Below are 241,653 nucleotides of genomic sequence, written 5' to 3' on the forward strand. Positions count from 1 at the left end.
TCAGCTCCTGAGTTTGTCCTTGCATCAGACTAAGAGCTGCAGAGGGATGTGATAGATTTGGCGCAGGGTATAAGCGCTTTGTAGCGGATTGATTTATTTGACAAGGTCATCCTGGTACGTTATTGGGTCTGTTGTGTTCTGATAATGGGCTTCTGACACAAGGCCCAAACTCTCTCTCCCTTTTTAAGAGGTTAATACATAATGGGGGCCATTTACTAACCGTCGGATTTGTTTTCTTTTCCAGTTTGATTTTTTTAGCGCTACAGGTCGCAGGAAAAAAAGTTGCAACTTTTACATTGAAACCTTCCCATTGAAGGATGGGTCAGTATTGCTATATGAACTATGATAGAGGCTGTGTTGTAAAATAGGCAACCTTAACCCCCACTCTAAAGACCAGAAGTAACTAAATATATACAGGTATAGGACCCGTTATTCAGAATGCTCGGAACCAAGGGTATTCCGGAAAAGGGGTCTACTAAAAAATCAACAAACCATTAAACCCAATAGGACTGTTCTGCCCCCAATAAGGGGTAATTATATCTTAGTTGGGATCAAGTACAGGTACTGTTTTATTATTACAGAGAAAAGGGAATCATTTAACCATTAAATAAACCCAATAGGGCTGTTCTGCCCCAATAAGGGGTAATTATATCTTAGTTGGGATCAAGTACAGGTACTGTTTTATTATTACAGAGAAAAGGGAATCATTTAACCATTAAATAAACCCAATAGGGCTGTTCTGCCCCCAATAAGGGGTAATTATACCTTAGTTGGGATCAAGTACAGGTACTGTTTTATTATTACAGAGAAAAGGGAATCATTTAACCATGAAATAAACCCAATAGGGCTGTTCTGCCCCCAATAAGGGGTAATTATATCTTAGTTGGGATCAAGTACAGGTACTGTTTTATTATTACAGAGAAAAGGGAATCATTTAATCATGAAATAAACCCAATAGGGCTGTTCTGCCCCCAATAAGGGGTAATTATATCTTAGTTGGGATCAAGTACAGGTACTGTTTTATTATTACAGAGAAAAGGGAATCATTTAATCATGAAATAAACCCAATAGGGCTGTTCTGCCCCAATAAGGGGTAATTATATCTTAGTTGTGATCAAGTACAGGTACTGTTTTATTATTACAAAGAAAAAGGAAATCAGTTTTAAAATTCTGAATTATTTGATTAAAATGGAGTCTATGGGAGATTACGGCCATTCCGTAATTCGGAGCTTTCTGGATAGTGGGTTTCCGGATAAGGGATCCCATACCTGTATTTGATTTATGTTGGACAACATAGAGCAGGGATCCCCAACCTTTCTTACTCGGGAGCCACAGTCAAAAGTTAAAAGACTTGGGGAGCAACACAAGCACCATAAAAGTTCATGGAGGAGCCAAATAAGGGCTGTGATTGGCTATTAGGGGCCTCTATGCACCCTATCAGCTTACAGGGGGCTTTATTTGGTAGGAAATCTTGTTTTTATTCAACCAAAACTTGCCCCCAAGTCAGGAATTCAAACATAACTCCCTGGTTTGGGGGCACTGAGAGCAACACCCAAGGGGTTGGGGAGCAACATGTTACCCCCGAGCCACTGGTTGGGGATCCCTGCCATAGAGAGAGAACCTAGAACAGGTCAAGGGCCAATTGCACTATTTGCCCTCTCTTGCCTTTACTGATCACTCAATATTCTTTATATACATGGAGTGGGAGCTCAAGGGTAATAGAAACTGCAGTTCAGGATAAGAAATCCTGACAAATGTAAAGAAAGTACCTGTTTGTGCCGGAGCTCCATTTCCAGCAGACATTGTGCTTTATTTTCCTACACAGCTATGTGTTCTAGTCAATATCTCTACAGGGGGGAGTTTTAGGCCTCAGCTGCAACTCTATAGAGAGTAACTGAAATGCCCTGCATAAAGCCGCCTTATATTGAATAAGCTGCAAATGCTGGAAACTAATATATATTCCAACTTCTGTGACTTCTGCAGCTTCTGATTTTGTCTCCATTCAGTGGAACTGACAGACAGGAAAATAAAGAGGGAAATGAATGCGCCGAGAGACACGCGGTTAAGTACAAAAGCGCAGGTAAACACCGGCTCGGAGGCATTAAACCCAGCCATGTAGCATTGGGAGGATAGGCCTCAGTCAATACAATAACACAATTGCTGCTAAAGACAGATGCTCGGCTGTCAGTGTTATATTGTGTTTGCGCAGTTTATCCCTCTGAGCTCCTCGTTCCCAGTAAATCTGTGTTGCTTTAATACGAGTACAAATGTACATAACAAGGCAGCCTGTAAAATACTGAAATATTGAAGCAATAGATCATTGTTGGCTGCGGATAATACCCAGGACTCAATGCCGACGGCTCTCGTGTTAATGTGATTTAACTAAGAAAGTTGGAATTGTGGCGCGCGCCTTCCCTGGTGAGATGAAGGGTCGGATTTACAAATATATGTTCTAAATTGCACCAGGGCAGTTATACATAGAAGAAAATTACTGTATATACTCGAGTATAAGCCTAGTTTTTCAGCACCCAAAATGTGCTGAAAAAGTCATCCTCGGCTTATACTCGAGTCGGGTGCCATGGGTCCCTCCAGACTAGCACCCTCTCTCCTTTGTGTGCAAATTAAGCCACCCGCAACCAGACCCTCAAGTGCCTGTTATTTTTGTTGACCCTCTTCTCCACTTACAGAGCTAGTTTACTGTTTTCTTTTAAATAAATATTGAAAAACATATACCCCACTGATGCCTCAATTAATGTTATTTTATTGGTATTTATTTTGATTACTGAAACTTAGCAGTAGCGGCTGCATTTCCCACCCTAGGCTTATACTCGAGTCAATAAGTTTTTCCAGTTTTCTTAGGTAAAATTAGGTACCTCGGCTTATACTCGAGTATATACGGTAGGTCTTTCCTGTAATTTTCCAACTTTGGGGCGACTCTTTAAAGTGGTTTGCTGATTGGTTTCTATAAGTGATAAGCGAATCTGTCCTGTTTTGCTGAAAAATTAGCGAATCTTTTAAAAGAATAGCGAAATGGCAAAAAAATTGTGAAACGGCGAAAATGTCGCGCAGAAAAAAAAATGTGTCGCCCATGACTATTCTTTTGAAGCTCACAGCTATTCTTGCAACAATTTTGGATACGCGACTATTCTTTTGACGCTCAAGACAATTCTTATGATGAAAGTTTTTGGACGCGCGACTAGTCTTTCGACGCCCGCGACTATTCTTGCGACAATTTTTGGACACATGACTATTCTGCCGACAATTTTTGGACACATGACTATTCTGCCGACAATTTTTGGACACATGACAATTCTGCCGACAATTTTTGGACACGCGGCAAATTTTTTCATCCGTTTCGCGAAACAATCCGCCAATGGTAAAAAGCGGAAATTCGGCGCTAATCCATGCCTGGCGTAACATTTCACCCATCACTAGTTGCTATTGATAGCTGCAATTTAGCACCTATGAAGCCTAATGTTGTAGGTGTCCGTTTTAGATTTCGTGAAGATATATGCCATCTTGCCAAGCTAGAGACCAGGGATCCCCACACATGATAAAATATTTAAAGAGCAATACAAGCATGCAAAAGTGCCAAATGTGATGCCAAATGAGCTATGCTTGGCTATTAGTAGCCCCTACGTGGACTGGTAGGCTACAGGGGGCTCTGACTGACAGTACACCTGTTTTTATGCGCCTAAAATTGTTTCCCCACAAAAAAATACCCATAGACTCCAATGCCTTATGGCAGGGATCCCCAACCTTTCTTACTCATGAGCCACAGTCAAATGTAAAAAGACGGAGAGCAACACAAGCACCATAAAAGTTCATGGAGGAGCCAAATAAGGGCTAAGATTGGCTATTAGGGGCCTCTATGCACCCTATCAGCTTACAGGGGCTTTATTTGGTAGGAAATCTTGTTTTTATTCAACCAAAACTTGCCCCCAAGTCAGGAATTCAAAAATAACTCCCTGGTTTGGGGGCACTGAGAGCAACACCCAAGGGGTTGGGGAGCAACATGTTACCCCCGAGCCACTGGTTGGGGATCCCTGCTATAGACCTTCATCTCTCTGCTCTCCTCACCTCTCCCTGACACATTTATTTAATTAGTTAATTGTCTGTCTCCTGGTCCTGGTCTTCTAGGGATTAAAAATAGCAAATGACCAATAGAGGAAGGATCTCCAGGCTGAACAATGGCTGTCAACGCATTCATTCTTACAAAGAGACTTAAGGTGGCCATACACAGGCTGATTGTAGCTGCCAATATCAGTCCCTTGGACCGATTCGGCAGCTTATCGGCTCGTGTAGGGAAACTGGCCTGGCCGACCGATATCTGGCCTGAAATCGGGCAGATATCAATCGGCAGGTTAAAAAATTCAGTCAGATCGGGGACCGCATTGGCTCATTGATGTGGTCCCCAAACTGACTGCACCTATTCCAGTCGTTATAATTCGATAAACCGAATTAACCTGGATTCACCCGATATCGCCCAACTGTAGGTGGGGATATCGGGAGAAGATCCGCTCGCTTGGCGACCTTGCCAGGCGAGCGGATCTTTATGTGTATGGCCACCTTTAGGCACCAGTGGTTCTTAACCAGGAGCAATCAGGCTGATGGCTGATGGAGCAGTTTAGTCGTCCACGATAGATCTCTGATATTGCGGGTGGCTAACCACTCCAAAATGCGTTTCCACCAGCAACATTAGGCATCGCCGGTGGAAAGGCCATCACATTGCTTCGGTATTCAGAAATCGCACAAAGTTTCCTCCTACAGGCAACTTTGCGTGACTTGGGAAAACTGAAGCTTTGCAAAGGGGTTTCCATTGGCAACAACCGGAGTCAACGGTGGAAAGGCCTTCACAACGCTTCGGTTAGTCGCTTGTGATACCAGAGATCTATCACGGCCAACTAAACCGCTCTGTGGGACATCAGCCTTAAGTTACTTTCTTTTCCATAGACTTCACTAAGGCTTGAGTCATGATAGGACTCCTCGCTGAGGCCCCTTCCTCTGGTTTCCCAACACATCCAACACCATGTAGAGCCCAAAGAGACAGAAACATGGGCCAAAGAGACACTTCCTCACAGTCAAGACTCCTGTGAACTCCTTCCTTTCATTCAGAAATGCTTATTTGGAAGCACAAGGACTGATCACAGAGTAAATGTACCCTGCCAATAACTCAAAAATATTTTTATTCAAGAAATACATGGAGGAAATATTGTACCTTGGCCAACTTTTGGACCTCCATGTGTTGTATGTTCAGCACAAGTATCAGTCTGGCTTAGACCTCTCTTCTCATAGCAAACTTGCTCCATTCTGATATAAGGAACTTGTTGGACCAACATCTTCTTTTCAGAATTCCCCAGATGGGGAGTTAATATTAAAAGCCGGATCTGAGCGGGATTTGAGTTTTCCCAAATAAAGACCCATGAAAGAGAAATACTTTTCGGTTCTGCGCTTGCACCACTCCGGCCCCGCCGCATTAAAATATGTGTCTGCACTAGTCGTGCTGTGTAACTACTGGCCGGGATCAAAGACATCAGGAATAACTGCCACCCTTGTTGCCATGGTAACATACTTATTTGGGTTAAAAAGGAAAAACGCCGCAGTGCTATATTGTTCAACTCTTTTGAAACCCCTTCGGCACTGAGCCAGGGAAAGTTGAATATACGTCCCGTTCCCATCTGCTTGTATATCATCTCAGTCCCAAATTCCCCCCATAAATATTCCTTAATGAGCTTTTTATAAAATAAAATACAAAATATTTGGTATATTTATGCTTTTATGACCTCAGCCTCCCATTGTCATTCTTTCTCTATAATTCTTCTGATGTCTTCATGGCAACTGTTACGGTTATAGTGCTCCCCGGGTACAATCCCCTTACAACTCCCCATATTAAATATCCTTTTCAAGTAGCTAAGATTTTATTATAACGGGCAACTGTAATTATTTATGAATCCATATGTTCTGAGAAATAAAAAAATAATGGCAGTTCCTGGAATGGTAATGAAAAGGGTAAGACAAGAGGCTGGTTATGATATGGTTACCATTCGTCCCCGTTTGACGGGGATCTACCCCGTTTTAGAGCCATTGTCCCCGTTTGCCGTCCCTGTGGGGCAAAAAAACCCCAGTGAATTCCCTGGATCGGCAGGCATTCAAGCAGCCGGCTTAGGGGGTCCTTCGGTGCAGAAGACGTCACTGCGCAAATTGGCCAATCAGGGAGCCACGAGCAGCACCACATTCCACCATTCGCCATAAACCTGAGGTGCCTCCCTCATTGGCCAATTTGTAAGCTGAAGTCCTCTGTCCCGAAGGACTGCAATACTTTTTTCACTAAAAGATCTGCTCTGCTCCATTATCTGATCCCCCCCCTTATCTAACTAATTGCATTGACATGAAATGTTTCATGGGGCCCAGTGGTGGATTAACATTAGGGAAATCCTACCCTTAATTCCAGTGCTGGGAAAAGGGGGGTATGGATCAATGGGTGGGGGGCCAGGATGGCGCATATTGAAGGGCTGAGCCTGGGTACAGTCCAGGGTCAAAGGAATATTTGGGCTCCCATATGCCTACATGGCAATGCCCGTTGAGGCCAAACCTTGCCCATTTCTCCGTAAGTATATCATCACACCCATTGGAAGCTGGTCCCTACCCAGTTTCCTGCCTCTTCCCCCTCACCGCACCTTCTGCAAGCAAATGTGGTAGCTCTGGTTTGGTGGAGGTCAAAGCTGCTATATTCTACCAAATGTTTCTCATTTTCTATAAGTAGGCAAGATTGGATCAACGTGCTACAGGGAGTTCAGGCCCAGCTGAGAATGGGTGATACAGAATGGAATTCATCAGCCAACACAGAGCCAATGGTTGCTAATTTGGTGAGGCTGCTAGAAATTGGGGTTTCCATTACCTAGGGGGCATCTACAAGTAACTGAAGAAGGTGGAATGGATTGGCCTAAAGCTCACACCTCTATTACTCAAATGCCTTCTCTGCCCTCAAGATAGTCCTTCCTGAGCCAACCTAGGGTGATGTTGGCATGGAGTGTCCATTGCCCCATTACTTCTATACCTGTGTGTGGTATTACATGGCCTTATATTCATTAAATAATCTGGATTACTGGATTATGGCCCATGGCCTGACTTCTTTGGTACATCACTACCCGCCTTAATAATTGGTAGTTTTTCATAAATATACATGGACGTGCTGGAAGCTCGGTACCCTAGCTCAGTGATCCCCAACCAGTGGCTCAGGGGAAACATGTTGCTCCCCAACCCCTTGGGTGTTGCTCTCAGTGCCCCCAAACCGGGTAGTTATCTTTGAATTCCTGACTTGGGGGCAAGTTTTGGTTGAATAAAAACAAGATTTCCTACCAAATAAAGCCCCCTGTAAGCTGATAGGGTGCATAGAGGCCCCTAATAGCCAATCACAGCCCTTATTTGGCTCCTCCATGAACTTTTATGATGCTTGTGTTGCTCCCCAAGTCTTTTTACATTTGCCTGAGGCTCACAAGTAAGAAATGTTGGGGACCCCTGCTCTAGATGAAGACTGAAACAATGACAAAAAGGCATCAGTGCAGCTTCTGTCTGAGCAAATTGTAATAATAAAGATGTTACACTTCTCAGTTATCATCAATCATCTGGTTTGGGGCTGATGGAAATGCAGATTGAGCCCCATAATAACTATTATCCATCGAGGATAACGATGCTACATTCACTCAATATACATTTCTGCCCATGTGTGCCAACATCTGCGGTTTCAGAATGGAGACCCCTGTTACCTTTCCGAGATAATTATACACCACGCACAGAAATTGGTTCATATTTTCTTTTAGATTATTGCTTTAAATTATAGAAATTTTGCACGTTGTCGTGACAACATAAAGTGATAACTTTGAAGCTGCTGAGAAGACACATGAAGTCCAACATTGCCTATAGAATGGGCCTGGTCTATTGATCTGCCTTTGGGGAATTACAAACCTCAGCCTCCTTTCCTAAATACCATCCAAATAAACATCAGCCTGAAGGCCAGTTAGGGGGGGATTTGGGGTGAGTGCTTATTTGTGCCTTGGGTACCCCTGGAACTATAGCAGGGTGACTGTTACCCCAATGTTTCTATATATCTGTAACCTTGTTATGGGCTAAGGGGGCCCAGCCTGAAGGCCAGTTAGGGGGGGATTTGGGGTGAGTGCTTATTTGTGCCCTGGGTACCCCTGGAACTATAGCAGGGTGACTGTTACCCCAATGTTTCTATATATCTGTAACCTTGTTATGGGCTAAGGGGGCCCAGCCTGAAGGCCAGTTAGGGGGGATTTGGGGTGAGTGCTTATTTGTGCCCTGGGTACCCCTGGAACTATAGCAGGGTGACTGTTACCCCAATGTTTCTATATATCTGTAACCTTGTTATGGGCTAAGGGGGCCCAGCCTGAAGGCCAGTTAGGGGGGGATTTGGGGTGAGTGCTTATTTGTGCCCTGGGTACCCCTGGAACTATAGCAGGGTGACTATTACCCCAATGTTTCTATATATCTGTAACCTTGTTATGGGCTAAGGGGGCCCAGCCTGAAGGCCAGTTAGGGGGGATTTGGGGTGAGTGCTTATTTGTGCCCTGGGTACCCCTGGAACTATAGCGGGGTGACTGTTACCCCAATGTTTCTATATATCTGTAACCTTGTTATGGGCTAAGGGGGCCCAGCCTGAAGGCCAGTTAGGGGGGATTTGGGGTGAGTGCTTATTTGTGCCCTGGGTACCCCTGGAACTATAGCAGGGTGACTGTTACCCCAATGTTTCTATATATCTGTAACCTCGTTATGAGCTGTACAGCCGTACATACAAGTGTTATATAACAAGGCCCAGAAATAAAATATTACATCAATGTTCCAATGACCGAATTTGAGATTAACTTTAAAAAGGGAAAGGATTTGTAACTCATCCTGCCAAGCTGTCAGCCAGAAAAGTACATTTCATTCACTTGTACTCGTATCTGAACCAGATCGCACAGCCCAACTTACTCTGATCATTCAGAATTTTGCTGGTTGCCATGGTAACAAACACAAATTTCCCACTGTAAGGCCTACACACACACAAAAAAAAAATCTACTGTAAAAGTAGAGAAATTAACTCCTTCCGGTGCCGACAGACGGAGAAGCAAATGTGTTTGATAAAATCCATTCAATAACATCGAAATTATTCCCAAATTGAAATTATGACGTGAGACGAAGACATTTTTTAACCAGTTGTTTTTGGAAAAAAAGGAATTTTCCTGATTTTTCTTAACTATATTAACAAATGACAAAAAAGTTGCAGTTGCAAAACCTGATCAAGGTGAATCTAGATTCTTTAGCGACTGAATTTAGACAAAACATTAATTGAAAAAACTGGAAAAGCTGTAAATTAGGGAAACCGGACAGGACTCTTAGATCGCCGTGTCATAACCCCGCCCCTGACTTCATCAACCACGCCCCTGACATCACTCCTCACACCCCCATGAAGTCACTGCCCCCCACCCCACCAGGGTTTTGCTCTTTCGAAAGGTGGCAACCCTAGTTGCTATTGGTTACTAGAACCAGAGCAATACTCCAGTTGCATTACCCCATATATCTGTACCAGTGCGGTCCAACTTCTGTGGTACCAAGGGCCAGAATTCTTCTGGCCTACATAGTGAAGGGCTGCTAATGGAAGCCAGTTTTGACCACTCCCCTTTTTTAAAACCACACCCACTTCAAACCACACCCATGTTATCACAAGACCATGCCCACATTAATGGCGGTAGCGCAGCAAAAGCCCAAATGCTTGGTCCTCACTGCAGGATATCAACCATCATTCATATGTGAAAGAATTATATTATGTCATATTAAGACACACCCTTAAATCCCTATGGCTCCTCCTCCCCTGTGTATAGCACCACAACCCCCCAGCACATAATTACACACCTTAGGGACTATTTAATGACTATTTCCAAACACAGGGGGTTACATGTTTAAACAATACAGGGGGATTAGAGGCTGAATCTGAGGTGGAACCATGCAGGGGGGGCAGTTAATCTCAGTACTGATACCATTTAAAGCTTACACAAAGTTAAGCCATCAAAGCAGCCAGACAGGTGGGGGGCCACACAGAGGGGGGTCGCGGGCCGCCAGTCGGACAGTACTGATTTACTCCATAACAGTTATGGCACCATTTTTGTTTTCAGGAATAAGGTCGCCACTAGTGATGAGTGAATCTATTCCATTTGGCTTGGCCGAATAATTCACTAAAGTGCTGAAAAAAATCGCAAAATGGTGAAAAATTCGCAAAGCGCGGCTACCACGCGACTTTTTTTGATGTGCGCTACTTGCTTTGACGTGACCATGACTTATTAGACACGCCACAAGCTTTTTCCTCACCCTGTGAATTTTTGCCGTGCCGAATTTTTTTGCACAAAACTGCTGAAAAAATTTGCTGTGAAATTCGGAATTTCGTAGCAAATATCCATTCCTGCGGGAAAAAATTCACTCATCACTAGTCGTCACCTCTACTAATGCCTTTTCCATTCCAAACATGAAGGGGGCAGGTAGGGTCGGACTGGGGGGTGAAGGGCCCACCGGGACTCCTGTCTCAGGGGCCCTGCAGGTGCCCACAGCCAGGCGCGTCCCCTAACCCCCCCGCGCAGGGGCCTCCTCCCAACGTCCTCCTCCGAGCGCGTAAATTTGAAGCGTCAGGGGAGGAGCAGTCGGGAGGGGGAGTGCTGCAAGGGTCGGGTCTGGGCCGCCTGGGCCCACTGGGATTTTTCCCGTCGTCCCGGCGGCCCAGTCCGACCCTGGGGGCAGGGTGGTTACACAACCTTTTAAGTCAATAGGGTCTAATTTCAAATCCCAAATATCAATGAAACGTATCAACTGAACACGCTGTTTGTCCCAAAAATGATTTTTCACTCATTTATAGAGTTGCCCTAAATTTTATCACAACCAAATATCCCAGTCATTTATCATAACATCATTTTTTTTTTTAAATCAAAAATGGTCAATTACTATCTGAGCTTCAACTACTATGGTGGTTCCTTGAGGTTGAAGTTCCAGCACAAGGATGTAAAGAGTTAAACACATGTTGGGAGAAAGTATTTCCATTGGCCAACCCTGTTCTACTGAAATCAACACAGAACCGTAAAGCACCAAAAGTGTCACAAAGTCTCCATGAATGGAGGTTGGTAAAGGCCAGGAACGTAATAAATATATATTGTACCTTCCGTTGAACAGCAGTTGTATCCAAGAAGTGATTGTCTGTATTGGGCTCCTCACTTGTTGTATATCCATTGGAGCCACTGAGAGCCTCGAGCTACAATAAAACACAGATATATATCTCCATGTAATGAGGTTTTATATAATTTTTTAGCGTTTCTTGGAAATGAATGCTGAAGCTGATCTTGGAAAGCACAAATTTGAAATCAAATCCTTATCGCTGACAGTAATCGGTGAAAGTTTTGGTTTGATAAGTCACTAAACACTTTCCATACATTTACTATTGCTCAGTTTTTTTTGGTTTAGGTTTTGCGTCGCAGAAAATCTGATTTTGTTGCGGGAAAAAATGCGAATTTGTTGCAATTTATTGTTATATGTGAAAAAAACGTAACCAATCCAAAAGGAAAAATACTCCAGTTTAAACCTGATTATGTAGAAGTCAATGTCAGGTTTTACAAGTGAAAGATCTTTCTTTGCTTTGTGGTTTTAGAGATTTGGGGGGTGAGGTTTATGCCGGTTTTGTGCAAGAATACTAAAAAGTTGCGTTTATCAAGTTACGTTTTTTGTGTTTTCTTCTGCAAGAAGAAATAATTCCCTCTGCCATTTAAGCTTTTATTCTTGAACCAACAAATGTATTTGTAGCTGTAATATTGGTGTGTAGGCGCCATCTCAGTGCATTGTGCCTGAGTCTGAGCTTTCAGCCAGCGCTACACATTAGAACTGCTTTCAGCTAACCTATTGTTTCTCCTACTCCCATGTAACTGGAGGAGTCCCAAGCCGGACTTGGATTTCTTACTATTGAGTGCTATTCTGATACCTACTGGGAGCTGCTATCTTGCTCCCTTCCCATTGTTCTGCTGATCGGCTGCTGGGGGGGAGGGGGGATATCACTCCAACTTGCAGCGCAGCAGTAAAGTGTGCCTGAGTCTGAGCTTTCAGCCAGCGCTACACATTAGACCTGCTTTCAGCTAACCTATTGTTTCTCCTACTCCCATGTAACTGGAGGAGTCCCAAGCCGGACTTGGATTTCTTACTATTGAGTGCTATTCTGATACCTACTGGGAGCTGCTATCTTGCTCCCTTCCCATTGTTCTGCTGATCGGCTGCTGGGGGGGAGGGGGGGATATCACTCCAACTTGCAGCGCAGCAGTAAAGTGTGCCTGAGTCTGAGCTTTCAGCCAGCGCTACACATTAGAACTGCTTTCAGCTAACCTATTGTTTCTCCTACTCCCATGTAACTGGAGGAGTCCCAAGCCGGACTTGGATTTCTTACTATTGAGTGCTATTCTGATACCTACTGGGAGCTGCTATCTTGCTCCCTTCCCATTGTTCTGCTGATCGGCTGCTGGGGGTGAGGGGGGATATCACTCCAACTTGCAGCGCAGCAGTAAAGTGTGCCTGAGTCTGAGCTTTCAGCCAGCGCTACACATTAGAACTGCTTTCAGCTAACCTATTGTTTCTCCTACTCCCATGTAACTGGAGGAGTCCCAAGCCGGACTTGGATTTCTTACTATTGAGTGCTATTCTGATACCTACTGGGAGCTGCTATCTTGCTCCCTTCCCATTGTTCTGCTGATCGGCTGCTGGGGGGGGGGGGGGGCGGGATATCACTCCAACTTGCAGCGCAGCAGTAAAGTGTGCCTGAGTCTGAGCTTTCAGAAGGAGCCAGCGCTACACATTAGAACTGCTTTCAGCTCTTCTATTGTTTCTCCTACTCCAGGGGTAGGGAACCTTGGCTCTCCAGCTGTTATGGAACTACCAGTCCCACAATGCATTGCAGGAGTCTGACAGCCACAGTCATGGTTAATTAAGGAAAATGCTTGCTGGGATTTGTAGTTTTATCACAGCTGGAGAGCCAAGGTTCCCTACCCCTGTCCTACTCCCATGTAACTGGAGGAGTCCCAAGCCGGACTTGCAACTTGCAGCGCAGCAGTAAAGTGAGACTGAAGTTTATCAGAGCACAGGTCACATGGCTGTGGCACCCTGGGAAATGAAGAATATGGCTAGCCCCATGGGAAAAACAGATTACAATGCAGGATTCTGCTGGAGAAGCTCTATTAACTGATGGGTTTGAAAAAAAAAACATATTTTCCCATGACAGTATTCCTTTAAAAGCCGGAAGGATCAGGTCTCACATTACACAGGAGGCAAAACCACTCGGAATCCTAGCGGGGCACACACTAACACACACTATACAGCCTACGCGCGTGTATCTGAAGGCTGCTTAGCCTGTATGTAATCAAAGTTATTAGCGACATTAATGACAGCGGCGTTTGTGACATGTGATCTGAAGATGTTCCCGAGAGTCACGCCACGTGGGACCGTCTCTCTCTCACTCTCTCAGCTCTCTCTCTATGGGGTTGGCTGTAATAATAAGGTAGAAACAAATAATTTGTACTTGAGATAAGTATGTCAGCTCCCAAACTGTCAGAAATCCAGAATCCCCCTTGTTTCCATGGCAACTGAGTTCCGTCTTCACTATTGTTTCCAGTAGTTATTCGCTGCTTAAAAAGTCACTGTTCATTCAGGGAAGCAGAAACCCGCAAAGTATCCAAGCCAGGCATTGTGAGGTGAATTTTATCCACGCTATTTAAAGCAGATTTCTACTCAGAATTCTTTAGTTACAACGATTTCCAGAGAACTCTCAACCAGTCCCTTCAGGGCCTGCCCCATGGAGCTTACAGTTTAATCTCCCTATCAGAGGTCAACTTGCATTGTGGGCAAGTTCTTAGGGAGTCAATTAACCTACCAGTATGATTTTTGGACTGTGATAAGGAAACTCAGCCCTTGGTAAATTATATTGACTCCCACTGTATCACAATCTCACATGATCCCCTGTAAAGTAGTGGCAGGGGTGGTCTTACCAGTAGGCAAACTAAGGTGAAATGAATTCCTATACACAAGAATGCCCATCTTGAAGGTCGATAAAGGTGATATTTTTGGTGAAACCGTATTTGTCTTACTAGATATTTTTGGAACAATGGCTGGATGGTTGATACGCCAATGTTTACCTATATCTGTAACCCCGAGGGGTCCTGAGCAAAGGTTGGACTTCTAAGGGGTAGTTGGACCAAAAAAATCAGACAACCACTGTCCTAATATCTATTGCTCAGAGGCAGCTATGGTAACCAAGTGCCCAAGTCATACTAAACTCTAGACCAGTGGTTCTCAACCTGTGGGTTTCCCCTTTGGGGGGGTCGCCTAAGACCATCGGAAAACACATATTTCCGACCAATAATAGGCAAGCTGTGAGATTTTGAGGCCCTTATGCATGGACCTCAAAAGAGCCATGGATCATATCATGAAGATTAATAGAATAGGAATAGACACCCATTTCATTATACCCCATTAAGATAAAACAGAATATTCCATTCATTTCTTTCTACTTCTGGTAATCACTGAGCTGTCCCAGTAACACAGTGATGGACCCTACTGACCCATAGGGTCCCCAGCTGAACATAGAGGGGCCATTACCTGCATTCCGGTGCTGGAAGAATTCTAACCTCAGAGCCCCAGTGCCATTTATTCTTCAATATTTCTTGGACAGTTCTACTAAAAACCCACTATCTATATTCTATGTATCACAATCTCACATACTGTAGGGCTGCCCCCCTGTAATGTAGAGGCAGGGGTGGTCTTACCAGTAGGCAACCCAAGGTGGGATGAATTCCTATACACAAGAAAGCCCATCTTGAAGGTCAATAAAGGTGAGATGTGTCGGGAAATCTTATTTGTTGTGCTAGATATTCTCGGAACAATGGCTGGATGGTTGATACGCCAAAGTTTACCTATATCTGTAACCCTGAGGGGTCCTGAGCAAAGGTTGGACTTCTAATGGGTAGTTGGACTAAAAAAATCAGACAACCACTGTCCTAATATCTATTGCTCAGAGGCAGCTATGGTAACCAAGTGCCCAAGTCATAATAAACTCTAGACCAGCGGTTCTCAACCTGTGGGTCAGGGCCCCTTTGGGGGTGGAACGACCCTATCACAGGGGCCGCCTAAGACCATTGGAAAACACATATTCCCGATGGTCTTAGGAATAATTTTATGATGGGGGTCACCACAACATGAGTAACTGTATTAAAGGGTCTCGGCATTAGGAAGGTTGAGAACTACAGCCTTAAGCTGGCCATACACGTGGCGATCTAACGATGTTTCGTGCGACCATCGGTCGCACGAAACATCATCAGATCCGCCACACACAGTCAGGGCAGAAACAGCAGATAAGGAGGTAGAAACAATAGGATTTCTACCTCCTTCTGCCGATTCAGCCCTGACGGCAGATTTTGGTCAGGCGCCTTCTATGGCGCCCGATCAAAATTTTCTAACCTGGCCGATCGGCGAGTCGTCCGATATCAGCAGCCTCCTGCGATATCGGTCGACTCACCGACATGCCATACACGCATATTGTACAAACGAGGTTTCGTACGATAGTATCGGTGCGTGTATGGCCACCTTTAGTGTTTCATGTTCATTATTGTCCTATCAATGTTTGGCCCCCGATGAAGATCAAGATCAGGATTCATTACTTATGACCATCCTCCCTTCATCTCCATTTTCTCTTTATAACGTCTCTTCTCCACTCCCCTGTCTACTGTTCTATCTCCCTCTGTCTCTCCTTCATCTTTCTTTTGGTCCCCATCTCTCTCCTTCTGTCCCTTTTCTTTTATCTTTTAGGTTTACCTTTGCCTTTTATCTGTACAATTCATCTCCTTTCTCTTGTTTCGGATGTTCAGAACTCTAGTTTTGCCTTTTGATCTGTCTCTGTCGCTCTTCACCTCTCCTTTCATTGGATTTCTTTACTTTTTTATTCCTTTTCATCAACTTTCCAACATACACTAAATATTTTTGTACATGTACAGTAATTACTATTGACGGCAGCACTGTTGAAACAATGTAGCAGAAGTCTTCCCACTAAAGGTGCCCATACATGGGCCGATAGTAGCTGCCGATATGGGTCCCTTAGACAGATTTGTCAGCTTATCGGCCCGTGTATGGGCACTACCGACAGGCCTGCCCAACTGATATCTCTCCTGAAATCGGGCAGATATCGATCGGGCAGGTTAAAAAATTTAGTCAGATCGGGGACCGCATCAACTTCTCCAACTTCTCCTATACCCGTCGTTCTAATTCAATTGTTTGGCCCCAGAGCCAAACGACCGAATTAACCTGGATTTGCCCGATATCCCCCACCCGTAGGTGGGGATATCAGGAGAAGATCCGCTTGCTTGGTGACCACCAAGTGAGCGGATCTGAAGGTGTATGGGCACCTAAAGCCTAGCATTGTCTGTGATTGACAGACTTGTGAAGAAGCTCGCAAGGTATTGTGGGAATTGATTGGAGGAGAACTGATGTTTCTGTATTGTTTCAGCAGTTGGGGAATATCTACAGAGAATAGAGATAGAATAACACTGTGTTTAGTAGTAATTACAGGTAACATTAGAACCACTAAATACTTTTAATAGGTGTATTAGAAAGGTAGTTAGACTTTCATTTTCTTTCTAATTACGAGCTGAAATTGAGACGCTATCAAGATGCCATGAAGGACAAGGCCTCAACAGTATTGACTTACCTTGGTGAATAATAACCCAGTACTCCCCACATTCCAGTATCTGAAGTTTAACATGTACAGGACCTTGGTGTGCAGCTTATGTGGGGCTATCTAGGGTCCATATGGTGGGGCAGGGCAGAGGAACCATGGAGCTGATTAGGTAGACTAGAGCTCCAACTATAGCCTGTACCATGACATCTCCTGGTCATCCAGTACAGCCATGTCTGATATTATTGTGGTCAAAATTTTCCAGACATTGTTCTAAAGTTTGACTTTAATTTCCCAAACATCACTATCTACAAGCACTATACTTCAAGCTGACCAACTATGGCAAAGTCATCTCTGGTCTGACCAGTCCGACACTCACTCACCCCCGGTCTGGCCTGTCCTACACTCACTCACCCCCCGGTCTGGCCTGTCCTACACTCACTCACCCCCGGTCTGGCCTGTCCTACACTCACTCACCCCCGGTCTGGCCTGTCCTACACTCACTCACCCCCTGGTCTGGCCAGTCCTACACTCACTCACCCCCGGTCTGGCCTGTCCTACACTCACTCACCCCCGGTCTGGCCTGTCCTACACTCACTCACCCCCGGTCTGGCCAGTCCTACACTCACTCACCCCCGGTCTGGCCTGTCCTACACTCACTCACCCCCTGGTCTGGCCTGTCCTACACTCACTCACCCCCCGGTCTGGCCAGTCCTACACTCACTCACCCCCCGGTCTGGCCTGTCCTACACTCGCTCACCCCCGGTCTGGCCTGTCCTACACTCACTCACCCCCGGTCTGGCCAGTCCTACACTCACTCACCCCCGGTCTGGCCAGTCCTACACTCACTCACCCCCGGTCTGGCCTGTCCTACACTCACTCACCCCCGGTCTGGCCTGTCCTACACTCACTCACCCCCGGTCTGGCCAGTCCTACACTCACTCACCCCCGGTCTGGCCTGTCCTACACTCACTCACCCCCGGTCTGGCCAGTCCTACACTCACTCACCCCCGGTCTGGCCTGTCCTACACTCACTCACCCCCGGTCTGGCCTGTCCGACACTCACTCACCCCCGGTCTGGCCTGTCCTACACTCACTCACCCCCGATCTGGCCAGTCCTACACTCACTCACCCCCGGTCTGGCCAGTCCTACACTCACTCACCCCCGGTCTGGCCTGTCCTACACTCACTCACCCCCGGTCTGGCCTGTCCTACACTCACTCACCCCCGGTCTGGCCTGTCCTACACTCACTCACCCCCGGTCTGGCCTGTCCTACACTCACTCACCCCTGGTTCTGGCCTGTCCTACACTCACTCACCCCTGGTCTGGCCAGTCCTACACTCACTCACCCCCAGTCTGGCCAGTCCTACACTCACTCACCCCCGGTCTGGCCAGTCCTACACTCACTCACCCCCAGTCTGGCCAGTCCTACACATTAAGAATTCTACTGCTTCAATATTCATTTAGGAAAGGGACTGAGTTTACCTGAAACTTACTTGCTTTCAAGGTTAAACCCCCCGCCAAATGGCTGCCCTTTTATTGGCCCATTGGGATCAGCTGACTGTAGCTGGGAAGGGTGGGAGCTACAACATGGAGCTGGCCACTGCTGTGGCTGTGACCACAAAACTCAACAAGAGGTCCTCTGGAAAGTGAGTGTAGAGAGGCTCTTGTTGCTGTCTATATATATATATATATATGAATTTTGTGGGCACAGCCTCATTGCACCCCCACCTAATGTTTTAAAATATAGCCGTGAGCACAACTTTCCCTTTTTTTATATCATTATCTGCAAGTAATGTTCCTCAGCCGGAAGGAATAAACACCACATATTATCAGCCTGATAAGAACAAAAAAAACAAGAATCTAGATCAGTCTGAGCGATGATATTATTAGTGTATGTCTAATTGCCTGACCTCGCTCTACGGAATATTAATTCACGCCGGAGTATCTGATTGACTGCGCATCAAAAGGAAAACAGGTCCCGTGTCTGTTTTTGGCTGTAAAGATGTTGAACATAATAAGCAGCAATTAGAAAACAGCACCAGAGAAGGCAACCTAATGATTTCCCCCTGTCAGTCTTCCTGCATGAATATGCATTTATTTACGGCCCTGTAGCGCTGAGAGGCAAATAAAAAATAGTAGATGAAATCACCCAAAGCCGCGAGTTTAATGAAGGTTTCTGCTGTATAATTGTAAGAGAGGCATCAACGTAATGAAGATATCAACAGCAGAATGATTGCTTGTTAGGCCAAATCCTGAAGAAGGTGTCCTAGCAGTGTTAAAATGTCCCTGTTGGGTTTATTTCATGGTTAAATGATTCCCTTTTCTCTGTAATAATAAAACAGTACCTGTACTTGATCCCAACTAAGATATAATTACCCCTTATTGGGGCAGAACAGCCCTATTGGGTTTATTTAATGGTTAAATGATTCCCTTTTCTCTGTAATAATAAAACAGTACCTGTACTTGATCCCAACTAAGATATAATTACCCCTTATTGGGGGCAGAACAGCCCTATTGGGTTTATTTCATGGTTAAATGATTCCCTTTTCTCTTTAATAATAAAACAGTACCTGTACTTGATCCCAACTAAGATATAATTACCCCTTATTGGGGGCAGAACAGCCCTATTGGGTTTATTTCATGGTTAAATGATTCCCTTTTCTCTTTAATAATAAAACAGTACCTGTACTTGATCCCAACTAAGATATAATTACCCCTTATTGGGGGCAGAACAGCCCTATTGGGTTTATTTCATGGTTAAATGATTCCCTTTTCTCTTTAATAATAAAACAGTACCTGTACTTGATCCCAACTAAGATATAATTACCCCTTATTGGGGGCAGAACAGCCCTATTGGGTTTATTTAATGGTTAAATGATTCCCTTTTCTCTGTAATAATAAAACAGTACCTGTACTTGATCCCAACTAAGATATAATTACCCCTTATTGGGGCAGAACAGCCCTATTGGGTTTATTTAATGGTTAAATGATTCCCTTTTCTCTGTAATAATAAAACAGTTCCTGTACTTGATCCCAACTAAGATATAATTACCCCTTATTGGGGGCAGAACAGCCCTATTGGGTTTATTTCATGGTTAAATGATTCCCTTTTCTCTGTAATAATAAAACAGTACCTGTACTTGATCCCAACTAAGATATAATTACCCCTTATTGGGGGCAGAACAATCCCATTATGCTTTAAGTTATGGGGTTAAGTAATAAAAGGTACTACTTAGTGTCTTTTATTACATATGGGGGTTAATGTCTGGAGATCCAAATTACGGAAAATCGAGGACCCAAGCACTCTGGATAACAGGTCCCATACCTGTATCTGTAGACTTGTTACAAACTCAGGAATGCCCTGAGCAAATGGTGGACCTCAAAATGGAGCTTAAATCTCCATTCCTGAAAAACACGGCAGGGAAAAGGTCACAATCCTTATGTTGTTTAATTAAAATGTATGTGACCTTTGGTGTAAGCGGTTTCTTCCGACAAACAACTACCCCGTTCCTTGCTACCCCACGTTGCCATGGATACGCGTATTTCCTGCTAATTTAGCCTCTACAAGGCACCCTAAAGCCATCGAGTCACCGCACCTATTTAATGAATATGAATCAACAAATTGTTTATGCGCAGACACTTCAATATGACAGCGAATTAAGATTTTTAATTAAAATCCATATTATTAACACTTATGAATATTTAGCAGCATTGCTTTATCATTTCAGCGATGATATTTTGCTGTCAACACTAATGTTTGGAACATGTCCGGATCTATCCCAGTGGCCTTATTGAGAGTTTGGTAAGGAAACTTGGGAGTAGTTAGTCTGGTTATTAGCCTTTGTGCCATTGGGGCGCTGCTCGGGGGTGGAACGGGGGGAAGGAAGAAGAGGTGCGTGCCTAGAGTGCAATGGGTGGGAGGGTGCACCTAGTCTGGAACCTCGTCCTCCCCTCCAGTTCTCCCTTACCCCCTGTATTACTTCCCTAGTGTAACCGTCGGGTTGCCTAAGGTTCCCAGCCATCTTGGCCCAGCGCTGGTGCTGCTTGCCAGTAATAGACCCTATTCACTTTGGGCTGAGACATTTGTTCACTTACATCTCTCATATGGGCTCATTTACAACCACAAGGGCAGTTGTGTTTGAGCAAATGTCCCCGCAGTTGGTTGACCATAAAACTCTATTAGTTACAGGAACTTGTGTCAAGGTAGGAGCGGCCCTGGAACTTCTGTATGGTTCCATCCTGTTCTGAATCATGCCAGGCAGCGCCTATTGACACAGAGGAACCTTGGAGAAACCACCACCTTGGAATAAGGCGGTAGCTCCAGGGGTCCCTTATTACCTTCCCTTTAAAAATAGGGTATGACAGACACTAGTGATGGGCGACCAGCCTGAAACTCATGGGTCTACCTATGGGTCAGGCAAGTTTGGGGCAGGTCGCGGGTGGGTGCTGGCTGAGATACTTCTGCCACAGAGGAACCTTGGAGAAACCACCACCTTGGAATAAGGCCGTAGTTTCAGGGTTCCCTTACTACCTTCCCTCTAAAAATAGGGCATGACAGACACTAGTGATGGGTGACCAGCCTGAAACCCATGGGTCTACCCATGCATCAGGCAGGTTTGGGCCAAATATGCAGGTCACGGGTGGGTGCTGGCTGAGCTATTTTTGCCACAGAGGAACCTTGGAGCAACCACCACCTCTGAATAAGGTGGTAGTTTCACGGTTCCCTTATTACCTTGTGTCACGGTAGGAGCGGCCCAGGAACTTCTGTATGGTTCCATCCTGTTCTGAATCATGCCAGGCAGCGCCTATTGGCACAGAGGAACCTTGGAGAAACCACCACCTTGGAATAAGGCGGTAGCTCCAGGGTTCCCTTATTACCTTCCTTCTAAAAATAGGGCATGACAGACACTAGTGATGGGTGACCAGCCTGAAACCCAAGGGTCTACCCATGGGTCAGGCAGGTTTGGGCCAAATATGCAGATCGCGGGTGGGTGCTGGCTGAGCTCTTTCTGCCACAGAGGAACCTTGGAGCAACCACCACCTCTGAATAAGGTGGTAGCTCCAGGGGTCCCTTATTACCTTTCCTCTAAAAATAGGGCAGTTGTTGGTATATACATGGACTCTGCTCAACAAGCTGGGTTGGGTAGGTAGAGAGTGGGTTAGGGTTGGGTGCTGGTTTGGGCCAGCACGCACAGCAAATATACGGGCTTAGCTCTTTTAGGTGCCCTCTCTGTCCATGACATAAAACTGTGCCACTCCCCCAGCTCCAGCCTGTTTATAGATGTGCGCCTGCCCCGCCCCCTCCATGACATCAGAGGTGGGCGTGGGTATATAAATAGACTCTGGTCAGGTGTGGGTAGGTAGAGAGTGGGTTAGGGTTGATGTGGGTAAAAAAAATTTCAACTCACACATCACTACAGGACACCATGAATGATAAAAATCTGACTTCAGAAATATTCAGCGCAATTGCATCAATTTGAGACAAAGTGCAATTTGGGTGCATTGGGCACAATTGCTCCAGGCGTGACTCCCCCTTGTGAACACAACTTTGACAAAGTAATGATATAAAGGGGTTAATGTAATAAAAGGTGCAAAGCTACAGGTCTACATGCCCATCAGCAGAAGCAAACCTCCAATTAGTCGGTTTGGGTTTCTATACCTGGGAAAACTGTCAATCATTTATCAAGTTTCCCCAAAAAGTGTCCAGTTCAACATAAACATACACGATTGGCACACAAATGATCCAATCACAGTACGGTACCTCCGAGGCTCTTTGCAAGCTCTCCTGCCCGGTAGACGATGAGTTGTTCTTCTCCCATATCTCCGCTATATGGTTCAGCTCCGCTACTTTTTCTTCATAGTTTTTGTGGGCATTTAGCAATGTTACTTCATAGCATTCTTGTATGTCTGTAAGGAAACACATGGAATAACCATTATACAATGTTCTTCCCCAACTTTTGAGGTTCAGAATGGCTGAACCATAACATTTATTGTTATATCTAAAAACAATTTTGTACATGAATTTATTTCATTTTTTTTTTTTTTTTAAACCACGAGTGATCTCGTTTCCACGAATGTCAGACGTTTATCAAAAAATCAGAAGTCAAACAACACGTCCAGGGAAAAACGTTGCCGAAACGTTGTAAAAATCGCAACTTTTTCGAATTGCCGGGCAAAAACCAGTGTCAAAAATCCAAGCCGTTGACTTCTACACGACTTCAACAGGTTTTAGGTGGAGAGTTTTTGGATTCGGAATTGTTTGGGTTTGCAACTTTTTTGGCATCAAAATGCCCTAACCTGAAAAAGTCAAAGGTTAATAAACGCCCCCCAAGGTGTTGCTGAAGGCACAGGCTGCCATTGGACAGTGGGGTTGGGACAGTCTGGACTGCTGTAGGGAAGCCCTTAGTTTCTCTTGCTGCGGGGAAAGGAAAAGCAATGGTATATACGGCCTTGGAGGATCTGGCTGCCGTACTTCAAAACACCACTTAAATAATTATTTAATATAATATTTCTGTTACATGACTCCCTGAAACTTGTTTATTATGAAAAATAATGTATCCCCTGATAAAAAAATATGAGGATATTAGAAGCCTCAGAGTTCCATGACCTGTATTAAGGTTGCACCAGGTCTTGCAACCAATCAGCAGGCTGCATTTAATGTGAATGTATAGGTCTGGGTAAGTATGTATATATATTTGCAATGGGTTTGTTTGTAGGGTTTGAACTTTTTTAAACCCACATTAATGTAACTATGATCTTTCTAATTACATCTTCTTTATATTACTTGGCATTTTGACAGATTTGGGGTGAATACATATTTGCTAGATATTCTTGAACTGTGGCTGAATGACTGATACCCTAATGTTTTCCTATATCTGAAACCTTATTATGATCTAAAGGAGCTACAGGGGGGTCCTGACCAAAGGTTTAGTCCAGTGGTTCTCAACCTTCCTAATGCCGCGACCCTTTAATACAGTTCTCATGTTGTGGTGACCCCCAACCATAAAATTATTCCTAAGACCATCGGAAATATGTGTTTTCCGTCTTAGGCGACCCCTGTGAAAGGGTGATTCGACCCCCAAAGGGGTCCCGACACAGAGGTGGAGAACCGCTGGTTTAGACCTTCAATGGTGGCTTGAACTGAAAAAGCTGAGTGTCCTGAGATAATAACAAGGTTGCAGATGTAGAAGAACATTGGGTATCAGTCATTCCACCGCAGTTCCAAGAATATCAAATAAACGCTCACCCCTAATCTCACCATAACTGATCTTCAAGGTTGTGTGTCTAAGAGAAGAAATAGGCATTTTCCTCAAGTCTCACCCTACTTGGCCTTCAGGCTGAGACCCCCTGGCCACTTCTCCACGACAGTTTTGGAACCACTAATTTAAACTATGATTAAGATTATAGACTGTGTTTACTTGGAAGGGTTGAACTTGATGGACTCTGATTTTTTTTCAAACCTATGTAACTATGTAAAAGACAGAAATTGCGGCCAACTATCCGGCACTGACCTCAGATCTGGTTATGCGTTGGCAGCAGTCACATTGCTACAGGGGGATCCTGACCAAAGGTTTAGACCTTCAAGGTTGGCTTGAACTGAAAAAACTGAGCATCCTGAGATAATAACAAGGTTACAGATGTAGGAGAACATTGGGTATCAGTCATTCCACCGCAGTTCCAAGAATATCTTGGACATCAAATAAACATTTACCCCTAATCTCACCATAACTGATCTTCAAGGTTGGCTTTCTGATGTCTAAGAGAAGAAATAGGCATTTTCCTCAAGTCTCATCCTACTTGGTCTTCAGGCTGAGACCCCCTGGCCACTTCTCCACGACAGTTTTGGAACCACTAATTTAAACTACGATTAAGATTATAGACTGCGTTTACTTGGTAGGGTTGAAGTTGATGAACTCTGGTCTTTTTTCAAACCTATGTGACTATGTAAAAGACAAGAAAGTGCGGGCAACTATCCGGCACTGACCTAAGATCTGGTTTTGCGTTGGCAGCAGTCACATTGCTACAGGGGATCCTGACCAAAGGTTTAGACCTTCAAGGTTGGCTTGAACTGAAAAAACTGAGTGTCCTGAGATAATAACAAGGAGAACATTGGGTATCAGTCATTCCACCGCAGTTCCAAGAATATCTTGGACATCAAATAAACGTTCTCCTGTAATCTCACCATAACTGATCTTCAAGGTTGTGTGTCTAAGAGAAGAAATAGGCATTTTCCTCAAGTCTCATCCTACTTGGTCTTCAGGCTGAGACCCCCCTGGCCACTTCTTCACGACAGTTTTGGAACCACTAATTTAAACTACGATTAAGATTATAGACTGCGTTTACTTGGTAGGGTTGAAGTTGATGAACTCTGGTCTTTTTTCAAACCTATGTGACTATGTAAAAGACAAGAAAGTGCGGGCAACTATCCGGCACTGACCTAAGATCTGGTTTTGCGTTGGCAGCAGTCACATTGCTACAGGGGGGTCCTGACCAAAGTTTTAGACCTTCAAGGGTGGCTTGAACTAAAAAAACTGAGTGTCCTGAGATAATAACAAGGAGAACATTGGGTATCAGTCATTCCACCTCAGTTCGAAGAATATCTTGGACATCAAATAAACGTTCTCCTGTAATCTCACCATAACTGATCTTCAAGGTTGGCTTCCAGATGTCTATGGGAAGAAAGTCTCATCCTACTTGGCCTTCAGGCTGAGACTCCCCTGGCCACTTCTCCACAGCAGCTAAATGGTTTTGGAACCATTCATTTAAAGCATAATTAAGATTGTGTGCTGGGTTTACTTGGAAGGGTGAACTTGATGGTCTTTTTTCAACCCTGTGTAACTATGTAAAAGATAGAAGGTGCGGCCAACTATCCGGCACTGACCTCAGATCTGGTTATACGTTGGCAGCAGTCACATTGCCAGCAACAAGAAATAATTTTATCTGTAGTTTAGTCAAGTGAGCTTGGACTTACAATCCCATCATATCAGCTTCCAAGTGTTTCCATGCGAAGAAGCCGAGAGCCTTAGGGACGAGCGTCTTTAGTTCATTTTCATTTAACATGCAGATCATACCTAAGCCTCGCAGACAAGGATGAAACAAGGCTTGGAGACTGCTAAAGAGCTTCCCCAGCATAAGCAATGAGCCGCGTGTTCCAATGAAGAACAAAAGGTTAAATATAACTAATAACTACAGCTACGAGGAGCCGGCACCGCAGCCTCTGGATTTGCCTCTATCCCCGGATTAATACATTTCCCTTCAGATTCACATCTCTCCTCCAAAAATAGACAAAAAGAATCTGATTAAACAAATATCACCAAAAATTGACTTTGAAGATATTTTTTTTTTTATTCCATTGTTCTTATTGAATATATTGATTTAGAGTCAAACCTTGGGGGAAGTTTTTGATATAGTCTGTCTATAGATATGGGTAACATTGGCAGGCCCTGATTTGTGGAGAGGCCACAAAGGCCCAGGCCTAGGGTGGCAGAAATTTAGGCCCAAATTTTGCTCCCATACGGAGCAATGGGGACCTCTCTCCATTGCTCCAACCAACATGGCCGCCTCGAGGTGACCGGAAGACAAATCCGGCACTGAACATTGCAGGGAAAGCCTCATTAATCAGCTTATTTGTACTGAGAGGTGTGAGGGAAGAAGCCAAGTTAATAAGGCTCAGCTCCCCCTACTGGCAATTCTATGTACAGCTCTCAGCAAAGCTCTGAGCTTAGGGGTGTGGGAAGGGGTTGTGCCTGGTGGTGGGAGGGGCATGTAGTCAGGTCGGGGAACTGGGGGGATTCCTTGGCCATCAGTACCTCTTGGCCCAGGCGTTGGCCAGAAGAGCAGAGAGAATGAATGAATAGTAGAGAGCCTGAATACAATTAAAAACAATCACAAGTAAAAATAATGATAACATTAAAACTTTACTAATAGATATATATATTATTTTTAATTGTAGGGGTCAGTGACCCTGACAACCAGATAGCATTCAGGTAGATAGAATAATTAGCCATGACTAATTAGCTGTGTATGTGGCCAACATGATCAATTATGAACTATACAAGTATGGGATCCATTATCCAGAATGCTCGGGACTTGGGGTTTTTACGGAAAAGGGTTTTTTCTGTAATGCAGATCTCCTACCTTACGTCTGCTGATAAAATTAATTTAACAGTAATTAAACCCAATAGGATTATTTTGACTCCAATAAGGATTAATTATATCTTAGTTGGGATCAAGTACAGGTACTGTTTTATTATTACAGAGAAAAGGGAATCATTTAACCATTAAATAAACCCAATAGGGCTGTTCTGCCCCAATAAGGGGTAATTATATCTTAGTTGGGATCAAGTACAGGTACTGTTTTATTATTACAGAGAAAAGGGAATCATTTAACCATTAAATAAACCCAATAGGGCTGTTCTGCCCCAATAAGGGGTAATTATATCTTAGTTGGGATCAAGTACAGGTACTGTTTTATTATTACAGAGAAAAAGGAATCCTTTTTAAAAATGTGAATTATCTGATTAAATTGCAGTCAATGGGAGATGGCTTTTCTGTTATTCAGAACTTTCTGGATAATGGGTTTCCAGATAAGGTTATCCAATACCTGTATTTAAATAGGACTCAAGCACATGAGTAGGTGGAAAACCTTGTTTGCCAAGTTCCTTCATATACATGTCTAGTAGTGAGCGCTATAGTGTATCCCACAGTCTCCAGCTCTTGTGCAAATAGAGATTGTTGAAGCTATTGGATCAATCTTAGTGATGAGCGAATCTTTATAACAAAGCATTGTGCCATGATGGGCAAATAATATGAATAAGCCCATAGTTTATAACACAGCATTCTCTCAATGCAGACCAAACTAAAGGTCCCCATACATGGGCCGATTATAGCTGCCGATATGGGTCCCTTGTACATTAAAGGGTCCCCAAGTACATTAGAGGGGATTATAGGCAGTTGGGGGATGTTCTTTTTTCCCATAAAAACAATCAGCGCACCAGAGGTCCCCCCTATAGATTAGAGGAAAGGAGCTTCCATTTGAAGCAGCGTAGGGGGTTCCTCACGGTGAGGGCAGTGAGGGGGTTGGGTAATGCCCTGCCGGGGGATGTTGGGTAGGGGGTTCCTCACGGTGAGGGCAGTGAGGAGGTTGGGGAATGCCCTGCCGGGGGATGTTGGGTAGGGGGTTCCTCACGGTGAGGGCAGTGAGGGGGTTGGGGAATACCCTGCCGGGGGATGTTGGGTAGGGGGTTCCTCACGGTGAGAGCAGTGAGGGGGTTGGGGAATGCCCTGCCGGGGGATGTTGGGTAGTGGGTTCCTCACGGTGAGGGCAGTGAGGGGGTTGGGGAATGCCCTGCCGGGGGGATGTTGGGTAGGGGGTTCCTCACGGTGAGGGCAGTGAGGGGGTTGGGGAATGCCCTGCCGGGGGATGTTGGGTAGTGGGTTCCTCACGGTGAGGGCAGTGAGGTTATGGAATGCCCTTCCTAGTGATGGGGTAATGGCAGATTCTGTTAATGCCTATAAGAGGGGCCTGGATGAGTTCTTGAACAATCAGAATATCCAAGGCTATTGTGATACTAATATCTACAGTTAGTACTAGTGGTTGTATTTATAGTTTATGTATGTGAGTGTATAGATTGGTAGGTGTGGGTTGGGTGTGCTGGGTTTACTTGGATGGGTTGAACTTGATGGACACTGGTCTTTTTTCAACCCTATGTAACTATGTAACTATGATTCGGCAGCTTATCGGCCCGTGTATGGGCAGAACCGAGCAGCCTGCCTGCCCGACCGACATCTGGCTTGAAATTGCCCAGATATCGATCGGGCAGGTTAGAAAATCCAGTCGGATCGCGGACCGCATTGGCTCATTGATGTGGTCCCCGAACCGACTGCCCCATGGCCGCAAATGTAATTCGGATTATTTTTTTTTTTAGCTACTTGCTACCTGATATCGCCCACCCGTAGGTGGGGATATCGGGTGAAGATCTTATAGTGTATGGGGACCTTAACATCCATAAAACGTGAGACCCTATTGGGAATGTAGGCCACACAATTCCCAGGCTTTAGCTCTGATGAAGGATTGTGATTCGGTTTAAGGCGGCAAAGCAATTCCTTTGTGTAGTTTATCATTTAAAAACAAAGTTTCAGGACCAGTCTGATTGAAAGACACTGGAAACAAATAATGTTACAGTCCCTGTTTTTGCCAGCAGTACAGTAATCTGTCAAACAGATGGTGCTTTAATCCCCAGTATAACTAATAGGAGCAGCCACTTGCAATCATTTTCCAGAAAATTAATTATTCAGCATCCATGTAAAGTGATAAAAAGACGCCGGGAATATGAAACAAGATAAACACAACAAATCTATTCCGTTTAATTACAGTTCCATACCTTGTGCTTACTTTATTCTGAATATATCAGAGTAGGGAGTTCCCCATCCATTGTTTAGGCCAGGGATCCCCAACCTTTATTATTTGTGAGCCACACTCAGATGTGAAAAGTGTTGGGGAGCCACACAAGCATGAAAAAGTACTTTGGGGGGCCAAATAGGGGCTGTGATTGGCTATTTGGTGGCCCCATGTGACTGCTGGCCTGCAGGAGGCTCTGCTTGGGGTAAAACTGTGTCTATGGGCTTCCAAAACTTGTCTCCAAGCCAGAAATGTAAAAATGGCGCCTACTTTGATGTCACTGGGAGCACCACGTTGCCCCCGAGTCACTTTTTGGGGATCACTGGTTTAGGCATTTCCTAGGGGAATTTGGGAGTTTTGTATAGGCCAGAGGTGCCAGATGGGTTTCTTAGTCCATAAAAGAGAGAGCATTGCAAAGTTCAAGGACCTGGAGAAGAGGGTGGATGATGCTGAAGATACTGAGGTTGAAGACCTAAAGACCTTGCATGCTACCTCCATTGGGATGTATAAAGTAGGGGGGCTAGCTTCTGTAATAGCTAACTCTAGGAGTAAGAGATAGGATTGGGTTGATATAAGAGCAACCAGGGGCCCATCAAGAACAGCAGAAAGGGTTCAGTCTCTAGGAATAACAGATAGGATTAGGGTAGTTGGGAAGAGCGACCAGAGGCGCCACCTTCACATGCCCTCAGCCATCTGACTTGTGCTCTGATAAACTTCAGTCACACTTTACTGCTGTGCTGCAAGTTGGAGTGATATCCCCCCCCCCTCACCCCCAGCACCGCGATCAGCAGAACAATGGGAAGGGAGCAAGATAGCAGCTCCCAGTAGGTATCAGAATAGCACTCAATAGTAAGAAATCCAAGTCCGGCTTGGGACTCCTCCAGTTACATGGGAGTAGGAGAAACAATAGGTTAGCTGAAAGCAGTTCTAATGTGTAGCGCTGGCTGAAAGCTCAGACTCAGGCACACTTTACTGCTGCGCTGCAAGTTGGAGTGATATCCCCCCCTCACCCCCAGCAGCCGATCAGCAGAACAATGGGAAGGGAGCAAGATAGCAGCTCCCAGTAGGTATCAGAATAGCACTCAATAGTAAGAAATCCAAGTCCGGCTTGGGACTCCTCCAGTTACATGGGAGTAGGAGAAACAATAGGTTAGCTGAAAGCAGTTCTAATGTGTAGCGCTGGCTGAAAGCTCAGACTCAGGCACACTTTACTACTGCGCTGCAAGTTGGAGTGATATCCCCCCCCCTCACCCCCAGCAGCCGATCAGCAGAACAATGGGAAGGGAGCAAGATAGCAGCTCCCAGTAGGTATCAGAATAGCACTCAATAGTAAGAAATCCAAGTCCGGCTTGGGACTCCTCCAGTTACATGGGAGTAGGAGAAACAATAGGTTAGCTGAAAGCAGTTCTAATGAGTAGCGCTGGCTGAAAGCTCAGACTCAGGCACAATGCACTGAGATGGCGCCTACACACCAATATTACAGCTACAAATACATTTGTTGGTACAAGAATAAAAGGTTAAATGGCAGAGGGAATTATTTGCTGTGTAACAGTGTCATTTAGAGATAAAAAGTGCCTCATAAAAACCATGAAAGAATCCCTTCAATTTTAATCCTTACATGACCCTCCCCTATAATTTATTTGCACTTAATTAACTTACTACGTTAAATATACACTGAAATATCTCGTTAGTGACAGTAAAATGGGTAAATACTCGTCTGGCCTCCGGGCGCCGTAATGAGGTTTCCCTTTAAGTGAAATAAGAGTTGTTTTCTCTTCGTTTTCTCTTAACGGCTCATTACAATCAGCTTTAATCACAGTTAATGTGATTATCTGGTGCAAATTGCTCTCTCCCAGCCGCCACAACTTTACCTGTTGTCCCTTTGGTAAACAACTAAGGAACGGTCAAGAGTTTTCTATTATCAATGATCAGCATGCCCCCTATTCACCGGGCAAATGGAGTGTTTGGGGGTCAGATACCTGCAAATAACACAATCTCTATGCTTGCTATGTATGGAGTGATTTACAGTGGTCTCTGGGATGGGGAATAAGCGGAGGAAGAGTGTTGCTGAACTACAACCATCAGGATGACTAAATTGGGCTCCAGTGGTTCTTTACAGCAAATGATAACTCTTTATTCAGAGGCACGTAGAACAATTACTTGGAGGACAGTTACAGATAGATGTAGTTCAGCATTTACTCACATATAAAGCTTCCAGGGAGCATTTACCCTTTAGGGGTCTTTAATGAATGTGGGGACTGAGTCTACTTCGAAGTGTCAGCTCTCAAGTACAGGTGGGAACACAGCTACCCCCTAAATCTGTACCCTTGAGCCCCTACTCTAGGGTTGGAACACCCAGGGCTAATAATCCTTCTAAATCTCCTCGGTGGAGCTTTAGACGCTCACTAGCTACCCTGATCCTAACTCTCACTCCTACAGCAAGCTATTTGAAAACTATCCTCATACTAACTTCAACTACTGGGCCCACCTCCACCCCTTCTAGTGGCATAACTATGTATACAGCAGACCCCATGGTCCACCCCAGCTCCTCTACCTGCTACCTTTAAATATAACTTAGGGTACTGCCTAAATAAAGAGTAACTAAATCTTCAACCCCCTACACTCCCATGAGTGTTTTCTCATCCTTTAGCTTTAGGATGATTATTTGTGGTCGTTATGAGTAAATTGAAGGAATATTTATGAACTATGACCTGATATGAATGCAAATAATGTTCTAATGCAGTGGTTCTCAACCTTCCTAATGCCGCGACCCTTTAATACAGTTCCTCATGTTGTGGTGACCCCCAACCATAAAATTATTCCTAAGATCATCGGAAATATGTGTTTTCCAGTGGTCTTAGTTGACCCCTGTGAAAGGGTCCAAAGGGGTCCCGACCCACAGGTTGAGAACCACTGTATCTAATGGGTGGTAATATGGTGGGACAGGAAGGGCATTTGACCTGGGTCCCCTATTATCAAAGTCCTTCCTCCTTGAAAGGATTATGAGTTAAGACACTGACCACATGCTATGTGTGTGTGTTGGAAGCAGGAACCCCACATTGTATTCCAGAGTCCTGGGCTCCCCAACAGCTGTAGCCTCTGCTTGGACCCCCCCCCTACTACAAAAAGACCACTAGAAATCAGCTCACACTTACATTTACTTACATTCAGGGTCGGTCTCGTGGGGTGCAGGGCCCACCGGGGCTGGCACCCCAGGCCTCTTCCAGCCGCGTCCCCCGCAGGGGCCCCCACCTCTGTGCACCACTAACTGCCCCCCCCCCCCCGCAGGGGCCCCTGTCCGAGGTCCTCCCCTGAATGCGCATATGTGAAACGGACATTGGAGGCCAGAGGAAGTGGCAATAGGGTCAGGTCTGGGCCGCCGGGTATTCTCCCAGTCCGACCCTGCTTACATTTCCCATTTCAACTTTTTGGAAGCCAAAGCCGGAAACAGGAATCCCCTCCCGCCCGCCCCCCTTATTTCTATTGTTTGAGGCTATTTCACAAGTTTGATGTATTTTCTCCAGCCCTGTCTTTATCTCCTGCATTTCTATATTCTCTAGCAGTGCGACTCAGTACGTGACGCCAATATTAAATGCAATATATATATATTTTGTATAAAAGTGGGAACTTGCTTTGCATCCCCGACTGTTTGAGGCTCTTTGAAATAAACTTTATGTGCCCTGTATTGAATCAGAAGTGCCGCGCTGTATTTAGGGATGACTTATTTTTTCTAGAGGACTTACAGTCGATAATAACAGCGCTTTTAAGTTAAATTCTGTTTAAAGACTAAATCAATAGAGGCTGTGAGTCTCGGGATCAGAGAACAGGTTGCGCTCCCTGGCCGCCGAGCCGCGGGGCTTCTGGCCCAAGTGTCACAGTGACTTCATACTCAGCGTTGGCCAAGGGGCCGCGGGAAGCCATCGGAGCCGACTGCAGTCACAGGCACAGATATACAGCAAATAGCTATGTGCCTCGGCCACTACGTATCATAGAAAATCACTAAAAAAATCTATGGATGGTAATTATATTATTTATGGATAATACAAAAATTTCTCAACGCTATTTAGAGCAGTTAATGAACCGTTTGCTCAACAGTGGGGCTGAATGCCAATGTATCTAAAGGGTAAAAAGCTAGAAAATATTGGAATGCTGATATATTGCATAAAGGTTATTCTCAATTACAGGTATAGTACCCGTTATCTACTAAAAAATCAATAAAACATGAAATAAACCCAATAGGGCTGTTCTGCCCCCAATAAGGGGTAATTATATCTTAGTTGGGATCAAGTACAGGTACTGTTTTATTATTACAGAGAAAAGGGAATCATTTAACCATTAAATAAACCCAATAGGGCTGTTCTGCCCCAATAAGGGGTAATTATATCTTAGTTGGGATCAAGTACAGGTACTGTTTTATTATTACAGAGAAAAGGGAATCATTTAACCATTAAATAAACCCAATAGGGCTATTCTGCCCCCAATAAGGGGTAATTATATCTTAGTTGGGATCAAGTACAGGTACTGTTTTATTATTACAGAGAAAAGGGAATCATTTAACCATTAAATAAACCCAATAGGGCTGTTCTGCCCCCAATAAGGGGTAATTATATCTTAGTTGGGATCAAGTACAGGTACTGTTTTATTATTACAGAGAAAAGGGAATCATTTAACCATTAAATAAACCCAATAGGGCTGTTCTGCCCCAATAAGGGGTAATTATATCTTAGTTGGGATCAAGTACAGGTACTGTTTTATTATTACAGAGAAAAGGGAATCATTTAACCATTAAATAAACCCAATAGGGCTGTTCTGCCCCCAATAAGGGGTAATTATATCTTAGTTGGGATCAAGTACAGGTACTGTTTTATTTTTATAGAGAAAAAGGAAATCAACTATAAAAATCTGAATTATTTGATTAAAATGGAGACTATGGGAGACAGGCTTTCCGTAATTCAGAGCCTTCTGGATAACGGATCCCATACCTGCACTTATATATATTTAGCTCAGGAAATGACTTACTGCATATCTCAGAACATTTGAAAAGTGTAAAATTGACAAAAATAATTTGTATGGCCACGCCCATTTTGTGACCACGCCCCTAAATACCACTCTCATTTTTACAAAATTCAGCAGGTTATTTAAAGTTTGAACACATTTCTAGGGGGGTTTTGGGTTCGTTTTATGTTATTACAGTTTTGCTAATGAAGATGAAATTGACCTTTAAACTGCGAGTCTGTTTCCCCAAGAGACCTGTTTAGCTTATTAGTTACAATTGTATCTCAGGGCAGGGGGTGAGTATTCTGGGCTCTGCCAAAAGCCTCCTTATTTAATTATGTTTGAGGAACTTTGTATCTTTTTTGGTGTTCAGTGCAGGAGATCAAAGGGAAATGAGGGACTTTTCAGTAAGAATCCAGGACTGCGGGCTGAGCTGTTAAAATCAGGACTGTCCCGTGTAAATCAGGACAGTTGGGAGGTATGTATATTGTGCTAATGGACGGGGCATGCAGTGAATCCTTGAAAAATGACATTGCTACAAAAGTCTGAGACATCACTAAAACTTGGTATTCACAACCTGGGTAGACTACAATACCTTGGACCCAATGTCCCCCATCGACTCCTTAAGATCTGACTGCAAACCAGGGCCAGAACTAGGGGTAGGCAGAGGAGGCACGTGCCTAGGGTGCAACAGTGGGGGGAGCACCAGGCACATACCTCTTCTGTCGCCTACCCCTACCCCCCCCATGAGTATTTTTACTAAGCATCAGCACAATCAGGGGAGGGTGGTCAGCGGGGGGAGCACCAGCAGGGATCAGGTCTTGGTCGGTGGTGGCCAGGGCCCTCAGGTTTTTTCCCGGTGCCCTTCTGGCCTAGTCAGACCCTGGTGGTATGGGGGGCGAAGTGGCCTGCTGGGTTTCCTATGGCAACCGGCCGGCTTGACCCGGCACTGTTCCAACCTGAGGAAGTCCATAGTAGAAGATAAGTGATACCTAGCTGCCATGGTGATGGCAAGTCGGCCCATGGTGATTGCCATTTGGCAAATGCTTGGTTCGACTGTCCACACGGCCATCATAGCAGAGAAGATAAGTGATACCTAGCTGCCATTATGATGGCAATTAGGGGAGAAATGTCAGCGGGGGGAGCACCAGCAGGGATCAGGTCTTGATCGGCAGTGACCAGGGCCCTCAGGTTTTTTCCCAGTGCCCTTCTGGCCTAGTCAGACCCTGGTGCACAAAAGTGATATGGGGGACAAAGTGGCCTGCTGGGTTTCCTATGGCGACTGGCTTGACCCGGCATTGTTCCAACCTGAGGAAGTCCATAGCAGAAGATACGCAATACCTAGCTGCCATGATGATGGCAAGTCGACCCAATGAAAAGAAAAACAACCAGGGTGGTGGCACAATTGGCAAATGGTTTGACTGTCCACGTAGCCATCATAAAAACTATCAATCACTGAATGGGAATGAGACATTAGCCCGGCCACCAATCATGAGGAACGTAGGAACGCAATACAATACAAATGGAATCAACTCTTCTCCAATGAGATCAGCCTGGTCCACAGTTTGACCCAACACAAACAATTAACTCATTCTCTATAAATATTCTTAATTTCTGGAACACAATTATAGTTTTATATGTTTGGTTCCTCAAGAAGATTCTGCCCCAACAACCCCCCAAGGTGATTATAAAGTTATTGTTTAAATTTTCTTAAAGACTTTCTTAAAGCCTACTGAATAACACAATGAGACGTTAGAGAGCGCGGTGCCTGCCCAAGTCGTGCCTGTAACTAATGCATTTAGCCTGAGCTCTGCATAGGAGTAAATACTTCCATTCCCACCTGCTAAAATCAATTTCCAATTTAACAGGGAGTCTCAATGTGAAGACACGTTCCCGATGGAGACGAGACAGTCCAACCGTGGGAGACTTACGAGATGGAAGGGTTTCTATTCACGCAACGGAGAAGGTCCTCACTCCCAGTAAACTTTATTGGCAGCTCCACAGATTCCCAATTAGCGAGATGTGCCTCAAGATGGGATTTCACAATTCTGTGTAAGTCGGAGGAATTAGCATAGAAATGGAAGAGGAATCGGCAGGGGAGACCCATCTCAGCGCACGTTCAACTCATTTACCCTGATGCACAGAAGGACCCGCCATTTCCTCTAGATACGAGGCTTTGCCAAGAGTAAAGGGAAACTAAACCCATAAGGTTGCGTGGAAATAAGGGGCAGATTTAGGAATTGTTTTTTCCAAATTCTGGGCTTGAATTTACAACATTTGGCAACTAGAACTTGGCAAACCTCTACATAAGTCAGTTCCACATTCAGTTTGTAAAAATAAAAGGGACAATGGGATTTTGGTTGTGGTTGAGTTTTTTCCTTGAGTTTTTCCAACCCAAGTTTTCTAGTCATTATATCCCCACCGTTCGCCAGCGTTATCCCGTTTTTCTAAAACAAATAGCCCTTACCTGGCAGCCACTTTCCCCTATGAAATATGTTTCTCCAGCAGCGTTTCTATGGAAACCAGCATCTTTTCACTGGCTGCTACATTGGAGGCTGCGTTTAGTAACCTGAGTTGAGAAGAACTGAGCATGCTCAGTAGCCAAGAGCCAAAGTCAGTTCCTGAGGGAGGGGCCAAATGGGTTAGAGGAGGAGAAGGAACCCTAAGTGATTAAGGGGGTGCTGCCTTTTTAAAATTCAATCTTTTTCTTGAATATATTTTATTGAATGTTTTGGCTGAAAAATCATTATCTCTATATACAGGCCGGCACTTGAGAAAAAACTGCAGTCAAGTTACTTCAAGTTTTTTTTCAGATTTAATAAATCTGCCTCCCTGTGTCTCTAACTGCAAAATATATTTCTGTTAAGGTGCCCATACACGGGCCGATTCTAGCTGCCGATATGGGTCCCTTAGACCGATTCGGCAGCTTATTGGCCTGTGTATTTGGCCTGCAGCCAAAACCTATTGCTCTGTGAGGCTCCAGTTTTATTGTTATTATTACTTTTTATTATTTATCTTTCTATTCAGCCCCTCCCCTATTCATATACCAGTCACTCTCTCAAACCACTCCCTGGTTACTAAGGTAAATTGGACCCTAGCAACCAGATAACTGCTGAAATTCCAAACTGGGGAGTTGTGGAATAGAATGTTAATAAATCCCCACAATATATATATTCAAAATGGGAAAATATAAGTCTATATATAATAATAATAATAATACAAGTATGGGATACCTTATCCGGAAACCCATTATCACCCATAGACTCCATTTTAATCAAATAATTCAGAATTTTAAAACTGATTTCCTTTTTCTCTGTAATAATAAAACAGTACCTGTACTTGATCCCAACTAAGATATAATTACCCCTTATTGGGGCAGAACAGCCCTATTGGGTTTATTTCATGGTTAAATGATTCCCTTTTCTCTGTAATAATAAAACTGTACCTGTACTTGATCCCAACTAAGATATAATTACCCCTTATTGGGGGCAGAACAGCCCTATTGGGTTTATTTAATGGTTAAATGATTCCCTTTTCTCTGTAATAATAAAACAGTACCTGTACTTGATCCCAACTAAGATATAATTACCCCTTATTGGGGGCAGAACAGCCCTATTGGGTTTATTTCATGGTTAAATGATTCCCTTTTCTCTGTAATAATAAAACAGTACCTGTACTTGATCCCAACTAAGATATAATTACCCCTTATTGGGGCAGAACAGCCCTATTGGGTTTATTTAATGGTTAAATGATCCCCTTTTCTCTGTAATAATAAAACAGTACCTGTACTTGATCCCAACTAAGATATAATTACCCCTTATTGGGGGCAGAACAGCCCTATTGGGTTTATTTAATGGTTAAATGATTCCCTTTTCTCTGTAATAATAAAACAGTACCTGTACTTGATCCCAACTAAGATATAATTACCCCTTATTGGGGCAGAACAGCCCTATTGGGTTTATTTCATGGTTAAATGATTCCCTTTTCTCTGTAATAATAAAACAGTACCTGTACTTGATCCCAACTAAGATATAATTACCCCTTATTGGGGCAGAACAGCCCTATTGGGTTTATTTCATGGTTAAATGATTCCCTTTTCTCTGTAATAATAAAACAGTACCTGTACTTGATCCCAACTAAGATATAAATAATCCTTATTGGATACAAAACAATACTATTGGGTGTAATTAATGTTTTATTGATTTTTTAGGAGACTTAAGGTATAAAGAACCAAATTACAGAAAGACCCCTTATCTGGAATACCCTTGGTCTCAAGCATTCTGGATAACGGGTCCTATACCTGTAATAATAATAATATAAGTCTAATATAAAGTCTTAAATCCAATGATCATTTGCGTCTCATACTTTATATTTACAGGATGTTGATTATATTCTAAATTAAATGATAGGGATACATTTAATTCTTATTTTTTGAGGCCTAGAGTCTTGTCTGTATTAAGGTTTTCTAAAAAGGGAGATTTATCCTTAACCAAAACTGAGATTTTGCCATGAATTGAATTGAAAAAAATCCCATGATGGTGAGAATGCAGCCCCCAACTTGAGCACTGGGGTCCCTTAATCAACTGGATGACAGTTGTTGGCCGACAGCTACAGTGTGGCTTCCGCTCGGCCTCAGCGATGGCTGTAGTCGCTCGCGAGTATGATATCTAGTGGAGCTTATCATTGCAGCGTCGCATTTGTGTCCTTAGGTTCCTTCTTGGCTCCCAATTTCACGGGGCTGCAGCCGTGCATATTCATGGGCAGTTTGTGAGGCGCTTCATATCCCCAGAGTCCTTGTTAATTCTCCTTCCCCTGCCTTTGTGCCGCCCCGGAGCAAGTCCACTGAAATGTGCCGACTGGAACCGCTGAAGTGCTCTGAGCCTGTCTCTAACGGCTCCTCAGCTGTCTGCTGTGCCAAACACTACCCCGGGCTTCCTTAGGTGAAATATACAGTTACACTGATGGATACTGATAGGCAAAGTAACCTAAAAATAACATTTTGCCTAATAAATTTGCATTTAGTAAACATTGTATGGGGAAATAAAAATGGATATGTAAGGGGTAATTATATCTTAGTTGGGATCAAGTACAGGTACTGTTTTATTATTACAGAGAAAAGGGAATCATTTAACCATTAAATAAACCCAATAGGGCTGTTCTGCCCCAATAAGGGGTAATTATATCTTAGTTGGGATCAAGTACAGGTACTGTTTTATTATTACAGAGAAAAGGGAATCATTTAACCATTAAATAAACCCAATAGGGCTGTTCTGCCCCAATAAGGGGTAATTATATCTTAGTTGGGATCAAGTACAGGTACTGTTTTATTATTACAGAGAAAAGGGAATCATTTAACCATTAAAAAAACCCAATAGGGCTGTTCTGCCCCCAATAAGGGGTAATTATATCTTAGTTGGGATCAAGTACAGGTACTGTTTTATTATTACAGAGAAAAGGGAATCATTTAACCATGAAATAAACCCAATAGGGCTGTTCTGCCCCAATAAGGGGTAATTATATCTTAGTTGGGATCAAGTACAGGTACTGTTTTATTATTACAGAGAAAAGGGAATCATTTAACCATGAAATAAACCCAATAGGGCTGTTCTGCTCCCAATAAGGGGTAATTATATCTTAGTTGGGATCAAGTACAGATACTGTTTTATTATTACAGAGAAAAGGGAATCATTTAACCATGAAATAAACCCAATAGGGCTGTTCTGCCCCAATAAGGGGTAATTATATCTTAGTTGGGATCAAGTACAGATACTGTTTTATTATTACAGAGAAAAGGGAATCATTTAACCATTAAATAAACCCAATAGGGCTGTTCTGCCCCCAACAAGGGGTAATTATATCTTAGTTGGGATCAAGTACAGGTACTGTTTTATTATTACAGAGAAAAGGGAATCATTTAACCATTAAATAAACCCAATAGGGCTGTTCTGCCCCCAATAAGGGGTAATTATATCTTAGTTGGGATCAAGTACAGGTACTGTTTTATTATTACAGAGAAAAGGGAATCATTTAACCATTAAATAAACCCAATAGGGCTGTTCTGCCCCCAATAAGGGGTAATTATATCTTAGTTGGGATCATTTAACCGATAGGGCTGTTCTGCCCCAATAAGGGGTAATTATATCTTAGTTGGGATCAAGTACAGGTACTGTTTTATTATTACAGAGAAAAGGGAATCATTTAACCATGAAATAAACCCAATAGGGCTGTTCTGCCCCAATAAGGGGTAATTATATCTTAGTTGGGATCAAGTACAGGTACTGTTTTATTATTACAGAGAAAAGGGAATCATTTAACCATTAAATAAACCCAATAGGGCTGTTCTGCCCCAATAAGGGGTAATTATATCTTAGTTGGGATCAAGTACAGGTACTGTTTTATTATTACAGAGAAAAGGGAATCAGTTTTAAAATTCTGAACCATTTGATTAAAATGAAGTCTATGGGAGACGGGCTTTCCGTAATTCGGTTTCTGGATAACGGATCCCCTACCTGTGTTCCTTTTTTTAATATGCTGAAAAAACTATTTGGCCTTTATGTTCCCCATACTTCCATGAGAATATTCAGTGAATTATAGTAGTACTTTGCTGTAGAGCCACTTGGCTAATGGCAAAGCCGACAGTGATTGCAAATAATATCCCCAGCATGGAAAGTGCCACTGCATTAAGGTGCATTACATTGTCACTTTCCCATTCAAAATATACATTATTCCAGTCCTCTTGTTTTCTCTAAATGCACATCAAACACAAGAACAAAGGAGGGAGAAAGTGGCTCCATTATAGACTGTAAGCCTTTGTGGCCACCAAACTCTTACAGTGCCTGAGTTGTTGGTTCTCCTTTCCTGCTCAGCTTAGCAAAATGTTTATATACCACACCCCCATTTTTGGCCACTCCCCATTGCAGGTGGCCATACACTGTAAGATCCGCTCGCTTGGCGAGGTTGCCTAGCGAGCGGATCTTCTCCTGATATGCCCCACCTACGGGGGGGAAGGGGCGCGATATCAGGATAATTCGATCATTTGGCCCTAGTTTTTTAGTTATTTCATTTTCAGTCTGGAAGTTCAGCAGTTATTTGGTTGCTAGGGTCCAAGTGACCTTAGCAACCAGGGAGGGGTTTGGATTAGAGACTGGTATATGAATAGGAGAGGGGCTGAGTAGAAAGATAAGTAACAAAAAGTAACAATAACAATAAAACTGGAGCCTCACAGAGCAATAGGGTTTGGCTGCCGGGGTCAGTGACCCCCATTTAAAAAGTGCAAAGAGTTAGAAGAAGAAGGCAAATAATTCCAAAACTATAATAAATAAATAATGAAGACCAATTGAAAAGTTGCTTAGAATAGGTAATAGGGAGAAGTGAGGGGGTAGAGGCAGGCCAGTTAAGGGAGCTTTTATAGCCGGGGGGGTGGGGTGTAGTTGTCCTTTAAAGGTGAACCACCCCTTTAATATATTACCAAAATAGTTTTATACGTATTTCTTTTTCCAGCAACTGAAAAGACGACATGGGAGGAGGGAAGGGGGTCAAGTGACAGAAGGTCTCCCTCTGTCCTGGAATAGAAACGATTGGCTGGGGGGCAGTTCTGTTGAGGTAGGGACGCTCAGCAGGGTCAATTAGACAGGGAATTTGAAATGTGGTCAGTCCCCCTGATGCGGGCACTCATGGTAATCCGGGGACTCATGGTAATCCGGGCACTCATGGTAATCCGGGGACTCATGGTAATCCGGGGACTCATGGTAATCCGGGGACTCATGGTAATCCGGGGACTCATGGTAATCCGGGGACTCATGGTAATCCGGGGACTCATGGTAATCCGGGGACTCATGGTAATCCGGGGACTCATGGTAACCTTACGCTGGTGGCCCTCGTGCACCTACCAGGGCTGGAACTAGGGGTAGGCAGAAGAGGCAGCCTACCCCTAGGGCTACTTTGTCATTGCCCCCACCGCTTGTCATTAGCGTTGGAGGCAATGACCGATCTAATCGCACCGCTCCCCCTGCGCCTCCCCTTGTGCTTTGGCGCCCATGCGCCATTGGGGGGGTGGGCGGAGTTGGCCGACCGGGTTGCCTAGGGTGCCCAGTCGGCTTGGCCCGCCCCTGGCACCTACTTTCTGGGCTGCCAAGATATCTGGTGACTGGGCACCCACAGACTGGGGCAACTGGACTGAGAAGTTGCTTTCCCCCGGGCACTGGAGAGGTAGTGGCACAAATATAGCAGATATCTAACCTAGATCGGCCCTTCTCCCCCTCTCCAACCAAACTGATTCAGGTCCTTCAGACCAATTCTGTCTGTGCCTACCCGACCAATTTATGGCCTAAAATTGCTCTGATCTCGATCGGGCAGGTTTGATTTTCCATCGGATCGGGAACTGTATCTGCTCGTTGATGCCTTGTCCTTGGTCCAAAGGCCCATATACCCGCCCAAAGAGTCCTGGCTGTTAGAGTGCATGCTCTTGGTTGCCACTGTGGGGCCTATTCTAGCCAACTCTGCATTTTGCACACAGGATACTGGGGCCCCCGATGTTGGGGTGGTGGGGAACCCCGTGCTAGGGACCCAAACAAACTAGGATAAGCTTTCCTGGTTACTGTATTCCTCACCCCTCTCTCCCCGTCACTCACACAACAGCTCATTAAGTTGCCACTTACCCTCGTGTCCCAGAGAGAGACGCGCACGTTACCCGTCACCGCAATGAACACTCGGCTCCCAACCGATTAATGATAAATGTTAATTGGCATCAGACGAGAACCTGAAGTCATTTTATCTCAACCTACGGAGCCTTCGGCTCTATAAACCCGCCAATCAGCTCAGTAATTAAATCCCAATCGTGTAACGAGAAACAACGTGTCTAATAGTTTGGGTTAATGGAATGACTTTCCTGAGATTATTTCCCATGATTCTGTGCAGATTTAAGTCTTGAAAGTGTTAATCATTGAAAATAGATCAACTGCATTTTCCTATTATTATTATTATTATTTCCTATCAACTATACACTTCCCATTGACATCTATGGCATCCCAACAGGCTATATGTGATTTGTGATTTTTTTTAAAAATAAATCTCATGAAATCATGGTGAAATAATCACCGTCATGGGAAAAGTCATGGCTTATAAATAAATGGTAATAATAAAATAATAATAATAATGGCTTCTTCCAGTGATTTTTCTTTCCCACAATTCATGGTAAAATCTCAGTATTTATTATGGGAAAACCTCACTTTTTAGAAAACCTTAATACGGACAAGCCTATAGGCCTAAAAAAAATAAGAATTAAATGTATGTGTATCATTTTACTAATATAATTTACTTCCTGTGTATATATATATATATACTGTATATAGTATGAGACTCAAATGATCATTGGATCTGAGACTTGATATATTTTCCCATGTTAAATATATATGGGGGGGGCGTTATTAACATTCTGATTTTCGTGGTTTTATATTTTTTTCAAACCACGCCTAAACTCGTTTCAATGACTGTATGTTTAGTATGATGTAGAGAGTAATATTCTGATAAAATTTGCAATTGGTCTTCATTTTTTATTATTGGTGGTTCTTTAAGTATTTCACTTTATGTTCTGCAGCTCTCCCGTTTGGAATTTCAGCAACTATATGGTTGCTAGGGTCCAAGTTACCTTAGCAAACAAGGAGGGGTTTGGATGAGAGGCTGGTATATGAATAGGAGAGGGACTGAATAGAAAGATAAGGAATAAAAAGTAACAATAACAATAAAACTGGAGCCTCACAGAGCAATAGGTTTTGGCTGCCGGGGTCAGTGACCCCCATTTGAAAGCTGGAAAGAGGCAGAAGAGGAATGACCTATGACCTTGGCGCTACTGCAAGTGTTTCCCCACTTCTTAGAGACAATGTTGCTTCCTGACACAATATTATTACAATTCATTCCTTGCAGACTCCCAATATGGATAAGAATGAATGTCGGGGTGGGGTAAACCCGGTGGGCCCCGGTGGCCCAGATCCGACCCTTTCGGTGCTCCCCCTGCCCAACCATTCCTCCCCTGATACGTTAAATTTACGCAAGCTCAGGGGAGCACGCCGGGTGGGGACCCCTGGGGGGGTTACTGGGGGCCCTGGGGGGGGTTAGTGGACCCGGCAGGAGCCCCGGTGGGCCCTGCACCCCCCAGTCCGACCCTGGGTACAATGACGTAGAAAACCTCACCTTTACATCATTTGGGCATTGGAGGAGGGGCTGGTCGCGCCGGGGGGGCGGCAGGGGTGGAGGGACTAGGAGGGACTGGTCATGCCGGGAGGCAGGGCAGGGGAGGAGGGACTAGGAAGGACTGGTTGTGCCAGGAGGCAGGGCAGGGGAGGAGGGACTTGCCATGCCAGGAGGGGGGGCAGGGGTGGTGGGACTAGGAGGGACTGGTTGTGCCGGGAGGGAGGGCAGGGAGGAGGGACTGGTCGTGCCGGGAGGCAGGGCAGGGGAGGAGGGACTAGGAAGGACTGGTTGTGCCGGGAGGCAGGGCAGGGGAGGAGGGACTAGGAAGGACTGGTTGTGCCAGGAGGCAGGGCAGGGGAGGAGGGACTTGCCATGCCAGGAGGGGGGGCAGGGGTGGTGGGACTAGGAGGGACTGGTTGTGCCGGGAGGGAGGGCAGGGAGGAGGGACTGGTCGTGCCGGGAGGCAGGGCAGGGGAGGAGGGACTAGGAAGGACTGGTTGTGCCGGGAGGCAGGGCAGGGGAGGAGGGACTGGCAATGCCAGGAGGGGGGGCAGGGGAGGTGGGACTAGGAGGGGCTGGTTGTGCCAGGAGGGAGGGCAGGGAGGAGGGACTGGTCATGCCAGGAAGGGGGGCAGGGGAGGAGGGACTAGGAAGGACTGGTTGTGCCAGGAGGGAGGACAGGGAGGAGGGACTGGTCATGCTGGGAGGCAGGGCAGAAGGGACTAGGAAGGACTGGTTGTGCCGGGAGGGACGGCAGGGAGGAGGGACTGGTCATGCCAGGAAGGGGGGACAGGGGAGGAGGGACTAGGGGGGACAGGCCGTGCCAGGTTCCCTCAGAAGATTTTTCTGCAGGGGGGCCTGGAGCGACCAAGTTACACCTCTGAATGTATGTTGGTGTTATTTAAAGGAGAAATATAGGGATCTAACCGAGATCCCTACAATAATAACAATAATCTACTGATCCAAATTTACTTTTTTATTTTGGAGAGTGGAGCTAAATTCAAAAGTGGAACATTTCCAGCAACATTATTCCCGTGCCAAGCAGCCCCTCAAACTGTATTCCCCCGAGACGTTTGTATAACGTTATTGTACAGGGACCATATCTAGGAACATCATGAAAGTGATTTAAATGTAATTGTCATGAAAAAGTTCCTATAGCGGCGCCGGTTATTGTTACCCAGTTTGGGAAATAGTGCCGCCTCGTGCATAATGCGCCGGGATTTAGAGCTTCTTACGCGGCTGGAAAATGCAATCAAGTGTGTGAGATTGAAATAAATGTAAGTGCCCTCACTCGAAGGGCAAATTCTGCCGCCTCGCCGCGGGTAATTATTTATTGGAACATTCAATTTCATTGTGAAAAAACCTATACGATAAGAGCGGATATAGAAAGAAGGGTATTGGATCTTTTCTTCTTAACATTCATTCTGAAGTAGTTTCAAAGGGCAAGTAAACCTTATATACACAGGTGATGCCACAATTATAATGTAATACAGGTATGGGACCTGTTATCCAGCATGCCCAGTACATGGGGTTTTATGAATAAAGGATCTTTCCGTAATTTGGATCTCCATAACTTAAGTCTGCTAAACATCATTTAAATATTGAATAAACCCAATAGGGCTGTTCTGCCCCAATAAGGGGTAATTATATCTTAGTTGGGATCAAGTACAGGTACTGTTTTATTATTACAGAGAAAAGGGAATCATTTAACCATTAAATAAACCCAATAGGGCTGTTCTGCCCCAATAAGGGGTAATTATATCTTAGTTGGGATCAAGTACAGGTACTGTTTTATTATTACAGAGAAAAGGGAATCATTTAACCATTAAATAAACCCAATAGGGCTGTTCTGCCCCAATAAGGGGTAATTATATCTTAGTTGGGATCAAGTACAGGTACTGTTTTATTATTACAGAGAAAAAGGAAATCATCTTTAAAATTTGTAATTATTTGATTAAAATGGTGTCTATGGGAGATGGCCTTCCCATAATTCAGAATGTTCTGGATAAAAGGTTTCCAGATTGGAGTCCAGCATGGAACCAATTTTTGATCCTATACACATATACGTATAATTTACACTTCATCTAAAAGTGCCAGTTGGAAACTATTATTCAGCAACAAGTGTCTAACCTTGTGTTATATCCTTATACACTGGAGTTGGGGGTAAAAGCATTACATCTGTAATACAGCTATTACTATATCTGCCCCTGTATATTATTTAACATTAAATCTGCAAATTCTGGGGCTAAAATTTCAACAAGAAATAGTTGAACATAAGGAGAGGACAAAATAAAGTGACTGTCTGTTCCCCACTAGGTTTCTCTCTTGTTATTGTTCCAAATCACAAACAGCTGCTTGAAGTGACAAAGCGAGGCTGGTGATTCTCAGTATTATCCGTACCAGCTGCAGTGCCTCCGTGCCCGCGATGTGCCCATCACCCGAGCTTCCAAAATCCTCTACAATTAAACAGTCTTTCAAGATACTGTGCAACATTTACGTGACATTTCCTTTGGAACAATATAAAACCATGTTACGTCTCTGGCTATTTAGCTGTGAAAAACTGTATTTGATATTAAAGGGAAAGTAAACACAGTTTTATTAATTGAGCCTATTCACTTTCAGGGTCACTGCCTAAGGCCATAATCAATGAAATCTGTCAACCTTATATGAGAGGTAGGGATAGGGGTTATGTGGGAATTACAAGCACAGGGGTTCCCAGGGTCGGACTGGGGGGTGCAGGGCCCATCAGACTGCTGCCCCAGGGGCCCTGCACCTCCAAAGGTATCCAAGTAATGGATTGTGATTTGCTCAAGATTCCCCCGAGTCATAGGGAAGTTAGGGTAGCCTGTCGTGACATCAATGAGCGGGACAATGACATCATGTGGGTGGGACTGTGAAATCACAGGGACAGGGCTATGACGTGGCAACTGGTGATTGGCCAATCGGCACGTCAATCTTAGAGATGCTGCCTGGTTTTCAAAATTAGCACAACTGGGATGGCAGTTTTGACCCAAACAGCCCTTCTGAAAACCAGGCTGTCCGGGTCAGGTGGCAAACCTAGGTCTGAAGTAAACGACTACAATCATTGGTGGGGTGCTTAACAACTTAGCAGTAATTCCACCTTTTCCTTATCCAGATACCCATTATCTAGAAAGTTCTGAATTACGAAAAGGCCATCTCCCATAGAGTCCATTTTCATCAAATAATTCACATTTTTAAAAATGATTTCATTTTTCTCTGTAATAATAAAACAGTACCTGTACTTGATCCCAACTAAGATATAATTACCCCTTATTGGGGCAGAACAGCCCTATTGGGTTTATTTAATGGTTAAATGATTCCCTTTTCTCTGTAATAATAAAACAGTACCTGTACTTGATCCCAACTAAGATATAATTACCCCTTATTGGGGCAGAACAGCCCTATTGGGTTTATTTAATGGTTAAATTATTCCCTTTTCTCTGTAATAATAAAACAGTACCTGTACTTGATCCCAACTAAGATATAATTACCCCTTATTGGGGCAGAACAGCCCTATTGGGTTTATTTAATGGTTAAATGATTCCCTTTTCTCTGTAATAATAAAACAGTACCTGTACTTGATCCCAACTAAGATATAGTCAATCCTTATTGGAGGCAAAACAATCCTATTGGGTTTAATTACTGTTTAAATAATGTTTTTATCAGAATTTAGGTAGGAGATCTGGAAAACCCCAGGTCCCAAGCATTCTGGATAATGGGTCCCGTACTTGTACTTCAAAACCACAATTACTGTTTACTGGAAAGTTAAAGTTATGGAGAGTTACATTTTCTTTGCATGAGCAAAATGTCATTTTTAGGGTGACAGATATATAGATATACAGTATATATAATATAGACCCCAATTCTTCAGCATCATCATCAGTAACAATCCCCTGCCTTTTCCCCCCTTACAAATAAACAAGGAAATAACATCGGGACCCAACGTTTAACTCGTATCTTTTCAGCGCAGGAACAAAAACTCTTTGTGCGAATGACTTATATAAGCGTTGGACCTTTCAGGCCTTTCTTCTCCGTGGTGATTAATCGCTTTTATCTTTATATAACGCGAATGAGATCATTACTTTTTACCCACAAACTGTTTTTATGTAGGTTTTTCCATTTGTGCAGCCATTAGAGGCATGGCCTGAAAGCTTCGGCACGCTGTCTACTCCATAATGCTTTGATGTATTCCAGCAAGGAAGATTACCACTGCGCCTAATGCTTCTAATGAAGTAGGAAATGGCCTTCGCGTATGATTAAGTGGGATTTTTTTTCCACCTTTATTGATGAGAGCAGAGCAGCCAGGGTCATATGCAATATTTAAAGCAATGTTGATGGTTCTTGGTAGATATTGGTTGCTATGATTCTGTATAGGGGATATTTGAGTATAGTTTTACTCCCTGTGAGTATCTTGAGGTCAGCTACAGATTATCTGTGAGAGACAGGTCTTCCCAAAATGCATAGGGTTTCTGGAGGAAAGAGGAGCAGAAGAACAATCATTTTCATGTTAGGTTCTTGGGTTGAGAAGCAAGTGTGGTCCCACCACAATAGTCTTCACTGCAAGGGTATGAATTTCAGTAACACAGTTGACCCAATTAAATCCTTGATGAATATGAAGCTACCAATCCAAAGCTGAGGACGATGGGACAGCTCAAAGAGCATCTGAAACGTAAATCAGAACATACAAAGTTCTAGATGGACGATCTTTATTCTCCAAAAAAACAGAGGTCCGGCAAGTGTCTTGTCTGGTAGTAAGCCTTATCTACCACTCTTGGTCTTAATAAAAGAAGGTTATCATTGGACCTTAAGAAAAATCATTTTCATGTTAGGTTCTTGGGTTGAGAAGCAAGTGTGGTCCCACCACAATAGTCTGCACTGCAAGGGTATGCATTTCAGTAACACAGTGGACCCAATGAAATCCTTAATGAATAAGAAACTACCACTCCAAAGCTGAGGACGATGGGACAGAAGATACAAAGTTCTAGATGGGTGATCTTTATTTTCCAACAAAGCAGTGTCTTGTCGGGTAGTAAGCCTTCTCTACCACTCTTGGTCTTAATAAAAGAAGGCTATCATTGGACCTTAAATCCTTAATGAATATGAAGCTACCACTCCAAAGCCGAGGACAATGGGACAGCTCAAAGAGCATTTGAGACGTAAATCGGAAGATACAAAGTACTAGATGGACGATCTTGGTCTTAATAAAAGAAGGCTATCATTGGAACTGGATGGAATATTGAATAAGAGATCCAAGTAAGAAGGTCACCTCCACAGCACCTTGCAAAAGCACTACGTAGTTCCTCAACTATGGTAGTGTCAAGCAGAGATCCACCACTATGGTAGTGTGAAGCAGTGATCCACCACTATGGTAGTGTCAAGCAGTGATCCACCACTATGGTAGTGTCAAGCAGAGATCCACCACTATGGTAGTATCAAGCAAAAAAGGTTGTGGAAGATCATGGGTTTCAGAAAGTTGAAAGCCTCTAGTGGTCTTCCTCACTTTCCATATCTTCAACTAGGGATTCTAGAAAGATTTATTTGGTGCCTCCATCCAAGAGATCAATGTAAGGTTGAAGCTACTCAGGTCAGACAGGGCCAGCAGTGGAATAATGACCAAATGAAGTGTTACACTATAGCCAGCATTCATTGATGCTCTTCCTGGGTCTTGGACATTCTGCTGGGACCCTAGTATAAATCTAAAGTTCCCAAAGTCTAGGTATTCCCCTGCACAGCAACACCAAAGGCCCACAGCCAAATGCCTTAATTCCTACAGCTCATAGCCTGATATGAATTAGGGAACCCACTTCATTTCTGCTATATGGGATAGGCCTGTGCACTCCCATACAGAACGTCTCGTTCTAATTCTACCCAAAGGAAACACTTCTTCCTGGTAGAAGGTTCCTTGTTTCTCTTTGGAGGGAACAACATGGAGAAATTATATTTCCAGGTAGAAATGGTGATATGACCAAGTATGTACCAAGCTAAAAGGGTCCCTATCCATAAATGTTTGTAGGACCCCACTATCTTAAAGAATCATTAGCAGGTCTTATTAAATAAAACAAATAAAGAACTTTTAACCTTATGCCAATAGAGTGACAGACATAATTAATGTCATCATTGATATTCTTATGGCTTTTCTGGAATCACCTTGTTTGTGTGTTCATATATTACATATATAATCCATAGAGCATAGTGTGTAAATTCAGGTCGGTAATATAATAGATTTGTAGCGTGTTATGTTATACCCCCCAGATAGACTTGTTTTGGGCAGGACAGTTCCACATCTCAGACCTTAGAATGGATGGGAAGAATGTCAGGGTATAACTGGCTGTGGTTTAGGGCAGAACAGGGGAGTGGTTTTACTTTTCCCTCATTTGATCATTCAAACATTGGGAGGTATAAGGGATATAGTGACTATAATGTATGTGTGGTCCCAGCAGAAAGCCTTAGAAGTGGGGGATAAAGGTATTTTCTGTTGTCTATGGAACAACCGTTTCATTGGATGATTCATCGCTTTCTCTTTGCGCCATGGTTTTTATTAATAAACCTGTTTGGTCTCCTCTAATAATTGTTCTGTTTTTCCCTCATTGTACTGTACGGTACATTTTCCCATTCAATCTAGACAGTTTTTTTGAAAATACGCTCGTTAATGGCACCATTTAAGTTGCAGGGTATTCTCTTACTGAACTATTTTTATTCCTTCTCTTTCAAGTGATTCATACAAATTCCTACTCGCTATTTTAAAAGCCATCGGATTATTTTTTATTACAGTTTCGTTCTGTAGACTTTACGGGGGGCAACTCTAGATTTCAAGCTTCATGGGACCCCTATTCACTCCCATGTAGGTTCTGATGGGATATTAATCAAGGGCAAAAAATACATATTTGTGGATCCCTATATCCCAGGCTTTGCTTTTGAGTGGAACCCGAGAATGTGTCCAAGACCTTGCAAACCTGGGGTGCCAGATGTACCCCGGTGGGGTCTGATACCAGGAACACTGGCACTTTGGCACTTTTTCAATTGCACCTTGCTCTTAAGCCCTGGTTCTTTTGCCACTGTGGCAAGAGAATTTGTAAAACTGCCCAATATGCTGGAGCTGCACCTTTTTATGAATTTTATACTAATTTAATATTTTACTCCATTAGAAGTCACCTGGCACTTGCAGACTTTTGCAATTTTTTGGACTTTCCCACTGTTCCCACTATAGGCGCCACAAGTAGTTGGTTTATCCCGACCCCTTCTATGGCTTTTAGCTGGTAAGTGAAGGACAAAGGGACCCCCCTAGCCTTGTGGTGACCCTTGCCTTTTGCAGGCCTTTTGGCCACAGAGGTCAGGATACAGGGGTTCCCCCTAGCAGGGTCAGACTGGTGGGCTCTGGCGGCCCAGACCCAACCCTTGCCGGTGCTCCCCCAGCCGAAATTTCCTTCCCTGACGCATTAAACTTATGCGCACTCTGGGGAGAACATTGGGTGGGCAACCCTGTGGGTGGTTAGGGAGGCTCAGTGGGGGCCACTGCGGGGGGGGTAAGGGAGGCTCAGTGGGGGCCCCTGTGGGGGGGTAAGGGAGGCTCAGTGGGGGCCCCTGTGGGGGGGTAAGGGAGGCTCAGTGGGGGCCCCTGTGGGGAGTAAGGGAAGCTCAGTGGGGGCCACTGCGGGGGGGTAAGGGAGGCTCAGTGGGGGCCACTGCGGGGGGGTAAGGGAGGCTCAGTGGGCTCAGTGGGGGCCCCTGTGGGGAGTAAGGGAGGCTCAGTGGGGGCCACTGCGTGGGGGTAACGGAGGCTAAGCCGGTGTCCCTGCGGAAGGTTAGGGAGTGGGGGGGGACGTGGCCCGGTGGGGACATCTGCAGGGTCCCTGGGGCTGCAGCCCCCAGTCCGACCCTGCCCCCTAGCTTTGGCGAAGGGGTTCCTGAAGATCCTAGGTAACCCAGAATTGGACTTTTTTTGGTCTTTTTTAATGCCAAGTCATGCCTCCTTCTGCTCTGTGTTTGCAATTTAGTGTTTTTTTGCACTTGGGTGAATAAGCACTCGGGCTTCCGTAGAACTGGAGAAGCCGCTCGGATGAGTGGTGAAAGGGTTCAAAAAATAATCAGAAAGTCCAGTGGCTTTTGACTTTTTTCTATAAGAAATTTTTAATTTTATTTGCTCCTAATAAATCTTGAAAATTCCAGTTTTGTAAAACTCGCGTTTTGACTTCAGTGCAAACAATTCTAATTGCGGTAAAAACCTGAATTCGCAGGAAGATACGTTTCCCCTTTCTGCATGTTTAGTACAGATCAGTTTTCAAACCTCAATTAAAAAAATAAATCTAAAAAGATTTTAGATAAAAATGAAGCAGCTAAAACCTGGCGCTGATCTATAGAAGCCCATGCCCCGCCCCCTTTAGCGACTGATCCGCCCAGAATCTAACGGAAACCTACTCTTTTTCTCTTCCCTGATCCTCCTGGAGTCGCCTGTGACATCATAACTCTGCCCCTTTTTGCTATGAACACACCCCCCTTTGACGTCAAGGGCCGCCCCCTTTGTCACTCGCCCCCTACTGGCCAGTAACTTTATTCTGAAAGGGTGGCAACCCTAGTACCTTGGAAAAGCAATGAAAAAAGGCTGCAAAAAAACTTGCCTAGTATTTTTGGTGGCAAGTTGTTTTTTTTTTTTACCTACACCCAATACACCCAAGCCAGTAATAAATATGCCCCAAAGTGATTGGATTTATGGGGGGAGTTACTGATATGTTTAGTGACCCCCACAGTAAATCCAGTGACTTTGGTGCATATTTATTACTGCAAAGGTTACATAACAAGGTACAGGTATGGGACCTGTTATGCAGAATGCTCGGAACATGGGGTTTTCCGGATAAGAGATCTTTCTGTAATTTGGTTCTCCATAGCTTAAGTCTGCTAAAAATCATTTAAATATTGAATAAACCCAATAGGGCTGTTCTGCCCCCAATAAGGGGTAATTATATCTTAGTTGGGATCAAGTACAGGTACTGTTTTATTATTACAGAGAAAAGGGAATCATTTAACCATGAAATAAACCCAATAGGGCTGTTCTGCCCCAATAAGGGGTAATTATATCTTAGTTGGGATCAAGTACAGGTACTGTTTTATTATTACAGAGAAAAGGGAATCATTTAACCATTAAATAAACCCAATAGGGCTGTTCTGCCCCAATAAGGGGTAATTATATCTTAGTTGGGATCAAGTACAGGTACTGTTTTATTATTACAGAGAAAAGGGAATCATTTAACCATTAAATAAACCCAATAGGGCTGTTCTGCCCCAATAAGGGGTAATTATATCTTAGTTGGGATCAAGTACAGGTACTGTTTTATTATTACAGAGAAAAGGGAATCATTTAACCATTAAATAAACCCAATAGGGCTGTTCTGCCCCAATAAGGGGTAATTATATCTTAGTTGGGATCAAGTACAGGTACTGTTTTATTATTACAGAGAAAAGGGAATCATTTAACCATTAAATAAACCCAATAGGGCTGTTCTGCCCCAATAAGGGGTAATTATATCTTAGTTGGGATCAAGTACAGGTACTGTTTTATTATTACAGAGAAAAGGGAATCATTTAACCATTAAATAAACCCAATAGGGCTGTTCTGCCCCAATAAGGGGTAATTATATCTTAGTTGGGATCAAGTACAGGTACTGTTTTATTATTACAGAGAAAAGGGAATCATTTAACCATTAAATAAACCCAATAGGGCTGTTCTGCCCCAATAAGGGGTAATTATATCTTAGTTGGGATCAAGTACAGGTACTGTTTTATTATTATAGAGAAAATACATTTTAAAAATTAGAATTATTTGCTTATAATGGGAGTCTATGGGAGATGGCCTTTCCATAATTCGGAACTTTCTGGATAATGGGTTGCCGGATAAGGGATCTCATACCTGTAAGATTTTTGTTTACATTTGGGCTTGGTTGCAATTGCTTTCTCCCCAGTACTGAAGGTGTTAAACGCCACTGTAACGAGCAGGGAAAGGAGATGAAAAGTTGAGCAGCCGCAGCATTAGGGAAAAACAGCATCTGCCTCTAACAGACATGAACATGTCATAATGGCAGCGAGTGTGTGTGGGCGCAACTCTCAGATTGTTTGATGCAAAGCCACAGATTTAAATCCCCATACAAATTCTACTCGAGTTGTATAACCAAACACTCAACGCACTCGCTTTCTCTGTCAGAATGAATGTGTTCGACCAGGAAATGTATTAAAATGTATTTATTGTGTATTAAAGGCCAACTAAATTCCCAAGACTACACTGCTCTTGTAGGTTAGCAAAAATGTATAGGAGGGCTGTAGTGATTCCCATGGGTGTCCCCTATGGAGTAAGTTATATACAGATAGCTAGAATCTCAGCCATAAAGCAGGGCAGGACTGCTGCTTACAATGGGGGGGATCAGATAGGATCTGTGCCACTGTGACAGAATGCTCTGTTATACAGATAGCTAGAATCTCAGCCATAAAGCAGGGCAGGACTGCTGCTTACAATGGGGGGATCAGATAGGATCTGTGCCACTGTGACAGAATGCTCTGTTATACAGATAGCTAGAATCTCAGCCATAAAGCAGGGCAGGACTGCTGCTTACAATGGGGGGGGATCAGATAGGATCTGTGCCACTGTGACAGAATGCTCTGTTATACAGATAGCTAGAATCTCAGCCATAAAGCAGGGCAGGACTGCTGCTTACAATGGGGGGGGGATCAGATAGGATCTGTGCCACTGTGACAGAATGCTCTGTTATACAGATAGCTAGAATCTCAGCCATAAAGCAGGGCAGGACTGCTGCTTACAGTGGGGGGATCAGATAGGATCTGTGCCACTGTGACAGAATGCTCTGTTATACAGATAGCTAGAATCTCAGCCATAAAGCAGGGCAGGACTGCTGCTTACAGTGGGGGATCAGATAGGATCTGTGCCACTGTGACAGAATGCTCTGTTATACAGATAGCTAGAATCTCAGCCATAAAGCAGGGCAGGACTGCTGCTTACAATGGGGGGATCAGATAGGGTCTGTGCCACTGTGACAGAATGCTCTGTTATACAGATAGCTAGAATCTCAGCCATAAAGCAGGGCAGGACTGCTGCTTACAATGGGGGGATCAGATAGGGTCTGTGCCACTGTGACAGAATGCTCTGTTATACAGATAGCTAGAATCTCAGCCATAAAGCAGGGCAGGACTGCTGCTTACAATGGGGGGATCAGATAGGATCTGTGCCACTGTGACAGAATGCTCTGTTATACAGATAGCTAGAATCTCAGCCATAAAGCAGGGCAGGACTGCTGCTTACAGTGGGGGGATCAGATAGGATCTGTGCCACTGTGACAGAATGCTCTGTTATACAGATAGCTAGAATCTCAGCCATAAAGCAGGGCAGGACTGCTGCTTACAATGGGGGGATCAGATAGGGTCTGTGCCACTGTGACAGAATGCTCTGTTATACAGATAGCTAGAATCTCAGCCATAAAGCAGGGCAGGACTGCTGCTTACAATGGGGATCAGATAGGATCTGTGCCACTGTGACAGAATGCTCTGTTATACAGATAGCTAGAATCTCAGCCATAAAGCAGGGCAGGACTGCTGCTTACAATGGGGGGATCAGATAGGATCTGTGCCACTGTGACAGAATGCTCTGTTATACAGATAGCTAGAATCTCAGCCATAAAGCAGGGCAGGACTGCTGCTTACAATGGGGGGATCAGATAGGATCTGTGCCACTGTGACAGAATGCTCTGTTATACATGTAACCCTATTTTGGCTACGGCTGTACTTTTAACACGCAATCACCTGCGTGTGGCGCTACAGGAGCCCTGAGCCCCCGCTTATTATGGGGGACAGGTGTAATATAAATGAATGGCGTGCCTCCACCCAGGGTAGGTATAGGTAGAACTATATGTCTCCTCCCTGGGAAAACTCTATGAGGTCCTCCTTGGACCCGGACTCCCAGCAACTCCCGGTACCTTGCCCCTCCCTTGGGGTAGCTGCTTACCAGGCAGTTGAGGATCCTCAGTATATGAACCACCAAGACACTGGTTAAAATGGTGAACCAGATGAACTTGTTTATTGATGCAGGCAGAACACTTCAGAGGATGTCACACAGACGGCTCAAGTCACACACTCTCTTTGGGCTACCCCCGGTACTCCCGCCGGATGCTTCCACCTAGGAACTCACCCCGGTCCACGCGTAGGGCCCCTTCACTGGGAACACTCCCAGGTGCTGACTTGGCTCCCCTTACTACACACTACAGGCCCTTAACTCCAGCCATGAGTGCTGGGGGGTCTTAACCCCTCTCTCTCCTGTCGGGGCTATCACTGCCCGTTCTCTCTAGCCTGCCTGTCACTCCTAGAGTGACCTGTTACAGTACCTCCTGTACTAGAACACAAGCCTGTTATACGCTTCTTTACAAGAAGCAGTCCCAGGACGAAGACCTGCTGAAACTGGGTGTCAGCCCTTTTTATACTTTTAGCACAGCGACATCTAGTGGTGGCTGTTAACTTGCAGGGAAACTCCCTTTTCACACATAAACACCCAGGACCACCTTTAGGTGTCCAAATCTCATAAGGCCACCCTCATGGTGCCTGTCTAAAAGGGGAACTAATCCTGGAGGGGCCCAATTCTTTGGGGTCCCTACATACAGATAGCTAGAATCTCAGCCATAAAGCAGGGCAGGACTGCTGCTTACAATGGGGGGATCAGATAGGATCTGTGCCACTGTGACAGAATGCTCTGTTATACAGATAGCTAGAATCTCAGCCATAAAGCAGGGCAGGACTGCTGCTTACAATGGGGGGATCAGATAGGATCTGTGCCACTGTGACAGAATGCTCTGTTATACAGATAGCTAGAATCTCAGCCATAAAGCAGGGCAGGACTGCTGCTTACAATGGGGGGGGGGATCAGATAGGATCTGTGCCACTGTGACAGAATGCTCTGTTATACAGATAGCTAGAATCTCAGCCATAAAGCAGGGCAGGACTGCTGCTTACAATCAGATACAATGATTTTCTGAATTTATATGTGTAAATCGTGTGACATAGTATAACTGAATCAGTGAGGGTAAAATACAATATTTAAAGTTCTTTCTGCGCAGCAGGCACTCAGGGATGCAGAATGTCGGGAGGGTACAGAATCAGAACCAATTGGAAATACTGATTAATGACTAGAAAGAATGGAATCATAGGGAAAGTGAAATGTATTCCTTGTTTACATGAACCGTGGCCCTGAAATTCCCCGGGGCCCTATTTCCAGCCTAAAGGAAAGAATATTCCCCGGTACAGAGCTGAGAAGGAATTAGCAGTAAGCGCCGGAAGCTGCCATGTTTGCATTAAAAGCAGCGAGACGCCGGCCCTCAGAGACTCTGCCGTGGGAGTTACAGAGATACAAGTGCTAATCAGCCGGACTCTGTTCCGCTATGGATGCAGATATCTGGGTATTTACACAGGAATAAATCCACATTTATTATACAGGGGGTAACCCTTTCCTGGCTCACTCCCCTAGAATAGGGCCACCCTTCAATTAACATCTGGGCACCCACTGGGTGAGACTGGGAAGCTGAGATCTTACAGCACAGTGCTGCCACCTAATGGGCAATGGGGGAAGCACCTCTGGGGGTCCCAATGGGAAATAGAATACACAGAGATTCGCAGCAATAATAAACCTTATATAACCCATATCTTTCTGCCCAGGACTAATTCCCACTTACCTACAGCACCGGTTATATCAGACCCTCAGCTGGGCCCTCGTATACAGGGGTGTTGCAGAACTGTACCTTTCAGCTGCACAAATGGGAGTTTTTAACCATTTGTAGAGTGTAAGCTCTTTTGGGCAGGGCTCCCTTCCCCTCCTGTATCGGTTACTGATTGCTTTATATGTTACTCTGTATGCCCAATGTATGAAATGCAGTAATTCCTTGTAGAGTGTAAGCTCTTTTGGGCAGGGCTCCCTTCCCCTCCTGTATCGGTTACTGATTGCTTTATATGTTACTCTGTATGCCCAATGTATGAAATGCAGTAATTCCCTGTAGAGTGTAAGCTCTTTTGGGCAGGGCTCCCTTCCCCTCCTGTATCGGTTACTGATTGCTTTATATGTTACTCTGTATGCCCAATGTATGAAATGCAGTAATTCCTTGTAGAGTGTAAGCTCTTTTGGGCAGGGCTCCCTTCCCCTCCTGTATCGGTTACTGATTGCTGTATATGTTACTCTGTATGCCCAATGTATGTAACCCACTTATTGTACAGCGCTGCGGGATATGTTGGCGCTTTATAACTAAATGTTAATAATAATAATTAGCAAATGTTCATTTAGCACAGCAGTTACACCAGCGTATGGCGCAGCACTGAAGTGCAAGCTCCTTGGGTCAGGACTCAGCTGGGTTCCTACATCTAAAGGAAAAAGGACTCGCATTTGAAGACTGCCAGGTCCAGATTCTACTTAAGAGTCTGAATAGAGGTGGGGGGTGCGACAGAGGATTCTGATTGGAGCAACATTCCGGGGTGTTTATTCCAGGAAGATCTCTGTACAAGTCATTCTGAATTGAGAAACAGTTGGATGACTGGTGAAACGTCTTCAAGAAAAACACAGCAAGTCCGGTTAGTGTGACTTATTGCTACAGATATACTCGCGTAGTATCAGTGATGGAGTAGCGGTATAGAGGCCACAGCAATACAATTACACAGCATCTTACTCACTGTCACTCCCCAATAAGGACAGACTTGGCAGGATCCCAATTCAGCTCCCTATAAAACCCTTAAACAGACTTGGATCACCCCTAGTAGAACCTCCAAGGAATCCTTTACCCTAATTCCCTATCCCCTATGATCCCTACACTAACAGGCATTATCACCTCCAATCCATCCTACGTTGGAGCTCAGAGCTGCTCTTCCCAGGTCACCCCTATCTGCCTCACTCACCTACCACTATCTACCTACCTCACTCACTCACTCACGGGACCCTGTCCCTGACTTTACCAAGGCTCACTTCCCTTGGCCTTACTGGGGCTGTGCTGTCTCTCAGCCTCCCCAGTAGCCTCTACTCCCTCCGGGATTGGAAGTTAAAGAGGCGGAGCAACCTGTTCCGCTTATATCAAACTATCACAGGAAGTGGTCACCGCCCATCCGAGGGGCCAATAGGAAACACATCTCACCAGGGCCGGATTTCTGTTTTGGGCGCCCCGAGGCCGCCCCTGTCGGTCGCCCCCTCCCCCCCGTGCGCATGCGCGAAAGCGACCCCACCAGTGCGCATGCGCTCCTTAAAACTCCCATACGGAGCAGTGGGGAGAGGTCCCGACTGCTCCATAGGGGAGCCAAATTTACATTTTTTTTTGCGACGGGGCGGCATGCCGCCCCTAAACTTCTGCCGCCCTAGGCCCGGGCCTTTGTGGCCTCTCCACAAATCCGGGCCTGCATCTCACTAAGGCACAGGAGCTGTTGGCCTGATAGGAATGCATGCAGACATGGAGGAAGAATCCTCTGATCTCCTACATTAGGGTTACCACCCAGCCCAAATGACTGGCCCAGCCAATAAATCACCAGATAGGGCTGGGCCAGAATTACAAACTTACCAACCCTACAAATCCCTCCCTTCCCGCTAAAGGATTACCCATTATAAGTACAGACCCGCCCATATCCTTCCCATTCCCTGACCACTCCGCCCATTTCCCTGCCATGTAAGATCATTGCTCCACCCCATGCCCCGCCCCCGCTTACTCCCCTGACCCAAAGGCCAGTATTACAAGAAAAAAAAGGCAGCAACCCTACCTACAAGTATAATTACATACCAGTGCTCTTCATCTCCATCCCAACAGCAACTACCAATCTAATGTCCTATTCACAGAGATGTGGAAGATGAAAAGGGAGGGGCTTCTCTTGTGATAAAATGGCGGTCACTGACCCCAACAACCTGAGAGTAGTTTATACTGCAAACTGAAATAAGGCAGAATAATAAAGTCAATTTATGGCTTACACAAATGTTATTTAACTTCCCCTTTAAAAATGCAACACCTCTTCCAACAGACTGTAATTCCATCCCTCCATAGGGCTACAACATTGGGAGTTCTGTAGGTCCGTGGTGGGACCAATGAAAGTTACAGGGCCAGAATAAATAATGCTTGATGCCAATGTTATTAATCAGAAAGAAATCTAATATAGAAAGGCCTGTATTGTTTTCCTGGGGTTAAAGGGGGCGGAGCCTAGATTACTTAGGCCAAAGTGCCAATATTTCACCAGGTACCATAACCCTCCACTGCCTTTTCGTATGTCATGTGTTTGTGACCCCAAAAAAGTCTGGTGGGTCTAGTAACCCATAGCAACCAATCAGATGTTTTCTTTCACACAGCAGGCCACCGAATCCTGCCTCCTAATTGGTCACTATAGGTAATTAGATCAGCTTGTTGCTACTGGTTTTACCGGGTAAGGATATATAAGGCACAGCATTGCAGTTACTGCAGAACTACAACTCACAGCAGTGACACTCGCTTCCAGGAAGGATGCTGGGAGTTGTGTTCAGCAACAACATTAAAGCTTGCCCATTGCATTCAAAAAACCTGATTTTAATTTAAATTAACGGTTCCCTTTAGAGTAAGAAAAGGATGAGGCCACGGAGGGACGGCTGAGAGATTCATGTTAATGGGCAGAGAGGCAATAAGTCACAATGACAGGATAAAAGCCCTGATAGTCATGTAAATGGGAGCGATAAGTCCCGGCGCGGGGATCCCGGGGATGGAGGAGACACCGTGAATAATTGATATTTCCTCGCTCTGCCACCAAAGCTCAATAGAGAAACACTGGCTGTTCTGCCCCTGACTCTGCCCCGGGGGCCGTATTCATACAGTGAGGGGCCACCAACACACGGGGGGGAGCCGTGTAGCTTGCACCCTGTTACACGGGGTCCCCATTTACTCCAGGAAAGAATATCAAACATTTGCACCTTCCTTATGAAAAAGCACAAGGTGTATTTTTGATTTGTGGTCTCGGGACAGTACATAGGGGTGCCACCCATCCAGGGTCGGACTGGGGGGTGCAGGGCTCACCGGGGCTCCCACCCCAGGGGCCCCCACCGGCCGCATCCCCTAACCCCCCCCAGGGGCCCCCCTAACCCCCCGCAGGGTCCCCAACCCGAAGTCCTACCCGAGTGCGTATAAATTTAATGCATCAGGGGAGGAACAGTCGGGCAGAGGGAGCGGGTCAGGGGCCGGCAAGGCTACACAGGGTTCCCCGGCACATTAAACCTGTTGGTGCTATTTAGTTAAGGGGTGTCCATTTGCTGTTGCCATTAACATTTTTAACAACATCATTTGGGGGCTAATGACCTCACTCGGGGGCGGGGAAATTAGTAAGTGGGCGAGATAATGGGCGGGGCAGAGGATGGCCTCTATATAAAAGAGAGGCCGGTCAAATACTGGCTGGGTTTGGGTTGCCACCTCTGCCAGTTTCTTTCTTCAGGAATGAGCTGGGCTGTGATATCATAAAGGGTGGCTAATAATGTCGCGGGAAAGGGTCAGGTCTGGGCTCCCGGGGCCCAACGGGATTTTTCCCAGTGTCCCGGTGGCCCAGTCCGACCCTGCACCCGTCGGTTTTGACCAGGGCAGTCCGGTTTTCAAAAGGGCCTTCCAGGTCAAAACTGCCTGCCCGGTTTTGCAAATTATAAAAACTGGTTAGGACTCGATGTGATTGACATGGTGATTGGCCAATCACCGACCTGCCCCTTTCCTGCAACATCACTAGCCACCCCTTGTGATATCACAGCCCAGCTCATTCCTGGAGAAAGAAGCCGGCAGAGGTGGCAACCCCAACCTAGGCAGTATTTAACCGGCCTCTCTGTTATATAGAGACCATCCTCTGCTCCGCCCATTATCTCGCCCACCTACTAATTTCCCCGCCCCCGAGTGATGTCATTAGCCCCCTAATGACATTAATGGCAACAGCAAATGGACACCCCTTAACTTAGTATTACCAAGAGGTTTAATGTGCCGGGGAACCCTGTGTAGCGCTCAGTGGAATGGTCCTTAAAGGCACAATATTGCACCCCTATATGGCTTCTTGCACTGGTATTGGCCCCAATATGTTGGTGCTACATAAATACAGGTAATAATAATAATAATACTGGACACACATCGGTTAAATGTGGAGATGCCCCTAGGATTTCTGTATGGACAGATCAAGCAGGGGTTAATTCCAGCATCCCTGGGCCCATGGGGGGGCACTGGCCCTCGCTGCGAGATGGTAAGGAGTGTGTATAGGAACAATCACCTCTGTGAATAGCGACAAAGCAAACAGTTTTAGTCCTTGCGTTTGTGTATGAGCCCCATTGTGCGCTACCCAATTACTCAGAGAATCACAGGCTTCTATTCCTGGGGAGAATCAAAGCCGCTCTGAGAGATCCTTCATTCAAAGCCTTTAAACAGCATTTATTATAATGTGGCCACTAGAGGGCGCTGCTTCCTCATCAGAACATAAATACACACAGAACCAGTCAGGGAGCTACAGTTGCACATAGAGACCCCACTCACAGCAGCATCTCCCTCGTCTGTCTCTTGCCAGTAAGCAACTTTCCAAAATACATGATTTAAAAAAATATCACTGGTTTTAAAGTTAATTTTAAATGGAGTCGCTATGGAAAGCAGCCACGGCCTGACTGTTTATATTCCCTGCACTGCTGGTTCTGACTCCGGAAACCATGTAGGAGAATCAGGGTCGGACTGGGGGGTGCAGGGCCCACCGGGGCTTCTGACTCAGGGGCCCCTGCACCCCACAATGGCCCCCGCCGCCTTCTCCCCCCCCCCACACAGAGGCCCCCAACACCCTCCATCCCCCTGAACGCTCCTAAAAGAAACTTACCTGTGGCGCGTCGGGGGCGGCGGATTGCGGGAGCGCCCTGGGGGGGCCGGAGCCCACTGGGTTTTTCTCCCCGTATCCCAGCGGCCCAGTCCGACCCTGAGCAGAATCCAGCTAATTAACAGACCCTGATCCAGAATGGGACAGACAGTGGGAAGGGAAAATTCCCTTTAACCTTTGCCTAGGGGGACCCCAAAGAATTAATAAGGCATCTCATTCAGTTACTATTCCTATAACTACAAGAGATGTCACAGCATTAAAGGGGGGTTGTAAGGCCCCACCCTATACGGCAATTTTGGGTCCTGATTCAGTGGCGTAAATAGATGTTACTGGGCCCCACAGCAAATTTAATTTAAGGCCCCCAAAATATTAGCAAACATAAGTAAATTGACCTGTTCTACCAAAATATATTGAAATTGTTCACTTATTTACGGCCCTTCTGGGCCCCCTACACTCCATGGGCCCCCGCAGGGTCTGCTTCCTCTATAGTTACGCCCCTGCCCTGATTAATGCTTTAGCTTTAGTGCTCTATCCCACCTCCACCATCTTGGTTCTTCAGAGCTGACTACTTTGTGGCTCAAATAAAATGTAACAGTAGTCGCCTGCCCTCAACCTTCAGCCTGCCTCCTTCCAATCCCACAATTCCCTGCTGCACACGTGGTGTCAATAAGGAAAGGAACATCCCAGTGCAATGTATTGTGGGTTATGTAGTTCCTGCATGCTGTCTGTAAGCTGTGGGGAAGTTGGTACAATCTGTAACATCTGTGTTTTAGTCCCTCCTCCCCTGCCAGGATTTCAAATGATGCAGAAAGAGTAGAACTGTTTTGCAGCTGGATTTCAAGCTAATATTAGTTTTTACACTGCTAACAGAATTCATTTGAAACAACAGCGCCACCAACTGGCGACAGTCGGCAGAAAATGCAGTTAGTGCCATTTCTCTGGTTCAGAGCAACATCGCCAAACATTCTTACCCCAGGTTGGTGGATCCCTGTATAAGGGGGCACCGTGCCCCGTCAGCGTGATTCCTACAGTCGCACATTTTGAAATAATTATAATTAACCAATGAAGAGAAGACAATAATAACAATTTGCGCAACTTCTCATACAGCAAGGTCTTAACTGGAACCTCATTGCCAAGTTAGAAACTGTCTAACATCAGCACCTATGGGTGCCACTTGGCCCAGCTGGAAAAATAGGTCAGGACTGGGGCAATGTAGTAAATTTGTAATTCCTTGTCCTCTATCCCCAGCCCGCCTCTGATCCGCCCCCAGCCCGCCTCCGATCCGCCCCCAGCCTGCCTCCAATCCGCCCCCAGCCTGCCTCCGATCCACTCCCAGCCTGCCTCCGATCCACCCCCACCCACTCCTGATCCAATCCCAGCCCACCTCCCTATCTAGCCCACCCTCAAACTATCATCCCTTTAATGGGCCCAAATGCCACTCCCTCATTGGCATCATTGCTCCACCCCTGACATTATAGACCCCGCCCCCATAGATCTGCCCCCTGCCCTTGCTGGTAAGAAGAAGCCTGAAATGGGCATCCCTATAAGCGCCAAATGTATCTGTTGGTAGCCAGGGCCGGACTGGGCCGCCGGGACACCGGGAAAAATACTGGTAGGCCCTGGCGGGTCTAGTTTAACATTGATTATATAGGCATCATTGGTGCATAGATTTGTTGGGCACCCATGGGGACATCATGTACCTGCGCTGATCGGCATATATAACATATACAAAAAATAATGAAGACCAACTGCAAAATAACATTGCAATAAAAACTAAACAGAAGGTTGATTTCTCCTTTAAATACCCTGATGCACATGGTTCAGTCAGTATAAGTACAGGGGGGCCTTGTTATACCCCCCATGACCTGATTGCCATTGATTCTATCTATGGGGGGGGGGTATATCTTTAAAGGAAAAATGTTGGGGCTATGAGAGCCGCTCAGTAATTGCTCAGTGACAGGTCTATTTGTGTCCCGCGTCGCCTGCTTTCATCATGATTTGGCCAAACGGGCAGCTTGTTTCCCTGCGCCATCTGTCAGGCGTTGGAATCAGTCGCCAGGGGTCAAATGCCGCATCACTGGGGCACGATACACTAAGCGCAGCTCAGTCTGCCAGACAAGTTCAAGCCTGCCACCTCCATTGTAACAGTACGGCTGGCAGTGTCATTGGCACCGGCGCCGCGAGAAGGTCACCCAGTCTGTACCAACATCACTCTCAGCCCTCGGCCTCCATTATCAGCTCCAGTCAGCTCAGAGCGGCATTTAGTAAGGAAAATAGTACTGCTGGGAAGGGACTGGGGCTGTGGGATAGCAGGTATAGTAGGAAGAGATGGTGCCTATAGTAGCAGTGGGGGGATAATAGCCTCTGGGAAGGGACTGGGGCTGTGGGATAGCAGGTATAGTAGGGAGAGATGGTGCCTATAGTAGCAGTGGGGAGATAATAGCCTCTGGGAAGGGACTGGGGCTGTGGGATAGCAGGTATAGTAGGGAGAGATGGTGCCTATAGTAGCAGTGGGGAGATAATAGCCTCTGGGAAGGGACTGGGGCTGTGGGATAGCAGGTATAGTAGGGAGAGATGGTGCCTATAGTAGCAGTGGGGGGATAATAGCCTCTGGGAAGGGACTGGGGCTGTGGGATAGCAGGTATAGTAGGGAGAGATGGTGCCTATAGTAGCAGTGGGGGGATAATAGCCTCTGGGAAGGGACTGGGGCTGTGGGATAGCAGGTATAGTAGGGAGAGATGGTGCCTATAGTAGCATTTGGATAATAGCCTCTGGGAAGGGACTGGGGCTGTGGGATAGCAGGTATAGTAGGGAGAGATGGTGCCTATAGTAGCATTTGGATAATAGCCTCTGGGAAGGGACTGGGGCTGTGGGATAGCAGGTATAGTAGGGAGAGATGGTGCCTATAGTAGCAGTGGGGGGATAATAGCCTCTGGGAAGGGACTGGGGCTGTGGGATAGCAGGTATAGTAGGGAGAGATGGTGCCTATAGTAGCAGTGGGGGGATAATAGCCTCTGGGAAGGGACTGGGGCTGTGGGATAGCAGGTATAGTAGGGAGAGATGGTGCCTATAGTAACAGTGGGGGGATAATAGCCTCTGGGAAGGGACTGGGGCTGTGGGATAGCAGGTATAGTAGGGAGAGATGGTGCCTATAGTAGCAGTGGGGGGATAATAGCCTCTGGGAAGGGACTGTGGCTGTGGGATAGCAGGTATAGTAGGGAGAGATGGTGCCTATAGTAGCAGTGGGGGAATAATAGCCTCTGGGGAGGGACTGGGGCTGTGGGATAGCAGGTATAGTAGGGAGAGATGGTGCCTATAGTAGCAGTGGGGGGATAATAGCCTCTGGGAAGGGACTGGGGCTGTGGGATAGCAGGTATAGTAGGGAGAGATGGTGCCTATAGTAGCAGTGGGGGGATAATAGCCTCTGGGAAGGGACTGGGGCTGTGGGATAGCAGGTATAGTAGGGAGAGATGGTGCCTATAGTAGCAGTGGGATAATAGCCTCTGGGAAGGGACTGGGGCTGTGGGATAGCAGGTATAGTAGGGAGAGATCGTGCCTATAGTAGCAGTGGGATAATAGCCTCTGGGAAGGGACTGGGGCTGTGGGACAGCAGGTATAGTAGGGAGAGATGGTGCCTATAGTAGCAGTGGGGGGATAATAGCCGACTGGGGCTGTGGGATAGCAGGTATAGTAGGGAGAGATGGTGCCTATAGTAGCAGTGGGGGATAATAGCCTCTGGGAAGGGACTGGGGCTGTGGGATAGCAGGTATAGTAGGGAGAGATGGTGCCTATAGTAGCAGTGGGATAATAGCCTCTGGGAAGGGACTGGGGCTGTGGGATAGCAGGTATAGTAGGGAGAGATGGTGCCTATAGTAGCAGTGGGGGGATAATAGCCTCTGGGAAGGGACTGGGGCTGTGGGATAGCAGGTATAGTAGGGAGAGATGGTGCCTATAGTAGCAGTGGGATAATAGCCTCTGGGAAGGGGGTGTGGCTGTGGGATAGCAGGTATAGTAGGGAGAGATGGTGCCTATAGTAGCAGTGGGGGGATAATAGCCTCTGGGAAGGGACTGGGGCTGTGGGATACAATACTGGAATTACAATCAGTATCTATATAACACACAGTAGGAAACACATACGTTTCTTTCATTAAACAATAATAGGGCTGATGGATGTGCCGGAAGCGCTAGGGACAAAACATCCCCCATTGGGCGACACTCACCCCCCATTAAAAGGCTTTAGCGGCTTTACAAGAGGACAATCTAGTCTGTGCCGTGGAACCGTCGGACGAGGCAAAGTTCAGAATATTTCATTACACTGAGGAGCGATGGCTCTCGCCGCCGGGCAGTAAACCACAAACTGACATTTACTGTAATGCGTAAAAATGGGAAATGGCACTGGGGGAAGCGTTACGACTTTCTGATGAGGCTCAGGGAGAGGGGGAAGGAAATAAACGCTGTACACGCTGTGTAACTCTAATATTACAATTTACAAGCCGCTCTGCACAAATCGCAGATAAACAATTGCAAATGCATGAATTTTATCCTTGTTCTTCTTGCAGTTTCAGGCTCTCCTAAACCTCCATTGTTCCCACTGACTGGACGACAAAGCCAGGCCAAGTGCTATTGGTACCCAAGGTAAATCCTACTTGCCCTACTGCCCCTTGTTCCCCATGAGGACTGCACACCATAACAGAGGTAGAATGGCAGCAATGAAAAGGGGGTGGTTCCCCTCACTGCCACGCCCCCTGTGCCCTCACAGGAACACCACTGCCAATGGGAAGAAGCCAAAGATGCAAAGGCACATCACAGCCAATCAAGAGCGTAAAGTATCTGGTTTTTGCACCCTGCCCCACTGATTGTAAATGAGCCATTTGCTCTCCTGTGCTGGGACCCTCATTTGGGCCAAATGCCCCTTTAATGTGCAATTGGGCCAAATGCCCCTTTAATGTGCAATTTTGCCCCTTTGTTGCCCAAGCTGGTCTCCATGTTCCTAGTCCTGCTGAGGCCATTGCATGGGACCAGGTAGGGTTGCCATTTTTTTTGTATTGTATAGGCGGAGGAATAGAAGATGATGTCACATTGCTAGCAGAGTGGGCGGAGAAATGGACAGAGTGGGTGGGGCATAGGACGGATTATCCTTATAAGATCTGGCAGCGGAGAGAGTCAGGAAATGGAGGGATTAATAGTGTACAGGTATGGGACCTGTTATCAAAATGCTCAGGACCTGGGGTTTTCTGGATAAGGGATCTTTCCATAATTTGGATCTCCATAACGTAAGTCTACTAATAAGGGGTAATTATATCTTAGTTGGGATCAAGTACAGGTACTGTTTTATTATTACAGAGAAAAGGGAATCATTTAACCATTAAATAAACCCAATAGGGCTGTTCTGCCCCAATAAGGGGTAATTATATCTTAGTTGGGATCAAGTACAGGTACTGTTTTATTATTACAGAGAAAAGGGAATCATTTAACCATGAAATAAACCCAATAGGGCTGTTCTGCCCCAATAAGGGGTAATTATATCTTAGTTGGGATCAAGTACAGGTACTGTTTTATTATTACAGAGAAAAGGGAATCATTTAACCATTAAATAAACCCAATAGGGCTGTTCTGCCCCCAATAAGGGGTAATTATATCTTAGTTGGGATCAAGTACAGGTACTGTTTTATTATTACAGAGAAAAGGGAATCATTTAACCATTAAATAAACCCAATAGGACTGTTCTGCCCCAATAAGGGGTAATTATATCTTAGTTGGGATCAAGTACAGGTACTGTTTTATTATTACAGAGAAAAGGGAATCATTTAACCATTAAATAAACCCAATAGGACTGTTCTGCCCCAATAAGGGGTAATTATATCTTAGTTGGGATCAAGTACAGGTACTGTTTTATTATTACAGAGAAAAGGGAATCATTTAACCATGAAATAAACCCAATAGGGCTGTTCTGCCCCAATAAGGGGTAATTATATCTTAGTTGGGATCAAGTACAGGTACTGTTTTATTATTACAGAGAAAAGGGAATCATTTAACCATGAAATAAACCCAATAGGACTGTTCTGCCCCAATAAGGGGTAATTATATCTTAGTTGGGATCAAGTACAGGTACTGTTTTATTATTACAGAGAAAAAGGAAATCATTATTAAAAATTAGAATTATTTGCTTATAATGGCGTCTATGGGAGATGGCCTTTCCGTAATTCGGAAATTTCTGGATAAGGGGTTTCCGGATAAGGGATCCCATACCTGTATTATAAATTTATCCGCAATTACATTGTCTGAAAATTGTAATTCTGGCGAGGGGCCCTAGCTAGTGATTTACTGGCTGGGCCGGCCAAATACAGGCAGGGTGGCAACCCTTTGACTACGACTTGCCCTTTGCTAAATGCCCCAGTTATTGGTCCTGCCAACCTTCAATTCTGGATTCTTAATGCCTGTCCTGACTGTCATCTTGTTATTCAAATTTGGGGGCTTGCCAACTATCATTTGCCCTGCCAGTGGCATAACTATCTATACAGCAGTTGCGGGGGGGGGCCCGGGCTGCAGAGATGCCCAGTCCCCACTCCCCACTCCCCTTACTGCAGTTAGACACAGGGAATTATGGGAAATAAAAGTGCCACTGCTCGTTGCCCAAGCTAATCGGCTGCGGTTTGACGTCATTTACACTCGTCAGCAAAATCAAAATGGCCATGCACAGCAGCTTGTATGGGTGCGTATCTATATTTATATAATGCTGCTAAAGGGAAATCTTGCTTTATAATAATGGCACAGATAGGGGAATAAATATTACAATATAAATATAACACACAGGCTTTGGAAGGCAGAGGGACATAAAGGGAAAACATTTGGGGGGGGTAGAAGAATGGGCCGCTTTTGCTGTGATTCATATTTGCATTTATACAGTATTTTTGGTATTTTTAATATTAGATAATTTACTCAAAAATGACAAGCAAGAGAGCAAAGTGCTTGTGGGCAGACAAATTTAGTGATGTGGCGCCACCTAGTGACCCATTATGTTTATTGTATTTCCCCATTATTTATTTATAGCGTGCCAACATGTTCTGCAGCACTCTCTGTAAGTGACAGATAATCTCTGTAAATTATTATCATTTCCATCACTCTCTGCCCCAGTGAGCTTACAATCTAAGGTCCCTATCACATTCCCATCAGTCCCTGCCCCAGTGGAGCTTACAATCTAAGGTCCCTATCACATTCCCATCAGTCCCTGCCCCAGTGAGCTTACAATCTAAGGTCCCTATCACATTCCCATCAGTCCCTGCCCCAGTGAGCTTACAATCTAAGGTCCCTATCACATTCCCATCAGTCCCTGCCCCAGTGGAGCTTACAATCTAAGGTCCCTATCACATTCCCATCAGTCCCTGCCCCAGTGAGCTTACAATCTAAGGTCCCTATCACATTCCCATCAGTCCCTGCCCCAGTGAGCTTACAATCTAAGGTCCCTATCACATTCCCATCAGTCCCTGCCCCAGTGAGCTTACAATCTAAGGTCCCTATCACATTCCCATCAGCCCCTGCCCCAGTGAGCTTACAATCTAAGGTCCCTATCACATTCCCATCAGTCCCTACCCCAGTGAGCTTACAATCTAAGGTCCCTATCACATTCCCATCAGTCCCTGCCCCAGTGGAGCTTACAATCTAAGGTCCCTATCACATTCCCATCAGTCCCTGCCCCAGTGAGCTTACAATCTAAGGTCCCTATCACATTCCCATCAGTCCTGCCCCAGTGAGCTTACAATCTAAGGTCCCTATCACATTCCCATCAGTCCCTGCCCCAGTGGAGCTTACAATCTAAGGTCCCTATCACATTCCCATCAGTCCCTGCCCCAGTGAGCTTACAATCTAAGGTCCCTATCACATTCCCATCAGTCCCTGCCCCAGTGAGCTTACAATCTAAGGTCCCTATCACATTCCCATCAGTCCCTGCCCCAGTGAGCTTACAATCTAAGATCCCTATCACATTCCCATCAGCCCCTGCCCCAGTGAGCTTACAATCTAAGGCCCCTATCCCATTCCCATCAGTCCCTGCCCCAGTGAGCTTACAATCTAAGGTCCCTATCCCATTCCCATCAGTCCCTGCCCCAGTGGAGCTTACAATCTAAGGTCCCTATCACATTCCCATCAGTCCCTGCCCCAGTGGAGCTTACAATCTAAGGCCCCTATCACATTCCCATCAGTCCCTGCCCCAGTGAGTTTACAATCTAAGGTCCCTATCACATTCCCATCAGTCCCTGCCCCAGTGAGCTTACAATCTAAGGTCCCTATCACATTCCCATCAGTCCCTGCCCCAGTGAGCTTACAATCTAAGGTCCCTATCCCATTCCCATCAGTCCCTGCCCCAGTGAGCTTACAATCTACGGTCCCTATCACATTCCCATCAGGTCCCCATCCCAGTTGAGCTTATAATCTAAGGTACCTATCACATTCCCATCAGTTCAATGGTTCAATGTTGATCAATGCAAAGTTATGCACTTTGGTAGAAATAATATAAATGCAAGTTATACACTAAATTGTAGTGTGTTGGGGGGATCCTTAAAGGATCTATGGGTTTTTGTAGATCACAAGTTGTCTAATTCCAGGCAGTGTCATTCTGTGGCTACTAAAGCAAATAAAGTGCTGTCTTGTATAAAAAGGGCATTGACTCAAGGGATGAAACATAATTTTGCCCCTTTATAGGTCCCTGGTAAGGCCTCACCTTGAGTATGGGGGGCAGTTTTGGGCCCCCATACTCCATTCTAATACTGTATTCCAAATGCACAGCAGCCACTTATAATAAACTTGCGAGTCACATAATATCCAATGTAAGAACATTGAATTCCTGGCGAGGCAGTGGCTTTTGCAATACCTTTAAATATAGAGTAATATTCTGAGACCAATTGGACAATTGGTCTTCATTTTTTATTATTTGTATTTTTTTTTAGTTATTTGACTTTTTGTTTAGCAACTTTCCAGTTTGCAATTTCTAGGTTGCTAGGGTTCAGATTGCCTTAGCAACCAGGGATTGGCTTGAATAAGAGACTGATACATGAATAGGAGAGGGGCTGAACAGAAAAATAAGTTATAAAAAGTAACAATAAAACTGGAGCCTCACAGAGCAATGGTTTTTCGGCTGTCGGAGTCAGTGACCCCCATTTTAAAGCTGAAAAGAGAAGGCAAATAATGAAACGATCGAAAATAAATAATGAAGACCAATTGAAAAGTTGCTAACCCTTTTAAAGTAATATAGCATAACCCAAATATAAGACATCACAACAGACATTCATTGCAACTGCTCAGTTTATAGAAAGCAGCATCTGTTTGTGTTCTCTGCACTGCTGGTTCTGACTACTGAAACACTGCAAAACAGGCCTGCAAAAAAGCATGCAAGGCATTTTAAGTGAACAATATAGGAAAAAATGACAAACATATATTCCTTTCTAATCCTATTTATTTGCCCTTTCCGTCTGGCACATTCATACAGAACTGATTCCTGCCCTCGCCAGTCCCCGAGTGGTGCTTCGTGCAGAGCGGGCGCCACAGAGCCGAAAGGGATTATTGTACCTAATGCAGCCTAAGGTGATTACAGATATGTGGGGCACATTAAATCCAGCTGGAACATACAGAACATTCTACGGAGATAAATCAAAATAACAAATATCCTCTGCTTAAACCTCTTATTGCTGCCCCCCTCGCCCCAAAGCTGATTATCTATGTACTGGGCACTTTTAATAGAATGAGTCCCTTGATGGAATGTAAGGACTTTGGTCAGAGAAACCCCCATTAAATCATGGTTTCCAGGCTCTGTTGTCAGTCATTATATATATATATATATATATATATATATATTATCTATATGTAAGATACTGCAAGCAAACAATGAACCAGAGAATAAACGGGGGGCTACATACTAAATATCCACTAAAATGACTCTGTACAGCCCCCAGAATAACATGACTTTCAGGTTTATTTTGTTTCTCTATTACAAAAAAAAAAAAAAAAAAAGGTTTATTAATTAAAGGAGACATATCCTATAAAAATTATGAATGTGCCAGGGAATTATACTCCTCTAGATATAGAAGGATTGTGCTTAAAAAGTTGTGTTTCTGACTGATTTATTGAGAAATTCCACAAAAACCCCACTAGCCCCGCCCATCTGTGCCACTTCCTGCTGGCTGAATTCTCTGGATGAGCTGGGGAGCCGGCGGCTCTCAGTACCCTGCACTGTAGGATAGGAACCAATCAGCAGCTAGGCTGACCTGATAGGGAACTGAAGCCTGTCTGTGCTTGTGTGACTGCAGGGCTGTGATTGGCTCTCCCCCTCCTACTGTGCTTCTGGCAGGGACCGTTAGGACACGCCCACTCTCCATTTCAAACTCTGACAGAGAAGAGATAGGATCTATAGGGAGCTCCAATAAAGGGGCCATTGTTACAGACAGGATTAATGTTTAGCCCAAAGGGAAACCAGCACCGTATATTATTCATAATTGCCTACAAAATTAGGGTTTTCCCATTTATCCAATATGTCTCCTTTAAGAACTGTATACAAATTGCCCGGTGTGCCAATGGGACCAGCGTCAGTGATGTCTCTGCAGTAATGCCATTATGTAAGGAATTTTGTGGCAATACTTCAGGGGAACCCCGGTAACACAGACACCTCCAATTCACCCCAATACCTGCCCAATGTTGGGTTAAGGATTCCCCATTGCAGCTTCATGAAACCTGACTGTGGTGTTTAATAAGGAGAAATGGGAGGTGGGACAAGCGGAGACTGAGGGGCAGTGTCAGTAAGTACGTGTGTAACTGATCATCTTCCCCAAGTTTATTTTGGTGGTGGGAACTAGATGAATTTGCTATGGGGGAGTGGGGAAGAACAGAAAGGGAGAGCAGAAGGGGGTACAGAAAGGAACAGAAGAAGGGGGTACAGGAAGGGAGAGCAGAAGGGGGTACAGAAAGGGAGAGCAGAAGGGGGTACAGGAAGGGAGAGCAGAAGGGGGTAATAAAAACAGCAGAAGGGTAAAGGGAAGAAGAGCAGAAGGGGAAAAAGGAACAGAAGGAGGGGCAAGAAAGGAAGAGCAGAAGAAGAAAAGGGAGAGATTCAAAAATCAGAAGCCAAAGGCAGGAAGAAATGTATAAGACCTGGGCAGCCGTGTCTGCAGCACGGGGGGGGTGCAGACAGAAATGAGACAAAAGAAAAAGAGAAGAAAGAGTGGAGGATACATAGGCCCAGTGTATAAAAGAGCTGCCCCCCAGTAGGTGCAGGTATATATGGCTGCCCCCCAGTAGGTGCAGGTATATATGGCTGGCCCCCAGTAGGTGCAGGTATATATGGCTGCCCCCCAGTAGGTGCAGGTATATATGGCTGCCCCCCAGTAGGTGCAGGTATATATGGCTGCCCCCCAGTAGGTGCAGGTATATATGGCTGCCCCCCAGTAGGTGCAGGTATATATGGCTGCCCCCCAGTAGGTGCAGGTATATATGGCTGCCCCCCAGTAGGTGCAGGTATATATGGCTGGCCCCCAGTAGGTGCAGGTATATATGGCTGGCCCCCAGTAGGTGCAGGTATATATGGCTGGCCCCCAGTAGGTGCAGGTATATATGGCTGCCCCCCAGTAGGTGCAGGTATATATAGCTGGCCCCCAGTAGGTGCAGGTATATATGGTTGGCCCCCAGTAGGTGCAGGTATATATGGCTGCCCCCCAGTAGTTAAGCGCAGGTATATATGGCTGCCCCCCAGTAGTTAAGCGCAGGTATATATGGCTGCCCCCCAGTAGTTAAGCACAGGTATATATGGCTGGCCCCCAGTAGTTAAGCGCAGGTATATATGGCTGCCCCCCAGTAGTTAAGTGCAGGTATATATGGCTGCCCCCCAGTAGTTAAGCGCAGGTATATATGGCTGCCCCCCAGTAGTTAAGCGCAGGTATATATGGCTGCCCCCCAGTAGTTAAGCGCAGGTATATATGGCTGCCCCCCAGTAGTTAAGCGCAGGTATATATTGCTGCCCCCCAGTAGTTAAGCGCAGGTATATATGGCTGCCCCCCAGTAGTTAAGCGCAGGTATATATGGCTGCCCCCCAGTAGTTAAACGCAGGTATATATGGCTGCCCCCCAGTAGTTAAGTGCAGGTATATATGGCTGCCCCCCAGTAGTTAAGCGCAGGTATATATGGCTGCCCCCCAGTAGTTAAGCGCAGGTATATATGGCTGCCCCCCAGTAGTTAAGCGCAGGTATATATGGCTGCCCCCCAGTAGTTAAGCGCAGGTATATATGGCTGCCCCCCAGTAGTTAAGCGCAGGTATATATGGCCCTGAGCATCTATACAGTTGGGCAGCGACAGTCACAATCACACTAATAGTTACAATTTACATTAACATCACCTTAAATGATCTCTGGCAGCGGCCGGTACAGCTACAAACTGGAGCAAGTCGTCCTCAGGCATCACTGTCAGATTAATAGGTCAGGGCTTTCAGGTGAACACAATAATGGCCATCCTAGCATTTAGCCAAAGGGCACGGGAAATATCATATGCAGCCAGGCACTCACAGAGTATCATATGTCACTGCCAGTTCTGACTGCCGCTCTCCTGGAGAAATAATGATAAAGTAACCCTTTCCAGTACAGAATCTGTGCTCCTTCACATAAACATAGAGTGATACATTGGCTAACCCTGCCCAACTATGGCACATAGGGATTCCCCTGTACTAAGCACAATTCAGCAGGAACAGCCCCCTAAGTTTGCTCATAGCCTGTACAGAGAGATACCATAAAACTATGGCACATAGGGATTCCCCTGTACTAAGCACAATTCAGCAGGAACAGCCCCCTAAGTTTGCTCATAGCCTGTACAGAGAGATACCATAAAACTATGGCAGCATAGGGATTCCCCTGTACTAAGCACAATTCAGCAGGAACAGCCCCCTAAGTTTGCTCATAGCCTGTACAGAGAGATACCATAAAACTATGGCACATAGGGATCCCCCTGTACTAAGCACAATTCAGCAGGAACAGCCCCCTAAGTTTGCTCATAGCCTGTACAGAGAGATACCATAAAACTATAGCAGCATAGGGATTCCCCTGTACTAAGCACAATTCAACAGGAACAGCCCCTTAAGTTTGCTCATAGCCTGTACAGAGAGATACCATAAAACTATGGCACATAGGGATTCCCCTGTACTAAGCACAATTCAGCAGGAACAGCCCCCTAAGTTTGCTCATAGCCTGTACAGAGAGACCATTCTAATTTTAGCAGGAAGGACCATGGTTAGGCTTTGAGGTCATAAGCAATTACTTTCTTTATATTTACCTCTGAGGCCTCTCTCTCTCCATTAATTGATCAAACATTACCTCTCCTGCAGCTCCAAACGAGCACGCTAATGAGCAGAAAATATACTGGCTCGTGTGGTTTTAGCATCTGCTTCAATGGCAGTAAAATCCCCAGTTTCCATTAAATTCAATTGCAGCCCTGACATTTAGTAGCCCCTCAGCTGACAGAACACCTGACTTACTCACCCAAGCCCAGAGGCACGTGCCCCCCCGCACATCTGTGCCCCAAGACAAAGTGAGAGCACGTGCAGGAGCGTATGGTAGGGACGCGCCATGTCGGCAGGTGTGATATTCAGTTTTCCTTCACCTTATTGTGCCGACCTGGCAAAACACAAGAATGTATGTGGGGATCCTGCCATGATATTTATGGGACACTTTTTATTTCTAAATGACACTGTTACACAGCAAATAATTCCCTCTGCCATTTAACCTTGTATTCTTGAACCAACAAATGTATTTGTAACTGTAATATTGGTGTGTAGGCGCCATCTCAGTGCCTTGTGCCTGAGTCTGAGCTTTCAGCCAGCGCTACACATTAGAACTGCTTTCAGCTAACCTATTGTTTCTCCTACTCCCATGTAACTGGAGGAGTCCCAAGCTGGACTTGGATTTCTTACTATTGAGTGCTATTCTGATACCTACTGGGAGCTGCTATCTTGCTCCCTTCCCATTATTCTGCTGATTGGCTGCTGGGGGTGAGGGGGGGGGTATCACTCCAAATTGCAGCGCAGCAGTAAAGTGTGCCTGAGGATGAGCTTTCAGAAGGAGCCAGCACTACACATTAGAACTGCTTTCAGCTAACCTATTGTTTCTCCTACTCCCATGTAACTGGAGGAGTCCCAAGACAGACTTGGATTTCTTACTATTGAGTGCTATTCTGATACCTACTGGGAGCTGCTATCTTGCTCCCTTCCCATTGTTCTGCTGATCGGCTGCTGGGGGTGAGGGGGGGGGTATCACTCCAACTTGCAGCGCAGCAGTAAACTGTGCCTGAGTCTGAGCTTTCAGCCAGCACTACATTTTAGAACTGCTTTCAGCTAACCTATTGTTTCTCCTACTCCCATGTAACTGGAGGAGTCCCAAGCCGGACTTGGATTTCTTACTATTGAGTGCTATTCTGATACCTACTGGGAGCTGCTATCTTGCTCCCTTCCCATTGTTCTGCTGATCGGCTGCTGGGGGTGAGGGGGGGATAGCACTCCAACTTGCAGCGCAGCAGTAAAGTGTGCCTGAGTCTGAGCTTTCAGCCAGCACTACATTTTAGAACTGCTTTCAGCTAACCAATTGTTTCTCCTACTCCCATGTAACTGGAGGAGTCCCAAGCCGGACTTGGATTTTTTACTATTGAGTGCTATTCTGAAACCTACTGGGAGCTGCTATCTTGCTCCCTTCCCATTGTTCTGCTGATCGTCTGCTGGGGGTGAGGGGGGGGGATATCACTCCAACTTGCAGTGCAGCAGTAAAGTGTGAGTAAAGAGATTAAATGGACCTCTGGACAGTCAGTTCAAGGGTCCCCATCTTGGAGTTGGCAGAGCCTGGGCATGGACCCTCACAATGTGTCCTATATGCAGAGCTGGTCTAGGATCAAGAGGTAGGGTAGTAGGGTTGCCACCTCTGCGTGTGCCGTTGGGGGGGGCCAAGCAGTGATGTCATGGGGGCGGCAAAGAGGTGAGGCCGTAACATAACTGGGCGGGGCTATGACGTGGCAATTGGCGATCAATCACAGCGAGTCCTGCCTGGTTTTCCTAATTTTCCTAGCTATAGGGTACCAATAACTAGTTGATCAACTGACGCTTGTTATAGAATGCCCAACTCTTAGCAACTTTTTAATTGGTCTTCATTTTTTTAAATAGATTTGAAACTATTTGCCTTTTTTCCACCTTTCAAAAGCAGTAAAAAAAAATACTATTGCTCTGCGAGGCAACTATTTTTTTGTTATTCTCGCTTTTTATAACTTTTATTCTATTCAGGTTTTCTCCTATTCATATACCAGTCTCTCATTCAAACCACTTCCGGGTTGCTTAGTTAATTTGGACCCTAGCAACCAGATAGCTGCTGATACTCCAAACTGGGGCCCACATCTTGGGTGATGGAAGGTGCTCTCTATCAGGTAGAATGGGGGATTCACAGAAGTAGTAATAGGACTTAACTGGGGGAAGTAAATAAAGGGTAAGTTTACCTTCACCTTTTTATGAAGGCCAGTCTGCTGAACATAAGACTCCATTGTATATTAAAGCACTGCTTAGTATGAGAGTAGCAAGTACTACGGGCTCAGAGGCAAAGTACAGCCTATATAATGAACAGTAATGGCTGACCCAGAGATGTGTATAAAGACCCAAGAGTCTCCATAAAGGGGATACTCCTCAGGCTTCTGCAATGGTACCAGTACCCCTTGCTTGTTTCCATAGCAACCAGAAGTCCAAGGAGGAGAAATACAATTTACAGCGATGAAAGGGATATTACAGAACGCAGATACACACACACACACCCTCGTTAGCCAATATAATTAGCATCTCCTGTTGATAAAAGAGAATATTCAGCACCGCCGTGCAACATTATTACATTAGTCTTCCGAGTGTTTGGACTGTGACCCACTTCTTTTATTTTACATTATTGAAAATAATAGGAGAAACCCACGGTTATTCCAGGGGGTCACAAAGATTAATATATTGTTCAGCGTGGCCCTATGTGATTTAGCCCCGGGCAGGGGCAGCTATGCTTGTGTTGGTCCAGTTACAGTGATATCAATGGCAGCCAAGGAAGGTGCATAAAGATGGGCCAGTTGTGCATATAAGGGGCTCAATGGGACCTCGGGGGCAAGTATTCCCCAGCGAGGACCTCTAGTGACCCACTGGGGTAACTGCAGGTGGAACGAGGGGGGAACTTATTGCACTTACCTATCAATGCTTTGAACAAGTTACTCTTAAAGAGGCGAATAACCTTCTCAATGGCCAATCTGAGCTGGCGTTCCTGCGGTTTTCGCAATTTCCTGCGATATTCCTCCAGTAATGCCAACGCTCGCTCAGTATCTACAGAGAACAAGCAAAGTACAGGGAACGGTGATGCTCCAAGATGCTGAGTAGTAATAAAACAGTACAAGTAATAGTTTTGTATTAGTAACATCCTACCTGCAGTTGGTGTTGAACTACAAACAACCCCCCCCCCCCCCCATAGCTTTCTCTATCTTTATCTTGATGGTAACTTTGATATAGAAGGCGCATAGCAATAGCAACAGCACACCAACAGGGTCCCAGGAGCACCAAATGCATGTGTAAGATCAAGTACTCAATAGTAAATCATATTTGCACCTCTCCAGCCTTGAGTGAGCGTTCATCTATTTACTTATTTATTACTACTGGCCCGAGCCTGAGCTGTGTTCCTGGGAAATGCCCTGTCAATCTGTAAGCCAATCAGAATGGAGCTGATTCCAGGAGTTCTGGGCAGAGTAACACCCAATCAGGGATCTTACTTTCACTCTATCAAATCTGTGTAATACCATTATACCTATAGTAGCACCTTATTCATATTAAGACCCCAACCTATCCATCTGGTCCATGTGTAGATCAGTATGTATACTACACACACATGCTGCCCTTAGGGGCACATATAGAAAATAAGGCCCTGGGCAAAAGCAGTTGATTATTAACAGAGATATTAGGGCTTATATACTAAACTAGTGCAAAGGGGCAAAACATCCTTACTATATGCCTTACTTATAGCCCAGGGAAACATCATCCTGCCAGGTATGTTCCTACCCTCTCCTGCTTCAGGGGTATTTATTGGCATTGTGTTCCTTCAACTCTCAGTAACTCCCCACTCAAGCCACTGATATCACTGGTTGAGCAAAATATCATCCTTGACCAACCAATGGTTGCCAAAGTGGCATTATTGGTAGTGCAGGGCCTGCTGCAGAGCTGTACAGGGCTACCAGTCCACAAACCCAGGCCTGAACATTATAACAATACTTATCATTTATTATTTTGATGATTGATGATCTATTGGTCTTCTATGACATCACTCCAAGTGGGAGTGGCCTACATGGCACTGCTCATTAATATTTAGCTTTTAGACCTCATTAACAGTCACATTAGGAGGCATATTCATTATAAAGTTTAAGCCAACATCACTGGTGATTTTGCCCATAGCAACCAATCAGCAGTTACATTTGAACAGTCACCTACAAGTTAGAAAACAAAAGCAAAGACCTGATTGGTTGCTATGGGCGACATCTGTTAGCTTACACACTTTAATTAATATACCCCTTATTGTGTACACATTTAAGTTAAATACTTAAGAGCTTTGTTAACCTTCCATTCACTTTGCTTCCATCTAGACCCCTGTAGGTGCCAGCTCGGAGCCCAATGGGGGAGCTACTTCCTTGACCTCAACGGCCATCACAATTATAAAATAACTTCTAAAAAAACTATTTACATTTTTCTGAATAAATATTGGGAAGTTTCTACGAATGATATTTTCTTTCATACGATGAATCATTTTGGGTGAAGTTCCCCTTTAAACTGACTTAAAAAGGGGGAATGATGTGACTGCAGTATCTCTTTAACCGTCCACTTTTCTCTGTGGATTGAGCATTGGATCCAAATGCTTTGCTACCCCGCCTCCCCCATCTAATCCTCAGCTGTTCTTTTAATGGCTGTCTCTGCAGTTGGCAGCGGCGCTGATGCCCATTGTGCGGCATTCCCGTGCCAGATGCAGCGGCCTTATATAATCATATGAGAGATTACCTTGCAGCCGGTGTGTGATGTCAGGGGCTAGAACTAATTTAGGATAAGTGCCGATCTGTCCATTTGTATCGTTCTGCATTGAACCAGAGCAGCGGGCAGAAAAGTGAAATGTCCTCTATTAAAGGACAAGTAAACCCAAACTCACCAGGGGTTCCAATTTGTCATATAATTTAATGTGCGTGCACCAGCTTGGGGGTAGAGAGTAAGCAATTAGCACTATTTGTCCTTTAAAGGTAAACTATACCCCAAATAATGTAGGTCTCTATAAACATATACAGGTATGGGACCCCTTATCCGGAAACCCGTTATCCAGAAAGCTCCGAATTACGGAAAGCCCGTCTCCCATAGACTCCATTTTAATCAAATAATTCAGAATTTTAAAACTGATTTCCTTTTTCTCTGTAGTAATAAAACAGTACCTGTACTTGATCCCAACTAAGATATAATTACCCCTTATTGGGGCAGAACAGCCCTATTGGGTTTATTTCATGGTTAAATGATTCCCTTTTCTCTGTAATAATAAAACAGTACCTGTACTTGATCCCAACTAAGATATAATTACCCCTTATTGGGGCAGAACAGCCCTATTGGGTTTATTTCATGGTTAAATGATTCCCTTTTCTCTGTAATAATAAAACAGTACCTGTACTTGATCCCAACTAAGATATAATTACCCCTTATTGGGGCAGAACAGCCCTATTGGGTTTATTTAATGGTTAAATGATTCCCTTTTCTCTGTAATAATAAAACAGTACCTGTACTTGATCCCAACTAAGATATAATTACCCCTTATTGGGGCAGAACAGCCCTATTGGGTTTATTTAATGGTTAAATGATTCCCCTTTTCTCTGTAATAATAAAACAGTACCTGTACTTGATCCCAACTAAGATATAATTACCCCTTATTGGGGCAGAACAGCCCTATTGGGTTTATTTAATGGTTAAATGATTCCCTTTTCTCTGTAATAATAAAACTGTACCGTGTAATTGATCCCAACTAACATATAAATAATCCTTATTGGATGCAAAACAATCCTATTGGGGTTAATTAATGTTTTATTGATTTTTTAGTTGATTTAAGGTATGGAGATCCAAATTACGGAAAGACCCCTTATCCGGAATACCCTTGGTCCCGAGCATTCTGGATAATGGGTTCCATACCTGTATCACATAAAACAGCTCATATGTGTAAATGCTCCATGTAAATAAACCATTTTCTTAGCCAACAGACAGTTTATATTATATTAAGTGACCTATTAAAGAATCTCCCCAAACTGGAATATATATATCAGTAAATATTGCCCTTTTACATCCTTTCCCTTGAGCCGCCATTTAGTGATGGGCTGTGTGCTCCCTCAGAGATCAGCTGACAGGAAGTGATGCAGCTCTAACTGTAACAGGAAGTAGTGTGGGAGTAAAAGGCAGAACTCTGCCCATTCATTGGCTGATGGGGCCTAGCATGTATGTGTGCCTTGGCTTGTTTGTGTGCACTGTGACTCCTATGATCCCAGGGGGCGGGGCTTAGTACTTAAAATGGCAATTTTCTATTTAGGATTACCCAATAGCACATACTGCTAAAAAATTATATTTTTATGAAAATGGTTTATTTAGATCAGTGCTGTCCAACTGGCGGCCTGCGACCCCCCTCTGTGTGGCCCCCCACCTGTCTGGCTGCTTTGATGGCTTACCTTTGTGTAAGCTTTAAATGGTATCAGTACTGAGATTCAGTGTCGGACCGGCCCACAGGGATACCAGGAAAACTCCCGGTGGGCCCAGGTGTCAGTGGGCCCTCCTGCTTCTAGCCATTTGGTCTAATTTATAGTCATTCCCTTTTTCTCTATGGGAACAAAACAACTAAATATACAGAAGAATAGATTATATTATATAAAGATAAAAAACTAGGAAAATATAGAGACTGAGTAAGAAGTGGATAAAAAATAGTTTGGAGAGTGGGCCCATGGTCTAGGTTTTCTGGTGGCCCCTGGGGTCCCTGTCCGACACTGCTGAGATTAACTGGCCCCCTGCATGGTTCTCACCTCAGATTCAGGCTGTAATCCCCCTGTATTGTATAAACATGTAATCCCCTGTGTTGTTCACAACTTTTAATCTCTGCATTGTTCACACCTCAGGCTCAGGCTGTAATCACCCACATTGTTCACCTGTTCAAACCTCAGACTGTAGGAACAGTGCCAGCATTGTGCCATTGTATGTACTACCTGTCCTATGCTGCCTGTGTGTATGGCACACACAGGTAGCATAAGGCAGACATGGCACACTCAAGCAACTAAGGGCAACTAACTGGTTTCCATGAGCGGCCCTCCACTATGTATGCTAGAGAAATTCCAGCCCTGGTTCATGCAATATATTTTTATAGAGACCTACATTGTTTGGGGGTATAGTTTCTTTTAAGGGCCGTCCTCCCTAATAAATAGCTCTTTTGAATTTTAGGAATTTGCCTGGGAAGGATATTAGTTACAGCCAGAGGGTAGTACTCACTCAAACGTGTCCAATCCCCAAGTACAAGGCCTGCACAGTGGCACCCAGGGTACTTATCCTTCTGCTCTCCTCATTGGCACCTCTATGTTCTCCTATTGAGGCCTCCTAACTGAGGTTCTTTAGCCCCTCCCTACATATTTAGCAAAAGTGGGGTGCAAAAACACAGAACCACATGGTGCAGCCCCTAGGGATGCCTGACACCCCTGGGTAATTACAAAGATATAAAATCCCCCCCCCCCCCACCCACTGAGCAAATCCTGCCAATGCTGGATTAATCCCTAAAGGCACTGTTACTACAGGCGCAACTTCTTCCTGCTGTCCAGGTAACTCTCCCCACTTTACCTGCTGTCTCACAGCCCCAGTCCCTTCCCATAGGCTATTATCCCCCCACTGCTACTATAGGCACCATCTCTCCCTACTATACCTGCTATCCCACAGCCCCAGTCCCTTCCCAGAGGCTATTATCCCCCCACTGCTACTATAGGCACCATCTCTCCCTACTATACCTGCTATCCCACAGCCCCAGTCCCTTCCCAGAGGCTATTATCCCCCCACTGCTACTATAGGCACCATCTCTCCCTACTATACCTGCTATCCCACAGCCCCAGTCCCTTCCCAGAGGCTATTATCCCACTGCTACTATAGGCACCATCTCTCCCTACTATACCTGCTATCCCACAGCCCCAGTCCCTTCCCAGAGGCTATTATCCCCCCACTGCTACTATAGGCACCATCTCTCCCTACTATACCTGCTATCCCACAGCCCCAGTCCCTTCCCAGAGGCTATTATCCCCCCCCCACTGCTATTATAGGCACCATCTCTCCCTACTATACCTGCTATCCCACAGCCCCAGTCCCTTCCCAGAGGCTATTATCCCCCCACTGCTACTATAGGCACCATCTCTCCCTACTATACCTGCTATCCCACAGCCCCAGTCCCTTCCCAGAGGCTATTATCCCCCCACTGCTACTATAGGCACCATCTCTCCCTACTATACCTGCTATCCCACAGCCCCAGTCCCTTCCCAGAGGCTATTATGCCCCCACTGCTACTATAGGCACCATCTCTCCCTACTATACCTGCTATCCCACAGCCCCAGTCCCTTCCCAGAGGCTATTATCCCCCCACTGCTACTATAGGCACCATCTCTCCCTACTATACCTGCTATCCCACAGCCCCAGTCCCTTCCCAGAGGCTATTATCCCCCCACTGCTACTATAGGCACCATCTCTCCCTACTATACCTGCTATCCCACAGCCCCAGTCCCTTCCCAGAGGCTATTATCCCCCCACTGCTACTATAGGCACCATCTCTCCCTACTATACCTGCTATCCCACAGCCCCAGTCCCTTCCCAGAGGCTATTATCCCCCCACTGCTACTATAGGCACCATCTCTCCCTACTATAATGTTATCCTATTGATCTTTTCCACAGTTTCCCTACTTAATATTGTTTTTCTGTGGAATACAACACTTTCGGCACCTGTGTAATGGCAACTGTGCAGACTTCAGACCCAAAACCAACTTTACAAAAATCCTATACAAGTTTGTACAGACATTAGGTACAAGTGTATATTATTTACAGATCACTATACACATTGATATTGATTGACAGGTCATTTTAATAGGACAGGGCTCCTTTAAAATAACACATGAAGAAGCCACATCAGGCTGTAATGAAACAGATCATTAAGTAAATGAGATGCCGGATGTCATGGATGAGCAGGGATGATACATGTCCTTTCTATCCTCAATTCAATAACATAAAACCCATCGCAATCTGAGCAGTTTTAGGTCATTGGTTAAAATAGTATTTTACATACAAATGCTTTGCTACGTTCATTTCCAATCAGATGTCTTTCATGTATAATGAGAGCAATACAGTTCCCATCCGAGATGGAGATGAAAGGAAGGAAATGATGGATTTGCCCACCTGTCTTCTTCACTGGCATTCTTACATGCAACTCTCCGGCTGGCACTGGCTTCTACAATCAAAGCCGCACAGATCTTTAGTTTAGAAATATCTCAATAAGCCAATTAGAGTGCAACGCTGAGGAGCCCACGTCCGACAGATAGGAATGTGTGAGTAGCTAATGCCCGGGCAGGGGCAATTATCAGACTATCCAGTAAATCCAGGCACAAGTATAAAAAAATCAATTGGAATATTCCTAGAACTCTTCTTATCGCTGAGAATTCACTGCCTGGGAGGAAAAAACAATGTAGAAAAATATGAATGCCCTCTGGGTAGAAAACTGCTCCAAAAAACAACTTTATAAAGTCAGCGAGTGCAAAGGCAGTGATCTCTGGCTGGCACACCAGTGGGTACCCCTAGATTATATACCACGAAGCTGATGATTCAGGGTGCCAGGGGGCTTAAACGTCAGGCTGCACTGGCACACCAGCGGGTACCCCTAGATTATTTGCCACGAAGCTGATGATTCAGGGTGCCAGGGGGCTTAAACGTCAGGCTGCACTGGCACACCAGCGGGTACCCCTAGATTATATGCCAGGAAGCTGATGATTCGGGATACCAGGGGGTTAATCAGGCGGGTACCCCTAGATTACAAAGAAGATGATGATTCAGGGTGCCAGGCTGCAGGGCACACCAGTGGGCACCCCTATATTATATGCCAGGAAGCTGATGATTCAGGGTGCCAGGGGGCTTTAACTCCAGGCTGCAGTGGCACACCGGCGGGTACCCCTAGATTATATGCCAGGAAGCTGATGATTCAGGGTGCCAGGGGGCTTTAACTCCAGGCTGCAGTGGCACACCAGCGGGTACCCCTAGATTATATGCCAGGAAGCTGATAATTCAGGGTGCCAGGCTGCAGGGCACACCGGTGGGTACCCCTAGATTATATGCCAGGAAGCTGATGATTCAATGTGCCAGGGGGTTGAACTCCAGGCTGCAGTGGCACACCGGCGGGTACCCCTAGATTATCAGGAAGATGATGATTCAGGGTGCCAGGCTGCAGGGCACACCAGTGGGCACCCCTATATTATATGCCAGGAAGATGATGATTCAGGGTGCCAGGCTGCAGGGCACACCGGTGGGTACCCCTAGATTATATGCCAGGAAGCTGATGATTCAATGTGCCAGGGGGTTGAACTCCAGGCTGCAGTGGCACACCGGCGGGTACCCCTAGATTATCAGGAAGATGATGATTCAGGGTGCCAGGCTGCAGGGCACACCAGTGGGCACCCCTATATTATATGCCAGGAAGATGATGATTCAGGGTGCCAGGGGGTTGAACGTCAGGCTGTAGTGCCACACCAGCGGGTACCCCTAGATGCCAGGAAGCTGATGATTCAGGGTGCCAGGGGGCATGAACTCCAGGCTGTAGTGCCACACCAGCGGGTACCCCTAGATGCCAGGAAGCTGATGATTCAGGGTGCCAGGGGGTTGAACTCCAGGCTGCAGTGGCACACCGGCGGGTACCCCTAGATGCCAGGAAGCTGATGATTCAGGGTGCCAGGGGGTTGAACTCCAGGCTGCAGTGGCACACCGGCGGGTACCCCTAGATGCCAGGAAGCTGATGATTCAGGGTGCCAGGGGGCATGAACTCCAGGCTGTACTGGCAGACCAGTTAGTAGCCCCCCATAAATATTTCCCAGGATGCCCAGCTGGGCTGACACTCAGGGTGCCAAGTGCAGGCTGGCAGTGTGCTCAGATGGCAGAAATGCAGTTATCCTCGGTGCATACCCTCCATGTGCCAGGGTGCCGGTAGTGCCAGGGGCTCAGTGCTGCCCAGTGGGTGCCGGGCACCCAGGCAGAGAGGGGATTAGGTGAGGGAGCCAATCCCAGGCGGGGCACAGGGGGGGGCGGGGCATGGTGCCGCTAATCCGGCCGGTCCCACACACACTCATGCCCGGTGCAGGGTACGAGCTGCCCGTACAGACCGGAGCCCCGGCTCAAGCTCCCGGCTGCCATGTGAGGTCACCGCTGCGCGTCATGTGACAGGCAAGATGGCGGCGCCCAGGGAGGAACGCGGAGTGTGAGGTCGGTGCTGCCGGTGGGACTAATCCCGGGGCTTCCGGGGCGGATACACCTCACTGGCCCCTGTGGGACTGGCGGGAAGGGTAAGCGGGGCCTCTCCCTAGCGGGGTGACTGGGTGCCTGGGCCTCCCGGAGCGGCGGGCTGTCTGTCAAGGTCATGTGTGTGTGTAATGCCCGGGGCAAGGCTGGCACCCACTGGGCACTGACTGGCATGGGCACCCCCTGCCTTCTACACTGGGCACTGACTGGCATGGGCACCCCCTGCCTTCTACACTGGGCACTGACTGGCATGGGCACCCACTGCCTTCTACACTGGGCACTGACTGGCATGGGCACCCCCTGCCTTCTACACTGGGCACTGACTGGCATGGGCACCCCCTGCCTTCTACACTGGGCACTGACTGGCATGGGCACCCCCTGCCTTCTACACTGGGCACTGACTGGCATGGGCACCCCCTGCCTTCTACACTGGGCACTGACTGGCATGGGCACCCCCTGCCTTCTAATCTGGGCACTGACTGGCATGGGCACCCCCTGCCTTCTACACTGGGCACTGACTGGCATGGGCACCCCCTGCCTTCTACACTGGGCACTGACTGGCATAGGCACCCCCTGCCTTCTACACTGGGCACTGACTGGCATGGGCACCCCCTGCCTTCTACACTGGGCACTGACTGGCATGGGCACCCCCTGCCTTCTACACTGGGCACTGACTGGCATGGGCACCCCTGCCTTCTACGTTGGGCACTGACTGGCATGGGCACCCACTGCCTTCTACACTGGGCACTGACTGGCATGGGCACCCCCTGCCTTCTACACTGGGCACTGACTGGCATGGGCACCCCCTGCCTTCTACACTGGGCACTGACTGGCATGGGCACCCCTTGCCTTCTACACTGGGCACTGACTGGCATGGGCACCCCCTGCCTTCTACACTGGGCACTGACTGGCATGGGCACCCAGTGCCTTCTAATCTGGGCATTGACTGGCATGGGCACCCAGTGCCTTCTAATCTGGGCATTGACTGGCATGGGCACCCACTGCCTTCTACACTGGGCATTGACTGGCATGGGCACCCACTGCCTTCTACACTGGGCATTGACTGGCATGGGCACCCCCTGCCTTCTACACTGGGCATTGACTGGCATGGGCACCCCCTGCCTTCTAATCTGGGCATTGACTGGTGCCTACAGTTTGCTAAATCTCTGATCAACTCTGTTATTTACATTCACCCATCATGGCTGCTCCTATCTCTCTGCAGTCTGCAGCAGGCATCCTCATTGATTGTTCATGTTGCACTGGGAAAGGTATTGTGGCTGGAGAGGGCGAGTATATTCCTGGGACAGTTATAATAGCTGCTTTGATATCTGCACCAACTATTCCTTTTGGAACAAATCATACAAAAACAGACAATGCTGATCATTTACCCATAATTGTCTCTACGTGTGTTTTAACAGAGGCAATTCTCAGTATTGTCTATGGCAGGGGATTTTCTAGTGTTAAGTAGCCACTACTAAGTAGCTCCGTGTGTCTTGCACATATTTTGCCAGTTCTACAGAATGGGAGCCTCTGCCCTAAATCCTTTCCCTTAACAGAAAATCTTATTTAGCATAGGTGCAGTGTGTAGATAGGTCAGGGTCTCTCCCCCTTTGTAAATAGTAGCCAGATGAGGGTCCTATCCATTCCTGACGCAGATTACTGCTTCTTTTGCTATAGAGATTAGTTTTAACTGAGATTGAGTGAGCTGTCAGTCATTCAAGAGGCTCCACCCAATGGCTGATTGAAGGTAGGTAGGCTCCACCCAGTGGCTCATTGAAGGTACAGGTAAGGCTCCACCCAGTGGCTGATTGAAGGTAGGTAGGGCTCCACCCAATGGCTGATTGAAGGTAGGTAGGCTCCACCCAATGGCTGATTGAAGGTAGGTAGGCGCCACCCAATGGCTGATTCATTACAAGAAAAGAGTTGCCATGAGTTATAGGTACTGCCGGTGCAGTCGTGTGAAGGTGCGTGGGTCACTTTAATCAACCATCATTGAATGAATCTTATAATTAGTAATTAATACACATCTATCCCCCATGGCAGCTAAAAGTACAGAGCAAGGTGCCTCTCAAGTGGCTTATCAGAAACTGCCCAGGGTTTGGGATTGGTGGGTGTGGCTTCAATTCAATGACAGGGTATGCAGGAGTATTAATAACATTACTGCACTCTAACGTAATAGCCAGAACTCTACTTCCTGCTTTACAGCTCTCTTAGCTTTTAGCAGTCAGTAGCCAATCAGTGACTTAAGGGGGGCCATTGTGCATGCTCACAAACTAACTGAACAGTTGTGTTACATGTGCCCCCCCGACTAACTAAGAGGTTAGAGAGCTGAAAGCAGGAAGTAGTGTTCTGGCTATTATGTTAGACATCTGCTCACTCCAGCCTTTATAGATTACATTTCTGCCTAACTAACTATATTACAAATATTGTTTATTTTGCGCAGTCTAGTTTAACCCAGTTTCAAGATGAGCCTGGTCCTACTGTAACAAAAAGATCTTGTATGGCCAGCAGCTGCCACAAGTATATTTTGGTTCGTCCTTAGACACCTCCAGATTGTTACAATTGCGGTTTGTATTGCAGGAATATCAGAAAGTCGGAGAGCACAAGCAGCACAGAGAGTGACCCCCTCAAGATGAATTCACCCATGAAGGTTACGAGAGAAAACATTGTTGAGTTCCTGGCCGAAAGGTTCAATCGGCTCCCAGAAAATGAGAGGTGAGTGTTCCTACGGCCGGCGTTGGTCATTGGTCAGTTCTCTTGTGACCTCTCACTGGCTGGGGCCTTGGAGGAGGATAAGTAGGGGATAAATTGGGGGCAAGTTTCCCTTAGATTACCCAGCAGCCCCTGACACAAAGGGATGACAGTAATGTGACCAATGAGTGCTGCCTGGGAATCAGTTTGGATTCATTGTACTTTGTTCCCAGGAAACTCTTTACCTACGGATCCATTTACATGGGAATAAACAGCGCATTCGCCGGCCTCATAGCCAATAGCCTGTTTAGGCGCATCCTCCACGTCTCCCAGGCTTGGGTCTCATCCAGTTTACCGATGGCGGTTTTGCCGTTCCTGACTTCGGTGGCGCTGTACAACGCTACGGTGACCACCCCCATGCTTTCAGGTACTTTGCTTTCCTACTGAGAACAACAATGCTAAGCTGCCCGCATTGGTCTCCTGATATCACATGGGCTTTAGGTGGTAATAATAATATAATGGTATAACTGTCACAGCTATTTTTATTGGATACGTAGGTGACCTGAATTGTGCCACCTGTACCGTAGTGAGGGGTGGATTGGTCGGCACCGTTGCTGGAGGCCTGTACCCAATTCTTTTGGCTTTGCCTGTGAACGGAGGACTTGCTGCCCGGTAAGTGGGCTTTGTGGCTTAGGGAATATTTTTTCTAGTCTTGACAACGAGCACAACTACGTTTAGTAATGTATCATTCCCATTGAAATGATTGTGTTGAGACCTCCCACCAATCATTACTTCTCCCCCAATGTTTCTACCCCATGTGTTATCCAACAGCTCCTGTATCCCCCTCTCCATGTGTTATTAACCTAGTCCTGCCCCCCCTCCATGTGTTATGCACCTAGTTCTATGTCCCCCCCCCTTCCATGTGTTATTAACCTGGTCCTGTCTCCCCTCCCCCCCCATGTGATATTAACCTGGACCTGTCTCCCCCCCTCCACGTGATATTAACCTGGTCCTGTCTCCCCCCCCCCCCCTCCATGTGTTATTAACCTGGGCCTGTCTCCCCCTCCCCCCCCCATGTGTTATTAACATGGTCCTGTCTCCCCCCGCCATCATGTGTTATTAACCTTGTCCCGTCTCCCCCCACCCCCCCCCCCCCCGTGTTATTAACCTTGTCCTGTCTCTTCCCCCCGTTATTAACCTGGTCCTTTCTCCCCCCCCCCCCGTTATTAACCTGGTCCTTTCTCCCCCCCCTCCATGTGTTATTAACCTGGGCCTGTCTCCCCCCCCCCCCCCATGTGTGTTATTAACCTGGTCCTGACTCCCCTCTATGTGTTATGTACCTGGCCTTACCTCCCCCATTATATTATCCCCAGCCCCTATCTCTGCCTTTGTGTCATCAAGCACCCCTGCCGGACCCATTGTGATATCTACCTGTAACTGCATACAGGAAGTGATTCACTTATGCAACAAGTTAACATGTTTCTGTGTATTTGCTCCCAGGAAATGGGCCCTACCTTAAAAGGGTTGTTCACCTTTCAGTTAACTTATAGTATGATGTAAAAGTAAAATTCTAAGGCAATTTGCAATTGGTCTCCATCTTCACTTTTTGTTCAGCAGCTCTCCAGTTTGGAATCTCGGCAGTTATCGGGTTGCTAGGGTTCTAATTACCTTAGCAACCAAAAAGCAGTTTGAAAGAGAGACTGGTATATGAATAGGAAAGGCCTGAATAGCAAAATAAGTAATAAAAAGTAACAATAACAATAAGATTGTAGCCTCACAGAGAAATAGTTATTGGCTGCCGGGGTCAGTAACCCCAATTTGGAAGTTGGAAAGAGTCAAAAGAAGTGGGCAAATAATTAAAAAAATATAAGAAATAAATAATGAAGACCAACTGAAAAGTTGCTCAGAATTGCCCATTCTATAACATACTAATAGTTACCTTAAAGGTAACCCACCCTTTTGCTTTATGAGCCCCCCTCTCTCCCACTATGATCTTAAAGAGGTGCCTACTGGGCATGCTCACTGCCTCTGCTCCAATTAGAATCAATCCGGCACCTCTTTGATGTCATAGTCGGAGAGAGGAGGGCTCAGAAAGCAAAAGGGGTGGAGCTTCATGCATGGAGAAAGGCATGTTATTCTGGGGCTGTTTAGAGTAATTTTAGGGGATTTTAAACGGCTTTTTGAAAGGCTTGTGACAGAACTTGCCCACGTGTACTACTGACTGAGTGTTCCTGACCGTATTCATTTTGTGGTTCAGGTACCAGACAACCCCTTTGCCAGAGAAAGGGAACATCTTGCGCTTCTGGACCACCGTATCCCGGCCAGTCCTGAGAAAGATGAGCTTCGTCTTGATCCTTCAGGCCATGTTTGGTGTTTACATCAGCACCCGCCATTATGCAATATACGAGCAAATGCTGAAGTTGCCGCCCCCTGGGACTGACATGGAGGAGTTGCCACAGTAATTGTTTTGTATATATATATATTTGCAAGGGGCTGTCTAAAAAGTGAGATAATAAACTTGTATGTAAACATTATTCCTGTGGTATCAGCTTCTTTCCCACTGTATCCTGTACAGAGGCCATAGCACCCATCCTTACCCCTCCCTCTGGGGTGCTGCAAGAGCCCTTAGGAACCCCACATCCCTCAGTGTGGAGCATGGCTTCACTTTTAGCATATGAAACCCATCTCATTGTTAGTTTAACAGGAGTCTGTGCACCCCCCTTGGCACCCATGGGTGATGTTCTAGGTCTCCCCCTGTGTCATTGACACAATCCCCCCATGTGTTAGTTCAGGCATAATTTTCAGTGCTGGGAAGATTAGCTCCTTTGAAGAGGTCGCCAAGTGAGTGGATCCTTTCCCAATATGCCCACCTAAAGATGCCCGTATCAGGCTTATTCGGGTTTAGTGCCAAATTGCAACAACAGGCATAGGACACATTAATGAGCCAATGCAGTCCCGGTCTGATGGAAAATCAAACCTGGCCAACCTGGCAGATTTTGGTCTGGTGTGCCCGTATGCAGCCAGATAAACAGCCAAGTCACCCGAAATAGCAGCTAAAATCTGCCTGTGTATGGGCACCTTTAGGAGCATGGGTTTCCTTTCACACCCAAAAACATAAAGGAAGGATAATTTGCTCCTGCCCCTAGTGTGTGTGAATATGTTATGGACCTTAGATTGTAAGCTCACTGGGGCAGGGACTGATGGGAATGGGATAGGGGCCTTAGATTGTAAGCTCACTGGGGCAGGGGCTGATGGGAATGGGATAGGGACCTTAGATTGTAAGCTCACTGGGGCAGGGACTGATGGGAATGGGATATGGACCTTAGATTGTAAGCTCACTGGGGCAGGGACTGATGCGAATGGGATAGGGACCTTAGATTGTAAGCTCACTGGGGCAGGGGCTGATGGGAATGTGATAGGGACCTTAGATTGTAAGCTCACTGGGGCAGGGACTGATGGGAATGTGATAGGGACCTTAGATTGTAAGCTCACTGGGGCAGGGACTGATGGGAATGGGATATGGACCTTAGATTGTAAGCTCACTGGGGCAGGGACTGATGCGAATGGGATAGGGACCTTAGATTGTAAGCTCACTGGGGCAGGGGCTGATGGGAATGTGATAGGGACCTTAGATTGTAAGCTCACTGGGGCAGGGACTGATGGGAATGTGATAGGGACCTTAGATTGTAAGCTCACTGGCGCAGGGACTGATGGGAATGTGATAGGGACCTTAGATTGTAAGCTCACTGGGGCAAGGACTGATGGGAATGGGATAGGGACCTTAGATTGTAAGCTCACTGGGGCAGGGTCTGATGGGAATGGGATAGGGACCTTAGATTGTAAGCTCTACTGGGGCAGGGACTGATGGGAATGGGATAGGGACCTTAGATTGTAAGCTCACTGGCGCAGGGACTGATGGGAATGGGATAGGGACCTTAGATTGTAAGCTCACTGGGGCAGGGGCTGATGGGAATGGGATATGGACCTTAGATTGTAAGCTCACTGGGGCAGGGACTGATGCGAATGGGATAGGGACCTTAGATTGTAAGCTCACTGGCGCAGGGACTGATGGGAATGTGATAGGGACCTTAGATTGTAAGCTCACTGGGGCAAGGACTGATGGGAATGGGACCTTAGATTGTAAGCTCACTGGGGCAGGGTCTGATGGGAATGGGATAGGGACCTTAGATTGTAAGCTCTACTGGGGCAGGGACTGATGGGAATGGGATAGGGACCTTAGATTGTAAGCTCACTGGCGCAGGGACTGATGGGAATGGGATAGGGACCTTAGATTGTAAGCTCACTGGGGCAGGGACTGATGGGAATGTGATAGGGACCTTAGATTGTAAGCTCACTGGGGCAGGGACTGATGGGAATGGGATAGGGACCTTAGATTGTAAGCTCACTGGGGCAGGGACTGATGGGAATGGGATAGGGACCTTAGATTGTAAGCTCACTGGGGCAGGGACTGATGGGAATGTGATAGGGACCTTAGATTGTAAGCTCACTGGGTCAGGGACTGATGGGAATGGGATAGGGACCTTAGATTGTAAGCTCACTGGGGCAGGGACTGATGGCAATGGTGTATCATCACTACCGTATATGAAGAAAAAAAAATACAACTACTCCTGTCAGTCCTTAACCCTTTAAGTGCCAAGGGACGTAGATTCTACGTCCCAGGTACCAAGGGACCAAAGTGCCATGGGACGTAGAATCTACGTCCAATGGCACTGTCGGGTTTACAAGCGCTGCGCTCGCTTTTAAAGCAGCGCAGCGCTTGTAAACCCCTCAGATCCCCCTAGGCAACGAGCAATGAAGACATACTTACCGATCCGGGTCCCCCAGCCGCACCGATCGCGTCGCCAGCCAATGACAGCAGTGGACACGCGTTGATGACGTGTCCACTGCTGTCCCTTTAAATAGCGCCGCCTACTGTCGGCTCCCTCACTCCTGCTACGCACTTGGGACAAGATGGAGCTCCCCTGCTGCCTTCCTGCTGGATTGATCGCCCCTGATCGCCCCTGATCGTCTGCCTGCCTTGGGTAAGCTGAACTACAACTCTCTACCACTGTTTATTTTGCTTATTTCTATCTCAACTGTCTAAAAAAATTTTTTTTTTTTTTTTTTGCATTTTTTCTTCTATCTTTGTCATTATTACACTTTTGTACACATACACACTTATTTACAACTTTCCCAAGCACACACAGACACTTACACACACACTTACACTTACACTTTTTTTTTTTTTTTTTTTTTTTTTTTTTCTTTCTTTCTTTTCTTTTCTTTCTGTCTTTGCTTTCTTTGGCAGTCTTTTTTTTTACTAAAACTTTATTTCTGATCTTGCTCTATAATTATCTGATTTATTTGGTTGCATTTTAGTGTTTTTTTGGCATTTTCATAATTGATTTCTGTTTTTGAATTATTCTATTGCACTGTAACTTTTTTTATTGCTATTTGGTGCTGAATTTGCAGTGACGTTGGTGGATCCAGGGCTCTGACCACCGATTTCATTGCAATTATTGTTCTTCTGTTGGTTTAGGTGGTTTTATTGGATTTTACGGTGTTTTATCTTTGCATTGTTCTTTATTGTGTGTTTAGTGCCCCAAAAAGGTTGCTTTTGCAGTGACATTGGTGGATCCAGGGCTCTTACCGATTTCATTGCAACTATTGTTCTTTGATTGCTTTTAGTGGTTTTATTCCATTTGATTTCAGTTGTTCTAGAAAGGTCCAGAGGTGCTAAGATTGTTCTGGTAGTTTCTATTGCCAAGGGTTAGGCTGATGCCACACGAGGCGTAGGGCTGATTTTTTCAGCAAGTGGAAAAACGCTTGCCGAAAATTCAGCCCTACGCCTGCTACTTGTTCCTGCACCCGAATGAATGGGATACGCTCGGGTGCAGGCACGTGTAGCCGATATACGCATGAAAACGCGAGACTTTGCATTCTCACGCGTTTTCATGCGTATATCGGCTACATGTGCCTGCACCCGAGCGTATCCCATTCATTCGGGTGCAGGCAAAAAAAAAGGGGTGCATAGAGTGCAGCCCCAATATTATGCATTTTCAGGTTTGGCGGCCATGTACTTATGTGCAACCAGACATAGGTATCGTTTTATTCAGGGGAACTTGCAGATTGATGGTTAGTAAGTTTTTGGTAGTTGCCATGGAGATTTTGGGGAGAAATCTAGGTTTTTTTATCTGGTTTTTCCTTGATTTCTGACCAAAGCGCTGACTTCTGCAAGGGACTGCGGCCACAATTTTCCATGTAGAAAGAGAAGAGTGGCGTCTCTGAATAGCTGAAGGTGTGCACTTTTCGTAAATATATAGATTGTGGGGGTTATCTCACAGGTAGGGGGGGTTAACACTGAAAAACTGCAGGTAGTGCACATAGAGCGCAGCCCCCAAAATTTCAACTGAAATTGCCCTTATGCATTGCCCCTGTTTGGGGGCATTTGGTGGCCACGTCTTTATGTGCACCCATACATATGGGGTATCGTTTTATTCAGGGGAACTTGCAAATTGAGGTTTAGTAAGTTTTTGGTAGTTGCCATGGAGATTTTGGGGAGAAATCTAGGTTTTTTATCTGGTTTTTCCTTGATTTCTGACCAAAATCTAGGTTTGTATCTGGTTTTTCCTTGATTTCTGACCAAAGCGCTGACTTCTGCAAGGGACTACGGCCACAATTTTCCATGTAGAAAGAGAAGAGTGGCGTCTCTGAATAGCTGAAGGTGTGCACTTTTCGTAAATATATAGATTGTGGGGGTTATCTCACAGGTAGGGGGGGTTAACACTGAAAAACTGCAGGTAGTGCACATAGAGCGCAGCCCCCAAAATTTCAACTGAAATTGCCCTTATGCATTGCCCCTGTTTGGGGGCATTTGGTGGCCACGTCTTTATGTGCACCCATACATATGGGGTATCGTTTTATTCAGGGGAACTTGCAGATTGATGGTTAGTAAGTTTTTGGTAGTTGCCATGGAGATTTTGGGGAGAAATCTAGGTTTGTATCTGGTTTTTCCTTGATTTCTGACCAAAGCGCTGACTTCTGCAAGGGACTGCGGCCACAATTTTCCATGTAGAAAGAGAAGAGTGGCGTCTCTGAATAGCTGAAGGTGTGCACTTTTCGTAAATATATAGATTGTGGGGGTTATCTCACAGGTAGGGGGGGTTAACACTGAAAAACTGCAGGTAGTGCACATAGAGCGCAGCCCCCAAAATTTCAACTGAAATTGCCCTTATGCATTGCCCCTGTTTGGGGGCATTTGGTGGCCACGTCTTTATGTGCACCCATACATATGGGGTATCGTTTTATTCAGGGGAACTTGCAAATTGAGGTTTAGTAAGTTTTTGGTAGTTGCCATGGAGATTTTGGGGAGAAATCTAGGTTTTTTATCTGGTTTTTCCTTGATTTCTGACCAAAATCTAGGTTTGTATCTGGTTTTTCCTTGATTTCTGACCAAAGCGCTGACTTCTGCAAGGGACTACGGCCACAATTTTCCATGTAGAAAGAGAAGAGTGGCGTCTCTGAATAGCTGAAGGTGTGCACTTTTCGTAAATATATAGATTGTGGGGGTTATCTCACAGGTAGGGGGGGTTAACACTGAAAAACTGCAGGTAGTGCACATAGAGCGCAGCCCCCAAAATTTCAACTGAAATTGCCCTTATGCATTGCCCCTGTTTGGGGGCATTTGGTGGCCACGTCTTTATGTGCACCCATACATATGGGGTATCGTTTTATTCAGGGGAACTTGCAGATTGATGGTTAGTAAGTTTTTGGTAGTTGCCATGGAGATTTTGGGGAGAAATCTAGGTTTGTATCTGGTTTTTCCTTGATTTCTGACCAAAGCGCTAACTTCTGCAAGGGACTGCGGCCACAATTTTCCATGTAGAAAGAGGAGAGTGGCGTCTCTGAATAGCTGAAGGTGTGCACTTTTCAGAAATATATAGTTTGCGGGGGTTATTTCACAGGTATGGGGGTGTTTAGACTAAATAACTGCAGATAGAGCACAGCCCCCCCTTATGCATTGCCCCTGTTTGGGGGCATTTGGTGGCCACGTCTTTATGTGCACCCATACATATGGGGTATCGTTTTATTCAGGGGAACTTGCAAATTGAGGTTTAGTAAGTTTTTGGTAGTTGCCATGGAGATTTTGGGGAGAAATCTAGGGTTTTTATCTGGTTTTTCCTTGATTTCTGACCAAAATCTAGGGTTGTATCTGGTTTTTCCTTGATTTCTGACCAAAGCGCTGACTTCTGCAAGGGACTGCGGCCACAATTTTCCATGTAGAAAGAGAAGAGTGGCGTCTCTGAATAGCTGAAGGTGTGCACTTTTCGTAAATATATAGATTGTGGGGGTTATCTCACAGGTAGGGGGGGTTAACACTGAAAAACTGCAGGTAGTGCACATAGAGCGCAGCCCCCAAAATTTCAACTGAAATTGCCCTTATGCATTGCCCCTGTTTGGGGGCATTTGGTGGCCACGTCTTTATGTGCACCCATACATATGGGGTATCGTTTTATTCAGGGGAACTTGCAGATTGATGGTTAGTAAGTTTTTGGTAGTTGCCATGGAGATTTTGGGGAGAAATCTAGGTTTGTATCTGGTTTTTCCTTGATTTCTGACCAAAGCGCTAACTTCTGCAAGGGACTGCGGCCACAATTTTCCATGTAGAAAGAGGAGAGTGGCGTCTCTGAATAGCTGAAGGTGTGCACTTTTCAGAAATATATAGTTTGCGGGGGTTATTTCACAGGTATGGGGGTGTTTAGACTAAATAACTGCAGATAGAGCACAGCCCCCCCTTATGCATTGCCCCTGTTTGGGGGCATTTGGTGGCCACGTCTTTATGTGCACCCATACATATGGGGTATCGTTTTATTCAGGGGAACTTGCAAATTGAGGTTTAGTAAGTTTTTGGTAGTTGCCATGGAGATTTTGGGGAGAAATCTAGGTTTTTATCTGGTTTTTCCTTGATTTCTGACCAAAATCTAGGGTTGTATCTGGTTTTTCCTTGATTTCTGACCAAAGCGCTGACTTCTGCAAGGGACTGCGGCCACAATTTTCCATGTAGAAAGAGAAGAGTGGCGTCTCTGAATAGCTGAAGGTGTGCACTTTTCGTAAATATATAGATTGTGGGGGTTATCTCACAGGTAGGGGGGGTTAACACTGAAAAACTGCAGGTAGTGCACATAGAGCGCAGCCCCCAAAATTTCAACTGAAATTGCCCTTATGCATTGCCCCTGTTTGGGGGCATTTGGTGGCCACGTCTTTATGTGCACCCATACATATGGGGTATCGTTTTATTCAGGGGAACTTGCAGATTGATGGTTAGTAAGTTTTTGGTAGTTGCCATGGAGATTTTGGGGAGAAATCTAGGTTTGTATCTGGTTTTTCCTTGATTTCTGACCAAAGCGCTAACTTCTGCAAGGGACTGCGGCCACAATTTTCCATGTAGAAAGAGGAGAGTGGCGTCTCTGAATAGCTGAAGGTGTGCACTTTTCAGAAATATATAGTTTGCGGGGGTTATTTCACAGGTATGGGGGTGTTTAGACTAAATAACTGCAGATAGAGCACAGCCCCCCCTTATGCATTGCCCCTGTTTGGGGGCATTTGGTGGCCACGTCTTTATGTGCACCCATACATATGGGGTATCGTTTTATTCAGGGGAACTTGCAAATTGAGGTTTAGTAAGTTTTTGGTAGTTGCCATGGAGATTTTGGGGAGAAATCTAGGTTTTTATCTGGTTTTTCCTTGATTTCTGACCAAAATCTAGGGTTGTATCTGGTTTTTCCTTGATTTCTGACCAAAGCGCTGACTTCTGCAAGGGACTGCGGCCACAATTTTCCATGTAGAAAGAGAAGAGTGGTGTCTCTGAATAGCTGAAGGTGTGCACTTTTCGTAAATATATAGATTGTGGGGGTATCTCACAGGTAGGGGGGGTTATCACTGAAAAACTGCAGGTAGTGCACATAGAGCGCAGCCCCCAAAATTTCAACTGAAATTCCCCTTATGCATTGCCCCTGTTTTGGGGCATTTGGTGGCCACGTCTTTATGTGCACCCATACATATGAGGTATCGTTTTATTCAGGGGAACTTGCAGATTGATGGTTAGTAAGTTTTTGGTAGTTGCCATGGAGATTTTGGGGAGAAATCTAGGTTTGTATCTAGTTTTTCCTTGATTTCTGACCAAAGCGCTAACTTCTGCAAGGGACTGCGGCCACAATTTTCCATGTAGAAAGAGAAGAGTGGTGTCTCTGAATAGCTGAAGGTGTGCACTTTTCGTAAATATATAGATTGTGGGGGTTATCTCACAGGTAGGGGGGGTTAACACTGAAAAACTGCAGGTAGTGCACATAGAGCGCAGCCCCCAAAATTTCAACTGAAATTGCTTTTATGCATTGCCCCTGTTTTGGGGCATTTGGTGGCCACGTCTTTATGTGCACCCATACATATGGGGTATCGTTTTATTCAGGGGAACTTGCAAATTGAGGTTTAGTAAGTTTTTGGTAGTTGCCATGGAGATTTTGGGGAGAAATCTAGGTTTTTATCTGGTTTTTCCTTGATTTCTGACCAAAATCTAGGGTTGTATCTGGTTTTTCCTTGATTTCTGACCAAAGCGCTGACTTCTGCAAGGGACTGCGGCCACAATTTTCCATGTAGAAAGAGAAGAGTGGTGTCTCTGAATAGCTGAAGGTGTGCACTTTTCGTAAATATATAGATTGTGGGGGTATCTCACAGGTAGGGGGGGTTATCACTGAAAAACTGCAGGTAGTGCACATAGAGCGCAGCCCCCAAAATTTCAACTGAAATTCCCCTTATGCATTGCCCCTGTTTTGGGGCATTTGGTGGCCACGTCTTTATGTGCACCCATACATATGGGGTATCGTTTTATTCAGGGGAACTTGCAGATTGATGGTTAGTAAGTTTTTGGTAGTTGCCATGGAGATTTTGGGGAGAAATCTAGGTTTGTATCTAGTTTTTCCTTGATTTCTGACCAAAGCGCTAACTTCTGCAAGGGACTGCGGCCACAATTTTCCATGTAGAAAGAGAAGAGTGGTGTCTCTGAATAGCTGAAGGTGTGCACATTTCGTAAATATATAGATTGTGGGGGTTATCTCACAGGTAGGGGGGGTTAACACTGAAAAACTGCAGGTAGTGCACATAGAGCGCAGCCCCCAAAATTTCAACTGAAATTGCCCTTATGCATTGCCCCTGTTTTGGGGCATTTGGTGGCCACGTCTTTATGTGCACCCATACATATGGGGTATCGTTTTATTCAGGGGAACTTGCAGATTGATGGTTAGTAAGTTTTTGGTAGTTGCCATGGAGATTTTGGGGAGAAATCTAGGTTTTTTATCTGGTTTTTCCTTGATTTCTGACCAAAGCGCTGACTTCTGCAAGGGACTGCGGCCACAATTTTCCATGTAGAAAGAGAAGAGTGGTGTCTCTGAATAGCTGAAGGTGTGCACTTTTCAGAAATATATAGTTTGTGGGGGTTATTTCACAGGTAGGGGGGGTTAACACTGAAAAACTGCAGGTAGTGCACATAGAGCGCAGCCCCCAAAATTTCAACTGAAATTGCCCTTATGCATTGCCCCTGTTTGGGGGCATTTGGTGGCCACGTCTTTATGTGCACCCATACATATGGGGTATCGTTTTATTCAGGGGAACTTGCAGATTGATGGTTAGTAAGTTTTTGGTAGTTGCCATGGAGATTTTGGGGAGAAATCTAGGTTTGTATCTGGTTTTTCCTTGATTTCTGACCAAAGCGCTAACTTCTGCAAGGGACTGCGGCCACAATTTTCCATGTAGAAAGAGGAGAGTGGCGTCTCTGAATAGCTGAAGGTGTGCACTTTTCAGAAATATATAGTTTGTGGGGGTTATTTCACAGGTAGGGGGGGTTAACACTGAAAAACTGCAGGAAGTGCACATAGAGCGCAGCCCCCACATTTTTAGCTGTAATTGCCCTTGTGCATTGCCCCTGCTTTGGAGTGTTTGGTGCCCATGTCTTTATGTGCACCCATACATATGGGGCATCATTTTATTCAGGAGAAGTTTGTCTTTCAAATATGCCTTTGCTAGAAAATTTTTATGAGATTTTTTTTTGTCAAATCCACATTTGATCATGCGTCCAAGTTTACGTTTTAGAAAAAAAAAAAAAAATGTCATAAAAAGTTCCAAATTTCACAATGCACTGACAAAAGGTATTTGGCTTTTGAGTGAAAACTACATTGCACCTAGAAACCTGAAGGTCTGTAGTTTCTAAAGATACCAAACATGAGGGGATATTTTAGATTTACATATAAGTTATGCTGCATTAACTGTTACAAGCGCTTTTCTGCTTTGTTCTGGTGTGATATTGTACTAAGTATTGCCTTAGTTTGGGGGTTACTTCTGGACAGGAACTGTGGGGTACCACCACATATTTGGTATCGTTGGAATTGGGAGTATCAGGGCTTTTACAAACAATAAAAAAAAGTGAGTAAAATTAACTTTTCTATGGAAAAAAACCTCAAAATATACAGAAATTTTTCATAATTTTATTTTTTTTTTACATATTTCACCCAAAATACACATCATATCTCCAGAAAAGTTATAAAATTTGGTATGTATGTCGAAGCCCAATTAGTGACGAAAAAAACGATATATAATTTCCCTAGTTTCGTGGAGGTTTTCCTACCAAAAAACGTTGTTAAAGTGAATGAGTACAAAATGCTTAAAAAACGTCTGGCACTGGGGGGAACCGAAATGACGAATTCGGCTGGCACTTAAAGGGTTAAAACAGGGTTCAGGTACTTCCTGGCAGCAGGCTGGTCTGTGCTATACATTATAGTGAAATAATATGCTTTCTAGATTATCCCAATACAGTAGTTGCTGTAAGTCCGCTTGCTGCTTCATAGTGTCTCTCAGTGGATTTAATTTATCTTAGTTTCATTTTCTAGACTGTTCTGTATTCGGAGCACTGTCCCTTCAACAAACATGGCTTCAATACAGGGGTTTTTAGGCTTCAAGCTCCCTGCTTAGACCTGATTTTGTTTTGTTTAGCTGCACGCACAGCACAGTAGTGCCTTTACACAATCATATGCACACTTCCTGCAGAAAACCATTGCTTGGGACAGGGATTCCGGACCAGAAAGTGGCTACTTAACAAATGAGACCAGGACCAGTGGGAATTACTTATTTGGGGCCTTTTTCCATTGGGGGGGGAAGTGAACCAGCCAACTACCTTCTGCCATGTCTTGTTACCATACTGTGTGTGAGTAGGGTCCGGGGACAGCCCCCAGGAAGCTACGGGACAGCCCCCAGGATAGCAGCATGGCACTCAATGGAACAGCACCTCTGGGTTGGGCACTTTTCACCGAAGAGGAGCACAGAACCCCCAAGTTGAGTGATTATAATTAGTGGGTGGGGCCTAACAAACTGCTGCCCCACTAGTGCATAGGGCCTGATATTAAACAAGTCTCTATCCCCTGAAGCACGTATATAACGGATTTAGTGCTACTACTGATCCCTCATTGCTTCACACAGCACAGGTTGGGAATGAGCACAAACACTTTGGTCTGTCTGAAATCCACAAAGGTTCAGGATTCCATATGCAACTTGCAGTCTGTGGCTTGGAGCTGTTTCAATAAAGAGCAGAGATGATTAGTTTGCACAGGACTGTGATATATACAGATGTATATAAATGAATTATTGCGAGCCCATCCCTCTCTCCCACATTACCCACTTCTCTGTATAGAGAGCTCTGCACCGGATGCCCTGAAGCAGCTCTGTAATAATAATTAGCCCTTAAGGTAATCAGGGCAATATAGAATAATTCATCTTTAAGGTAAATTTTAGTATATTATAGAATGTTCTATTTATTACAACTCTTCAACTGGTCCTTTTTTGTTTATAGCTGTTGAATAGTTTGCCTTATCTCTCTACTGTCTTTACTTTTAGCCACTCCCGGCCGTCAGGTTCCATCAACTGGGACACTCAGGAATAACACCCCTATGACTGAATATTTACTCTAAACATTAATAAGGAAGAATAGAAAACAATGTGAAAAAATCAGTTTATTCACAGAGTTTATTAAAGCAGATTTTTATTCAAGCCAAATATTATATTTATGTTCACTCTAAACAAAACACTAATAAGTTTGGCCAAAAAAAACAAATAAACAGAACTCTATTTAGAACAGCTTTGTACAACTGGATTATCGGTGTGATTTACATCAGTTTGGGAAAGCAGTAGATCAGGCCCAACTTGGACCGTACCATCTAAGCAAGATTGGAGTATTAATGGAACATACAACATTTTCATGCCCCCGTTGGTTTCCGGATATATTTACATGAGGAACAATATAAGGCTTGTGATTTTAAACAGAACTTCTCTGCATTAGAACAGGCAGGCAGCAGTGAATAAGCTGTTATTTGCCTCTTCTGTACATTTATAAATCACACAGTCTGTTTACAAGTGCAAGTCTATTTACTAATATACATGCAATAACAGGACACCCACAGCTCCTCCCTTCACAAGGTCTCCCCCAGAATCCTTCTCAGCTAGTGCAAATATTCGTTGTAGTTATGGCTAAGCAGTTCTTAAGAGCAAAGAAAGAAATAGGGATGCAACGAATCGACGGTCCTGACCGAACCCTAATTAGCGTATGCCAATTAGGATTTGGAAGGGTTAAATGTCCGTGTGAACACATTTTCGCACTATGGCGTTTACCCCTTACGTATACTAATTAGCGTATGCTATTTAGGATTCAGTTCGGTATTTGGCCGAATCCCTTGGGATGGATTCGGGGGTTCGGCCAAACCCGAAAAACTGGCTTTGGTGCATCCCTAATAGAAAACCATACAACTGTGCAGAATGTAACTAAGGAATCCATGTATTGGAATCTATAACCTTATAACTGGAAACAGAAAGGTGCCAAAGGTTATGAGAATATACTAGCACCCATCTAAAGTCTGTGGTGGTTCGAGCCCATAGCTTGGTTGGGGGAATTCACAGTCCCTTGTATAGAGTGTGCACTTAAAACAAAAGCAATAGACAGACTGGCATTTTGTGACATAAGGTTGTTATAAATGTGGAAGAACCCATATAAAATGGGTCATTGGGCAACAAGGATGATCTGAACTCGCTCAGAGATGACGGCATGCAAAGCACTTCATATCCAACTTACTAGTATTTCCCAAGACTCACACGCACTTTCTTCAGTCGGCACGGTATAGTAGAACCAGTCTAGCAGGGAAACCTTGAGAAATACTAGCAAGGTGGGAGAAATGGTTAGTGATTTATTACACAGGGTGGTACCTAACATACTAGCACCCACCCAGCCTAGGCTATTCTTGTCCTTCAAGTAAAAGGGGTTACAAAACTGGGCTAATGGAAAAGAATCATACCCAGGATTTATATAGGTCTTTTTCTCAAACTATCCTCACTTTAAAAACCCTTTTGTTCGATAAGTTGACTTCTAAGAACTGTTTTGTCACTTAAAGTTTGTTGCTTTTTGTGCCAACTCACAGATATATTCTGTAAGGCAGTCTATGTTTTAGAAATGTGATAATTGACAGAAACAATATTGGAATGCAACAAAAACATTGTCTCCATTAAGATAGGGGTCTGTTCTGTTGAAATGATTAACATGCCCAGTCTCGAACACTGGTCCACTAAAAATGTGGCTATAGCTACATTTGTATTGGTTTCAGGGCTACAGAAATGCGGTTGTTTTAAGGGTGAAGACACACGAGGCTACTAGTAGCAGTTACTTGTTGTGATTACTAAAATAGACAATGCTGATCATTTAGCGATAATTGTCTGTACGTGTGTTTTAGCAGAGGCAATTCTCAGTATTGTCTATGGCAGGGGATTTTCTGGAGTTTTAGTAGCAGTGACAAGTAGCTGCTACTAGTAGCTCTGTGTGTCTTCACCCTAAAAGATCATGCAACCTACAAGCCTTCAATTGAACCGAAGGATAGATTATATATATGCATTACATCCTACACAGTTGTAATACCTTTTCTTTATAATATAGACATCTTAAGAACTGCAAAGAAAAAGCCTCATTACAAACAGAACTCGGTATATTCAACAAAAAATAAAACCTGACATTACCTCAGTCTCCATTTGTACCATACTACCTTATAATACAAAGCAGGAAATGTGGCCAGCAGCGGGTCCAGAGTCTTCTCCCCAATACAGCTGAATCCACTTTAGCATAAAGAAAAACAGGGATGCTAAATATACATGCTCATTCAGTGGAAGCGAGATTTCAAAAAGAACACGGCTGTTATACAGAGGCTTGCTTGGAAAGTCTGGGTTGCACATAACGCACAGAGACAATCCAGCAATGATTTATATACGCAGCACTCTGGTGTATAAACTCTCTGCAGATCAAAATATGAAAAATAAATGTATTATCTGCCAGAGGTAAATGAGAGACCAGGGTACTGTGCAGTGTTAATACTACCTGCTGCTGGAGTATATTGCAGCTGGAGTCAAATGTTGTTAATTTGCTACTTTATTCTTTATAAATCTTTGTGAAATCTCACTTTACAGCAAATAACATTGATTTTGCATTCCTGACATGGCTACAGGGCTCTAACAAGTTTTTAAAGAGTACATTAACCGTTTATGGATATGGACAAAGTCCTAAAGGTTCCTTCATGAACTCAACAAGAAATGAACTAAACTGAGATGTTCAGGTAAAAATCTAACGTTTGCCCAATCACCTCCACCGATACAAAGGGAATAATCTAGTTTTACAGGTGAAGGGTTTCCATTACATTCCCATTCATGTACAATTGCTTGAGATAAGCAGCCAAATGGCGGCACCTTTGGACCATACATGTATAAACACTGTCATGTCTACAATCCTAGCCCTGCATATGGTAATCATAGGGATCCTTACCAGGGTGCGAGGCGGAAAGCGACTGCTCTTTAACTGCGGCTGCAGAGAAAGGCCAGAAACCACCTAAAAAAGAAACTGTCAGAGAGGTTTACTAGTAAAGTATAAAGATGCACATTCGGTATTGTTTGTTCATGCACATAGGGTAAAATACAGAAGAGTTTATCCTGTTATTTATGTACCAGTCACGTCCAACCTGCAACCTTCCAGCTGTGGAACTGGAACCTGATCAGTAGTTGAATATAGCCCCCCCACACCCTGAAAACAGAAAGGTTAATTGGGTCCTGATAAAACTGCCCATAGTGAGTGTGAATACAATAGATTGTAAGCTCCACTGGGGCTCATGGGAATGGGGTCTCTAAAGCTCTGCGGTGTATGTAGGCGCTATATAAAGGGGAATAACAGTGCAGGCAGTAGGAGGGCCGCAGGTTGGTCACCAACTGTATAAACGGATCCATGTGGGACACATGTAGGCGCCTGTACATATAAGCTAACATGTGGGAAGCATTCCCAGACACACAGCACCGGCTGATCACCGTGGAGCTGAGAATGCAATAGGCCGGTTAATATAACAGGCACCATATAAAGCAGCTGTAGTGTCTGTCAGTCACACGGGGCCCTCAGGCTGCAGCTGTCCATCCCAACACATCAAAGCCGCTACTTGACCCTACATTTTGCCCGCAGAAGAGGCGCTCCTGGCGCAGACAGCGCAGAACTCCACCGACAGCTTGTCCCTGTCCACATGCAGACACACGCCCCCGCCTTCATTCGCTTCCTGCTCGCTGCGGCCGGTTGTCAGGGGCAACGCGTAGTCGTGGTCTCCTCCACTTCCGTGCGGCTCAGAGAAAAGTGACGTCGATAGGCGTGTCCCTCCCAGGCCAGTCAGGCGGCTCAGCACTAGGGACAGCGCGCTGTCATTGGCCAGCACCGCCCGCAGGTAGTGCACCTCCCCTTCCAGATCGCGTACCCGGGAGCAGAGAGACTTCCGCTCGTACTGCAGACTCTTGTTCTCTTCCGAGAGGCGCGTCACCTGGTTCTCCAGACCGCGCACGTATTCTTTCTTACGCAGGCGGTTGAGGCGCGCCGCCACGGCGTTCTTGTTATCGGGGCAACGGCCTTTTGCTTTCCTTCCAGACGTGGCGGCCATTTTGCTGTCCGCCTGGGGGGTAGAACTGTCAATTGTACCAGTGAGATCCACAGAACCCACCAGTTGCTGAAAAAGTTCCGCGAACTGTTCCTCTTCCCCGAGCACCTCATGTTGGTGCCACCAGTGGGCCGCCCCCTCCCCGTCTATATCCAATTCTGTACATTCTTCCGTATGGCCGGCTGCCACCTTCTCGCTTATATTTACGTCTATGTGACAAAGCGAGGAACTTTCCGCTTCCTTGGGCGCTTCCCTACTGGGACTCATCGCCTTCCCGGCTTTCAGCCGAGCCCCACGGACAGACCGGCGTAATTGTACTGGGGCCACAACTAGATTAGCGCTGTCTCTGAGTCGGTGCCGCATGTCGATAGTTCAAGGAAGGCAGGATAGGCTAGAGATTAATAGCCACCATATTGCGCCGCAGCAGGATCGTTCCAGCGACGCCAACCCTTTACCGGATGTCCGGTGTAGAAAAAAAAATTAATCCGCCTAGTCATGTGACAAGTTGATGTCCTATTAGATGCATGGGCGGGGCTGCGCCGACTGTAGGCGCTATTCCTCACATACGGGGTTCTTAGGGGAGGCGCTTACGCCATAAGCCTTGTTAAGAACCTGTCCTGGGATTGGGGTGGGTTTCCCGCCACTTTTTTACTTGACCAAAGTGCGTCCCGTGTGGGGGAGGGAAAAGTTCTCTTTGCCAGAGGTTTTCTCTGTATTTCAAAACAAGTGCCTGGTCTCTGAAATGTATTTATTTTTAAAATGCAGAGACGCTGACTCTGAACAGTTCAGGGCCCTGGGTGCACACTGCATACAATTGTGGCCATGGCTTTTTAGTCTCCTGTGACTGGAAATAATAAACCAGGGGAATTGCGTGTAATGTTGGGAGCCTGTCAGGCCCAGACTGGCAATCTATAGATTCTGGCAAATGCCATAGGGGCTGCTGTAAGGTGCCACAGACAGTCACTATTTATTGGGCTGGGGGGGGGGCTGTTTGTTCCTCTGGGTACTGGGAATGCCAGGGGGGCTGTAAGGTGCCACAGACAGTCACTATTTATTGGGCTGGGGGGGGGGGGCTGTTTGTGCCTCTGGGTACTGGGAATGCCAGGGGGGCTGTAAGGTGCCACAGACAGTCACTATTTATTGGGCTGGGGGGGGCTGTTTGTGCCTCTGGGTACTGGGAATGCCAGGGGGGCTGTAAGGTGCCACAGACAGTCACTATTTATTGGGCTGGGGGGGGGGGCTGATTGGGCCTCTGGGTACTGGGAATGCCAGGGGGGCTGTAAGATGCCATAGACACTTACTATTTATTGGGCTGGGGGGGCTGTTTGTGCCTCTGGGTACTGGGAATGCCAGGGGGGCTGTAAGGTGCCACAGACAGTCACTATTTATTGGGCTGGGGGGGCTGTTTGTGCCTCTGTGTACTGGGAATGCCAGGGGGGCTGTAAGGTGCCACAGACAGTCACTATTTATTGGGCTGGGGGGGCTGTTTGTGCCTCTGGGTACTGGGAATGCCAGGGGGGCTGTAAGGTGCCACAGACAGTCACTATTTATTGGGCTGGGGGGGCTGTTTGTGCCTCTGGGTACTGGGAATGCCAGGGGGGCTGTAAGGTACCACAGACAGTCACTATTTATTGGGCTGGGGGGGGGGCTGTTTGTGCCTCTGGGTACTGGGAATGCCGAGGGGGCTGTAAGGTGCCACAGACAGTCACTATTTATTGGGCTGGGGGGGGGCTGTTTGTGCCTCTGGGTACTGGGAATGCCAGGGGGGCTGTAAGGTGCCACAGACAGTCACTATTTATTGGGCTGGGGGGGGGGCTGTTTGTGCCTCTGGGTACTGGGAATGCCAGGGGGGCTGTAAGGTACCACAGACAGTCACTATTTATTGGGCTGGGGGGGGGGGGCTGTTTGTGCCTCTGGGTACTGGGAATGCCAGGGGGGGCTGTAAGGTGCCACAGACAGTCACTATTTATTGGGCTGGGGGGCTGTTTGTGCCTCTGGGTACTGGGAATGCCAGGGGGGCTGTAAGGTGCCACAGACAGTCACTATTTATTGGGCTGGGGGGGGGGGCTGTTTGTGCCTCTGGGTACTGGGAATGCCAGGAGGGCTGTAAGGTGCCACAGACAGTCACTATTTATTGGGCTGGGGGGGGGGCTGTTTGTGCCTCTGGGTACTGGGAATGCCAGGGGGGCTGTAAGGTGCCACAGACAGTCACTATTTATTGGGCTGGGGGGGGGGCTGTTTGTGCCTCTGGGTACTGGGAATGCCAGGAGGGCTGTAAGGTGCCACAGACAGTCACTATTTATTGGGCTGGGGGGGGGCTGTTTGTGCCTCTGGGTACTGGGAATGCCAGGGGGGCTGTAAGGTGCCACAGACAGTCACTATTTATTGGGCTGGGGGGCTGTTTGTGCCTCTGGGTACTGGGAATGCCAGGGGGGCTGTAAGGTGCCACAGACAGTCACTATTTATTGGGCTGGGGGGGGCTGTTTGTGCCTCTGGGTACTGGGAATGCCAGGGGGGCTGTAAGGTGCCACAGACAGTCACTATTTATTGGGCTGGGGGGCTGTTTGTGCCTCTGGGTACTGGGAATGCCAGGGGGGCTGTAAGGTGCCACAGACTGTCACTATTTATTGGGCTGGGGGGGCTGTTTGTGCCTCTGGGTACTGGGAATGCCAGGGGGGCTGTAAGGTACCACAGACAGTCACTATTTATTGGGCTGGGGGGGCTGTTTGTGCCTCTGGGTACTGGGAATGCCAGGGGGGCTGTAAGGTGCCACAGACAGTCACTATTTATTGGGCTGGGGGGGGCTGTTTGTGCCTCTGGGTACTGGGAATGCCAGGGGGGCTGTAAGGTGCCACAGACAGTCACTATTTATTGGGCTGGGGGGGCTGTTTGTGCCTCTGGGTACTGGGAATGCCAGGGGGGCTGTAAGGTGCCACAGACAGTCACTATTTATTGGGCTGGGGGGGGCTGTTTGTGCCTCTGGGTACTGGGAATGCCTGGGGGGCTGTAAGGTGCCACAGACAGTCACTATTTATTGGGCTGGGGGGGGGCTGTTTGTGCCTCTGGGTACTGGGAATGCCAGGGGGGCTGTAAGGTGCCACAGACAGTCACTATTTATTGGGCTGGGGGGGCTGTTTGTGCCTCTGGGTACTGGGAATGCCAGGGGGGCTGTAAGGTGCCACAGACAGTCACTATTTATTGGGCTGGGGGGCTGTTTGTGCCTGTGGGTACTGGGAATGCCAGGGGGGCTGTAAGGTACCACAGACAGTCACTATTTATTGGGCTGTGGGGGGCTGTTTGTGCCTCTGGGTACTGGGAATGTCAGGGGGGCTGTAAGGTGCCACAGACAGTCACTATTTATAGGGCTGGGGGGTGTCTCTGGGTACTGGGAACACCAGGGGGGGTCACTGTAAGATGCTAGGTCTTTTTATTTTTTTAGTGGAATTCCCCAGAGTTGTCCCCCTCAGTGCCCACTAGGTGGCGCCACTGACCTGTAAATCCCAGTTCCCAGGATCTATTATTAAGCAAAGAGGTTGAGCTCTGCCTGTCTAATCTAAATAGTGTAATTTAGTGATTAAACGTTATAAAAATCACAGCAGAATCCCTTTTAGAAAGAAACTAAAAATGGGGAAACTGCAATTGCATAAGGTTGCAGCAAAAGTCTTTTTAAAATAACATTTGTTATTTACACCATCCCAATTTTTAGTGCATTCGCATCCAATTCAAGTTAAAAAGTCATTCCTTTTCACTGACACAATGACATAGAAATTGTGGAGGAAAGAACTGTATTGTGGCTAAAACACTGTTATAGAGCAGAATTATTTTTAAAATCAATAAATTCCGATCATGACATTCCGTTTTATAACTGTCCTCCAACCAGCAGCTGCTCATCTTATGCCATTGTGATGTCACAGTTTACTCTCAGATGTGTTGCCATGGCGATGACATTGTGATGTCTCAGATTACACAGTCTGAACCCAAAAAGGTTCATTCCTTTCCAAACATTCAAGGTGAGTAGATCTCAGGACACTTGTTAAGAATCATTTTAATGATTTTAATGTCTTTTTTAAAGTTTTTATGCCGATATATTATACATATAATAGTGGGCCGTTCCCTATGCCGATATATTCTACATATAATAGTGGGCCGTTCCCTATGCCGATATATTATACATATAATAGTGGGCCGTTCCCTATGCCGATATATTATACATATAATAGTGGGCCGTTCCCTATGCCGATATATTATACATATAATAGTGGGCCGTTCCCTATGCCGATATATTATACATATAATAGTGGGCCGTTCCCTATGCCGATATATTATACATATAATAGTGGGCCGTTCCCTATGCCGATATATTATAGATATAATAGTGGGCCGTTCCCTATGCCGATATATAATAATAGGGGTCCTATCCGATATATACATGCGATATACATATAATAGTGGGCCGTTCCCTATGCCGATATATTATACATATAATAGTGGGCCGTTCCCTATGCCGATATATTATACATATAATAGTGGGCCGTTCCCTATGCCGATATATTATACATATAATAGTGGGCCGTTCCCTATACAGATATATTATAGATATAATATCGGCCATTCCCTATACTGATTTATTTGCTTTTTGACACTAAACACTGGAATGGACACCACTAGAAAATTTCTAGTGCAATTATGTCCAATTCATGTTAAAAAGTAATTCCTATTTAGTGACACAATGACATAGAAATTGTGGAGGAAAGAATTATATTGTGGCTAAAACACTGTTATAGAGCAGAATTATTTTTTAAATTGATACATTCCAACCATGACATTCAGTTTTATAACTGTCCTCCAATCAGCAGCTGCTAATCTTATGCCATTGTGATGTCACAATACTCACTCAAATGTGTTGCCATGGCGATGTCTTTGTGATGTCACAAATGACAGAGTCTGATTGTTTATCATTAGCTCAAATAGTTCATTCCTTTCCAAACATTCTAGGTGAGTAGATCTCAGGACACTTGGTGGGAATCATTTTAATGCTTTTAAAGTCTTTTTTAAGTTTTTTATGTGGATGTAATTTCCATATAATAGTGGGTTATTCCTTATGCTGATATATTATACAGGTATGGGATCTGTTATCCAGAAAGGTTTTTTCCAATAGACTCCATTTTAAGCAAATAATTCTACTTTTTAATAACAATCCCCGTTTCTCTGTAATAATAAAACAGTACCTGTACTTGATCCCAACTAAGATATAATTACCCCTTATTGGGGCAGAACAGCCCTATTGGGTTTATTTAATGGTTAAATGATTCCCTTTTCTATGTAATAATAAAACAGTACCTGTACTTGATCCCAACTAAGATATAATTACCCCTTATTGGGGCAGAACAGCCCTATTGGGTTTATTTAATGGTTAAATGATTCCCTTTTCTATGTAATAATAAAACAGTACCTGTACTTGATCCCAACTAAGATATAATTACCCCTTATTGGGGGCAGAACAGCCCTATTGGGTTTATTTCATGGTTAAATGATTCCCTTTTCTCTGTAATAATAAAACAGTACCTGTACTTGATCTCAACTAAGATATAATTACCCCTTATTGGGGGCAGAACAGCCCTATTGGGTTTATTTAATGGTTAAATGATTCCCTTTTCTCTGTAATAATAAAACAGTACCTGTACTTGATCCCAACTAAGATATAATTACCCCTTATTGGGGGCAGAACAGCCCTATTGGGTTTATTTAATGGTTAAATGATTCCCTTTTCTCTGTAATAATAAAACACTACCTGTACTTGATCCCAACTAAGATATAATTAATTTTTATTGTAGACAAAACAATCCTGTTGGGTTTATTTAATGTTTAACCTGTTTTTGGTAGACTTACGATATGGAGATTCAAATTATGAAAAGACCCCTTATTCAGAAAACCCCAGGTTACCCTGAGCATTCTGGATATCAGGTCCCATACCTGTACATATAATGGAGAGACATTCCCTGTGCTGATATATTATACACACTACAGAGGTGTCCTTCACATACAGATTTATGTAGATAAATAAGGACACATTCCCTATGCTCATTTCATATGGATACTTGTGGGTACTAAAAACACATTTAAACTTAAAAAATATGATTATTTTGCTACTAACAAAGATTCACATTAGCTTAGTTAACATCAAGTAACAGGCAAAGGTGCATTTCCTATACAGATATAATTGACTTATAATATCCCTATATGTTACAATAGGGGGTACTTAATTCACTATATATTATAAGGAACTCCTCTGTGACTTATAATATCCCTATATGTTACAATAGGGGGCACTTTATTCACTATATATTATAAGGAACTCCTCGGGGGCTTATAATATCCCTATATGTTACAATAGGGGGTACTTTATTCACTATATATTATAAGGAACTCCTCGGGGACTTATAATATCCCTATATGTTACAATAGGGGGCACTTTATTCACTATATATTATAAGGAACCCATCGGGGGCTTATAATATCCCTATATGTTACAATAGGGGGCACTTTATTCACTATATATTATAAGGAACTCCTCGGGGGCTTATAATATCCCTATATGTTACAATAGGGGGTACTTTATTCACTATATATTATAAGGAACTCCTCGGGGGCTTATAATATCCCTATATGTTACAATAGGGGGTACTTTATTCACTATATAATGTGCATCCCTTTGGAACATGTAGGATATAGATGCACAGAAGGGGTTGGGATGATATGGGGGAGGATCTCTAGAGCCAGGATCATATTTTGGGATATAGAATGATGAGGAACACCAAGCTATCCACTGGGTTGGAAGTGTGAGCTAAAAGGACAACCACTAAGCTCTTTATAGTTGAATATCATTTACCATTGTTATGTGGTATTTGTCATTAGTGATACTGACTATAATATTCATTCCTTTCATATGTTTAACTAACACAGGTGGGTAACTAGTGGGCCATTAGGACTTTATCATACAACATTGGGGGTAAATAGACTGCAGGGAAAGACAAACTGTTGTACAATATAATAGTATTAATGGAACAGCAAGCTGGATTAGGTTATGGATGCAAAAACATTTTTAACCTTTGTTTCTCTTTTTTTCTCCCACAGATCTGAAAGGAATTCCCGCGCAAGACGCCATAGAATCAGGATGGCTTTCAGCTGTCCTATTCTATGGCTTATTGTATATGGATTATTTTTCTTTTTGATTTATTCAACATCATGTAAGTAAAAGATTGGACATAAAGCACTAATGTCACTTCTGTGTAACTTTTTTGGGATTAGAAGGAATACGTTTCCTTAATGCAAATTTTTCTTATGAGCAAAAACTTGCAGATGGAGAAAATATTGATCATATATTATATTATTAAATACCACTAAGAGAAAACACATGCTCATAAAGGTCACAAAAATCTCACCCGTAGTATAGATGGGCCCAGGTGCTCATGCCCCAGACCTTCAGCTAGAGGGAGCCAACATGGATAAATCATAAACGTAGAAAATGGCAGGCACTCCGGTATTGTAGGTGAAGAATAGCGCTTGTTCACGAGGAATTGTAGTAAAATCACAAAACTTTTATTAAGCTAACACATGATACAGAGGTATTGTAGGTGAAGAATAGCGCTTGTTCACGAGGAATTGTAGTAAAATCACAAAACTTTTATTAAGCTAACACATGATACAGAGAGCCTCTGTATCATGTGTTAGCTTAATAAAAGTTTTGTGATTTTACTACAATTCCTCGTGAACAAGCGCTATTCTTCACCTACAATACCGGAGTGCCTGCCATTTTTTACGTTTATGATTTATCCATATACAGGTATAGGACCCATTATCCAGAATGCTCGGGACCAAGGGTATTCCGGATAAGGGGTCTTTCCGTAATTTGGATCTCAATACCTTAAGTCTACTAAAAAATCAATAAAACATTAATTAAACCCAATAGGATTGTTTTGCATCCAATAAGGATTAATTATATCTTAGTTGGAATCAATTACAAGGTTCTGTTTTATTTCTACATAGAAAAAGGAAATCAGTTTTAAAATTCTGAATTATTTGATTAAAATGGAGTCTATGGGAGACGGGCATTCCGTAATTCGGAGCTTTCTGGATAACGGGTTTCTGGATAAGGGGTCCAATACCTGTATTATATTATATTGGCCTATCCTTTTTGATTACACAGGCCCCATTTCTGTTCCATAGCACGCAATAAACCGTACTTTGGCATGCCGTTAAAGGCATATGGGCTACTATTGTTAGATTTAGACTATTTGGTGATGTTGGGAGTTGCAAGTTATATTTCTCCTGCAATATTTTTTTTCCTAGGTACTAATTTACTTTAAAATGTTTCCTCCCCTACAGCTTTTGAGATTACATCAACTACAGACGTAGAAGAAAAGGGAATATTCTGGAAAGCACTGGATTTACCCAGTATTAGGACCAAGCGAGATGTCCACACTGTCAGTACCGACACTCTGAGATATCTTATCCCAGTAGTTGTTCTGGCGGTACTGGCAGCCTTGGGAATCATTGGATGGTAAGTAATTTCTCTTCCTATAACACTATTTGGGGGAGGTGGGTGTGCAACAACTTTAGTTTTAGTGTAAGGAACCCAGAAAAGGGACTGAAGTAACTGTGTACTTGTTATCTTTGTGCAGGATTCTGTTCTACCTCGAGAGGAGAAAGATGATACTGAAATTACAGGCTTTTGATGAAGAGAATCCTCCAGAAGAGAAACCAATAGAGCCAAAGAGGTTTGTAATACTTTACTATGAACTAGGCCCATCTGTTCTACTCAGCATTTAGAGAGAATGTAACCCCAACTTACACACAATATGGATATTTTCATTGCTACAAAGTAATACCCCCTTAAAAACAGTTCATTTCCCCTTCTCAGTCAAAAAACCCATAATCCAGTAGCCATAAAACTTTCTATTCATAATCCATAAATTTTCTTTTACATGTTATTTTTTGGGGTGACTTTTGGCTTAATATTTTGTGGAAGAATTGCTCCCTTGTCAAATCCACAAAATATTCATTTTGAGTGTTACTAATGCTAAAAATCTACATCCAACTGAATCCTACCCCAACTGGAATAGAAGTTTTATAGCTTAAATGTGTCCTTTATTTTGTAGGAAAAAGCTTAAAAAAGTTTCTAAACGCAAACAAAAGGCTGCTGAGCGAGATATTGAAGCGCAACTTGAGGAAGAAGAAGAGGAGGAAGAAATAGGCGATGAGCCTATAGAACCTCCAAAGAAATTAAAGAAGAAAAAGCCTAAAAAAGTTGCTAAATGGAAACAAAAGGCTGCTGAGCGAGATGTGGAAGTGCAGCTTGAGGAAGAAGAAGAAGAGGAGGAGGAAGAAATAGGTGATGAGCCTATTGAACCTCCTAAGAAATTAAAGAAGAAAAAGCCTAAAAAAGTTGCTAAACGGAAACAAAAGGCTGCTGAGCGAGATGTGGAAGCGCAGCTTGAGGAAGAAGAAGAAGAGGAGGAGGAAGAAATAGGTGATGAGCCTATTGAACCTCCTAAGAAATTAAAGAAGAAAAAGCCTAAAAAAGTTGCTAAACGGAAACAAAAGGCTGCTGAGCGAGATGTGGAAGCGCAGCTTGAGGAAGAAGAAGAAGAGGAGGAGGAAGAAATAGGTGATGAGCCTATAGAACCTCCTAAGAAATTAAAAAAGAAAAAGCCTAAAAAACAGTGAGTTAACTGGGATTTACCTTTTTTCTAGAATGGAAATTAACAATTAAACAAATAATTTTTGTTATTTATGAATATCTCTATCATCCATCTGAAATATTTTGTTATAATAATATATGCTAATTGCTACTATGGCAAATGATCAATTTATTCAGTTCCGAGTTTGCTTTACTTGTTCTTGGGAAACTATATGTCCAACTGAGCCGAGTATCCAAGTTCCATAGTGCTTAAATATATCCTTTTGTTTTATAGGAAAAAGATTAAGAAAGTTGTCGAAAGTGACGAGGCTGCTGAACTAGAGGAGGAAGAGCAGCTTGAGGAGGAAGAAGAAGAAGAACCTCCTAAGAAATTAAAGAAGAAAAAGGCTAAAAAACACAAAGCGTGAGTTTTTAACTGATCTTCCTTTCAATTGCCTGAGCCCCGGGCCCCGTCTGGCACAATGGAGACCTTATAACTTTAATAATTATTATCTGCCAGATGTGTAAACTTTATTATTTCAAATTAATTATCTATATAAAAATATTGTTCTGACTAAACTTTCACTGTCTCCAAAATACATTTTTATAATATGAAAGAATATAAGACTTATGAGAGTCTAACAACATATTATGTAATACTCGAATACACCCGGGTTCCTATTATCATGGTTTCTCCCAAACTTAAAATTACAGAATTATAATACTTTTTTTTCTTTTTTTTAGAATAAAGCTTCGTGTATCGACGTCGGAAGATTCAGAAGACTCAGACGTCTCCGATATATCAGAAGAGACTGCTGAGTCGGATGATTCTTCTGAGTCAGAGGGGGATGGGCAAGAGAAAGAAACAGATGAACAACCATCCCTCTTAAAATGGGCCATGAAATCAGCAGCAAAAAAGACTTCTAAATTCATCAAGTGAGTTCGCTTGGCCTTAACTAGTCATGTGACTTTGTTTGTATTTCTGACCCCACAGGTGTCTGTAACAAATCAAGCACATTACTTCATTAGCTAAGGTTAATATCGTTATAACCGCTTCTCTCAGCTCCATTTTGTAGGCAAGTGGAGCAGAGCAAATGCTTAATGTGACTCAGTGGAACTTAATGACAGGGGCACTAAGCAATTTCGAGAAAAAGTCGATTTTTTTTTACTTCTAGATATTTTTGATATTTATAAATGGGTTTGTGCCAGTACTCGATTTTTCTGATATGGTTTCTCGAAAAATTTTGAAAATAACTCCCATAATTCGAGATTTATTAATGTTTAGTTCACTTTTTTTTCGAGTACCATTGAATCCTATGGAGGCTCAGAGTAGCTGAGCAATAGAATAGTCGGTGACAGCCTGTCCTTGACATATTTTCAATGAAAAATGAATCCCCTCGTTGTTTTCTGTTTCACCCAGTTTCAAGTGAAACTTGATTGTTTAATATGAATCTATCCAACCTCGAGTTTATGTGACTTTCAAGGCCAAAAAACCTGAGTTTTAGTAAATGTGCCCCTAAATGTCACTTTGGCCTCAGATTCATTTCCTCTTTCAAAAATAATTTTATAATTAGACTTAAAAGTGTCACAGATATTCCTGTCCATAGTCCAGATGTAAATGAATATAAGCAGCTTCTGGCAGCATTGTTTTTGGTTCATTAATACACCCAGCTGGCTATTAGAACAGCTACTCACAAGTGCAAATTTTTGTATTTTTTTTTAAATCTGTTATTTATCTTTTTTTTAGGAAAAAGCTTGATGATGCTATGAAGTCAGATGAGCCAGATGAGGAAAGTAGCCCAGACAGGACTCCTGAATCTGAGGAGACTGCTCAATCTTCCTCTTATGAAGAAGAAAAATCAGAGGAAGAAGAAATAGATGAAGGCCCAGACCTCTTAAAACAGGTCTTTAAATCATCTAAAAAGGCTGCAAAATACATAGGGTGAGTTGTTGGGCTCTAACACATTGGTGAGAGTCCTAATTACATTTATCACCACTCTCTAATATATTTATATATATACACCAGTGATCCCCAACCAGAGGCTCGGGGGCAACATGTTGCTTCCCAACTCCTTGGATGTTGCTCCCAGTGCCCCCAAACCAGGGAGTTATTTTTGAATTCCTGACTTGGGGGCAAGTTTTGGTTGAATAAAAACAAGATTGCCTACCAAATAAAGCCCCTGTAAGCTGATAGGGTGCATAGAGGCCCCTAATAGCCAATCACAGCCCTTATTTGGCTCCTCCATGAACTTTTATGGTGCTTGTGTTGCTCTCCAAGTCTTTTTACATTTGACTGTTGCTCACGAGTAAGAAAGGTTGGGGCTCCCTGATATACACTATATATTCACTATATATTCACTTTACAATGAACTTTCACTGTATGGGAAACATTTCCGTCCATAACTCAAATGTGCATATTTGTAAATATTCAAGATCTCGGTTTGATAAAATCTGAAAATTAGCGTTAAAGATTTCAGATACAAATATATAGAGGACTATGAGGTTTTTTTGCCTCTTTTTAAGTGAATGGTGGCCAAAAAAATCACAGCCTCCAATATATACAAGTTTGAATCATAAAAATTTGATTGACTAACTTGGCAACTAAAAACAACTAAAATCAGCCAATGTTCTTAGCTGCCAGGGTAGAAGAGTTTCTTAGCAATTGAAATCTTGAAGATTAATAAAGCACCGCACAGTGTCATCCTAAATCTTTCAGCTTTGAAACATATTTATTATACAGCTGGCAGTTTGTTGTACTGTAATCACCCCTCTAAAAATGATAGATATTTTATAAAACAAAATGTAAATTATTTTTTTGTTTTTGCAGTAAAAAGATTGTGCAGTCAGCTAAGACAAAACAAGCTGATATTGAGGAAGATCAGTCAGACCAGGATGAGGCTTCTGAAGGGGAGGAGCCTAGCGACCGAGAAGAAGAAGGAGCAGGACCCTCCCATTCACAGAAAGCTGCAAAACCTAAAGAAAGCACAAGGTGAGTTTGCTCAGTCTTATTGTAACTGTCAGAGCCCAGAACCCAATAGCTAAACTGTCGTACACATTACGGGGCAGATTTATTATGCTGTGTAAAAAATGGCGTCAAAATTCACCATATAACGGCAGGCGTCGCTGTGTAAAGATCGGCTTCATTTCTTAACATGTATTTTCTTGTGCCAGAACTTACGTAAAACAATGGCAAACTCTTCTATTTATTTTACACAGCTTTTTACCCCGTTCAATCGACAAATTTCATTTTATAAAGCATAACAAAAAAATGTTATCGCGTCTTAATTTTCGCGACTTTTCGCACAATTCACTATAAGCATACTTGCGCTATTTTACGCGCGGTATTTCATGCGATATTTTTGTCGCCATAAATAGCATGCGCGGTATTTTTCGCATGCACGCTATTTATCGCATGCGCTGATTGTCGCGACATTACGCACACGACAATCGGCAGCATAAAACTGGCGACATTTTGCCCTGGCAGAGCACAGAGTGCTAGAGAGGTGCTGTATAAATGTTTATTTGCAAAAAAAACCCCCAAAAACCAATAAAAATATATATTGGAGTGTATGGCTAACATGGCGTGCGTTCATTTGCGCGACTATTTATATGCGGCTACAAGTGATGAAATGTTTCGCCAGGCATAGATTCGCAGCGAATTTTTGGACGTGCGGTGAATTTTTCCGCGGCTAATTTTTTCATGCATTTCGCGAAACAATCCGCAAATGGCAAAACACGTAAAAAAATTCGCCACGCGAAAATTCCCCGCACGTCCAAAAATTGACACAGGCTTCAAAAAATAATAGTCGCGGGCAACAAATTTTTTGCCCGCACAACATTTTTGCCGTTTCGGGGATCTTTCCAAAGATTTGCTAAAATCTTGCTAAATTTGCTAAATATTTAGTCGCGATATTATACAGTACTGTAGCGGTAAATTTCGTCGCACAAAATACATTACTAGGTTTATTTTGGCGATTTCTTTGTCGCGACTTTTTAATCTCGCGACTTTTTGAAGCCTGTGTCAATTTTTGGACGTGCGGGGAATTTTCGCATGGCGAATTTTTTATGCGCTTTGCCATTGGCGGATTGTTTTGCGAAACGCATGAAAAAATTTGCAGCGTCCAAAAATTCGCTGCGAATCCATGCCTGGTGAAACATTTCATCACTTGTAGCCGCATATAAATAGTCGCGCGAATGAACGCACGCCATGTTAGGCATACACGCCAATACTTTCGTAAAATTACTGTATTAAAAATGACCATTTCCCTGCAAACTGGCGGCTGCGTCACTCTAGGGGAAACACATACTTGAATAAATAGCACTGCAAAGTTCATATTTTATTGGCAAAAGCTCATTTACTGTACTTTTCTATAATTATTATACCTAGTAATGTATTTTGTGCGACTAAAGATTTACCTCTATAGTACTGTATATTTTGGAGACTTAAGATTTACCGCTATAGTACTGTATAATATCGCAACAAAATATTCACCGCTATAGTACTGTATAATATCGCAACAAAATATCCACCACTATAGTACTGTATATTATCGCAACAAAATATTCACCGCTATAGTACTGTATATTATCGCGACAACATATTCACCGCTATAGTACTGTATATTATCGCGACAACATATTCACCGCTATAGTACTGTATATTAGTAGTGAAATTCCATACATGCCAAGACTTTAGTAAAATTCAGTAAAAAGACACATACTTGAATAAATAACACTGTAAGTCCATATTTTATTGCCAAAAACTCATTTACTGTACTTTTCTATAATTTTTCGCCTGCCTGTAGTAGGTGTTAATTTTCGCATAGCCGAATGCGATATTTAGCGCGCCAAAGTGTTTGTGAATCATGCGATCGTATTCTTTTAAGTGTGGAAATTAACGCATGCATTAAAACTAGCGCGAAAAATACCGCATGCGAAAGTGGCGACTTAACGCACACGCGATAATACTATGGTGAATCGCGCGCTAATTATCGCGACTTATTTAACGCAAATTATCGCACTTTCGTGAATCGGGCCCTTAGTCTTAAGATATAGGGGCAGATTTATCAAAAGAGAAAAATGTGTTGGAGGTGGTGTTAGAGACAATTCTTATTGAGTTCTGTTGAACCTCACTAGCTTTTACTTGCCGGGGTTTTTCTGGCGACTTTTTAAGGACTTTTTATTTATTCTCTTAAGAATATTCTTGAGTATAGTCGCATTCCTGTTTTTTTACTTTTTCTTCTCAAAATGTAAAAAAAGCATAATTTAGAATTTTGATAAATCTTTAACTGAGTTTCCTGAGCTTTTCCACAATGTCTTATTTGTTTTTGTAGGCATGAAGACCATAAGCTCCATGGTGAGGAACATGATCATCTAAAAACACATGACCATGTGAAAAAGGATGATCATTCAGAACAGCACCACCATGATGAGCATGAACACAAGAGAAAAGATCATGTTGATGATCATGTGGACGAGAAACATGATCAAGTACATCATGAAAAGAAAAGACACCATGAAGCAGAGCATGGTAAGGTCGAGCATCATGAAGAGAAAAAGCACCATGATGTGGACCATGATGAGCATAAAAAGCATCACATGGTTGACCATCATGAAGAGAAAAAGCACCATGATGTAGACCATGATGAAAAGGAAAAGCATCACAAGGCCGAGCATCATGAAGTGAAAAAGCACCATGATGTCGACCATGATGAAAAGGAAAAGCATCACAAGGCCGAGCATCATGAAGTGAAAAAGCACCATGATGTCGACCATGATGAGCATAAAAAGCATGACAAGGCTGAGCATCATGAAGAAAAAAAGCACCATGATGAAAAAGAAAAGCACCACAAGGCCGAACATCATGAAGCTAAAAAGCACCATGATGTCGACCATGATGAGTATAAAAAGCATCACATGGTCGAGCATCATGATGTGAAAAAGCACCATGATGAAAAGGAAAAGCACCACAAGGCCGAGCATCATGAAGAGAAAAAGCACCATGATGAAAAAGAAAAGCACCACAAGGCCGACCATCATGATGTGAAAAAGCACCATGATGTAGACCATGATGAGCATAAAAAGCATCACATGGTCGAGCATCATGAAGTGAAAAAGCATCATGATGAAAAGGAAAAGCACCACAAGGCCGAGCATCATGAAGAGAAAAAGCACCATGATGAAAAGGAAAAGCACCACAAGGCCGACCATCATGATGTGAAAAAGCACCATGATGTAGACCATGATGAGCATAAAAAGCATCACATGGTCGAGCATCATGAAGTGAAAAAGCATCATGATGAAAAGGAAAAGCACCACAAGGCCGACCATCATGAAGAGAAAAAGCACCATGATGAAAAGGAAAAGCACCACAAGGCCGAGCATCATGATGAGAAAAAGCATCATGATGAAAAGGAAAAGCACCACAAGGCCGACCATCATGATGAGAAAAGGCACCATGATGAAAAGGAAAAGCACCACAAGGCCGAACATCATGATGAGAAAAAGCATCATGATGAAAAGGAAAAGCACCACAAGGCCGAACATCATGATGAGAAAAAGCATCATGATGAAAAAGAAAAGCACCACAAGGCCAAACATCATGATGAGAAAAAGCATCATGATGAAAAGGAAAAGCACCACAAGGCCGAACATCATGATGTGAAAAAGCATCATGATGAAAAGGAAAAGCACCACAAGGCCGACCATCATGATGTGAAAAAGCACCATGATGTAGACCATGATGAGCATAAAAAGCATCACATGGTCGAGCATCATGAAGTGAAAAAGCATCATGATGAAAAGGAAAAGCACCACAAGGCCGACCATCATGAAGTGAAAAAGCACCATGATGAAAAGGAAAAGCACCACAAGGCCGACCATCATGAAGTGAAAAAGCACCATGATGAAAAGGAAAAGCACCACAAGGCCGACCATCATGAAGTGAAAAAGCACCATGATGAAAAGGAAAAGCACCACAAGGCCGACCATCATGATGTGAAAAAGCACCATGATGTAGACCATGATGAGCATAAAAAGCATCACATGGTCGAGCATCATGAAGTGAAAAAGCATCATGATGAGCATAAAATGTAAGTAACAAACTTTGAAGCTGATTTTTGAATTGTAATTGCTCTATAATGTATTCATTAATGATAAGTGAAATTTTCACAGCAAAAAGTTTGCCCCATAAAAACACTCATAGACCAAAATGTATTTTGAATAGAAAAAATGGCCATGAAAAGAAAGACGCCGCAACAATCCCCATTGCCTTTCCTGGATTTTTCCATGAATTTTATGTTGTAGCGAGACAGTATTGGCTCATCACTAATTCCTATTTCTTTCTTTGCTAAATATGAGCCTAATTTTTGACCAAGGCATCTGGCACCCTTATTAGTCAATCTCTTGTGATTTTTGAAAAAGACCAAAAGTTCCCATAATGCAGTAATGTAACATAAATATCTCAAATTCATTTTTGTATGCTTTTATATACAACACTAGTTTGTGAATAAATCAGCAAGTGTGGGCTGTCTGTGTTGTACGTTTGGTCTCCAGGGTTGCCCTCTTCCTGCATCCATTGCACCCCAATTTTCATAGGTTTCATCTTTTTTCATAGAATATCTTACATGTTTTCCATCACCCAATTCCATTAATTTGACTTAGTACCCACTACTTTGTTCATTTTTTCTTTAAAATACAATTATTTATTAACCCTTTATACATGTGTTTATTTGTGCAGGGCTGAGCATGATGACCATCATAAGAAGGAAAAGGCAGTCAAAAAGAAACAAAAGCCGAAGAAAAAGCTTAAAAGAATTACTAGGTAAGTGAAACAACATCCATAGCTTTGTATTCATAAATATTTAACATAATAAGTACCAAAAACTTAATTGCCAACGTCCCGTGCATTTATAAGCTTTAAATTTAGAGGGCATTATACAGATAGAGTTGCTGCACACATGCACCTTATAGACATCAGCTTACAAACACAATTGGCTTTAACATGAAAGCAAAATATTATTATTTATGATATTTTTATGTGGTCTGTCGTAAATAGAATATTATGGCAGCTTGAAAGACATATTTACGTTGGCGCATGATGCTATTTTAGTTGAAAACAACAAAACCATAGAGCAAATATGGAAATCATATGGGTAATGATGCTGAAGTCTAATCTTCTATTTCCATTCCAGGCACCATGCCCACCACAGAGAAAGTTCTTCAAGTTCTTATTCGGAGCCCGACTCTCCGGACTCCGATGTGGATTTGGGCGCCACCTTGGGTGCTTCCTGCAAGGCGTTGTTTACTATTGGAAAGTGCGTTGGAAGATGTGTTATGAAGACGCCGAAAGTATACAAGTACGTTCGTAATTCCTAATTCATTCTAATAAGACTGCAAACATAGAGTAGAATAATTACAATATCAACGTTTGTTCCCATTTGGTTGGTTTGACTTGACTGTATCTTCCCATGCAATCATTTACTAAATTCGGCAGATCTGATTAGATTTTAAATCAAAATTGTGATGACCATCTTTATATTGCCTTGGGCATAAAAAGTTAAAATTGAAAGGTAACAAGTCACCATGAAGTTTATATATAGTTTAAAATACTTAGGGAATTCCAAGGCAAAATGTACCCTAGCTCACTCCTACAGAACGTGCATGTAATATGTCACTTGTTAGGACTATTATTAAGGTTTGTTGCCTTTAGTAATTCTGTTGGGCCCAGTGTTTTCTGATTTTCTAATGAAGAATTTTTGATGAATGTAAAATACAATGTAGCTTATTACTGTCACTTTTTTATTGGATTTTTATTTGTATAATTTGTAAGAGCTGATATGCCATAATTCCTGGGAGTCTTTCCCCATAATACTCAGGAAACAATGGGTTTAATGGCAAATAAATGGGATGACTGCCCGAATATACATATTTGTCTCCCTGTACTGTAAGAAACACAGCGATAGCTATGAACCCTTCATGTCACATATCTCAGATAATTAATGTATAATATTGGCATAGAAATGGCTTCATTCAGATACATTGCTACAGTGTTTAAACAAGGAAGTCATTGCACATGTTTTCACTATTCTTTGTTATTTTTGCAGATTTCTGAAGGGGAAAGTAAAATATTTGAAGAAACTCAAGAAAGTCCTAGTAAAAGTAATGCATGTCTGTAAAAAGATGGAGTGGGGTAAGAAAACTAAAACAGTAAGACATGCAATTGGCTGCACCAAAGGAAACATGAAGAAGGCATGGAAAATGAGCAAATCAGCAGGGAAGAAAGGCTACCACCTCTGCAAGAAGATGCATTTAGTGGCAGGCGCCAAAAGGGCGTACAAACTGTGCAAGTCCTGCTGGAAACACGTTCACGTGAAAAAGATGTACAAACAGTGCAAGGCAGGCGCAAAAAAGACTTACAAACTGTGTAAGATCTGCTGGAAGAAGTTCCACTTGACTAAGAGAGTGAAGCAATGCTATCATTGCTCCAAGGCGACGGTGAAGTTATGCATAAAGTGCTTTAAGATGTGCGAGCAATGTGCTCAATCATTCGGAACGACAGTCGCAGAGACAGCGGCATAAAGCAGTCAAATCATTTCAAGAAAATAGTAAAGCTGCATGGGCCTGGGAATTAGGGTTGTGGAGGAGGGCCCAGGCCCACATTTTGCAGTCAGTTATCCCACTACTTCAAGAATAAGTTATCTTCAAGTATCCAAGAAAAACAGACATCACAATACTGGAGACAATACGACAAGATTACAAGTTTGGATTACCTATCTGTTGGCCTGGGAGTTAAGGGTTGTGGAGGAGGGCCCAGGCCCAGATATTGCAGTCAGTTATCCCACTACTTCAAGAATAAGTTATTATCTTCAAGTATCCAAGAAAAACAGACATCACGATACTGGAGACAATACGACAAGATTACAAGTTTGGATTACTTATCTGTTGGCCATGGGAAATAGGGTTGAGGAGGAGGGCCCAGGCCCAGATTATGTGCCAAGTAGTTTCTAGTGTCGAGAAACCAAGCAAAGCATGGACAAAAGACATCAAGAAACGTTGGCTACCTGTTAATTAATATGTTTATTTAATGCAAATAAATATTTTTATTTATATGTCATTTTATGCTTCAATAATCTGATTATTCTTGGTAAAAATTCAATCAAGTTTTTTCATTTGAAATGTAATTTGTCACAAAGATTATAGGGCTCATGTACGTCCGCAAGTGCATTGGTGGCCTCCACTTTCATTAAACGTATGTAGGGATCTCCAAATTAAGTAGCGCACAGAAATAACACTAACGCATGATTCACAAACACCTAGACGCGCTAAATATCACATTAGTCCGTGTGAAAAATTAACACCTATTTGAGGCAGGCGGTAATTATAGAAAAGTACAGTTAATGAGCTTTTGGCAACACAATATGGACTTTGCAGTGGGATTTATTCAAGTCTGTGTTGGGCCCAGAGTGATGCAGCCGCCAGTTTGCCGCATATAAATAGTAGCTGCATATAAATATTTATATGCTACTATTTATATGCTACTATTTATATGCACATAATAATAGGCGTTAATTAGCGTGCATGCGGTAAATGCCGAATGCAGCATCGTGCGTAAATTAACGCAAGTATGCTTATAGTGAATCGTGCGTTAAGTCGCGAAAATTTAGACGCGATAACATTTTTAACGCACGCTATAAATAGCGCGCGTTTTAACGCACTTTAGTGAATCAGCCCTATTGAGTGGTCTGGGATGTCAGTAGTTAACAGGGAGTATCCCTGCAGTTCGGGTTACAGCCACAGGGTGGTGTTTAAAGGGGAAGGAAAGACTAAGTCACTTGGGGTGCTAAAATGTTAAGCACCCCCAAGTGACTTGAATCGCTTACCTCGTACCCCGGGCTGGTGCCCCTATTAGGAGAAAACCACACCAGCCCGGGGCACCTGGAGCGATGCGCTTCCTCCTTCCGCCTTCGTTTTGCTGCGACTCCGAGTCCGGCGCATGCGCAGTAGAGTGAAAAAGCCGACTTCTCTGTTAAAGTTCCACTACTCCCTCTACTGTGCATGCGCGCGCAGCGAAGGAGGAAGCAATCGCTGCTACCTCGGGCTGGGGCTGTTCTCTCCATACAGGGGCACCAGCCCGGGGTAGAAGGTAAGCAATTCAAGTCACTTGGGGGTGCCTAACATTTTGGAACCCCCAAGTGACTTAGCTTTTCCTTCTCCTTTAAAGCTATAAAAGGGGATGCAGCCATGTGCTGTTAGGTTTTAGTCCTGGGACCTCCCTCTGGACAGAGGTGTGCAACAGGCCTGGGTGTTGGACAGTAAGTTCCTATAATAGATCGCTCTAGGAGTGATATGTAGGGAGATAAGTTAGAAAGGGCAGACATTGTCCTTCCTGGAGTGATAAAGGGGTTAAGACCCCCCAGCAATCCATCAGCTGGAGATCAGGGCCCAAAGTGTCGGTGGAGAGTACCACTGCTAGAGGGAGATTCCTAATCTGAGGGTGCTCAGGCGAGAGTACCAGGGTGAGTCCTTGTGGTGGGTCAGCCTGGCGTGAGTACCGGGGAGAGCCGTAAGAGAGGGTCTCTTGGCGAGAGAACCGGGGGGAGTACCGTGAGTAACCCAACAGGAGAGAGGTTCTCTAAGAGTGAAGTTAAGGAGATGGTGCCCTGATGCATGGATGCCACTCCTGGAGAGGTCCTACCCTGAATGAAGAGATTCACCTGGTTCACCATAACCATTTGTGTCTGGCTCCTTCATATCCAAGGGATCATCTACAGCCCGGTAAGCAAACACCCCTAAGGAGGGGGAAGGTACCGTGGGTCATGTGGAGTACCCCTACACGAGTCTGCATAATACTAAGGTCCCAGGGTGGGGCGTTATAGTCCCACTACATTATCCCTGGGTGGAGGCACGCCATTAAGCTGAAGAATCCCTGTTACCCCCATAGTAAGCGGGGGCTCAGGACTCCTTTAGCGCCAAGTAATAGCAAGTAGCAGCATTGCCAGCAAAAGTGGGCTACACGCACAAAGAAACGCTCCTTGTACTTCCGTAGAGTTGGCTCCGTGCCTCTCAGTCCCTCCTGCCTTCTGCGGCATTGTGGGAAAAAAGCATGGCCATTGCACTAGAAATTGCACTTCGCTCAAGTACGAGCCCTCATATCTAGTGATGGGACAATAATCTTTATGAGTGAGACAGGGGGCAGATTACGTCACGCCCAGAATGAAGACACATTCATATTCTCCTTGTTCTCATTTTCTCCTTTCCATTATTCTAAAAAATTGTTATGAGGAAAGGTTACTTTGATTCTGCATTTTACCTGCTTTCTAGTTCAGGTATGGGACCTATTATCCAGAATGCTCCAGACCTGGGGCTTATGGGATAAAGGGATCTTTCTGTAATTTGGATCTCTATACCTTAAGTCTACTTAATATCATTTAAACATTAAATAAACCCAATAGGGCTGTTCTGCCCCCAATAAGGGGTAATTATATCTTAGTTGGCATCAAGTACAGGTACTGTTTTATTATTACAGAGAAAAAGGAATCATTTAACCATTAAATAAACCCAATAGGGCTGTTCTGCCCCAATAAGGGGTAATTATATCTTAGTTGGGATCAAGTATAGGTACTGTTTTATTATTACAGAGAAAAAGGAATCATTTAACCATTAAATAAACCCAATAGGGCTGTTCTGCCCCCAATAAGGGGTAATTATATCTTAGTTGGGATCAAGTACAGGTACTGTTTTATTATTACAGAGAAAAGGGAATCATTTAACCATGAAATAAACCCAATAGGGCTGTTCTGCCCCAATAAGGGGTAATTATATCTTAGTTGGGATCAAGTACAGGTACTGTTTTATTATTACAGAGAAAAGGGAATCATTTAACCATGAAATAAACCCAATAGGGCTGTTCTGCCCCCAATAAGGGGTAATTATATCTTAGTTGGGATCAAGTACAGGTACTGTTTTATTATTACAGAGAAAAAGGAATCATTTAACCATTAAATAAACCCAATAGGGCTGTTCTGCCCCCAATAAGGGGTAATTATATCTTAGTTGGGATCAAGTACAGGTACTGTTTTATTATTACAGAGAAAAAGGAATCATTTAACCATTAAATAAACCCAATAGGGCTGTTCTGCCCCCAATAAGGGGTAATTATATCTTAGTTGGGATCAAGTACAGGTACTGTTTTATTATTACAGAGAAAAGGGAATCATTTAACCATGAAATAAACCCAATAGGGCTGTTCTGCCCCAATAAGGGGTAATTATATCTTAGTTGGGATCAAGTACAGGTACTGTTTTATTATTACAGAGAAAAGGGAATCATTTAACCATTAAATAAACCCAATAGGGCTGTTCTGCCCCAATAAGGGGTAATTATATCTTAGTTGGGATCAAGTACAGGTACTGTTTTATTATTACAGAGAAAAAGGAATCATTTAACCATGAAATAAACCCAATAGGGCTGTTCTGCCCCAATAAGGGGTAATTATATCTTAGTTGGGATCAAGTACAGGTACTGTTTTATTATTACAGAGAAAAAGGAATCATTTAACCATTAAATAAACCCAATAGGGCTGTTCTGCCCCCAATAAGGGGTAATTATATCTTAGTTGGGATCAAGTACAGGTACTGTTTTATTATTACAGAGAAAAGGGAATCATTTAACCATGAAATAAACCCAATAGGGCTGTTCTGCCCCAATAAGGGGTAATTATATCTTAGTTGGGATCAAGTACAGGTACTGTTTTATTATTACAGAGAAAAGGGAATCATTTAACCATGAAATAAACCCAATAGGGCTGTTCTGCCCCAATAAGGGGTAATTATATCTTAGTTGGGATCAAGTACAGGTACTGTTTTATTATTACAGAGAAAAAGGAATCATTTAACCATGAAATAAACCCAATAGGGCTGTTCTGCCCCAATAAGGGGTAATTATATCTTAGTTGGGATCAAGTACAGGTACTGTTTTATTATTACAGAGAAAAAGGAATCATTTAACCATTAAATAAACCCAATAGGGCTGTTCTGCCCCCAATAAGGGGTAATTATATCTTAGTTGGGATCAAGTACAGGTACTGTTTTATTATTACAGAGAAAAGGGAATCATTTAACCATGAAATAAACCCAATAGGGCTGTTCTGCCCCAATAAGGGGTAATTATATCTTAGTTGGGATCAAGTACAGGTACTGTTTTATTATTACAGAGAAAAGGGAATCATTTAACCATTAAATAAACCCAATAGGGCTGTTCTGCCCCAATAAGGGGTAATTATATCTTAGTTGGGATCAAGTACAGGTACTGTTTTATTATTACAGAGAAAAAGGAATCATTTAACCATTAAATAAACCCAATAGGGCTGTTCTGCCCCAATAAGGGGTAATTATACCTTAGTTGGGATCAAGTACAGGTACTGTTTTATTATTACAGAGAAAAAGGGAATCATTTAACCATGAAATAAACCCAATAGGGCTGTTCTGCCCCAATAAGGGGTAATTATATCTTAGTTGGGATCAAGTACAGGTACTGTTTTATTATTACAGAGAAAAAGGGAATCATTTAACCATGAAATAAACCCAATAGGACTGTTCTGCCCCAATAAGGGGTAATTATATCTTAGTTGGGGTCAAGTACAGGTACTGTTTTTGGTGGTTGGTGGGTGTGCCCACATTTTCTAACCTTGAGTCAAAGTCACTCAGTGACAAACAGTGGGCACCCTGGCATAAATAGTGTGAGAAAGGCAGCATTTTAAATTTAACAAAAAAAATTCAATAGGTGAAGTTTGTTTGGCTGTTGTTGGCTCCACCCACTTTTTCTAACTCTGAACCTCAGTTACCAGGTGACTAGCTCTGCAAAGTTTGGGGACCTTAGTATTAATATTTAAAGAATGGCAGCAGTTTAAATTTAAACATCTGAAGTCTATAGGTGAAATCTGATTGGGTCCCACCCACTTCTCTAAACTTGGAACATTCTCACCCAGTGACAAACTGTGCAAAGTTTGGGGATAATGACATTAAACATGTGAGAATAGCTGCAGTTAAAATTTCCCCACTGAAAACAATGAAAGAAATGTGATTGGCTTTTAGCGCCCCGCCCACATTTTCTAACCTTGACTATGAAGTCGCCTGGTGACTGACTGTGCAAAGTTTGGGAACCCTGGCATCAAACCAATAAAAGTCAATAGGTGAAATCTAATTGGCTGTTGGTGGCTCTGCCCACTTTTTAAAAACTTAACCTGCAGTCCCCTAGTACCAACTGTGAAAAGTTTGGGGACCCTGGGGTTAATACTGTGAGAATGGCAGCAGGTTGGATTTCCCCACTGAAAGTCAATAGGTAAAATCTGATTGGCTGTTGATGGTTCTGCCCACCTTTTCTAACCTTGAACCGCGGTTACCTGGTGCCTTACCCTGCAAAGTTTGGGGGCCCTGGTGTTATTACTGTGAGACTGGCAGCAAGTCAATAGGTAAAATCTTCACATCTCCGCCCACTTTTGGGGGTCCAACAATCATCATATTTTCATTCAGACTGACCCCATGACTATGTGATGCAAGTTTGGGGAGTGTAGCCTCAAAGCTGTAAGAAAAGTCAATGGATTAAATTTGATTGGCTGTTTTTGGCCCCTCCCACTTTGCTTTTTTTTTTAAAACAAAAAACTTGAATGCGTAGTCACCCAGTGACTGACTTTCAATAGGTGAAATTTGATTGGCTTTTGGTGGCTCCACACACTTTTTGAAACTGCAGTCCCCTAGTGACCAACTGTGAAAACTTTGGGGACCCCGGTGTTAATACTGTGAGAATGGCAGCAGGTTGGATTTCCGCCAAGTCAATAGGTAAAATCTGATTGGCTGTTCACAGCTCCGCCCACTTTTAGGCATCCAGCATTCATCATATTTTCATTCAGACTGACCCCATGAGTATGAGATGCAAGTTTGGGGAGTGTGGCCTCAAAGCTGTAAGATTGGCAGCAGTTTCAATTTCCCCATAAAAGTCAATGGGTGAAATTTGATTGACGGTTGGTGGCCCCTCCCACTTTGGGGTCATCCAACAAATGTTGCTGTTTCATTCGGGGAGACCCCATGATTATGTTATTCAAGTTTGGGGGGTGCAGCTTCAAAGCTGTAAGTGCGGCAGCAGTTTGAAAATCTTCCCTGTCAAAGTCAATGGGAAAATTGGGGGGTTCGGAGCGGCGCCACAAAAAGACGGGGGGCAGGATCCCTTAGAAAAGCACAAGCAACCTGCTCCGCTATAGGGCGAAGAAGTGTGGGGAGTTTGGGTGCTGTACCCCTAAAACTGTAGGAGGAAAATGGGGAGCGCTAAGAAGAAGAAGCTGAAGTGGAAGAACAGTCTGTGGGGGTTTCAACCCAACATAATAAAAATACTCAAGTGGAGAGAATAGAAAAGAAATCCCCTCTGGGCAATAAAATCTAAAGCAACTGAATTGTCCAAGTTATTATTTCCAGTAGGTACAGGGTCATTGTTGCCTAAAATTGAAGGGAATTACCCCAATAGGTGAATAAATCTAAGGGGAGGAGCTAATACCAAGAGATACTAATTTGAACCCTAAGATCCCATTGTATATTTACTGTATTCCAGATACCAACAGAGAATCCCAGGCAGCTTATACATTAATCCAGCGGGTTGTAGGGGGGCGCTAGCGCTACCGGCGCCATTGATCTGTTGGTCCCAGGGTTCCCACTGTTGTTGGGTCAGTATACACAGCAACACCCCCTCACACATTCAATAATGCTGGAATTGTGGGGGGAAATGTTGCATTTTGGGAAAAAAAACATGTCAAACTGCATCCATAATTGCATTTTTTACTGCACTTATGTCGTAAATGACCCCCTATGTATAGTGAGAGACCATTTGTAACTAGAAAGGGAAGTTTGAGAACAAACTTCATGTTGGGTTGAAAAACATGAAGTCACTGAATGGGCTCCGCCCACTTTCTCTGACCTTGGACCACAGTTATACAGTAAAAACCACTGTGCAAAGTTTGGGGACCCTGGTTTTAATAGTGTCTGAATGGCAGCAACTTAAATTTCCCCACTGAAAGTTAACGACAGCTGATTGGCAGTTGGTGACTCCACCCCCTTTTTCTAACCTGGAACTGCAGTTACCCAGTGACTAACTCTGCGAAGTTTAGGGGCCCTAGGATTAATAGTTAAAGAACGGCAGCAATTAAAATTGAAACCAATAAAAGTCAATAGGTGAATTGTGGTTGGTGGCTCCGCCCACTTTTTCTAACCTTGAGTCGAAGTCACCCAGTGACAAACAGTGGGCACCCTGGCATAAATAGTTTAAGAATGACAGCATTTTAAATTTAAACCTATAAAATTCAATGGATGAAATCTGATTGGCTGTTAGTGGCCCAACCTACTTTTCCTATTTTTGAACTGCAGTCCCCGAGTGACCAACTTTGCAAATTTTGGGGACTTAGGCATAAAAATTTTGAGGCTGACAGCATTTTATACTTCACAATTGAAAGTAAATAGGTGAAATGTGATTGGGTTTTGGCGGTCCCGCCCACTTTTTCTAACCTTGAGTACAAAGTCACGCAGTGACTGACTGTGCAAAGTTTGCGAACTCTGGCATCAAACCAATAAAATTCAATAGGTGAAATCTATTGTTGGTTGTTGGTGGCCCCGCCCACTTTTTCAAAACTAAAACTGTAGTCCTCTAGTGACCAACTGTGAAAAGTTTGGGGACCCTGGGGTTAATACTGTGAGAATGGTAGCAGGTTGGATTTCCCCATTTAGAGTCAATAGGTAAAATCTGATTGGCTGTTGGTGGCTCCACCCACTTACAAAAATACAAAAAACCTTAAATGCGTAGTCACCCAATGTCTGACTATGCAAAGTTTGGGAACCCTGGCAACAAACCAGTAAAAATCAATAGGTGAAATCTGATTGGTTGTTGGTGGCTCCACCCACTTTTCAAAACTAAAACTGCATTTCCCCGTTGAAAGTCAATAGGTAAACTCTGATTGGCTGTTGGTGGCTCCGCCCACTTTTTCTTACCTTGAACCACAGTTACCTGGTGCCTAACTCTGCAAAGTTTGGGGACCCCGGTGTTATTACTGTGAGACTGGCAGCAGGTTGGATTTCCACAAGTCAAAAGGTAAAATCTGATTGGCTGTTCACATCTCCGCCCACTTTTGGGCATCCAACAATCATCATATTTTCATTCAGGCTGACCCCCTGACTATGTGATTCAAGTTTGGGGAGTGTAGTCTCAAAGCTGTAAGTTTGGCAGCAGTTTCAATTTCCCCATAAAAGTCAATGGGTACAATATGATTGGCTGTTGTTGGCCCCTCCCACTTTGCAGGGTTTTTTTTTTTTTTAAACAAAACCTGAATGCGTAGTCACCCAGTGACTGACTGTGCAAAGTTTGGAAAATCTGGCATCAAACCAATAAAAATCAATAGGTGAAATCTGATTGGCTGTGGCGGCTCCGCCCACTTTTCAAAACTTAAACTGCAGTCCCCTAGTGACCAACTGTTAAAAGTTTGGGGACCCTGGGGTTAATACTGTGAGACTGGCAGCAGGTTGGATTTCCGCCAAGTCAATAGGTAAAATCTGATTGGCTGTTCACAGCTCCGCCCACTTTTAGGCATCCAGCATTCATCATATTTTCATTCAGACTGACCCCATGAGTATGAGATGCAAGTTTGGGGAGTGTGGCCTCAAAGCTGTAAGATTGGCAGCAGTTTTAATTTCCCCATAGAAGTCAATGGGTGACATTTGATTGACTGTTGGTGGCCCCTCCCACTTTGGGGTCATCCAACAAATGTTGCTGTTTCATTCGGGGAGACCCCATGATTATGTTATTCAAGGGCGAAGAAGTGTGGGGAGTTTGGGTGCTGTACCCCTAAAACTGTAGGAGGAAAATGGGGAGCGCTAAGAAGAAGAAGCTGAAGTGGAAGAACAGTCTGTGGGGGTTTCAATCCAACATAATAAAAATACTCAAGTGGAGAGAATAGAAAAGAAATCCCCTCTGGGCAATAAAATCTAAAGCAACTGAATTGTCCAAGTTATTATTTCCAGTAGGTACAGGGTCATTGTTGCCTAAAATTGAAGGGAATTACCCCAATAGGTGAATAAATCTAAGGGGAGGAGCTAATACCAAGAGATACTAATTTGAACCCTAAGATGCCATTGTATATTTACTGTATTCCAGATACCAACAGAGAATCCCAGGCAGCTTATACATTAATCCAGCGGGTTGTAGGGGGCGCTAGCACTACCGGCACCATCGATCTGTTGGGCCCAGGGTTCCCACTGTTGTTGGGTCAGTATACACAGCAACCCCCCCTCACACATTCAATAATGCTGGAATTGTGGGGAGAAATGTTGCATTTTGGGAAAAAAAACATGTCAAACTGCATCCATAATTGCACTTTGTACTGCACTTATGTCGTAAATGACCCCCTATGTATAGTGAGAGACCATTTGTAATAAAACCCCAGTATTTATGGTTACCAAGTAAAACAAACAAAAAAAAAACACTTTCTTTTTAAAACAGAACTGTATGTTATAACTATTTGCACAGTTTTATTAGTGTCCTCCAATCAGCAGCAGATCTGCTAACCCTCATCTCAGGCTGCACAACTGATAATATTACTGCTCTCACACTGTATGCAGTCACATGTGTTGTCATGGTGATTTCATTGGGATGTCACAGGGCCCTCAGTCAAATGCGTTGTCATGGTGATTTCATTGTGATGTCACAATACACACAGCAGGGGTGTCCAGCATTAGACCAAAGAGTGTCATTCCTTGTTGGGAATTCAAGGTAAGTAGATCTCAGCGACTTTTTAGCTTTTATGATGTTTATTATATATATATGTTTAGTGCTTTATTTTAATACTTTGAGATTAAAGACTGTAGTGCCATGTACATATTAAACTGTATGGAATTAAAGGGAATTCGATTTTAAAGGGGGATTTTGTACTTGGTCTGACATACAACAAATGGGCCGTTCCCTATGCCGATATATTATACATATAATAGTGGGACGTTCCCTATGCCGATATATTCTATTTATAATAGTGGGCCGTTCCCTATGCGGATATATTCTATTTATAATAGTGGGCCGTTCCCTATGCCGATATATTCTACATATAATAGTGGGCCGTTCCCTATGCCGATATATTCTACATATAATAGTGGGCCGTTCCCTATGCCGATATATTTATACATATAATAGTGGGCCGTTCCCTATGCCGATATATTTATACATATAATAGTGGGCCGTTCCCTATGCCGATATATTATACATATAATAGTGGGCCGTCCCCTATGCCGATATATTATACATATAATAGTGGGACATTCCCTATGCCGATATATTTATACTTATAATAGTGGGCCGTTCCCTATGCCGATATATTTATACTTATAATAGTGGGCCGTTCCCTATGCCGATATATTCTACATATAATAGTGGGCCGTTCCCTATGCCGATATATTATACATATAATAGTGGGACATTCCCTATGCCGATATATTTATACTTATAATAGTGGGCCGTTCCCTATGCCGATATATTTATACTTATAATAGTGGGCCGTTCCCTATGCCGATATATTCTACATATAATAGTGGGCCATTCCCTATGCCGATATATTCTATTTATAATAGTGGGCCGTTCCCTATGCCGATGTATTTATACTTATAATAGTGGGACATTCCCTATGCCGATATATTTATACTTATAATAGTGGGACATTCCCTATGCCGATATATTTATACTTATAATAGTGGGCCGTTCCCTATGCCGATATATTTATACTTATAATAGTGGGACATTCCCTATGCTGATATATTTATACATATAATAGTGGGCCGTTCCCTATGCCGATATATTTATACTTATAATAGTGGGCCGTTCCCTATGCCGATGTATTTATACTTATAATAGTGGAACATTCCCTATGCCAATATATTCTACTTATAATAGTGGGCCGTTACCTATGCCGATATATTCTACTTATAATAGTGGGCCATTCCCTATGCCGATATATTCTATATATAATAGTGGGCCGTTCCCTATGCCGATATATTCTACTTATAATAGTGGGCCGTTCCCTATGCCGATATATTCTACATATAATAGTGGGCCGTTCCCTATGCCGATATATTCTACATATAATAGTGGGCCGTTCCCTATGCCGATATATTATACATATAATAGTGGGCCGTTCCCTATGCCGATATATTCTACTTATAATAGTGGGCCGTTCCCTATGCCGATATATTATACATATAATAGTGGGCCGTTCCCTATGCCGATATATTATACATATAATAGTGGGCCGTTCCCTATACAGATATATTATACATATAATAGTGGGCCGTTCCCTATGCCGATATATTATACATATAATAGTGGGCCGTTCCCTATGCCGATATATTCTACTTATAATAGTGGGCCGTTCCCTATGCGGATATATTATACATATAATAGTGGGCCGTTCCCTATGCGGATATATTCTACTTATAATAACGGGTCGTTTCCTATGCCGATATATTATACATATAATAGTGGGCCATTCCCTATGCGGATATATTATACATATAATAGTGGGTCATTCCCTATGCCGATATATTATACATATAATAGTGGGCCGTTCCCTATGCGGATATATTCTACTTATAATAGTGAGCCGTTCCCTATGCCGATATATTCTACTTATAATAGTGGGCCGTTCCCTATGCCAATATATTCTACATATAATAGTGGGCCGTTCCCTATGCCGATATATTCTACTTATAATAGTGGGCCGTTCCCTATGCCGATATATTATACATATAATAGTGAGCCGTTCCCTATGCCGATATATTCTACTTATAATAGTGGGCCGTTCCCTATGCCAATATATTCTACATATAATAGTGGGCCGTTCCCTATGCCGATATATTCTACTTATAATAGTGGGCCGTTCCCTATGCCGATATATTATACATATAATAGTGAGCCGTTCCCTATGCCGATATATTATACTTATAATAGTGGGCCGTTCCCTATGCCAATATATTATACATATAATAACGGGCTGTTCCCTATGCCGATATATTCTACATATAATAGTGGGCCGTTCCCTATGCCGATATATTATACATATAATAGTGGGCCGTTCCCTATACGGATATATTCTACTTATAATAGTGGGCCGTTCCCTATGCGGATATATTCTACATATAAAAGTGGGCCGTTCCCTATGCCGATATATTCTACTTATAATAGTGGGCCGTTCCCTATGCCGATATATTCTACTTATAATAGTGGGTCATTCCCTATGCTGACATATTTATACTTATAATAGTGGGTCATTCCCTATGCCGATATATTTATACTTATAATAGTGGGTCATTCCCTATGCCGATATATTATACATATAATAGTGGGACATTCCCTATGCCGATATATTTATACATATAATAGTGGCCATTCCCTAAGCTGCTATGTTCTACATATAATAGTGGACCGTTCCCTATGCCGATATATTTATACATATAATAGTGGGACATTCCCTATGCCGATATATTTATACATATAATAGTGGGCCGTTCCCTATGCCGATATATTTATACATATAATAGTGGGACATTCCCTATGCCGATATATTTATACATATAATAGTGGCCATTCCCTAAGCTGCTATGTTCTACATATAATAGTGGACCGTTCCCTATGCCGATATATTTATACTTATAATAGTGGGTCATTCCCTATGCCGATATATTTATACTTATAATAGTGGGTCATTCCCTATGCCGATATATTATACATATAATAGTGGGACATTCCCTATGCCGATATATTTATACATATAATAGTGGCCATTCCCTAAGCTGCTATGTTCTACATATAATAGTGGGCCGTTCCCTATGCCGATATATTTATACATATAATAGTGGGCCGTTCCCTATGCCGATATATTTATACATATAATAGTGGGACATTCCCTATGCCGATATATTTATACATATAATAGTGGGCCGTTCCCTATGCCGATATATTTATACATATAATAGTGGGACATTCCCTATGCCGATATATTTATACATATAATAGTGGGACATTCCCTATGCCGATATATTTATACATATAATAGTGGGCCGTTCCCTATGCCGATATATTTATACATATAATAGTGGGACATTCCCTATGCCGATATATTTATACATATAATAGTGGCCATTCCCTAAGCTGCTATGTTCTACATATAATAGTGGACCGTTCCCTATGCTGATATATTTATACATATAATAGTGGCCATTCCCTATGCCGATATATTTATACATATAATAGTGGCCATTCCCTAAGCCGAGATGTTCTACATTTAATAGTGGGCCGTTCCCTATGCCGACATATTTATACATATAATAGTGGGCCATTCACTATGCCGATATATTATACATATAATAGTGGACCGTTCCCTATGCCGATATATTATACATATAATAGTGGGCCATTCCCTATGCCGATTTATTATACATATAATAGTGGGCCGTTCCCTATGCCGATATATTCTACATATAATAGTGGGCCATTCCCTATGCCGATTTATTATACATATAATAGTGGGCCATTCCCTATGCCGATTTATTATACATATAATAGTGGGCCGTTCCCTATGCGGATATATTCTACATATAATAGTGGGCCATTCCCTATGCCGATTTATTATACATATAATAGTGGACCATTCCCTATGCTGATATATTATACATATAATAGTGGCCCATTCTTTATGCCGATATATTATACATATAATAGTGGCCATTCCCTATGCCGATATATTATACATATAATAGTGGGCCATTCCCTATGCCGATATATTATACATATAATAGTGGACCGTTCCCTATGCCGATATATTCTACATATAATAGTGGGCCGTTCCCTATGCCGATTTATTATACATATAATAGTGGGCCGTTCCCTATGCCGATATGTTCTACATTTAATAGTGGGCCGTTCCCTATGCCGATATATTTATACATATAATAGTGGGCCGTTCCCTATGCCGATATATTTATACATATAATAGTGGGCCATTCCCTATGCCGATATATTATACATATAATAGTGGGCCATTCCCTATGCCGATATATAATAGTGGGCCGATCCCTATGCCGATATATTCAACTTATAATAGTGGGCCGTTCCCTATGCTGATATATTATACATATAATAGTGGGCCGATCCCTATGCCGATATATTTATACATATAATAGTGGGCCGTTCCCTATGCCGATATATTTATACATATAATAGTGGGCCATTCCCTATGCCGATATATTATACATATAATAGTGGGCCATTCCCTATGCCGATATATAATAGTGGGCCGATCCCTATGCCGATATATTCAACTTATAATAGTGGGCCGTTCCCTATGCTGATATATTATACATATAATAGTGGGCCGATCCCTATGCCGATATATTCTACTTATAATAGTTGGCCATTCCCTATGCCGATATATAATAGTGGGCCGATCCCTATGCCGATATATTCAACTTATAATAGTGGGCCGTTCCCTATGCCGATATATTATACATATAATAGTGGGCCGTTCCCTATGCTGATATATTATACATATAATAGTGGGCCGATCCCTATGCCGATATATTCAACTTATAATAGTGGGCCGTTCCCTATGCCGATATATTTATACTTATAATAGTGGGCTGTTCCCTATGCCGATATATTTATACATATAATAGTGGGCCATTCCCTATGCCGATATATTATACATATAATAGTGGGCCATTCCCTATGCCGATATATTTTACATATAGTAGTGGGCCGTTCCCTATGCCGATATATTATACATATAATAGTGGGCCGTTCCCTATGCCGATATATTATACATAGAATACTGGGCCGTTCCCTATGCTGATTAAATATACACACTATAGACGTGTCATTTCCTATACAGATGTTCGGTGCATAAACAAGAGCACATTAGGCTAATTTATTATGGATACTTGTGGATGTAAACAGGATTATTTTGCTATCAGCAAAGATTCATATTAGCTTTGTTATTTCTAAAATACAATTTAAGGTAGATATCGAGTGTTTTAAAATGATGTAGGGGAAGGCCTCTATAGCTAGGGGTATAAAAAAATAATTTACATTTGGGGGCTCCTGGGATGATATGGGGAGGATCTCTAGAGCCAGGAACATAATATTTTGGGATATAGAATGATGAGGAACAGAAACTATTCACTGGGTTGGAAGTAGGAGGAATGTGTGAGATAAAAGGAGAATGAGTTTAAGCAAAATTTATCTATAGATCTTTCCCATAATATTCATTCCTTTCATCTTTTTAACTAACAAGGGTGGGTAATCATTGGGCCATTAGGTCTTTATGATACAACATTGGGGGTGAATCCCATAGACTGCAGGGAAAAGCAAACCGTTGTACAATTGTAATAGTATAAATAGAAATACAAGTTGTATGTACAGTATTTGTTATGGATGCAAAAATATGAATTTTTTAAGCTTATTTTCTCTTTTTCTCCCACAGATTTTAAAGAAATCCCTGTGCAAGACTCTGCAGAATAAGGATGGCTTTCCGCTGTCCTCTTCTGTGGATTATTGTGCATGGACTCCTATTTTCTTGTATTTATTCATTATCAGGTAAGTTACTAATGTCATAATTTCATCTTTATGTAACTTTATGTAACTCATTTCTGATTATATATACTGTATATAATTGTTATTACTGGGCATTTAGGATCTAACAATCATTCTAGCATAGAAAAGAACTGTCTGAATTTGTTTCTCCCTGTATATGATACCCAATATGGGGGACAGCGCGCCCTACCAACCCACTTAACAGAATGGTGTTCAACTGCCCAAACCATTTTGAGCACATTCTGATGAAATGACCCAGCTACTGGATAAAAATGTCAATTTTTAACACTGAAATGGGGTAAATCCAGCAACCTGTTGGTAATAAAACAAGTATAAGGGGCAGATTTCTCAAAGTATGAGTTCAAATCCCGAAATGGGAAAAATTCGGATTAGATACGAAAATTTCTGATGATCGCAAATGCTTACGAAAAAATCGTAACAGTCACGATAATATCGTATTGGCGATCCGAAAGTCACAAAATTTTCGTATCCAAACGATCGTAAACTGCGGGAAAATCTTTCTAACTTTGATCCATCTGTGCATGTATTTGGAAGCCTCCCATAGGGCTCAATGGGAGCTCCAACCTGGCCCAAGTCAAGATAACAAAGCTTTAATGAATCCGAAACTTTCATACTCGTTGGGACAAATGTGATTTTGTTGCGTAAATTTTGTCGCAAAGTACGAAAAAGTCACGCAAATTAACGAAAAAATAGCAGAAAATACTTACAGTTCTATAAATTAGAAAAAATAGGAATTTTTTATATTCGGAGTCAATCGTACTTTGATAAATGTGCCCCTTAATATTACTCGCCAAATTCTAACAGTGTCATAAAGACAACAAATCCATGACAGAAGTCTGACCAAATTGTAAAAACTGCCATCTAAATATTAAAAATATGACGCTATTGCTCCACAAGAGTTTGCTCAGTGCGCCAAAACCTTTTTTTTATGCGACATGACCCAAATAGTGTTGCAGCGTTTTTCTCTGATATTTTCAATTTGTGGAATCATTTTCTTGGAAAATGTGTTGAAAATATCAAGGCTAGGAAAATTTCTTTAAAATGTTGTAGTTTGGGTACAAAGATAGCCACACCCCTTTTTTAAACTTCAGTTTTTTAACACTTGTAGTGGAGGCAGAGACGTGTTAGGAAATGAATCTGTGAATATGCCGGCATAATTTCAACATTAATTACAGGAGTTTTCTTTACCAACACTTTTCTGAATTCCCCCCATCAAAGAATTAAAACTAAACGACACATTTTTTCGCCCTAAATAAATGTTTATTTATTTATATTTAATATAAATGTTGTAACCAAGTAGAAATGCAGTGGGCTGATACTTATACGTGTTTGTTTTGGCAGAAGAGACCAAAGAAGAAAGTCCAGGCAACGTCCCAGTGACTATGGGAGAAGTTGTGACCAAAAATGAAACTGAAGAAATGGGAATATTCTGGAAAGCACTGGATTTACCCAGTATAAGGACCAAACGAGAAGTCCACACTGTCAGTACCGACACTCTGAGATACCTTATCCCAGTAGTTGTTCTGGCGGTACTGGCAGTCTTGGGAATCATTGGATGGTAAGTCATTTCTCTTCCTCTAACAGGAGGTGGGTGTGCAACAACTTCATTTTTAGTGTAAGAAACCCAGAAAAGGGACTGAAGTAACTGTGTACTTGTTATCTTTGTGCAGGATTCTGTTCTACCTCGAGAGGAGAAAGATGATACTGAAATTACAGGCTTTTGATGAAGAGAATCCTCCAGAAGAGAAACCAATAGAGCCAAAGAGGTTTGTAATACTTTACTATGAACTAGGCCCATCTGTTCTGCTCAGCATTTAGAGAGAATGTAACCCCCACTTACACACAATATGGATATTTTCATTACTACTTAGTAATATCCCTGCAAAACAGTTCATTTCCCCTTCTCAGTCAAAAGACTCATAATCCAGTAGCCATAATACTTTCTGTTTATAATCCTTTCTTTTACATGTTATTTTTTGGGGTGGTTTTTGGTTTAATATTTTGTGGACGAATTGCTACCTTGTCAAATCCACAAAATATTCATTTTGAATGTTACTAATGCTAAAAATCTACATCCAACTGAATCCTACCCCAACTGGAATATAAGTTTTATAGCTTTAATGTGTCCTTTGTTTTGTAGGAAAAAGCTTAAAAAAGTTGCTAAACGCAAGCAAAAGGCTGCTGAGCGAGATATTGAAGCTCAGCTTGAGGAAGAAGAAGAGGAGGAAGAAATAGGCGATGAGCCTATAGAACCTCCGAAGAAATTAAAGAAGAAAAAGCCTAAAAAAGTTGCTAAACGGAAACAAAAGGCTGCTGAGCGAGACATTGAAGCTCAGCTTGAGGAAGAAGAAGAGGAGGAAGAAATAGGTGATGAGCCTATAGAACCTCCAAAGAAATTAAAGAAGAAAAAGCCTAAAAAAGTTGCTAAACGCAAACAAAAGGCTTCTGAGCGCGATGTAGAAGCGCAACTTGAGGAAGAAGAAGAAGAGGAGGAAGAAATAAGCGATGAGCCTATAGAACCTCCAAAGAAATTAAAGAAGAAAAAGCCTAAAAAACAGTGAGTTAACTGGGATTTACCTTTTTTCTAGAATGGAAATAAAATGAAATGAAATATGTCCAACTGAGCCGAGTATCCAAGTTCCATAGCGCTTAAATATATCCTTTTGTTTTATAGGAAAAAGCTTAAGAAAGTTGTCGAAAGTGACGAGTCTGCTGAACTAGAGGAGGAAGAGCAGCTTGAGGAGGAAGAAGAAGAAGAGGAACCTCCTAAGAAATTAAAGAAGAAAAAGGCTAAAAAACACAAAGCGTGAGTTTTTAACTGATCTTCCTTTCAATTGCCTGAGCCCCGAGCCCCGTCTGGCACAATGGAGACCTTATTACTTTAATAATTATTATCTGCCAGACGTGTAAACTTTATTATTTCAAATTAATTATCTATATAAAAATATTGTTCTGACTAAACTTTCACTGTCTCCAAAATAAATTTTTATAATATGACAGAATATAAGACTTATGAGAGTCTAGCAGCATATTGTGTAATACTCGGATACACCCGGGTTCCTATTATCATGGTTTCTCCCAAACTTAAAATGACAGAATTATAATACTTTTTTTTTCTTTTTTTAGAAAAAAGCTTCGTGTATCGGCGTCGGAAGATTCAGAAGACTCAGACGTCTCCGATATATCAGAAGAGACTGCTGAGTCGGATGATTCTTCTGAGTCAGAGGGGGATGGGCAAGAGGAAGAAACAGATGAACAACCATCCCTCTTAAAATGGGCCATGAAATCAGCAGCAAAAAAGACTTCAAAATTCATCAAGTGAGTTTGCTTGGCCTTTACTAGTCATGTGACTTTGTTTGTATTGCTGACCCCCCAGGTGTCTGTAACAAAACAATCACATTACTTAATTAGCTCAGGTTAATATCGTTATAACCGCTTCTCTCCGCTCCGTCTTGTAGGCAAGTGGAGCAGAGCAAATGCGTAATGTGATTTAATGGCTTAGGGGCACATTTACTAAGCAATTTTGAGAAAAAGTCATTTTTTTTACTTCTAGATATTTTTGATATTTATAAATGGGTTTGTGCCAGTACTCGATTTTTCTGATATGGTTTCTCGAAAAATTTTGAAAATAACTCCCATAATTCGAGATTTATTAATGTTTAGTTCACTTTTTTTTCGAGTACCATTGAATCCTATGGAGGCTCAGAGTGGCTGAGCAATAGAATAGTCGGTGACAGCCTGTCCTTGACATATTTTCAATGAAAAATGAATCCCCTCATTGTTTTCTGTTTCACCCAGTTTCAAGGGAAACTTGATTGTTTAATACGAATCTATCCAACCTCGAGTTTATGTGATTTTCAAGGCCAAAAAACCTGAGTTTTAGTAAATGTGCCCCTAAATGTCACTTTGGCCTCAGATTCATTTCCTCTTTCAAAAATAATTTTATAATTAGACTTAAAAGTGTCACAGATATTCCTGTCCATAGTCCAGATGTAAATGAATATAAGCAGCTTCTGGCAGCATTGTTTTTGGTTCATTAATACACCCAGCTGGCTATTAGAACGGCTGCTCACAAGTGCAAATTTTTGTATTTTTTTTTAAATCTGTTATTTATCTTTTTTTTAGGAAAAAGCTTGATGATGCTATGAAGTCAGATGAGCCAGATGAGGAAAGTAGCCCAGACAGGACTCCTGAATCTGAGGAGACTGCTCAATCTTCCTCTTATGAAGAAGAAAAATCAGAGGAAGAAGAAATAGATGAAGGCCCAGACCTCTTAAAACAGGTCTTTAAATCATCTAAAAAGGCTGCAAAATACATAGGGTGAGTTGTTGGGCTCTAACACATTGGCGAGAGTCCTAATTACATTTATCACCACTCTCTAATATATTTATATATATACACCAGTGATCCCCAACCAGAGGCTCGGGGGTAACATGTTGCTTCCCAACTCCTTGGATGTTGCTCCCAGTGCCCCCAAACCAGGGAGTTATTTTTGAATTCCTGACTTGGGGGCAAGTTTTGGTTGAATAAAAACAAGATTTCCTACCAAATAAAGCCCCCTGTAAGCTGATAGGGTGCATAGAGGCCCATAATAGCCAATCACAGCCCTTATTTGGCTCCTCCATGAACTTTTATGGTGCTTGTGTTGCTCCCCAAGTCTTTTTACATTTGACTGTGGCTCACGAGTAAGAAAGGTTGGGGCTCCCTGATATACACTATATATTCACTATATATTCACTTTACAATGAACTTTCACTGTATGGGAAACATTTCCGTCCATAACTCAAATGTGCATATTTGTAAATATTCAAGATCTCGGTTTGATAAAATCTGAAAATTAGCGTTAAAGATTTCAGATACAAATATATAGAGGACTATGAGTTTTTTTGCCTCTTTTTAAGTGAATGGTGGCCAAAAAAATCACAGCCTCCAATATATACAAGTTTGAATCATAAAAATTTGATTGACTAACTTGGCAACTAAAAACAACTAAAATCAGCCAATGTTCTTAGCTGCCAGGGTAGAAGAGTTTCTTAGCAATTGAAATCTTGAAGATTAATAAAGCACCGCACAGTGTCATCCTAAATCTTTCAGCTTTGAAACATATTTATTATACAGCTGGCAGTTTGTTGTACTGTAATCACCCCTCTAAAAATGATAGATATTTTATAAAACAAAATGTAAATTATTTTTTTGTTTTTGCAGTAAAAAGATTGTGCAGTCAGCTAAGACAAAACAAGCTGATACTGAGGAAGATCAGTCAGACCGGGATGAGGCTTCTGAAGGGGAGGAGCCTAGCGACCGAGAAGAAGAAGGACCAGGACCCTCCCATTCACAGAAAGCCACAAAGGCTAAAGAAGGCACAAGGTGAGTTTGCTCAGTCTTATTGTAACTGTCAGAGCCCAGAACCCAATAGCTAAACTGTCGTACACATTACGGGGCAGATTTATTATGCTGTGTAAAAAACGGTGTCAAAATTCACCATATAACGGCAGGCGTCGCTGTGTAAAGATCGGCTTCATTTCTTAACATGTATTTTCTTGTGCCAGAACTTACGTAAAACAATGGCAAACTCTTCTATTTATTTTACACAGCTTTTTACCCCGTTCAATCGACAAATTTCATTTTATAAAGCATAACAAAAAATTTTTATCGCGTCTTAATTTTCGCGACTTTTCGCACGATTCACTATAAGTATATTTGCGCTATTTTACGTACGGTATTTCATGCGATATTTTTGTCACGATAAATAGCATGCGCGGTATTTATCGCATGCGCTGATTGTCGCGACATTACGCACGCGACAATCGGCAGCATAAAACTGGCGACATTTTGCCCTGGGAGAGCACAGAGTGCTAGAGAGGTGCTGTATAAATGTTTATTTGCAAAAAAAAAAACCAAAAACCAATAAAAATATATATTGGCGTGTATGGCTAACATGGCGTGCGTTCATTTGTGCGACTATTTATATGCGGCTACAAGTGATGAAATGTTTCACCAGGCATGGATTCGCAGCGAATTTTTGGACGTGCGGCGAATTTTTCCGCGGCTAATTTTTTCATGCGTTTCGCAAAACAATCCGCCAATGGCAAGACACATTAAAAAATTGGCCACGCGAAAATTCCCCGCATGTCCAAAAATTGACACAGGCTTCAAAAAATAATAGTCGCGGGCAACAATTTTTTTGCCCGCACAACATTTTTGCCGTTTCGGGGATCTTTCCAAAGATTTGCTAAAATCCTGCTAAATTTGCTAAATATTTAGTCGCGATAATATACAGTACTGTAGCGGTAAATCTTTAGTCGCAATATTATACAGTAGTGTAGCGGTAAATATTTAGTCACACAAAATACATTTCTAGGTATATTTTGGCGATTTCTTTGTCGCGACTTTTTAATCTCGCGACTTTTTGAAGCCTGTGTCAATTTTTGGACGTGCGGGGAATTTTCGCATGGCGAATTTTTTTATGCGCTTTGCCATTGGCGGATTGTTTTGCGAAACGCATGAAAAAATTTGCCGCGGAAAAATTTGCCGCACGTCCAAAAATTCGCTGCAAATCCATGCCTGGCGAAACATTTCATCACTTGTAGCCGCATATAAATAGTCGCGCAAATGAACGCACGCCATGTTAGCCATACACGCCAATACTTTCGTAAAATTACTGTATTAAAAATGACCATTTCCCTGCAAACTGGCGGCTGCGTCACTCTAGGGGAAACACATACTTGCAAAGTCCATATTTTATTGGCAAAAGCTCATTTACTGTACTTTTCTATAATTATTATACCTAGTAATGTATTTTGTGCGACTAAAGTTTTACCTCTATAGTACTGTATATTTTGGCGACTAAAGATTTACCTCTATAGTACTGTATATTTTGGCGACTAAAGATTTACCGCTATAGTACTGTATAATATCGCGACAAAATATTCACCGCTATAGTACTGTATATTATCGCAACAAAATATTCACCGCTATAGTACTGTATATTATGGCGACAAAATATTCACCGCTATAGTACTGTATATTATCGCAACAACATATTCACCGCTATAGTACTGTATATTATCGCGACAACATATTCACCGCTATAGTACTGTATATTATCGTGACAAAATATTCACCGCTATAGTACTGTATATTATCGCGACAACATATTCACCGCTATAGTACTGTATATTATCGCGACAACATATTCACCGCTATAGTACTGTATATTATCGCGACAACATATTTACCGCTATAGTACTGTATATTATCGTGACAAAATATTCACCGCTATAGTACTGTATATTATCGCGACAAAATATTCACCGCTATAGTACTGTATATTATCGTGACAAAATATTCACCGCTATAGTACTGTATATTATCGCGACAAAATATTCACAGCTATAGTACTGTATTTTATCGCGACAAAATATTCACCGCTATAGTACTGTATATTATCGCGACAACATATTTACCGCTATAGTACTGTATATTATCGCGACAACATATTTACCGCTATAGTACTGTATATTATCGTGACAAAATATTCACCGCTATAGTACTGTATATTAGTAGCGAAATTCCATACATGCCAAGACTTTAGTAAAATTCAGTAAAAAGACACATACTTGAATAAATAACACTGTAAGTCCATATTTTATTGCAAAAAACTCATTTACTGCACTTTTCTATAATTTTTCGCCTGCCTGTAGCAGGTGTTAATTTTCGCATAGCCTAATGCGATATTTAGCGCGCCTAAGTGTTTGTGAATCATGCGATCGTATTCTTTTCAGTGCGGAAATTAACGCATGCATTAAAACTAGCGCGAAAAATACCGCATGCGAAAATGGCGACTTAATGCACACGATAATACTATGGTGAATCGCGCGCTAATTATCGCGACTTATTTAACGCAAAAAAGCGTGCGATAATTTTTATCGCACTTTCGTGAATCGGGCCCTTAGTCTTAAGATATAGGGGCAGATTTATCAAAAGAGAAAAAAGTGTTGGAGGTGGTGTTAGAGACAATTCTTATTGAGTTCTATTGAACCTCACTAGCTTTTACTTGCCGGGGTTTTTCTGGCGACTTTTTAAGGATTTTTTATTTATTCTCTTAAGAATATTCTTGAGTATAGTCACATTCGTGTTTTTTTACTTTTCCTTCTCAAAATGTAAAAAAAGCATAATTTAGAATTTTGATAAATCTTTAACTGAGTTTCCTGAGCTTTTCCACAATGTCTTATTTGTTTTTGTAGGCATGAAGACCATAAGCTCCATGGTGAGGAACACGATCATCTAAAAACACATGACCATGTGAAAAAGGATGATCATTCAGAACAGCACCACCATGATGAGCATGAACACAAGAGAAAAGATCATGTTGATGATCATGTGGACGAGAAACATGATCAAGTACATGATGAAAAGAAAAGACACCATGAAGCAGAGCATGGTAAGGTCGAGCATCATGAAGAGAAAAAGCACCATGATGTGGACCATGATGAGCATAAAAAGCATCACATGGTCGACCATCATGAAGAGAAAAAGCACCATGATGTAGACCATGATGAAAAGGAAAAGCATCACAAGGCCGAGCATCATGAAGTGAAAAAGCACCATGATGTCGACCATGATGAAAAGGAAAAGCATCACAAGGCCGAGCATCATGAAGTGAAAAAGCACCATGATGTCGACCATGATGAAAAGGAAAAGCATCACAAGGCCGAGCATCATGAAGTGAAAAAGCACCATGATGTAGACCATGATGAAAAGGAAAAGCATCACAAGGCCGAGCATCATGAAGTGAAAAAGCACCATGATGTAGACCATGATGAAAAGGAAAAGCATCACAAGGCCGAGCATCATGAAGTGAAAAAGCACCATGATGTCGACCATGATGAACACAAAAAGCATGACAAGGCCGAGCATCATGAAGAAAAAAAGCACCATGATGAAAAAGAAAAGCACCACAAGGCCGAACATCATGAAGCGAAAAAGCACCATGATGTCGACCATGATGAGCATAAAAAGCATCACATGGTTGAGCATCATGATGTGAAAAAGCACCATGATGAAAAGGACCACAAGGCCGAGCATCATGATGTGAAAAAGCACCATGATGAAAAAGAAAAGCACCACAAGGCCGACCATCATGAAGAGAAAAAGCACCATGATGAAAAAGAAAAGCACCACAAGGCCGAGCATCATGATGTGAAAAAGCACCATGATGAAAAGGAAAAGGACCACAAGGCTGAACATCATGATGTGAAAAAGCACCATGATGTAGACCATGATGAGCATAAAAAGCATCACATGGTCGAGCATCATGAAGTGAAAAAGCATCATGATGAAAAGGAAAAGCACCACAAGGCCGACCATCATGATGAGAGAAAGCACCATGATGAAAAGGAAAAGCACCACAAGGCCGACCATCATGAAGTGAAAAAGCACCATGATGAAAAGGAAAAGCACCACAAGGCCGACCATCATGATGTGAAAAAGCACCATGATGTAGACCATGATGAGCATAAAAAGCATCACATGGTCGAGCATCATGAAGTGAAAAAGCATCATGATGAAAAGGAAAAGCACCACAAGGCCGACCATCATGAAGTGAAAAAGCACCATGATGAAAAGGAAAAGCACCACAAGGCCGACCATCATGAAGTGAAAAAGCACCATGATGAAAAGGAAAAGCACCACAAGGCCGACCATCATCATGTGAAAAAGCACCATGATGTAGACCATGATGAGCATAAAAAGCATCACATGGTCGAGCATCATGAAGTGAAAAAGCATCATGATGAGCATAAAATGTAAGTAACAAACTTTGAAGCTGATTTTTGAATTGTAATTGCTCTATAATGTATTCATTAATGATAAGTGAAATTTTCACAGCAAAAAGTTTGCCCCATAAAAACACTCATAGACCAAAATGTATTTTGAATAGAAAAAATGGCCATGAAAAGAAAGACGCCGCAACAATCCCCATTGCCTTTACTTCATTTTTCCATGAATTTTATGTTGTAGCGAGACAGTATTGGCTCATCACTAATTCCTATTTCTTTCTTTGCTAAATATGAGCCCAATTTTTGACCAAGGCATCTGGCACCCTTATTAGTCAATCTCTTGTGATTTTTGAAAAAAAACAAAAGTTCTCATAATGCAGAAATGTAACATAAATATCTCAAATTCATTTTTGTATGCTTTTATATACAACACTAGTTTGTGAATAAATCAGCAAGTGTGGGCTGTCTGTGTTGTACGTTTGGTCTCCAGGGTTGCTCTCTTGCTGCATCCATTGCACCCCAATTTTCATAGGTTTCATCTTTTTTCATAGAATATCTTACATGTTTTCCATCACCCAATTCCATTAATTTGACTTAGTACCCACTACTTTGTTCATTTTTTCTTTTAAATACAATTATTTATTAACCCTTTATACTTGTGTTTATTTGTGCAGGGCTGAGCATGATGACCATCATAAGAAGGAAAAGGCAGTCAAAAAGAAACAAAAGCCTAAGAAAAAGCTTAAAAGAATTACTACGTAAGTAAAACAACATCCATAGCTTTGCATTATAAGGATTTAACATAATACGTACCATAATCATAATTGCCAACGTCCCGTGCATTTATAAGCTTTTAATTTAGCGGGCATTATACAGATAGAGTTGCTGCACACATGCACCTTATAGACATCAGCTTACAAACACAATTGGCTTTAACATGAAAGCAAAATATTATTATTTATAATATTTTTGTGTGGTCTGTCGTAAATAGAATATTATGGCAGCTTGAAAGACATATTTACGTTGGCGCATGATGCTATTTTAGTTGAAAACAACAAAACCGTAGAGCAAATATGGAATCCATATGGGTAATGATGTTGAAGTCTAATCTTCTATTTCCATTCCAGGCACCATGCCCACCACAGAGAAAGTTCTTCAAGTTCTTATTCGGAGCCCGACTCTCCGGACTCCGATGTGGATTTGGGCGCCACCTTGGGTGCTTCCTGCAAGGCGTTGTTTACTATTGGAAAGTGCGTTGGAAGATGTGTTATGAAGACGCCGAAAGTATACAAGTACGTTCGTAATTCCTAATTCATTCTAATAAGACTGCAAACATAGAGTAGAATAATTACAATATCAACGGTTGTTCCCATTTGGTTGGTTTGAGTTGACTGTATCTTCCCATGCAATCATTTACTGAATTTGGCAGATCTGATTAGATTTTAAATTAAAATTGTGATGACTCAACCATCTTTATATTGCCTTGGGCATAAAAAGTTAAAATTGAAAGGTAACAAGTCACCATGAAGTTTATATATAGTTTAAAATACTTAGGGAATTCCAAGGCAAAATGTACCCTAGCTCACTCCTACAGAACGTGCATGTAATATGTCACTTGTTAGGACTATTATTAAGGTTTGTTGCCTTTAGTAATTCTGTTGGGCCCAGTGTTTTCTGATTTTCTAATGAAGAATTTTTGATGAATGTAAAATACAATGTAGCTTATTACTGTCACTTTTTTATTGGATTTTTATTTGTATGATATGTAAGAGCTGATATGCCATAATTCCTGGGAGTCTTTCCCCATAATACTCAGGAAACAATGGGTTTAATGGCAAATAGAAGGGATGACTGCCCGAATATACTGTACTGCCCTGTACTGTAAGAAACACAGCGATAACTGTGAACCCTTCATGTCACATATCTCAGATAATTAATGTATGATATTGGCATAGAAATGGCTTCATTCAGATACATTGCTGCAGTGTTTAAACAAGGAAGTCATTGCACATGTTTTCACTATTCTTTGTTATTTTTGCAGATTTCTGAAGGGGAAAGTAAAATATTTGAAGAAACTCAAGAAAGTCCTAGTAAAAGTAATGCATGTCTGTAAAAAGATGGAGTGGGGTAAGAAAACTAAAACAGTAAGACATGCAATTGGCTGCACCAAAGGAAACATGAAGAAGGCATGGAAAATGAGCAAAGCAGCGGGGAAGAAAGGCTACCACCTCTGCAAGAAGATGCATTTAGTGGCAGGCGCCAAAAGGGCGTACAAACTGTGCAAGTCCTGCTGGAAACACGTTCACGTGAAAAAGATGTACAAACAGTGCAAGGCAGGCGCAAAAAAGACTTACAAACTGTGTAAGATCTGCTGGAAGAAGTTCCACTTGACTAAGAGAGTGAAGCAATGCTATCATTGCTCCAAGGCGACAGTCAAGTTATGCATAAAGTGCTTTAAGATGTGCGAGCAATGTGCTCAATCATTCGGCACGACAGTCGCAGAGACAGCGGCATAAAGCAGTCAAATCATTTCAAGAAAATAGTAAAGCTGCATGAGCCTGGGATTTAGGGTTGTGGAGGAGGGCCCAGGCCCACATTTTGCAGTCAGTTATCCCACTAATTCAAGAATAAGTTATTATCTTCAAGTATCCAAGAAAAACAGACATCACGATACTGGAGACAATACGACAAGATTAAAAGTTTGGATTACTTATCTGTTGGCCATGGGAAATAGGGTTGAGGAGGAGGGCCCAGGCCCAGATATTGCACCAAGGCCTATGGGCCAAGTTATGGACTTTTGAAAAGTAGTTTCAATCTGGAAGAAGCCAAGCAAACCGGATTCCAAGAGAGCAGAGACTATAAGTCAAGGTTAACTACTTAGTTTCATTATCTATTGGCCCTGGGAATTAGGGTTGAGGAGGAGGGCCCAGTGGACCACTAGCTATGTCAAAAAAGAAGACATCCAGAAACCTTGGCTACCTGCCGTCAGCAACAGTATAAACACATGAACATTTGATTCATAGTTTTATGCTTTTGTGATGTTATAAATAAAAGTTTTTAACTCAAAATATAATTTGGCACAAATAAATTTGTTTAATTAATAGATTTACATTGATCACTAGGGACGGTACAATAAACTTGTGGAGTATGTTCGGGGACAGAAAACTTACCTAGAACATCCCTAGAAGAGCAACACATTAATATTCTCCTTTACCTTCTAAGAAATTGTAAATAAACAGACTAATTATGGGGAAACGTTACTTGAATTTATATTTGCCAATGAAATATGATATTTTCATTGGCAACAACAGAGAATAACCCCCATATGTAATAAATTTGCCCAGTAGCAGTAACCCATACCAACCAATAAGGTGATTGCTTTTAAACAGGTGACCAATAAACTCTACCTGATGATAGGTTGCTATGGGTTACTGCTCCTAGGCAAACGTAATGCCTTTTATTATATAACTCCCTAACAGTCTTAGGGGCCCTTTTGACACAGGTGTTTGTTCCCACGTCCCCCTGCATTCAGCGCTTGCATTCACCTTAATGTGAACAGCCCAATCCAGAACTGGATCTGTGTTCCACCCAGGGTCGGACTGGGGGGTGCCCCGTGGGCCCTGCAGCAGGGTCCCCCACCCAACGTCCTCCCCTGAGCGCATATGAATTAAACGCATCAGGGGAGGAACGGTCGGGCAGGTGGAGCACCAGCAAGGGTCGGGTCTGGGCCGCCGACAGCCACCGGGATTTTTCCCGGTCTACCGGCTGCCCAGTCCGACCCTGGTTCCACTGCAGGGGGACCCAGGAACAATTGTAATTGTAAGGGTATGCGGAACCTATTCACTGTCACTAAAATGTGCTTTGTGAGCATCAAAAAAAGGCTGGATTCGGATTGGTGCATCCCTAATAATGGGTGTGATCCTACTGGGTGCTATGAGGAGAGTCAGGGAAATGACACACGAGGAGTTTTGCTTACACTGTAAACGGCGCAAGTGAATGACATTACTCACAGGGATTCGGCTTCATTGCGAGAGAATGTGAGTGCAGACATTTCCCCCGTGATTCAGCCGAGTAATGTCACTTACTTGAAGGGATTACACTGTTAGCAAAGGGCTAGGCGTTTTCGGGGAGATTTGTCACTAATTTCCAACGAGGGTGACAAATCTCCCCTTGTGTCATTGCCCTGAAGAATAGGAGATTCTCCCAGCTTGCCAGTGATAAGGATTCAGTTGTAAGACCAACCATTGCTATTAAAGGAGAACTAAAGGTAGAATCACTGGGGGACAAAATTTTAGGCCCCCCCAAGTGATTTTAATTGCTCATGTGATACTCCAGGCGGAGATCCATTTAGCAGAAATCTGGGCCGTAACGTGACCACACTGGGCTCTCCCACAAAAGGCCTGGTTTATAGCAATTCCTACCCAGAACTCCCCACCCCCTGCTTCCCCAGCTCCCTGGCGGCACATAGGAGATCAAAAGACACAAATTTTAAGGCGACTACCTGGACATCTCCATATTATTACACAAAGAATACAAGCAATAGGGCACTCCTTAAGAAAAATACAAAATTTCATCAAAACCCAACGCTTTTTGGGCCTTAGGGACCTTCATCAGGGGTACATGGGCCTGCATTTTCAATTTCCTTTGCATGTTTTTCTGACACAAGCCCCTAAGGGCCAAAACGCATTGGGTCTGTTAAATGGGTTTTGATTAAATTTTGGGGAGTGGCTGGGGAGGGAGGATTCCTATCACCATATACAGCTATAGAGGAATCACACCCCACAGTCCGGGTCCAAATGTTCCCTGGACCTCCTCCCAAAGGGTCGGCTTCCTCTATAGTTACATCAGTGCTGCACTGGGCCAGGGTATTTCTGTAGGAGCTCATTGGCCATTGTCTTTTTATTCTTGCTCCCCTCTTGTGTCCGGGCCTGGGCAGCCACATGTGCAACAGCCGGATTTTCACTGTGTTCCGCGTGTGCCTGCCTGGCCTGGAACAAAAAGAGAAAAAGGAAAAGGCTGAAGAAGATGTCGACGAGGAGCTTCAACAGAAATAGTCCAGGCTATCAGGTAAATAGCCTAAGCTATTTGGAACCCCCCACTGAATATACCTTTAGTTCTTCTTTAGGAATTCTGTGGATTATTCTCCCTATGCTAAATAGTACTGATTCCATGAGTTAAATCAAATATGGATGCTGATTGTTCTGGGTTCTGGGGCATTATACATGGAATTGGCACTGTATTTATCCTGCTGTGGGTTCTGGGGTATTATACATGGAATTGGCACTGTATTTATCCTGCCGTGGGTTCTGGGGTATTATACATGGAATTGGCACTGTATTTATCCTGCCGTGGGTTCTGGGGTATTATACATGGAATTGGCACTGTATTTATCCTGCTGTGGGTGCTGGGGTATTATACATGGAATTGGCACTGTATTTATCCCGCTGTGGGTTCTGGGGTATTATACATGGAATTGGCACTGTATTTATCCCGCTGTGGGTTCTGGGGTATTATACATGGAATTGGCACTGTATTTATCCTGCTGTGGGTTCTGGGGTATTATACATGGAATTGGCACTGTATTTATCCTGCTGTGGGTGCTGGGGTATTATACATGGAATTGGCGCTGTATTTATCCTGCTGTGGGTTCTGGGGTATTATACATGGAATTGGCGCTGTATTTATCCTGCTGTGTGTTCTGGGGTATTATACATGGAATTGGCACTGTATTTATCCTGCTGTGTGTTCTGGGGTATTATACATGGAATTGGCACTGTATTTATCCTGCTGTGTGTTCTGGGGTATTATACATGGAATTGGCACTGTATTTATCCTGCCGTGGGTTCTGGGGTATTATACATGGAATTGGCACTGTATTTATCCTGCTGTGGGTTCTGGGGTATTATACAGGGAATTGGCACTGTATTTATCCTGCTGTGGGTTCTGGGGTATTATACATGGAATTGGCACTGTATTTATCCTGCTGTGGGTTCTGGGGTATTATACATGGAATTGGCACTGTATTTATCCTGCTGTGGGTTCTGGGGGATTATATATGGAATTGGCACTGTATTTATCTGCTGTGGGTTCTGGGGTATTATACATGGAATTGGCACTGTATTTATCCTGCTGTGGGTTCTGGGGTATTATACATGGAATTGGCACTGTATTTATCCCGCTGTGGGTTCTGGGGTATTATACATGGAATTGGCACTGTATTTATCCTGCTGTGGGTTCTGGGGTATTATATATGGAATTGGCATAAACTATCATTGGAGTAGGACAAAGAAGTTTCTGCTGCTGCTTCCCCCGCTGCCTCCAGAGAAGGATGAAGAAGAATGGAGGAGGAGAAGAAGGCGGCCTCCTACAGAGGAGGAAGATTGCTCAACAAACTTAAACCTGTCTTTACCTTTAATAGGGGCCCTGTCCCCCAATGATCTTCAGGTAGGTGGGGGCTCTGAACCAAAGTTTGTTTTTTCACTTGACATTGTACAATAGTCGGGTGCATACCCACTTAGTAACCACTTCATTATACCACAAACACACATTTTTTTTTTATAGAAGTAATCAATTTATTTGTATAATTAACATTTATTTACATTTTATTTTAAAATGATTTAAACCTTATTAACATTTATCTTTATACAGCGCCCGTGGAGCCATTATACATATATATTCATCGAGTGAAAGGCTTTTCGCTTTGCATATCAAATCCGTGAAAAATAAAAAAAAGCGTTCTCGGCCGCTCGGCATCCGCAAAAGCGAGCGGCCCGGTCATGCCGATATGTAAACGTAAAGTATTTCTTAGCAAGTCATATTTACCAATACTATACACTTTATTGTAAAGTCCGTGGGCCCCAAGACGTGGTAGGGCCAGCAGGCAGCAGGAGGGTCCGTTGTTTTGTTCTTGATAGGAGTGCATAGAACCGTAGGAGTGCCAGAACATTATAATAGCAGCGTGTTTGGGTTTTCTGGAGGAAAGTCGCCTTTGATAGAATATGCATTTACTAAAATCATACATCTATTACTAATCAGCCTATTTCCCCTGTGACAAACATAGTGATTACTAGAATACTCAGTTGGAATCCCATTAATATCACAAATACATTAAATGCATAAGAGAGAGAGTGCTCAGAAGAGGTCTGTGTAGAGCAGCATTATACCGCTGCCGTTTAGATTGAATATTTTACAAATAACCATAGATATTGGGTAGATTAGCGATAATAGTACTAATATAGCCTATGAACGCCTGGAAAGAGAAGCTGCTGCCAATTATTTGGCCATTTTAGCCATCTTTAGCATCCTGAGCGGCAGTATGGCTTCCACCCATGTATCCGGGGAGGTGATCATTTTCTCCCACGTGGTTGCTTCGGCCGCATTGGAGTCCATCCAATCCACCGGGGTTCCATAGCTCTTACCTTAAAGAGAAATACAATGGATCATGCACAACCCAAACTCAACAGTTCTCAAATATTCACGAGATCCCAACTAATTCCATGTTACAGTGCAGATCTGACCATATGGGAACTGAAACCAAATTTCTCAGGATCCCCTAATTACAAGGCCCAGTCATCTAAATATATTTCCCCAGGAACCACACTCACAGGATTAGCAAAGTGCTATTGTGGTTTTATGTTTAACTGGTTCAAATAAAGGTATAGGACCTGTATTCCGGGTATTCCGGATAAGGGGTATTTCTGTAATTTGGATCTCCATACCTTAAGTCTACTAAAAAAATCCATAAAACATTAAACCCAATAGGATTGTTCTGCCCCCAATAAGGGGTAATTATATCTTAGTTGGGGTCAAGTACAGGTACTGTTTTATTATTACAGAGAAAATGGAATCATTTAACCATTAAATAAACCCAATAGGGCTGTTCTGCCCCAATAAGGGGTAATTATATCTTAGTTGGGATCAAGTACAGGTACTGTTTTATTATTACAGAGAAAAAGGAAATCAGTTTTAAAATTTTGATTTAATTAAAATGGAGTCTATGGGAGACTGGCTTTCTGGATAACGGGTTTCCGGATAAGGGATCCCATACCTGTACAAATAGGTATATTGTTACCTATGGGCTGCATTAATAGGTACATTGTTACCGATGGAGATCTTTAATAATTTGGTGTCTATATATGGGGCAATAGAAGCTTATTGGCCCATGTATGGGGCCATCAGGAGGCCCTTTCGTGGCCATCTTGGGCCATCTTGATTTGGCCCAGTCTGTTGGTTGTCAAGGATTCTCTTGTTTGGTGAATTTGCCAAATAAACGGATCAGCCAGATTTAGGCTTGACCTGCTAAAGGCCAGATACAGGATTATGATACAAAACTGTAGCACAGGGGCTTAGGGCAAGCAGATGTTAGGGACTATAGGAACTCACACTTACACAAGGTTGGCATTGGGAACCCAATTCCTGCCAGTGATTGGTTAAATCATTGAACATCATTTTCAACCATAATTTTTCTATATGATACACAATTTTCATGCCTTATGTTAAAGACCAAAATTATAGGAACAGGGAACTCCAGTTTATAAAATAAGTCAATTTTTTTATGCCACATAAAGCCTAAGCCAACAAAGAAATTAGTTTTTGCCTATGCTTTATGTGAAATAAAAGATTTGACATTATTCGTAAACTGGAGTGCCCGGTTCCTCTGATTTTGGTCTAGAACCCAATGGGGACTTGTTGGTAGCCCCCTAACAGTAAGCTCCCAATTATTTAGCTGTACGGTGCCATCCTCACAAGTGTGTAGCTCAGGGGTGGGCAAACTACAGCCCACGGGCCACGTCCGGCCTTTGGTCTTTTTAATCTGGCCCGCTGACTCCGCAAGTCTCATCACGCGAGACTTGGACTGACGAGCAGAGACCAAAAACGAAAACTGCTTCAATCAGCACACTGAACGGCCAAGGTATCTAAAACATTAGCTTTTATTCATTTCCTTTTAAAATGCCTAACGCGTTTCGTGCGCATGGGCACTTAATCATAGGCATGACGAGCAGAGACAGCTTAATGCTGGCCTGGCCCATCTGTTAGCCCCTGAGCCATAACGTTTGCCCTGGTGTAGCTTATGTTAAAGGGCTACTAAAATGTAAAGGTTGTCCCAGCAATTGAGCAGCTTATGTGCCCTTGTATGGGAACCCCCCCCCCCCAATATCTGGCCAAACTAGTGGATCTTATAGTAACAGACTGCCATGGAAAGCGCCCCAGTGTTGCAAGAGGGCCAATAAAGGACCAACCACAGTTATTATCTACATTGTTAAGACTCCGTAGGAAAGAACAGGAGGTCACTTTGCCATAGCCTTCGAAGGCGGCCAGTGGCTTTTTATATAAATCTGTGTTCTGAGAAATTCATGAAAGAAAAGTCTAGAACACATATTTCCCTTTTATTTCATTATTTCCATGTAAAAAATTACCTGTGCCTAAGCCTATCCTTAAGCCTCCCAAAAAGTGATTGGTCAGTTTGTTGTGGTCCCAGACTGTAAGTTCCACACAAGCTTCTTTTAGATCTTCTTTCCTGAACCCATCATAAACCATGGTGTGGTTGAAATAGGGATTCGGGGTCTTGTCTACCGCCCGTGTTTTCTGGCGGCTTTTTCTACTTGTATCAGGAAGGATCGTACTGCGGAAGAAAATAGTGACATAAAGATTATCAGCATGGGAGGAGCTCTGTAGGGCTAAGGTCAATGGTAGGTCCCACATCAGATCTAATAGCCATGTCTATGGTGTTATAGAATGAAGCCTGCCCACCATGTAGCATGGGGAGTCATGATTTCTGATAAGTCTTTACTACCCCACTATCTTGTCCAGCCCCTATAGGGCAGCGGTTCTCAACCTGTGGGTAGCGACCCCTTTGGGGGTCGAACAACCCTTTCACAGGGGTCGCCTAAGACGGAAAACTCATATTTCCGATGGTCTTAGGAATAATTTTATGGTTGGGGGGTCACCACAACATGAGGAACTGTATTAAAGGGTTGCGGCATTAGGAAGGTTGAGAACCACTGCTCTAGGGGGAGTAATGATTTTAGGGCCCTTTAAAAATTTGGAAATGACATTCTTCATATATTGAAAATGCTTATCAGTTAATGCCCCAATGGATCCCTCCTCTACGCCCTGAATCCCAAAATCATAGGGTCTACTTCTCCTACATGTCCCTGGGACCTGCCAACTAATTAGAATGGGGCCCCAATTAAAAAAACATAAATAAAAAGATTTAAAAGTCTAAATGGACCAAGCCCAGCCTGGCCCAAACAAGCCCACCCTTTGTAGACCCACAAATCTGGATGTTCTGAAGGTATACGGAGACCCTGACTACCCCTGGTGATGGCCCTGCTGGGGAAATGCCAGTAAAGGAAAAGAACACAATCCCTAGGCCAGTTGCCATATGTTGGGGTCTAACCAGTATAAACAGCAATACGAATTTGATTTACCATTTGATAAAGGAGTTTATTTTGTTTCCTCTAAGCATGGGGAGATTAGTGCATTCCTTTAGCCATATATGCACCTCGCCCGTCCCAGCATTCTTAGCACCTGCAACATAAAACACATGTCCCACCATCACACTTCTGCTCGACAGGCCTCACTGCATGCAATGCCCAACTGAGTAGTAACGAAGAGGGCAAATGTTCATTATAACGTTTCTTACCTGCCAACAAGACTGTTGCAAAGAATAGCAAAAAAAACAGCAAGTTTATGAATAATTAAGTGGTGGGAGGGGCAAACATGACCGGGATGTCCAGAATGGTTATCTTGGCAAGTCTGAGGCTTGTACATACCCGTGAAGGCTTCTGGGACATATTTCAGAGCTAATTTCATCTCCCCTCTGTTTTCCAGCCCAATTCCAGCAGCGGGTGTCTATAGGTGGGATTGGGTCAAAGAAAAGGGAAATTAGCAGGCTGAACGTCATTTTTTGAAAAATAACAGCTATGAGGTTGGGTTGGGCTTGCCACCAGTTTGGTTTTGACCCGAACAGTTTATCTTAGTTCTGTTCGGGTCTCAACTGTGGTTTTCAGCCTTGTGAAACCCAAAAATAATCTCAACGTGGCTTAGTTATCAAGTAGAATTTATTTCTAATTATTACAGAAAGATAAAAGCAAATTTCAGAGCTTTAGGGATATCTAGTATAACAGATCCCATGCTTGTAATTATAGGATTGGACAGGCGGAATATAGACAGAACTAGGGCTTCCAACCATCTGGTTTTTAACTGGACATCCCACTTTTCCAAAGGGCTGGCCAGTTCAAAACATTCTGAAAGATGAACAGAAATGCAGCCAATTGCGTCTAAGTAATGCAGTAACTCCGCCCCGGGATCATAAACCATCTGACCACATCATGTCTGACCCCGATGTCATCATGCCCACCCCTAGCTTTACTGCCCCACCCCTGATGCCATTAGCCCTTCCCCCTTTGTTAGTGTTTAGCCACTAGGTGGCATACCTAAGATGGGCTCAGCAGCAAACTGTAGAGGGGAAACCATATTTTTTTTTATTCCCTTCTTTATGAAATTGTGTTGCCTTCAGTAGGGGTCAAATCTGAATTGACAAACCAGTGAAGCCTCTTTCAAGATGGCTTCACCACACAAAAAGGAGATGTGAGTAGTGCTAAGAGGCTACTAAGAATCTGTTTTTGGGAGGGCGGTGTTTGAGGCGCTTACCCGAGGCTGCAGTGGGTACCAGTTCATCTGCTTATTACTCCAGTCCCAAGATGCCAAGTTAACATCCACTTCTCCTAGAAAACTGTTGCGCCCCAGGACGTCATGGTGCCAGACCGAGAGGTTTAGCGTTTGACTCAAGAGAGCGTTCTTGCTGATTTTATACTACAACAGAGAAAACAAAGAAAAAAAAATTGCAAGAGATGAGGTTCAGTTGTGCTTCCAGTCCATACTGCTCCCAAGCTACTGAAACCTACTGAAGAGCAGAAGTGGTAGTGTTGTGTTTGTGTGCCTCCATCAGAACCTACGGGAAGCACAGGCAATTTGTGGGCAAAAGGCCTACTGCATGTATGGCAAAGATCGATGGCAGATCATTTGGGGGGGGGGGGGGGTATAACGTCCTTCCTCAGGTGTAACAAAAGCAAAACCAAAAGCTTGTGCTACAAAACTTTTTGTAATAAACCCAGTAGGGTGTTTGCCCTTAGATTGTGTGTGCTTCTCCCAGTTGTTGAGATGTGTTGTGACATTGTTGTGAGGCAGGGATCCCCAACCTTTATTACTCGCGAGCCACACTCAGATGTAAAAAGTGTTGGGGAGCCACACAAGCATGAAAAGTTCCTTGGGGGTGCCAAATAAGGGCTGTGATTGGCTATTTGGTAGCCCCATGTGACTGCTGGCCGGCAGGAGGCTCTGCTTGGGGTAAAACGGTGTCTTTGTGCTTCCAAAACTTGTCTCCAAGCCAGAAATGTAAAAATGGCACCTACTTTGAGGCCACAAGGAGCAACATCAAAGGGTTGGTGAGCAACATGTTGCCCCAGAGCCACTGGTTGGGGATCACTGGCTTGGAGCAACATGGCAGTCACAGCACTGGATCACACCTTCATGTAGCATTGTGCCAGAAACCTAATTCATATTTCTATTCCCTCATCAAAATATTCTTGTAGATGTTCATTCATTTGTTATTCATTTTTCCCTACTAATAAGTTGGTGCCCCTTCAGTATTTTGTGTACTCGGATTATTCTGCCCTGAGAGAGAGAGAGAGAGAGAGAGAGAGAGAGAGAGAGAGAGAGAGAGAGAGAGAGAGAAATGTACCCCCCTATTGGAAGAAAGTATAAGGATATTAGAGCCCAATATAAAGGTACAATGTCAAAGGCTGAATACAGGGCTGGGAATGCCAAGGCAAAGTCCGATATTCTCATAATTTACAAAAATTAAAATATACAGGCGTGACAAATTGATATATTTTGGAGTGTGTATTATAAGGATGTAGTTCAGTGGTTATCACTGCTGTATTCTGTGTATTCGATTGAGAGAGATTTTAGAATCTGTTTTGTACCCTTAGAACATCATTGTAGACAGGATTCAAAGTCTTCTTCTTGACTCCCGTTTTTCTCTTTCCCATTTTTGCCTTTTCTGGAAGTAGATAGGCTTTCACATAGCTAAAAATGAGCGATACAGAGTATTAATAAAAGGATAATAAAAGTAAATACATGTCTATATATACTGTATGTATATTATGTGCAGGCATCTAAACCTAAGACTTGGCCTATAGGGGGAGATATTAAATCAGGTCAGTTTGAGCTAAACTCTTTTGTTAGCCCATATGAGACCAAAAATGCAATCAATGAATGGATAGGATTCTGATTGGACATGGCGGACAGTGTCAGGCTGGGATGCCAGGGGCCCACCAGGAAACCTCAGACCATGGGCCCACTCTCCAAACAGTTTTTCCTCATTCAATCTCCTCTTCTCCTGGTCTTTTTTCTTTACATACTCTATTATTATTATATCTATTCAGCCTCTTGGTTCCCATACAGAAATAGGGACTGAATATGAAAAAGGCTAAATGGTAAGAAGCAGGAGGGCCCATCGGGAGTTTTCCTGGTACCCAGGTAGGCCAGTCTGACACTGATGGTGGAAAGTATGGAACCAGAGCAACAACCCACAGTTGTGGTCATGTTGGGATTATATTCAAGTGATAATCTGCTATTTCCAAAGATGTTTAGAGTAAATATTCCCAGGAAGCAGTGAGTGGAGGACTGGCCAGACCGGGGGTGAGCGAGTGTAGGACTGGCCAGACCGGGGGTGAGCGAGTGTAGGACTGGCCAGACCGGGGGTGAGCGAGTGTAGGACTGGCCAGACCGGGGGTGAGCGAGTGTAGGACTGGCCAGACCGGGGGTGAGCGAGTGTAGGACAGGCCAGACCGGGGGTGAGCGAGTGTAGGACAGGCCAGACCGGGGGTGAGCAAGTGTAGGACAGGCCAAACCGGGGGTGAGCAAGTGTAGGACAGGCCAAACCGGGGGTGAGCGAGTGTAGGACAGGCCAAACCGGGGGTGAGCGAGTGTAGGACAGGCCAGACCGGGGGTGAGCAAGTGTAGGACAGGCCAAACCGGGGGTGAGCGAGTGTAGGACAGGCCAAACCGGGGGTGAGTGAGTGTAGGACAGGCCAAACCGGGGGTGAGCGAGTGTAGGACAGGCCAAACCGGGGGTGAGTGAGTGTAGGACAGGCCAAACCGGGGGTGAGCGAGTGTAGGACAGGCCAAACCGGGGGTGAGCGAGTGTAGGACAGGCCAAACCGGGGGTGAGTGAGTGTAGGACTGGCCAGACCAGGGGTGAGTGAGTGTAGTACAGGCCAGACCAGGGGTGAGTGGGACGCAGTTGGTCAGCTTGAATATATTGCAATGTATGGACAAACAATCCCTGTTATTTCATAGCTAAATGAACAACATGACTTAATGTTTTTAATAAATTGATGAGTGCAGAGGACCTCTTGTTTTTGTTTGCTAGGGTCTTGTTTACCTTAGAAACAAGACAGTGGTCCGAATTAGAGACTAGAATATGAATAGGAGGAGGGACTGAACAGAAAGATACGAAATAAAAAGTAACGATAATAAAATATTAAGCTCACAGCTTTTTTTTAGCTGCTGTCAGTGACCTCCAATTGAAAGCTGGATAGATGTAGAAGGCAAATAATTCAAAAACTATAAAAAATAAACAATGAAGACCAATTGCAAAGTTATCTTCAAAGGTGAACAACCCATTTAAGTTACATAATTGTGGGCAAAAACTCTTGATACTGTAAACATTGACTTACAATTACTTAAGAAATTAAATCATTTCATACAGGGTACCACATGTATCATTACTCTTTTGAGAAACAATAGAACCAAGCGGTAAGGGAACAGTGCCGGGTACAAAGTGCAAGGGAGGGCCCCTAACCTTTGGCCTCAGGTACTTACGGGTCCGATCGCTGTTTCTTAACGTCCGCCGCAGCCAAATCTTTGCACTGGCTGACAAAGACCTGAAACTCCTGCAGGTTATCGGCGTAATCTAAAGCAAACTGGATGTTACCCTTGATGTCCACATTGCCGAAATCTCCACTGTAGATGCTCATGACGCTTCCACTAACCTAATTAAAAGGCAGGAATGGCAATGCTCGAGTTAAACGAGGAATAATGCAGGTATCCTATAGGCTGTATGTCCAGCCTTCCTAGCCAAGAAAAACAGGTGGAACATGACCCAGTAGAGTATGTCATAGTCTGGGGTAGAATCTGTTTTAGAGCCATGTAGGCTATGGGGCACGGGGAAAGCACTCTGTCCTGGTAGCAGCGGGTGGGGAGACATATTGGTAGAGATAGTCACTGCTGATGTCCTGCACCAAGTTATTGTGGCACAGAACACCAAGAGATGGCCGTTCTTCACCAAAGAGATACAGCCTGCATTAGAGAATGTTACAGTTGTCGCATTTGTAGCCAGTTACATTCATACAGGGAGTCTGCAGGCCACTATTGAAGCCACTCAGTATTTATACTCCCCCCCCCCAGCCTAATATGGCTCATGGGCAGAATACAAGGTTAACCCACAGCAGATTGTCCAGAGGAGACTGGAGAAACCAATGGTTCTTCTTCAGAGTTTGGAAAAATTTTAGCTTCTAGCATCCAGCCAGTTTAGCAGGCTGAAGAGATAGTTACTTCTATAGTTCTACAACAAGCAGGGCACAGGATTACCTACTCTAGATCATCTACATAGGCCCCTTAAATGGGCAAAAGGGGCATTTACCCATAGCCCACCGGGACAAGAGGCCCATCATCAGAACTTTATCCGGTAGGAATTTTGAATAAAGCATCCCTTAGAATTGGCAGAGCTCTACAACATAAATGTTTACATTTATTTTCTGTTTTTAGAGATTTTTCTAACAAAAAGCTGGTATATTTTTGGCTGTCGATCCAGGGTGGCGCACTTGGACCTCACATCTACTTCAGTAAGTGCAAACCATTTTTGCAATGTCTTCCTCATTATAATTTAAGTTTAAGTGCTTATGGTTCATTCTGTCCCAAGTTTCCTGAGGCTGTGGGGGGCCACCATTGAGATTTTTTACCATGGGCTCCCTTGTACCAGAGAGTGGCCCTACTGAAAGAAGCATTCTGTCCCCCTTGGCCACTTGTATGTCCACTCTGTGCACAATCCTCTTAAAATTGCCCAATGCAGGAAACCTTCTCCATCTAATGGAGATGGAATGGGCGCCACATCAACAATTTTGGTCCATTAGCTTTTAGCTGCACCCTTGTCTAAAACCTGACAGATGGCAATTTCCAAAACAGTTGGGATCCCAAGGACTTCCTATCTATTCTCTGAAACAAGGGAATAGCTAGAAACCCCTCCCAGCCAAGGTTGGGTAAGTAAACTAGGAACAGATGGACACACAATGCTACAGTTGGCCTTCATCAAACCACAAGGTTTTTTGGTTTAACAGTTCAGTTAAAAAAGGAAAAAAGGCATTTTGGCACGTTCATATAACACAGGGGTCCCCAACCACCGGCCCGGGGACCAGTGCCGGGCCGTGGGTGCTGAACTGGGCCTCCTCTGGTCCCAATTACCTGTGATCCACACTCCATGACAACAGATATGCGAAGCCCAGGGAACTTTCTACTGATTGCGAAAAGGACCAAAGTAAATAAAGGTCCCCATACACATTAAGATGAGATTGCCAAGCAAGCGGATCTTCACCCGATATCCCCACCTACGGGTGGGTGATATCAGGGAACATGTAGGCTAATTCGATCGTTTGGCAAAAGATCGATTTATATTGGCGCAATAGGGCAGTTGGTTCGGGTACCGTATCAACGAGCCGATGCGGTCCCCGATCCAACTGAATATTTTAACCAGCCCGATCGATATCTGCCCAATTTCAGGCCAGATATCGGTCGGGCAGGCCCCTCATTTCTGCCCCTACACAGGCCTATAAGCTGCTGAATCGGTCTAAGGGACCCATCTCAGCAGCTACAATCGGCCCGTGTATGGGCACCTTTAAGCTCCATATTAAGAGTCAAGGGATGTCAACACTTAGGTGGGAGTAAGAAGAGCATGGGAACTGGGCGCATCTAGTTGCAGGGAAATAAGCTCAGGTCTATACCCACCACCCCATGGTCCTCTGAAAAATTGTCTTGCTTAAACCTGGGTCCATGGTGCAAAAAAGGTTGGAGACCACGGATATAACACATCCAAGGTTAGCTACAACAATACCAAGTACACATGGACAGGGTTAGTGGAAGCAGGGTGTTAACGGTAGTTAAAGGTGTACATACAGAAGATAAGGAGGCCATGCCAGAGGAGCCGCTAAGATTGGTTAGAGAACTGGGGCTCTTCTTGTGTCTGCCAAGCTGAAAACTGCTTTCTGATGCTGAATCTGTCTCTCTGCCATCAGTCTACAAGACATTATACATATACACGGCATGTTAATACACAAGTGATACATTGAAATGGCGGTAAAATCATTACGCTGGTACATTTTAGAACAGACATAGGCCCCTGAGCCCCTCTAGCTGCTGTTTGACTCACATTCCCAGCATCCCCAGTGGTTGCAGGGAGTAGTAGTTTAGCTAAACTGAAGGTGTCCCAAATACCCTGTTGGTGGACACCATAGGTAGAGATAGTAACTGGTCTTAGACTTGCATTGGCTAGCATCAGTCTGTAACTATCTAAGGCTTTATTTAGAATAGCCTTGAAATTGCTATAGCAGATAGCCAGCCCTTTAAAGGGTAGGGTTTACCTGTTTATGGAAAGGTTGGGCCCTTTACATTCAAGGCATCCCTGCTTATGAATAGGGGTATTTTCCCTATAAAAGGCTCATAGGAAAGGTAAATATAGGTTCATAGCTGGGGGGGCCCAGTGGCTGTACGGGACATTGAAATATATTACAGTTATGGTTTCCATTAGTTCCTTTATCACATTTACTAATAATATTTTAGACACTGGTTATTGAGATATATCAGTAAAACAATGTTAAAAATATAAAGCAAAATCGGGTTACATTTTAGTAGTTTTTAGCCACTAACAGCGATGTTAATATACATTCTACACTGAACGCCAACAGGGTGGGAGGGAAGGTTTGATCGTATCAGAATCACAAACTGGAATAACAGAACGCTATTGCACCGATTCTGAACCTTTTGGTTGGAACTCAAATATGGGTCTCCATGATTCCCTCTAATCATGGGAAGCCGCTTCCAACAGACGCAAATGAGGTCCATAAGTGGTTTCAAGGCAATATTTTGGGGGGTGAAGATCATTCCCTGAGAAGAAGTTTAGGAAACACAGACCTATAGTAACTGGTAACGTAGCCAATAAGTTCCACCTTATCCTGGGGGCAGACTTTGGTGTAACTCTTAGTAATGATTGCTGTACGTCCCCCCCCCCGCCTCCCATGTAGCCTCTCTGTACCTATCGGCACCTAATTTAGATTATTACTCTATGGGGAAGAGGAAGCTCAATTAGCAGCACTAACGAATGGCAAAACACAAACATTAGGAACACCTGTGTAGGTACTTCAGGATTTTTTCCTCCTATATTGTCCCTAGCAGCAATGTAAAATAAGAGTATAGAGAAGTCCTGGATATTCCAGGAGTCACCCAGATGTATATACATGCATCGGACCCCTTATCCGGAAACCCATTATCCAGAAAGTTCCGAATTATGGAAAGGCCATCTCCCACAGACTCCATTTTAATCAAATAATTCACATTTTAAAAAATGATTCCCTTTTCTCTATAATAATAAAACAGTACCTGTACTTGATCCCAACTAAGATATAATTACCCCTTATTGGGGGCAGAACAGCCCTATTGGGTTTATTTAATGGTTAAATGATTCCCTTTTCTCTGTAATAATAAAACAGTACCTGTACTTGATCCCAGCTAAGATATAATTACCCCTTATTGGGGGCAGAACAGTCCTATTGGGTTTATTTAATGGTTAAATGATTCCCTTTTCTCTGTAATAATAAAACAGTACCTGTACTTGATCCCAACTAAGATATAATTACCCCTTATTGGGGGCAGAACAGCCCTATTGGGTTTATTTAATGGTTAAATGATTCCCTTTTCTCTGTAATAATAAAACAGTACCTGTACTTGATCCCAGCTAAGATATAATTACCCCTTATTGGGGGCAGAACAGCCCTATTGGGTTTATTTAATGGTTAAATGATTCCCTTTTCTCTGTAATAATAAAACAGTACCTGTACTTGATCCCAACTAAGATATAATTACCCCTTATTGGGGGCAGAAAAGCCCTATTGGGTTTAATTACTGTTAAAATAATTTTTTTTAGTAGACTTAAGGTAGGAGATCCAAATTACGGAAAGATCCCTTATCTGAAAACCCCCCAGATCCCGAGCATTCTGTATAATGGGTCCCATACCTGTACTGGCTGGGGCAGAGCTGGAGGCACGGTTGGGGGAAACACCTCCTGGAGACTGGCATCACAGTGGCCAGTAAATCCCGGGTTCTAGAGCACTTTAGTATTTTTTCCCCTACAATTTAGGATGCTGGAAGTCTTCATTTCTCTTTCTTCTCTAACCCTAGACCCTGGCCAGAACTTTGATCTCATTGTCTAATTTTATTGATTTTCTCCAGAAACAAAGTTCCGACCCCCAGCAGACTTACATCGTCATTGAGGAAGGAGGGCACCGATTGGCTCAGTCGCTTTAGTTTCTCTGGATCGGAAAAATGACTTCTCTCCGGAACGACTTTATCTGCACGGACTAAGCACAGGCTGGATTTCAGTAAATAACGGACAGTGATTACAAACACATTCATATAAATATATATCTTTCTGTACAACATTTCAGGACTCTCTTGGTTAAAAACATGAGTGGGACCAAAAGGAACCAAAAGTACATAAAGGGGAACTCCACCCAAACGCAACTTGAGCTTTTTGAATAGTAAACAATTTCAATGCAATATACATCAATTAAAAAATCTGCAGCCTTTTCATGATGTTTAATGTAATAATCTGGTTTGGAACAGTTCCCAGACATACCTGTAAAGGTAACAATTCTACACATACCATATAAATGCCATTGAAAATAGCAATTAAAAAGTATTAAAAAGAACTCTCTAAATGAGAGAAGCCGATATTTACCCTCTTCGTAGGTATGGTCCCTATCCTCCTTCGGAACAGTAATGTCGTCTTGGTCTGTTTATGGAAGAAGGTACAAAGGGAACAATGGACTTGAGGTTGCAGACATATAATTACAAAATGGAAAATACAGTTTTGAAAGGATGTTAGTGACTTTTTACTAAAAGGGACAGGAAAGCTTAAACCCAAGTAGTTATTTATTTGAAAGGTTATGGAGCATTTAGAGACTGGAGAAAAACACAGGAACGGAATATGGATTTACTTTTTATCCTAGGTTTTATTCCTTTTGCTGATGGTATTTCCCCCACTCACCCCAAGTCCCCCCCTAACTGGCCTTCAGGCTGGGCCCCCTTAGCCCATAACAAGGTTACAGATATATAGAAACATTGGGGTAACAGTCACCCCGCTATAGTTCCAGGGGTACCCAGGGCACAAATAAGCACTCACCCCAAATCCCCCCCTAACTGGCCTTCAGGCTGGGCCCCCTTAGCCCATAACAAGGTAAAGATATATAGAAACATTGGGGTAACAGTCACCCCGCTATAGTTCCAGGGGTACCCAGGGCACAAATAAGCACTCACCCCAAATCCCCCCCTAACTGGCCTTCAGGCTGGGCCCCCTTAGCCCATAACAAGGTTACAGATATTTAGAAACATTGGGGTAACAGTCACCCTGCTATAGTTCCAGGGGTACCCAGGGCACAAATAAGCACTCACCCCAAATCCCCCCCTAACTGGCCTTCAGGCTGGGCCCCCTTAGCCCATAACAAGGTTACAGATATATAGAAACATTGGGGTAACAGTCACCCCGCTATAGTTCCAGGGGTACCCAGGGCACAAATAAGCACTCACCCCAAATCCCCCCCTAACTGGCCTTCAGGCTGGGCCCCCTTAGCCCATAACAAGGTTACAGATATATAGAAACATTGGGGTAACAGTCACCCCGCTATAGTTCCAGGGGTACCCAGGGCACAAATAAGCACTCACCCCAAATCCCCCCCTAACTGGCCTTCAGGCTGGGCCCCCTTAGCCCATAACAAGGTTACAGATATATAGAAACATTGGGGTAACAGTCACCCCGCTATAGTTCCAGGGGTACCCAGGGCACAAATAAGCACTCACCCCAAATCCCCCCCTAACTGGCCTTCAGGCTGGGCCCCCTTAGCCCATAAATACATATTTAGAAACATTAAGGTAACAGAATATCCTTGAAGCATAGACACAATACAATTCAGGTTATTGCTGCCTGTGTATATGTGTATGTGAGTCACTATTAATGCCATAGAATATACAATAAGTCTAGAGCTTTACTGTTCCTTCAAGGGGACACAGACTAATATACAAGAGCATGTTGTGACAATCCATGATAACAAGCAACATGACGTTTTTCCCAACTTTTCTCAGACATTTGGGGGAATCCATTTTTTTTTCTCTGCCCAGAAATTTCAAACCACAAAAAAAGTCGTGGTGCAAATTTTCCAGTTCTATTCGTCTATACCAGGCATAGGTACAAATACATTTATAACAGGTATAGATGATTTCCTTAAAAAAAAGAATTTGGGTTTCATGTTAGCTTTTTGTGTGGGTGACAGTTCCCCTTTAATATGGAAACTGGCCTGTAGCCAAGTACTGAGCTTGTAGCAACACACTCTCATACAGCAACGGGGAGTTCTAAGGGCAAATGGGAAGCTTATAATAGAACTACAGTCTATCCTATGGGTGCATGTAATAAGGGACGCAAATGGAATACAGAATAATGTTCAATAGACAGTTGAGAATTTTTCCATTAACGCCATTTATTACATGCGCCTCTATATGCTGTGCTATTTGTGAACTTACCTTACAAATGCTGAAATAAAGGTTTTGGGCATTAAACATATACAGTAAATGGCTCCCTGCATTGGGACATGCACTTAACCATCTCCGTATAAAGCCAACAAGGCTCACAATCAGGCAATGGCAGCTACTGATCCCAAGCATTCTGAGCACCCCATTAGTAGCAGCCAATCACTATGAAGTAGGCAAGGCATAGAATAATCTCATATTTGTGTCTCCCCCCCCATCCCGTTCAAGCCTTGACCCTCAGGAGCGATGTCCAGGGTCGGACTGGGCTGTCGGGACACCGGTAAAAAAACCCGGTGGGCCCCAGCTGACTATTCCTCCCCGACGCGTTAAACTTATGCGCTTAGGGGAGGATGTTGGGTGGGGGACCCAGCGGGGGGTCAGGGAGGCTGGGGGGGGAGGGAGGCTCTGTGGGGGGGGGAGCCCTGCATCCCCCGGTCCGACCCTGGCGATGTCACAATTACTATCCTGCCCAAACGTTCTGTACTCAAAATTCCGCTGCCATAAATACAAGCAAATCCTCTACTATTAACAGAAATGCTCTTTATTTTAGATCTCAATGCGCTGATGAATTCACCAGAGGGCGGAACCACAAATGGCAGATGTACGGGAAGAAGCAACAATGGAGTTAAGCAACTGATCCGCTCGGCTGCAAGGAACTGAAGTTAACGAGAGTATTATATAGCGAGAGCTGTTTTTGAAAAGTAAAAATCACTTATTATTGTAAAATACATAAATTTCAGATAAACGCATGTTATTTACAAATAAGCTCAACCTGCCAATCACATTTCAGTGGAAAGTAACACTAAAATACATGTCCGTGGCCTTCCCACAAGATTTATATTGCTCCCTGGGCATGGCTACAAATAGGTTATACCACTCTCTCTGGGGAGTGCTGCGCTATACAGTCACTGAGCCTTTTTGCCCCTTATTAATGATATATAGTGCTACAGCCTCTTTAAAAACCATAAATACCTGCCACTCCGGTTGTTCAAAGGTTAATAATGAGGCACAGCATCTCCTTAATCAGGTGGGATTCCTTCTCCTCCTCTAACCCACTCGGCCCCCTCCCTCAGGAATTTTCTTTGGCTGTTGGCTACGGAGCATGCTCAGTTCAGGTTACTAAACACGCCCTCCAGTCTAGCAGCCAATGCAGAGATGGAATTGCTGGTTCCAATAGAAACTTTGCTCTAGCCGTCTGCTCCTATTTTTCCTCCTATCTAATCTCCTGAGCTCACCTTTACCATTACACGGCACAATCTAAGCAGGACTTTTTAATAAAGTAAATTCTGCCTGTGTAAGGCTGCATTCAGTATATTGTTTTATACAGCAGTCAGACTTATGTTACTAAGGAAACAGAGTTTCCCTGCTGATTTGGACGGAGTATTTCATGTTTAAGTTGCTGCAATGCATTTCACTGAACTTACGTTATGTATTTTTTTTCAGTCCTGTGGGAAAACATAAAATGGGGTTCTACTGGCAATAATAATGTAACTACATTTTATCGTATCAATAAAAAAAGTCTTTTATATTTAGTGTTACTGTCCAGTAAAATGCAGTAGGTACAAACGACCAAAGTCCAACTGCTCATATATAAGTTGGCAGGTTTAGACCTTCACAGATAACTGAATGTTATATGATGGTCCATGAAGGTCAAATCTATGGCATTTTCATACATGGGCAACATTAAAATAAACAGCAATATATATATATATTACACAAATATCCTGGATAACACAATATTGTACAGGTATAGGACCCATTATCCAGAATGCTCGGGACCAAGGGTATTCCGGATAAGTGGTCTTTCCGTAATTTGGATCTCCATACCTTAAGTCTACTAAAGAATCAATAAAACATTAATTAAACCCAACAGGATTGTTTTGCATCCAATAAGGGGTAATTACATCTTAGTTGGGATCAAGTACAGGTACTATTTTATTATTACAGAGAAAAGGGAATCATTTAACCATGAAATAAACCCAATAGGGCTGTTCTGCCCCCAATAAGGGGTAATTATATCTTAGTTGGGATCAAGTACAGGTACTGTTTTATTATTACAGAGAAAAGGGGATCATTTAACCATGAAATAAACCCAATAGGGCTGTTCTGCCCCCAATAAGGGGTAATTATATCTTAGTTGGGATCAAGTACAGGTACTGTTTTATTATTACAGAGAAAAGGGAATCATTTAACCATTAAATAAACCCAATAGGGCTGTTCTGCCCCCAATAAGGGGTAATTATATCTTAGTTGGGATCAAGTACAGGTACTGTTTTATTATTACAGAGAAAAGGGAATCATTTAACCATTAAATAAACCCAATAGGGCTGTTCTGCCCCCAATAAGGGGTAATTATATCTTAGTTGGGATCAAGTACAGGTACTGTTTTATTATTACAGAGAAAAGGGAATCATTTAACCATTAAATAAACCCAATAGGGCTGTTCTGCCCCCAATAAGGGGTAATTATATCTTAGTTGGGATCAAATACAAAGCAATGTTTTATTTTTACAGAGAAAAAGGAAATCAATTTTAAAAATCTGGATTATTTGATTAAAATGGAGTCTATGGGAGACAGGCTTTCCGTAATTCGGAGCTTTTTGGATAATGGGTTTCTGGATAAGGGATCCCTTACCTGTACTTAATAAATACCAGTTTTGCCATGAACGGGCATGTTTTATATGCATTGTAACAGCAATAACTTGCCATTAAAGAGGACATGCTGGCAAACAACAGTTGTCAAGGACATCTTTATAAAGTGTCTGCCTAAACGGACCCTGTGTTCATTATAGGCAACCTGTAATAGTTTATAATGTAAGGGGGGGTGCGGAAGATCAATTTTAAGAAACATTGACAGGGCTGTATTACCGATGGTGCAGATTATGCTAAAGCTCCTATTCCTTTAGGAAATATCCCTTATATCAGGGTTCCAAGGGCATTAGGTTCCCAGGCTTAGGGACGTAGGGAGGGGAAAATGCACTGTAGTGACTGAAAGCTTCACCAACGTGTCCCCAAGAACCACTAGAACTCACTTTTCTTTAAATCACATAGCAATGCCCTTCATTTGGCAAGGTATAATTGGGCCAAATTCTGAAAAATGATGACTACTTACTCGGCTATAAAAAAAGAAAACCTTTAGGCCAATGGCACACAAGCATCTTTGGTCGTTGTTGAAGGACTACTTTTGCCCCGTTAAGGGCACTGCATGATTAGTTACATTTGCTTGCACAGTTCATATTGTCAATATCATACTATAGTAACATAGTAAGTTAGGTTGAAAAAAGATGTACATCCATCCATAATGCCTATATATACCCTGCCTAACTGCTAGTTGATCCAGAGGAAGGTAAAAAACCCCATCTGAAGCCTCTCTAATTTGCCTAATCTACTATGTTTTATTATATCGATATAAGTTAATAAACAGAGAAAAGTTAAACATTTAGCCATGCAATTTGAACTTCAGATTGGATATTTTCTCAATGAGATGTGTTTCACGGAGACCAACCCGACCCAGTTGAACTGAATAGATCACTGCCCCTAACAAAAATGGTGGAAGGTCATAAAATGATATGTCACAGACTGTTATGACCATTCTAGTACATCAGTTTTAGTCTCTATTCTTTAATATAAATATATATATGCACAACATAGATAATGGCACTGGATCCCAGCTGAACGAATGACTTTAGGAATCCAGGTTGCAGGGTCGGTTGCTGAACATTAAGTTTTATAACGGTCTCAGCGAGAACACACTCACGAGTGAGAAAATCTTCCGTTTCAGAGTTAGACTTGAATTCTCACAAGGCCAAAAGAAATGACTTTATCCTTCATGCAAAGCTGCATTTGATAGAGATGTGACCAGAGCGTCGGCTTTGTTCAATATAAATTTCCCTAAACAAACCCTTAGCTGCCCTGTATTTGGCAATTTATCAGTATAGCCGACGGCTCTGGTGACATCCGTACTGGTCATGAGGAAAATCTCAGACGCTTCATAGGTTAGTGAGAGGTTATGGGTATTGGAAATAGCATGTTAGCTGGTTAATAAGGGGCTTAAAGCCATGAAGGACAGCAGACATGCTACATTCTCACTTGACTTCTCAAGGGAAACCTCCTGCACTGGTAGGGGAGGAAGCGTTTTAGTACTGCTCCTTTTCAGTGCCCTCAAAATCGGATCAGACTCTTCAATTCCTGTTACAAAACAAAACACGTGAGCACCGTGCAACACACAGGCAACCTACATCCAAAAATATACATACAAACTGATCCTGTTCGAGCAAATTTCAAATTAGATGGAAAAAAAAAGAACATGGTTAGAAAGACGCTCAAAATTGGTTGAATGTTTCAGTACAACGTAAGGGTTAAGTGCACTTCCCAATTGGGTTTCCTGTAAAGACAACAGATAAACATGGAACCACAACATACATTTTTGATGGCCTGCCTCAGGGGCAAGGTATCCGGTGAGCTCAAAGTCGATACTTTTGGAGAGGTCTCTTCGATAGGGAGCTTCGAGATAAAGTTGCAAGGTGCTCCTCCGTAATGAGCTGTTTCTTTCTTTAAGCGGAGTACTCTGTGTAACGTGCTGAAGAAGAGGATCAGCGGGGTCGTCATCTTCAACCAGTTCCCTTCGCTCTCCCACTTCTCTATGATCATCTTGGGGCACCGAAGAGTCTTGAGTTGGGGTTTCACCTTCAGTAGAAGAACTATCAGCACTGACTCCTTGCTCACTCATGTTCCTATTGTATCTGTTCATTTGGAGCTTGATAGAGGCAGTCTGAATAAAGACTTTTGATTGGCTGCCTCCCATCAGATCTTCAGCATCACTTACTACTTCTTGAGATATTTGAAAGTCGTTAGCAAACAGTTCCCTTCGCTGTACGGCAGTTCTCTTGACGCTGTCAACTACCTCTGACAAAGCGTCACTATACATAGAATCAGAAGAAATGCTTTCCTCGGGGGTTGCATGATCGGAGTCATGTAGTTCAGGATCATTTATAAAAGCGCTGCTCTGGGCAGACAGACTCATATGAACAAATTCATTAGGATTTTGCACTTCCATGTTATTTTCCACACTTACTGGATTTTGATCTGAAGCTTCCAAGCCTGAAGGATCCAGATCAAGTGATTCTCTGTACAACTTTGCCAATCCTGTATCAAAATTGGTATAGAAAGGTCTAGATCGAATGTCTGGATTTTTGATCTTTTCTATAATTTCTTTTTTACTCTGCTTTTCTGGCATGGCGAGGTTTCCTTGAACACTATCATTAAAAATAAGCGACATTGGAGGCTGGGAAGAGTCAGATGAAACGATTTCCGGATCGCTTGAAGGAAACTGCTGCCCCTCAGCAGGAGGTACGGACTCTCTGGCTAGCTTTTCAAGGTTAGTTTCCAAGTCATTGTTTCTTTCCAGGGACGTTTTTTCTAAACCCTCATATACTTCTTCAGGAAGATCTCTCTCATTAAGTTTCTCTAGAGCATTGCTGCTGTTCTCCAACTCATTATCAAAAGACCTACCGTCAGGAGGAACCCTTTCAGAACTAGATAGAAACTCCTCCTGTGTGGCATAAGCACTTTCGTCAGAAGCAGCAGTTGAACTTTCTGTCTGGTAACTTGTGTCTTCCTTCAAAGAAGTATTATTTGCCATTAAATCAGTCTCTAGTATAGAAGTCCTATTCTCATCATATCCAGTTATATTGTTTGGTATCAACTCAAGTGTGTTTGTTTTTGGATATTCATTAGACTGTTCCTGCGGTCTTGTATGGTAAGAGTAGAGATCAGAGTTGGGGAAACTTATAGGGCTGTTTAGGCCTTCCTCAACTGGTTCCTCCGTGGAAGTAAAGATTTCAGAAGTGGGCATATTGCATATTGTATCCGATTCTTCAACAACGTTCGACTGACTATGCTCAAACCTGTCCTGGTCAGGATTTTCAGGGGTATCCTGATCCCTCATTTCAGTCTCTTTTGACTCTAGTGGCAAATGATCAATCATGGTATTTTGAGAAGTACTGTCACATATAGGTTTTACCTCACTTCCAAAATCAAGATCTGCGTCTGTGATCTCCTTCTGTAATTCTGTAGCAGCTTTAGATGGGGCTACAGTTTTGACAACGGTTTCCGAAACAGGTTCTTGTGAAGAACTAGTTTGGATATTTGGATTCTCCATGTTGATTTCTGTCTCAGATTTGACTGTATTATTTGAGTCGCTTAGAGATAACTCTTCATCTGAGAGATTGGAAATTTGCCTACCTTTCTCTTGAAAAGTTGTATCTGGCCCATTCTGGAGGTTAGTAGTTGTAGCAGCCTGTATAGTTGGTGGTTCTAGGTTTTTTTCAACTGCAGGGAGCATAGGGTCATCCTGAATATTTTTCCCTGCATCCCAGAAACTTCTTAAACTTTGAAATGTGGAAGAATTGTACTTTTTGTCTACCCCTAATGCACCATCATGCAATGAAACACCTCTAGTCAAATAATCCTGCTTTGAAACTGAATCCTGATCACCCTCAAAAAAGCAGTGAAAGGTGTGTCTCTTTCTGTTCTTCTTTCGTTTTTCCATCCTATCGAAATTTAATGGGGGCGTGGCAAAAGTGGGCCTTACTTCACACTGGCCCGTTCCATTTTCTATTAACTCATTTTTCGGTCTGCATTCTAGGTTTTCCAGTTTGTTTCTTTCCTGTTCCCAGAATGTCTTTAGCTGAGCAATGCTTGGCAAGGATTCTTCATCCAGTATTACCTTTTTGAAGGTCACTAAGCCCGAGTTGCCATCATCACTTTCAAATGAACTACTTTTCTGACTAAAAGCAGCTATACTTTCTTTTACATGAATTTGACTCCCCAGGGCTGCAACATCCTTTTGGGTTGATTTTTTCATTTCTGATTGGGTATTCCTTTCCTTTTCTCCCTTTTCCCAGAATTGCTTAACCTCATTTATGCTCTTAGGCTCAAAATCACTTATCTTGGTCCCCGACTCTTGATTGGATTCACATTGCCCTAGACTCTGGGGATTAGCTAATGTAACCTCATCTGCCTGGTTGTCAGTATCTTCGGAGTCCATATTTTCAGCATTTTGTGGAAGCTCCGCAGTTTCTTTTTCACCAAATTCAATGGTTGAGTGTTTTCCCTCTCCAAGATTGAGTGACCCTTCAGTGACTTCATTTATAGTTCCAGGGACATATTTGATAGCAGCTTGTGTCCAGAAGTCAGCATTTGTCTCAACACCTGGTTCATCATAATTGTTCTCAGTTTCACTCTGGTAGGGGCTTGACCCTGATAAACCCTCCACTATGGGTTGTTCTTGAAGAATGGGATCAGAACCTTGTGTTAGGAAGTTTTCTGGTATTTTAGTTTCTTCTTCCCTAACAATTGGTGTAACTTGGTCTTTTGTATTAGCAGAGTCCAAATTGTTGGTATTGTCTATGGCTACGTTACCTAATTCATTAACTACCGGGTTTCGCATTTTACCAATGCCACCTCTGGAATAGCCAAACACTAGAGGTTCTCCTACCTCTGAACTTTGTTTAGGAACTCCGAAATCCGTTGATGCTTCTGGTAAGTTAGTATTAATATGTGATGGTGACTCAACATTTTCTAACACCCCTATACTGTTCTCATGCAAAAACTCTGACTGTGTATTTGCTTCGGCTTGGCCCTGGATAAGAATGGACTCTAAGTTCTCTGGCACCAGGGTTTCCTGTACTCCATTCTCATCAATAGGAAGAAAGTCATTTTGTACTGGAGATGGAAGTCTTGCAGGAGACAGAGCATCTTCTTTCTGTTGGTTCTCCATATCTTCTGCAAAATGAACATGGTTATGGATTTTACCAATACCACCTTTGCTTGTTCCAAATACCAGTGGTTCTGCAGTTGGCCCCATTGAATTCTGAAAACTGTCTGTGGCTTGTTGAAGGTCTTCAAGATTTTCAAAGGTGGTTAATTCAACATTTCCCTCAACTCCTGCACGGTCAACTTCATTACTTGGTGGCGATATAACGTCCGATACCGGCTGAATATAAGACGGTGGCTTTTGCTGAAGAAGAGCAGGCATGGTGTTTCCTGATACTAACATTTCCTGTGGTACATTATTACCTTCTCCACATTTATCAGTATAAATGGGTACAGGCTTTTCGCTGTTGACTGGTTTATTCTCCGACATATTGGGTTCATCATCACCTGATTCAGAACTTCTATTTAACCAATCTAGAACCTTTGATATTGATTCATCCTGTGCTTTCATGATCTCAATAGTATGCTTGTCAGGGTTCAATGGATCTGGATTCCCTGGGATGCCTACTACAGGCGGCTTACCTTGCTTTGGGTCTATGGAGTTACGTTTTGAAGCATCAGGCGATTCACTTTCTGGCTTCTTATCTGCAACAGAAAAATGTAATGTCTTTCTATAATTGCAAAGTTAGTTTGTTATTAAACCCAATTATCACGTCAAGGCTAAACAAACACCCAACAAGGTCCATTTAATTTTGTATTAAGGCACAGGTTTGATGTACGCCCCCCACATACATTGTTTTACCGGATTAGCTCCCCTTCAACTGGAGCAAAGGTTCTGTATGGCTGCACCGAGACAAAGATGAATTGGTTTCCAAAAATTACCTAGAACCTTGTAGAGTGTATATTATATATATATATCATACATACACACATACATACAGGTATGGGACCTGTTATACATAATTCTTAGGACCTGGGGTTTTCCAGATAAGGAGTATTCCCATAATTTGGATAACCATACCTTAGATCTGCCAAAAACCATTTTAACATTAAATAAACCCAATAGGATCGGTTTGCCATTGATAAGGACAATTTGGAGCTTTTTGGAGTTTTCGCTCCCTGCGCTAATAAATTATGCATTATGTTTTCTAGGAGAAAATGTTTAAACAACCACCCCCAAAATAATGATATATTTCAATATAAATATAGAGCATTTGACCATGTGTGTCCAATTTTCATTTTTGTATCAAGAAAATAAAAAGGGTTGTCAATTATTTTTGTCTAGAAGAGAAGTAATTTTGGCTGAAACTCGTCCCCCTTTAGTTTTAATATATTTTCCTTGCACATATACGCACTCTGATAATATAAAAGTAAAAGGAAATGCTCACATAATAAATTGCCCGAGCTTTCAGTTACAGAGCCAGATTGATCTGAGCCAGAGTTTTTATCCAGGACTTCGTAACGAGCAGCAAAGTAAAGGTCCTGAGGCTTTCTTTGTGTGGTAGATCCCTGTTCCTGGGGTTCAGTTAACCTGTCCAGGTTGTTCTCTTTATCCTTATAGGATGGTAGGGATTCAATAGTGGAGTAGACCTTTTTAGAAATAACTACATCCCTGCTTGGCATGTTAGAAATAAATGTAGGATTATCCTGGCTTTCCGGCTCTTCCCAATTCCATTCCCTAGCTCCAATCTCCTCTTCGTCTGTATGTTGATGGAGATCCAAAGAAGCAGCATCCTTTCCTATAATATCCCCTATAACAGCAGCACTTGCTCCATCCACAGAAGATGATTCCCTTGATGAGATGTCCTTGTAGACATTCTCATCCCTCTCCTGTAGGTCATTTAGAGTACTTGCAGTTTTTGTAGAAGATGTGTCACTCAGATTGTCCTTAAGATTGTCCTTAGTCTTTAACTGGGCATTGAGTTTAGAATATCCATCAAGTTCTTTAGAGCTTCTCTTTTCTGTATCCCAGAACTTTCTTAAATTCCGGAACTGTTCTGGATTGGATATTTGTTCCTCGTTGCCATCACTAATCCTTTCTTTTAATGTCATAACCCTAAAATTTCCAGAATGTGGCCGTTCTACTCTTCCTTTATCTGGACTTGTAAGTCTTACATTTGTATTCTCTACAGTCTCATAGGGTATACTTTGAGAAACTGGAGAAGAGAGATTGGTCTTAACTTCATCTGGTCTGTTTTCATGAACGCTGGAAATTTCTGTATTGAAGTCGATATGTGCGTTAGCAGGCTCGGATATCTCTGTTGTGTAAGCTGGTTCTGATGCTTCAACTTGAAGCTTATTAAGAGCAGCAGTGAATTCATCCTGGTATGACTTATCAGGCACCGACATCTTTTCTACAACTTCTTCCACCTCATTTGCGTATTCCTTACTCTGGTCAATGGTGGGTGAAGAACATTCTTGCAATTGGTGGCCTTCATTAACTTCTTCAGAGCTCGGAGTGATCTGGGCATCACTGGCCATAGCAGAGTTATGCTCTTCCACAAGTCTTTCCAAGGCAACCTTAAAGGCATCTTTCACCACTGGAACCTTTTCTGGTACCACCTCTTCCTCGCTCTGTTCAATGGCGGGTGAAGGACTTTCTTGCAATAGGTAGCCTTCATCAAAGCTCGGAATGATCTGGGCATCACTGGCCATAGCAGAGTTATGCTCTTCTGCAAGTCTTTCCAAGGCAACCTTAAAGGCATCTTTCACCACTGGAACCTTTTCTGGTACCACCTCTTCCTCGCTCTGTTCAACGGTGGGTGAAGGACTTTCTTGGAATAGGTAGCCTTCATTAACTTCTCCAGAGCTCAGAGTGATCTGGGCATCACTGGCCATAGCAGAGTTATGCTCTTCTGAAAGTCTTTCCAAGGCAACCTTAAAGGCATCTTTCACCACTGGAACCTTTTCAGGTACCACCTCTTCCTCGCTCTGTTCAACAGTGGGTGAAGGAGATTCCTGCACTTGGCCTTCTTCACCTCCCTCTTCAAAGCTTGGAGTCATTTGGGCTTCACTGGCAAGGGCAATGTTATACTCCTCTTCAAGTTTTTGCAAAGAAATTCTGAAGGCATCCTTCACTGCTGTAACCTTTTCTTGAACAACTTCCTCCTCACGTACCTCCTGAGAATCTAGGGAACGTATTTCTTCAACGTCATTTTTATCATAGGGACTAGCATAATCAGTTTGAGCTTTCATTGGCAGTGGCGTAAGATCGTTAATGACTTCCTCCTGCTTTAAATTATTAGTCAGGTTAATTGGCTCCGGTAAAGGAGATTTTTGTTGATCAGTCATTTGCACTTCATCTGGAGATGCCTCCTTGTTTATACTCTGAGATATCTGCATAACACGTTGGAAAAAGCTGCTATTTGGCAGAGACCTGTAAGCAGTAGGTGCCCTATCCTGATTTTTATCAACAGCATAAGGAAATGGCTCAGTGGCTTTGGAATCTGCCTCTATAACAACACTGCCCCTGTTGGGTTGCTCATATGAAACATTTTGCATTTCAGCAATAGGAGGAGCCTGTGACATTTCCTCTTTAAGTTTCTCTAGTGCATTCTTAAACTCCTCCGCGCCTGACTTATGATTAACCGTAGACCTTTCAACGACTTCCCCAACTTCTTCACTTTGATTTACTTGTTCTTCTTTTGCATATATCTGTTCTTCAGCTGGATACATCTGCTGCTCCTCTGGATACAGGTGTTCTTCGATCAGATCTATTTGCTCCTCACCTTGTATGGAAGGGGTCTGGGCTAACCATGAAGCTACTTTCTGTGACGTTAACTCTTCCTCAGAAAGAATCTCATAGTTATTCTGCGGTAGAAGAGACTCTGGAGAAATCTCACTTGAGCTTTTGAGCTGAGGGTCAACATGCAATGGTTTCTTGCTATAGAGGGTATCTTTAAGAAGGGTACTTGAGGGTACATCTGCATTAAGTTTAAGGTTGTTCTTTTCCTCTGTATTCCAAATTGGTCTTTGTGCCGAGTTAAGCATCTGCTCCTTAGGGCCATCACTAAACCTGTCTCTAAAATACATGGTTTCAAACTTCGAAGGTATGGGTAAACCTGTTCCTTCTACACCTTGGTCTAAAAATCTGACATTTGCTTTGTCTGCGGTACCCTCAACTGCATTGGGTTTACTTTCAGAATACAAGTTGGTCATTAGTCCATCAGGTTTATCTTCCTCTACTCTTTGAGCATCCCTAATGCTAAGAGGTGTATATCTGCTCTCCACTTTGAGGTCTTCAGATGAGTATGCAGAGTCGGTCTGAATTCCACTTTCTTGTGAAGGCTGACGGAATTTTCCGTGGCCAGTTTGTGGGGCATCTGTTCGCTCTTTGCTTAAATTGTCGGCAGTAATCGGCTGTCGTAAGCTTTCATTGATGATGATGGAAGGTCTCCTCCATGCAGGAAAATAATCAGTGGGCTCATCAGCGGGCTCACTTTCCATATCAGGCATGTCATTCTCTTCAGCATCCAGGTAATCCCCTTCATTTTCCTTATTTTCCTCAAAGCTCAGCACATTTTCTAGCTGGGGTATGTTAGAAAGATCATCTCTTTCAAAGCTCATTTTTCCAATGCCACCACTGCTTGTCCCAAACACCAGCTTTTGTCCTCCTCTGTCTCTGTTTTGCATCTTCCATCCTTGGCCAAGGAATTTATGGGCATCTTCCATATCATAGTCTGTGGGAAAATTAACAGTAACTGTATTTCTAGATGATTTAGATGAAAAAAAGTGAATTTTAAAACCTTAATTCACCTATGTGTGCTAATAATTGGGCAGCCAACGAAAGCAAGAAAGCAGAACGCAGAAGCCAAGAGAATGGACCCATCAACCAAAAAGGGAAAAAATAACATGCAAATCAAAACTATCCCAGCAAAGTTTGGTGGAGGGGAAGGAAAAACAAACCAAAACATTTTTTTTTGCTGTGGTATAGAACAAGAAACCATTTTAAGTACTGGAGATGTTCTCTACTCTAATAGATCAACTGCCATTGGTTATTTGCCCCTTTCCTCTGAAACAACTCGGCAAACATGAAACATAATGGGTCTATAGAACTACTTTTTCCACTTCTGCCCACCACAATTACCATTTCTACACATATTTTACAAGCCCTGCTCTTCTGATTGTTATGCCAAGTCCACTGCCCCTTCATGGCACCAGTTCAGTTGGGTGCCAGTTAGTGTTTTTTTCTAGGAGCAAAGGTGTTTTTTTTGCCAAAATATATTTTATTTGCACTTGGCAGTAGCAATAGTGAGTTCTCTACATACAGACTTCCGTTTGGTTTAGTTGTGTGTGCTGCTTCCAGTTCATCAGTAGTATTTTTTTAGGGACCAGACAAAAGGGTCATTGTGGTGACCACCCCTGGTGTAGATTTCTCTAGGAGACGGCTACCAGCCGAGGAAAAATATGAAAATAAGTCCTTTATTTAAAAGGGGGACTTTTCTGTAGCTCTAACCCTAATCTATTTTTGACAAGTTACACAAATGGAACCTAATTAAGAGCCTTCAGCAGCTCCTCGTGGTCTGGGAGAGCTTTGTTTTGAACACGAGGTTTTTGTGCATCTTACCTTGGGAAAGACCTGAAGAGAAGGATCCAGAAGGTTTCTTCACCGCGGCATAAAGAGGATCATTATCTACAAAATACAATAATCAACAAGGTCTTTAACATATATACAGGTATGGGATCCTTTATCCAGAAACCCGTTATCCAGAAAGTTCCGAATTACGGAAAGGCCAACGCCCATAGACTCCATTATAAGCAAATAATTCTAATTTTTAAAAATGATTTCCTTTTTCCCTGTAGTAATAAAACAGTACCTGTACTTGATCCCAACTAAGATATAATTACCCCTTATTGGGGGCAGAACAGCCCTATTGGGTTTATTTAATGGTTAAATGATTCCCTTTTCTCTGTAATAATAAAACAGTACCTGTACTTGATCCCAACTAAGATATAATTACCCCTTATTGGGGCAGAACAGCCCTATTGGGTTTATTTCATGGTTAAATGATTCCCTTTTCTCTGTAATAATAAAACAGTACCTGTACTTGATCCCAACTAAGATATAATTACCCCTTATTAGGGGTAAAACAAACCTATTGGGGTTCTAAAATATTTAAATTATATTTAGCCGACTTAAGTTACGGGAAGACCCCTTATCTGGCAAACTCCAGGTCCTGAGCATTCTGGATAACAGGTCCCATACCTGTATTTTAAAAGAAAACCAATGTCTCTTTTGTTGTCCCTGGTTGTTTCACCTTCCACTAAGTCAACTAGCACGCAGCCAGGTTGAACTTGATGGAATATGAATCCCAATAGGCTTAGAACTAATATTTGTTCTGAGGGAGTTCTGCTTTTTTAAATTTTACTTTCAAATACATTTTTAAGATTCCTTTTCCAAATTAACTGTTCTACTGAATTCTGCCCCCGATGTGACTCCCTGGCAGTAACGCGTGACCATAAGCAGGAGTACTAAAGTGCTATGTTGACCAGTCGAGATGGGGGGGTAGGAGGCATACACTGGGAGAGCAGGGGGAAGGGGGATCTAATTAGACTTATGACTTTCCAGAACTTTGAATACATTCAGAGAAAGCAACTTTAAAGCCTCAGCCATAGTGATGGGTGAAATGTTTTGCCAGGCATGGATTCGGCGCAGGAAAATGCGCGTGCGTCCAAAAATTGTCGCGGGTGTTAAAAGAATAATCAGTCGTCAAAATAAATAGTTGTGGCGGCAAAATAATAGTCTTGCGGCAAAATAAATAGTCATGCATCAAAATAAATAGCGAAAGTCGTGCATCAAAATAAATAGTCGCGCATCAAAATAAATAGCGAAAGTCGTGCGTCAAAAGAATAGTCGCGCATCAAAATAAACAGCAAAAGTCGTGCGTCAAAATAGTCATGCGTCAAAATAAATAGTCGCGCATCAAAATAAATAGCAAAAGTCGTGCGTCAAAAGAATAGTCGCACATCAAAATAAATAGCGAAAGTCGTGCGTCAAAAGAATAGTCATGTGTCAAAATAAATAGTCGCGCATCAAAATAAATAGCAAAAGTCATGCGTCAAAAGAAGTCATGCGTCAAAATAGTCGCGCATCAAAATAAATAGCGAAAATCGTGCGTCAAAATAAATAGTCGCGCATCAAAATAAACAGCAAAAGTCGTGCGTCAAAAGAAGTCATGCGTCAAAATAAATAGTCGCACATCAAAATAAACAGCGAAAGTCGTGCGTCAAAAGAATAGTCATGCGTCAAAATAAATAGTCGCGCATCAAAATAAATAGCAAAAGTCGTGCGTCAAAAGAATAGTCGCACATCAAAATAAAAAGTCGTGCGTCAAAAGAATAGTCATGCGTCAAAATAAATAGTCGCGCATCAAAATAAATAGCGAAAGTCGTGCGTCAAAAGAAGTCATGCGTCAAAATAGTCGCGCATCAAAATAAATAGCGAAAGTCGTGCGTCAAAAGAATAGTCATGCGTCAAAATAAATAGTCGCGCATCAAAATAAATAGTGAAAGTCGTGCGTCAAAAGAATAGTCATGCGTCAAAATAAATAGTCGCGCATCAAAATAAATAGCGAAAGTCGTGCGTCAAAAGAATAGTCGCGCATCAAAATAAATAGTTGTGGCAGCAAAAAATAAATAGTCGCAGCAGCAAAATAATAGTTGTGCGTCAAAAAATTAGTTGCGGGTGTCACGCGTCAAATTTTTTTTACGCACAACATTTTCGCCGTTTCTCAAATCTTTTGAAAGATTCGCAAATTTTTCGGCGAAACGGGACAGATTCGCTCAACACTACTCAGCCATACTGAGAACCAAAATGGTTTCAGCTACTGTATGGGTTGTTGCATTTGTTTTGGTTACAAAAAGAACAATGTCAATCAGAAAGAACTAGAATTCATTTAGATTGGATGTGAAAGAAACAGCACAACACCTACTGAACATGGACACGAGTTTAACCATCATCTAGACAAGATGTATGTACTCTATACATAAAAACATTGTCCCAAAATCACAACGTAAATCCAAAAAGCCAAGATGACCATTGCTAAAAACACAATCACCAAAATCAACATTGCCAGAGCCTATTTGCTTGGTTTGAAGAGCATGATAAAGCATTGGCAGGTCCTGAACAGCTTCATGAAAATGTATATCACAAGGCAAAAATACCTTGTATTCATTCCATTAATATTAATGGTAGATTAAGAAAGAGAATCTGCAAGGTATATCCCACAGATAGGTCCTGAATATACATATATAAATCAATCAACAAAGTATTCAGTGGAATAAACAACCATTTATTGTGGTGTGAAACGCGTTAGGAGAGTGGGTACCATGAGGCACTGGGATGCACCTATCCAATGTTTGGTATAGTATGTTTGCTGTTTTTGAATTGTTTGTTTAATTTTGAGCCAATAAATGGTTGTTAATACTTTGTTGATTGATTATATATTTATTCCATTACTTAATCCCTTACCTGAAGAGACATTTGCCTCCAGTGCAAGACTGACTTCAGGTTTGTTTTCTTGTACAAATGAATCTTCTTTGATGTTGTTCAGGTCTTCGTTAAGACTTGCCGAGTTTGCACCTAAACTAGGACCTTCGACTGGAGACCCGTTCAAGTCTGGGATTTCCCCTGAGCCCTTTCGATAAATGGTCTTTGTTAGGATGTCTAGAACCAGACTAGAAGAAGGCTTCGGGGCCGACACCGAATCTTCAGAAGATGCACGATTTTCCAACGAAGCTTGGGATAAACCTGGCTCGAGAATTCCAAATTCACCAATTTCTTTGCCACCGACCGACTCTCCCCCCGGGGATGGAGGGTTCTGGTGAACATTTGCAGAGAACCGCACCTGCTTTAGTTTGTCTGGGGACTCATCAACAGGTTCTGCTTGCAGAATGGGGGTAGACAAGCCAATTTTGTTTAAATCAGCTTTCTGGGCCAATCTTATAGATTCAGAATCTGTAGAGCTTGAACTGGACCTGCGTTTTAAAATGCTTTTAGGTCTGCCAGAACTACCGAAGGAATCCTCCCTTTTGAGGTCAGAAGAAGACCGTTCTAGAGAGTCCGTTTTCTTCAGTGGCATTGTTCTAGGCTTTGGTATTGGAATCTGTCCGCCATTTGTTAAAGAGGCATTGGGAGAGGTTGATGAAAGTCGGATGATTTCTCCTGGTGCTGGGTAAGGCAACTTCACACCAAATTTTATTTTTGGGGGCAAGACATCTAAAAAGAAAGATTTTTGAAAAATGGCAACTGTGAAACGAGAGACACCATATTGGCAGTGTAAAACGGAATGATAGAACAAGATGATTTTTATTAAGAGTTTTACAAGAAGATACCATAAAACTACGGTAGTGTAGGGATTCCCCTGTACTAAGCACAATTCAGCAGGAACAGCCCCCTAAGTTTGCTCATAGCCTGTACAGAGAGATACCATAAAACTATGGCACATAGGGATTCCCCTGTACTAAGCACAATTCAGCAGGAACAGCCCCCTAAGTTTGCTCATAGTCTGTACAGAGAGATACCATAAAACTATGGCACATAGGGATTCCCCTGTACTAAGCACAATTCAGCAGGAACAGCCCCCTAAGTTTGCTCATAGCCTGTACAGAGAGATACCATAAAACTATGGCACATAGGGATTCCCCTGTACTAAGCACAATTCAGCAGGAACAGCCCCCTAAGTTTGCCCATAGCCTGTACAGAGAGATACCATAAAACTATGGCACATAGGGATTCCCCTGTACTAAGCACAATTCAGCAGGAACAGCCCCCTAAGTTTGCTCATAGCCTGTACAGAGAGATACCATAAAACTATGGCACATAGGGATTCCCCTGTACTAAGCACAGTTCAGCAGGAACAGCCCCCTAAGTTTGCCCATAGCCTGTACAGAGAGATACCATAAAACTATGGCACATAGGGATTCCCCTGTACTAAGCACAATTCAGCAGTAAGATATTCACATTAACTGTTTGCCTTTACACGTAGATGCCATAAAACTATACAGGCATTCTGTGTGTTAAACTCAGTTTAACAAGACATTTTAGTCTTTAATTTTTTTTTTTTATAAATAAAAACCCCGTAAAAAAAACCCTGTAAACCCAAAGTCACCCTCTCACGTTGAGTGGAAAAAGGCGCTTTTCTGTGCAGACACACAAATGGCAACAAGCAAGAGAATGCTTCAAAGCCTTTATAGTTACCACTATATCTATATGAAACTAAAGCTGGCCATACACGCACCGATAATAATGTAGGAAACCCCGTTTCGTACGATATTCGGTGCGTGTATGGCAAGTCGGCGAGTCGATTGATATCGCAGGAGGCTGCTGATATCGGCCGACCGGCCAGGTTAAAAGAATTTGATCGGGCGCCAGAGCAAAATCTGCCTTCAGCGCTGAATCGGCAGAAGGAGGTAGAAATCCTATTGTTTCTACCTCCTTATCTGCCGTTTCAGCCCTGAACGGTTAGGGCTCTGGTACACGGGGAGATTAGTCGCCCGCGGCAAAACTCCCTGCTCGCGGGCGACTAATCTCCCCGAGTTGCCTTCCCTCTGCCATCCCACCGGCGAACATGTAAGTCGCCGGCGGGATGGCAGACGCGGCGGCGCGATTTCGCGCAAATCGCCGAAAAAGACTCGCGAGGCTTTTTCGGCGATTTCCCGAAATCGCCCCGCCGCGTCTGCCATCCCACCGGCGACTTACATGTTCGCCGGTGGGATGGCAGAGGGAAGGCAACTCGGGGAGATTAGTCGCCCGCGAGCAGGGAGTTTTGCCGCGGGCGACTAATCTCCCCGTGTACCAGAGCCCTTAGTGGCCGATTGTACGAAAGATCGGAAATTGCCACGTGTGTGGCCACCTTTAGGGAAAGCTGGGCCTGAAACATCAACAGAAACCCCCCAACCGTTAGTGTAGTTTGTATAATCTAACAGCAGTTGGCTAGCAGCTCCCCAAAATAAGCCCTTCAGGCAACACACTTGAGTCTTATAAACAGCAGTATGGAACAAGTGAATTTCCTAATGTATTTTACCTTTACTATAAAAAAAAAAATAATGTGTTTGGAACCTTTTTGGCAGTAATTAACAATACGTTGAAGAATAACTGTAGATAAAGTAGGAGGGTATTAATACCTGGGTAGGACACCTTGTCTCCACTTTCTGGTCCGTTTACAGGTTCGTGTGTGTCCTTTCCAAGTTCTGTGTCATCGTCTCCCTCATTGGTAGAGTTAAATGGATTTCTTCTTTGCTAAAATGATAGATTATATGCATCATATTTTGTTCCGTAAAAAAAACAAAAAAACTCAACATTACATTCAAATGTAAGAGAGTTGGGGAGCAACACCAGCATGAAAAAAGTTCCAGAGGTGCCAAATAAGGGCTGTGATTGGCTATTGGTAGCCCCTATATGGACTGGCAGCCTACAGGAGCTTCTGTTCGGTAGGATACCTGGTTTTTATTCAACCAAAACTTGCCCCCAAGTCAGAAATTCAAAAATAACTCCCTGGTTTGGGGGCACTGGGAGCAACACCCAAGGGTTTGGGGAGCAACATGTTGCCCTGAGCCACTGGTTGGGGATAGAGGGAGACCTCATAAAAAGTGGCCATTGTATTCTTAGTTTACTAGGAACCAGCAAGTCACTGAGAAGACACTTGGGTGAGGGCTGGTAAATACAGTAGAAGATGACAAGATTGTTTTAGGAGGTAATTGTGCCGACTGAACATGGGACAAACCACATGACATTACCCTAATACTGTGTTTACTGTTAAAATAAACCATATAAAAGCAATTAAGGTTTGTTCAACTCCTACACAAAAGGGTGTGCATCTATTTATTTTTATGTGCTTGAATCTAGTAGAAGCATTTTTTAATATTAATATTTTCTTAATATTTCTTAAATATAAATATATCTGATTATATTGAGCACAACATGAGCCAATAATACAATGGGAACCAGGCCGAAGCAATGAAAGATTTCAGTGTCATCAGAACAAACATACCCTTGATGGAGATACATTCCCGTTCTTCGAACTTTCCATGTTTTTGTCTGTGGATAAGAAGCTCACTCTTTTGGAACTGGTCAGAAGAAAGAATCAGTGTTAGACAAGGATATAATCAATGACTTTAGTTACCCAATAAAATATTGTGCCAGAGGGGGAGCCAACAGTTGGAAGAACATGTATAGCCCAGGAGGAGAAAAAGGGGACACCAATCCCCCATTACATTATGATCTTGTCACTGCAGGCAAGGGCTGTTATAGTAGGGGGTCTACTTCACCCCTTCTTAAAACCATGGGAAGGTTGGCTCCTTACCTTTGCGTGGGCTCAATCTTCACCGGCACAAAGCCACCTTGCTCCTCCTCTTGGTCTTCCATGACTCCATAAAGCTCTGGAGGAATAAACACATCCTTGTTGACACTGCTGACCCAGCTCTTCTTGGAGTTTTCCTTATAGTTTCTACTTAATTCAGCTGTAAACACAAAAAATGATGAGTGAATCTGTCCTGTTTCGCTGCACCAAAAACTTTAGGAAAATCATGAAATGTGTTGAAGTCAATGGGTGAGCAACTTTTTTCTCGCTCCCAATGCATTAAAGTCGATGGCCATTTTTTCTCACTTCTCAGCGCAACTGTATTTACACAGAATATAAAAAACTTATAATAATCAAACTTGCATAAATGCCAAAGATACACGTCCCATTAACCTCTATGGTTTCTCAGCAGCAGAAAAATCTTGCATTGCATAAAGAGACAATTTGGAAAATAGTCACACTTAACACATTAACCCGAGACAATACAATAGGCAGCGGAAGAGATGGAGTTTGGGTTCGGGGAGGCTACGAATGGAAGACTTTGCATGGGAGAGATTATAACTATATATCAATGTTTTTCGATGGCTTTGCCTCCCCAAATGGAAACCGTCTTATGCTTCACCTAAGATAATTGCATTTAAATAGCTTTATTCCTCTTATTACAAACCAGGTCCGGACTGGAATTCAAAATAGACCCTGGAATATCATATACACAGAGGCTCAAACAGCCCCCCCAAGCCCAATAAATAGTGACTGTCTGTGGCACCTTACAGCCCCCCTGGCATTCCCAGTACCCAGAGGCACAAACAGGCCCCCCAGCCCAATAAATAGTGACTGTCTGTGGTACCTTACAGCCCCCCTGGCATTCCCAGTACCCAGAGGCACAAACAGCCCCCCCCCAGCCCAATAAATAGTGATTGTCTGTGGCACCTTACAGCCCCCCTGGCATTCCCAGTACCCAGAGGCACAAACAGCCCCCCAGCCCAATAAATAGTGAGTGTCTGTGGCACCTTACAGCCCCCCTGGCATTCCCAGTACCCAGAGGCACAAACAGCCCCCCCCAGCCCAATAAATAGTGACTGTCTGTGGCACCTTACAGCCCCCCTGGCATTCCCAGTACCCAGAGGCACAAACAGCCCCCCCCCCCAGCCCAATAAATAGTGAGTGTCTGTGGTACCTTACAGCCCCCCTGGCATTCCCAGTACCCAGAGGCACAAACAGCCCCCCCCCCCCCAGCCCAATAAATAGTGAATGTCTGTGGCACCTTACAGTAGTCCCTCTGGCATTTGCCAGAACCCACAGATTGCCAGTCCGGGCCTATTCCAAATTATTTTGCTTATCACTTTAGGCCTGTAGGCAGAGCAGTTCCTTACCTAGAGTTGCCGGTGGCGCTTTTCTTTTTCTCATTGACGCTCTGACCAGATCTGCTCCATGGATCTTATCTCTATGCCTTTTTGACTTTGCTTCATAAAACCATTGACCGCTTTTGTATTTTAGTTCATTCTCATCATCGACGGCATCATAGAGGTGCCTGTAATAAAAGAGTATTTTAGCATCAACTATATTGCAGCACTCACAACTACTTTAAGAAGGTAGAGTCCCTGAAAATGAGGGTGAAGAGCAGAGGTTGCCCGAATATTTTAGTTTTAGCCTCTTTTGGAGGGGTTATCAAGGTTATGGATATATAGAAACATTGGGGTAACAGTCACCCTGCTATAGTTCCAGGGGTACCCAGGGCACAAATAAGCCCTCACCCCAAATCCCCCCCTAACTGGCCTTCAGGCTGGGCCCCCTTAGCCCATAACAAGGTTACAGATATATAGAAACATTGGGGTAACAGTCACCCCGCTATAGTTCCAGGGGTACCCAGGGCACAAATAAGCACTCACCCCAAATCCCCCCCTAACTGGCCTTCAGGCTGGGCCCCCTTAGCCCATAACAAGGTTACAGATATATAGAAACATTGGGGTAACAGTCACCCTGCTATAGTTCCAGGGGTACCCAGGGCACAAATAAGCACTCACCCCAAATCCCCCCTAACTGGCCTTCAGGCTGGGCCCCCTTAGCCCATAACAAGGTTACAGATATATAGAAACATTGGGGTAACAGTCACCCCGCTATAGTTCCAGGGGTACCCAGGGCACAAATAAGCACTCACCCCAAATCCCCCCCTAACTGGCCTTCAGGCTGGGCCCCCTTAGCCCATAACAAGGTTACAGATATATAGAAACATTGGGGTAACAGTCACCCCGCTATAGTTCCAGGGGTACCCAGGGCACAAATAAGCACTCACCCCAAATCCCCCCCTAACTGGCCTTCAGGCTGGGCCCCCTTAGCCCATAACAAGGTTACAGATATATAGAAACATTGGGGTAACAGTCACCCCGCTATAGTTCCAGGGGTACCCAGGGCACAAATAAGCACTCACCCCAAATCCCCCCCTAACTGGCCTTCAGGCTGGGCCCCCTTAGCCCATAACAAGGTTACAGATATATAGAAACATTGGGGTAACAGTCACCCCGCTATAGTTCCAGGGGTACCCAGGGCACAAATAAGCACTCACCCCAAATCCCCCCCTAACTGGCCTTCAGGCTGGGCCCCCTTAGCCCATAACAAGGTTACAGATATATAGAAACATTGGGGTAACAGTCACCCCGCTATAGTAAATCTCTATCACATTTCATTATTTAAAAAAATAATAATTAATGAAGCATATACAGGACTGGTACCAAACTATAATAAGAAATATTATATAAAAGACAAACTGTGCCAAGAGCATCAGACACAAAACCAAAACAACAAGGGCTATTTGCTGTTCTGCGGCAGGTACAGAGCAATACAAAGAGAGACACAAACAGAAGCCGAGTCAGGGAAATAAACATGAAAGGAGGAGCCAACCGCACATTTTATATGCAAACGCAATTAAGAGATGTAAAAGCATTAGAGGGCCCCGAGTGGCTGCTAAAGTTAAAGCAATGGATTATAAGAGTTTTGTTTTCCTTACACCTGTCCCTTCCACCAATCAGATCAATCCTAGGCCCCCTCCATTTATAGTCACAAGGACCACAAGAGACATCATTGGAAAGCAGACATTGCTGGTTAAGCGTCAGCTTCAGCTCCTGTTGCCTCAGAGGGACCCACCCGAGGAACCACCCGATAATCCCTTTAATATCGGCACCTTTAAATGGCTTTACACGGACAATGGAAATGGTTCTGGCTTCAAGTCATGGTCAGGCTTCAGTTCCCGGGGAGCCTTTTACTCTATTGAGTTTTATTCTTCTGCAGCAAATCAGAGGTGGGGAAACCAGTTTGCTCAGAATAGGAACCCTACTTACATTGTATGGCCAATAATATTGGGACTTTCCATCCGCCCTCAGTGCTGGGCTCTTCAGCGCCAGTATTATATTGCTTTATTGCTATTTTGCTTTAATGGGCAATCAGAGGCAAAGAACCCTATGGGCAATGCCAGGAGTCGCTTGGAGTGGTGTAAAGGGCGCTGCCATTGGGCCCAGTAATAATAAATGGCTTTTCACCGTCTGATGATGGAAAAGTCTGGGATTGGCAGTTAAACACTACCTGCCCAAGGGCCAATGGTAATGTTGGGTCATGGAGAAGGAATAATGGGCTGGGGCTGTTTCCATGGTTTGGGCCCCTGGTTCCAGTGAATCCTTAATGCTACAGGGTACAATGACATCCAGACAGTTCTGTGCTTCCTACTTTGTGGAACAAGTTGGGAAAAACGTCCCTGGTTAACACAATAATACCATTTTGGATAAGGCTTCCTATACTAACCCATAGGTACACTGAAGCTCCACCCCTTAGATCAGTGATCCCCAAACAGTGGCTTGGGGGCAACATGTTGTTCCCCCAACCCCTTGGATGTTGCTCCCAAAGCAGGTGGGGACCCCTGCCTTAGATCAACATCTACTTACTGGCCCTTACTGGTTTATATTTTTTGGATATTGGTCAGCCATTTCCCTGGTGTCAGTGACCCTGCACGTGCTCAGTGCTGTCAGAGCTACTGTGCTGATCCCCAGCAATATAGACATGCATATTACTGCCCTAGGGCATCTGTACCTCCTGCCCTGTGCATTAGCCCCCTATGTACGTAGAAACATTACAGCAATGAACCCCCAAGATTCTGTAAACTGCCTTTCCCAGCATTCCCAGGGGCATGTGTAGGTAACAACCCACAATGGGAAAACTCACCTTCAACTTAATGTTTATCATAATACAGACAATTACATCCTAAACCATCCTGCAATTGGTCTTTTTTTTAAAGTAACTTTGCAGTTCCCAGGTTGAAAATAATGATTTCTGTCCGATTTGTAGGCTTGTTTGGCAGCCAGACATTCTACGTGCATATGGGATTATAGGCAGAATAGGAGGGGGGGCTGGATAAGAAGGGAAGGAATAAACAGTACAAGGAATAAACTCAGCTTACTGGCTGCCGGGGTCACTGCCCATAGAAACCAGTTTGTATTGTAGGCTTCACTTTATATAGATGCCAATTAGAGGACAAATCCGAGGCTATTTAGAGAAGCTTAATGCTTCCCCTCCCAGTATGTATATATTTATGTAGCCTACAACTCCCAGCAGCCCCTGCAGGAGAGGAAAAAACAGCATTGATACATACCAGCCGGTAGGAGCGACGGTGGATTTAAAGGTAAAACAACGTGAAAGAGACAAAGCTGAATGGCTGCCCGGGCTGAGGAGTGAGGCGAGGGGAGGCAAAGGCCGTGAGTAAGGAGATTTGAGGGGATCAGCCGAGGCAATCTGCGCGTCAAGTGACTTCCCGGCTCACATGATCCCTGGGAGGAATGTGCCGCAGCTCGGGGGCCGTGGGAATTCTACTGCAAAGCAGATTGGGGGTTTTTTTTTCTTTAAATGGTATTTTTGTGAGTAATGAATATTCTTGGAAAGAATGAGAAAATGGTGCAATTAATAAACGGGCAAAAGTTGGCCAGGGGTTGCTCACCTTTACACTAACTTTTAGTATGATGTAGAGGGGGCTATTCTGAAACAATTTGCAATTGGTCTTTATTTTTTATTATTTGTGGTTTTTGAATTATTTTGTTTTTTGTTCAGCAGCTCTTCAGTTTGGAATTTCAGCAGCTATCTGGTTGCTAGGGTGCAATTTAACCTAGCAACCGGGCAATGGTTTGAAAGAGACAGGAATATGAATAGGAGAGGGGCTGAATAGAAAAAGGATTAATAAAGTAACAACAACAACAACAAAATTGTAGCCTCAATAGTTTTTGGCTGCCGGGGTCAGTGGCCCCCAGTTGAAAAAAAGAACTACACAAAATAAAAAATAAAGACCAGCTGAAAAGTTGCTAAGAATAGGCCATTCTATAACATAGTAAAAGTGAACCTCCCCTTTAGTAGTGGCCTCTGCACACCATTAAATCTATAATCTACACTGCTTGATTGTTACCGGTATTCAGATGCTGCAGGCTGCACTGGTTTCAGTGCAATCGTGCAGTGTGCATATAAGCAAAGTTACATTTTGTCGTCATGCACACAGAAAGGAGATGCCTCCCTGTGTCCAGGTGGGACAGTCCGAAACCATGGACCCTAAAAGGGGCAGGCCTTAAGAGAAAGTGGGTGTGGTTTCAGATGGTTAAGTCTGAAAAGTCCTGACTTTTGATTAATTATTAGAGCTTCTTCAGCAGAATCCTGCATTGTAATCTGTTTTTCCCATGGGGCTAGTCATATTCTTCATTTCCCAGGGTGCCACAGCCATGTGACCTGTGCTCTGATAAACTTCACTCTCACTTTACTGCTGCGCTGCAAGTTGGTGTGATATCCCCCCCTCACCCCCAGCAGCCGATCAGCAGAACAATGGGAAGGGAGCAAGATAGCAGCTCCCAGTAGGTATCAGAATAGCACTCAATAGTAAGAAATCCAAGTCCGGCTTGGGACTCCTCCAGTTACATGGGAGTAGGAGAAACAATAGGTTAGCTGAAAGCAGTTCTAATGTGTAGCGCTGGCTGAAAGCTCAGACTCAGGCACAATGCACTGAGATGGCGCCTACACACCAAAAACATTTGTTGGTTTTAAGAATAAAAGGTTAAATGGCAGAGGGAATTATTTGCTGTGTAACAGTGTCATTTAGAAAGAAAAGAAAGGAAAGAAGCCGACAGCTGACCTTGAGCTCCCTCTTGTGTTGCCCAGGCATCATGCAATGTTATTAAGGGGGGGATGATGGGTAATGCACTATAGAGGGGAAACTAATAGCAACTTTTGCACCTTGACCCATAGAGGCTTTCTTCTGCCATAGGGTTCCTGGATTTGGACCAGAATATAATAACCCTACTCATAACCAGAAAGAAAGGCAAATCTCTGACCTACTAAAAATTGATGTAAAGTGTAATTTTCCATTTAAAAAAAAAAAAATCTCTGTAATTCAAAGTTTTGCACTTTTTCCTCTACTTTTTTAACCATCTGTTTTCTCTATATGTGCCTGATTCCAGATCTATAGGAGTAACCCATTCTATTATCTGGGCATCCGGAGACAGTCAGTACAGGCGAGACAGTCAGTACAGGCGAGACAGTCAGTACAGGCGAGACAGTCAGTACAGGCGAGACAGTCAGTACAGGCGAGACAGTCAGTACAGGCGAGACAGTCAGTACAGGCGAGACAGACAGTACAGGCGAGACAGACAGTACAGGCGAGACAGACAGTACAGGCGAGACAGACAGTACAGGCGAGACAGACAGTACAGGCGAGACAGTAAGTAAAGTCACTGAAGGTAAAAAGTCTCTCAAAACAAGCAGAGAGTGTTGGGATGAAGGGCACAATGGAGACACAATAAAAGCACATTAGGGAGATCAATAAATATTCCAGAGTGCAGTGTATAAATGTGCCGGAAGGCAGAGAGACAGGGAGACCTTCATAGACTGCAGGTAAGGGAGAGACAGGCAGGTTACTGAGCAGTCACGGAGTTGCATTAGAGAGATGGCCCTGGGGCCCTGAAGCAAAGAGCTGTGCTGCCGAGCAATGGTTTCCGGCTTGGGATCAATAGATTTACAGCAATAACATGGGGGGGATTGGGTTTCAGTACTAAAAATACACAATGTCATTTATTTGTTTGCTCTTCTCCAGCCCAGAGTCCAATTCCCACAATGCCTTGCACCCCTTCCTTCTTGCCAGGTCTGTTTATCACAAAAAACACAAGGCATTGTGGGAGTTGGAGTCTGGGCCGGAGGAGAGCTGAACAGTGAGACGGGGTTGCAATGTTGCGAGGGGTCAGCGAAGAACTGGAAGACTTTTGTATTCAGCTACAATAAATATAGGGCCACCATCAGAAATCACAGGCTGCCCCCCTCAATTTAAAAAAGAAACAAGTAAATAGGCAATGCCCAGCCATAAATCCAACCCTGTGTTCTGTTACACCCATGTACTCTTCAATGTGCCTCAAACCCCACCCATTCCCTGGGCCAATCAGGTTCTCCATAGTGAGGTATATGGCTATATGCCCCCAGTGGGACTTGGCCAATTGTAGGGTTCCTTCCTGTCACCCCTGATGGCAGCTCTGTATAAACACAATCTGTGCATAGCAGCAAGTCACCCACAAAAGCTCCTAGCCATTATCCCAGGGGTGGATCTGGGGCCCTGGGCTGTGACATGGGGCCCCCCCAGAACTTGGGCTGCTGTAACAAGTATTTGCCCATGCCCAGACTTTAATGACACACCCAATTTTAAAAGCCACACCTTTTTTGCACATATACTCTATAGCAGGGGTCCCCAACCACCAGGCCGCGAACCCAGGCCCGGATTTGTGGAGAGGCCACAAAGGCCTGGGCCGGGGGCGGCAGAAATCTGGGGGCGGCATGCCGCCCCGCCGCACAAAAATCTTGAAATGTGTGCTCCCATACGGAGCAATGGGGACTTCTCCCCATTGCTCCGTATGCAAGTTGGCCCACAGCGCATGCCCGCTGTGCGACCGGGGGGCAGCCTCTGGGCGGGCGCTTTTCAAATCCGGCCCTGCGCGGACCGGGCTGTCCACGGCCCGGTCCATGGAAATTTTTTTTTGCCTCCTACCGGGCCGCGGTGCTAAAAAGGTTGGGGACCCCTGCTCTATAGTTAAACTGGCTTAAAAAAAAAATTCAGGAATTGAACGTGATGCCACTTTTCAGGTTATGTGTATTGTCTGCAAAGGTGAGATTTGGGGTGAGTGCTTATTTGTGCCCTGGGTACCCCTGGAACTATAGCAGGGTGACCGTTACCCCAATGTTTCTATATATCTGTAACCTTGTTATGAGCTAAGGGGGCCCAGCCTGAAGGCCATTTAGGGGGGGATTTGGGGTGAGTGCTTATTTGTGCCCTGGGTACCCCTGGAACTATAGCAGGGTGACTGTTACCCCAATGTTTCTATATATCTGTAACCTTGTTATGGGCTAAGGGGGCCCAGCCTGAAGGCCATTTAGGGGGGGATTTGGGGTGAGTGCTTATTTGTGCCCTGGGTACCCCTGGAACTATAGCAGGGTGACTGTTACCCCAATGTTTCTATATATCTGTAACCTTGTTATGGGCTAAGGGGGCCCAGCCTGAAGGCCAGTTAGGGGGGGATTTTGGGTGAGTGCTTATTTGTGCCCTGGGTACCCCTGGAACTATAGCGGGGTGACTGTTACCCCAATGTTTCTATATATCTGTAACCTTGTTATGGGCTAAGGGGGCCCAGCCTGAAGGCCAGTTAGGGGGGGATTTGGGGTGAGTGCTTATTTGTGCCCTGGGTACCCCTGGAACTATAGCAGGGTAACCCCAGTGTACCTATATATTTCTAACCTTGCTATGCGTTAAGGGCACATAAGACATAATTTTGAGGCAAATGATTAAGAGTCCCACAGTAGGCTCTATATTACACGGGGGGGTACATCTGTATCTCGCACTAAGCGCCCCCTGTGACTCTCCCCATACCGGCCGGACAGATCATCGCTATAGCACAGAACGCTGTATCAGCCACTTACCGGACACGTTCCTCCTCTGCTTTCTTGAGCTCAGCGTCTCTGTTGAGCACCCGCAGGATGGCCTCTTGTTCGGCTTCTGTTAAAAAGCTGAGATCAATCATTTTGAGATTCAAAATCAATATCAGACGGGGAAAAAAAAGGAAAGTACGTGACCAATCAGAGGGCAGCTATTTCTGCTGAGTCTTTGCAGCCGGCAGCATTCACTTTCTCCAAGTCTGTGAGAGGGGGGAGAGTTTGGACTCGGGATGTTTGGCTAGTACAGGGCAACCATGTTCTGGACCGCTAATATCTGGAGCGGATGGGAAGTTACATAGCGCAGGCATGGCCCATTGCTCCCAAACGCAGCTTTCTGTCTCCTGTGTGGATATTGGGTCATTCAGCCCCGGGCTTTGTATGGATCATCATCATCTGGAACAGAAAATAAAATTATGAGACATGAATCAATGACTCCTTCAGGTTCCAGTATTATATATATATATATATATATATATATATATATATATATATATATATATATATATGAGCTTATGCAGAGTGTTTCACACACCCCCATGTAAATTGATATTGCTGTGCCACAGAGCGGGTTGGCTGGTCCTGCCGGGCAGCATTCCTCGCATGTTTCTCATTTAAAGGTAAATAGGAGCATTTACATGCACAATGCACCCAGCGCCAGGACTTACCCGTTCTGTAGCCTGTACAGTCTGACATTGCCCTGCCTAATGCCTGGGCACCCAAGGGGCCACGGGGGTCATAATGTAGCAAAGCAATTGTTCCCCTAGTAACGTTAGTCAATGCAGAATATGGGGCAGCTCCCCGGGGTGCCGAGAAACCCCCCCAAAACCTGAATTTGCAGCATCACATCCTATAAACACTGATTGCCCTTGTGCAAGGTTATTATTATTAACATCTATTTATAAAGCGCCAACATATTTCGCAGCGCTGTACAATAAGTGGGTTACATACATTGGGCATACAGAGTAACATATAAAGCAATCAGTAACCGATACAGGAGGGGAAGGGAGCCCTGCCCAAAAGAGCTTACACTCTACAGGGAATTACTGCATTTCATACATTGGGCATACAGAGTAACATATAAAGCAATCAGTAACCGATACAGGAGGGGAAGAGGGCCCTGCCCAAAAGAGCTTACACTCTACAGGGAATTACTGCATTTCATACATTGGGCATACAGAGTAACATATAAAGCAATCAGTAACCGATACAGGAGGGGAAGGGAGCCCTGCCCAAAAGAGCTTACACTCTACAGGGAATTACTGCATTTCATACATTGGGCATACAGAGTAACATATAAAGCAATCAGTAACCGATACAGGAGGGGAAGGGAGCCCTGCCCAAAAGAGCTTACACTCTACAGGGAATTACTGCATTTCATACATTGGGCATACAGAGTAACATATAAAGCAATCAGTAACCGATACAGGAGGGGAAGGGAGCCCTGCCCAAAAGAGCTTACAATCTACAAGGAGAAAGGGTTGAGAACAAATACCATAAGCCTCGATACCAGAGCGCCCCCCCCCCCCCTGCATTTCTCATAGTGGGATTAACTGTGGGAAAGCTTTTATTCCCCCCTGTAGAAGAATGCGTTGGGACACAACATTCAGATTTCCAGGCTATTAATACCGGGGATCTGTTTATGTAACCTGCCAACGGCACCAAATAAGAGGATTTGTGTTTTGCTTGTCCTTTAGGGAAGTCTTTATTGGCCTAGAGCCAGAAATGTGCCGTTATATTGTGGTTCTCTAGGGTGTTCCTAGGGGCCACAATCCCCATGTGGATAATATTCCCACATATAAGTGTCAGTAGGAGGCTGGGACACCCAGTGGGGTGGGGGGCAGCTAATTGGGGCCCTTAGTGTCACGCAATGTGCTGCTCTGGGGCCCATGTATGCGCTAATATGGCCTGCGCCATGGTTTATGTGTAATTTATATAACTGTGTGACACAAGTGCCTATAAGTAATAGCTGTGAGGGCTGCATTCTTCAGGCAACACTGTATTAATAAATAAGAACACTGTGCTAATTACCTGGTACAGCCCTTAGTTATAATACAGCCACACCTTGCACCTTACATAGATAAACAGAGGAGGCAGCTCGTAGTCACGATATACAGGCTCAAGGCATAGGGCAGCCTTTGTTATGCACGAATTGTAGATTGGATAATGAGGGGCCGTGTGAAGAGCCCCCCCCCCCACTCCAAACCTTTCACTGTGAATGCCATGATTAACATATAGCCATACATATACATACAGAGTATTACAAAGGGACATAAGCTTCACTGGAGGGAAAGGAGATCTCACCATCAGCATAGGAAGGGGTTCCTTACTGTAAGGGCAGTCAGGTTATGTGATTCCCTACCAAGAGGGGGAATGAGTGATACATTGGGGGTGGGGAGGAAAGGAGATCTCACCATCAGCATAGAAAGGGGTTCTTTACTGTAAGGGCAGTCAGGTTATGGGGTTCCCTACCAAGAGAGGGGGAATGAGTGATTCATTGGGAGTGGGGAGGAAATGAGATCTCACCATCAGCATAGGAAGGGGTTCCTTACTGTAAGGGCAGTCAGGTTATGTGATTCCCTACCAAGAGGGGGAATGAGTGATACATTGGGGGTGGGGAGGAAAGGAGATCTCACCATCAGCATAGGAAGGGGTTCCTTACTGTAAGGGCAGTCAGGTTATGTGATTCCCTACCAAGAGAGGGGGAATGAGTGATTCAGTGGTGGGGAGGAAAGGAGATCTCACCATCAGCATAGGAAGGGGCCCTTTAGAGAGGGAGAATGGGTGATTCATTTGAGAAAGCTGAATGACTTTCTATGGAGAATAAATACATAACATTCCCTGGCAGTGGATCTGAGAGCCGATTCCCAGGCCCCTGCGCAGGGCAGGGCATTGGGACTAATCCAGACACAGACAAAGATCATTTATACCATATTTCTGTCCTAAATAAAATTTACAGCGGTGAGAGCCGGTTTATTTATGTTCACACAGACAGATACGTAGCCTCTAACATCCCACCCGAACTCCACCTATTAATTTGCAACCTTGTCCCCCCCTTTTTTTTTTAGTTTGATTTCTGCCAAGGCCCCCTGAGAAGATCCCCCCCCCCCCCCCCCTTGATGGGGACCCTCTATCCCAACACGGATAAACTTCATAAACAAACAGAGGCTAAATACTAAAACAGTAACAAATAGCCCTTATTCTCTACGGCTGCTGAAATAATTCCCAATACACCAATATTTGCACTGCTGCTTCACGGAATATCATATGTGGAACTATTAGCGCAACCGGATTTGCCATCAAACACCTTCTCTCATTGGTAGGACATGCCCAGTAAGCACTTTATCATTTTGAGACTACACCTAAATAAAAAATATAATAGTTTTGCCCAAAGCCAGAACTTATCATTTTAAACAAATGTCCAATATACTATAGTTTAGTTGCTATTAAAAGCAGTATGGGTCTGGGTGTTTATATTCTCTGCACTGCTGATTCTGACTCCTGAAACAATATAGCTGAAGATGATTAAACAGCCCTGGAAGAGAACTGCCCAAAAATATATATATATTATTGAAGCCATTTTAGTAAAGCAGCCAAAATGTGTATATTTAGCTGAAATCCCACCTTTATAGAGGACTCCGGTGAAACCCTTTGCTGTGCCCGGAGCAGCCGTTCCTGCGACTTGGTTCATCTGCCTCTGGGGCCCGATGTTAGAGAGGAAGGAATGCTGCACACAGGGAGGTGAGTAGTCTGGGCTATGGGACCAGTTGGGGCAGTAACACACACACCTGCCCCCAGGCACAGCCACTAAATGCCACTGCCAATGTGTTATATCACTATAATAACATACTGACTACTGTACAACCTGAAAAGCACGTTCCTTACAATTTCAGATATTTTGTTTATAAATGGGGCTGTTATGCTAACCAAGTCTATTAAACAAATACACAAAACTGGGGGTGCTTAGCCCCCGCCCAACTGTGTTTTCTTTTTTTTTCTTGCTTGTGTGTTTTCCCATTACAGCTGGAAGTAGATGCCATACTGGTAATTGGGCCCCATTATCAACATCAAAGCTCCATTGTTCCCAATGGGTCTCACTTTTCCAAGACGGGACTATTTTTTTTTGTACAGTTGGGCTTTTGAAGGTTTTTAGTTCAATAAGAGCCAAAGTTATTTTGGTGCTCTTTCACCAGTGTGCGGGCTGCGGGGGCGCAGGGCAGGCAGAAGGAATAGTGAGGAATTACTGAAGCTCAAGCATAAAAGCATGTAAAGTCTCAACAAAGAAAAAGTAAAATTTTTGAGCTTTTTTTTAGTCTGTATTCATGATATTAGCAGTTTTACACCGCTATCAACAGCAGCTCTGCTTGTTAGCCAGCTGACAGTTAGAAGACTTAAACAGGAGTGGCTCTTATGGACTTTAAAGCTGATGAGGAGGGAGACAGCTGTGCAGAGATGCATCAATCACTTAACCCTTTGGTGGCCAGCTATTACAGCGATGTGATTGGCCAGCACACAGGTACAAGAGCACCCTATCAGTGAGCTGACAATTTTGACTGTAGTTAGGGGTCAGTAACTGGTAGCAGGGGTCCCAGCCCATTGAGGAGCAGGTCCTACGGGTCCTCACAGCAGCCAATCCCATGTGGGGAATTTCCACTGCTTGTAACCCTGGTTTAAATCGACTTCAAAGAAAGCAATTCTAAAAGATACACCACCCCCCCTTTCTCAAGTACAGGAAAATAATAACCAGTCAACAATGCAAATAATGGCATTTAATATAAGTGTAAGGGGCCCTTTAAGAATGGCCTAGAGCCACATGCGTCATTGAGCAAGAATGTGCCACTAAGTCCCCCGTTGAGCAATTCCACTCCATTTAGGGAGCACATTGTCCTATTAAACATAGAGCAGAGAAGATGAGCCCCATTAGCCACCCCCCAGATGCAGAGTTGCAATAAGACCCTTATGGATAAGCCCCCTTGGAATCTCATCCCCCCCAACGCTGCCCCGCAGCTGCCCGGCTGGCTCCTTTATAGAATCCCCGGAGTTGGATGGCATCCAGATACTCAATAGGCACCGGGCCAAACCCTCTACAATCAGGGGAGGGGAGCACAAATATTATTTATTCACTGCTCAGTTCTGAAAGAAAAAAAAAATGGATTTTTATGAAGCAAAAAAAAAAAGTCAAATGACCGGTCAAGTCAGATTTTTTTTTTATTGATCTAAGAAGCAGCAATATTTGTGTTCTGGGAATGTCTGCTCAGATATTTCTCCCACGTGTGTTCCGACTGCTCAGGTCACAAGCGAACCCATTGTTTCCCCTTTGTCTTATCAGAACCACAGATCATTGGTCCATAGGAACCAAGAGAGCAGTTAGCACGAAGGAGAGTACGGCGGCCGGACAACTGCACCCCTATATGTAAAGATCTGCAGATGTACCCCAAATATCTGGCCACAGCCGGGCGGAGAGTGCCTTTGGACACCAATTTGCAACTGGTCTTCATTTTTTATTTTTAGCTTTTGTTCAGCAGCTTTCCATTTTGGAAATTTCTTTAGCTCTGGTTGCTAGGGTCCAATTTAACCTAGCAACCAGGCAGTGGTTTGAAAGAGACAGGGAAATAAGTAGAGGAGGGTCTAAATAGAAAGAGAAGGAATAAAAAGTAACAATAATAAAATTGTAGCCTCACAGAGCAATAGTTTTTGGCTGCCGGGGTCAGTGACCCCCATTTGAAAGGTGGAAAAGGACAAAAGACAAAGGGAAATAATTGACATAATAACCTGAAGGCGAACCACCCCTTTAAATAACGTAGCAGAACGTTGAAGCTGGCTAGATATATATACAAGTTAATTCTATATATTACTGCCCCAGCCCAAGTATGGTGGGGAGAGCAGGCGCTTCACAGGGAATTTAGCTTACGGAGCCTAAACAAAGGCACTTCTGTAAGTTCCAAGCAAATTGCACCAATTATATAGGTATCACATGACTCTGTTACCCTTCCTAATCCTTGGGCTTAGATGGGACAAGAGGTGATCAAACCCAACGCTATATAGATTTCATTCTAGAACTGGAACTTCAGGAAGGAATGGAATTTCTCATGCTGGCAGTGATGGATCAGTGAGCAAGACCTGTGGGATTAGGTCTTAAAAACCAATTAAAGGTACCTGAAGTAGGGGTGTGTTTATAGTGCTATCCTGGGCTGTTACATGAAATGTGTTTTACATTATATTACAGGCCAGTAGTATTATGGATTCATGCCCCCACATCCCCCCCTAACTGGCCTTCAGACTGGGCCCCCTTAGCCCATAACAAGGTTACAGATATATAGAAACATTGGGGTAACAGTCACCACGCTATAGTTCCAGGGGTACCCAGGGCACAAATAAGCACTCACCCCAAATCCCCCCCTAACTGGCCTTCAGGCTGTGCCCCCTTAGCCCATAACAAGGTTACAGATATATAGAAACATTGGGGTAACAGTCACCCCGCTATAGTTCCAGGGGTACCCAGGGCACAAATAAGCACTCACCCCAAATCCCCCCTAACTGGCCTTCAGGCTGGGCCCCCTTAGCCCATAACAAGGTTACAGATATATAGAAACATTGGGGTAACAGTCACCCCGCTATAGTTCCAGGGGTACCCAGGGCACAAATAAGCACTCACCCCAAATCCCCCCCTAACTGGCCTTCAGGCTGGGCCCCCTTAGCCCATAACAAGGTTACAGATATATAGAAACATTGGGGTAACAGTCACCCTGCTATAGTTCCAGGGGTACCCAGGGCACAAATAAGCACTCACCCCAAATCCCCCCCTAACTGGCCTTCAGGCTGGGCCCCCTTAGCCCATAACAAGGTTACAGATATATAGAAACATTGGGGTAACAGTCACCCCGCTATAGTTCCAGGGGTACCCAGGGCACAAATAAGCACTCACCCCAAATCTCCCCCTAACTGGCCTTCAGGCTGGGCCCCCTTAGCCCATAACAAGGTTACAGATATATAGAAACATTGGGGTAACAGTCACCCCGCTATAGTTCCAGGGGTACCCAGGGCACAAATAAGCACTCACCCCAAATCCCCCCCTAACTGGCCTTCAGGCTGGGCCCCCTTAGCCCATAACAAGGTTACAGATATATAGAAACATTGGGGTAACAGTCACCCCGCTATAGTTCCAGGGGTACCCAGGGCACAAATAAGCACTCACCCCAAATCTCCCCCTAACTGGCCTTCAGGCTGGGCCCCCTTAACTAATAAACTAAGATACCATTGGTTGTTCTATAGATAAAGATAATGCTGCTGCTACTGTAGCCTGGAATATAGGGACCCCCCATGTACATATATAGTGAGGAACATGAGGTGGGTGTAGTTCACACCATACATACAAGTTTATGGGCAGAGGTGTCTCAGTGTCCCAGGGGGGTGAATCAGACTATAAGCACGTACTCCCTGGCACAAACCAAGGAATAGAATCATATGCAAAAACACAACTGGTATGTTAATGGTTCCTAGTAAAAAGAAAACTCAAGATAAAGTGCATTTATGAATTCTCTGACATCATTTACACGGTCATAAAAACAACGAGAAACTCACATTCCGGCCATGTGTTTGCGGAATTATAAAACAAGGGCCGAACTCACGTTTCCACCATCAGTTGTTGGTAACACAGGCTGTACTACAGGGAGTAAAGGGGTGCAACTATGCCAGGTATTTGTTATCTGAAGGGAACTGATACAATTAAACCAACCCTTTAAAGTAGACATAATAAAAATTGTAGCCTTATAAGGAGACAAAACAATCCAAGTGATATGGCTTGATAAGGGGGTTTGTGTTATAAAATTGGGGGCACGGAAGCTCGAGGGCTTCCACACATCGTATCCTTCTAGTTATGCACAGAGCTACCATCAGGAGTTACAGGGTCCCATACTAAGCATATTAAGCAGGGCCCTCGGACCCACCCACCCTCAATTAAATTAACCCTTTGGTCTCCTGGTTGGAAGGCCATGCCAACAAGTAGAATGGGGCCCCAATGGGGAAAAAATGGCCATGCACAACCATCTAGATCTACTCTAGTCACACCCTTTTATGCCAAAACTCTCCATAAGATCTGCCCAAACCCATCCCCTTCACACGTAAGCTTTACTTCTCTTTAGCCTCCTCACTGCTGTACTCCCCCTCCCCAACGGCGGCTCTGGTTATACAACTAATCACTACATGTGGGAAAAGATGACCCAAAATTACAAATTAAATGCAGGGAGAACTTTGGGCCAACAAGTTAAAAATGAGAAATCTGGAGAACTTCCATTGGGCTGGAGACATCTGGCCTTTAGTAATGGATGGAGTCATATTAGTGAGATATTCAACCCTTTTTTCCCCCCCAAGTGGTGACATTCAGTGTCGGACTGGGACCCCAGGGGCCACCAGAAAACCTTAGACCATGGGCCCACTCTCCAAACTATTTTTCCTCCTTTCCTCACCCAACCTCTTTATTCTCCCAGTCTCTTTTATTTACATGCTAGCATCTATTCTTCCATCTGTTTCTCCTCTTTCTTCCCATTCAGAAATAGGGAATGGCCATGAAGTAGGCCAAATGGTCAGAAGCAGGAAGGCCCACTGACACCTGGGCCCACTGGGAGTTTTCCTAGTGGGCCAGTCCGACACTGGTGACATTTCTCGGCACGAGCGGATCCCTTTGCAAGCTGTTGTCTCCATACAAATTCCTATCCCAAATGCTTATGTAAATGCGGCTTTATTCTACGTGGGAATTTCAGACAATGCCCTCAAAAAATAATGAGAAACCTGCACTTGTGAGGAACTTGTACGGCCAGACGAGCCAGAAAGATCCTCTCATGCAGATGACAAGATAGTCTATAAGCATTCAGTATCAGATGGCTGATCGGCCTGAGAAAGTGTCAGAATTAGATCCTTTTGTGAGATTTTTTTAAAGTCATGTGCTTTAGTTCTTTCCATTCATCCGTCTGTCCTGCTGTACCTACGGCGCACAAAGCCATTCAGTCTCAGAGCCACTGGCCTCTGCAGAAACGTCATTTAGTGTAAAGACACACTTAGTAGCAGCTACTTGGCACAGCTACTAAATGCCAGAAAATACCCTGCCATAGACAATACTGAGAATTGTCTCTACTAAAACAAACAATATGGTGGGGGCAATTGATACCTTTTTCCATATCATTTGTACTGGCCTCCATAAATGATATATTGGTAGGAAGTGGTCAACCCCTCGCTCTAGCTGTGGGGATCTGAACTTTGAAGGTGTCGGGCTAAGAGACCATGGAATTTTAATCCCTATAAAGCCTACAGGACTTAAGTCGGGTCAGTATGCTGTAACGCAATTATTAATAATGATAAATTCCATATTAGTTTGGGCAGGGAAGTCCATTGGAGGTTGTACAAGACAGAATCTAAGGAAATGACAGGGCCATCTTCTGTAATGACATGGACTAGGAGATCTGGGTGATGTAGACAACACATTGCCCGAGAGACGCAGGGGCAACATGTTGCTCCCAGTGGCCTCCAGTAAGTGCCATTTTTACATTTCTGGCTTGGAGACAAGTTCTGGAAGCCCAGAGACACAGTTTTACCCCAAGCAGAGCCTCCTGCAGGCCAGCAGTCCCCATGGGGCTACCAAATAGCCAATCACAGCCCTTATTTGGCACCCCCAAAGAACTTTTTTCATGCTTGGGTGGCTCCCCAACACTTTCTACATCCGAGGTTGGGGATCCCTGATCTACAGCAACAACTTGCATTGCTTCAGGTGAATATTCTGCTCCTAAAGTGTAAAGCAGTGGCTTCTTGTGCTTTGTTCCGTGTAAAGAGAGATAATCCTCTCCCCATAGTGCCCTGTGCTATATACGTAAAGGGGTATTTAATGCCCTTACAAGCGCCTGTACTCCCCAGTGCAATTTATTCACACTGGGAAATGGAAATCTCCTTCATTGCACAGAATATAATTAACATAAAGACATAACGTTTATGCCTCAAGGGCACTTCTGCATAAGTTAAAAACCAATGAACCAAAGCCATAATAAATAGGCAAACCGTAACACGTTGTTCCAGTGGTCAAAGAGATTCTGTGGGGCACCTAGGTATAATGCAATGCAGAGGCATCCAGGGTCGGGCTGGGCCGCCGGGAAAAAACCTAGTGGGCCCCGCACCCCCCAGTCCGACCCTGGCGGCATCGCCACACAGTACTATATAACAATATTGCAAAGTAGTGTGTTGAGTTTTTTCTGCTTTACACTTTGTTGCATGATTTTGTCAAACTAACAGGTCTATAGTTACCTGCCAGAGAATGGGATCCCTTCAGTAAGTAGCGCTATAAAGATAAAAACATACATACATAATCTAGCTTCTTTTGACCTTCCTGCATACTCCACCAGTCATCTATACTTATAGGAGGAGGAATAACTGGGGGGGGTTCTTAAATTTCACTGTACTGTTCACCTGATACAAAGAAGGAAGAAGCAAGAAGGTGATCACGTTGTGGTGCTCGATGAAAAGTACCCCAGGCCGGTGCCGTTTTCTGCTAATAGGAGCCCCCAAGCAGGGTGCTAGGTAAGTGATAATCTTTGGGAGTCAGTGGTGGGGGTTATAGAGGAAGCAGACTCCAAGTTTTGGCACTATTTGGGCCCATGCCCTTACACGGCAATAGAAAAACTCTTCCAGAGCAATAACTATATAAATGTATGAACGTATATGTCCTTTTATACCCACCCCAGCCTATAAGGAGGTGTCAAGCAAAGTGAAAACTGCAAGGTCAGCCACTAAGATGCTTCAGTTTCCTGATCACCTCCCATAACCCTCCTGTTGTGTCTGAATCCCTGTACAAGAAGCTAAAAAGGAAAGCGACCCCCCCTCCCCACCCAGCCCACCAAGGCATACTGTGCTTATGATTCCATTAAGCATTACATATTGTTAGAATTGGGGCAGGGGGTAAGGAAATATAATGAACCACAGATAAGGACCATATGATTCAGTCATAAAAACTCATGCCAATTAGGCAACTGTTTTATTGTAGAAATGCTCAGCATCATCATCAGCGCCAAAACCACAGGGAAATCTTTGCCCAGATTGGAAGATTAATGACGTGGGGTTGGTAAAGTCCCACCCTCTGATTTTCCCACAGCATGGAGAAAGAATCAAAGGGGTTGTGTGTCCAGAGGTGATAGCTTTAGCTTGCCCTTTAATAACAGTAACCACTTTCCCACCCACCTCAGTCTCAGCAGCGGCAATAGGGGTTCATCATCCGCCCTCCAACACCAGCTTCAAATCTGCAAGTCTCAATGCAATATTTAGTGAGTTACCCCAATGTTTCTATATATCTGTAACCTTGTTATGGGCTAAGGGGGCCCAGCCTGAAGGCCAGTTAGGGGGGATTTGGGGTGAGTGCTTATTTGTGCCTTGGGTACCCCTGAAACTATAGCAGGGTGACTGTTACCCCAATGTTTCTATATATCTGTAACCTTGTTATGAGCTAAGGGAGCCCAGCCTGAAGGCCAGTTAGGGGGGGATTTGGGGTGAGTGCTTATTTGTGCCTTGGGTACCCCTGAAACTATAGCAGGGTGACTGTTACCCCAATGTTTCTATATATCTGTAACCTTGTTATGGGCTAAGGGGGCCCAGCCTGAAGGCCAGTTAGGGGGGGGATTTGGGGTGAGTGCTTATTTGTGCCCTGGGTACCCCTGGAACTATAGCGGGGTGACTGTTACCCCAATGTTTCTATATATCTGTAACCTTGTTATGGGCTAAGGGGGCCCAGCCTGAAGGCCAATTAGGGGGGGGATTTGGGATGAGTGCTTATTTGTGCCCTGGGTACCCCTGGAACTATAGCGGGGTGACTGTTACCCCAATGTTTCTATATATCTGTAACCTTGTTATGGGCTAAGGGGGCCCAGCCTGAAGGCCAGTTAGGGGGGGATTTGGGGTGAGTGCTTATTTGTGCCCTGGGTACCCCTGGAACTATAGCAGGGTGACTGTTACCCCAATGTTTCTATATATCTGTAACCTTGTTATGAGCTAAGGGAGCCCAGCCTGAAGGCCAATTAGGGGGGGGGATTTGGGATGAGTGCTTATTTGTGCCCTGGGTACCCCTGGAACTATAGCGGGGTGACTGTTACCCCAATGTTTCTATATATCTGTAACCTTGTTATGGGCTAAGGGGGCCCAGCCTGAAGGCCAATTAGGGGGGGGGGGGATTTGGGATGAGTGCTTATTTGTGCCCTGGGTACCCCTGGAACTATAGCAGGGTGACTGTTACCCCAATGTTTCTATATATCTGTAACCTTGTTATGGGCTAAGGGGGCCCAGCCTGAAGGCCAGTTAGGGGGGGATTTGGGGTGAGTGCTTATTTGTGCCCTGGGAACCCCTGGAACTATAGCAGGGTGACTGTTACCCCAATGTTTCTATAAATCTGTAACCTTGTTATGGGCTAAGGGGGCCCAGCCTGAAGGCCAGACATCTTATATCCTTATCATTTACAGTAGGGGGTACATTATCCCTTATAATACATGAGTGATACTCAGGGTTCCTTGTATAACTCAGCCTGCAGCCTTGTACATTTATAGTGCCCTTTCCATGCTTGCATCATACAATAAGAGTTAAGTTACCCTTTATATCCTCCTTCTTCACAGTGTCTAATGCCAGAGACATTATGGATTCCTACCTTAGCCGAGCTTATCAGCTACTTTACTTTTGCACACATAACTGGTTATATTCAATAGGCCAGTCTGCCTTGTGGTTTTGCCTTCATTCTGACACTTCCTATCACTTTATGAATCATTTGTCACCTGTTTAAATAAGTGACATCATATGTCAGTGCAATAAGGACTATTTTTTTGGCAGAAGGCCCGACTTCTCTCTCTTTCAAACCTCTCATTAATATATACCTAAGGGAAGGGCAATTGCAAAGCCTTGGCAATCAATATATTCTCTTTAATAGACATCCCAATCCCCACACACGGCCAGGCCGGGCACTGCATGTTATCGGAGGCACGGCAAGATATACATGTATGTTGTATGTAGAATACAGGTTATGCACATAGTGGGCTGGTTCTATTTGCTGTAACTCCCTATTTAATCAGCAGTGAGTCAGACTTCCACCCTTGTAGTGTGAACTCAATAAGCTTTTCTTTGGCAGCTCCGCAATAGATGGGTTTTATAAATGGATAGAAATATTTCATCTCGGTCCAAGCAGCCGGCAGGCCCAATACCTGCGCTTTAATGTTAATGAAGGAGTCAATAACACACTCCAGCTGTCCCAAACAGTCCTCTGAGTCCAAACGTTACCACTATTTGCCTTATATATATTGATTATCAGGTCAACAGCTGCCGCGCAGGATGCTCCATCCTTCCAGAGCCAAGCACAGCCTCTGATTGGAGAAACCTTGCGCATAGGCAATTACCTACTGGGCTGTGGGCACTGTTTAATCACTGCTGTTCCACCCACTGGGGACACAGGCCACATAACGAAAACAGCCTAAGAGCCAAAGTAATAAAGCAGATTATAGAAGTGCTCTAGAACGTGGGTTGGCACAATGACATCACCAAAGGGGAGGGTCCTGCTTGAATTTGGACCCACCCCTCAACTAAATCCAACATGGGGCTCACAGTCTAACCTCTAGGTTTGCTCTTCTTTTCAGTATTTGTACAAATTTTGGTCCTTTACAAAATGTCCGCCGCTCCTGTGCATTAAATCATTTGCTGACAGCAGGTCAGGGTGTGAGGTGCAAACTAGCATTTAGTCTCAGGGCAGTTAAAATACCTTCCCGTACACAAGTGGGTATTAACATGCTTGCAGCCAGCATTTCCTGCAGACCCAGATGTGCAGGTGTTTAACCTTCCCCCCAGAACCGCAGGTGGTGGGTCGGAACATACAGCAAAGGCACCAATGAATAAAGTCCAACTGGTACAGTCACGCCATTTTGTTGGTTGCTATCAGCACATATAGCCACATATCTGCCTGGAAGCCCCATACATGGGCCAATAAGCCACCGACACAGTCCGTCAGCAGCTTTTATCAGTCCACGTATGGCACCTCGTTTTATTCCACCAATCAGTGATTTTAGGTGGGGTTCCCCTTTAAAGTGAAAAGACAACACCATAGACATTAATATCCCTACAAGATGCAGAGAAGAGAGAAGGCAGGGACTGGGCCGTGAGAAATTCAGTAGAAGAGTGCGACATTTTTACAGCATTAAAACAAAAAATAGTGCCCTGGTGCTGTGTCAGCACTTTGTACTGCCGGAACTTTCTCTAAAGCAGAGAATATCCCCCCGCGTGCATTATGGGTAGGAGCGTAGGTACAGAGAATATTCCCCCACAGGCATTATGGGTAGGAGAGTAGGTACAGAGAATATCCCCCACGTGCATTATGGGTAGGAGCGTAGGTACAGAGAATATTCCCCCACAGGCATTATGGGTAGGAGAGTAGGTACAGAGAATATCCCCCACGTGCATTATGGGTAGGAGCGTAGGTACAGAGAATATCCCCCCACGTGCATTATGGGTAGGAGCGTAGGTACAGAGAATATCCCCCACGTGCATTATGGGTAGGAGCGTGGGTACAGAGAATATCCCCCCACGTGCATTATGGGTAGGAGCGTAGGTACAGAGAATATCCCCCACAGGCATTATGGGTAGGAGCGTAGGTACAGAGAATATCCCCCACGTGCATTATGGGTAGGAGCGTGGGTACAGAGATTATTGCCCACAGGCATTATGGGTAGGAGCGTAGGTACAGAGAATATCCCCCACAGGCATTATGGGTAGGAGAGTAGGTACAGAGAATATCCCCCACAGGCATTATGGGTAGGAGAGTAGGTACAGAGAATATCCCCCACAGGCATTATGGGTAGGAGAGTAGGTACAGAGAATATCCCCCACAGGCATTATGGGTAGGAGAGTAGAGAATTAACTGGAAACCAGCAGAACCAACGCCCTCACCTTTCCGCCCGGTGAGCCTGTAACTGCCGCCTGTAACATTCCAGGTGATTTGCCTCCAGCGAGCAGTTCTGAGGTAGCAACGTGTTCCAACATTCTCCCCCACACACACAAACAGCTCTGCGCAATGGCAGCACCCAGAAAATCCGGATATATAGTACTGTATATATATTATAGGGCATACCCGTTAGGTAGGGGGAATGCATTTCCCTTGCACATCTTTGTGTTCAGTGCTTATTGGCTTAGCAAAGTGCCAGGTGTGCAAGGAAATGGTTCCCCCATCAGCTGCAAAAAGCCACAGAAATGAGGGCTTTATGGTTCATATCAAATACATTTATTCAGCATTCGGGGGCCAAAAAGCCACAAGTTCAGTTGGGGCAGTGTCAATGGATTTCATGATATTTTACTTTTTAATATCACCAACCATGTCATTCAGTGCAGGAGAGGAAGAGGGGGGGGATCAAAGCAACATGTGGCCCCCCAGCTGTGCCTGACGTACTACCCCCAGCACCTGTCAATCAGTCCTCAAAAAGCCACTTTTGCCCTAAGCCCCAAACCCCTAAAATGGGCCCCACAACAGTATAGAAACCAACAATAACACAAACATAGGTCTCCCCAATGGGTTCTGTGCCCCGGGGCAGGATGATGGCACTCAAGGTTACCCTCAAAAGTGAGGACCATTGGGGAGACCTAGGGGCAATTGCTGAACTATAAGCCACCTAGCAGGAGGAGCAACGTGTAGCAACTGGTACAATTGGGATGTTCATAATGCTGCACCTACATAAAGGGATTTGGCCACAAGGCACACACTCTAGCCCTTGTTGAAGGTCCAACCTTTGGCCACGAATCTAGTAGAGCAAATACATAATCTCCCCAAATCTCACCAACTGACAAGCTGGACTTTCAGGTGCATCCAGGAGAGCAACTGGCCATTCTCAATTTTCCCCCCCGGCCATCAGATCTAAAAACATGGGGGTGCCAACTACCCCCCCACCAATGTCATGATAATTTTTGACGAAGGAGATACCCCTACCCCAGGGTTCTTTTGCCGGTATTATCCTAGTTTTAGTATTAGAGCCACTTCAGAAAGATGGCGGCCAATTGTCAGAACTACAGTTGTAAATATTCAGCAGGAACAGCCATAGACAGCTGTGATCAATAGAGTGAGCATACTTCCCCTTTAATCTTTCTGTGTAATTGATTTTGATGACCAATAAGTCATCTGGAACATGATATATATATATATATATACACACACACACACACACACACACACACACACACACACAGGAGGATAACATTGTGCTATGTATCTCTCTTTATATAGCTGCGTGTATACACAGTGCTGTACATGATTACAGGGCAGTACCAATACAAACAGGGAGGGCAAACACTGCAATAAATACAAATAAACACACACAGTTACAAAGATTTAGCGACATGGGCCCTTGTCCTGCAGAGCTTGCAATCTGTGCCCTACTGACATTATAAACAGGGGGGCGGGGCTTGAGAGACATTGGGTTTTTAAAGCACAAAATGAAAACCTTGGGGATGGGGGGTATCTTTAAAATTCATAAGAAGTTGGGGGGGGGGTACAGTTTATTGCATAACCCTCTACAATTAGTTACTTTTAACCTATACATATTTTTTTTTCACTTTTAATGCTGTTTATTTGGTGTATTCTGAGATCACTGATTAGAGAATAAACCGACTTCCTTCCTGGGGAGATGTCATGCTAGACTCACACTGACAGCTCGGAACCCCGGAGAATAAAAAGGAAACCAATGTAACCAACATTCAGCGCAGAAAAAATAAAAAAAGAATATTAGGGCACAATAACAAGGGCTGTAGAGACTTGTCTGAGCAATTGGAGTCACAGAAAGAGAGAGAGAGGGGGGAACAAATAACACTTTACCCAAAGGTACCCCTGTTCCACCGTACCCCCATACTGCCCCCAGTCTGCCCATGTAACCCACTCAGCTTAGAGACTATCCCCCAGCAATTCTGCTCTATTCGCTTTCATTAAAGCCTATGGGGCAGTTCACACCTGCATTGTAGCTCCGGGGTTTAGTGCAACTGCCCTGTTCCTGTTTAACTGTCCCTTTTGGGTTTTATCATTAACTCAAATTAAATAAAAGGGGGGCAAGGATCTATTAAGACAATATTGGTTTTAATTAAGGGAATTCAGCCAGCAGAGCTTACAATCTCATTTCTCACAGTTATAAAGACCCCCACATAACATGAAGGGGGGGGTGGTACATACAAACTCCATACACACAGCTCACAGGCTGGGGCTGGAATCAAACCCAAAAGTTAACACAGATACCAATTAGAACAACCCTTGCCCCATCAGTGTGGCATGTTTAAAGCCCATTCCATCCGCTGCAGCCCCACAGAGCTTACACTCTAGTTTGCCAGTCCTATTATACACATATTAGAGAGTTACAGAGCCATAAAAGGGAGGAAAGAGAAGCCCCAGGTACTCACTGCTGCTCCTCAGTGGCTTCCCCAGCAGAATGTGCCTCTCAGCCCAGTTTGTAATTAACCCCCTGCAGATGGCCGGGCTAATTGGTTAATTTTCTGCTGATTAAATGGTGGCCAAGCAGCTCCTGGGAGATCCCAGCTCAGTGGGGTTCTGGTTCTGCTGCTGCTGGTGCTGCTGAGAGTTGCAGGGCAGGGAGGCGGGGAGTTGTGGAATGAAAGTATGTACCAATAGGAGAGGCAGGGAGTCCCTCAGGGCAGTGAGTGTGTGAGTGGCTGGGTGTCTCGCTGGCTGGGTGTCTCGCTGGCTGGGAGTCTCACTGGCCCAACTCCCTGCCCAACCTGCTCCCAGCCCTACCCTTCTGTCCTCAGGCATCTGAGAAATTGCAGCAATGCAGTCACCTCCTGCCATGGGGAAGCGGCTGCTTGCAAGGGATCCAGGGGCCCTAACCTGTGGGAATACAAAGCCTTTGGGGGGGGGGAACAACCTACCTGTGTAACATCAAACTCTGCTGGATGTGTATAGGGATACATGATCCCTAAATCAGCTAAACCTAAGGGCTATAACATGCAGATGACTTTTAAATGGGTTTAGAGTTTGAGCTACATGTTGTAGCCCATGTGGCATATCCCATAGAAAACAATAGAACCTATTTTAGTTGCTACATTGATTTTCTGGCTTACCCCCTATAAGTCTCACTAGATACTCTCTGCTGTTTGTATTGTTTTTTCCTGTGATGCAGGTGCTGCAATTACATGTGTTTCTGTCCCCGCATTGGTCAGTGTGCTCCCCTCATTGGTCAGTGTGCTCCCCGTATTGGTCAGTGTGCTCCCCGCATTGGTCAGAGTGCTCCCCGCATTGGTCAGAGTGCTCCCCGCATTGGTCAGAGTGCTCCCCGCATTGGTCAGAGTGCTCCCCGCATTGGTCAGAGTGCTCCCCGCATTGGTCAGAGTGCTCCCCGCATTGGTCAGAGTGCTCCCCGCATTGGTCAGAGTGCTCCCCTCATTGGTCAGTGTGCTCCCCTCATTGGTCAGTGTGCTCCCCTCATTGGTCAGTGTGCTCCCCTCATTGGTCAGTGTGCTCCCCTCATTGGTCAGTGTGCTCCCCTTAATGGTCAGTGTGCTCCCCTCATTGGTCAGTGTGCTCGCTGCATAGGTCAGTGTGCTCCCCTTAATGGTCAGTGTGCTCCCCTCATTGGTCAGTGTGCTTGTTGCAGTGTGCTCCCCGCGTTGGTCAGTGTGCTCCCCGCGTTGGTCAGTGTGCTCCCCGCGTTGGTCAGTGTGCTCCCCTCATTGGTCAGTGTGCTCCCCTCATTGGTCAGTGTGCTCCCCGCATTGGTCAGTGTGCTCCCCGCATTGGTCAGTGTGCTCCCCTCATTGGTCAGTGTGCTCCCCTCAATGGTCAGTGTGCTCCCCTCAATGGTCAGTGTGCTCGCTGCATTGGTCAGTGTGCTCCCCTCATTGGTCAGTGTGCTCGCTGCATAGGTCAGTGTGCTCCCCTTAATGGTCAGTGTGCTCCCCTCATTGGTCAGTGTGCTTGTTGCAGTGTGCTCCCCGCGTTGGTCAGTGTGCTCCCCGCGTTGGTCAGTGTGCTCCCCGCGTTGGTCAGTGTGCTCCCCTTAATGGTCAGTGTGCTCCCCTCATTGGTCAGTGTGCTTGTTGCAGTGTGCTCCCCGCGTTGGTCAGTGTGCTCCCCGCGTTGGTCAGTGTGCTCCCCTCATTGGTCAGTGTGCTCCCCTCATTGGTCAGTGTGCTCCCCGCATTGGTCAGTGTGCTCCCCGCATTGGTCAGTGTGCTCCCCGCATTGGTCAGTGTGCTCCCCGCATTGGTCAGTGTGCTCCCCGCATTGGTCAGTGTGCTCCCCTCATTGGTCAGTGTGCTCCCCTCAATGGTCAGTGTGCTCCCCTCAATGGTCAGTGTGCTCGCTGCATTGGTCAGTGTGCTCCCCTCATTGGTCAGTGTGCTCCCCTCATTGGTCAGTGTGCTCGCTGCATAGGTCAGTGTGCTCCCCTTAATGGTCAGTGTGCTCCCCTCATTGGTCAGTGTGCTTGTTGCAGTGTGCTCCCCGCGTTGGTCAGTGTGCTCCCCGCGTTGGTCAGTGTGCTCCCCTTAATGGTCAGTGTGCTCCCCTCATTGGTCAGTGTGCTTGTTGCAGTGTGCTCCCCGCGTTGGTCAGTGTGCTCCCCGCGTTGGTCAGTGTGCTCCCCGCGTTGGTCAGTGTGCTCCCCGCGTTGGTCAGAGTGCTCCCCGCGTTGGTCAGAGTGCTCCCCGCGTTGGTCAGAGTGCTCCCCGCGTTGGTCAGAGTGCTCCCCTCATCTGCAGAATGTATGAGATTGAGCAGAAGAGCAGAGTATATAGAAGCAGCCTGTGTATTGATCCCTTTAACAAATACACCCAATGAGGGCCTTACAGCCTGTAGCCAATGCTACTCTGGGGGTTGCCATTCACTGGCGCCCCCTCAGGATGAAATGAATATAACAAACAAGACTCACAGCTGCCTGGTAACAGTTCTGCTTCATACAGAGATATTCCCTTTAATAACAGCCACTCGGGAGCCCAGTTTAGCCTTTCGGTACAGCTGCCCATATACGGTTAGATTTTAGTCATGTTATAAAATGGCCGTTCTAAGCAGCTATTCAATTGTTAATAGGCCCCTAATTATTAAAACCACAAAAAGCACTGATACAAAACTTCACTAAAGGCTCTCATGATCATGTAGAAGTCAATGGGCATCCATCCTGTTTCCGATTTCTTTTGATTTGTGGTATTAGAGGTTTTCGGCAAGGTTTGACTAATTTTATTCACATTTTTTCATTCATTTCACAGATTCATCAAGGTGTGAGACGCGTTCACCACAGAAAAACTCACCCACTTTCTATTCATTTTTAGAAGCATTTTTCTAAATCGCTAAAAGTTAGAGTTCACCTAAAATTGGGCAGATCTCGGCCGGGCAGGTGTGATTTTCTGGTCGAATAAGGGACGGGATCAGCTTACTGATATGTTCCTCAAGCCAATGGCGCCTATGGGACCTGTTATCCAGAATGCTCGGGACCTGGAGTTTTCCGGATAAGGGATCTTTCTGTAATTTGGATCTCCATAACTTAAGTCTGCTAAAAATCATATAAATATTAAATAAACCCAATAGGGCTGTTCTGCCCCCAATAAGGGGTAATTATATCTTAGTTGGGATCAAGTACAGGTACTGTTTTATTATTACAGAGAAAAGGGAATCATTTAACCATTAAATAAACCCAATAGGGCTGTTCTGCCCCCAATAAGGGGTAATTATATCTTAGTTGGGATCAAGTACAGGTACTGTTTTATTATTACAGAGAAAAGGGAATCATTTAACCATTAAATAAACCCAATAGGACTGTTCTGCCCCCAATAAGGGGTAATTATATCTTAGTTGGGATCAAGTACAGGTACTGTTTTATTATTACAGAGAAAAGGGAATCATTTAACCATGAAATAAACCCAATAAGGGGTAATTATATCTTAGTTGGGATCAAGTACAGGTACTGTTTTATTATTACAGAGAAAAGGGAATCATTTAACCATTAAATAAACCCAATAGGGCTGTTCTGCCCCAATAAGGGGTAATTATATCTTAGTTGGGATCAAGTACAGGTACTGTTTTATTATTACAGAGAAAAGGGAATCATTTAACCATTAAATAAACCCAATAGGACTGTTCTGCCCCCAATAAGGGGTAATTATATCTTAGTTGGGATCAAGTACAGGTACTGTTTTATTATTACAGAGAAAAGGGAATCATTTAACCATGAAATAAACCCAATAAGGGGTAATTATATCTTAGTTGGGATCAAGTACAGGTACTGTTTTATTATTACAGAGAAAAGGGAATCATTTAACCATTAAATAAACCCAATAGGGCTGTTCTGCCCCAATAAGGGGTAATTATATCTTAGTTGGGATCAAGTACAGGTACTGTTTTATTATTACAGAGAAAAGGGAATCATTTAACCATGAAATAAACCCAATAGGGCTGTTCTGCCCCAATAAGGGGTAATTATATCTTAGTTGGGATCAAGTACAAGTACTGTTTTATTATTACAGAGAAAAGGGGATCATTTAACCATTAAATAAACCCAATAAGACTGTTCTGCCCCAATAAGGGGTAATTATATCTTAGTTGGGATCAAGTACAGGTACTGTTTTATTATTACAGAGAAAAGGGAATCATTTAACCATTAAATAAACCCAATAGGGCTGTTCTGCCCCCAATAAGAGGTAATTATATCTTAGTTGGGATCAAGTACAGGTAATGTTTTATTAATACAGAGAAAAGGGAATCATTTAACCATTAAATAAACCCAATAGGACTGTTCTGCCCCAATAAGGGGTAATTATATCTTAGTTGGGATCAAGTACAGGTAATGTTTTATTAATACAGAGAAAAGGGAATCATTTAACCATTAAATAAACCCAATAGGGCTGTTCTGCCCCAATAAGGGGTAATTATATCTTAGTTGGGATCAAGTACAGGTACTGTTTTATTATTACAGAGAAAAGGGAATCATTTAACCATTAAATAAACCCAATAGGGCTGTTCTGCCCCCAATAAGGGGTAATTATATCTTAGTTGGGATCAAGTACAGGTACTGTTTTATTATTACAGAGAAAAGGGAATCATTTAACCATGAAATAAACCCAATAGGGCTGTTCTGCCCCCAATAAGGGGTAATTATATCATTTGTAAAAATTAGAATTATTTGCTTATAATGGAGTCTATGGGAGATGGCCTTTCTGTAATTCAGAATTTTCTGGATAATGGGTTTCCGGATAAGGGATCCCATACCTGTAATGTGATCATTTAGCCCTATGACATATTGGGAGAAGATCTGGTCGTTTGGCCACCTCACCAAACAAGCGGACCTTATCAGGTATCGTCTCCTTTAGTCGCCCAATACAATCAAGGTACTTTGGGCCCCTCAGTTCCATTTCCTGCCCGTAGGATGAAAGCTAATTATTAGCCAGTAATCTGCATGTTCCTCATATGGGTCTAAAGGGAAAATCTGCCGCCTGTATTATTTCATTCTCTAATAAATCTCTCTGAGGAAAACAGCCACTTGTTATTGCCGGCCATTAGGGCAAAGTGCAAATATTTTGGTGCAGTTTGTCTTGTTTATAACCCACAATACAGCATTCCGTCCCAGAATTCCATTGTGATTGCACGTTGCCACAAACCATCACACCGGTATGGGGGCTTATACGTTTGGTCTGACAGGGCCTGTGCCCCTTGTGCCGCTATAGGATCAGCCGGCAAACCGCGGCCTGGCACTAATAAGTAATAGAGGGGCAATGTGTATGGAACTGAAATGGGTGCTGCCCCCGGTTCTGCCCTGGGCACTGTATTGTGTTTTTTTTAGTTGGAAGGGAAGTATTTGTGGCCGTGAAGGATATAAATCTGTGCAATGTCCCCGTAAGCCACCCATATTTACCATTCCTGACCTGCAGGGCCCGTGCTTGGAGTGACCGGTTTGTCCGTGACTCACAGCCCAAGGAATGGGTTTGGCCAGCTATGAGAAGAATTTGCCCGAGACATTCTTTTCTTCCCCTGCGAGAAAGTCAACTTTTCTAAGGAAACAGCCACCAAAGTACAAATAGATAGGAGCAAAATAGACCCAAGAAAGGGCCTCATACAACCCGTATTACCTGTATAGGTGGATAGGTGCTTATCTGGGTGCTGATAACGTGCCCAAATGAACCCCATGTTGTAAGTCACACAAGTGTCTCTTTCTGTAGGTTTGTGTGAGTGCCGGGGGCCATAGATAACTTAGGTGCTGAAAGGGTTAAAGAAACCAAAACTAAAAAACCCATGTTCTGAGTCAGTGGCACTGCACGTGCTCAGTGGGCTCTAGGCTGCTGTTGGGAACCTGAGCTTAGGGGTCATGGGAAATCGAAACATGAAGAAAGTGAGGTTCCATCCATTATAGACGCTGATGCTGCAGGTCTGATTAAGAATCAATTGTGATGCAGCCTGCACTGATTTCTATGCTGCCATGTAATGTAAACTTGAATGAATTCCTTGACTAAGCATTTATTTCTCTTTAAAACGGGTATCGTATCTTTTACATGGAGTGTTTGATAACTAAAGGTTTCCTCTGTAATTTAGAACCAATTTCACATAAAAAAAACCATAGGATTGTTTGTCATGAGCATGGAGTTCGTCTGTCTTATATACGGGGGAACAAAGATGGTCAGCAGCTCTCCAGTTTGACATTTCAGCAGCTATCTGGTTGCTAGGGTCCATCTACCCTAGCAACTCGGCAGTGGTTTGAGCAAGAGACAGGAATATGAACAGGAGAGGGGCTGCATAGAAACATAAGTAATAAAAGGTAACAATAACAATATAACCGGGGCCCTCACAGAGCAATAGTTTCTGGTTGCCGGGGTCAGTGACCCCCATTTGGAAGCTGGAAAGAGATAGAAGATTAAAGCAAATAAATAATAAATAATGAAAACCAATTGCAAAGTTGGTAGGAACAACTTTAAGCAACTTTTCAACTGGTCTTGATTATTTATTTGTTATAATTCTTATAAACTTTTTGCCAGTTTTTAAACGGGGGTCACTGACCCCGGCAGCCAAAAACCTATCACTCTGTGAGGCTCCAGTTTTAGTGTTAGTGTTACTTTTTGTCATTTTCTTTACTATTCAGGCCCCTCTCCTATTCATTTACCAGTCTCTTATCCAAACCATTTCCTGGTTACTAAGGTAACTTGGACCCTAGCAACCAAATAGCTGCTGAAATACCAAACTGGAAAGCTCCTGAACTGCAAATTAAATAACTAAATTACTATAAATAATAAAAAAAAAGGAAGACCAACTGCAAATTATCTCAGAATATTATTATCTACATCATACTGAGTCAGGAATGACAAGTTCTTTGTTTATAAAGGGAAACTAAGGGAGATGGTGTTGCTGTATGTTGGACAATGGGTCCGGGGATAAAATCCCATATCTGTATCTGAGCCCTAATGGGAAGGGCCCGGGCCCCAGCAGAACAACGAGCCCTTGTCTCCTACAAAAGCCTCTGACACAAGAGGGGGAAGCCCGGAGGGATGTGTTACTGCTGCTGCTGCCCACGTTCCCTCTGCAAAGAATCAGCCCTTTAGTTTCACTTCAACCATTGGCTGAACTCTCCGGGTCTGGGCACCTCCGGTAACTGCCCCTGTGTGTGGCATTACAGCCAGCTCGTAGCCAATCAGAGCGTTAGAGTGGTCACAACTGAGCAACCCATAGATGTAAAGGGGCTGTTCACCTTTGAGTTAGCTTAGTACGATGTAGCGATGTAATATTCTGAGACAATTTGCAATTGGTCTTTATTTTCTTTTAGTATTTTTAATGTAGTTTTTTAGTTCAGGAGCTCTTCAGTTTGAAGTTTCAGCAGCTACTTGGTTGCTATGGTCCAAATTACCATAGCAACCATGGAGTTATTTGAATGAGAAACTGGAATTTGAAAAAGGGGGAGGAATGAAGAGAAAGATAAGGGATAAAAAAGTAACAATAACAATAAAATTGTAGCCTCACAGAGCAATAGGTTTTTGGCTGCCGGGGTCAGTGACCCCCATTTAAAGGGGTTGTTCACCCCTGAGTTAACTTTTAGTACAATGTTGAGAGTAATATTCCGAGACAACTTGAAATTGGTCTTCATTTTTTTATTATTTGTTGTAATTTATTTTGCTTTTTTGTTCAGCAGCTCTCCAGTTTGGAGTTTCAGCAGTTATTGGGTTGCTAGGGTCCAAATTACCATAGCGACCAGGGAGTTGTTTGAATAAAAAAGACGAGTATATCAAGAGGAGAGGGAATTAATAGAAAGGTAAGGTATAAAACTGGAGCCTCCCAGAGGTTTTTGGCTGCCGGGGTCAGTGACCCCCCATTTGAAAAGCTGCAAAGACCCAGGAGAAAAATAGGCAAATAATTCAAAACATATAACAAATAAATAATAGAGACCAATTGTAAAGTTGCTTAGTAAAGGTGATAGGAATCAGTGCTGCGGCTGCGCGGTTATCATTGGGAATCTGAGCTGCCGGATATGTCAGACAGTGATCTGTTGTGTGAGAGGAATGTGGCATTTAGATTGTAACGGGCGATTGCGGCTTTTATCAAATGTTATCGTGATAAATACACTATGGGAACATACTGCCCCTATACAGGGTTACAGGGGAGGGTAGCGGGGGTAATACAGTAAGTCTTGGGTGGGGGGCCTAGCTACCTTATCCTCTAACGGGGCAATCCATCCTATTGACTGAATGGGGGGCTCTTTCATCTAAGTTTATATTTAATCAATAATTTATTTCATACAAATACATTCTGAATTTACTGAGTTATACAAGCTCTTTTGTATTATAAGGGATAATGTACCCCCTACTGTAAATGATAAGGATATTAGCAGTCACTGAGGGGTTCTGTGCCCATATAAAGGCACAAGGCTGCAGGCTGAGTTATACAGGGAACTCTGAGTATCACTCATGTATTATAAGGGATAATGTACCCCCTACTGTAAATGATAAGGATATTAGCAGTCACTGAGGGGTTCTGTGCCCATATAAAGGCACAAGGCTGCAGGCTGAGTTATACAGGGAACTCTGAGTATCACTCATGTATTATAAGGGATAATGTACCCCCTACTGTAAATGATAAGGATATTAGCAGTCACTGAGGGGTTCTGTGCCCATATAAAGGCACAAGGCTGCAGGCTGAGTTATACAGGGAACTCTGAGTATCACTCATGTATTATAAGGGATAATGTACCCCCTACTGTAATGCAGTATGGAGAAATACCCTGTTCCAGACTGTGCTTAGAGATAATGACTGTAACACCCCACGCAGTATCTGGGCTCAGCTGATTAATCCCCTCTATGTATTGTGCTCACTTCCTGCTCACGCCTGATGGAGAGACAATAATTGTTTCCTAGAGACACAAGGAAGAACATATTTTTTGTTTACTCATTGGTAGTGACACTGCCCTCCCTGAGCTGATATTTATGGACCAAAAATATACACCATATGGTTTCAGGTGAAAAGCTGAAGGATTCCGAGGAACCCAGTGATTCCTATTACTGTCAATAATAGGTCACTGATATCTATTCCTTTGTATAATGGACAATTCAGCAGGAACAGCCCCCTAAGTTTGCTCATAGCCTGTACAGAGAGATCCCATAAAACTATGGCACATAGGGATTCCCCTGTACTAAGCACAATTCAGCAGGAACAGCCCCCTAAGTTTGCTCATAGCCTGTACAGAGAGATACCATAAAACTATGGCACATAGGGATTCCCCTGTACTAAATACAATTCAGAAGGAACAGCCCCCTAAGTTTGCTCATAGCCTGTACAGAGAGATCCCATAAAACTATGGCACATAGGGATTCCCCTGTACTAAGCAGAATTCAGCAGGAACAGCCCCCTAAGTTTGCTCATAGCCTGTACAGAGAGATCCCATAAAACTATGGCACATAGGGATTCCCCTGTACTAAGCACAATTCAGCAGGAACAGCCCCCTAAGTTTGCCCATAGCCTGTACAGAGAGATCCCATAAAACTATGGCACATAGGGATTCCCTGTACTAAGCACAATTCAGCAGGAACAGCCCCCTAAGTTTGCCCATAGCCTGTACAGAGAGATCCCATAAAACTATGGCACATAGGGATTCCCTGTACTAAGCACAATTCAGCAGGAACAGCCCCCTAAGTTTGCTCATAGCCTGTACAGAGAGATCCCATAAAACTATGGCACATAGGGATTCCCCTGTACTAAGCACAATTCAGCAGGAACAGCCCCCTAAGTTTGCTCACAATTCAACTATAACTAGTTTATTTCATTCAACCAGATTATACAGTGTGTGTGTAAAAATAGGAAAAATTGACAGTTCTGCCTTCAGTTGGGGAAGGAATACCTCTGTGGGATCCCCCAACCAGTCCTTCTCTCCCACTAAGCAGGTACAAGTGCACTGCCTTGCAAAAAGCAGAATAAATTAGGCCCCACCCACATTCCACTCAGTCCAACCCAAACCCCGCCCACTTTCCAGCATGTACCATCACATGGGGGTCCACCATATTGGACAGTCCAAACTAAATCAGGGCTATTGGCATGGCCAGGTATTACACAGAGTGGTAGCCACAAGCTCCGTCCCTACACCCAGCTAATCTCACTGTGTTAATGTTTTGCGCAGCCGAGCTGATAGTAACCTTTGGCCAATATTTGTATTCTGGGAGGGTGATACCTGGGAATGTGCTTGTTAGAATGCACGGCTGTTTGTTTTACTGGGCAGCCCACAGCTGGCAATTATTGGTCATATTGGTATATTATTATATTAAGCACATATTAATGAGATTTAATTACTTTACACATTCCTACTCATGGGCTCTATATACCTTCTATCCCTACTATACCTGCTATACTATACCCACAGTCCCTTCCCAGAGGTTATTATCCCCCCACTGCTACTATAGGCACCATCTCTCCCTACTATACCTGCTATCCCACAGCCCCAGTCCCTTCCCAGAGGCTATTATCCCCCCACTGCTACTATAGGCACCATCTCTCCCTACTATACCTGCTATCCCACAGCCCCAGTCCCTTCCCAGAGGTTATTATCCCCCCACTGCTACTATAGGCACCATCTCTCCCTACTATACCTGCTATCCCACAGCCCCAGTCCCTTCCCAGAGGCTATTATCCCCCCACTGCTACTATAGGCACCATCTCTCCCTACTATACCTGCTATCCCACAGCCCCAGTCCCTTCCCAGAGGCTATTATCCCCCCACTGCTACTATAGGCACCATCTCTCCCTATTATACCTGCTATCCCACAGCCCCAGTCCCTTCCCAGAGGCTATTATCCCCCCACTGCTACTATAGGCACCATCTCTCCCTACTATACCTGCTATCCCACAGCCCCAGTCCCTTCCCAGAGGCTATTATCCCCCCACTGCTACTATAGGCACCATCTCTCCCTACTATACCTGCTATCCCACAGCCCCAGTCCCTTCCCAGAGGCTATTATCCCCCCACTGCTACTATAGGCACCATCTCTCCCTACTATACCTGCTATCCCACAGCCCCAGTCCCTTCCCAGAGGCTATTATCCCCCCACTGCTACTATAGGCACCATCTCTCCCTACTATACCTGCTATCCCACAGCCCCAGTCCCTTCCCACAGGCTATTATCCCCCCCACTGCTACTATAGGCACCATCTCTCCCTACTATACCTGCTATCCCACAGCCCCAGTCCCTTCCCAGAGGCTATTATCCCCCCACTGCTACTATAGGCACCATCTCTCCCTACAATACCTGCTATCCCACAGCCCCAGTCCCTTCCCACAGGCTATTATACCCCCACTGCTACTATAGGCACCATCTCTCCCTACTATACCTGCTATCCCACAGCCCCAGTCCCTTCCCAGAGGCTATTATCCCCCCACTGCTACTATAGGCACCATCTCTCCCTACTATACCTGCTATCCCACAGCCCCAGTCCCTTCCCACAGGCTATTATCCCCCCACTGCTACTATAGGCACCATCTCTCCCTACTATACCTGCTATCCCACAGCCCCAGTCCCTTCCCAGAGGCTATTATCCCCCCACTGCTACTATAGGCACCATCTCTCCCTACTATACCTGCTATCCCACAGCCCCAGTCCCTTCCCACAGGCTATTATACCCCCACTGCTACTATAGGCACCATCTCTCCCTACTATACCTGCTATCCCACAGCCCCAGTCCCTTCCCAGAGGCTATTATCCCCCCACTGCTACTATAGGCACCATCTCTCCCTACTATACCTGCTATCCCACAGCCCCAGTCCCTTCCCAGAGGCTATTATCCCCCCACTGCTACTATAGGCACCATCTCTCCCTACTATACCTGCTATCCCACAGCTCCAGTCCCTTCCCAGAGGCTATTATCCCCCCACTGCTACTATAGGCACCATCTCTCCCTACTATACCTGCTATCCCACAGCCCCAGTCCCTTCCCAGAGGCTATTATCCCCCCACTGCTACTATAGGCACCATCTCTCCCTACTATACCTGCTATCCCACAGCCCCAGTCCCTTCCCAGAGGCTATTATCCCCCCCACTGCTACTATAGGCACCATCTATCCCTACTATACCTGCTATCCCCCAGCCCCAGTCCCTTCCCAGAGGCTATTATCCTCCCACTGCTACTATAGGCACCATCTCTCCCTACTATACCTGCTATCCCACAGCCCCAGTCCCTTCCCAGAGGCTATTATCCCCCACTGCTACTATAGGCACCATCTCTCCCTACTATACCTGCTATCCCACAGCCCCAGTCCCTTCCCAGAGGCTATTATCCCCCCACTGCTACTATAGGCACCATCTCTCCCTACTATACCTGCTATCCCACAGCCCCAGTCCCTTCCCAGAGGCTATTATCCCCTCACTGCTACTATAGGCACCATCTCTCCCTACTATACCTGCTATCCCACAGCCCCAGTCCCTTCCCAGAGGCTATTATCCCCCCACTGCTACTATAGGCACCATCTCTCCCTACTATACCTGCTATCCCACAGCCCCAGTCCCTTCCCAGAGGCTATTATCCCCCCACTGCTACTATAGGCACCATCTCTCCCTACTATACCTGCTATCCCACAGCCCCAGTCCCTTCCCAGAGGCTATTATCCCCCCACTGCTACTATAGGCACCATCTCTCCCTACTATACCTGCTATCCCACAGCCCCAGTCCCTTCCCAGAGGCTATTATCCCCCCACTGCTACTATAGGCACCATCTCTCCCTACTATACCTGCTATCCCACAGCCCCAGTCCCTTCCCAGAGGCTATTATCCCCCCACTGCTACTATAGGCACCATCTCTCCCTACTATACCTGCTATCCCACAGCCCCAGTCCCTTCCCAGAGGCTATTATCCCCCCACTGCTACTATAGGCACCATCTCTCCCTACTATACCTGCTATCCCACAGTCACAGTATTGCTGCATTGTGTGATGGGGTTCTAGACATAATTCCTACCAGGGTACAAGGGTACTACCTGCAAGGACTGTGAATGTTCTCCCCATGTCTGTGTGATTTTATGGCTATTCGGGTTCCCCCCCAAACTGTTACAGGTTCCTGATTTATCCCTTATCAGAGGTTAGTATGGGAAGGAACTGCACAGGCTTCAGTAGGATGTTTATTTTGGCACCAGAACCAAAGTTAATTAATAAAGAGGTATAAACAAGGGATATGTTGTTCCAGAGGATCAGTCTCATTTGCATAACTGCTTTCTTAGTAACTTCCCTATTGGGCAGGGACTGAAATAATTATCCAATTGGTTCCTGCTGTCAGTGGGTGTTTATAGATTCATTTAACAGCAAAGGAACTGGAGGTTCTTCTCACCATCTTGCCCTACTGTCTCCATCTTCTCCTATATTCTCCATCTTGTCCTACTGTCTCCATCTTGTCCTACTGTCTCCATCTTCTCCTATATTCTCCATCTTGTCCTACTGTCTCCATCTTGTCCTACTGTCTCCATCTTGCCCTACTGTCTCCATCTTGTCCTACTGTCTCCATCTTGTCCTACTGTCTCCATCTTCTCCTACTGTCTCCATCTTCTCCTACTGTCTCCATCTTGCCCTACTGTCTCCATCTTGTCCTACTGTCTCCATCTTGTCCTACTGTCTCCATCTTGTCCTACTTTCTCCATCTTGCCCTACTGTCTCCATCTTCTCCTACTTTCTCCATCTTGCCCTACTGTCTCCATCTTCTCCTACTTTCTCCATCTTGCCCTACTGTCTCCATCTTGCCCTACTGTCTCCATCTTGCCTTACTTTCTCCATCTTGCCCTACTGTCTCCATCTTGCCCTACTGTCTCCATCTTGCCCTACTGTCTCCATCTTCTCCTACTGTCTCCATCTTGCCCTACTGTCTCCATCTTCTCCTACTTTCTCCATCTTGTCCTACTGTCTCCATCTTCTCCTATATTCTCCATCTTGTCCTACTGTCTCCATCTTGTCCTACTTTCTCCATCTTGTCCTACTGTCTCCATCTTCTCCTATATTCTCCATCTTGTCCTACTGTCTCCATCTTCTCCTACTTTCTCCATCTTGTCCTACTGTCTCCATCTTCTCCTATATTCTCCATCTTGTCCTACTGTCTCCATCTTCTCCTACTTTCTCCATCTTGTCCTACTGTCTCCATCTTCTCCTATATTCTCCATCTTGTCCTACTGTCTCCATCTTCTCCTATATTCTCCATCTTGTCCTACTGTCTCCATCTTCTCCTACATTCTCCATCTTGTCCTACTGTCTCCATCTTCTCCTACTTTCTCCATCTTGTCCTACTGTCTCCATCTTCTCCTATATTCTCCATCTTGTCCTACTGTCTCCATCTTCTCCTACTTTCTCCATCTTGTCCTACTGTCTCCATCTTCTCCTACTTTCTCCATCTTGTCCTACTGTCTCCATCTTCTCCATCTTGTCCTACTGTCTCCATCTTCTCCTACTTTCTCCATCTTGTCCTACTGTCTCCATCTTCTCCTATATTCTCCATCTTGTCCTACTGTCTCCATCTTCTCCTACTTTCTCCATCTTGTCCTACTGTCTCCATCTTCTCCTATATTCTCCATCTTGTCCTACTGTCTCCATCTTCTCCTACTTTCTCCATCTTGTCCTACTGTCTCCATCTTCTCCTATATTCTCCATCTTGTCCTACTGTCTCCATCTTGTCCTACTTTCTCCATCTTGTCCTACTGTCTCCAGCTTCTCCTACTTTCTCCATCTTGCCCTACTGTCTCCATCTTGCCCTACTGTCTCCATCTTCTCCTACTTTCTCCATCTTGCCCTACTGTCTCCATCTTGTCCTACTGTCTCCATCTTGCCCTACTGTCTCAATCTTCTCCTATTTTCTCCATCTTGCCCTACTGTCTCCATCTTCACCTTGTGTCTCCATCATCCCCTTCTGTCTCCATCTTGCCCTACTGTCTCCATCTTCTCCTACTGTCTCCATCTTCTCCTACTGTCTCCATCTTGCCCTACTGTCTCCATCTTCTCCTACTGTCTCCATCTTGCTCTACTGTCTCCATCTTCACCTTGTGTCTCCATCTTGCCCTTCTGTCTCCATCTTCACCTTGTGTCTCCATCTTCTCCTGCTGTCTCCATCTTCTCCTGCTGTCTCCATCTTGCCCTACTGTCTCCATCTTGCCCTACTGTCTCCATCTTGTCCTACTGTCTACCTCTTGCCCTACTGTCTCCATCTTCACCTTTTGTCTCCATGTTAATCTTCTGTCTCCATCTTGCCGGACTGTGGGATCCTATATACGCACTCAGGTAATATATGAAAGGATAAAATCATGCCGCCCCTGATCTTCTGGGCCTGGGTCTTGGTTGGACCTCATTACTTGCACCGCCACCTAATGTTTCAACCCAAGTGCCATGTGGCAAATAATGATCCGCTCTGACTATTGGTAAGCACTTTTGGACTCATTAGCCCATTTTAACTTCCCAGTTATGGTTGGGGCTGGGGGGAAGAGAGGCAAGGAGTCTCTAACAGCCAATCAGAACACTGCTTCTTTATAAAATATAGTAATTTAACTTTTCTTGGGAGAAATCACTCACCAACCTGCACAGACAGTTCCACATGCCAGAAACGCATTCAGATGTATTTATCATAGGGTGCGGTTGAGATAACTTTAACAAAATATTTTTTCATGAAAAGAATGTTTCTTAGAATTCCCCAGTCTGTGACTATAATGGTCTGTTTTGTTTCTATAGGCAACCAAAGGCAAAATTGGCATTTCCCTCCCTGTAAATTATTCACCTGCCTGATAGGGACTTCTCTCTTTCCATAGTAAACCCAGTGTTACTGGTCAGGGGTGCTGGGGCCTTGCAATCATGGGGCAGAGCAATAAGGAGATTGTTACATGAACAATTCAGCTTGATCTATTTGCAGTACTCACCCCAAATCCCCCCCTAACTGGCCTTCAGGCTGGGCCCCCTTAGCCCATAACAAGGTTACAGATATATAGAAACATTGGGGTAACAGTCACCCTGCTATAGTTCCAGGGGTACCCAGGGCACAAATAAGCACTCACCCCAAATCCCCCCTAACTGGCCTTCAGGCTGGGCCCCCTTAGCCCATAACAAGGTTACAGATATATAGAAACATTGGGGTAACAGTCACCCTGCTATAGTTCCAGGGGTACCCAGGGCACAAATAAGCACTCACCCCAAATCCCCCCCTAACTGGCCTTCAGGCTGGGCCCCCTTAGCCCATTACAAGGTTACAGATATATAGAAACATTGGGGTAACAGTCACCCCGCTATAGTTCCAGGGGTACCCAGGGCACAAATAAGCACTCACCCCAAATCCCCCCCTAACTGGCCTTCAGGCTGGGCCCCCTTAGCCCATAACAAGGTTACAGATATATAGAAACATTGGGGTAACAGTCGCCCCGCTATAGTTCCAGGGGTACCCAGGGCACAAATAAGCACTCACCTCAAATCCCCCCCTAACTGGCCTTCAGGCTGGGCCCCCTTAGCCCATAACAAGGTTACAGATATATAGAAACATTGGGGTAACAGTCACCCCGCTATAGGGGGATGGAGGATTTTTGGCATTAAACAAGAAATGTGCCAGGATGTGTTACTTCCCCTTTAACAGGAGACTCTGCCTAATTAATATAAATCATGTGCTGAATTGATCAACTGAGAGATGAGAAATTTGTGTTTTTTAAAAAAAAAATAAAAGAGGCGGGGAATGATTAGTACGAGGCGCAGGTACGATACAGGGGGAGGGGCTAAAGGCACACTCATTAGTACAGGGCACAGGTATGGAATATCTATCAACGCTGTTATTTGGGCTCAGTATCAGCGCTTGTGAGATTCCTCCTGGGAATCAGGGGAGAGATCTCTGGGGGGGGGGGGGGGGGGGGGTTAGTGATACAGAATCATATACAGTTCCCTGTTGTTACATGAGGAGATTTGTATCCGGAATGATACATAGCAGCCGTGGGACACAGAGGAGACTGTGAGATTATTATTCAGAGATCCCATTATGGGGAATCTGGCGCCGTGCAAACCCGACACTGGAACTCTGCCCACCTCCCACAGTGCCCACATTTGTACCCGTGAGGCGCTCTCCTGTCCCAGGTATAATTCAGCTGCCTATTCAGTAACCCTAATGGGACCCCTAACCCTAATGGGACCCCTAACCCTAATGGGACCCCTAACTGTAATGGGACTCCTAACCCTAATAGAACCCATAACCCTAATAGAACCCATAACCCTAATAGAACCCATAACCCTAATGGGACCCATAACCCTAATGGGACCCCTAACCCTAATAGGACCCCTAACCCTAATAGAACCCATAACCCTAATAGAACCCATAACCCTAATGGGACCCCTAACCCTAATAGGACCCCTAACCCTAATAGAACCCATAACCCTAATAGAACCCCTAACCCTAATGGGACCCATAACCCTAATGGGACCCATAACCCTAATAGAACCCATAACCCTAATAGAACCCCTAACCCTAATGGGACCCCTAACCCTAATAGAACCCATAACCCTAATGGGACCCCTAACCCTAATGGGACCCCTAACCCTAATAGAACCCAGAACCCTAATGGGACCCCTAACCCTAATAGGACCCCTAACCCTAATAGAACCCATAACCCTAATAGAACCCATAACCCTAATGGGACCCCTAACCCTAATAGGACCCCTAACCCTAATAGAACCCATAACCCTAATAGAACCCATAACCCTAATGGGACCCCTAACCCTAATAGAACCCATAACCCTAATAGAACCCCTAACCCTAATAGAACCCATAACCCTAATGGGACCCCTAACCCTAATAGGACCCCTAACCCTAATAGAACCCATAACCCTAATAGAACCCATAACCCTAATGGGACCCCTAACCCTAATAGGACCCCTAACCCTAATAGAACCCATAACCCTAATGGGACCCATAACCCTAATAGAACCCATAACCCTAATAGAACCCCTAACCCTAATGGGACCCCTAACCCTAATAGGACCCCTAACCCTAATAGAACCCATAACCCTAATAGAACCCATAACCCTAATGGGACCCCTAACCCTAATAGGACCCCTAACCCTAATAGAACCCATAACCCTAATGGGACCCATAACCCTAATAGAACCCATAACCCTAATAGAACCCCTAACCCTAATGGGACCCCTAACCCTAATAGAACCCCTAACCCTAATAGAACCCATAACCCTAATAGAACCCCTAACCCTAATGGGACCCCTAACCCTAATGGGACCCCTAACCCTAATAGAACCCCTAAGCCTAATAGGTCTATGGGAGGAGATAAGAACTGCTGGGCAAGGGGGAGGACAATATCAGCTTAACCAAGGCAAACTGCAAGCTGAGCCCGTAGCACTAACAGCCCCTATTAATAACCCCAATAGCATGATGGGAAATTACAAACATGAAGGTACAACCTGTCCAGTCTTTCTGGACCCTCCTCTGAACTGGTTCTGCTGAAAGGATTCTTCCCCCCCCCCCCCCCCGGCTGTTCCTGCCACATTCCTCTGCCCCATGGGAGGTGCCTCACTACCCGGATGAATGGGATGGAAGGGTTCCCCCCCACCCCGGGGCAGAATGGCTCTGATATGTGACTCTGAGGGAAATCAATGCGGCGAAACCTGAACTGGTGGAATTCTCTGAAGTTTTCTCAGATTCTTTGTGATTCTTTGTGCCCTCGGACGTCCCAGAGGCGGTTCTGATCCGCTCTAGGCTTATATTTAGCCTGAATGGGACTTTGTATCCATAACCTGACTGTCCATACAGCACGGTCACCCTCTCTGCCTTTGCTGATTGTGGTATCCCCTTTCTTCCTGTATCTGATTGGCTTTGCTGGTAACATTCGTTTCCTCCAACCACATACAGGCAGGTTCATTGGCTGCTGGACAAATTGCCTCTAGTGAGCATGTTTGTATTAGGGACCTTAGATTGTAAGCTCACTGGGGCAGGGGCTGATGGGAATGTGATAGGGGCCTTAGATTGTAAACTCACTGGGGCAGGGGCTGATGGGAATGTGATAGGGGCCTTAGATTGTAAGCTCACTGGGGCAGGGACTGATGGGAATGTGATAGGGACCTTAGATTGTAAGCTCACTGGGGCAGGGACTGATGGGAATGTGATAGGGACCTTAGATTGTAAGCTCCACTGGGGCAGGGGCTGATGGGAATGTGATAGGGACCTTAGATTGTAAGCTCACTGGGGCAGGGACTGATGGGAATGGGATAGGGACCTTAGATTGTAAGCTCACTGGGGCAGGGACTGATGGGAATGTGATAGGGACCTTAGATTGTAAGCTCCACTGGGGCAGGGGCTGATGGGAATGGGATAGGGACCTTAGATTGTAAGCTCCACTGGGGCAGGGACTGATGGGAATGTGATAGGGACCTTAGATTGTAAGCTCACTGGGGCAGGGACTGATGGGAATGGGATAGGGACCTTAGATTGTAAGCTCACTGGGGCAGGGACTGATGGGAATGGGATAGGGACCTTAGATTGTAAGCTCACTGGGGCAGGGACTGATGGGAATGGGATAGGGACCTTAGATTGTAAGCTCACTGGGGCAGGGACTGATGGGAATGGGATAGGGACCTTAGATTGTAAGCTCACTGGGGCA

General features: G+C 44.0%; 8 protein-coding genes across 17 annotated transcripts; 6 read left to right on the forward strand and 2 right to left on the reverse strand.

The window, feature by feature from the left end:
* Positions 1-85,358: 85,358 nt before the first annotated feature.
* Positions 85,359-93,009, forward strand: tmem126a (transmembrane protein 126A). Of its 2 annotated transcripts, none has more exons than XM_012956649.3 (5): positions 85,359-87,748; positions 90,365-90,499; positions 90,709-90,902; positions 91,033-91,147; positions 92,733-93,009. In XM_012956649.3, exons 2-5 carry the CDS (start codon positions 90,417-90,419, stop codon positions 92,935-92,937), a joined length of 597 nt encoding a protein of 198 aa, XP_012812103.1. In that variant the 5' UTR covers positions 85,359-87,748; positions 90,365-90,416; the 3' UTR covers positions 92,938-93,009.
* Positions 93,010-102,988: 9,979 nt separating this feature from the next.
* On the reverse strand, positions 102,989-109,008 carry crebzf (CREB/ATF bZIP transcription factor). Of its 2 annotated transcripts, XR_001170075.3 has the most exons (4): positions 108,035-109,008; positions 107,367-107,441; positions 106,571-106,666; positions 102,989-104,088 (listed from the first exon to the last, which is right to left on the reverse strand). XR_001170075.3 is itself a non-coding variant. In XM_012958046.3 (3 exons), exons 1-2 carry the CDS (start codon positions 108,868-108,870, stop codon positions 107,396-107,398), a joined length of 882 nt encoding a protein of 293 aa, XP_012813500.1. In that variant the 5' UTR covers positions 108,871-109,008; the 3' UTR covers positions 106,539-106,666; positions 107,367-107,395. The 2 variants fall into 2 exon arrangements, 1 of the variants encoding a protein (XP_012813500.1); XM_012958046.3 differs by lacking the exon at positions 102,989-104,088 and having other exon boundaries at positions 106,539-106,666.
* Positions 109,009-115,146: 6,138 nt separating this feature from the next.
* LOC101731759 (ABC transporter F family member 4) lies at positions 115,147-118,770 on the forward strand. The gene is made up of 5 exons (XM_031897355.1): positions 115,147-115,754; positions 116,893-117,067; positions 117,189-117,284; positions 117,666-118,229; positions 118,482-118,770. Exons 1-5 carry the CDS (start codon positions 115,592-115,594, stop codon positions 118,612-118,614), a joined length of 1,131 nt encoding a protein of 376 aa, XP_031753215.1. The 5' UTR covers positions 115,147-115,591; the 3' UTR covers positions 118,615-118,770.
* A 314-nt stretch (positions 118,771-119,084) lies between these two features.
* LOC108645872 (histidine-rich glycoprotein-like) lies at positions 119,085-124,970 on the forward strand. Its single transcript, XM_018091883.2, has 5 exons — positions 119,085-119,122; positions 119,934-120,128; positions 121,014-121,175; positions 123,520-124,846; positions 124,923-124,970. Exons 1-5 carry the CDS (start codon positions 119,085-119,087, stop codon positions 124,968-124,970), a joined length of 1,770 nt encoding a protein of 589 aa, XP_017947372.2.
* Positions 124,971-125,121: 151 nt separating this feature from the next.
* LOC116408914 lies at positions 125,122-128,300 on the forward strand. The gene is made up of 4 exons (XM_031897356.1): positions 125,122-125,277; positions 125,925-126,008; positions 126,379-126,543; positions 127,291-128,300. Exons 1-4 carry the CDS (start codon positions 125,231-125,233, stop codon positions 127,763-127,765), a joined length of 771 nt encoding a protein of 256 aa, XP_031753216.1. The 5' UTR covers positions 125,122-125,230; the 3' UTR covers positions 127,766-128,300.
* Positions 128,301-143,731: 15,431 nt separating this feature from the next.
* LOC116408915 (nucleolin-like) lies at positions 143,732-146,498 on the forward strand. Its single transcript, XM_031897357.1, has 4 exons — positions 143,732-143,848; positions 145,208-145,424; positions 145,537-145,632; positions 146,007-146,498. Exons 1-4 carry the CDS (start codon positions 143,776-143,778, stop codon positions 146,425-146,427), a joined length of 807 nt encoding a protein of 268 aa, XP_031753217.1. The 5' UTR covers positions 143,732-143,775; the 3' UTR covers positions 146,428-146,498.
* A 45-nt stretch (positions 146,499-146,543) lies between these two features.
* On the forward strand, positions 146,544-156,718 carry LOC116408608 (sarcoplasmic reticulum histidine-rich calcium-binding protein-like). Its single transcript, XM_031896239.1, has 7 exons — positions 146,544-147,184; positions 147,992-148,186; positions 149,072-149,233; positions 152,113-153,672; positions 154,320-154,403; positions 154,773-154,937; positions 155,687-156,718. Exons 1-7 carry the CDS (start codon positions 147,147-147,149, stop codon positions 156,159-156,161), a joined length of 2,679 nt encoding a protein of 892 aa, XP_031752099.1. The 5' UTR covers positions 146,544-147,146; the 3' UTR covers positions 156,162-156,718.
* Positions 156,719-160,192: 3,474 nt separating this feature from the next.
* sytl2 (synaptotagmin like 2) lies at positions 160,193-222,252 on the reverse strand. 8 transcript variants are annotated; one of them, XM_018091182.2, is made up of 22 exons: positions 221,990-222,250; positions 204,548-204,955; positions 196,948-197,105; positions 195,578-195,734; positions 195,266-195,341; positions 194,400-194,514; positions 191,746-192,492; positions 188,842-188,907; positions 186,180-187,954; positions 184,664-185,996; positions 183,858-183,920; positions 179,649-179,747; positions 173,720-173,773; positions 173,242-173,339; positions 170,884-171,003; positions 168,538-168,707; positions 166,635-166,737; positions 165,301-165,462; positions 164,421-164,499; positions 164,076-164,175; positions 163,062-163,267; positions 160,204-161,063 (listed from the first exon to the last, which is right to left on the reverse strand). In XM_018091182.2, exons 2-22 carry the CDS (start codon positions 204,646-204,648, stop codon positions 160,918-160,920), a joined length of 5,928 nt encoding a protein of 1,975 aa, XP_017946671.2. In that variant the 5' UTR covers positions 204,649-204,955; positions 221,990-222,250; the 3' UTR covers positions 160,204-160,917.
* Positions 222,253-241,653: the final 19,401 nt, after the last annotated feature.

This window comes from Xenopus tropicalis, chromosome 2 (assembly GCF_000004195.4).
Source record: "Xenopus tropicalis strain Nigerian chromosome 2, UCB_Xtro_10.0, whole genome shotgun sequence".
In the NCBI taxonomy this organism is placed as follows: Eukaryota; Metazoa; Chordata; class Amphibia; order Anura; family Pipidae; genus Xenopus; species Xenopus tropicalis.

What these genes read in the sequence shown, in the direction of transcription:
- sytl2 (XM_012956803.3), bottom strand. Translation starts at nt 204,648, where the DNA reads ATGATTGATCTCAGCTTTTTAACAGAAGCCGAACAAGAGGCCATCCTG. An exon ending in GGAATGTATCTCCATCAAGG is followed by an intron (nt 194,515 to 195,265) that starts GTATGTTTGTTC and finishes CTATCATTTTAG; the next exon opens with CAAAGAAGAAATCCATTTAA. An exon ending in AGACAAGGTGTCCTACCCAG is followed by an intron (nt 192,493 to 194,399) that starts GTATTAATACCC and finishes CTTTCTTTTTAG; the next exon opens with ATGTCTTGCCCCCAAAAATA.
- LOC116408914 (XM_031897356.1), top strand. Translation starts at nt 125,231, where the DNA reads ATGGTCGAGCATCATGAAGTGAAAAAGCATCATGATGAGCATAAAAT. An exon ending in CATCATGATGAGCATAAAAT is followed by an intron (nt 125,278 to 125,924) that starts GTAAGTAACAAA and finishes TTATTTGTGCAG; the next exon opens with GGCTGAGCATGATGACCATC. An exon ending in AAGACGCCGAAAGTATACAA is followed by an intron (nt 126,544 to 127,290) that starts GTACGTTCGTAA and finishes TTATTTTTGCAG; the next exon opens with ATTTCTGAAGGGGAAAGTAA.
- LOC108645872 (XM_018091883.2), top strand. Translation starts at nt 119,085, where the DNA reads ATGAAATCAGCAGCAAAAAAGACTTCTAAATTCATCAA. An exon ending in AAGACTTCTAAATTCATCAA is followed by an intron (nt 119,123 to 119,933) that starts GTGAGTTCGCTT and finishes TCTTTTTTTTAG; the next exon opens with GAAAAAGCTTGATGATGCTA. An exon ending in AAACCTAAAGAAAGCACAAG is followed by an intron (nt 121,176 to 123,519) that starts GTGAGTTTGCTC and finishes TTGTTTTTGTAG; the next exon opens with GCATGAAGACCATAAGCTCC.
- LOC116408915 (XM_031897357.1), top strand. Translation starts at nt 143,776, where the DNA reads ATGGCTTTCCGCTGTCCTCTTCTGTGGATTATTGTGCATGGACTCCTA. An exon ending in TTGTATTTATTCATTATCAG is followed by an intron (nt 143,849 to 145,207) that starts GTAAGTTACTAA and finishes TTGTTTTGGCAG; the next exon opens with AAGAGACCAAAGAAGAAAGT. An exon ending in AAACCAATAGAGCCAAAGAG is followed by an intron (nt 145,633 to 146,006) that starts GTTTGTAATACT and finishes TTTGTTTTGTAG; the next exon opens with GAAAAAGCTTAAAAAAGTTG.
- tmem126a (XM_012956649.3), top strand. Translation starts at nt 90,417, where the DNA reads ATGAATTCACCCATGAAGGTTACGAGAGAAAACATTGTTGAGTTCCTG. An exon ending in CGGCTCCCAGAAAATGAGAG is followed by an intron (nt 90,500 to 90,708) that starts GTGAGTGTTCCT and finishes CTTTGTTCCCAG; the next exon opens with GAAACTCTTTACCTACGGAT. An exon ending in GACCACCCCCATGCTTTCAG is followed by an intron (nt 90,903 to 91,032) that starts GTACTTTGCTTT and finishes TTGGATACGTAG; the next exon opens with GTGACCTGAATTGTGCCACC.
- crebzf (XM_012958046.3), bottom strand. Translation starts at nt 108,870, where the DNA reads ATGCGGCACCGACTCAGAGACAGCGCTAATCTAGTTGTGGCCCCAGTA. An exon ending in GCCTCTTCTGCGGGCAAAAT is followed by an intron (nt 107,442 to 108,034) that starts GTAGGGTCAAGT and finishes CCTCTCTGACAG; the next exon opens with TTTCTTTTTTAGGTGGTTTC.
- LOC116408608 (XM_031896239.1), top strand. Translation starts at nt 147,147, where the DNA reads ATGAAATCAGCAGCAAAAAAGACTTCAAAATTCATCAA. An exon ending in AAGGCTGCAAAATACATAGG is followed by an intron (nt 148,187 to 149,071) that starts GTGAGTTGTTGG and finishes TTGTTTTTGCAG; the next exon opens with TAAAAAGATTGTGCAGTCAG. An exon ending in AAGCTTAAAAGAATTACTAC is followed by an intron (nt 154,404 to 154,772) that starts GTAAGTAAAACA and finishes TTTCCATTCCAG; the next exon opens with GCACCATGCCCACCACAGAG.
- LOC101731759 (XM_031897355.1), top strand. Translation starts at nt 115,592, where the DNA reads ATGGATGCAAAAACATTTTTAACCTTTGTTTCTCTTTTTTTCTCCCAC. An exon ending in GCCTTGGGAATCATTGGATG is followed by an intron (nt 117,068 to 117,188) that starts GTAAGTAATTTC and finishes ATCTTTGTGCAG; the next exon opens with GATTCTGTTCTACCTCGAGA. An exon ending in AAGAAAAAGCCTAAAAAACA is followed by an intron (nt 118,230 to 118,481) that starts GTGAGTTAACTG and finishes TTTGTTTTATAG; the next exon opens with GAAAAAGATTAAGAAAGTTG.